The sequence below is a fragment of the Mucor velutinosus genome, assembly GCF_035048745.1.
Source record: "Mucor velutinosus strain NIH1002 chromosome Unknown tig00000041, whole genome shotgun sequence".
In the NCBI taxonomy this organism is placed as follows: Eukaryota; Fungi; Mucoromycota; class Mucoromycetes; order Mucorales; family Mucoraceae; genus Mucor; species Mucor velutinosus.
The window spans coordinates 2,024,840-2,267,232 of NW_027041905.1; the positions used below are offsets into that span (position 1 = coordinate 2,024,840).

Here is a 242,393-nt window from a genome sequence, read left to right on the forward strand (position 1 = left end):
TACTACTGCTGCTGCTAATATGGCCTTTCCTGGCCTACTGTGTTTGGTGCATGCTCTTTCTTTGGTGCCGCTCGTTCTTTGATTTGTCTATGGTGCTGGCATTGGTGCTGGTCTTGCTGCTGCTGCCAATATGGTCTTTCCTGGTCTACTGTCTTTTATGCATGCTCGTTCTCTGGTCTATATCCGGTGATTGCGTATCCCCTGGTCTATCTACGGTGATGGTAGGTGGTAAGTATCTTCTTTCTTCTGGTTGCAATGATATAAAACTTCTTTGAACGCTTGTATTATTGCTTCCTTTCTCATGATAATGCATTCATGATGTTTGCTTTGTTGCGTTTTTCTTTTTCTTTTGTTGGTTGTGTTGCTTTACATCCGACTATTACCATACATGTTGCTCATGTATGCCTTTTTGTTGCGACACCAACGAGCTGTTCTGAACATCTCTGATGTTGTATTTGCTATACTTTTCTTTGACTCATTGCGTGTGAGTATCCTTTTTTTTCTTTGCCTACATATACTACTATACTCCTATAGTAGTGTGTTCTTTTCTTCTTTCTTTTATAATGATTATGTTTCTTTGAAGCATACCTTTTTTTTACGTTGCGTGGATGTGCCTATCGCTGAAGCTCAACAAGACTCTATCCGAGGCTAGGAGGTAGATAGGCTGCTTCTACTTGATTATCACTACTTACTTTAGTGATGATTGAGGGTCTCAATGCCGGAATTTAAAGCTAGGTGGTGCAAGTAAGGCATGCTCTAGCACCTGGGGGAAGTTTGATGATAGCAGCGGCTATAATGCTATTATAGCGGCGCTTAAAATTTTGCCTCACATCAAAAGAGGGGGAAACTCTCGCAATTTTTTTTTAGGCCAGCGGAGTTTTCAAGCGATTTGATTGGCTCAGATATTCAGGGACCGAAGGATTCTAGCTAGTTAATCTCCTATTGAGCTGTCATCTATAATGAGTTTATATTTGTAATAAAAGGGTAGCGAAATAGATACAATTTAAAGCCTTCTTTATTGAAGAGTATGATAAGGTGCAAGCGTTTTATCTAGCACCCATTTCATAATATTTTGACGTGAGGAATGTCCTTTAAATGTATTTATGCAAGAAAAATTATATGATATATACTCTACTTCAACACAATGTTTGCGTTGCTACTACAACAGCACTATTCTGGACAACCCACCGCCAGGCAGTCTTTCTAATTGTTGAAAACTATAGCGCAACATTGTATGCTTTAAGGAATAGTAGTGTATCTTTTCCTCAGCCAAAAATGCATAGTGCTATAGATTTATTTGATTTCACAATCTCTTTGCTGCAGAAAAACCGGCTGTATGAACTCGATGAATCCGTTAGACATGCAATGAAATTAGGTTTAATGTACTTCTTCATAAAAAAAAGCAATAGTAAAATACAATAGAAATCAACTGTATTATATTTATGTATAAAATGAACTGAAGACCCTGGAATTGAGTAAAAAAAAAAGAAAAGTATTTATACATCCGTAACTAGCATGTAGGGTTAGTGATGATAAAAATTAACAGGTGCTGCTATTACGATATCTGGAAAATGTTGTTGACGTTTGATTTAAAGCGGTAATCAATGCAAGAGCACTAGCCATAAGGGTCGATTTGAGTAAGCTTGATGGGCTTGGATGAACTATTGTCATAGCGTGATTTAATGTAATCTTGACAGTTTAAAGTGTGATGTTTGTTATCGAAGTGTGAACCACTTTATCTGGAGTATTGTGCAAATATGGCAGCAGGGCATAGTTGTCATATTTGAATATGCTTGTTATTTATTTGATTTTATTTGAATAAAGATACCATCACCTATTACTACCATCATGAGTTTAGTTGAATATACTATGATCGGGAGTGATTCATTCACACGATGTGCGATATAAGAATGTACTTTTACTTTAATATGCTTAATAATAAGTGGTTGTTGATGTACATTTGAGCGCTTTACTATTAGATTCAAATAGCATGAATTCGAATGAGTGATATTTGATAAATTCCGGCTCTCAATCAAGTCGCGTTTGGGTAGCTATTTCATTGCACAGTTATCTCAACCTCTGTTGACATGAAATCCCATACAATCATAAATCTTATGCAATTTGTATGCCTTCCCCCTGATCATCTAGTTGAATCAATGGATGTAATCGCAGACTTGAAGAATGAACGCATTACCAGCAAGAATGAACACTACCTCAATGGTACAATTACTAGTAGCCTTCTGGATACCATCAAGCCTGCGATTTACAACTGAGCATGCCACTGGATTGCACAAGGTCAAGCCTTCCTCATATATTGTGATCCTTCCCAAATTAGCAGGATCAATATCAGTATCATTTGGATAGTCGCCAATCTATCCATATATCTCTATTATATCTTTCTGAGGCCGCGGTCATAAATCGTAACATAATAAATGTTCAGTCCCTAGACACTTTTACAACCCTAATATGAAAACTGAGTTGCCAGGCATTTGTCAGGCATGGTACATATATATGATTTGAAATTATATTATATTAAAACATGCAAGTTTCTTCTACCATTTTAGCTATTGATATTAATTTTGCGATATTAGCAAAATTTCTGTGGCAGCGCGAGTAACCGGAACGTAGATTCGCTTCCACCAAAGCGAAGCGTAGTTTAGGTAACCACCCAAAGAGTCAAAAGGCTCATCGTAATAATAAATTCATGGTCCCAGATACTTTCAAAGCCTCAAAAAGGAAAGACGTTGATCTAACAAGTATTTTGATAGAATGGCGTTATTAAATATAGAATCCAGGAAAAAATAACATACTTAGCGATAGTGCTATGTAATTTTTCATCTACTTTCCACTCGCTTCAAAAGCATCTATTATTGTATTGCCTTTTTCATGATTAAAGGGGCATTGGATTTGCCAGCCAGCCCCACCAGCCAAAATCAATTCAAACGCAGACGCATAGTCCGTTCTAGATTGGCCAAACTTTGATGCTTTTCGACTCGATTAAACTATTTTTGCAGATTCGGCTATATAAAATTTGATAATCATCCTATGCTTCAAGTGTTAAATAAAACCTGGAGCTCGACTCCCCTACAAAAAAAAAAAGCTTCTTCAAGTGGGTCCCTGGTGGTAGGGCGAAGTGGTAGAAACTCCCGTATGCCAACGGGAGGATCCCCGGTTCAAATCCTGGCGAACGCAAGTTGTCTGAATTTTTGACGTAGTACTGATGTCCTCGTTTGGTGTTTTGTACTCTTATCCATGATCTATATTTTGACGATTTCCGCAAGACTGTATTGGCTCTAGGAGTCGCACCTTATTAGTAGTAGATTTCTTTCCCAACTTAGTTCAAAAATATCTTATTCCCCTTCATTGCAGACATTGGGTCCACCAACAGTCTTTTCTATCCCTCAGTATGACATTTAAAGGACTTTAAATAAAACCTGGAGCTCGTCTCCCCTACAAAAAAAAAATGCTTCTTCAAGCTTTTTTGGAGAGCTTTTCGAGGCGCATCCAATGGTATCAAATAAGATAAATGTTTTGAATAAACTTATTGAGTAATTTACGAAAATATGAAAAGAGGCTTATAGCCAAAATGTCGAAATTTTACATATCTAAGTCCTACAAAGACGATTTCAGAGGTTGCTTTGGATCGATAAAAGCATTTTGATTTATGATATACCATAGTAAAAGTCTTTGTTATCAAGGTGAAAAATGCGATCGTTTGATTTTTGATGAAAACCATGAGGGGTACCTCATGGTTTTCGGTCGATTTTTGGCCATGTTTTTTTTTTTTTGGTCCCCAAAAAGTTGAGCAAAGGTATCAGGAAGTAATTGTCAGATGAGAGCAATTGTTTGGTGCTATTCTGACAATCTAAAACGGCCTTGAACGCAAGAAAACGCAGCTCAAATGCAACCAGATTTGACTGTATTAGACACACTCTTGATTAAAAAGGGGAAATACCAGTACATTGGTTGCCTGTATATGAAGTAGCTGCGTGTATATGGATGTAGAGCATCACATAAGAATCAGATCCACAGATAATATGGACGGCTTTCATGTGTAAGTGGAGGGTCGAAATAAGAGTAGCAGTATTTTGATAAGATACGCAAGGGCAAACGGTAGCGCGAGCTGCCGCTGCGCAGGTTGATGCTCACCGAAGCGAAGCGAAGATAGAGAGCCATCCGAAGCTTAAACATTCGTATAGTATAGAATCAAATCAACTTAGTGGGCAGCCAATCAAGTAAATGTATTGAAAATTGTAAATAAACAAATGTATATCCATGCACTTATAGTCATGTTAAGCTATTTCTCTCAACAATGTGTAATCAACAACTCCCAACTAAAGTGATTACGCGCGTCTTGGATATGGATAAATCTTCGCACTTGGCTCAATGTCGCTTCGTATGTCGATCCTGGAATCATCTTGTTGAAGGAGCCATACTGATAAGGCCTACGTTTTGACATCAACCCCTAAAGCAAAAGCATCATATAATCAACTATCGAAAAAAACGGGCGAATGAAAGGCTGATCAAGTACTTCTAACTCGAGCATTTCAGCGCAAGAAGACCTGAAGCGTATCTAAGGTTGCTTCCATTAGCCTTCACTTCTGATATTTAAGAACTCGAGAAGTGGACTGCCCAGAATTGTTTTGTAAGATGGCTGGTCTGGCCAGAAGCTCGGCCAGCAAGTTTCAAGAATTGGAATCTATATCTCATGCACTTGATATTTGCTCAGAAAAACAGTGCAATGCTGTTTTTTTTTACTTGAGCAATATCCTTCAAGAAATATATGTTTACTTGTACGATACGATTCCTGCTCGTTGGGATCTTCTGAATCGGTTTGATGTGATGAAGAATTTAAGGCCATTTTTCTTTGGGACTATTTGAGTTGTTATTGAACAAATGCTCTCATATGCAGCATTTAGTGTGGATGCATACAGCGAACTTCCAGAATTACTTGACGAAAAGCTTTAAACGACTGGCATGCTAGCAATATACAGTACAGATGGAGCTCATGTAGCGGTGAAACCATATCCGACGAAATGCCTTGTATTCAAGTATCCAACGTGAATGAAGCTTAATTAATGGTTTTTGGTAGCCATCATAACGAGCAGTAAGAGATGATTTACTCTAATGATCAAGAGGATCCACTCAAAGACCCGTTTGTTGAAGGGGAAATTAGTCGTCTCCTCAGAGCGATTACTGCTCCCAAGGTATATCCAATCTACTGAAAAGTCTGCTGTAATATAAATGATTCTGTCCTTAGTGATGTTATTGTTTTTGTTGAAAGCAAGAATAATACCCTTAAATTCAAAAAAAAAAAAAATAGCTTTCCGATGAAGTGGCAACTGTGATGATTTCTATTAAATGTTGCCTTGATTGCTCACACAGTTATTCATGAGCTGCTTCCCAATCCCATTCTATACGTCACGACCCTGCTCTAATTGCTTTTTTGCGGGGTGGGTTCATGTTATTTTGACAAACCGATAGAAAACAAAACAACAAGCAACCTTCCTCTTTTTCTCTTGGTTTCTTTACAAAAAACTTATATTAATTTAAATACGAAAAGATGGCTTCCGGTTTTGGTTTAGATGGCGGTAAAAATCACTCTCATCATGTATCGCATCGAATGGTAGATTGACCCACATTGTATAGGTCGTGGTCGTTGCTTCCACTTTTGGCAAGAATTCAACAAATGTTATGCCACTGCCGACCTTCCCCAACAATGTCTTGATCAACGCGACGATTATCTTGAGTGTCTCCATCATACCAAAGAGGTAGGCATTATGAAACCAGAGCAGATGGCCATGTAATTGATATTTTTTTGATAGTTTGCCCGTATCACTCGTATCAAAACTGAGGAATTGAAGCAAGCTGAAAAGAGAAAGCATGATCTCGAGAAGCAACATAAGGATGCATTGACTGCAGCAAAGTCAAATCTGCCAAAATTGAGCATTATTGATGATAAAGAATCAGCAAAGGCAGAGTAGATTCCTATAGATCGGTTTTTTTTTTGACATACTACATATACACAACTCTCCATCACGCCGTTGGTAAACTTAAAACGATGACAGAGACGAACTTTACTCTCTTTTTTTTTCCTACAAATACACACAACCACAGCCACAACCTACTACAATCGAATTGCAACAAACCTCACTAGTATTGTAATTTGAATAAAAAAAAAATCAATTGATATCAAGCCGATGGAAAATGATACAGATGGGATGAGGATGATGAATTTATTAGAGGATGAGAGAGAGATGGGGTGGGTTATTTTTTTGGTTATTGATATTGGAAAGATAAAACTAGGGATTAGATAATAAGAGTAGGGCAGTATAGTTATAAGTTATAGTAATGGCAGTGGTAATAAGAGTAAGAGTAGAGTAAGTGGTAGTGACAGTCTGCATGGGGGGGGGTGCTAGGGCCTAACAAGAACTGCAAGAGATGAATTTGCCCATATAGTAACAGATGACCATGGCAAGAAAAATGACAGATATTTGCTGGCCATTGAATGACAGTTCATCTGTGATAATGATGATATTGTTGTTCTAAAGATATGTTAATAATACACTCATTAATAAAGAGTGTAGCATGCACACATACCTGATGCTCAGGCACAAGGAGATAGCCCTTGGGCACTTTGAGAGGAATAGGCAAGGCATCTTTCTGCTCCACCTCTGCGACCTTTTCTGTTTCCTCCTTTTTGAGTGTTTTTTCGATTTCAACCTTGGTCACTGTGATGGAGGGCGTAGTAACATCATGCTTCTTTTCTGTGTCTTTTCCAAGCACCTGGACGACGGCTTCAGCAACGACACTAGCTGTATCAGCAACGTATACATCGGCAGCAGCAGGAATAGGAGCACTGGTGCCAGCAGTGGAGGTAGATGAGAGTGATGACTCACCGTCCACAATGACTTGCTTGTTGTTTACAAACTTTGTAGTAGCAGCATTTGGTGTATTAGGCTCAGAGGAAGCAGTTGTCTCGCCATCTGATTTCGAAGAGTTATCCAGAATAGCCTGTGGTTGCTGCTGTGTAAACAGTTCTCCATTGTATTTGTAGGTTGTGTAATGAGTAGCTTCACTATGGTGCAGTGGCGTCAAGGTGAATGTCACTTGTTTACCGTCGATCGTTGCATCTGTTGTAAAGACCTTGATGCTTTTTTGCTCCTTGGGCGATATCTGCACACGCGCTACATTTTCAGGCATTATTTTGATGTCTAGACCATGAGGAAACATGGTGCGATGGAATCGAATATCAGTGCACCATAAGGAAGAGCTTTGGTTCTGTTTGCGTGCACGATACGAGTTGGAAGGTTGATGCTTTGCTATGAATACGATCTGGTAGTTGTTTGTCAGCGCATCAAACCCCTCCTGCACTACTTTGCCTGCGACTCGACGAATATAAGGAGGACATCCATACTGCGTCAAATAGTGATGCATGTGAGTAATTGACTGCAATGAAGTGTCCATCCATGCTTGAAGCACATGCTGAGGTAAAGCGTATTTGAAATCCATGTTGCAAACAAAACTGACAGCGACTTGCACAGTGCGTCCATGCTTGTCGAATTTGGGACGGAACACCCAGCCGTAAAGGTCAGTGTAAGCGCGAATACGATGACCCACATCGTCTGGTGGTACTTGCTGATCCGTGACACTGGTTGTGGCAGTGTAGACAGTGCCAGTAATAGGATCTGTCTCAATGCTGGTAATTGCTGATAGATCCACACTGGCAATAGGGAGCATGCTGCCTAGATACCATTGCACCAGGTATTCCTTTTGACTAAATCGCTCAATGGTCTGCCCGCCTTCAAATGAAGAGTCCCCTGTTGTATACAAAAGAGTGAATATCAGGTGAAAACGAGCTTGTGCACTACGAATACTTTACAAATTTTTCTTGATCCAAAGCAATGGATGACAGAGCACAACTGTTCTGCAGTCCAGCCTCCTTGAATGATGCCATCTGCTCTGACGAAGGGCACTTTTCTCGCATTGCTTTTGCTGCTCTTTGTCATTTGAAGCATGCTTTCTTCCTCATCATCCGACAAGAGGCGTGCATTCAGCGTGTAGTATTTGGATCCATCGTCCAATTCCTTGGTCAGATTCCAATTATCCAGCGAAAAGGTAAGCTTCTTGAGCAGTTGTATGCTTTCCACTTTCTGGATCGGATGTCGATGTGATGGATACAGGTGTCTTCCAGCGGTGTTGTTTTTTGCTGGCACAGGCAATACGTTTCTGTACGGATTTGTAGTGGTGGTACTGGTAGGTGAATTCTCGAGGGATGCTACGCTTTGTGGCGGATGACTTGCAGTGTATGTGATATCATGCTCAGCAAACGAAATGTGCTTCTTGCTGCTGCTAGTGCCAATCGAAGATGGCTGAGGTGGAGGCGCGATGATAGGCGTGGGTTGTTGCTGCTGCTGTTGTTGCTGTGGTGCCACCAAGATAGTGGGACGATGCAAGTGTTCTGAAGGAGCAGCCTGTAATCTGTTGGCGCTATTGAAATGGCCAAGTGGTTGCATTTGTTGGGGCAAATGGCTGCTCATGACAGATGGTCTTCTACTGTGGCCACTGTTGATCGACTGTAATAATCCACTTTTATTGGCTTGTTGCGATCGCATGCGCTCTGTCTTTCGCTCCAGATACTCTGCTACTTTTGCAATGACTAACGGTCTTCTCGCTAGCGTTTTTTTGGCAAATCCTGGGACCCAACCCTTCATGCTTTCCTGTACTACAAATATAACTTTGGTTGCTGGATGAGGACCACCATGCAACGGTTCCAATACCCAGCCTTGAAGCTGTTGTGGTTCAATGAGTTTCAAGCCCAAGTAAAATGATAACGTGCACTTGCCTTGGTATTGACTCGAGTTCTGCCATTCATCTTGGGTATCCTAGGAGTCTCCACACTTGTGCATGCAAACACAATAGCTCCGTTTTGTGTGCATTCAATTTTTTCGACTAGTGCTAGATCTCTTGATCTAATATATATATATATACAATTAGGGGACACTGTATTGATTATACATGTAAATGCAAACAAGTATTTTCCATAACAAGAAACTCAACTTACTTGCTGGTGGCTGTTGGCTTCATTACCTCATAAGTCAATGAAGTCGTATCGTTCAAGTTTTCCACGAGATTGCCATCTTCGTATCTGTGTAGTAGTCAGTCAAACATTCGCCTCTGCATCTGACTAACCAACTCACTGTTCATCCCATAGCTTACGCATACCGATTACGTAAAAGATGGCCTGCGGTGAGAACCCTTGGATGATGGCTTCGCCTTTGAAAATAGGTATTCTATCCCCCTTGTGAATCCCATTTTTCATGTGGACCATGACTCCACTCTTGTGCTTGAGTGCCTTTTTCCAACCATCCTCCAGAATGACATGTTTCAAAGTCAGTAATGCATTGTCAGCTTGATGGATGTGATATGTAGATGAGCTGAGGACTGGATCAATGTATCCAGCAGCAGCAGACATGGTCGCATTGGACGATGGAATGGCCGATGTGGACGAGTGATTCTGCTGTTGTGTGTGGAACCATCGAGACGTCAATCCATGTTGTTGTGGCGGTAGATCGTCCTCATCGTCATCGCTGAAAATAACGTTGTAATGATTGAATGTGTTGCTGGTAGCATTGTTGTTAACGTTCGATCTCTTGAGCAAACTGTTGGATTTGTTGTGATATGCTTCTTCCCATTCATTGGCTAACTCTTCTTGATTGTACAGCTGCTGAGGCAGTGCGGATTGTGTTAAGGAACGTGTCATTATGATTAAAGCATATCTTGTAGTAATTTAAACTTTTTCTTTTTTTTTTCACGAGAAACGAAGGAAGAAAGGGGCGGCTTAATTATCGTTCAAGTGAAAGAAAAAAAAATAAAAGAAGGGGGGGGGGGATAAAAACCACTCCAAATTTGTGCAATTGTGAGAATGTCGGGCACCTTTAAAGGGGTACATGCCACGTTTTTTCAACACCATAAGAGTAGTTTTTATTTGTATGTGTATTGTTGATGGGATGGTGATACAAGATGTGTAGCTGAAATGTTCTTTTGTTCATTGAATTGTGATGTAATTAGAGTATGGGGATTAGGAGAGGCATAGCAATCGTGTTGCTGATCTTGCGACAAGTCGTCCATGGACTGTCTAGAGAGCGTAGGGTAGTTTGTAGTGGTTGTATTGGCCAAGGTAGAGTCATCCTTGAAGGTAGCAAAGTTAGATCTGGTAGCAGCCATGTTGGTGTAGGATTCAGATGATTTACCATGACTTAAAGAAGACAGGCTCAAGGAAGCCAGTGCCTTTGGACTGTGCGTGCACATTGTTCGATTAGTATACATGTGTATGTCATGATGGCATCCTACACTTACTTGAATAATACCGTCATGACAACGAGTATCGACGCCAATGTGCCATCGTATGTCCAAACAGCAGCAATTGCCAGATTCAAACCATGATTCAGTAATAACCGCACTCGCATGATGCCGTACATGCATTTGATGAAGGAAAAGATGAACAAGGAAGTAATGCTAATGGACATAATCACGCGGACCTGTCCATGTGTCTTGGTGAGTTGTCGTTTAGGTGGTCAATAGATTTTCGACCTACCTTGAAAAGACCATTCTTGATCTTGTGAATTGATGCGCTATTGGCATCTTCGTTTTGATTATCCAAATGCTGCTGCAGAATCTTGACGAGTCGAAGTCCAGCAAACAAAATCCAAATAGCTAGTATAAAGCAATAGGCTGTCCATAGATAGTACAATGCATCTGTAAAGATCTTGGCCTTGCCAAAGTCGCCTCGCTCTGCATAAACTGCTGCTGCAATAGAGCATACATTGTTGGTGAGAAACGGCAGGGTGATGAAGATGGAGCATATAATGTCGATTTTGATGGATATCTTGAACCAGCTGTTTTCAATGAGTTTGCTGCTCTGTTGAATTGGATCGAATTAGCTCATTGAATGTGAATACAATATGTGCAACATACGTTGGATACAGTGTGTGCAATGCCAAATAAATAGCATGCAAAAGCGCATAGACCAAATTGCCATGGTAATTCGTACAAAACTATGTAGAACATCAGAAATTGAATAAATGCTGATTATAGACCTTTCATAGTTACATGCTCTGAAAATAGCATTGGGTGCTGCATCAGTGATCAGTAGGGCACAATCGACAATTCGAACTATCCAAAGCTGTCAATGCTTGTAATTTAAACTAGATCAAGACATATTTACGCAAATTGAAAATGATGCCAAATAACAACATGGATTCGATTGGCTTTGGTCTCACAAAATAGCCAAAAGGAGACCCAAAATCGAATATGGGCAGCTTTTTATTGACGACTCGATGCCATAGCAACCCAGTACCTATATTGTTTTCGTTCCTGAGGAGGTTAATTCATCTGCTTGTACGAAGTCTGAAGAAATATATATACACACCTATCACTGATACAAGAAACGACAGAATGGCATTTACAACATATATATACAACATGGGCTCTCTTTCGATACAACCCACAATCGTCACTCGCCAATCGCAATGACAACGTTGGGGATTGTTTTCATCACATACGAGCCAAAATGAATCATTACGATTCATGGTATATAGATTAAGAATGATGAAGGGAGAAAAAAGGAACAAAAGAAGCCTTGATTTGCGGGGCCGTACCGTATTTATAAATGGTACTGGATTTTTAAAATGGATTAGCTCAAGGCAATTTTCTATGTGAAACGTTAATAAAGAAGGGTATGGTAGTAAGGTATTAATAAGAGCTCCACTCAGATTCAACAATCCTCGCGTATAATGCACCTATTCATATTAATTCTCTATATATGACCATGTCAAGTGGACGGATCTACATGACTAACTGGAATCAGTACTGCGATCATTTCAGGCACCACCATCATTCTTTAGGCAGTGTCATTCTTCTGCAAGAAATCAATAAATCCAGGAACTAGCCTTTGCTACTTATGGAATGGAAGCAATAGCACAATGCAATCTTTTAATAAAATCCATGACCAGCTTGTTGGCTTGAGGGAATACATGTTTGGATCAACGCAGTAACCAGCATTTGGAAAAAAAAAAAATAGAATTCTCGCAGACAGAATGGCATATCTGTCATTTTTTATATGTTGTATACAAATTATTAAGTTGTACACCTTGCAAACCATGTATTTGGGAATGACAACTACAACAAATTGCAATGCTTTGAGATTACTCACATACCCATAGTGCAGTGGCTGTTGTGTTCACGTAACTCAACAGGTTATTGGTGGTGCCTTTTGGATTTGCCAGCGCGCACCTAAATACCATCACATTCTACTTTATTTCTTTTCAAAGTAAGAAGGGTAATACAGGGCGCATTTACACTACTTGTTTTTGAAGAAGATGACCAAATCTTAATTTCAGTTATGCGTCTTTGTAAGTGAGTGGTATAGCTTCTGTGCCGAGTCGTATACATGTGGACATGTATGCTGCGTCTTTGGTTGATTTAGACCGACATGAGACTGTTGCCTAGTAGGCAGGATCTCCACAACATTGGATGTGATTCATGTAAAGGCAAAGGTTATATATATTTTCAACACGGAAAATACAACCGTGTAACATGTTTTTTTTTACCATGCCCCAAAGATCTGGTTGAACAACTCATCTGCAAAATAAAACACAAAATCTTTCATGTTACAAAACAAATCAAGGCAGAATACCAATTGAACCTAACGTCATTTTAATAGCTTGTGTATGAGTATTATACAGCACATTCATCTACAAAGCAAAGGCGACATGTGAATCCTCATTCTTGATCTACTAATGATGGTGAAAGCTCTATAGATGGATGTGGCACCATCATCATTTCACTGCCTTGCTTTTCGAGAGACTAAAATCATCAAAGCAGCACAGGCTTTAATTAAAAAAATTTGGGAGGCACTGGGCCCCTGTTTTTATACCTTGTGTATTTACTAACCTGCTCTCGAGTATAGCATATTACAAGTCAGTGCTCACTAGACTGTACACGAAATCAAGCCCTTGATAAAAGTGAGTGATTTGAGGCATGCGCCAAACACACACTCTTTTTCTTAAGGCAATTGTGCAAGTTGATGCTATAAGAGACATTTCAAGTAGATCAAGCAATAATTACGCCAGTTCTTGAGAACCCTTTGCAAGCCATGTTGAAACAAGGTGTATTAGAGTAATCGACAGTGTAACAGATTGGGATCTCGCATGGATCCAAAGGCAAATGCTATGTACTAGTAGATGTTGAAATGCTTCAGACCATGCATTTCACTCATTCTCAAATATATTTAAAAAGAGTGAGCCTGACTCTTCAGATAGTTTTACTCAAAAGTACAAATGCTAGATTCTAGATAGCTGAGCTCTTTTACCTGTAGTTACAGCTTTTGCAGACACTTGATCATCATGGATATGAGGAACTGAAGCACCAACAGTAACAGCCTTTATTTGTCCAAAACTCCGACATTTTTGCGATGCGTGCCTTGAATCTTGTGAGCATAATGTCTGACATCTGCCAGCCATCATCTAATATCTAATCCAACATTAGGTAGCATTGAGATATAGGGGGGTTTTACCGTAGCAAATCAAAAGTGCAAGGCCATGGCAATCAGGCGTCTAATCCAACACTTGGTAAACATTGATCTATAGGAGGGCTTGATTGTAGCGAAGAGAATATGCAAAACCATAGTATATAGTAGTAAGCAGCAATTTCAAGTTTTTATTTCAATTGTTAATAAGCTTATTACCAGCAACATAACACATCAAAATTTGCATGAATTAGCTTTGACAAAATCAATATGCCTCCTATTCGAATTAAAAATTGCACAGGCTGCGCAACTACCCTTCCAGAAAATTTTAGCTACCCAAGATGTGATTCATGAAGTGTAAATAAAAGCTATAAAGCATAAACACAACCAAATTTGATTGCTTTCATGCTTTTATATCTTGACATGTAGACCTTTTTGAGCCACCGGAATAACGCCAAACAATTGCACTTGAGTAGTAGTAACTTTCTGACACCTTTGCTCAACTTTTTGGGGACCAAAAAAACATGGTCAAAAATCGACCAAAAAGCATGAGGTGCCCCTCATGGTTTTTTTTTGAAAATCAAACGATCGCATTTTTTACCTTGAAAATGAAGACTTTTACTATGATATGTATTGGATCAAAATGTTTCTCTCGATCCATAACAACCTCTGGAATCACTTTTTTAAGCTTTTCTTATGCAAAATATGGCTATTTTCGCTAAAAACCTCATTTCAAATTTTATTAAATTGCTCAATAATTTCAGTCAAAATACGTATTACAGTTGGCACTATTGGAAGCGCCTTGAAAAGCACTTTAAGAATGTATTAGGAAGCGTAGGGTGATCATCACAATTTATATAGTCGAACATCATAAAATAGATTAAAGAAGTCGACAAAAGACGAAATCTGTCCAATCTTGAACAAAAAAAAATTATCTGAGTTTGAATCAGCTTTGGCGGCGGCTTGCTGCTGGCTGACCTAAATGCCTTTCTGATAATGACAATGATGATTGCGATGCTGATTAAAAGGGGATCATGGAACTGAAAGGACAATTGCTTAGCGCAAATACGTTTTTTTTGGGGGAGCGTTGCCTCATGAAGATGTCTTTTGCAATGACAATGTCTCAAAAAAGCGCTGTAGATCTTACACAAGTTCTGTATTTGCGCATGATCAGTTTTATGTCGCCATCTTAAGAGCATCAGCAGCAGCGAATGGTATGACAATTCTACTATCAGAACATGGAGATTGTGGTGTATAAATGCTGCATAAAACTTAAATTCTCTTTCACATCGTCTCAATAATAGGCTTCGTTTAATATCAGTGTATAGGCAAAAAGATGCTGAGAGAGACATCTCGTCTCCTTCTCCTCCTGGCTCTTATATAACCTTTTACTAATAATTGATTGTTTAAAATCTACTTGATATATCAAAATTTTATTATATCTTATATAAAATGTCTTCGGCAAGAGCCCGCAGGGCGACGCCGTCATCGAGCGTAGCGAGATTGAGCGTCTGATGAGCTGAAGGCTGCAAACAATGACCACAAGAAGGAGCAGTATTCTACAAGGTTCAAGGACTTGAAGAAGCAATGACACACTGTCCGTAGCAAACACCTAGAAATCAAAGAGCTGAAGACTCAAAGATACCAGTTGTTCATTGCCATCAAACAGGCCAAGCAACAACCGTCCAACATGAGAATTGGTGCCTTTTTGACAAGGAAAGCCATTGAATATAGAAACAAAGACATCCCTCTTGTTTCAAATAACGAGCCTCCTCCTTCTGACCAACATCTCGATTCAATGGTGTTTTCGGGTACTGATAACGGGCTGGCTGTAATGACAGAAACTATTGGCATGAATATGAAAAAATACAAATATCATTTGTCACTGCATGATAGATTCTCTCCTCTCACCCATCTCGATGCTGATGAAGGCAATTTGTCTGATAGTGCTGATACTGCTGCTGGTAACGATGGCAATGGCGCTGATCAAGTTATTACGAACAATGCTAGTGACAAGGATGAAATTCGCGATGGCAGTGTTAAATGCGATGGAGATCTCAATGGTGATGATGGCGACGCCGGTGCTACTGCTAATGATTGTGGTCAGACAACAACATTTGAGTCTCTGCCAGAGTCATACAAGATACGTGCTGAAGATGCCGGCTTTGGTTCTGGCGAATTCTTGAGGCGAAAGGTCACTTTGAAAGACAAGAAAACAACAGAAGAAGGAAAGAAGGTTCAAGAGATTGAGTAGCAATTGCCGAGATCCAGTGTGTTCAGAGCCAAAGAGGTAGAGGATGTCATGCCAAATTTTGGTGCACACAGAAGCAATGGCCAAGCATTGCGAGCGTTCTAAGACTCAAAGAAGCAGAATACTCTCTCTAACAAGGTTGAGCACATTGACAGGCGTTTCCGTTCTCGTTTCGATTCGCGCGAAAGATTCTTTTGTGCTGGTGTTCGTCCCCAAACGTCACTTACAATGTTCATTGGAGATCGTGGTCTTTGTGTCGGCTCTCGTTTGAAAGGTCATTTGAAGTATGGTGGAAAATGGAAGCCTCGCTTACATTCATCTGTCGCCACAGTGCATACAACCAACGAACACAAGACATCCCAGATGTGCATGTACTGCTTCGGTCTCACCTCTCATCCCACACAAACCATCAAAGCAAAGGATGGTAAGACCAAGACGAGGTCCATTCATGGTGCATTCCTGTGCTTGAATCCTGCCTGCGTATCCGTTCTCAATCACATAGCCATTCAAGGTAGAGACAAGACATCTGCTTTGACCATCGCTGTCTCTGGGCTTTCCATTCTCTTATTCAAGCAGCCATTGCCTGTATTCAATCCTAAACCCAGTCAATCCAACACTGGCATTATTTCCAAGACCACCTCTTTCTGCAACAGAAACGAGAAAAGGGACGGCAGTGGTGCTGCAAGATTCAAGTTTTCGTTTGCGCTCGAAAATTTTGGATTCATTTCGACTTAATTTGACATCTTTCGAACTTGTATGCCAAATTTGACTACCAAAGTCATATTTACTATACCTAACTTCCTTAATCTTTTCTACAGCATTCTTCAAGGCGCATACCGTGGTACCATTTATTTGGTGCTTTTATGTCAAAGCTCTTGCGCTATCTTCGAAAAACCTTATTTCAGTTTTTGATGGAAAAGTCGAGATTTTTCTGGTGCGACCTGTTGAAATACCTTTTAGGGTGATTGCTGGAGCTCCTGCAATCAATTTGGTATTAGAAATACTATAGTGAAAAGCCTCGTTTTCAAGGTGAAAAATTCGATCAATTGATTTTCGATAAAAATCCCTTACTGCCCTTCATGCAAAAAGTGAAGATTTTCGTGATCCTAAAAAATTTGGGATAAGGTGTCGGAAAGCAAGTGTCGACCAAGAGCTATCGTTTGATGCTAATCCGAGCACTCAAAACGGCGTTCGAGAGGGGATATTAGGGCTTGAAATAGGCCAAATGTTGCCCTGTTTTCTCGTATTACTGATGGGGAAGCGGTTTCAGCGATACAATACATGAATGAAAATGCAATGCAGTGAGTGCTATAGCTTTCGGCTATCGTTTACTGCTGGCATTTATATGTATAGATGGGGTTTGGAAGATGAAATGCTACTAAAATGTGTCAATTTGTAATTAAATGAGTTATTCAATGGAAATTTAGACAAGAAGCTTCTTTGATGACACAACTCACAGTGCTTTTGAGTGCTGCTGATGGCATACAGGATGGTAAGAGATGAAAAAGTCGATCGATTGACAATACCGCTTCATTACTAGGAACCATGACATTGGGACTCATCTTCACTCTACATGTACACTTGCTCTGCAATATTGCCTCCTTCCACAAGCAAATCACTCCATCTAGTCGACACAAACATATCTATCAGCATGATTTGCAATGCAATTTACGTTTATTATATGACTGAGAAGGGTATTCTCCTGTGGTCAACGTTGATTTGCCGTGACAAGCGATTTTGAAGCTTTGGGACGACCCAGTAGGACGCGAGTGGCAAAAATATATTTTCTTTTCCTCACATCACTCATTTCAACTAAAAGAATCACACAACATGTCAGGCGAATCTGAATTTTATGTTAGATACTAGTAAGTTGATTTGCAATACGGCTTGCATTAATTTACTCACTCCCAATGTAGCAGCGGCCATCGCGGAAGATATGGCCATGAGTTTCTAGAATTCGAGTTTAGGTCTGATGGTCTTTGCCGATATGCTAATAACTCAAACTACAGAAACGACAGTTTGATCAAAAAAGAGAGTAAGATATTGCGCCAGTCAATTTCATACAGATATATTAATGTAGAGTGTAGTGTACGTGAGTGCAGCTGTTATCGACGAGTTGAAGAGAATCATTGAGGATAGTGAAGTCATGAAGTATGCTTTATTTACCAAAAATCAACATGATGGCACTGACATGTAGTGCACTGTAGAGAAGATGATAGTCAATGGCCAACCAAGAATGTAGTGGGTAGCCAAGAGATTGAAGTTCGTCTCGGAAACGAACACATTTCATTCGAGGTAGGATTGTTCTGGATTGGACATGCTGCGTATTGTGTACTAAATGTGGAATGACAGACATCCAAATTGAGCTCACTTGTCGAAGTTCAGGACAGCAAGGATCCTGATGGTTTGCGTGCATTCTATTACCTTGTTCAAGATTTGAAGGCATTCGTGTTCTCTTTGATTTCACTGCATTTCAAGGTAATATGAAAAATGGAGGTTTTATTTATATCTAATATGTTTATTTTATCATAGATTAAGCCTATCAATTAAGTAGAGAATTTATATATATATATATACTATATTTTAATAAAAGAGAAAATGAGAGTGCAAGAACAAAAAAAGTCTATCGAGAAGCTTATAGAGCAGCATTATTAGGTGTTTCTGGCATAGGAGTAGTAGATTGGTCTGTTGCTATTGAGGAAGGAGACGCAAAAGCAGCATGAGGAGCGAGATGGTGTTGTTGGGGTTGTTGAGATTGAGGTTGATAAATGGGAGTGGTGGATGACTGTTGAGGTTGAGGCTGCTGTTGTTGATGTGATGCATTGTTGGCAGTATGAGAAGAAGGAGGAGGAGGAGATAATGCAGTAGTATGAGCCTTTGATAATTCATCAACATCATCAGCGGGGCCATCCATAAGATCATCTTCATCCTCCTCAATCACTTCGTCATCTAATTCCTCATCATCCTCATCTTGAAGCATGTCAATTTCTTCCTCATCATCTATGTCTAGTTTATCGTCATGATCGCCATCCTCTCCACCCTCTTCTTTGATCTTGTTGGCTGCAGCCTCAACAGCGGCAGCACCTTCAATTCCTCCGCCAGCAGCTGTATAACTCTTCATTGCAACTTCATATTCATCTTGCTCCTTTTTGTAAATGTCGTAGTACTTTTGCTTTTGATCTTTGGTCAGTGCTTTCCACTTTTGGCCAAGCAAACGAGTCACCTCGCCTAAACTTTCATTGGGTACTTCATCTTTGATGTTATCACGTTCCATACGACAATACAAGAAGAAGACATTGCCAGGACCCTTTGGTGCATTGGGATCTCTCTTCTTTCTGGGTGTTGCAGAGGCATTTTTTCGAGTGCCTTTGGTTTCAGCAGACTGTTGCAAGAGTTAGCGAAAGAATACAAGTGGATTGTATCAGTTTGAAACTTACTATAACAGATTCTGAGATGGACATTTCAGAATCACTGTCAGCTCCCAAATTTCCAATAGAAGCATACGCTGCAGCAGAAGCAGGCATGCCATTGGACTTTTTGCTAGAGCGAGGTGTAGGGCGTACTTGTCTTAGATCCTCGATCTCCTCCAATAAGACACTGGAGCAACGTTAGATAATCAAATTTTGTCAATCAAGACACATTTTGCTTACATTCTTTCAATTCGAAGTCTCTTGATGTGATGGCGTGCTTTAGCAAGCTGAGCAGTGATAGTGTCATTTTCCTGTGTAGATGGTGTTAATGTCTGTGTATGCTGCCATGACTAAATAGAGACATTACTTCCTCAATTTCTCGAATACGCTTCTTGTAATCTTGATACTTTTTATTATCACCTAGATGAACAGAAATTTGGTTATTTCTTAATTTGGCAGTTAATTTTTTTTAGCTTTTTTTACTTTTAGTATGAATGTCTTCTGGTAAACTCATGTTGAAGAATCGGAATATTTAGGCCGTAAGGTGTGAAAGGAGAAGGGAAAAGAAGAAGAGAAAAGGAAAGAAAGGAAAAGGAAACTTTTTATTTTAGTATTGGAAAAAAAAATTAATGATATCGATGGGTGTGTATTTTTTTTTTCTATTTGAAAGAAAGCGAGTACCATAGTCTCAACATGGTTTTTCCCTTGTTCATCTATGCTTTGGAAAAGGCTTCTAAATTTAGGCTGTAAAATTTTTTTTTTTTTTTATTGTTTGTTAATGGTTCAAATTACAAACCCTCTTGCTTCTCAACCATCAAATCATTGATGTACATGTATCTGGAAAAAGTGACATACAGCCATCTAAACCATACCAGCTGGCTCGAATGTTGGCGCATGGCTTTATGCGTTGTCAGGTAGGCAAATGGAGGTGAAATCATCTCAATTGATTTCCTGTTGTTAGGAATCATCAAATCAAACACACCAATATATTTGCGAATCAAAGAAACAGAAGTAAGTTTGTAGAGTTTGATACTGGATTCTTGTTGTACAAATGTTCTTTGTCGAGAGTATTGAGTTCATCTGGATTTGGTCATAGCATCTTTTTGTTTACCTTGCTCCGTTATATGCTGCAATGTGATTGGGATGTCCAGAAACACCTTGGTCATCAAATGTGATAATCTACACATGTTGAGTTGAGTTTTTAGGGGGGTATGTCACTCTGTTTTCGTTTGCTTACAGTGTCAATCTTTTGCTTTGTTACGTAATCTTTGACTACTTGGGAGATCACACTGGCATCCCATTGATTTTTCATGCCGTCTTGCAATGCACTAAATTCTTCATATTAGACATGTATAGTATTAGATCGAATAGACATACGGTAGATCGAGAGATTTCACATGTGAGGTTTGGATGCCAAATATTTGACAGCTCTTGGCCAGCTCCTTTTTTCTGATGGAGCCTAAACCATCAGCGTTACCTAGCAACCATGTTAAATGAGGCATGACATCAGTGATTTACATTATTTACCAGTTGATAGACATAATACATGAACACGCGACTTTGTTAATGTCCTAAGAGAAGTAATAGTAGGGCCGAAAAACATACACTCATCATCAGGATGAGCTGTTAAAATCAAGATGTTGTTTGTAGAGAATGGCAACACTTTTTGAAACTGTGCAAGACTAAAATACGCATAGGCTAGCAACGCAATCAAGCAAGCAAAACTAATGAGTGCTGTCAGCATGATTTCTGAGGGGGGAAAAAAAGAGATATTTATTTTATTTAATTCAACGACTCATTTAAAAGCGCATCCATATTAGGTGCACACACAAATTTCTGTACAATATGACCCAACTCGATGGCTTTCTTTGAGTCTTCGCTTTCGTGATCTACCACCATGATATTTTCTAAAAAGGTCGATTGCATGCCTTGATTAACGTCCAGCAAAATTGAGCCAAATTGCATCTTGACTTTTCCGCTTTTATATACAATTAATTTGCCCACTTGACCATCTGGCATGTCCTCCAATTCCATATTAGCCATGGCATCCTCTAATAACGTTGTCTTTTTGGCGGCGGCTGGCAGTGTGTTTTCTGTGGCTTCAGATTTGACGTCGCCGTCCTCGGTCATATCAACATCAGCAATTGGATCTTCGCTCTTGGGTTTTTCAAAAATAGGCACAACAGTGGGTAATTGGAAATATAGCAATTCTTCTTCTGCCACACAAACAAGACGCTGCTTTTCATCTAATGCGAATATATTTTGTGCAGGTGAATCACCATCCATGTATACTTTGGGCAATTCTTGCGGTTCCTCCTCATCCTCTGCATCGTCCACTAATGAGTCAATGGTATCGAGTACTTTACTCACGTCGTCGTCAATCTCCATATCAGGATCTTCATCAGATTCCGTCTTCACTTTTTGCATAGATGGCTTCTTTGCTTTCTTTTGTGATTTCACTGTCATCCAAGGAATTCTGCCGATTGTTTGCTTCAATGTAACTGGGTCGATGTCTCCTTCAAGTCGAGAAACATGCCTAAATGTCACTGGTGTATCTTTACCCACAGCCGAAGTGAACATTTCCACCATATCAGAGTTGGCATCGTCACCCTCTGCTCTTGAAGGCACATCACCACCGTAAGATGCAAATCCGCCACCTCCAAATCCAGGTCTGCCTCTTGAAACTGCTGATGGACCCAATGAAAAGATGCCAGAAGCAGTAGACTCATCGACAATCACCAAACCTCTACCTCTACCTCTACCTCTACCACCACGACCACGACCACCACGACCTCTTTCACCACCATGATGAGGGGCGCTTCCTGCTTTACCAAGTGCTTCATCAATTGCCGAAGAGGATCTATATCAATTTATATCAGACATTGTGTCCAAACTGCGTTCCAGGCAAAACCACTTACACTTCTTTCTTGTTTCTTTTATGAGGGATAGTAGGCTTAAATTTCATCTATAGATTTAAACTGTTAATACGGCTGAATCCAAATGTCATAATTTAACCTTCGGGTCTACATACTTTCATGGTGCCACCTCTTGTCTTTTGGCCATCATTCACACTTTGCAATCTACCAGATCCAGATCCTTCAGGGCGGATAGTACCAATAGGCGGTAATTTGGCATTGGCATGGCCTTCTGTAGATGTCGATTCGGCAGATGGAGAGTCATTGGCACTCTCGGCATGCTCCAACTTGACGGGTGAAGCGACATCTTCTGAAGTTGTGGCTGCTGCTGCTGCTGCTGCTGCACGTCTTTGAGCTGCTGGACTTTTGCCACCTCTCTTGACAGGTGCAAAGCGCCTTGTTGTCTTCTTTACACCGGGTGTATCGTTGGGCTCTGACATGCTATTTTATGATATTGGTGAATGAAACAAATTTTTTGTCGACCTTTTTGATTTTTTGTATCAAAAACCTCTTTTATTACAGTCACATGGAGACGTCCAAAACATCCTCTTGTCATGTTGAATGCATAATTTAGATTATATCCGTTGGATAGATGGTCAGCTTGAGCAAATTGTAATATATGATTCATATGTAGCTCTCAGCACATGTCTTGGGGTTATGCTTTTAATGAAAGTTGTAATACTCGTTACATTGGATAATCTCATTAGCTTGGACACAACATTTCTGTCACAACGGGGATATTAAAGGCAGTGATTCTCTGACAAAAGCATGCAAATAACTCTGCAGGCATTAATACATACAATAAAGTAGAAGTTGCTCATAAATTCAGTTTATGGAAGAAATACGAGTATCTCTATGCTTCAATACGAGCCACTGTTCGTGGTTACGGCTTTCCCATCAAAATATTGTAAGCTTCATCGACCATCCTATTGATGCAGACATCTGGACTGCCTATCATCCAGAAGAACCCCTTCATAACAGCGGATCAGACTATCCTACAATGCTCTGCATCTTTATCCATAGAAACAATCCATATATGGGCAGATAGCATACTAGTATTACCTCTCACTCGTCAATAATATGTAAAACACAGCGAAAGTTGGATGCATTTGAGTCGTATTTTTTTCGCGTTAAAAGCCGTTTTGGACCACTGGAAGAGCGCCAAACAATTGCTCGCATCTAGCGCTTACTTACTGTTACCTTTGCTCAACTTTTTAGGGATGTAAAAAACATCGACCGAAATCGACCAAAAACCATGAGGGATACCTCATAGTTTCCATCAAAAATCAAACGATCGCATTTCTCTCCCCAAAAACAAAGACTTTTGCTATGGTACATATCAGATCAAAGTGTTTCTCTCGATCCAAAGCAACCTCTGAACTCACTTTTACGAAACCTTGATATGTAAAATCTCGACAATTTGCCTCAAAACATCATTTCATATTTTCAAGGAATACTCAACAAGCTTGTCCAAAACGCCTATTTTAATTAGCATCATTGGATGCGCCTTCAAAAGTACTACAAGAAAGATTAGGGAAGGATGGGAAGATCATCACAAACTATATAGTCGAATCTGGCAAAATAGGTCGAATCGAGCTCCAAAAGTTCAGAAATTAACAAATCAAGGCAGAACGCCAATCGGAGATTCAATCAATTTTGGCGACTGATAGCATGGATGCCGTAAAGGTTAGTGCTATTTGTGAAGCTATTCAAAGGGGAGGGGGGGGGGTCTCTATCTAATGGAGACCATAGCTGAAGCTAACAATTATCTGTTACATATCATCACTTTTCTTAACATTGATTGTTTTGGCTTACCATCAAAATTTGTAAGTTTAACTTCCTAAATAAAGCTTGAGATTAGTGTTTAACGACTGTAAATATATGAACTCACGCCGTATGACGGTTTGACTATTCATGTCCTTTTATTGAGGTCATTATTAGGCGACAAAAAGTTAATGGTGCAGTTACAGGCTAGCTAAAGGCTTGAAATAATGCTCAGCATCAATGTTCAATGCGTCCTCTACTAGTGCAAAAGGAATGTACACAAATCAGATAGTTAGTTTTGGTTCCTTGATGTATATCTCGTTTTCCGCTTTTATCTGAAATTCTTTTGCTGCCTCCTTTCTTGCATATAACAATTCTCCTTTCAGTTTCAAGTCTGCTTCATTTTTTTTTGACTATGATACAACAATTTATTCAACAGCAACAATGATGCGATAATCAAAGTGCAAATCGATGTTCAAGCCCGTAGCTATCTCTCTCATTAGCTATGGAGAGCTCCTCCAATTCTTTGCATTGAATCCAAATGAGAAAATTATCGTTAGTGCCGCAATAGTCTGCTTGATCTTGATTGCTGATAGGTGAGCTGGTATTGTTCTTTACATTGTATAAGTACGTTTTTTCATTAGCTTTAACTCTCAAAGTGTATTGATTTCCGGGAAACAAAGCGCTGATAAGGTCTATGTTTCTCGATTGACTTCTGCCGACTGTTGCCTCATAGGGTAGGGCATTCATAAAAGAGGGGGCGCCCGTTACGATTGCTAAACGTCGTAATTTGGTTTCTGGAAGATTGATGCTTAGCGTATAAGGTTCCTCCAAGAGTATGAAGCAGGCATTGAATATGAGGATGTCTATGTTTGGCAGCCATTTTGAAACAATGGGTAGTACTTGGTGATAAAGAATAGAGTTGCTAAATGTCAATTGTTTGACGTTTGGGCTGCTGGATGTTTCTAGATGCGTTGTGCGTCCATTGAGATTAGGGACAAACATGCCACTAAATGACACCACTGCGTCAGTTGTATCAGCAGTGCTAAGTAAAGATCTGGTCAAGATTGTCCAATTCTTTGCCCCTATCAATTCACGTCGTTGGAAATCTCTGAGGCTAATTGCGAATTCAGTAGGTGTTGTAGCCATTGAGAGGTGTCCGGATTCTAACGCTGACTTTATGAAATCTGCTTCTTCGATATGTTTGATAGTGATATGGTTTGGCGAGTAGTTGTCAAACCAATGGGTATGATAATCGAATTCACTGTCAGTATAGTCCTCGTCGAATTCAGTCCGTGGCAGACTGACTTCAATGCCAGAGCGGGTGCCGTTTTTCTTCAAGGTGATCCTCCCTGATAAATCAAACATGTCATCTTCATATGGGTCTCCTTCATTTTCGACAATGTAATCAATCACAAGAAATGTGTCCTTTGGCGATGCTTTCTTGGTCAGATCAATGCATCGGTCTTTGATGACCGTCTCTAACCCCAGGTTAAAGCACAAGTTGTATTCTCTAAGTGAAGAACACAAATCCGTCAGGCCATGAATCCAATCAGGATCTATCATCTTCAGTGGGACCACCTGCTCCATTGTCAACTTTTGCAAATTTTTGAATTTGGCGGCAAAGTAGGACACTGTATTCATCAAACTGCGGCTAATGGATATTTCTTTGATGCTGTAGTTGGGATTGGCGACCTCGCTGATTGCAACTTCCAGGGACGACACAGGCCAATATTTGCTAATGGATAATTTGGTTACTGTAGAGCTGCATTTGTCAAGCACTTGACATATCTGGCCGTAGGAATTGAATTCACATTCATCCAAGGCCAATTCTCGCAGCGAAACAAATTGAGACAGCTTGTCAAGTAGATATCTCGAGTGCCATGTTGACTGTCGGTGGATTTCCACAAAATGCAGTTTTGATAAGGATTTGTCCAATTTGGAGGCAACGAATGGATACAAAAATGAGTAATTGAGAGAGTCTTTATCCTCAACAATTGATCGAATGTTGCCTAATCTTGCATCTGGTAGTGTTAAAAGATAGGGCCATGCGACCTCTTTTGATGAGCCGTTGCAGTAGAAATCCTCCAATTTTGGGCAACTGTTGAATATCGCATCCAAAGCTGTCAAAGGTTCTTCCAGTCGATCCAGATGATCGCAGACGGTGATCGTTTTGACAAAATCCCCCGTATGTGGTGCCAACACCTTTATCGTAAAGATGAACTGAACAAACCTTTGTAACTCGTCTTCTATATTATCATCTTGACAGCTGATACGTCTATACAAAAGTGATTGTGCTGCTTTGCTCCAACCTTTGCAGACAAGTTGGTAATTATAAAAGTCTTTTCTTGTCTGAATGTATCGGCTGTTGGAGTCGACATTGTGCTCGAATATATATGTGAGCACTTCAAAAGGTAGCTTATCCCATGCAGACGACATGTTTGAGAGAATGAAAAATGATAAAAGAGGGGAATCAGTGCGTATAGCTCGCTTTAAACCAGTCCAAAGCTGAAGCATTAATTCCAAACAGACGCGTTGGCATGTGCTGATGCGGTTTTCAAGAGGCACTTAATTCCTGCAGATGACATCAAAGAAACGAAACGTAGCTTTTTTTTTTTATTGCAGGATATTTAAATCGGCAAACATCATGCCTTTAACTGAACGCCGTTTTGCACAAACATCTTGAGCACCTCCATAGAGGCAGAGCGCACTTGCTGCACCTGGCACTGCTTGACAAGCGCCATCAACATCCTATCCGCATCCACCTTGACAAGCTCATCCACGACAGGCTTCCCCTTGTGCTCAATCAAACAACGCAGCACTTCAATGCCTCGATGCTGCACATCCACTGTTTCTTCCATTGAGAGCCATCGCGCCATTCGTTCATAGCATTTATCCACTTTGAGTATCATCGCACACGTGCCGGGACTATTGGCTAAAATGGCCAATGCGCCTGAAGCAGCACGTCGTGTAGCAGGATCTTCGTGATCTGACAGAATCATCAATAATCGAATTCTATTTTGTGATTTAGAAGGATCGCTGTATCGCTCAAACACGGGATCACAGAACGTCATGTTGCACACCATCTCTGTAGCCGCACGTTGTACCATATCGTTATTGGATAGCTGCAGATTCTCAAATACAGACATGCCATCTGCGTGCTCAATTAATTGACGCACACGATCATCCACAGAGGCGAGATTGGTCAATGCCATCAGCCCCTCAAATTGCCGTAATTGAGCATTGTCTTTGCACAGGGCCAAGAAGGGTCGAACAAGGTCCAAGATGGTGTCTCCTACAAAAGCAATGCGTGGGTCGGTTGTGATGGCCAGCTTGGCCAAGGCTTGAGAGGCAATGATGCCACTGTTGGTGTCACGAGACAGTGGTAGTAGGCCCTTGACAATGCCTTGCTGTAACAGTTGACCTCGTGTTGCTTGTGGTGTCACTAAATTGAGGTAGGTCTGTGCGGCAACAGCACGGATATTGACACTGCTGTTCTTGGATAACACCATGAGAGCCATAGCAGCACCTTGCTTGACGGCCTTCTTGATGCGCTCCTCCACTGCTTTGTCATCCTCTCTAGGATCCTCTTTCTCTTCTTGTTGTGCTGCTGCTCCTGCTGCTTGTCGTTGCTTGGCATTGGCTAAATCCCTCAATTTCTTCATCTGCTTTTGATGGTCATCCATCACTGGCCGATACATGGTGATATTGACAAGGATGGTGCCAATACCAAACAACAGAGGGTTGGAGCTGGCAGTGTCCTGTCTTGCTGTGCTGATCGTCAATGTAGAGAGGCATTTGAGGAATTCTTCATCATCGCCCAAGGATGACTTGACATCTGGCTTTAAGCAAGCATAAGCTAATCCCTCTACTGCGTTCAGTACCAGTGACGCGTCGGATGATTTCGACTTGATGATATCTTTGAGTGAGTTGATCAGTGTGTCGTTGGTGAGGCTCATTTTTCGCATAGCGTCTTCCAAAGAGGGTGTGGCTTCAGTGACATTGGAAGCAGCGGTGCTGGCACCATCGTCCGTGGGTAGATCCGATTGAGCACGCAGTTTCGTCAATGCAGTACCAGCAGTCGCTTTCAACCGGGGATCTGTCTTGGACTGACCTGCCATCTTCGCCAGCCAATGTACAGCGTATTTCATGATTTGCTTGCGACATGTCTTGTCAGAAGAGGCGATAGTCAATACTTCCGCGATGGCCAGCTGCACAGGCACCGTCTCAAATTCGACTACATCCATCATCTCCTCGATTGTACCTTCCTGGCATAAAATAGCGGATCCTACTGTCATACTGGTCTGGAAAATGGCTGTCAAGGTGCGATAGGCGAGTAGTTTGGTCTCGTTTTTGCCTTGGTCCACGCAATGCGAAAAACAAGCAGCACATTGCTCGATAATATAGGTCATAGGGTATGATTTGGGTTCGTCTTGTGGGTTGAAGAGTCGAGTAAGAATCATAAAGGACAGACTCTTGATACGAGGTGGGGTATCAGGTGTGCCACAAGCTGTCAAAACAAGCACGAAATCGTTGGAGCTGACAAACTGTCGAATGCTGGCGCTATCCTGTGATTTCTCGAGACTGGCTAGATGCTTTTGAAAGGATGCCACTCGAGGATCCTCTTCTTCTACTGCTGATGTTGTTGCTGATGGCTGTTGTTGTTTGTGCGTGTTGAATCGAGACAGGAGTTCTGTTGCCTCTGCTTTTACCTGGGCATCGCGTTTGAGAGCAATTTGTACATCTTCAGTTGCTTTGTCAATCTGATCTAAGAGCTCGTACACCTGTGCTCTTTGGAGTAGGATCTGTGCTGTGGCTTTATTGGCTGTGCTGCTAGCTTCAAGTTGTTTTGTAAGCTCGAGCACCTGCTGTTCTAAAGTCTAGTAGTGTGGCAAATATTAGCAATGTGCACTGGTCGATACAGTTGTCCAACAGACAAACCTCTTTGTTTTCTAGAAGACAGTGCTCTGTTTAGTAGATATCAATATTATCAGCTATGGCTAGCTTACCTTGTGCCATGTGTATAATTGAAAGAAACAAAGCGTGATGATTTAGAAACGATGCGGCTATTTAAAAGAAAATGTAATTTGTCAAATAGAGGCACCTTTTTCATTTTTCCACGCGTTACATCCAAATGGCACAAAATAGTGGCACGCTTCAGCGAAAACTCACTACACTGGTAGAAGAGCTGAAAAGGGCTTGCACTACATGGGAAGAAATCAATTCGCACTCTTTTCCGGTAGCAAATACTCTGACAAATCTTGCCATCCAATCGAGGTAGATGAGTGGTATCATGTCGAATAGAAGAGGTTACTTAGATCTTGTTTATAGATATGTGGATGAAACACAATATTGGCATCCCCAATTGACCATGGAATTCCCCAACATCATACAGAAGTTTGACTCCAAAATACAATTACTGATACAAAGGCAGAATGCTGTTTTGGCGGATTTAGTAGAAAAGATGGCCAAGCAGTATGCCAAGATGCTGAATATACACAGGGAATTGCTCACCGTCTATGAACGGACAAGAGACTCGCATGGTGCAGCATTCGTGGATCAGCAAGCGATTTACCTGACATGCCCGCTAAAAACCTATGGTAAGAAATGGCGCATTGCCTGTTGACATGCCATTGAACTCCTATCATCATTAGTGGAAAGGATCAGCACGATCACAGACATGTTCAAGAGCGAATTGAATACCAAGAGATCTATGGTGTCTGCCGCTGGATTTTCGAGCTTAACAACAAGAGAGGAAGGTATGGTGCTGCTGTCCATCTGGATTAATCAACCAAGCATAGTGGAATCAACATTGCAAGACTGGGATGACATTTGCTCGACAGAAATGAATTCGTGATGCGCCGAGTGATGCTATTCAATAGATATATAAGAATTGGCCATCGGATATTGCCCCTTATGTTCAAATAAGGACACACAGTGCGTTTGTTTCTCGGTATCCAGAGGCTATAAATAGAGAGCTCTGGACAAACATACCCAATCTGTTCCTCGAAATAAATGCCGTGCACTAGCCATTTTACATTTTGCAACCCTACATGTTGGCCAGAGATCGCCACTGCATACACATCTAAGATGCATTTGCAAATTGCATCATGGAGAGTCACTAATGCCGATATGCTTCCACGCGTCTTCCTTTGTGCCTGCAAGTATAGACAGCAACAGCATTCATCAAATGGCCCAATTTGTATGAGCATCATAGTATGAGATTGGCTCGTTTCTGTACCACTGGTTTAGGATGACTCTAGACCAGAATATAGTGGGAGTAAGGAGAGGCAGGGACAATTATGTAAATTCTCATTACCGAAATAAACCGTCTGGTATTTTGAATCAGAGAAATGAACAATGAAATGTATAGCATTGATATCTGGTCGCAGATGATAATTTTAAAGTGAATAAAATCAGCCGTTTTTTGTTGAACAATATAGAGTTCAATGAGAATGTCTTCCACTGTAGATGCTCTAATTGCCTCATGCACTCAATATATACCTGACAAAGTCAATTGAGCTAAATGATGTACACGTAAGAAGGCATGGCATCCAGCCGCGTGTCATTGATATGGCATCACAGGCTGCAAACATGTTAATTCTCGGTCATAGGCAGCCATGGCTACAATACAGCTGTATTCTCACTCACTCTGTCTGCATTTACACACAGTGATACAAATGATACCGAGTCTTTTTTTTTTTTCCATCATTTAGTACAGAAAACAAGGAGTGTTGGCAAGAAAGGGGAGCAAGTGGAGTTTAAGAACAAACAAGAGGTGTAACAGCATTCAATCCAATGAGACGATATGATTTGCATCAGAAGGGTTACTCAAAATATATATTGAATTCTCTTTTCTTTGACGAGATGAAATCTGCTTTTGACTCATGTCTAATGCAAAATTGACTTTATACGTGTTTCAAGCTGAATCAAGGTTTTGAGTAGTAAGAGCAAACGCAAGTGATGCTGCCGTAAACAAATACACAGAAGGCAAGCTTATTATTAAACCTGATAACAAGATTTATATTTGTACAACAGTGATAATTAAATCTATGAACACTACCTGCTTACTAGCTATATAACCATGCTTCCTTTTTGCCCTTTTCTTTTCTTCTTCTTCTTTATACAACACCCCTTTTTCTTTCAAGACAACTCAAAGCAAATCTTGGTTGGTTATCACTCTTTAAATACCAGCTAAATCACATCTTTTTGCAACATACTTTCCTTCAAACAACAACAACTACATCTCAGCAAAAATCTTACCTTCCTTCTTCCCCTTCCATCACCCTTCTTTATCCTGAAAAAATGAACAATATCGAAACTGAATTTGGCTTTGACGAATATATCATGCCCACTACTTATTCTACCATGCCAAAGGTTGAATCTTACGATGCTCAACTTTATCCTTCAGGTACATTTTGCGTGTATAATTGAATCAACTGACGTCATTTAACACTCTTTCCATTAGCATTTGGTTACTATGATACCAATGGTCTTGATACATTAAGTCAACCTATCATGATGGCACCTGCACCTTATGATATGTATCAAACTACCAACTCTGCTTGTCATGTAACGCTTCCCCCCTCCGCTTCTCCCTCTGCCTCCACTATCACTCACATTCAACATCAACAACAGCAAGGATCATCTAGCCCTGAATCCATGTCCAGCCGCCTTTCACCTCCTACTGTATCAACACCTTTATTATCACCTCATCATCAAGCTACTATCACTGAAAAGATTGCCAATGTCAACAAATTACCTGAATCATTCTTACCCGAGTTTCACCAATACTCGAAAGAAACTTATGAGAATGGATCATCCAACAGCAAGAAACGCAGACGCACAAACAATGGCAGCAAAAAAGATGTGCCATCATCTACCAGTGCCGATGAAGATCAACCTCACAACAATTCATCTAGCAGCAGTGACCTTGAAGATGATGCTGATGGTGTTTCTGCACAAGAAGTGCGTCGTCAAATTCACATTCAATCTGAACAAAAGCGTCGTGCTCAAATCAAGGATGGTTTTGAGGAATTGCGTCAACATTTACCTGGTTGTGTTAATAAGAAGATGAGCAAAGCTGCTCTGTTACATCGCAGTAAGTTACATTGCATCTAAAATCACTGCGGTGCATTTGTCATTGACGCTTCTGTGTTTTGTGTAGCTGTTCAACATTTGCAACATTTGAAGAAGAACCAAACTTCCTTGTTGGCCGAATTAGAACGTATGATGAATGAAAATGAACAATTGAGAAAATTTCAAGAGTCTGTCTTGCAAAAGCAAGCTCTTGAAAGAATGTATCAAATGGGCATGTAAAAATATGGATTTCATATTTAGCCCCTCGTACCCATTTCTACCTATTTCTCTTTTACCACTATGTCGTCTTCTTTTCTTTCTTATAATAAGCAACACCAGGGTTTGTTATTTTGATACCCAAAATTGCTTGCATGTTCAACGTAGATTCCCCCTTCTTCCTCTCTTAAGTTATTTATGATTTGTTTTTTTCATTGCCCATTTAGAAAAGAAACATTCACTATTAATTTTTTATGGTCTTTTTTTTTTATCTCACTCTTTCTTTCCTCCATTTTTTCAATCAAAAATAAAATATATAAATTGTTTATATTTCATACATGCTCTAGTTGTCATTCATCATTTTATTCAACAGAATATACGACGCACATACCAAATAATCACAGACTAAATATTAGTGCTTTTAATAAAATTGGGTGACACAATGTTCAACCTTGGTAACATTAATGTGATTTAATACACCGTTTGGTTTCAAATACAAAAATACATCCTCTAACTCACCGTATGGTGTCGCTTCATCAACAGTAAAGCTTGTATAATTCAAGTAACTATACAAGTTTTCGAGACATGCATTCAATAGCGTTTTTGTATTTGTATTTTTCAAGAATAGAACACTTTTGTATATGAATATCGGAGCTGACCGAGACAATGCTGTACTAGCAGGTACGATTCAACAAAGCGCATTGAAATAGCGTTGATGCCAAGATGTATATTGGACACATTAACTGAGCGATCCTTGAAAGGACGAAATATTGATAAAGGTCAAAATTCTGTCAAATAAACTCGAAAACCTGATCTTACCAAATTGTGATGATTCATATGTAAATGGTGGCTGTTCCACGATATCCGATGTTCACAGAGGGAGCCTAGTGCATATATCACTTGGGGTATCTTATTGATAAGCGAACTCGGATTTCTGCGTCCCATAGTAAGTAGAGAGACATGCATGAAGTTATAAACTGTATCAATCTGAAGTCTTCAAAAGCTGGAAAACCTACTTTTGCACTCTTTCATCTTTCAAGTAAACCCCTTCAAAAGGCTTCAAACCTACAGATTTGATTCATCTATAATGCAATACGTCTGCATCAATGAGGAAAACTCATAAACAAGTAGACAGCATAGTTGCATCACCTCTTACTGCTGGCTAGTCTGCAAAAATCAGTGATATTTAGATATATTGAGTCGTGTTTTTTCGCGCTAAAAGTCGTTTTGGACCGCTGGAATAGCGCCAAACAATTGCTCGCATCTAGCAGTAACTTCCTAAACCCTTTGCTCAACTTTTTGAGGACCAAAAAAACATGGACGAAATTTGACCAAAAAGCATGAGGTACCCCTCATGATTTTCATCGAAAATCAAACGATCGCGTTTTTGACCTACAAAATGAAGACTTTTACTATGGCATATGCTAAATCAAAAATTTTTTTTTTTGTATTTAAAAGTGTCTTTTATTGAGAATAAAGAAAACGACAGTACGGGACCATGAGGTTGCTTACATGTCGTCTAAGAAAGAAGAAATCAATTTGGAGTGATCGGCGAGAAAAGAGGAGAAAACTATCTGAGTACGCCATGATTTACCATCAAGAGAACAGCTCCAATGATGCTGCCATAGAGAAGAGAAAGCAGCTCCAAGAAGTTCCAAGATGGAAATATCCAGAGGATTTTTTTCCTGGTCGTGAAGGGTAGAGAGACCAATCCAGATGGCATTGTCCGTAGGGAACAGATCGGAAAGACCGAGGTGGGAGATGACCTCAAACCAGAAGAGGGATTTCATGTCACAGCCGACGACCAGATGGTATTCATCTTCAGGCGCTTCAGTACACAACTTACAGAGTGGGGAGGGATGCCTGGCACGGTTGATGATATGTAGGCGAGCCTGCACAGAGAGATGGCCATGGAGCAAACGCCACCAGGGTGTGAATGCCTTGGCAGGAAGACAGAGGGACCAAAAATCACGCCAGAGGCGAGGAGGAATCAAAAGATGAGTTGGGCGATACCGAGGAGGGTGGGCTGGGCCACGAAGCAAATCAAATGATGGGTGCCAATAACGGCGTAATGCACCGAGCTTGATCTGGGCCATTGTAGCTTTTGATCTAGGGCCGGTGGTGATATACCAATGCGAAAAGCTAGCAGTGGGTGGAGAGGGGGTAGGCTGGCTCTCCAACATGGCGGTGCGTTCTTGGTCAGTGAAGGCCATAACCGATCTAAGAGGAGCAGGAATGATCCACACAGAAGGACCTACAAAGGGGCACAGAGCATTGAACAGATGTTGCAAGGAGATGGCATCAAGAGGACGTACACATGCCAAGATGTTAGTATCTGGAAGCACACTCAAGAGGTTGGCAATCAACGCATGTGGTGGGAGTTTGTCACTAGCCCTAGACAAGGTCTCTGTTGGTGAAAGGGAGCAGACACTTGACCAAGGTAGATCGAGGAACCACCAAGACGGCCACTGAGTATAGGGAGTCAGAGTGGGCAACCGAGAGATCAAACGAGCGAGATGTGCTAGATGAGGGCATTTTCGCAAACGAGGCATGTAAGTACGAGGATACATCAGCAAAGGAAGAGCAGTAGCGTGACCCGAGTATACATGAAAGGTATACAGCAGCCAAGGAGAGAGAAAATCAGTCTGAGCACGAGGAAGAAGTAAACGTTTGACATATATGAGATGCAGAGCGAGATGCTGATTCTCAATGTCGACTAATCCTAGACCTCCATGTTTGCGAGGAAGGCAAAGGGAATCCCATGACACCACCGGCCAAAACGAGACGATGTACGTTCGTACAATGCGCTTGACCTCCTGAAGCCACTCAGCTGGCACCACAACCACACGAAGAAGATGCCACATACGAGACAAAAGAAGGGAATTTGCCACTAAACCCTTACCACGTATGGATAGCTGCCGTTTCTTGAGCAAATTGCACTGACGCTGTAGGTTCACCGTTACTGAATCCAGAAAATGAGCCAACTGTTCCTTGGTGTGATACAGAGGATAGCCGAGGTATCTCACGGAGCCAATCGAAGATTCATCGTACCACTCTATATTGGACGTTTCCGCCAAATGTGTCCACGATTCATGACGCTTGCCAGACAGCGACACCAAAATTGTTTTATTCAGATTGACCTTGGCATTGGACGCTTTGCCATAAAGAGACAAGAGAGACAAAAGCACTGGCCATTCCGCCGTGGACGTCAGAAAGACTTCTAGATCATCAGCATAACTGAGTAGTTTGATCCGTGGAGGGCTCTCTGGAGCACGTAAGAGATCATGGTTGCCATGTGGAGGTATTTGAGACGAAGCATTCGAGGTACGACCTGCAAGAGGGGAGCGAGTATTGGTAGACATAGCCACACCGCGTAACTCTGAACAAGCCAGAATGGTCCGAAGGAAAGGCTCAAAAGCGAGATTGAAAAGCAATGGCGAGAGAGGATCTCCCTGTCGTAGGCCACGTTGTTGTTGGATAGGAGCTCCCAACCAGCCATTGATGGACAGTGAGATGTGAGTTCCAAAGAACAAACTTGACACGCTTTCTACCAAAGAGGCTGGAAATCCAAACTGATGTAGCACCATCCGCAGATATGTAGGATTGACACGGTCATATGCTTTTTCCTGGTCCAAAAGCACTGAAACATTGGGATCATCAGGAGCAGCCGCACGGAGGTTGGTCATCAGCGTTTGGTTGAGCCAAGCGTTATCCGATATCAAACGGTGAGGCATAAAGCCCGTTTGATATGGAGTGACGAGCTTAGACAGAACACGCTTGAACCGGTTAGCTAGCAGCTTGGTAAATATCTTAGCATCACTGTTAATCAGGGAAAGAGGACGCCAGTTTTTGAGCAATTCTGGGTCACCCTTTTTGAACAGGAGCACCATCCGCGTTTGCTTCCACGATTCAGGAAAAACGCCATTCAGAGCATCCGTCAACACTTGTTGCAAGAGAAGCAGAATCGGCGGAAATTTCGCAGCCAAGTAGGGATAAACCTCAAATGGAAGGCCATCTAAACCGGGAGACTTGTTCTTGGGTGCATGGTCAAGCAACAGCAAGACAGAGTCTGTAGAAGGTGGTTCCATGAGCCTTTCCGCCTCCGCCTCTTGAAGCTTCGCATCGTCAGGGATATTTGCAAAAAGAGAGTTCACAGCAGCCAGATCAATGTCATCAGGAGTGTAGAGAACCTGATAGAAAGATCGAGCTTCTTGAAGAATTTCACTCATGTCAGTCAATTTCTCACCAGTGCCGGCCTTTTTCAAGGATTGGATGGTTTGTTGGGCTTCACGATCCTTAATCACACGAAAGAAATACTTGTTGTTCTGCTCCCCCATCTCAAGCCAACGAGTGGCCGAACGCAGCATAGCTTGACGAGTATCCTCTTGAATCTTTTGCTCAATAAGTTGTTCCAGTGTCTTGATCCTAGCCGACTCCTCCTCGTCACCAAGCAGCTGTTCCCGTTCACGTTGAAAGTGGGAGACGCGAGCTTTGTAGCGAGCCTTTTGGCCTTTTGTGAACTGCTGAGCACAGTACTTGATCACCGCCTTGAGAGACTCCCATTTCTCTTGGACGGGCCGTAGACCCATACCCTCAGGGCCATCCCCCGATACACTAGCATCAGCCGCAACCCCATCACAGTAATCCGAAGCCAGAAAGAGTTCTATGGTTTTATCCAAGAGAGCTTGGAATTCAATGTTTTCCAACAAGTATGGGTTAAACCGCCAGCTGCCAGGGCCCAACTTCACACCAGATGTGATCAAATCAGCAGTGAGAAGACTGTGATCTGTCCACGGTTGAGGGATGTGATGCGTCTGAGCATTGACCATACGAGTAGCCATACGGGGAGGACAAAAAACATAATCAATGGTGGTACCGGTTCGAGGGAGCGTCATTGTACCTTTCGGAAAACAATTGAGGAAGTGGGTATTCAGCCATTCCACAAAAGGTTTGATCCTAGGGCTTCGAGCTTCGACCGGGTTATGTAAATGGATATTGAAATCTCCAAGCAGAATCCATTGGGAGTCCAGTATATCCGACCAACAGGGCATAGACATCAGCACCGGAAGGAAAGCGTGGCGATCTGCCTTCTGCACTGGGATGTATACATTGGCCACTTTGCAGATGGTGTGGTGGGCATCCGTAACAGAGGCGGTAACGCAGCGTTCATCGAGAGAGATGGCTGTGTCCGTAAGTTCTAAGTCTTTGCGAAGACAGACGATAGCGCAGTGTTTAGATATAACAAAAGAGCAGCGAGGAAACATAAAAGAGAATTCACGAATATTGTCATCAGAGAGATGAGCCTGTTGACGAAAATGAGAGACCTCCTGCAGACAAAGAATATCCAGCTGGAGGGATTTGGAGCGTAAGAAGGAAGTGAATTCCTTCTGTGTAGTTTTAGAGGAACCCTTAAAGATGCTCCGGGCATTAAGGGTACCTATACGCAATGATTGTTGTATCATTATGCCCTATGGGCGTCCTGATACACTGTTGGCTGCGACATAGACGTCGAGCTCATAGAATGACGGCGGAGAGAGGGCACATCAGTCTGGAAATCATTGGGAGAGGAGACATTGTCAGCAGATAACTTGGGATCCAAATGCATATGGAAGGACGAAGCTAACGGAGCATGTTTAGAAGCATCGCTACCGTTGGGAGAACGCTGGAGGGTCTGGGGATCTACCTCCATCACATCCGGAGACTGGTCCCAGGTTTGGCTGTCATCTGCGGAAAACAAGGTACTGATCTGGCTACTTTTGAGCTCGGTCGTTTTGCCGGCTAGCTTGTCTGTGGTGGTGGGCTGAGATGGCAGTTGCTGCGCGAGAATACCATTGATCGCAGGAGATGCTCAGTGGCCCTTCTCTTTTTCGTTATCTTTATCAATTGGAGTGACTGAGTAGGAATCAGTGTGATCCCTTTGGCTCGACTCATATTCGGCGATTGCTTCGTCAAAAGGCTTCTCTTCCTCTCGACAGAACTTAACAGTGTGTCCCAACTTGTGACATTTGAAGCATTTGCGTTTAGCTAGGATAGGACAAGCAGCGCGAATGTGTCCACTCTGACGGCAGAAATGGCAAACTGGTGGTGCTCCTCTGTATGTCGCTGGCACATAGACATCCCAGGCGGAAAGGTAAAGCATGCGACTCAAAGGCTGTACGTCGTAGGAGTGACCTTCCGCGTCAGTGTACTTGACCGAAGTGTCGATCAGGAAGCTGACATGACCCTCAAAGAAGCCATCAACAGTGTACTTCTTGATTTGGTATAGCTTACCATAGTATTTCAGCGAGCGTTGCAAGTCCTCCAGAAAAGTGGTCATGTTTGGCATGCGGACAATAGTCATTTGCACATGGGTGAGTTTGCCCTCGCTGTTGTCCTTGACAGCAGTAGCTTTGTATACCACATCGCCATGAGTGATGCCGTTGTTGATGGCTCGTTTGGCATCCTCAGGGGAGTCAAATTTAGCTTCCACCAAGAGATCTCCAGTTGACTTCTGGTGATACAGACTAAGGGGGCGAAACTGGACATTAGCAGCTATTTGTTCCTGAATGAGGCGATACGCTGTTGTACGATGCACAAAAAGTTTGTTTGGAAAGGTAAACAAAACCGATCCCGGTGTCAAAGCTTGCTGCAGGATGGCAGTAGCTTTACGAGTGAGCACCTCGGCCTTCAGATCTTCGTGTTCGAACATAACTTCAGGAATTAGTTTAAAATGGTCATCTTTAGCTCGCTGTTGTGGAGCATTGATGACCTTCTTGGAGAGGCCTCGAGAGAGGACCGTGACCCAAGAGAGGTCAGTGGTGGTAGCCATGAGGATGGGTAGTGGAACGCTGGTGGTTATAAGGTTGTAGATGTGATTTAAGCAGTGGCGTAATTTTCACCTTAGGGGTAGTGATGGTTACGCGAAAGAGCCTCATATGCTAAATCAAAATGTTTCTATCGATCCAAAGCAACCCCTGAAATCACTTTTGCGAAACCTTGATATGTAAAATCTCGACATTTAGTCCAAAAACGACATTTCATATTTCCAAATAATACTCAAAAAGGTTGTTCAAAACATCTACTATAGCTAGCACCATTGAATTCGCTTTGAAAAGTACTTCTACAAAGCTTAAGGAAGTGAGGGAAAATTATTACAATTTCTATAGTCGAATCCTACAAAATAATTTGAAGAAGTCGAATTAGAATAAAGATTAACAAAAAAAAAGCAAAAAATGTTCACCTGAGTTTGAACCAGTTTTGGCTGACAGAGTCAAAGCCATACTACTAATTGCTGAGGTTATTGCGGAGCAAGTAATTGAAGCCTTTACATCGTGGTAATTGATGTTATATAAATCTTATGAAAAGGGTATTGCGAGCTGACTAGTACTATTTCCTCCTAAGATTGCCATCTTTTAATGGTGCTGCTATCTGCTTACCTATAAGGTGGCTTCGTTTGCTGCAAAATGCATCCCTCCTATTGCCAAATGCAAAATTGTACATTGCCGTCAAGACTGAAGCATCCCTGGAGGAACAGAGCTACAATTGACAAAAAGGAATACCACAGACACTTTATACAGTAAATTAAGTGTAATGAAGGGTGAGCCTGTATGCCACAACAAAGTTGCAATTCAAACCACGTTATACAATGTTGAGAATCTTCATGCATGAATCCTGAGCAAAATTAGGTGGCGCCATCATACAAAAAGAGCAATTTTCTGACAGTTGGATAAACAAGAAGTTTCATGGAGAGGCATCCAATCAACTTATTCCTGCATTTTACAATGCTGATAGCTGATTACATAAAAAAAGAACAGATTCGGTTCTTCAATCATTCAATCCAAAAAACCAATGACCCTTGTCCATGATGTTTTTAGTTTTCTGTATTGATCAAGTGTGTTTTGTGCCATGATGGAGTCAGTGAGTGTCAACTGTTGGGCATACAAATGATTTGATCAGTAGGCTGATACCAGAGGATATTGCGGCCATCGAGTGAGGGTTAAAGAGGAAAACTGTCCGAGGTATAAAAATGGCAAAAAGTTGTGGAGGAGGATTGGGATTGTTATGGGATGGAAAAAAAAAGGCACACATGGTATATAAAACTATCAGTTTCCCAGATTTTCCAAGGAGAATTAATAGTAGTTGATTACTTAATCAACCTTGTTCAGGAGCCGAATGAATGGAAATGCCAAATGTTATCATTTAATGCACAGGTAATGTCTTTATTACAATTTCATCGAATTGTCAGGACAATGAGTAGGCCGGGAAAAAGAGCGACGGTATGAAAGATTTACACTTAATGGCGATGATAGAGCGAGAAAAAAATAGAATACGAGATGGGAGGGTTATATGAGTAAGAGAGATTCAAGAAAAAAGGTCGAATTAGCCTAACCTTCCTAAACTGTCATTAAAATTAGTCGTATTGCTACTAGGTTCAGTAGTTTCCTCAGAAGGCACCATTGGGATCTGAGGTCTTTGTCTCGTCTGCAGCATGGCAAACAAATCATCCAACACTTGCCCACTGTTGGCATTTGGCAAAAAGTCGTTGTTACTGGTAATAGTGGGTCCAAATTCATCTTCAAAGAAGGGATCAAAGTCGAAATCGAGATCAAAATCGCCAACACCAGGCGGTGCTGCAACCATGTTATCAGCTGGCATATGCTGTGCGTTTGCGTTACCATTGTTACTCCAGAAATCATTTGGGGGATGTTGCAATTGAGGTTGCTCTTGTTGAATAGATATTAAGATAGGATTATTTGTCGAATTGTGTATCATTGGCGTTGGAAAGCTATTAGCATCAACAACATTGGCTATCGGTGCCTGACCCATAGGCTGTTGCGTTGATTGCTGCTGCTGTTGCTGTTGATGTTGTTGTCCCATGATAGAATCATCTAATTTACGTCTTTTATGAACATCATCTACTGTATCGTTTCCAATTAAAGCTGGTGTGTGATCAGTTGGGTGATACGATGGAGTCTCAAACCCTGATATTGGATTAGGTGCTCTCAATGGTATACGTGTGAATGAACCTGCCGTTGCCGCTGATGCTGCTTCGTCGATATTACTATTTGGAGTATTATCATTATCCTCCAAATCTATTGTTGTGCTTGGTGTAGTGCTTATTTGCTCGTGACGCAGCCTTGATTCATGATGAGATCGTTTCACAGACTGAACAGTGGTGGGTGATACACTGCCCCTTCTTGCCATGGCCTCGCCCTCACTCACAGCTCGTGTGATGGGTAAAGACATGGATCTCTCAGGGCTTTTTCTTATTGCTGCTGATGAGGGCGTACTGGATTCAGGATTGATGGGTGGTGTTAATAAAGAGGGCGTGCTCGCTTTTAGTTTCTCCAATTCAGCTATTTTGCTAGCATCTCCTCCTGTCAACACAACCACTTGATTCTCCAAAGCAGCCACTCTTTCGCGAAGCTCTCCATTCTCTTTACGCAATTTATCCATTTCCTCCTGCCAATCTTCCATCTCCTTTGCCTTGATTTCCAAATCCTTGATGTATTGCTCTCTGCGTTGTCTAAATGCCTTTTGTGCAGCTCGGTTTTGTGCAGCTCGTTTTGATGGAATTACTGCTCGATTGCTTCCTTTACTATTTTTTGGATTGTCCAATTCATGCGCCTGCGCTGGTGGAGAAGCAGATTGTTCTTGATGGTTTGATGAATGCATAGCAGCGCTTTGTACCGGTGACACTTGTTGGCGCTGTTGCTGCTGCTGTTGTTGATGATGTGGATGTTGCTGATGCTGATGTTGAGGCGGCATCGGTAACACAGACCCAGGTGGTCTTGATACCATGTAATTGAACGTTTCAGATGCATGGTCTAATGCTATGAATACAATGATGAGTATTGCCTATCAATATGCATTTGCATTACAGCGTATTTACCTGATGGCATCATCCATGGCTGACCGCTGTGATTACTGTTATTATTGCTGTTCATATTGAAAGCGTTTTGTTTCGAGTTCTATAAAGCGAAGGGCATCATAGCGACGAGAAATTAGTATCCATGGCAACTGCATCCCGAGAAATTGATCTTACCCTGTCGAATGCAAGTTGAAACAATGAGATATGGGTTGAAATGAAGGAAGTATGATAGTAATGAAAAAAAAATGGATATATTGCAGAAAGACTAAAACATACAAACGAAATGCTTTGAATACAAATTTAACCCAATAGAGAAGCGAGACGTGAAGTGGAATAAGTAACTCGAATCTGATATATACACTCTGAAATGAGATGGCTGTAATATGTAGAGAGTCAAAACAGAGAAGGAAGGAAAAAAATAACCAGGAAGCCACCTCACGCCTCTCAATCTCAACCTCTGGCTGCCTGGTCCACCACAATTTGATCCGGTTAAAAGCCAAACCGAATCCAAATGTGAACAAATTGACCTCGGTTGTTATGATTGGACAGGACAATCATTGAGAAATAGGTATTTCACATACAAACGTACTCCACAAAGCATTAAGTAATCAATCACAACCCTTTGCATCCTTTGAAATCTCTAAATTTTTTTCCAACATTGCAACATGTCGCACATGCATATTCAGCTTAGCTATCTACACATACAAATGGAAATGCCCCTTGGATTTCGAATGCAATCCAATGGAAAACAGATGCTTGGATTGCGTGTTGGCATAAATTGGAAAAACTGGGTTTTTCGCTCATAAGGTCCCATTTCCGTGGAAAGTCTAAAATCGACTGACTTTTTCCAATGAGGAAAGCCTGGAGGAGGTAGAGTTGTATCACAACAACGTTGCTTATGAAATCAACAGAGTCACATCCCGTCTAAAACCCAGTTTGGATCCGTTTTCTTCATTTCCATCTGTAGGTTCGAGGATTTGGTATAAAAAGGACTAAATTCTCCACAACAATTTCCATTTTTTTCCCTCATTATCACTCATTAATACTCTAAAATGTCATCTCCTGTTCCTTCTTTTGATTCCCTCGACAAGATTTACGATCCTGCTGCTGTTCCCAAGCAAGAGTAAGTGCGAAATGTCAATGTCTCATGTTGCATAAATAGACTTACACATGTCTTTATAGTCAACGTTACAAGAAACTCATCGCCGAATTTGAGAAAGTCCATGGTCGCAAGGCCGAGTTCGTTGTTCGCTCTCCTGGACGTGTCAACTTGATCGGTGAGCACATTGATTACTGTGGTTTTGGCGTACTTCCTATGGCCATTGAGCGTGATGTGATTATTGTTGGTGCTACCACTGATGATGATACCAAGGTCCGCATTGCAAACATCAACCCCAAGTATCCCGCCAGAGAATTTGATTATGAGGGTAAAGAAAAGGTTGTTACCATTGATTCCTCTGAATTGGAATGGTCCAATTACTTCAAGTGTGGTTATAAGGTAAGCATTACATTTAGAGTGGTGGAGTACATTGGATTCTGATGTTTCGGTTCTTTTGATTAGGGTATGCTCGAGAAGTTCCAATTGGACAGGCCCAAGGGCCTCTTCTTGATTGTTGACGGTACTGTCCCTGCTGGTGGAGGACTCTCCTCATCTGCTGCTTTTGTCTGTGCTTCTGCTTTGGCCGTTGTCACTGCCAACAAATTGACCATCTCCAAGACTGAGCTCACTGAAATTGCCATCGTCGCTGAACGCAATGTTGGTGTTAACTCTGGTGGTATGGATCAAAGTGCCTCCGTCTTGTCTGAAAAGGACTTTGCTCTTCATGTCGAATTCGTTCCCAAGTTGCACACTGCCGCTGTTCCCCTGCCTGTTACCACTCCCAAGCTGGCATTCATCATTGCCAACACCTTGGTCACTGCTGACAAGTTTGTCACTGCTCCTCGCAACTACAACTTGCGTGTTGTTGAAACTCACATGGCTGCCCTCTTTCTCGCCAAGAAGCTCAACTTGCCTGCTGTGGACACTCTTAAGGAAGTATACGATCTCTACTACAAAGACTCTTCTCTCAATGAAGTTGAGAGATTCACTGATCTCCTCAAGAAGGCCGAAGAATTCTACCCTAAGGATAATACCAACAACAATGGTTATACTCTCGAAGAAGTCTCTCAAATGCTCGAAATTCCTGTCAAGGAACTCCAAGACAAGTACATGACTCGTTTCCCTGTCCAAACCGACTACTACCGTCTTGTCCACCGTACCAAGCACGTCTTGTCTGAAGCCTCTCGTGTCATTGAATTCCACAAGGCTTGTGAAACCGGTAAGGGTGATTCCACCTTGAAGGTGTTGGGTGACCTTATGAATCTTTCCCAAGAGTCTTGTAACAAGTTGTTCATGTGCTCTTGTCCTGAGATCGACCAAGTGTGTGAAGTTGCTCGCAAGAATGGCTCGTTAGGATCCAGATTGAGTGGTGCTGGCTGGGGTGGAAGCACTGTTCATTTGACCACTGAAGACAATGTTGCCAACCTCATTGAACACATCAAGAACGACTTTTTCCGCAAGGTTTATCCCAGCATTACCGAAGAGGAGTTGGATGATGCTATCATCGCCACCAAGCCTTGTTCTGGTGCTGCTATTTACACTGGTTTCTAAATATCCACATCGTTTCGAGCTACTCCTACTCCATTGTAACATTACATTAAGCCAATCTTTCTCCTGTTCATATCTTTCACAGTTTTTGTTAAATAGCTTATAAAAATAATAAAAAAAAACAGAACATATTGTCATATTAAACTTTTCGTGTTTCACCAAACAATGCAGGATACAAACAAGATTCACATTTTATAGGTCTTTAGGGCTTGAATGTGAGTGTCCAGTGGGCATCATTATTGAGATTTGGAAATTAGCATTAACCAGATATGTTAAGCTAGCCGCGACGTCAAAACAAGCCCAAATTTTTATATGGAAGCATGTAATAACCGGGAGCTTCTTTTGAGCTACCTTTTTATATAGGATCATCAATACATTTCGATGCTTCACACGTATAAGATTTATTATAGTGCCATTGTATATATAAAACAGATTATCCAAAGTTAATGCCTTGTGCCAAGGGAAGAGTGCCCGAGTAGTTGATGGTACATGTACCACGTCTACAGTATTGCTTCCAGCTATCACTTCCACTCTCACGACCACCGCCAGTTTCTTTTTCTCCTCCAAAGGCGCCGCCAATCTCTGCACCGTTGGTGGGGATATTGACATTGATGATACCACAATCAGAGCCAGATGGGCCAATCCATTTGAAAATGGTAGATGGGTTGCTGGTGAAGATGGAACTGGATAAACCTTGGGCTACGCTATTGTTGATGGCAATAGCCTCATCCAGAGTCTATAATGAATCAGTATTTGACCTATGTCATAAATCCATACGAATTTTTGATTACCTTGTATGTCATTGTATGCAGAATTGGAACAAACAATTCATTTTGAACAACCTCCATGTCAGGGCGCACACGTGTCATGGTTGGCTCTACAAAGTTGCCGTGCTTCAATGGGCCATCATCAAGCACTTTACCACCAACAATGATCTCTCCACCTTCTTGTTTGACTCTTTCTAAAGCTTTCTTGTAGATCTCAACAGCTTCCTTTGTATGAAGAGGACCGCAAAGAACACCCTCATCCAAGGGATCACCCACCTTGACTTGCTTGTAAGCTTTCTTTAGTCTTTCAATCAACGTATCATACACAGATTCCTGTACAATCAAGCGACGAGTAGTAGTACAACGCTGTCCAGCAGTGCCCACAGCAGCAAACAAGATGGCTCTTGCAGCCAAGTCCAGATCACAGTCATCTGTTACGATCAACGCATTGTTACCACCGAGCTCCAAGATAGAGCGGCCGAATCTTCCTTGAACTACTTTGCCTACTTCTCTTCCCACGTTGGTTGATCCAGTAAATGAAAGTACATGTGCACGCTTATCTGCCGTCATGGCGCTGCCGACGTCAGATCCACCTGTGACCAAAGCGCACAACGAAGTAGGGAGATCATGATCTTTGAGAGCCTTGGCAATGATGCGAGTAACAGCAATAGAGACCAAAGATGTCGTAGGTGCAGGCTTCCAGATGGTGCCGTTACCAGTGACAAGAGCAATAGCACAGTTCCAGCCATAGACAGCTACAGGAAAGTTGAAGGCACTGATGATGCCAACAGTACCCAAGGGATTCCAGGTTTCCAACATAGCATGTCCTGGTCTTTCTGATGGAATCACAGCACCTTGAAGCATACGTGACAAACCCAATGCATATTCGAGGATATCAATGTATTCTTGTACCTCTCCAATACCTTCAGGCAAGATCTTACCCATCTCCAAGGCAACCAACTTTCCCAAAGGCTGCAAGTTATCCACGAGTGCGTTTCTCATTGTCAATAAAACATGACCACGTTTGGGCACGGGAAGCTGTTTGGCTCGTTAGATACACGCATTTGAAATATATGAAGCCAAAACCTACCTCTCTCCAGATCTTTTGAGCCTCTGCCACCTTTTCAAAAGCAACGTTCAAATCATCGGTGGTACCCTACAATCAACGTGAATGTGGATCAGTTTCCAACTGTGGGAAATTTACCGTGGGAGAAAATGAGACTTACTGTAATCACCTCTGCAATCACTTCGTTATTGACAGGATTGTAAGAGGGTACCACTGGACCTGAACCCTTCCACTCGCCATCAAAGACACCTTTGTTGTTGGTCTTGTCTAGCCCAAGCGACTCAAATACGGAACGGTGCTTGTCAAAGGTAGACAGGAAACGGGCGTTGGTCAAAGGGGCTGATGTGCGAGCCACTTTCGTAGCAGCATGAATCAATGAGCGCGATCTTAATAAGTTGGTGATCATTAGTAAAAAACAAGTGATCAATAGTAGAAAAAAGAAAAGATGTGAAAATGAAACAAACGGCCCTTTTTATATGCTTTCATGCATGCTTTGCAGTTATCTCTGCAAAGCAGGTGCGTGTGGGCTCGTCAAAGAGCGTGGGAATCAAAAGATATGGAGCCTGCGAACAAAATGTTGGCTATTTGTTCCTAAACTAGTAACTATCGTTTCCAAATATTGATTCTTGCATCTATCGAATGTTACATGTGCTAGTGAATGTTGTTGTTTTTGTATAGACGCCTACAAAAGCAGTTAGTTTCATGACGTATGGAAAGGGATGTACAGTTCACTTTTCAAGTCAAATTATCTAAAGAGAACAAGGCAATCAGTATATATGTTTGACCAGTTAATCAGGGCGGCAAGCTATAGGAGCATTTCAGCATCGCCAGTAAGCTTCCTTAAATGCCAATAATCGTTAAAGGCTGACTATCACTTTTATGCGTTCAAATAGTAAATGCATGTGTAGAAATGGCTTGTTATTTCATACTCTTCATATTTTGAGCACAGGTATCAATCATGCTATCATTCTTTAGTGGCAGGCAAGATAGCTCCAATCTGCTTAATCTATAATTGCCTTATCAAGGAAAGGTATCTCCATTTGCACAATCTTTCTAATACATACTGAAATTTCGCTTTTTAACTCTCCACCAACGCGTAAGAACCCTTCAGTAATTAGCGATCTGAGTCTCTTACGATACTCCCTATCTGCATCAATGAGAAAAGCTCATATATGGGGAGACAGCATGCCTGTATTGTGTCTTACTGCTTAAAAGTATGCAAATTGCAGCAAAATCTGGGAGCATTTGAGTCAAAATTTCTCGCGTTAGAAGCCGTTTTGGACCGCCAGATTAGCACCAAACAATTGCTCTGATCTAGCAGTAACTTTCTAAACCCTTTGCTCAACTTTTTGAGGACCAAAAAAAAACATGGACAAAATTTGACCAAAAAGCATGAGGTATCCCTCATGATTTTCATCGAAAATCAAACGATCGCGTGTTTGACCTCCAAAATGAAGGTTTTTACTATGATATATGTTGAATCAAAATGTTTCTCTCAATTCGACGCAACCCCTGAATCGACTTTTGTACGACCTTGATATACAAAATCTCGACATTTTGGTCTAAAACCTCATTTCATATTATCGAAGATTGCTCAATAGCTTCAGACAAAATACCCATTGTAAATAGCACCACTGGAAGCGCCTTGAAAAGTACTTCAAGAAAGCTTAGGGAAGAACTTTTTTTTTGTAGGGGAGACGAGCTCCAGGTTTTATTTAAAGTCCTTTAAATGTCATACTGAGGGATAGAAAAGACTGTTGGTGGACCCAATGTCTGCAAAGAAGGGGAATAAGATATTTTTTGAATTAAGCTGGGAAAGAAATCTACTACTGATAAGGTGCGACACCTAGAGCCAATACAGTCTTGCGGAAATCGTCAAAATATAGATAATGGATAGAGTACAACACCAAATGAGGACATCAGTACTACCTCAAAAAAATCAAACAACTTGCGTTCACCAGGATTTGAACCGGGATCCTCCCGTTGGCATACGGGAGTTTCTACCACTTCGCCCTACCACCAGGGACAGCTTAGGGAAGAACGGAAAGATCATCACAATTTATATAGTCGAATCTGGCAAAATATTTTTTTTTTGTAGGGGAATCTGGCAAAATATTTTTTTTTGTAGGGGAGTCGAGCTCCAGGTTTTATTTAAAAATCTGGCAAAATAGATCAACGAAGTCGAAATTTGATTGAAAATTAACAAATAAAGGACAGTTTGTAGCTGAATTTGAATCAAATTTTGATGGCTGGCAAAATGGATGCCTTTCTAATTATGAAAACAATAGATGCTTTTGAAACCGCATACGAGGTGATTTTGAGCTTAAAATATTATACGATAGCTTGGCAGCTTTTTCTTGCTGTATAAAACATGAGAAGCAAAGCAAAAAAAAAAAAAAAAAAAAAAAAAAAAAACTGATTTCTTTGAGTGAAGCCGTGAGAAGGAAATCTAATGTGCGAAGGTTAAATATCTTCTAGTTCATGCATATTGAACCTTGCTACAGACATTCAGTATCGGAACAGGGAATATGAATAGCCTCAAGCACCAAGACCCGAAACCTTGGCATTTATCAGGCATGGTCAAGTATGATTGAAAATTTTATATTATATTACTATCCACCAACCATCAAGTTTCATCTAACATTTTAGCTATTAGCAATTTGGCAATATTAACCAAAGGCTCGCGGCAGCGGGTGCCACCCGAACATAGTTTGACTTCCATCAAAGTAAGCGTAGGACAGGAAACCAACCGAAGAGTCGAAATGCTCATAGCAACGTGATAAATTTATGGTCTCTAGACACTCTCAAAGCAGCAAAAACGAAAGAAGCTGTTCTAACAAGTATTTTGATAGGCTGGCTTTATTAAATATGAGGCACAAGAAGAACAGCATGGCTAGCGATATTGCTATGCAATTTGACACCTACTTTCCATGCACTTCAAAAGCATCTATTACTGTATTGCCTTCATGATGAAAAGGGCATTGAGTTTGCCAGCCAGCACCACTAGCCAAAATTAATTCAAACCCAGACTCATAGTCTGTTGTGGATTGGCCAAATCTTAATAATTTTCGACTCGATTGAACTATTTTGCTAGATTCGACTATATAGAATGAGATGATCATCCCATCCTTCTTTAAGCTTTCTTGGAGTGCTTTTCAAGGCGCATCCAATGGTACAATATAGGATAAATGTTTTGAGTAAACTTATTAAGCAATTTATGAAAATACGAAAAGAAGTTTCTGGCCAAAAAGTCGAAATTTTGACTCAAATGCTCCCAGATTTTGCTGTATCAGGGATACTAAGGACTAAAAAGGGGGAATACCAGTATGCTGCTTGCCCGTATACGAAGTAGCTATGTATATATGGATGTACAGCATTACATAAGAATCAGATCCACAGATAATATGAAGGTTTTTCATGTGTAAGTGGAGGGCCAAAATGAAAGTAGCAATATTTTGACAAGATACGCAAGGGCAGTCGGTAGCGCGAGCTGCCGCCACGCAGGTTGGCTCTCACCGAAATGAAGCGAAGGCAGAGAGCCATCCGAAGCATGAACATACTCGTATATTATAAAGACAATAGACAATCCTTCAAAGAGGGAGCGATTGGCAGGGGTAAGGAACGATGATACCTATCACTTATTTTTGTACTAACGCGATGTCATACACCCAAAGCTAACATCTTGTAATGTAGCAGCAATGAGGGATGTTTGATTGACATTTAGACATATTCAGTCATACAAAAAGGTTGAAGATGGTGCTCGGCTACATTTTGATTGATTGCCCATGAAAGTCGCAGTTATATAACGTATTATCGTCAGTTACAGGTTATTGAGGGTATGATCGTATGTATAACATAAGCTCAATTCTCTTACATCAACTCCTTTTGATAACAAGCTAGTCTAGTCAGCGACAAATGGTGGGATATCCCATGTTGCTACACAGTTTATTGGTGCCGAACTTGGTATGATTTTACTCCAACATCCGGCCCTTAAATCCGAGATTCCTTCTCTTGATAACAGGCATCAATGAGGAATTATATTGATTTATTAAAAAGATGAGAAAGACGAAAAGTAGCTTTCAAATGACAAGTATAAAATCAGCATTTGAACAAGGAATCGCATACATGATTTGAAACAGTTCCTAGAATTTACTGAGGAGGAACTTCCTCTTCTACAGCAAAACACATGAATACCCCATTGCAATGCATGTAAACACATATATCCTCCACGTTTTACTTACTGGTTAAAATACCTTGCTCAACAAGTTCAGCAGGATCAGGCCTTTCTTGAAACTTGTGTTCCAATGTGTCTTGCAATAAGTTTCTTTCCAAATCGAGTTGATGTCTTTGAAGAGAAGGAGCAATCTTGGGATCTTTATAGTGTGTGTGTGTGTGCATGAATAAACAAGATCATCTGACCTGCCTCATATATCTCTTCTCTCTCTTTTCTTCCCTCCGCCCCTGGCTCGACTGGTCGAAACACATACCTTTTAAAATGTTTTGCTCAACAAGCTTCTCTGGTGATGGACGATGGTCAATCTTATGGCGGAGAGAGTCCTCAATCTTGCGTTTCTCCAATTCATCACGTTGTTGTTGGATTGCAGGTGCTACTTTTGGGTCTATAATACATCATTTTTAATACAAATGTGTTACATGAGATTTCTGAATATAGACTCTCTGTAGGAAGCGTTACTCCACACCCGCTGTATACCTTTGATGATGTTTCTGTCGACTAGATCTTGGACATCAGGGCGATGAGCCAACTGAGCTTCGAGAGTTTTGGAGGGGCTTTCAGGAACGGCTACAACACAGGTTGATTTAGTAAGCAAATCATCCAGATTGCAAATCAACATAGCATCAAATATACTTACTCATATCAGATAAGAGTGAGATGTAAGTTGAAAAGAGAAAAGAAAAAGAGGAAAAAGAAAAAGTCAAATTAAGTTAAATACCTCTTATATCCAGATAATGGACATGTATCACGCGTTGTTCCTGTATAGGATACATGCCCGTTTGTGGATTTGCAGACCAAATCAATAGGCGGAAATGACGTCGATCCAATCACTGCTATGGTCATTTTCATCTGACACATCGCTCCAAATGGATACTGATCTGGAAGCATGTCCTTGATTTGCTCAAGAGTTTCATATGAGCGAGAGTCCTTCTTCATTTGCTATCAACGTGGTTAGGTAAAAGATCCAGCAATGTTGTAATTTAGGGGTTTCCGCTTGGCTTTTTGTGAAACATGTATCCTTAAAGGATTGAGTTTTATTGCTCTTTCCGCTTGCTTGCTTCTTTTTCGATTCATTCCAGTCACAACAAAGCATCTCTTCTCTGCAATTACACCAAAGCACCAACATGTCAACTAGAATGGGGGGCCTTCCTTTACCGACAGGCTCTCTTTCGGGCAAATCAACAGGAGGAGCAAAGCTCTTTATGAGCTCAAATGGGTCTCTCTTCTTGACCGTTTCATTGTACATTACAGTTTCGATACTAGCGACTTTCATCAACAAACTGCTCTTCACTTATTCAGAATACAAGTTTCCCTATCCTTGCTTCACAGTGCTCTTTCAGCTTGCCATTACATTGGTATTTATGGTAGTATGGAGCTTGGTGAGACCACTGTAGGATTATACAACTATATGAACAGAATGCTCAACTAACCACCATCATTTGCAGCCGTCATTCAATCCTTCGTATACCTACACCAAGTTGGGATTCCTCTGTTGCTATACGCGTTGCACCATTAACCATTGTATATATCTGTGTCATTATATTCAATCCTCTGTTCTTGCAGCATGTCGAAATCACAACATATCATTTTGCTCATTCATTGACCATCGCCTTTTCAATATTATTCTCGTATCTCATGCTTCGTATTGAACAACACCAACGTATTGTGTCAGCTTGTGTCGTTATCATGTTCGGCACATCCATAGGCGCTATGGGGAACCTCAATTTTTCGCTGGTTGGTGCATTTTACAGTATATCGTGGCCTGCTATCGTAGCACTGTATGGCATCTACGTAAAAAAGACATTGTCAGCATTGAGGAGCGATTTATGGTGCGTAGATCAAATTGTCTGAAAAGATGAGGACACTGACTGATGGGCAAAATAGGGCATTAGTACAGTACAACACCATCATGTCGATTGCTATTATGGTGCCCCTTGTCATATTGTCTGGAGAATTGGATGACATCTTTTCTACAGTTTGGTTTTGGGATGAATTTGGATTTTGGTTGCAGATGCTGATCACAGCCATGACTGGATTTGCTGTCAACATTGCAATGCTACTACTATTGATGCAGACATCGCCCTTGACATTGACTGTGGCAAGTGTATGCAAGGTAACATTGGATGTAGATAGGGAAATGGTAGCGAAATTGACAGTAATCCACTTGATAGACCAGCATTCAGGCACTTGTTGTAGCAGTAATCTTTGGAAATCGTATGACTTTACTGGTAAGTGGCAGTTGGATCAGAAATTGAGCGTGAATTGAGTGTTTTTTCATAGAACCTGAGTGGCATGCTCATCACATTAATGGGATCAATCTACTACTCCTACATTAGATCAATTGAATCAAAGCTATGATATGTATACCATATGAGAACATTTAATAAAAATAAAAGCCACCATTGCTTAACAAAACAGTATTATTGTGGCACTGTTTGTGTTTGCAACATTACCGGGAGCAGTACAATTTGTTTATTCTCACTGAAAAGCAAACTTTATTTGTGTCTAAGCCTACCAATTGTTCTTAATTGAAGTGCTGATTTATCTATAAATAAGAATTGCATGTTTATATATAAACTAAGCCTTGAGATGGAGTCACTCATCGATTGTGGGCTGTATGGTAAACAAGTGAAAGCGTATATAATGCAGTGAATAAGTTACAGTGAATAACATTTTCCCTTCTTTCAAGCATGAAAGCTATTTCGATATTTGTGATACTTTTATACCTTTTAATCTTTGGTCATGTCCATGCGTACTATGGCGACCTATTCAACAGAACATTTGACATACCACCTTTGAATATGGGCGTATCTGTAGCAGTGGCAGATACAATCTATATCCTGGGCGGAATTAAGTCTGATTACGCAAATAGCAGAAACTTCAACATTACAACACTGAAATTCGATTCTCAACAAAATGCTATTACCAATGCCATCACAAATACAGCACCACAGCTCAATAGGGACTCCAGTCATGCATACGCTCTTGGAGATAACAAGACCATTGTGCTTGCTAACGTCCAGTATCCAAATATAAATGTTACAAATGCCCAAAGCAATACAACAATAGAGCTTAGAACTTCTGGTATCTCTTTTTACGATATTCCAAGCAATACTTGGACAAATCCTCAACTTAGCCCAGCATTGCAGCCCCTACCACCCTTAAGAAGAGCTACAATGACAGCCATATCGCCTGAAAACGATGCAATTTATGTGATGGGTGGCGCTTATATTATGGATAATACGCCAATGCCTGGCATTTTCAGATATGACCTCAAAAACACTTCATCCATTATCAACATGACTGCAGTAGATACCAACCTAAAGATCAATACAATAGGTGCTTCGTCTGATATGCTACCGTAGGTAAAGTAGAGGCTGATAAAGCGTACACTATTAATTCCTTGTGCCTAGTGATGGAGTTATTGTCATAGCATTTGGAATGGTATCCTTCGTGGACAGAACTCTACTTGATGCTTCTCAAGTAACGTTATTTGATACACGCAAAAATAAGATATATAGTCAAAATGTAACCGGAAACGCACCGGCACCAAGATTTGCTGCAGGAAGCGCTTTAGGTATATAGAATGTTAAGCATTTAGGCGTCTTACGAAATTAGTGCCCTAACATCATTAATGTATTACTCACACCATTAGGCCCCGATAAATCCACAATCTACTATTATGGAGGTATACTCAAGAGTTTGAAACATTTGCTATGTATTTGAAGCTCATTCTCCTTGAATGTAGGTGGCGACCAAGCAGCAGCAAGAAATCCTTTAACTGGCGGTGCCACTCCCAACCTTGTCGCCCTTGATACAACGACTTGGACATGGGTTTACCCGAAAATCTCAGGCCTGGCAGCAGTACCTTACATCTATTCAACATTGACGCTATTGGAGAATACAAAACTGGTAACAGCATTGGGCCTTGTTGGATCAGTATTTTCAAAGGATATAGGTGTTATCAATAACGTACCTCAATCTGCTAGTCAATTGCAAGACAGCAGCATGCAATGGTTTACCAACAATGAAGACACTGACAAGTACAGCGACCCAGCTTATAATCGCAAAAAGCAAAGCCTCAGTGAAGGTGCGATTGCCGGTATTGTTGTAGCTGTATTGCTCATCGTCGTATTAATCCTGGCACTTACGTGGAGACGGTTCCCAAGAATCAGAGCCATTGGAATGTACATTCAAAATGAGATTATTTGGCACCCTAGGTATACTGCGTATCTGTGGTTAATGAGAGATATCTAGCTAATCTTGTATGCATGGATTTAGATCCGGAGAGCCATTATGGGCAGAAACAGCGCGTCTTTTGGTGCGCTTCATCCTCTTGTTCCTGTTTATAGCATTTGTAGCGTATTCAGTTTACAGATCAGTCCAAAGCCCAGTTGTCGTTCAAGAAATAAGAGAGCCAACGGACATGGTGCAAGTTCCAGGTATGTTATTTCAATACCCACACGCTAATTAATAATGCGATTACTGATGAATGAGCCATAGACATTCGTTTCTGCTACGATGGCTTTAATGTGTCTTCAACTACTCCACCTCTCAACGTCTTTTGTGCATTCAGAAATGGCACAGACTGCTCGAATCAGATCATACGACTGAACATGTCAAACCACCTTCCCCAATACCCTGATCAGCTTGGTGCTGTTGCTTGTTTCATGTTCTTATCAGCTCCTTCTTACTCCCTGATGAACGACAATATGGGTTATAGTGAGTCTACCAGCACCAAGATGGTCTTTAGCTTTCAGGGCCCCCCTCGATTGGATACCAATGGCAATATCAGCAGTTCCGGAGCCATCTACATTGACATGTACGCGCCAGGCTATAACCCAAACGTGGTTGCCTACAAATTGCTTCCTTCCAACCAACTTTCGCCCGAGTTCAATCGAGAATGGGCCATCTCTGAGCAAGGCTCCAACACGATTGATTCCATCATTCTCAAACCCAGTGTTAGAACATCTGCTTCGTTTGCCATTATTGAAAACAGAGCTTTGCGACGCTCTGATGGTTGGAACTATGTGGGATTCTCGTCTACTTACGACGTAGATTCTACAGTAAGCAGCTTTTACAAAGATGCTCCTCAGAACATCGCACTGCTGCAAACCTCATCTCTGCTAGCACAACTCACAGTACAGCCCTCATCGTTCACTATCAACATCAACAACGAGCAAAAGGTATTTACGCTGTTGAACGCATTCGCACAAATCGGTGGTGTTCTGGGTCTCTTCATTGCGGTGCAGACTATCCTTTTTGGCTTCAGACCTCAGTCTCCTTGGGGCATTGTGCATCGCTGGTCTTTTGGTAGACTTCGCATCCAGCTGACAGACAGACTAGCCAACTATTTTGATCGCATGGGTACGCCTGTACCACTGGTCAATCCTGTCAGCAGTCGTTTAAGTACTGTATTCAAGAATAGCGCCTACGGATCAGGACATGCTGTAGATGAAGCCATGAGTCAAGAAAACAGAGTTCACCAAGTAGAAGAACGCCTGCAGTTGATGGAGCTTTTGCTGAAATCTTACTACTTGAATGATGAAGTTTTCCGTTCTCTGGATCAAGCTGTAAAACGTGGTAATGACGAGAAACGTCGCATTAGCATGGGAGGTATTAAGAGAAGCAGCACGGATTCCGTACTCGTGGATACATCAAATGAAGTGCTCGAGCTGAGCAGCAATACCAAAACAGATGAAGAGAGCGCATCTACTCTAGGTATCAACAGAAGGCCATCTGGCACCGTTTTTCCACAACAACGAGGCATATACCAACCTGGATTAGCTCCAAGCCCTTATGATCTTTAGCACGCATTAATAAACACCATCGTATAAAGTCTATATGGATTTCAAATCTTTATTTTACATCGTTACATACCCTGTAAAACATTCAAAAACAGTAGACAAACAAATAATATCCTTTCAAAAATTAAGAGAATTGAGTACCGTACAAGGTGAATGAAGCCGGCGTTGGGGAGAGGGTTTGGAGTAGGTGCTAAGCCCACCCACCAAGAACATAGCGCATCTAATTCAACATTTGGTAACATTGACCTATGAGGCAGTTTTTACCGTAGCGAAGTGAAGGTGAAAAACCACGGCAACTAAGCCTCTAACCCACCACTTTGTAATATTAATCTTGATGAGGGGTTCACCATAGCGAAGCAAAGGTGTAAAACCATAGTGTTCAAGCATCAAATTCGTTTTTTCACTTCCAGTATTAATAAGCTTACCAACAACATTACGCATCAAAATTTGTATGGATTGGCTTTACCAAAATCAATATTCCCTCTACTTGAACTAGAACTTGCACAGGCTGCAGACCTGTTCTTCCAGAAAAGTATAGCTCCCAGAGATGTAATTTATACTATGTAAATAAAAGCTATAAAGCAAAAACATAACCAAATTTGACAGCTTTCAAGCCTTCATACCTTGACATACAGACCTTTCTGAACCACCGGAATGACGCCAAACAATTGTACTCAAGTAGCAGTAACTTCCTGATGCCTTTGCTCAACTTTCTGGCCCAAAAAAAACATGGCCAAAAATCGACCAAAAACCATGATAGGGTGGCCAAAGTTGTTTTTGGGCAAGAAAAAAAACGACCAAAACCTTAAATAGTGCCCACCTCAAGAGTTGGGCGTTCTGCATAATTTTCTTCATTTTTTGAAAAAAAAACAGTTACAAGTCTAGTGTAATAAGAGTGCAATGATTCTGTAAAAAAAAATATATATATATCTACTAGGGAGGGGCGGATTGGTGTTACTATTTGTATGTCTTTAAACTTGGGCAATATTTATTAAAAAATATGAAAAATATTTTTGGGCGAGTAGTATTAGGATCAAGTGATGGATTTATTGTGATAAAAGTACTGTATATAATGAGTAGTAATGACAGATATTTCCACTACCGTTCAATGCTTGTCAAAAAAGAAAACTATCTATATATATGTGTGTGTTATACTAATGTTTCAATCATGCGGATTGAAACGTATGTTATGTGGATCATTACATCTAGCTATTTCTTCTGCCACTGATTGCTCCTTCAATTTCTCCTCCCATCTCTTGATATACTCACGCTTCTTTCAAATTATAAGCAGATGGTGACATAATAAATGTAATCAAAACAAGTTGTAGATTGATAAAAAGGAAAGGATATGAGACCACATTGACAGCAGCAGATCAAGGGTGGCCAATGTTGTAGGGCATTCGGTTGGTGCTGTTTTTTTAACCAGAAAACGCCCAAAAACAACTTTGGCCGCCCTATGAGGGGTACCTCATGGTTTTTGACGAAAATCAAACGCTCGCATTTTTCACTTTGAAAATGAAGACTTTTACTATGATATGTATTGGATCAAAATGTTTCTCTCGATCCAAAACAACCTCTGAAACCACTTTTTTAAGGTTTTCTTATGCAAAAATATGGCTATTTTCGCTAAAAACCTCATTTCAAATCTTATTAAATCGCTCAATAAGTTCAGTCAAAACATTTATTACAATCAGCACCATTGGAAGCGCCTTGAAAAGTAATCCAAGAATGTATTAAGAAGCGTAGGTGATCATCACAATTTATATAGTCGAATATCATAAAATAGATTAAAGAAGTCGACAAAAGACGAAATCCATCCAATCTTGAACAGATAAAATAAATCAATTTTGGCGACGGTATTGCTGCTGGCTGACCTAAATGTCTTCTTTCTTTAAACAAAGAATTTTATTAATAAAACAATAATCTTCCTTAAAAAAAATAAATGTTTTCTTTCTATTGCTGACAATGATGATTGCGATGCTGATTAAATGGGGATCATGGAATTGAAAGGACAATTGCTTAGCGCAAATACGTTTTTGGGGAGCTTTGCCTTATGATTGTATCTTTTGCAATGATAATATCTCAAAAAAGCCGCTGTAGATCTTATACAAGTCATGTATTTACTTACGGCCAGCTTTATGTAGCCATCTTATTAAAAGCATCAGCAGCAACGAATGATATGACGGTTCTATTATCAGAAAATGGCGATTGTGATGTACAAATGCTGCATAAAGCCTGAATTTTCTTTCACATTGTCTCAATAATAGGCTTCGTTTGATATCAGTGCAAGCAAAAAGGATGCTGAGGGAGATACCTCCTCTCCTCCTCCTGGTGGCTCTAATATGACCCATTTTTATTATTATTATTTTTTTTTTACTAATAATAAATTGTTTAAAATCTATTTGATATGCCAAAATTTTATTATATCTGATTTAAAATGTCTTTGGCGAGCCCACAGGGCGACGCCGATATTGAGCGTAGCGAAATAGATCGGCTAGTATACATATTCGAGCTTATTAGACTCTCAACTTCTTTTTCATGCCTTTCCAGAAGGCAGCCTTTTGACTACTCATGCTATGGCCATCCTCACTATCTGACCAATTCTTGGAGTCGATTTTTCTTTGAATGCTATCATAATCACTTGGCTCCCATACACGTAAATCATCAATTTCTTTTGACATGGAAAGTCTTTCTTGTAACTGATCTGTAAATTCTTTGTAATAAGCAGCATCAGCTAACTCTTCATCAAATTGTGATTGGACAGAAGGTCTACGGCTGTCTAGTGTTGCTGCTGTTGATACGACGCCTCCTCCAACAGCGTCCATGGAGAGATGCTTGTTGCCACTGGTATGCTGTGCATGTATACTGGAGCCTCTGGATATTTCAGACAAAATGGATTTCGGTCTAGTACTGTTGCTCGTAGTGGAGCGAGACGATGCGCTTGGGATAGGCGGTAAAGGCAACGAAGGTGGCGGTGAGGCGGGTGGTATAGCATTTCCTTTCCAGCGAGAAATGTATGATCTTCGTCCATGTTGGCTTTCATGGGACACATAGGATGATCGCGCCGAGTTTGGCTCTAATTCGCTTGTACCTTCTTCGTTCTCTTCTGGAATCACATTAGAGGTGTTCTCATTAAAGACATGTGTGCCATCTGTCTTGGTAGCAGCGGCTGCCACAGTGGCGACGGGTGTAGGGGGTAATTGCTGGTATTGCAGTTGCTTCAGCAAGTACTGCTGCTGATTGTGCTCCAGCTTGTTTATGATTTCGTTTTTTCGAAGGACTTTATCGAGCAGTGTCTGGACCTTGGTATCAATGAATTCTGTCTGTACGGTGTTTGCTTTCTGAATCTCTCTTGCCAGCTGCTCCAGCTCGTCCATCTTGTGCTCACTTGCACTGGTTCTCTCGGTCAACTCTGATATTGCGCAAGTGTATTCTGATGATAGTGGCCTCAACTCGGTTAATTCTCTAGTTAGTATTGCAACTTCTTGCTGTGCCTTCAACAGCGATGCCACATCGTCTGAAGCGCATAGTTGACATTGCATATTGACAGCAGGCGCGTCCAGCTGATCCGACATGTGCTGTATGAGTTTGTCTTGTAGTAACAGTATTTCCTTTTGCTGATGGCACTGCGATGTTAGCACTTGTAAATCATTGATCGATGCAGCGTACAATGCTTCTAGTTCCTGAACACGCTTCTCAAGGGTTTCCTTTTCAGTGTCAATGGGTGAATTTGTCACGAGGTAGCTATCATTCAATTCTTGCTCCGATACAAGGCGCTGTTGATCCTCATCCAAAGTATCATTCGATGTCAGGATCCTGCTTCGTCTATTTGTAGTAGCAGATGATGTTCGTGACATGTTGTTGCTGTATTCATGATCGAGGCTTGTATTGCTTGCTTTCTTGAGAGGATTGCTACCTGTGCTATAGGAGATGGTCTGTGATCTCGACACTGACAGAGACCTTGATTTGCCATCTGGTGTAGTGTCAGTAGAAGAGGGATTATCCGTTGTCAAGGAGTTGGAGGGGGATAAGGTAGGCAGCAGCGAAGACGGCCGAGGAGGAGGCGTTGTTTCCTTGAAATTCTTGTTGAGCACTGACACTACTGCCAAGCTTTTGATGCGTTCTAGCTCCTTGTCTCGTTGTGTCTTGGAGCTACGAAGTTTCTTGAGTATGCTGTCATCCGAATCCATCGTTGATAAACAAGGGAGACAAGAAAAAAGTAAAGGAGAGGAGAAAAAAAGAGCCAAATGCGTACACATGTAATAATGTTATAATTTACATTCATGTAGCACAAACCTCACATATCACTATATAGTTACCTTCTTCGTTGGATCTCCCGCATTCTTTTCAATTTATGATTACCCTCAGACATCATGATAGACGAGTTTGGAGAGAAGATTTGCATAACGTCCTTCTCATCTATTGCCTCCTCCACTGTTTAGTATGATGTATCCTGGTGCTCGATGTGTGCACCATCATCAGATTGGATGGTCCCTGTCCACGTTTTCAGGTCTCTCGATATACGCATGACTGGATAGAATACTACTGAAAGTAATTGGACCAAGCAGCACTCATTCGCTCATTGTATATGTGGGGGGGTTTATAAAGAGAAAGCCTTTCGTAATTTTATTGTTTAAATGAATGAAGAGACAATTTAAACCTTGCTAGCTTCCTTGAAGTAGTTGGCAAGAGGACCTCTTTGGGGAACAAACTTGACGTAACAACCATCAGGTCTGAGCTTACCAGCAGCACGAGCTTCAACGTATTCAGCACGGGCAAGAGGAGTGAAACCCCACTTCTTGGAGATGATGATCTTTTGTTGACCAGGGAACTTGTACTTGCAACGTCTCAAAGCCTCAATGACAACGGCCTTGTTGGAGTCCTTGGTACGGACAGAGAAGATAATTTGGCCAATGTTGACACGAGCGACAAGACCGTTAGGCTTACCGAAAGCACCACGCATACCAGTTTGCAATCTATCGGCACCAGCACAAGACAACATTTTGTTGATACGGGTGACATGGTAAGGGTGGACACGGATACGCATGTGGAAGGAGTCCTTACCAGAGGTCTTGGACATGTACTTGTTAGCACAAATACGACCAGCTTCAAGAGCTTCGGCAGACAATTGTTCGTACTCGTTGGAAACCAAGTGAACACAGAGAGGGAAATCGTCGACAGATGCCTTCTTACGACCTAAATCGTAGATTCTGAGCTTGGCATCAGGGACACCACGACAGTATCTAGACTTGGGATAAGGCTTGTTCTTACAGTAACGATAACAACGAGCGGGACGGCGACCCATGATTAAATTCCTATCAAATGTTCTCTGTCAGTCCAAATGTTCGTATGAAAGAGGCCCATCCACTATATCCATCCATATCATCTATCCATCTATTTGCTGATCCATCATCTCCACCTGTACTCTATCCATGCCACTATCACACCCCTCTCTTCCCGTGTTCTGATCCATCATCATCTTTCATCTTACTCACCAAGTACAAAGTACAAAAAAAAGAGGAGGATCAATAGCTTTGCCCTATTCCACGTTACCATATACTCTTTCATTCCACTCGGCGCTGATCTAAATACCCTAAATTTTCATAGTACAAATGCAACTCACCTTGATCCCGGTCCGGACGATACGACAGACATCAATGTGGATTGAAATAAAAAAACACATCTCACTCGCATAACTGAAGCCTTCCAGAATGAGCCACCACAGGAACCGAAAGAGAAGAGCAGAGTACATTCCTGAAGAGAGATACAATGTTGATGGCACCTTGGTAAAGAATGAGGAGGCTTTCAAACCAAAGCGCTGGGATCTGAAAGAGATTGTAAGCAGTGAATTGCTGTCGAGAGATGACCTTTGTTGACGACAGAATAATAGATAAATGACCCAGCAAAGAACCGAGAAGCATTGAAAAATGCTCAGATGTATCTCAAAGAGAAAAAGAACGAGAAGGAGAGTTCATTCTACGAAACAAACAGAGCATGGACTGAGGAAACAGACAACCTCTTTTTCTCGAAACGAAATCGTGGATTAGCGTCATGGCTGATTCCAACCGGATCTACGATTTACTATGAATTCGAAGGTTGGATTTTATATTAGCATTATTACACGCAACTGACTGAACTTGTCACAGGCTTCTATCTCAAGTTAAAGTCAAGTGTGTGTGATGGAAAGACGCTGTTGACGCCTACACAGGCGGATCGCATGAAAATCGTCCGTCAGGAAGGCGAAATGATTCGACACACTCTGGTCTTGTTTCAAGACTTTCAGAACAAGAAGCGAGAAGGATTGAAGAAGAAGATTGAGGAGGCAAAAGCAGCACTGCCAGTTACTCCATTCGCCAATGCGATTGTCCAAACACTCAAGCAGCATCGCATTCTGTTGATTGCTGGTGACACTGGCTGTGGTAAAAGTACACAAGGTGAGTATATTTGATACGGCAATTATACCAGAGGGTCTAATAGATCCATAGTTCCTCAAATCCTCATGAATGCTGGATTCAGCAAGATTGCATGCACTCAGCCGAGAAGAATTGCATGCTCTTCACTGGCGAGGCGAGTGAGGTAAGTTGCGATAGGTGCACCCAGATGAGCATCAAGGCATTGACATGTGTATGTGTGTAGCTATGAAACGATGAATGAATATGGATCCAAAATTGCATACCAAGTGCGGTTTGAAGGAACCAAGACATCCAGAACTCGTATCCTGTTTCTAACAGAAGGATTGCTGCTACGCCAATATGCCACAGACAACATGCTGTCCATGTACGATGTGATTGTTGTGGATGAAGTTCATGAACGCCATATGATGGGTAAGTGCTATAGAGAGTAGGCCGAGATTCTCAAGTCTAATCCTTTTGGTTGCAACCAACAGGCGACTTTCTGCTTGCCTTGCTGAAAAAAACACTTGCCCAACGAAAAGACCTCCATGTTGTCTTGATGAGTGCTACCATCAATGCAGAGCTATTTGCACAGTATTTTGATGCGCCTACACTAGTGGTAAAATCAAACAAGTAATGGCAGATGGTGATCCAATGACTCACATGAAGCAGATACCTGGGAAAATGTATAGTGTTAAGGTTCATTACTGGCCATTTGAGGAAGAAGACAAGAACCTTGTTGATGAGGCAGCGTATAGGAAGAGACAAACCGAAGTAGTCAAGGTATATATAGATGCACTTATGGGTGAGCTAGACCGGCTAATATGTCATTACCAAGAGATCCATCCCGAGTAAATCCTCTATGGTAAAAGCAGGTGAGTATTCCAGGCAATTTAGTACACTGGTATGCTAATGTAGATCAATAGACCCCTACATTAAAGTCTTGGAATATATAGATCAGTCTGTACCAGAAGGAGAAAGAGGCGATCTTTTGATATTCATGTCTGGAATAAATGAGGTAAAATATCAAGATCATGACACCTGGAAATAGTGGTTAATCCTTTTTATCATGACTAGATCACTACACTAGCAGAAGAGTTGAATGTGTATGCTCAGAAATCAAAGTAAGTGCAAAGCAAGTCATTCTAGGCGTATGGCACCACTGATCATCTACAAGAAAATGGATTGTTCTTATGCTGCACTCTTCGCTGACTGTTGAGGACCAAGAAAAGGTGTTTGACTCTCCAGCAGAGGGTATTCGAAAGTGCATTATCAGTTCAAATATGTGGGTATTGGAAACAGTGTCTGCTTAAATCCTACTCATTCACTTTTCCAGAGCAGAAACTAGTATCACGATTGATGGCATTCGCTTCATCATTGATTCAGGTACAACAAACATACAAAAAAAAAAAAAAAACTGCCCAACGATTACTAAAAACATGGCCTACAGGAAAAGTAAAGGAAATGAATCATGATCCGGCCTCCAAACTGAGCCGATTATCTGAATTCTGGATATCCAAAGCAAGCGCCAAGCAAAGAACAGGTCGAGCAGGCAGAACTGGACCAGGAGAATGTTTCCGATTTTATTCAGAGAATGAGTTTAACCACTTTCACGATTTTGCGATACCTGAAATACAGAGAGAAACTCTCGATCCCTTGTTACTGCAGATCAAATCGATGGGACTAGGCAATCCAAGAGTATTTGACTATATTGAGGCCCCTTCTATGGACTTTATTAATTCGTCTATGGATTTTTTGTTCAATTTGGGTGCTATCGATGCGAATGAAAAGCTATTGGGTTTGGGATCAGTGCTGTCAAAACTTCCAGTTGATTGCATTGTGGGCAAAATGCTGATTTTGGGTGTGGTGTGTACTTAGAGGACAGTGCCTATGGTATTCACAAAAAGCTCATGCTATTGTATAGGTGTTTAACATTGTGGATCCAATATTGACTATTGCAGCAGGCATGAGTGTGCAATCTCCTTTTACCCGTGTCACTCTAAACACCAATCGAGAATATCTAAACGTAAGTAATAACTGACTGAACAGACTACAAATTCAACTCACTCGCTTACATATAGAACAAGAGCGAATTCGACTCGAAAGACGGCGACCCATTTACCATGCTAAACCTCTGGCAGCAATGGATTGAAATCAAGGGCAGTAAGGTATGTGTATACTTATATTAAGATATCAAATCAGGCTTATTGGCCATTGTCAAGTAGACATCATCTCGCAAGTGGTGCAAAGAACATCTAGTCGAAGAACATAGGTTATACGAGGTAAAGCGTCGATGATAGATTTAGCAGCAGTAACTTAACGGATCCCTTTAGATTACCAAAATGAAGAGACAGTTTGAAAAAGTACTGGATGGCTTCCAGCCTGGATTATTAGAGTCATTAAAGTCGATATATGACAGTGATGTGTCTGATACAGAGAAAGAAAAGGTATTTCTGCACTCATGGTACATCTGGGCAGCTTTCTAATCGCCTTCCCGTGTCAATAGTCCTCAAAGTTCGACGCTCGAGAACAACTCAGAAGAGGAAGATATGATGAAAAGTCGAGCAAAAGGCGTCGGGTCTTACGCATGGGCATTGTGCAGGATGATACTCAAGGCGATGGCACTGATAACAGAGATATCCGCGACTTGGAGTTTTCACTTGCAAACAATATCAAGCAGCTTCAATCCAGGGCTTATTCTTTGTCAGACAGAGAGATTCAGTTGGTTAAATTGGTCCTTTGCTCCTCTTTATACCCTCAGTTGGCTATCGGTGACGAGCATAATCCTTATAGAAAAAGCAATGAAATTGTATTTCAAGTACCAGGTATATATGGATGTCGTTTGTGCTGAATCTTCAGTACTAGATATTGATTATACTTTTGCAATTTAGCAAAAAACTTCTTGTCTATTCATCCTAGCAGTGTGATTGCCTCGCATCCAGAATGGGTGCAAGGACATGATGAGAAGACCAGAAAAGGTGAGCAATGGCAATCATTAGATAAAAACACGTACTCATACACTTGTAATAGATGATCAAACTATAGAAGACTCAATGCACCATCAGCTTTTATGCTATTTACAGCTATTAGAGACCAACAAGCCATTTCTAGTCAACATTACAAGAGTTCCAGGTATGTCACAATGCCAATGAATGGGATTTGTCAACTGAGCTCGCTATTTACAGGCATCCATACGCTGCTTTTGTTTGGAAAAACAAGTGAGTGTATATCCAAGTAGTGTAATTGATGGAGTTTCTTACCAAATGCTTTCTAAAGTTGATTTAAACTATGATTGCAGTGTTGTTGTAGTTGATTCTTATTTTGTGATACGTTTCAAGACATCGCAAGTGGCAGAATACGTCGTATACTTATCTCACACGCTACGACAAGAATGGAACAGCTTAATGAATCTTCGCATTAGCCGTGGTCTAGGGGAGGTAAATTTTTGAGCAATGTGATATTGAACTTGCTCCCATACTAATGGTAATACACCTAGGGTGTGGATGAGCCAATGAGCGATGATCTTATTATCAGCACATCTACAAAAGGCTCGCTCCCATTGACAATACAGCAAATATTAGATGACAAGCAAAAATCCAGCGATTCAAATGAAATGATAGACATGTGGACTCCAGAAGCAGAGAAAAAGTATCAAATACGGATGCAATCACTCAATCGTAAGCTACATCATCGTTTTGTGGTCTGAATTGCGCTAAATATACGATGAACTATAGGAAGATTGGTGGAGTTCATGGATACAGCAATTTCAGCTGAGCTCAAGGCAGCCAAAGCATCTGAGCTATTAAAGATGGTAAACATTGAGTTGTCAGTATGGCGCTGAAAAAACTAATATGTATATAGTATCCCAAATACATTGAATCCAGCGAGAAAACAGAGGATGGGCAATCTTATCCTAGAGAATGGAAGCCAAAAGATGGTAGGCAACGCCTGTTGATGTAATGAAGCATACACTGACAATCTGCTATAGTCATTCGATCTGGCATACAAATCACTCAAAACCTCTACTACAACAGCATCGACATGCCATCATCTGCATCTGCTATACCTGCCTCTGCTGATGCTATTCCAGTACACATCAGAACTTTTTGGTATTGTCAAGGTTGTAAAACCACATACTCCTTCAACAAAATGCAGGCTACTGAGCATGTCCTGGAGAAATGCAGCAGTAACTCTACAACGCAGGAGGATGATACGAATAAAAGTCATCTAATTGAATAAAAAGATTACAATTTTGCTTGAAGAGCATATAGATCAATTTGAGGTTTATTATTTTACACATGGAAAAGGCAATCCATCATTTATTTCGCACTGATTTTCAAGCCGTTATTGTTTCCACCAGCTAATAATGCTAATCCGGTCTGACGTCTGTGCTCATCAAAGATAGAGACAAAGTTGGTAATGAACTTTGTGCCCAGCTTCCAGGTGTTCTCATGGTCGTTTTTTGTAGGTTTGAGTACTTGAAAGATGTCGGTACAGATTTTGTCGTTTACTTTCTTGGTCCAGGCTTCTGTAGGAAGAGTAACATCGTATTTCTCGAATGAAAATGTCAAGTCTTTTGCGTAACAGCACTTGAATTCGTATTGCTTTGATTGGTCATTGTATTCTGCCTTCAATCCTTTGTGGATGATAGCTAGATCCTTATGAGGAACTTGAATATTCTTGACACTGGTATCAAAGGAAGCCACAGTTTTCTTGAATTTCAAATCAGCAACACCTTCGATTTTGGCACATGTCAGCCTAGTCTTCCAAAAAGGTGTAGATCCGTAATCACAAGTAGGCAGATCAAGCCAAGCAATGTCACCTTCAATACGAGATTTATCGATACCAAAAGCAAACTGACATGTCTTTCCTCCAACATTGTTTCTCTTTCTTCGGTATGTAATTCCTGAGGCACCGTAAAAAGTACTGGGTTCTCCAATACTGGAGGATGGACCCCTTTTGCTTAGCTTGGGTTTGTTGATCTCTGAGCCACCGAGGCCCAAAATACCAGCTAAATTCGGAAAACATGTCAACAAAAAACGTGGCGCCAATATTCATGCAGCATCAATTACCATAGGTGACAGAATTATTGAATCCATTGACTTCAAAGGCTTTTACAAAAGGATAGTCCTTGACAACTGTGCCTCCAATTTTGAGATTGTCCTGGATATATCAACAAAGACGTTACTATGAGTGTATATTGAATACAATGAGAGCACAGTACCTGATACAGGTTACCGATTACGGTTCCTTGCTCGTATTCAAGTGTCAACTTCTTATGCTCATTCTGAATAGTAGATGACTTTCCAGCGTTAAATAAAGGGCCTTTTCTGGTCAAACAAAATTCAGATTTACACTATTTCTTTGGTGTTAGCATATGTATTCCATTGAATAGCGAAGGGTGTCTTATACCATAATTCCGGCTACCCAAGTATCTTTACTACTCGTGTCCAAAAGTAATGGAAATAATTGATCGCGGGTACCTGAATTGACAAAAAAAGGGGTCAAGTTTTGTGCGTATTTTTAGTAGGATGTCAACGATGTCTACCTATTTCAATGTTTGCAACCCACTAGTCGATGCGTTTAGGATATTTCAGTTGAAAAAGCAAAGATAAAAGACAAACTTACGTTTGGAACATCATCTCCACAAGGAAAAGAAAGGGCAGACGACCCACCTCGTCTGATAAGATCTGAAGGATAAGCCGCCACTGTAGACGCTATAGTCGAAACGATTATAATGCCAGCTGACAATTTCATGGTTTTTGAAGTAATAGTAAATATTTAGATGATGTATAAATTTGGAGCTTTCAAAAAGCAAGAAATAGAAAGGATGGCCTTCCTTTATATACAAAATTTCGTTGTAATGTTTGCATCCCTTGTTGGGTCCGATCCACTAAGAAATACCCAGTTATCTCTGATGCTTTGAGTTTGCTCTTTAATGGCAAGGCATCTGTTCCTTTTCATGCTAGGGCTAAGTAAATAACCAAAAAAAGATTGAATAAATAATAAACAAAACAAGTCTTTTTTTATATGCACCATACAAGCGTACCTAAGGCTAATTTTAAATCTTCAATTGCTTAGCGGCAGCTGATGGAATTTCAACAAAGATCAACGCCCAATACCAAATTAAACATACAGTGCGCATTTGAAAGGAAATAATAAGCCTGGTATATTTTAAGCGAAAGCTTTTCTATTCTGTTCTATTTATTTATGTTTTTATATACACATAAAAAGTATTGCTGTGCCAAATTACTAAAAATGAGAGAGCGAAGGGTTAATTTTGTATTCAAATGTCTGCGTTGTGTATGACACAAGAACACTACTTGCGAAAAGAAAAATAACTAGTGGCACTATGTATATATTCATTGCGACAGAACAACAACAATAACAACAAGCTATACTTTTGTGTTCATGTACAACTTGCGTATTGATATGATTCTCAGTTGAAAAGAAACGTCTTTATAAGTCTGCTGACTACGGGTACGTAAAAACAGACACGAAAGATTCTAAGCATCGAGGCGAGATCCTCCTTTTAGGCTCATGACAAGCTTATCAATAGAATATCAACATTCACTGTAAAATTAAAAAAGGTTTGCTTCTACGAGGTCTATAAAGATAGGCATTTTGAATCCGCTTTGTTGATGTTCATGCTCTGTCATGCCTGAGGCCGTATTAAGGAATCTTTTTAAGATCTACGTATCAATGTATTTACTTATCATGCTAGAATTCAAACTATCAAACAAATAATTAAATTGCCTAACATTTCGTGGTTCTTTTGCGATGCTTTCAAATGGCAATCTCTCTTTGTGAACACAAACTAGCGTTTATGTTGCAAGTGCCATCATCCGTGGGCTGGATTCGCATTTAGAAAGTAGTTTGTAGCAATTAAATCTATAATCTATAAAAAGAGGCTATGAATCTCAAGAGAAACATTTACTCTAAGCTATACTTCTTCCCCAATTTGCAAACCCTTTCTTATTAGCTTCGCAAACATCGCTTGTGCTCATAATCCAGCTTGCCAGCCAAAATACGATTCAAACTCAGTTGAGCATTTCTCTCCCAATTTGTTAATTTTCAATCAAATTTCGACTTCGTCGATCTATTTTGCCAGGTTCGACTATATAAACTGTGTTGATCTTTCCATTCTTCCCTAAGCTTTTGGAGTATTTTTCAAGGCGCTTCCAGTGGTGTTATTTACAATGGGTATTTTGCCTGAAACTATTGAGCAATCTTTGAAAATATGAAATGAGGTTTTAGACCAAAATGTCGAGATTTTGTATATCAAGGTCGTACAAAAGTCGATTCAGGGGTTGCGTTGAATTGAGAGAAACATTTTGATTTAACATATATCATAGCAAAAGTCTTCATTTTGGAGGTCAAAAACGCGATCGTTTGATTTTCGATGAAAATCGTGAAGGGTACCTCATGCTTTTTGGCCATGTTTTTTTAGGTCCCAAAAAAGGTGAGCAAAAGTGTTAAAACAAAAGTGTCAGACGAGAGAAATTGTTTGGCGCTGTTCTGAGCGTCTAAAACTGCCTGTATCACGAGAAAACACTGCTCAAATGCATCCAATTTTAGCTATGTTTTGCAAGTTTTCAAGCATCAAAAGATGTTGCAAATACGTTATCTGCCCATATACGAGTTGGACCTGTTAATATAAACGTAAAGCATTGTAAAAAAGTTAAGTTCAGAGGTACAGATCTTATATCGAGATCCATTACATGATAATATTGGGCTAAAACATGAGATTTGGGTACATCTTGGTGGAATAATCGGTTGTCACCATACTATTTCATCACATGTCTAAACTTTATGTCAGATCGTTACTCATTTTTACGTCTTTTCTTCTCTCAAAGATACTGGGGCTCTGGATTGCCTTATATTTGAGGGTGGATGTATTGTGCAAAAGTTCGATCTTTAGGTCTATCACAAAATCCGTTCCTGAAATCAAGATCTGACCAATCACGTCTTGGCTCTTGTCGTTGTGTTTGATCTGACAATTTTGTAGCCGTACATTATGGAATATGTGTATTTCTGGAGCATACCATTTGATTTTGGAAGCCGTCTAAAATGGAAGAAGTGTTTCGTATCAACCTCTGTTCAAGTGTAACAATGAAAGTTCAATCAGAACAAATAATATTCTTGTATGCATTTTTAAACTTTTGTTTGTGCATGCACACTTGTACTTGTCCAACAAAAATACATACATACAAAATGCCCTGAAAATCATGTACATACGCACATTCATCTACTATAATTGCATAAACAACATTCAACAAATGACCACAGAAAGAAGAAAGATGTATGTATTAAATAGGTTATAGTGTTTACATAAAGAGAGAGAGAAGTGGGAAAAAAAATTAATAGAAAGATACTCATTGTTAGTGGTTATAAATAACTTTTACCAATCAAATTACAGGTGTGTAACAAGAATCATAAAGAAAGAAGGTAAAGGTTGTGTGTTTGGTGTGATTGAGATGTGTGTGTGTAATCGTAATTTGTAATTCGTTAAATCACTGGCAATACGTTATAAAATAACTGATTTTTGGGCTTGTTTGTTAGAGCGAGAGAGAGAGAGAGAGAGAGAGAGAGAGATCAAAAGAGCATATAAGCGGCAACAACGCCAGCAAGTGTAAGAGCTCCTTGGCTCATAGTCAAGATGGAGGCACTTGAAGGCTGATTTGCAGTAGTAGTGGGCACAGCAGAGGCAGAGGTTGCAACAACACTGGTAGCAACAATTGGAGTAGAGGTAGAGGCGATAGAGCTGGTCCATGGAGCAATGGATCTAATTATACACTTTTTGTTAATTTGGTTATTCAATTACAAGCACTATCATCACTTACACATTGGCACCAGGCATGGAACAGAAGCTGGAAACGATGCCTTCTTGTCTAGCTAAACCTTCATCATTAGGACAGTTGTTCCAACAGGTTAATTTCTCCTTATTCCACTAATCGAGTGAGTTAGATTTAAAAAGTATCATATTTATAGGAGGTATCCTATACTTACTCTACACAAGCAAGCATAATCTAAAAGAAAGGTAAAAGATGAATATACAGAGTGTTACACCAAAAATAACTCGAGAAATACCTTGCTCTTGACAGATTTTGATATAGTTGTCTTCATTTTGCAAACATAATTCGAATCTACATTTCGAACGGGGTCAATACAAAAGTCTGATTTCAAGGCCATTGCCGATTACTTACGTGCTTTGAACAGCACATGCCGATACAGTTGATGGGGCAGCGGCCTCACTGGCAGTAGTAGTAGTAGCAGCAGGAGCAGCGGCAGATGAAGAGGATGGAACAGTGCTGTTAGCATCTTGAGCTGAAACACAAGTAGCAGCGAAAGCGATCAAAACTCCAGCAGCGGCGACCTTCATGATATTATTATTGAGATTGATGTAAAAAGTTAAAGAAAGGGAGCAAAAGTAAAAGATAGGACAAGAGAGGCAGTTTATAAAGCAAAATTAAATAAAATAAATTAGATTAGGAAGGAGGGAGGGGGGGGGTTCTGCTTTTGATACTGATGTGGATGTGGATGTTGTGTGCTGTTGATGCAAGGAAGGTGCAACATTGTAGACACAAGGGGGTTCTGAGTGAGAGGAGGGAGAGGCTACAACAAAACCATGCATGTCAAATCTTCTATTTTGCTTTTTTGTTATGTGTGCTTCTTGTAAAAGATATTACATTGAAAAGCATCCATGGCCGATGAATCGATTGCATATTTCAATCAGACCATGATATTCAGACAAAATTACACAAGGCTATATTTAACCTTTGTGTTCTTTTATGGGTTTCGGGCTATAATAGGAAAATGTCAACATAAGGAAAAAGTAACAGAGCTTTGTATTTGGTTTGTTCATGTACGAACCATACTATCATGAACATACACACAACTGTAATGTACCATGGACATGTACATTTCTCTTTCTCTTTGACTGTATGCGAGTGTCTGAAAGATCAGGTAATACATGATATACTATATCATGGTTAAATGCAATATAGATATATATATATATATATATAAAACACTGTATTTCATCTTTTATTCATATAATTTCATACAACAGCCATCTTCTCCTTACAGCTTTGCCTTCTTAGCAGCCTTCTTAGCAGCAGACTCCTCTATTAAAATATAAAATCACATTTAATCAACGTTTTCCCAATAGACAGACTTTAAAATTTACCCAAGAATCGCATAATGCTCTCAACTGAATCGCTGCTGCCCATACGCTCGGTCAATGCCTTCATTTCCCTTTGATTTGCCTGCTCAAGTAGGTCTCGATCAATACCCTTTATCAAATCTTTGGTCACCTTGAGTGCTTCGGTGGAAAACTTGCTTGCTTCTCCCGCCAATGCTAAAATGGTTTCACGAAATCCCTCAGTGGGAACAATTCTACTAACGAATCCACAATCTACCATTTCTTGGGCAGTAAATGTTCTTCCCATCAGCTATTTTCAATAGTGAGCGTGTGCGCAGAATCAAGCTTCTGAGAGGTTCAATTTACCAGCATCTCATTCGCCTTGGAAGGACCCATAATTCTACATCAATCGAGTAAGACACTCCATACTGCAACATCCATTTTCCTATTCCTAAATGTACCTTGGAAACAACACGGAAGAACATCCTTCAGCACAGAAAGCTAACCGCACACGCCTAATCAGCATATGTTGACTGATTGTTTGTTATTACTTACCAAGCTTCATGAATGGCGTACTGAAATTAGCCTCAGAGACTGAATACACAACATCACACAGAGCAAGAGTCGTCGTACCAAAACCAATACTTGTTCCTGCAACATAGAGGGAAAAGCGTGTTAGTATACGTTGCATAAACAACATTTCAAATGCGCCCCTTCCCCTTTCCTCCTCTTATTACACACACACACATCATCATCATCATCATCATCTTCATATACACTACCATTGACAGCGGCAATCAAGAGCTTGGGGAATGCAATCATTTGAGAGACAACATCACTATGATATCCATCTGCGTTAGAGGTCTATATTGAATGACGAAACTGGCGTTGACATAGTTACGTTGTTGTCTGGCTTCTGCGAGCCATTTCTTCCTCAATATCACCATCACTCAGATCAGGGAGCGCCAATTCTTGTCCTGATGTGTAGAATTTACCACGTCCAGTCAGTACAACCACTTTGACACTGTCATCATTGGCTGCCCATTTGATGGCAGTAAGCCAATCCTAACGTACACGTATCCATTAGATCAAGCATCAACCAGTAAATATCACAAAAGACGTTACTCTGTATGATTGAGGAGAAAGCGCATTAAAACGCTTTGGTCTATTGTGCGCAATCTCAGCTACACCGTTAGGGAAGAGTGTGATTTCAATGGTCTCGAGTTTGGGGACAGACATAGTGTTGTTGTAAAGGATGAACGAAGAAAGGAGAAGGGGAAGGCTGTAAAGTAGCTTATATAGAATTACAGGTAAACACAGTCCAAAACCAAGATGGCTTCCCTCTTCTTACCCCTCCCCCATACACACGATACAACTCTAACATTCACATGTGATTATCCCTAATTCAAATGACAAACGGTAAATTTTTGATTTCATTTTTTTTTTTTTGATTTTTTAAAAAGAGCTTGTTAAACAAAAATGTAGTTTATTAATGTTGTGAGCCAAGTTACAAAGCAACTCTTTAACGGTAACGACGGAGAGAAAGAGTGTTGCGACGCTTCCAGGTGGCACGACGACCAGAACCCTTGGTGTTGTTGAAACGGTGACCCTTTCCGTGACCACGAGACTTCTTACCGATGGCAGTAAGACCACGAGCCTCACGACGTTTGTGGACGGGGTTGGCGATCCAGTTGATGTGAGCATCACGACGGATAGCCTTGTGAGAGGGATCGACAAGGATAACTTCAAAGTACTTGTAGGTAGCATCTTGGTTGACCCAGTAAGAGTTCAAGACACGGAGATTGGCGCACTTGCGACCAATACGTTCCTCGGCAGTGGAACGGAGAGAACGTTGGTACTTGAGTTGAGAAACACCCTCGTTGACAGGCTTACCGTAAGTGGCACCCTTGGGGACAGGTCTCTTACGACCACCACGACGGACACGGATACGGTAGATGACGAAACCTTGCTTGGCCTTGTAACCCAAACGACGAGCCTTATCGGGACGAGAAGGACGAGAAGCACGGTGGATAACGTTCAATTGTCTGAATTCCCAACAACGGACACGGAGCAAGAAACGAGAGACATCAGATTGCTTCTTTCTAGCAAGCTCTTCCAAATATTTGTAGGCACCCATTGTATATCTAGATCATATTGAGTTGAGAAATGCTGATTCCACAAACTAACAGCAGCAGCAGTAGTAGACATTTGGATCGAATCCAATGCAGATGAAAAATCTGTACACAGGCCATCCATGTGTTGATCCCAACATCTGCCTCGACTGGTCCATCTATCCACAATCGATACATCTGTATTCATCTTTCCAAACATCTGCTGCTGCTGATCCATCCCCACTCATGTTACTATTAATTACCTTGGAAAGGGAAAAAGGAAGGATGCTTGGTTTACAGCATTTTCCACCAAGTGTATCACTTTCTGGGATTAAGCACTTGGCTGCCATTGAAGCTTGGTGGGGCAGTGATGTCCATGTCCGGTTCGCATAGAGTCATATCCGATGTCTGTTTACTAGCATCGGACACTAGAGGGCATTGCAGACCATGAATGTGTCTTTCCCCTTTTTTTTTGTCCTTATCCATATACCTGAACGATTACAGCAATTACAGCAAGATGGCCATATTTGGCGACCTACCTAGAGAAATTATATCACTGATTTGTAGCCTACTAAAGCAATCAGCCAAATACAACTGCACACTTGTAAATAAAGAATTCCACGACGCAGCTATACCCGAACTGTGGCGAGAACCCAATCTATCGTCTACTCATCTCGTCAAACAACTTTTGAAATGCTTAAAGCTAGGCAAACATCAGCGAGGCGAATATATTCGAGTCGTGACATTAGGCTTCAAAGTCGCATTGAGTGATGATGAACTGTTGCAGTTGATACCACTCACGCCCAACCTGGAAGTGTTGGAATTACGCAAAGCTGATGAACTCACAGACAAAAGCATCATGCAAATATCGAAATACTGCACGCAATTGAAATCATTCGGCATCACTGGAGCTATGGTGACATATCGATCCGCTCATTACTTGGGTCAATGCTTGCAATTGCAAAAGCTCACATTAGCATCATGTCCAAACCTGACTCCATTGGCATTGTTGCCATTTGGACAGCTCAAAATTGAATACCTGGATCTGTCTGGCTGCAAGTGGCTGAATGTTGTAGATACAGCCCAGGACCTATGTTCGTTCCAGCACTTGACACACCTCAATCTTGTTTGCTGCAATGTCATTAATATGGATTTCATTCATCATTTAGCAGCTACAACATGCTTACCCAATTTGCAAGACTTTTCAATTACTGGAGGAACGGTGATAGAAGACAGTGCCATCATACCCTTTGTAAAGGCGCATAGAAATATCCATGGCTTGTTTTTGCTGGAATGTGCTATTACAGACCTGACGTTGGAGGCCATCTCAGTTACTCTGCCATCACTGCACAACCTCGATCTCTCGTTTTGCCGAAGATTGACATCCCATGGTGTGCGACATCTCATCAGCGGTTGCTCCAACTTGAGATTGCTTGGTCTCAAAGACTGTGGTATCGCTCAGAGTGATTTTCCTGAAATACCAAGCTCTCTATTTCCAGCCATCACTGAAAACTACCCACTTTTGAATACACTGAGCTACATAGAATTGGGCTATATTCGAGCTCAATGCCAGCAGCAGCAGCAGCAGCAGCAGCAGCAACAGGAACAGCAACAAGCAAATGAAGAGGAGAAGGATGAAGAAATGGCGGAAAACGAAACATGGTCCGTCAGCATGGATGATCCAGAAGAAGGGGAGGAGAGTGTGAGTCAAAGCTACACATACATACAACACTATCTTGACACACAGGCTACTTGACCGCATCACGGGGGGTAAGGATAGCATGCCGTGTAACTCTGGCACTTGCTCTTTTTCGCTTTGCACATGGAAAAAGAAGTAAAATGATGGTTTTCAGAATCCAATAAAGAAAATCATTGTTGTATTACATACTAGCAGACTATATGTGGTGGTAGTATACTTACAAAGGAGAAACCCCCAATGAGAGAATCATTTATACAACAGTGGCTAATGTGAGTGGTAGCCACTCTAAAGACAGACGACATGTTTGATGTACCAAAAGAGAGAAGATGATCCGCAGAGACACAAAGCAACACGCTTTTACTGCTCAATTTCAAAAAACCCAAACTCACACATGTGTATACATATAAGGTTTGTATACCTTTCGCGTGTCTCTAACAGAGTATATAAATCTAACTTTGAGGATCTCTTTTTTTTTCCCTCTTTTTCTCTTTTTTCTCTCTCTTTTTTATTCCTCTCCTCTTTTTCCCTTTTGATTACAAAGCAATGAACTGGCAACCAGAACAACATGGCCTGAACGAATTACTCAACTTGCTCCAAGATGCCATACATCCAAATAATAGGGGTCAACTGTTGGTGCAAGAGGTAAATGAAGCCAGCGGTGGTCCTGAATGGGTCATTGAACGTTTCCCATTATACATAGAGACTAGCTTCATTCAATGCAATCCCGGAATATAACTCCTACCTCATCCACATTTTAGTGTTGATGACTGATCAGGACAGCTACATACGAGCGATTGCTGGACTGACGCTCAAGAACAACATTTTGAACAGCTTCAATTCAACGCCACTGTTCGTATTGGACCATGTAAAATCAGTGTGCACTCGGTCCTTGGAATTTCCTGATCCAGATGCGACCATCAGGAGAACCATTGGCTCTGTGATTACTGCGATCGTGGTTCGAGGACAGATCATGAATTGGCCAAACATCATGAACATACTAGCCCACAGGCTGGATAGTCCGAATTCATTGTCTATTGAGGTATTCTATTGTAGGAAACATTCTGCACAGCGTTTTGAGGTAGTTGGGGATGCTGATACACCTTGTTATAGATGGCTTTGGATACAATACAGATGATTTGTGAGGATAACGCATTAGACGTAAACGAAGCCATGGATGCTGAGACCAATACACCCGTACTAGACTTCATAATTCCAAAATTAATACCATTCAACAGCCACGCCAATGCCCGTTTAAGAGTGGCTTCCATCAAAGCCATCAGCCATTTCATACAACTCGAGTCGACATCACTACTGGCCAACATGGACAGTTATTTACAGTCATTGTTTAACATTGCATCTGACGAAACAACTGAAGTACGTCAAGAACTATGTCGCTCTTTTGTCATGTTACTTGATACCTTTACTGAATGCCTTCTGCCATATCTTGATCAACTGATCGAATACATGATTTTTTGTAACCAATCCGAAAACACCAAAGTGGCATTAGAAGCTTGTGAATTTTGGCATCAGTTTGCCCGACTAGAGGACATTCATAACCATCTATTACCCTTTCTGCCTCGCGTGGTGCCAGTGATTCTTAACTCGTTGATATACACAGATGAAGATTTGATGGTGCTTGGTGGAGGCGATGATGAGGATGATTCCAACCCGCAAGATCTACAGCCCCGATTTGCCAGTCGATATATATCCACTTACTATAATAGATACAGGCAGCAACATAACAGCAACAGTAGCAGCAGTAGTGAATATGAAGACGACGAGGACGAGGAGGATGAGGATCCCGAGGACGAAGAGTTCTTTTCGGAATGGACACTGCGAAAATTTAGCGCTACTTCATTAGATGCACTCACATCATCGTTCAAATCACAAATGACAAATATTTTGCTGCCTCTGTTGAATCATGCCTTATTTAGCGATGACTGGAGAGTGATTGAAAGTGGCATACTCGCATTAGGGGCAGCCGCAGAAGGTATGTTGTCGTTTTTCTTTTTCGCCTACTTGAATGTTGATATTTATTATTTATGGAAATGTTGCCATAGGTGGCATTGAGGAGATTACTCCCCATTTACCCAAACTGATACCTTTTCTAGTCACTCAGCTATCGCATGCAAATGTAAGTGAGCGAGAGTGACGATGCCATGCATATCTATATTCATAATCAGCGTTTTATTTAGGCTCATGTGCGGTGCATCTCCTGTTGGACCGTGAGTCGATTCTCTGGATGGATAGTTGCACAATGCACCAACTCCGAGCAAGGTCGCACACAGTTCTATGAGCCTGTGCTTCGTGAGCTACTACGACGTATTCTTGACAGAAGTAGACGAGTGCAAGAAGCAGCATGTTCGGCATTTTCGACGTTGGAGGAATCAGCATCGAAGCAAGAACTGGTTCCATATCTAGCAATGATTTTGAATCACCTGACTCGAGCATTGCGATTGTATCGAAATCGAAATTTAAGGGTTTTGTATGACACCATTGGGACACTAGCAGAATCCGTGGGCTCCTGTTTGAACGAACCTAATTTCATTGCAGTTTTGATGCCACCATTGATATCCAGATGGAATGGACTTACAGATACAGATTCGGATCTATTTCCATTATTAGCAGTAAGTTTTTTTTTTTAAAAAAAGCTTTCATGTGAATGAAAAAGGTGATTCATGTGCCTATAAAAGTGTTTGACAGATATTGCTACCTCATTGGGCAGTGGGTTTTTGCCATTTACTGAACCTGTGTTTACAAGATGCGTCACGCTGATATCCACCACCTTACAAAACACGCTACAACATGACGACTATGAAGAGTTTGATGACTTGAATGACGAGTTTATTGTGATACCGTTGGATTTGTTATCGGGAATTGTGCAAGGATTGGGCGAGAAGGTGGAGCCGTTTGTGCAGCAATCTACAGTATTACCATTACTGGCTGTTTGTGCTCATTATGTAAGCGGCCTTCTTATGTGCTTTGCTTGGTGGAATCATGTTATTAAAGCATTTGTATACAGGACTCACGGTATGAAATCTTGTCGCCCACGTACGCTCTAATAGGCGACATAGCCAAAGCTTGTTTTGTAACACTACCTCCTTATTTGGAGAATATGATGCCTGAACTTATTCGTCAACTAGAGAGCAATGATCCCGCATCTAAATCAGTACGCAATAATGCTATTTGGGCAGTTGGCGAGATATCGATACGATGGCACAGAGAGAATATGGAGAAATACGTCGAGCCCGTTTTGCAAGCTCTGATACCATTGATACATCCACAATCACAAACTGTGGACCTACAAGAAAATGCAGTCAACACCATTGGTCGGTTAGGTATCCATAATGCGGAAAAGGTAGCACAATTCCTGCCTCAATTTTGTCGCGCTTGGCTTTATAGGTCAAGAGGCATGCGTGAAAGTGATGAAAAAGATAGCGCGTTTCAAGGCTTCTGCAGAACAGTATGTCTGTTTCCTCAGGCATTAAATGAAGTGGTATTATGTGCAGATGGATCATCGATTGAAGCCCCTGAATATTGATACATTGACTTGTAGGCAATTCGCACTTTGTTTGACATTATTGGACAATGGCAATCTCCATCAGATGGACTCAAAGTTTTGTTCCAAGAAGTAAGCTGTCGATACTCAAGTTGAATGTTATTGTTATATTAACATTTAAACAAAAGATAACAGTCGGCTATCGTGGGCTTCTGACCATAGATCAATGGAATCAAGTAGCATCAGGTGTACTCAACAAAGATGAACCAGAGCGATAGATCTTTTCTCTACTACCACATTAAAATTACATTCTGTACACAAATACGCGCCATATCAGCGTTTAAACTAACTTGCAATTAATACATTGTCTCGATAACAGCTCTTTGTATCGTAAACACCAATAAAAATAATCTGTCGAGCATAAGTGCATCATGTATTCTTCAATGATCTGTTGATTCTGGAGCAATGATGACAGCGTATTCCATTAAGACTTCTTTGTTGAGTCTCCAATTGCTATGCAAGCAATCCAAATGTAATAAATGATACTGTGTTAAAGTAGTACCTATTATGTCTAGCTTTCTAGTATAATAAAATTAAAAAATATAACACGCATTAAACTGTGAATAATAGATCAAATGATTGGGACAATAACATTAAAACTATAATAAATGCCAAATCACTAATAACATACCAACTGCTAGCTAAAAATTCGTTTATATGTTTAGCAACCCCTCAAAGTGGGTATAACATGGTCCTGATATAAAGGCTTTAGGATCAATAAAGTATCATACGAGGTACATTTTTATCCTGCATCAAGTTACGTGACTAATATGACTCTATTGTCATTTTTTTAGACAACTTCTCAGGTTAAGAAAGTTCATAAAACACAAAATTCCGAGCAAAATCATGAAGGAAACGTACAGTTAAATCTTGAAGTTCTTATATCTTGATAGATCCAAAGTAAGGCTATCGAATGATTCTTGCCTTGATCGAATACAATGAGTATTTATTGAGATATGGTCAAAAAAGAGTGTCGTGCAAAATCATTGATTTTTCTTCAAAATCTGCCTGTGATAGCAAGCAAAAAAACTGGGTGATCTTTTTTTGGTCAGGACAATGTTGTCAATATTTCATGATAGAGTCATGCCAGAGCTTCAAGCAATAGCTCATTCGATAGGAAATTTTTTGGTCTGCAATGTTTAGTAATGCTTAACAAAATATTTTGATGACAGATAGTGATTAATCTTTAGAAAACAGTCATAAAATTGCAAAAACAATTGTACCAAATATCAGGTGAACAATGTACACCAGAGACTTGATATGGATACCGTTGTATTTTCCTTTGAATTCTCTACAAGTTTCATATAAGTTTGAAGGGGTGGTTACTATCAGGAAACGCGTAATTTTAAGGTCGATAGATTTCAGAATCCCATGGATCATCATTTAGAACAATAGCAATTGAATCTCCGTTGAGCTTTCGCATGTGTACACCACACATGTATGCATTTGACCAAGCATTTTAAAAATTGGAGCGTACGAAAAGGGCCATATTAACTTGCTGGTTTTAAGTTATCAATAGATACCTGACATGTTGAAAAATCTTGCTGTTAAGACTAGACAACTGTAGCTTGCTTTATTCAAGAATAATAACATTTCCAATTTAATGTATGTATATTCCCCCGCTTAAAAATAGCATCTCCAATGTTGATTATCTCATGAAGTATGCATTTCCAATGTAATGTTCTCACTAAAAACTTGCTCCAATATCACTATTCTACAACATATTTAAGTTTGACGAGATTCTAATTTTTTTTACCTATGAGGACCTGGATGTACAAAATGTTTTCTGATTTTGAGGTTTTCAACTTTTGGACGATTGAAAATCGATTTTCTAAATATTGATGCTAGATCTTTGAAAGTAGCATGTTCCTATACCAGTTTTTTGTCTTCTAAACGATGGTGCAAACCAAATTTGCGTAGGCAGCATGGTTGTTTAGAAAATGAAGAATTTTGAAACTGGTTAATATTAGACAGAAGGTATTAGTAAAACTTTTTAGATTACTATGAATGTGGTATATATGGGTAGTAAAAGTTGTAGAGGGTATTTTGGTTGATTAGGGAATGTTGTATTTGGGGTTATTGAGGGCGATGACGATGAGTAATGATGGAAAATCGTTAAAATGGGCGATTTTCAAAGAGCCATACCGCTTGATTTTACTAAGTGAACATGAGCTTCAAGCTTAATAGCTTCTCTTTCTTTTTCAGTTCTCTATACGATGGTATGGTTATTATAGATTGTGGAATTTGAGGCTTGATAGACTAAAATTCACGGAAAAAAAAGAATAAAAAAACAGTAATGTCTGTGGAATACATCCACTATGATCTGCATTCCGACAGTTCATCCAGTTACCAGATTTAGATATAAACTGTATGTACACTGGATTAGATGTACGATATCGATTTATACTATGATCATGAGAAGATATGGACTTCAGATACGCTAGTACTATAAGATTCATACTATATAAGATATAGGCTATAGATGGCACCACGGACATGGATGGCACTATAGACTTATACTTGTATTCCGACATTGACTACGGATGTTTACCATATCTGGATAGGCACCAAGATTAATGCAATATGAGCTTGTTGCTTCAGATGTGCACTTCATGATCCACGCTATAAGACACATGCTTATATCCGTGATACTAGCTACAGATACTTTATGTACTACAGACTTGTACTATATATGAGACATGCTATAGACATGCATACGATATGCTATAGACATGCCATATATCCAGATACATGCTAAAGATGTATGCTTAGCGATATACACTCAGATATGTACTATTAATATAGACTAAGAAGACTGTACCTATCGGACACATGCTACTAGATCGATATTAATTATCCTTATGGAAAGGATAGATCAGGGTACTTCGGATGAGAGTCTAATTATTCATCCAGACAGAGCTAAATCATGATTAGCTTGCTGGAGTTGTCTTTTAGCATGATTAGACATTAGTTGATCTGAGTTGACTTATTTGTCAATCTAATTAATAGAACTTTTATCCATTGTTATAGTATATAAGAAGGATCATCTACCTGGCCAGTAGAGAGACTTCAGTTTACTTGACACCTGTCAGTTTGATAATAAAATATACCTTTATCAAGTTGACATTACTGTTTTTTATTCTTTTTTTTCCGTGAATTTTAGTCTGTAAAGCCTCAAATTCCACATTTTTTTCAACTCAAAGGTTATCACTTTTACACTTTATCTTATACTCTACATTTTATTATTCTACTTTAAAAACTATTTTTATCATGTCTCACAACCAATACAACGCTACTGAAAACACTCAAGAGGATATTGCTCAAGACTCTATCCGTGTTTCTTCTCCTTATGACTCATCTATGCAAGTGGATGAGCACGCTCAACTTTCTGCAGTTGATCATCTTCTCAAGAAGATTGACACTGCTCAGGCTCGCTTGGATCAGATCCATCGTAACGCTGGTGATACTTACACTGAGGATGAACGCTTGGCGGCTGATGAAGCATCTGCGTCTGTCGAATGGCTCAGCAAGCAAGTCAGTGCCATTACTAAGAGGGCTGATTCCAAAGCAAGACCTGTCAATCTCAATGAGATCCCTCGTTTCCAGGTGGTAGGACAAGCTAAGCATTGGCCTGACCATCCTCGATTCACCACAGTCGATCATTTCTTCAGTGCTTTTGAGAACGTCATCAGAGCATCCGGTAATGAAGTAAATTTGGTTTGGAAACGCTACGTGCCTGTTTCACTGCCATTTGACTTCGAATCATGGACCAAGAATGATCTTCTGGCATGCAATGATTGGGATCAAGCCAAGGCATTGTTCCGCAAACATTTTGGTGCTCCCATCAACTCTGAGGAATCCATGGCCAAACTCTTCAGCATGCGCATGAAGAACAATGATACTCTACAGGACTATACGAATAAGTTCATGAAGTACGTCAAGGATTGTGGCTTCCCTCCTAACAGCAACATGTTAGCCAAGTTCTATCAGTTCACGCTGTTACGCAAGAATCAGCAAATGATGGTCAACCAAATGTCCGTCAAGCATGGTTCCAACCACAAGTGGACTATCAACGAGATCTATGAGTGTGTGTTGCCTTTGTTCCTTGTTGACGAGCAAAATCGTGGTGATGATAATGTTGAGGTCGACATCAGAGGTAAGCGTAAGGGTGGTTCTGGTGGTTCTGGTTCGAGAACAAAGATGGCAAGGGTATCTGCCACTGGGTATTTCTGTGCGAAGCATGGCGGAAGCAATGCCAACCACAACACCATTGACTGTAAGTCAAGATTGAAGCACTTTGGCTCTGACAACAAGCCTAACCGGGCTACTACTGCTGCTCCGTATTCTATGAATTCCTCATCCTCTGATCCCAAAACCTGCAACTTTTGTGGTAAGCCCCGTGCTTACGGCCATCGTTGTCAAGAGTTCTACGACTGGAAGAAGGAGAGAGAATCAAGGAAGAACATTGGTGTGCATACTGTACAAACAACCACTGTTCGCAAGGACAACAAGTCTGGTTCTGGTTCTGAGACCAACGATGTTACCATGGAAAGTAGCACTGATTCTGACATTGGTGATGCTATTGGAGATGTCACCATGGAGGAAATAGATGCTTGCTTGGACGAGATTGAAGCAGAGGATGCCTCGCTCAACTGTAAGTCTAATGTGAAAAATGTACCTGAAAGTTTCAATCCATTTCAGTTACTGACTCCTATTATTTTAGAGAGCAAAGAAGGAAAACCAGTCCGTTTGATCGCGAAAGTAGATACGGGATCAGATTCCACCTTCTTAAATAAAAACATTTTTCACAATAAACTACTATTCACTTCCCAAGATATTATTTCTGTTGAAGGCAATTTGAACTTTCTGAGTCATTCAGTAAAGAGATTGGGTAAAACACCAGCTATCAAGATAAGATATCTTAATGACATTGCATTTGATCACTCGTTTGAGCTATCCAATTTTATTCAGGACCTAGGCGATTTTGATGTGCTACTGGGTGTAGACACATTGAGTCGACTTAGAATTGGGCTAACTGGCGTTGCTCACAAGTTTGCTGATATTGGGCATCTTACAGAGGAAGAGAAATCAGAGCTTCTTGAAAGCATCGATTTCGAAAATGTCAATTTTGATACTAAACATTCTATTGATCCAGAAACCGCATCAATCTTTGAATCCCAAGTTGAGGAGAATAAGTATATGAGCAACATCCAAGATGATATTGATGAGAATCAGAGAATCAAGCCTGGAACATTTTGTAACGTGCCTGAATCTGAGATCACTATACCAATCAAGGAGAATGTTGATTACTACGTCAAGCAATATCCGATCGCACATCATGCAATGCCCGAAATCGAAAAGCAATTGAATGAATGGCTGGATGCAGGAATTGTAGAACAGTGTAGACCTAACGGCTTATTCAACAGCCCTCTCATTGCAGTATCAAAGAAGGACAATGATGGCAAACCCACCAAAACTCGAGTTTGTATGGATGTGCGGAGGATCAACCAGCATATGCCCAACAATACAAACCAATTTGAGATACCAAATATACAGGATATCTTCACCCGGATCAAGCAGAAGGGGACAATATTTTCGAAAATCGATCTGAAAAACGCATATTTTTCATTTAGAATTTCTGACATATCAAGAAATGTGCTTTTGTTCAATTTTAGAGGGAAATCGTATAGATGGTTAGGCTGCTGTTTCGGGTTGCGCCCAATCACATCTGTCTTTAGCTCTGTCATGAACATTTTGTTTTCTGATATGCCCAACGTGGAGGTCTATGTGGACGACCTATGCCTCGTATCTTCATCCTTATCCAGTCATTGCGAATTGATTAAGGAGGTGCTGAGACGCTTGACACATGCCAACTTAAAGATTGGTGTTGAAAAGTGCTCCTGGTTTCGATCTAGTATCTACTTGCTAGGCTTTGTAGTTGGTCCTCATGTTTCCAAGGTTGACATGCGACGTCTCTCTGACATTGATCATTGGGGTCCATGCAAATCTGCCAAACAGGTTAAACAACTAGCTGGTGTTATTTCATATTTGAGACCACACATCCCAAATCTGTCAAAACTGATGGCGCCTATTGATGCTCTACGAAATGATCCAGATGCTGGTAGCAAATGGACTGAGGAGCACACCAAACGACTTGAGATTATCAAGAAGGTCTTGTTATCTGAAGCTTTACTGACTGCACCAGACATGAATAAGAAATTTTATCTTGAATGTGATGCTAGCTTATATGCAGTTGCAGTCATTTTGACGCAGCGCGACGATCAAGGACGCACAGTCTATGTGGCGATGTTGAGCAAATCTCTGACCAAATCCCAACAGAACTGGCCTGTCCTGAGACGAGAACTGTATGCCGTGTTATTCGGTTTAGTTCGTTTGCGACCCTTATTGTACGGGCATCCTGAGATTGAGGTTATGACAGATCATCGAGCTCTGATTTATATCTACACATGTAAATGTCCTACTAGAGTCATTCAAAATTACATGGAGATTTTAAACGAGTATCCCCAACTGCAATTCACTCATATCAAGGGCTTAGACAACATCTTACCTGACAAACTTAGTCGCTTGTATGAACCTTTAGAAGATCATACAGAGCTGGCGGGAGACAGTGATAAGAAAATTGCTAAATTACAAAAGAATATCATGAGAAGCAAAGGCTCCAAGAAACGATTCATTGGCAACAATAAGCAAACAAAGCATTATCTAACCAAGAACAAAGTAGTCTATAATAAAGACAAGCACTTGAATGTACTTGCTATGAAGATCAAGGAGGGCAATTATGAAAGCGTTGCTTACATTGCACCACCTGACAATGAGAGAGACCAACTGCTTCGTGAAACTCATGAATTTGGACACTTTGGTGCCGCTAGTATTGTCAAGAAACTACATGAAGAAGGTATTCATTGGACAGGTCTATATGATGATGCAAAGGCAATTTGTCAATCATGTATGGAATGTGCAAGACACAATGTAGTTCAAAAGGGTTACCATGAACTGAGAAACGTTGTAGCGTATGGTCCATTTGATCACATAGGCATTGACTTTCTTGGTCCGTTAACTCCAACCAACAATGGCAATATATATATATTAGTTGTATACGACATTTGCACCAGATTTATTATAACTCGTGCATTGCCCAACAAACAAACTGATACTGTCGCTAGAGCTCTGACTACCATCTTTGGAGACTTTGGCGTAGTACAAATACTACAATCTGATAATGGACGTGAATTCAAGAGTGCTTTGATGAGCGAGATCGGTAAAGCACTTGGCATCAATCAAAGATACTCTACGGCTTTCCACGCTAGGGGCAATGGTGCATCCGAATCAGGTGTTAAAAATATTCTTAATGCACTTCGTAAGATGGTCAGTGAACACATCTATGACTGGGACTCGGTTCTACCTGGAACTCAACTGGCTATAAACACAAAAATTAGGTATCGCACTGAGAGTGCACCTTTTCAATTGATGTTTGCTAGACCATTGAACAGATTCGTAGACTACGATGATCCTAAGATCAAGGACAACTTACCAAAGAAGCCAATGACTCTCGGTGAGCTACGCAAGAAGGCAGAGATTATGAACCAGGTTGTCTTTCCAGCTATTAACCAAAGAACACAACGCATTATTGAGGAGCAAGCAACGCGATTCAATAAGCATCACAAGATTACACACTTCAAAGTTGGTGATTGGGTTATGGTAAGACTTCCGCATAGAGAAAGCAAACTTGAGGCCGCTTATGATGGACCCTATCAAGTTGTTCAAAAGAAAAGATCTACATATGTGTTGAAAGACGATATGAATGAACTATTACATCGCGACTATGTGCCATCTGAATTGAAGCTGGTAGCAATCGACGAGTCTATCATCGAACAAGAAGTATATGAGGTTGACGAGATCAGAGCGCATCGTGGTCCTGAACACAATAGAGAGTATTTGGTAAAATGGAAGACATTTGGAGAAGCTGCCAACTCCTGGGAAACTGCTGCATCGTTCAACAACCCTCAAACCATTCGTAAGTACTGGGCAAAGATCAAGGAATATGAGCTGCTTGAGAAGAGAAGACAGGCACTAAATAGTGACACTGCTTCCTCCAAATCAAAGCGTAAGCGTGATGATTCTGACAAGCGTTTGAGAGGCTCTAAGAGACTCAACGTTGCAGAACAGTAAAGTGATGTTTGTCATGGGATATATCAGGGCAACATGCAAATTGCAGTAGCACCTTTAGACTATCACATTGCGTTATATCTTTGTCAGCGAATGCGAAATACAGGTCATTGATCGTTTACATAATTCTTTGAATTAGTCAACATGCGTTGAAACTGGTGGGGGCAAATGTGGAATACATCCACTATGATCTGCATTCCGACAGTTCATCCAGTTACCAGATTTAGATATAAACTGTATGTACACTGGATTAGATGTACGATATCGATTTATACTATGATCATGAGAAGATATGGACTTCAGATACGCTAGTACTATAAGATTCATACTATATAAGATATAGGCTATAGATGGCACCACGGACATGGATGGCACTATAGACTTATACTTGTATTCCGACATTGACTACGGATGTTTACCATATCTGGATAGGCACCAAGATTAATGCAATATGAGCTTGTTGCTTCAGATGTGCACTTCATGATCCACGCTATAAGACACATGCTTATATCCGTGATACTAGCTACAGATACTTTATGTACTACAGACTTGTACTATATATGAGACATGCTATAGACATGCATACGATATGCTATAGACATGCCATATATCCAGATACATGCTAAAGATGTATGCTTAGCGATATACACTCAGATATGTACTATTAATATAGACTAAGAAGACTGTACCTATCGGACACATGCTACTAGATCGATATTAATTATCCTTATGGAAAGGATAGATCAGGGTACTTCGGATGAGAGTCTAATTATTCATCCAGACAGAGCTAAATCATGATTAGCTTGCTGGAGTTGTCTTTTAGCATGATTAGACATTAGTTGATCTGAGTTGACTTATTTGTCAATCTAATTAATAGAACTTTTATCCATTGTTATAGTATATAAGAAGGATCATCTACCTGGCCAGTAGAGAGACTTCAGTTTACTTTACACCTGTCAGTTTGATAATAAAATATACCTTTATCAAGTTGACTTTACTGTTTTTTTATTCTTTTTTTTCCGTGAATTTTAGTCTGTAAAGCCTCAAATTCCACAAATGCAAACGCATTAGTCATAAGAAGGGTCGATTTAAGTAACCTTTGAGAGCAATTATTTGGTATTATTTTGACAATCTAAAGCGGCTTTGAACGCGAGAAAACGCAGCTCAAATGCACTCAAAGTTTGCTGTATTAGGCGCATTCTTGGCTACAAAGAGGGCAGTAACAGTATGCTGCTTGCCCCTGCATGAAGTAGCAACCTGTATATGGATGTGTAACATCACATAAGAAGAGTTAGATTCACAGATAATATGAAGGGTTCTCACGTATAAGTGGGGGGGGGGGCTAGAATGAAGTAGCAGTATTTTGTTAAGATAAGCAAGAGCAACTGGTAGCGTAAGCTGCCGCTGCGCAAGTTGGCTCTCCCCAAAGCGAAGCGAAGGTACAGAGCCATCCGAAACATAAACACACTCGCAGTAGTTAAAAAAGTTTTACTAGAAGCATGCACTCAAAATCAACAAATCTTAATAAACCATCACAATATCTCACCTGACGAAATCACTACTTCAAAGACATGTTGCTGTAGATGTTTGCTTTTTTTCAGGAGTTCAACTTGCCAAGGATGTATTTATTAGTCATCATCTCAGGGAGCAACTCATTTCTCTCAGTGCTTTGTAAATACAGCTACTACATTTCATGGTCAAGATCCGTCGGCATGTCCTGATGCAGCTGCATTATATATTCAAGTGTGATTATTTTCTTATGCTCAACCGTGATGTATTTTTAAAAAAAAAAACCCCTATAAATGCTTGCGCTATTTTGATTTACCCTGATCAAATAACAGTGAGCAAATTTTTACCCCCCCCCCCCCCAAGCAATGTATTCTTGGTTTCAATCATCAAGGCAACCCATCGGTTGAAATTGACGTGTATTTAAATATTACTTGCTTGGTTTGTCGCTGCTAATAATGGATCATTAGACCTAAATCTTTTGAAAACAAGTTGTTGCAGCTTACATACACAGAAATTGGTGAAAGAATCCGCACTAGAAAGCAGTGGAGTAACTGACAGCTCGTAGTACAACTAACAGCCATATGAAGCATCAAGTCATGAAAGCAACAGTTTGCCACTGGATTGGTAACTTTGATGGCCTTGAAGGGACTCTGCAGTTTTGTCTGCTTCATTCGACTGAAACTGTATATTCGAGTTACCCTGCAGCCTCCTCCAACACCTTTGACTACGACGGTTGACTCGTCTGACGCAAATGTCATTTGAATGCAAGGATATATATAGAATGTCCATAACTGCCAGAAGGATAAATCCATACCACTTATTCAACTGATTCGCTTTGGTAATTGCAAGCTGCTCCTTCCTAGATCTCTCAGTTAAGTGCATCAGATGAGTGAAATGTCTTGAAAAAATCACGGGTAAATGTTTAAATTATCACAATTATTAAACATTTAAGTTTCCTATTTCGAGAGTTTCTTTTCTTTTACCTTTTAATAATTATACACACATACACAACTTATTATAGGCAACATGTCTTTTACTACATCGTCCAGTGTACCATCCAACGACCAGTTTGATAGAGAGTCTGTTGGCTCAACACCACCATTACCAGAACAAGCTTGCGAAATACAAACACTCATGTGCTCCTTTTTGAAAGAGCATACAGCATATGACGTCTTACCTGTGAGCTATCGGCTGATTGTCTTTGATACTCGACTCTTGGTCAAGAAAGCATTGAACGCACTTGTACAGAACGGTAAGCTTGTCTTGATGGTACATACAGCCATCGATATACAACTGCTCATGCTCACACAACAACACTACCAACAACAGGCATTGTCTCTGCTCCTCTGTGGTCCAGCGAAACACAACGATTTGCAGGCATGCTAACCGTGGCCGACTTTATCAATTTGATACAATACTACTATACCCACTCTTCTGTCGAAGACGCTTCTCGTGAAATTGAGAGCTTCGAGTTGGCACATTTACGCAACGTAGAGAAATTAGTTGGAGCACCAGCACCTCAATTAGTGTCGATGGACCCCATGGCTACATTGTATGACGCGTGTCGAAAGTTGGCAGAAAGCAGGGTACATCGAGTCCCACTGTTGGATAAGGAACCGGAAACTGGCACAGAGATGATTGTTAGCGTGATTACACAGTACCGTATTCTGAAGTTTATTGCTTCCAATGTGAGTGTGCCTAGGATGGTGGTGGTGATTGTGCATTACTGACTGTTACACTTAGTTTAAGCACACTAGAGCATTAAGACAACCGTTATCAGAACTGAAAATTGGAACCTACGAGAATATAGCAACAGCATCCATGTCAACACCGGTGATTCAAGTGATCAATATGTTTGTGGAGCAAAATATAAGTGCCGTGCCCATTGTGGACGCAAATGGCGTGGTGCTCAATGTGTACGAGACGATCGATGTGATGGTAAGGTTGCCAAGGCTTCAGCGCTGAATTGTGGTAGTAACAGCAGGTATGTGTAGAGTATTGCTAGATCAGGGCGATACAAGGAACTGGATATCCCTGTTGGAGAGGCAATGGAAGCGAGGCCCAAGGACTATCCTGGAGTGCATACATGTACACTGAATGACACATTGCACTCCATTTTCAGAACCATCAGAAAGCAGAGGGTGTATAGGCTAATCATTGTGGACGGAGAGAACAAGCTGATTGGCATTGTCAGTCTATCAAACATCTTGGGTTATCTTGTGGGCTATAAACGCCCGTAATGATGCTTTGAATAAAAACCTGGCTACCTGACGACTATTGTAGGGTCTACTTTACGTAAGACTATTATTTCAGAGCTCAAAATACACTCCAGCAGCTGTCATTTTGGCGCTAGTGACAAAAAATGTCATCTTTCACTGCGAGCGGAAATGTGTTGATATATAAGATGCTTTGTGCTACAGTTACACACGAATCAGCTAGAGTGGCATATACCATCGCACAACCAATAATATGGTTCATGAGTCAACATGATTGACAAATACTAAAGTAAAAAGATGTTTATGTATAAATAGTGCTTAGAATATATGTAAAGTGAAAAGTGTGAGTTATTTATCCAGGAGGAAGCAAAGAGGCATCAACAACATCAGAATCCTCGTATGAATGTTCAGTTTGAGGTTCATAATGATCGTGAACGGGAGATCTAGGCATAGCCATAATACCTGTGATGTATATCAAATTAGCAATCACATTTCCAAATCACTTTTGAAATAAGCAACTTACCAGTTCTTGAAGCTTCGAGGATACCAAAAGGTTTGCAAAGCTTCATGAATGAAGATAATCTACTCGACTTGGCACACAATTCGATAATGACAGAATCTGAGGACACATCAACGACCTTACCGTCAAAGAGACGAGTAAGTTCTGTCAAGGCACGCAAATGAGAGAATGTTTCACGAAGGGTATCAGAAGAGCCAGTGGCAGATTGCTAGCAACAGATAGGTTTAGTTGGCATCGATGCTGTCGAATGCCTTCTTGGTTGACTTACATTCTTGTAACGATTGAGGAGCTCGTCCTCGTATTCAACATCATCATCCAATTTGGCGGTAGGCAATTGCTCATGTAAATGCTCAGGGCCAAGAATTGAAACCTTGATCAGCAAAAGTTCGCGCTCAACCAGCTTTGTCTTTGAGTAATCTAATACAGCCCAAACAGGAACCTATGATGTGATTGTGTCAATGGCCCATCTTCCTGCCTCTCTCTGTCTCTGTTGTTCCCTTACCAAATCTTCCAATTGACGTCTAGCTTGTTCAATTTGCACATTTCTACCGTTAAAGACAATGGTCATACGACTGAGATCCTCCACCTCAGTATTGGCTACAACAAGCGACTCAATGTTGAATCCACGAGCAGCCAAGATACCAGACACACGACTGAGGACACCAGGTTCGTTTTGAACCAAACAGTTCAGAACATGACGAGTCTCTGGCTGGAGACTGGGAGCAGGTGTGTTGTAGAGAATGTTGGTTACTGCATCTTCGACAGTAGGTTGAGGCACAATAGGGACAGGAGCAAAACGACGTTGACGAATATGCTTCTTGAAGGAAATGGCAGATGTAGCGGAACTGCTTTGAGAGGCCAAGAATCTGGCATTGTTGATGACAGGAGAGCGAGTGTTGTGCACCTTCAATAAGAGATGTTAGATCAATGTATGCATGATGATGGAGATAGAAACACTTACAACTCGAGTAGCAATGGATCTAAACATTCTGTGCAAGAAAGAAGAAAAAGAAAATGTGGGGATTTGAGGGGAGAGAGAGAACTGAGCTTGGCTATTTATACCAAATGGATTGGCTACCCCAGATTCCAAACAATTCATGTTATCTCTAGTTCTATGGGCTGTGACGAGAAGTTGAATCATAAACAACAAAGCGAGCTTATTGGTACATCTCATTGTGTGAATCTTAAAATTTAAATATTCACCTGCTTTTGATCAAAGATGCGTGTCGTGTAGGGGAGCGTACAATGGGCTGTATTGATATCAGATTCTCTGTGGATCCTGCTTGAATGACTCACTATCAAATCGAGCATGTATCTAGAATGAAGCCACCTTCATCTCAATGCAAGTGTATCAATCAAACACTCCTCACTCCATTGATGTGAAAGTTACACTAACATGATAACTTTAAAAAGCCACTCGTTTTATTCGACAATATGAAAAGCAGTGTTGACACAAATTAATGCAACATGATCAACAAGGAGGAGGTGGCAAACAAGGGGTAAAAGAGGGAGGGTATTCACTCAAGCAGAAGGTACTGTGAAGCTTCTGATGGTCATGGTCATATCATCCAAATGCCTACAATGATACAGTCAGTACTGTATACTAGTACTACACATTAAATACGTACTTGTGAATCTTGTCACTCAAGGAAGGCTGTAAAACCAGATTGGCAGTAGTAGTAGCAGCAGCAGCAGCAGCAGCATTCTTGCTCTTTCTACTCTGAGCAATAAGCGATTTAGCCAACAACAACTTGGCTTCTTTCTGCAATCTTCTCTTTTCAATCATTTCTTGTAAGCTCTTGTAATGTCTAATAGTAATAAGACTATCTTCTATTAAAACACACATATCAGTATATCCAAGCACGATAATAATTCATGCAAATAGAGCTGCATACCATATTTATCATCTTCAGGGCTTGTCTTGTTGGCATTCTTTGCACTGGTCTTCTTGACCATCTTCTTCTTGCTATTGACAGCTTCATCCAAATCATCTTGAGAGTCCATCATGCCATCAAATAGACGCTCAAAGTTGTTTTTGAAATCAACAACCAAACAATCCTGCTTTTCCCCATGAAGACGAGATCCTCTGCCCAACATTTGCTGAAACAATGGCTCTGAGTTAGTTTTTCTGGCAAGCAAAATACAATCCACGCGAGGGAGATCAGTGCCTTCAGTTAAAATAGCTGCCAAAACAAGTGTTACATATCAGTTCTTGGAGGATTCATCTGAGGCCACACTTACCGCAATTAACCAACACAGGGATCTTGCCGCTCTTGAAATCTTCGAGAATCGAGGCTCTGGTCTTTGAATCGGTCTTGCTTGTGATAAATCTTGCATTGACTCCTTCAGCGATGAAATCTTCGCATAAATCTTGCGTCTTTTCAATGTTGCGAGCAAAGACAAGGGTAGACTTTCTCTTTCTTTGATGTGCAAATTGTCTCCAACTGGTGATTACAACTCTGTGCAATGTGTCATCGTCCAAAAACCCATCAGTGTCCACCGTGGTGATTCTCAAGTCGCTAAGATGGCCAATGTCAATCATTTCCAATAAACCCAAATGGAAGGAGATTGGACCAAATACAGGGTCCAAGGCCTTCTTATCGGCTCTATTTGGAGTTGCAGTACAGCCCCAGAGCAACACTTTGGAGGCACGTTCCAGCACGCCAAAGTACTCGAACACACGCATGTAAGTCTTTGCTACTGCATGGTGTGCTTCATCAACAATTAACGCCTTGAATTCCTTGGGATCAAACTTTTCCATTCGAAGTTTAGCCTTGTCTTTCTTATCCTTGCTGTTTAAGCTCTGAACAGAGGCAACAACAATGTCAGTAGCAGCAGGGTCACAGTGATTGCTGCCTTGCTCAACTTCAACAGTCTACAGCTGTAATCAGTGTCAAGTATATCATGACACATCCAATTTATCCGTACCAGATTTGGATTAAACTTGGAGATTTGGGCCTTTGCCTGACTGATCAATTCGATACGATGAGCAATCACCAGGACTTTGGTTGCCTTTGCTGCTGGTGAAGGGATCAATGGAATCAAGTTGGACATGACGACCTAATATGCCGGTTAGTGTATGCTCCATGCATGAATTTTGAGCACTGGGGTTACCGTCTTGCCACTGCCTATATCTTTTTCATCAATGGACTGATGTATATTGTACTTTGTCCGATTTACCTGTTGGCAAAGAGATGAGTTGCTGATAGTTGCCCTTTTTGATATTGGCCAAGGTGTCCTTGATGCAGCGGTCTTGATATTCTCTTAACTCGACATTTTCCATTTGATGTATCTTGTGGAATAAAGGATGATAGAAAGAGAAGAAGAAGGAAAGAAGAAAGACCTAGAGCTTTGATTGCTTTTGTGTTACAGTTTTGGCTTAATGTGACGGATGTTGCCCTATTAAACATTTGGTTTCAAATGCTTGTGGTGATAAAAAAAAACAGTAATTGCTTACTACGGAAATCGGCATGGTAGCAAGTGCTTTGATGTACAAGTTTAAACTAGTCTCTTACTATGTTTAGACGAGAGGTTAATTGATAAAGACCATTTTGAAGCCATAGATTTGATAATTAAGGATGTATCATTTGTTTTGTTTGGATCAAGACCAGCACAAGAGAGCATGATCAGTACACTTGGATATACTTGTCTCCGAGGGTAGTCTTCATAGTTGAAATCACATATAATCAGACTATACGCAGATTGATTCAATATATCTGGCACTGTAAAGCCGCGATGTAACAATTTGACGTCTTTCAGTAGAAGATGGTTCCTGAATATACTATTGTACTGTTTAAGGTCCGTTTTCAACATCTTGCATTGTGATCCTATCTAGGATCCAGTTTCACAACGAGAAAATAGAAGGCTATCAGTAAAAAAAAAAAAAAAAAAAAAAAAAAAAAAAAAAAAAAAAAAAAAAAAACCATTAATTAAGGTGTTCTAGCTAGAGACGAGCTGTAATATCCTTATATTTGAGAGCCTGCAAGAAAAAGAGCAAATATTTGGTAGCCCACACAGCAAAGAAGACGTTGTATGATGATTTCTGTCTTGAAAACAATGTAGAACGACTTGAGTTAAAAACCATGGTGTGATACGATTCTTCTGAAAGTTTACTTAATAAGAAACTTTTCCTTTTTTGCCTTGCATTTCGTTTGTTTTTCTAATCAATACGGAAGGTTTTCTTGGCTCATTAAGGCTTCCTCAGAGAGGAAAAGAGAATGCATGCGATTTAGATCGATGACTCCTATAAGTGTGCATCATAGTGTTAATGAAGACAGTAAGTAGGTGGATATTTTCATTGACCCCGCATGTTGGCAAAGAACGACAGAGGCGGTAGATGGCTATCTGTTTCCTAAAGGATGTACTATCGTATTCAGCACTGGAAGTATGCACATGAATCCAGACTACTACACTGACCCCAAAGCATTTCTGCCTGAAAGATTCTTGAACAACAACAAAGCAAGGATGGCTGCAACAAATGGAAGATTGGATGACAGAGATCACTTTGCATTTGGTTGGGGGAGGTAAGCTTTTGTCTGGTAGAGTCTTTATATACATCTAATCATCTGAAAAACAGACGTATTTGTCCTGGCATCTACTTGTTAATGTGAATTCAATGTATATTATACCAGATTGCTTCAATCTACTTGATATCTAGGCTGAACTGGAGATATTCTATGTATTTGTTCAGATATTTGCAAGAGCAGACATCTTGCCAGACAAGGAATTGTCAGGTATCGATGGGGTTCAGGCGTCTGGCATTACATTTACACCCAATCCTTACACGCTAAAATGCGTAGCTCGTACAACTGCATTAAGTTATTTCTACAATAAATGGCATTTATTTAAGAGTAGCAAAGTACTTTTTAAGGTTGGGACGCTCTTCAAAGGCCTCGACAAACTTGAGAAGGTTAGGTGCAGCGCCCTCCAACTTGCTGCGAGCACCACCATCATCAATCATGTGGTAGATCAAGATATCAGCAAAGGTAAGCTATTCGAAATCCAAGTTAATAGCCTGGTATACACAGCGTAAAAAAAAACCCATCATTACCTTTTCACCCAAGAGATAAGGACCCTCACGATCAGAATAATACTTTTCAAACAAGCTGATTTGTGCAGGAAGGGTCTCGTTGGCATATTTAGCCTTCATTTCCTATTGACATGCATCAAATCAGTACATGCCATTTGACGCATCACAACATATATGGACAACTTACATCAGATCCAAAGAAAGAGTTTTTCAAGTGTTCAAACCACACATCATTGAGTTCAGCAACAACGTCTAAAATTTGGTTTTCCTCAGGAGTAGAGCCATGATACTTGCCACCCAGCTTTGTAGAAATGTAGCGCATGATGGCAGGTGCCTTGACGAACGTTTGGCCATTGGTTTCGATGAAGGGGAGGGTAGCAGAATGGATACCTTTGGCTTGAAGCTTTTGCTTTAATGCGGGCCATTCTTCATGCTTGACACGAATATAGTCGTGCTCTAATCCAGCATCTTCAAGTAAGAGCTTGACATTCTCTCCACGAGCACGTGTAACTGAATGCAGATAACGCCATGTTATTACGCCATATTACTTATATTTGGTTTCGAAAGAACTTACGGCTATCGCCAACAGTGAAATAATAAAGAGTGATCTTGTCCATTTGTAAAAAGATATAAAGAGTATTTGATATAATGTAATAGCAAACTGAATTACTGTTTGCAATCCTATTTATACTTGGTTTCATTCCTCTGTGCCTGAGACTGTAGCAATGACTGTCAATCCATGTTCACCCTCACTCATGGTAAGATGTGAATGCTTAGTAATCCATTCATTTGCTGCCCCACCCCCCAAAATAAAGTAAATGATACTTTTCACCCCATCAGTCGTTAAAGCAAACATGTTCTTCTTCAAACACGTATTCACTGAGATGTATTTGATGGGGTGAATAGAAAGCCTTGGAAGGAAAGATGTCGGATTACGTCGCATTACGTTATCTTCATTCATAGAGGTACCTTGACCACCACAGCATATACGTCCGGCGCAGTAGCTAAGCTCTCTTTATGCGTCTGTCATGGTATAGTGTAACAACCAAAAAATTTCGTGATTCACAGGAATAAGAAATGTAGCGCTCAAATTCGCAACATGCATATGAATCAAGTTGCACTGTTTCAGTAACCTGAATCGGTCAATTGTCTCTGTCCAAGAGTGATCTCAGGGGACCAATGAAGCTATGAGAGAAAACCTATGATTGATTTCATACAAGGTCTTGCAAATTTGCACTTGAGATCCTCTTTATCTACTCGCTCGAATGTGATTTTCTCTCTCAAATCAAGGCAGATTCACTCTGTAAGTTTCTAAGAGCACTGTGACAAAAATTGCTCTAATCAATACAGTGAAATAAACTCGGATCCTGAATAAAATGCCATTTATACATGCATTTTTACTACATCTCCATGGAATTACTGTAAAAAGTCCAATTAAAGCGTTGTTTGGTTCATTAAATCACGCCTATCAAATTGTGAAATAACTAAACACACTAGTTTTGAGCGCATTCTCCCGTTCAATGCCAAAATAGCCAGTACATTGCAAACGCCTCTAAATGCTGTCGACTTGCTAGTAGTGATTTCATCACGAACAGAGGTGCTCCAAGTAAAAATGAGAACCAAGACAAATGAATCATCTCCTGCTACTCTATTCTCCGTCACCCATTCTGGTTCTATTTTGTTCGCTTGGGGATTACCCTTTTTCTATTAATCACCACTTTAAGCGAAAATGCCACCAAGATTTGGAGGAGCACCTAAATGTCCTCGTTGTGAGAAATGTAAGTTGTTTTTTATGCCAATGCATGTGAAGATTCAATTAACATTAGCTGATTAGCTGTCTATATGGCAGAACAGGTAAAAAACGACAGAAAAGCTCGATAAATAGCACACACACGCAAACTCAACAAGCTGACCTCTAGGTTCTTGGCCCAGGAGGGCAATGGCACAACTATTGCTTGACATGCAAAGTAAGCTATATCATAGGGGCTACTCTACATGAACTTCACTCACTCATCTGCCATGTAGGAATGCAACAAAAGACTGGACTCAACCACATTAACCGAAAAGGATAATGAGGTAGGCATGATGAAGAGAAGTGCGATATAATGGGGAGCCACCAACACAAAAACACGGCATAGGCTTATTGCAAGACTTGTTATAGTCGCAAATGGGGACCTAAAGGATATGGATTTGGTAAAGTGTATTGCCTCTTTTATGGAAGAGATACTAAAACAATGTATAGCTGGTGGTGCTGCATTTTTGAGTACAGAGAACAAGATGCCTAGTGAAGTTCTAAAGGAAAACTATGATGATGCTGCCATTACGAGATCTGCATCCATAACACCCTCTTTACCTTCACGTGAAAGCCCTGCTTTACCGCCTAGAACACCCTCTAACGTTTCTCATGAAACACCATCTCCACTAGCAGCTTCATCCACACCGCCATCATTGCCTTCTAGACCAACAACGAGCAATGCACTCAATCGCCCACCTGTTCCAATCTCGTCCAAACCAGCTTCAAATGAAGTCCCAGCAACTTCCTACATCAAGCATCAAACAACCTACGTACCTCGTAAATTCAACTTTGGATCGCAACCAGACACTTGCACAGGCTGTGGTAAAGCCGTTTATGCAGCAGAACTTGTGTTGGGGGCTGGTAACAAGTATCATAAGATGTGTTTGAAATGCTGTCAATGCGGTAAAAGACTAGATTCGACCAACATGGTGGATCGTGATTTCGACCTCTACTGTAGAGGATGCTACTCTAAATCATTTGGCCCCAAAGGCTATGGTTACGGTAATTTGCTAACACCTGAAGGTGCTACACGATAAATGTGAAATAAATCATTCTTTCATGCGCAACATGAAAACCAAGGATCATCTTGACGCAACCAATTTCAGGTGCATTTTATGGCGCCTTGCCTTATTTGAACGAGCAGTGTTGTTGTAGCACAATAAGCAGAATATGATGCAAGGATTATAGCATTGCCATTTTACCCAAAATTTCAAATATAAATAGTGGCCGCTATTTGCCATCAAGTCGAGAAAAGTATCAAATTATTCTCATCAATAATAACTCAGTAACTCAAAATGGATTTCTCAAAGACTGACTCAAAGAAGGATCGTGCTGTTGGTAACGTCAAGGACACTGTTGGTGGTGCTGTCGGAAACGAATCACTTCAATCCGAAGGTAAGGCTCAAAACGCCTCTGGTCAAGCTCAAGGTGCTCTTGCCACTGCCCAAGGTTACGTTCAAGGTGCTGCTGACCAAGTTTCTGGTGCTGCCAAGGGTGCTGTAAACTCCCTCACTGGTAACAACTCTGGTGAAGCCGGTAACAAGCTGCAAGAAAAGAAGGGTGAGGCCCAAAAGAACTTCAACTCTTAAATATCCCGATATTCCTGTACATAGTATAAATACTACTATATATCATTCACTACTTTACTTTTTATTACTACCTACCCCCAAATAAATAATACAATTTGTTTGTCCAAGAATGCATGTATTGTCATGATAAAGAATGGTTTATTTACATCTATGTGTGTGTGTGTGTGTGTGTATCTGCTACTCTCAAGAGATACCCAGTGTTCTTTTACTAAACTCATACACGGCATAGCTAATGCTAACAGAAGGTACGACTTTGAATAAAGTAGGGCCCAGTCCCTTGTAAAATCCTCTCGCGCCGTCAGCGTGGAATGTCTTTTTAGCTGCATCCCAGGCAGACGTGTAACGATATGGATGTGCTGGTGTTCCTTGAGCTTGTAATCTACATCAAGGAGGATTAGCTTGGAAGTTATATCCTGAACAGCAAGCTCAGATTACCTGGTTCTAATCATATTCAATGGGTAGACACTACTTGCGCCAATAGAGCCACTCACCATACCGCAAGCCCATAAGATCAGTACATTGGGAGGTTTGCCTTTTCCATGCTCATCCTTTTGATTGTTCATGTACTGAAGATAGGTGACCTTGAGCGTCTCGTAAATACCCATATCCAATGCTTGATAAGGAAACACGCCCATCAAGCTCACTGTCAAACCAGGCCAAAATCCCTTGAGTCCACCTGATTTATACATGGCTTTTGCTGTATTGAATATCAAATGCTTTTGTCTCGCCTTGAATGCATCGCTGCTCTTTTTCTTTTGTTGTTCTCCATTGTTGGCTTCAATAATCATGGACGACATGATACGTGTCTTGAGCGTCTCGACAGGATAAATACAAAATTGTGCGCATAGACCAGCAACACCACCAGCAACAAATCTTGCACCCACAGGTATACCGTTCTTATCCTCTGATTGTGTTAATTCTGCTAATACGGATTTGGCTGTCTCGAAAACGTAGAATTTGATGGCGGACTCAGGGACAATCTTGATGACATTGAGACCATTGCCAACAAAGAATGCTCTGAATCCTCCTTGGCGATAAATATTCTTCATGCCAGAAATGATGGCCGACTGTGTGGGTTTTTTGGTTGCTGCTGCTGCTGTGGTGGTGGTGGTTGATTTCATGGCTTGTTGTTGCGAATTGGAGTATGATGTTTGAGTAATGAGGTATATTTTGAGTCTATCGAATGGAGCTGTACATGTTCTGGACACAGCACCTGCCATACCACCTGCTGCTAGGTATTTGTAAGCATTGTTGGCTGTTTCGTCAGTATGTGGAATGACAACTTCGGCATCGTGTGTGAGTTGTGTTGATGATTGGTAGTATTGATAGATTTCGAGAATCGTAGTTTCACGTGGCAATAACTAAGGATGGAGATAGCTGGGTTAGAAGATGGGCTCTGACTCCTCTTCATCTATGATGTAGTGTGGTATATACTTTACTAATAAGAAATCACGCCAATCTTGAAAATCGATATAGCCATTTCCCTCTAATAGCCATTCTTGTCAGCATACCCTCCTTTCTTTCTTGACGCCTAACTCGCTTTATTATCTTACCTGTATCAATGACTTGCATGAAATTCACAATATCCTCATCCGTGACATGAATACCAGCCTCTTTCAAAGCACACTCAAGATCCTTTGCATGTATTCTAAAGTCCCCTGATTTGTTGATTTCAGAAAACAACTGCCAAAGATCCTTTTCTTTATCCAATACATAGGTTCTAAATTCTTGATAATCTATAATGCCGTCGTGCGCTGTATCGCATTTTGCTAGTAGATCAGTAACGTAACGCGTGTGTGCTGGTAGGTGTGTTAATTTGAGAAAGCCTCCGAGAATGGCTTCAGCATCCAAATAGCCTCTGCCCTTGCAGTCGAGTGATTCAAATAAACTCTTTATCCGTGCTTCTCTTTCTCCAGCTTTTTCGTCAAAGTAAGGATGTGGTGACCCAGGTATCGATGAACTCATAACTATAATTCGCCCAAAAAAAAAAAAAAAAAATAAGACTTAAGATTTTCCCTTTTTGTCATTGTGGATTTTCCTTACCATTGATTATCTTGTTTGTTGCGTAGTAATGGGTCTATATATATAAAAAAAAACGAACGTATGTGTTGCTTGCGATGTTATGTGCGTGTGAGCGAGAGAGCAAATGGGTGAAAATGGCCCTTTTTTTTCCTTCTTCGTTGGTTCAAATGTTTGTCTAATTGAAAGAAAAGAAAAAAAAAAAAAAAAAAAAAAAAAAAAAAAAAAAGAATAAATTTTTGTTCTTTCAGTGCACTGTAGTGGAGTCCTACAAACACCCATCGACAGATGTCTCTGACCTGGTAAAGGTTGTTCATTGGAAGCTACTCATCACAGGGTCGTCATCATATACAAGCATTATGTTGGATGTACCGTTTAACACTGTAGCACATCTTATATGCTTAGATCTGCAACTCTTGGGAGGAAAAGGTTAAGATTGCGGGGCGAAAATCCCCACATTTGACACGGCTGATGTATCCCAACCGTTGATGATTCACAAAACATCAAAGTCAGTTACAGCGACACACCATTTGTGCTCAGTTCATCAACATCATATCAAAGTACGACATCTATTGCTTTGAACTCACATCATGGGTAAATCCGATCTGCATCCCTCAAATGCAATCAAGTGATGAAACCTACTAGAGGAAATATTGCTTGGCTAGCATCTTTGGTGGATCTGTTGATAGTTCAGGCACTTTAATCAAGCTTGCGAAATAAATTCCAGGCGTTTTCAAGCTTATCTTTGCACAAGCTCAAGAGCTGATGCAAATCATCCCTGTTGTGTGGTTGTCATATTGACTCAAATCACTGGCTACACTGCAAATGATTTTAAAGACGATTGATGTAACCTAAATTAATTGATATCAGCCAAATTTTGGGTATTTGTTGCCTATATTACAATGATCTATACCTGTTTTTGTCATTTCGCGGCTGTAAGTATAGATCAGCTATATAAACGGCTCGCATCATTCAAATATTCTGGTGGCGAGTCAAGCCTGGCTGGCATGACCGAATATACAAATGCCCAACATTAAAACTGCATTACGTTTGAATTCTTAGTTCCCTTTGTATTTGCTTCGCAAGTACGAACTGCCTTCATAATTAGAAGGGCCTTATTGAGTGTTGCAGACCAAAATTATTTTAATTTTCGCTTGTCATTATAATGTCCTGATTTGTTGATTTCTAAACTTTTTGGACACGATTCGACCTATTTCGCAGATTCGGACTATGTAAGCTGTGATAGTTTACCCATACTTTCTAATACTGTTTAGGAGTACTTTTTAAGGCGCATCCAATGATGCTAACAAAAGGAGGTATCTTGAATAAATTAATTGAGCAATTTTTGAATATATGAAATGAGGTTTTTGCCGAAAATGTCGAGATTCTTCTTACAAAGATCTCATAAACAAAGTATCAGAAACTGCTTTGAGTCGACAGAAACATTTTGATCTAATATCTGCCATAATAAAAGTCTTCGTTTTTGGTGTCAAAAACGCGATTATTTGATTTTCGATGATTTTCATAAGGTGCCCCTCGTGGTTTTAGGTCATGTTTTTTTTATCCTAGAAAATTGGAGCAAAGGCATCAGTAAGTAGCCGCTAGACGAGAGTAACTGTTTAGTGTTGTTCTGGCAGTCTAAAATGTCTCCTAGCACGAGGAATCATGACTCAAGTGAGTCCAAATTTCGCTGTATTTTGCATTTATTTGAGTAGTAGGAGGCAATGTAAGTACGTTATATGTCCATACATGAACTGTTTCCATTAATACAGACGCGGAGCATCGCAAAAAAGTCGGATCCCCAGATATGAGAGGCTCTTGCATGACAGTGCCAGCTGAGAAGCCCAAGTAAGTAAGATTAACGATGACACTTACGTTATTGTAATGGGAAAGACAAAGATGACTAGTAGAGCAAGCCGCCGCCACGTATGTTCGTTCGTTCTTATCAAAACAAACAGGCATTTCGCAACCATAAATAATGCATCGAGCCAACCAAGACATAGTGCTACGAGTAGCCATACTAAATACTTCAGGTACAAGATCAAGTTTATTCAAAAAAAATCATCTTTTCTGTGGGTCTTCCAAGTCGATCAAACCAAAGCATCTAGCCCATTGATCGTCAGGTACTAACGAGCCAAACAACTCCTTCATCTTTTGACCCAACTAAAGAGAGATTGTCAGTTCTTTGAACAAAATTTGTCCTTACAAAGAATAGTTTTACCTTGTCCAACTCGATAATAATACTCTCCATCATGATTACATAGGCATAGTATACCATGTAGCATTCATCTTTAACCGATTCGTTGCTGTTTGGTGAGTTGTTCTTTTTTAAATCTGCTGTGATTTTGGGTAATTGTTGTAACTTGAGCATGAGCATTTCTCTTGCTTTTTCTGCTGGTGGTAAGTACGGAGGCAATGGTGTTTTCAGCTGTAATGCAGATGCAAGCAAGTAAAAGTAGAGCAATACGCTTCCTGCCATTTCCATCAGCTCTTGACTTGCTGGTAGCATGAGGTCTCGTCTTACTTGCGTTGCCCACACATCCTTAAGAATGACGATACGTATCGAGAGGAACTTGTCAAGAATGTTTTGGCAGGATGTGAGCATGGCCTCATAGGTTTTGACAGGGAAGGGGCCCTTTAGACGCGGCTCGTTGGGTGCATAAGCTAAAAGTCCTTGGAGTTCTACTAGGCTTACTTGCAGTGAGAGTTCCACATGCTGGAACTGGATTGATCTAGCTTCGTTGCGTCTTGCTAGTGCTTCAAGCTCTTCGCGAGAAGTAACCAATCTACTATTGCTGTTGGTGTTGTCACTTAAAGACCTACCATCAGAAATGGCCTTTTTGACGAGAGATGAATAGTTTGTGCTGGCTTCATCTTTTGTTTGAGCGATTGATAATGCGTTGTCCTCTGAATATTCTGACACCAACTGCTTGTAGTACCATGAAAGCCGAATCAGTAGATCAGAAAGACCCTTTCGCATTTCTTTTCTTGCTTCAAATGGCCAAATATACGCTGTAACCACAAGGCCTGCAGTAGAACACGCAGCCGTTATAGTAGGACAACAAGCAACACGCATTAATCCACTTACCAATAATCACACCTGCAGAAACAGTTGCACATCGCATGAAAGCCAACTCAATCACATCAATGACTTCATCCTCGTTTCTGTGATTGTATATGAAAGGTACAATCAAATTGTAAGACAGTAATGAGAACATACCGAATCTCCCATGTTTGTGGTTCAAGATCATCCAGAAACAAGGAATAGAGAATGCCCATGACATCAATAGTAGAATGGGACCCTGATGAGGCAAGAACAAGTAAAACAACACTGCAATGACGGAACCGAGAATGGTTGCTAGTACTCGCAACACAGCGACTTGGTTTGTGCCTCCCACAGTGGGAGACATCACAGCCATTACCTATTGACAGACTTTGTTTAGCCTCCGACTGAATATCTGAGACAATCCCAACCCTACCGTAATGAGCGTCCAATCCATCTTCCAAGTGATGAAAAATTCTCTCGTTGCCGGAATGAATGCCATGGAAGCAATTGCGAGTGCGATCAGTGTTGATTTAGATGCGTAACGCACAGTATGCTGCCTAAACCAGGAAAAAAAGGCCCACAAGTTTAAAAAGAACTGCCTAAGCTTGGATGTGGGTTTGGGTGTGTGAAGCGAGCCAAAGGTATTGTTGTTGTTTGGCTTGAACGATTCAATAGAACTCTTTTTAGTGATGACAGGAGTGTATTTCTTTTTGTCACTTGCTGAGTCTTGTGTCTGTGTTTGTTGTTCATGGCAGTCTGCGTGTCGTTGTCTTGAATAGAAGCAGCAGCATAAGAACCAAACTAGCAAGTAATGTCATCAGTATCTGCGTCATTGATACACTGGTAGTCAACTTACATGGACTGATCAAATAACGTTTCATCGTCTGCCAGAATCCACCCTTCTTGTTTTGTTCCTCATCGTATTCAAACACGGACTGTACGCACTCCACTAACACCATCAACTCCTTGGCGAACTCCAACAAACAAAACACAAAGAAATACACCAAAAATACATCCTCTGCGGGAAACTGGTTCATCAAATGCGACTGCAATTCTTCAGGGTTAATGGTTGCATTCTTTAACTTCATACGCTTCATCTTTCGACGGTACATGCGGGTTAAGGCAAGCTGTTGAGATTCCTCAAAAAGTGACATGGCCATGGCCAAATTCTGCCTCATCATACCAAACGATGGCGTGCTGTCCGTTGTCTGGTTTGTGAATCGGCTCTGCAAATGTACAATGGTCTGTTTGCAGGTGTATGCTAATGATTTCATGGGAGGCCGCACTGTCTTGATAAACTGCACCAAGGCGCCATCTTCGTCTTGCTCTTGCTTCCTGGCTGAATGGTTGTCGTCCTCTTCCTGTTCGATATGATAGTAACCGTTTAAAGGCTGTCTTTCTGTTTGTTTTTTGAGCGATCTACCATATGGATCGTCTTCTGCATTGTTATCCTCGCTGCTGCGATTGCTGTGTTCAAGCATGGATTGCGTGGATAGTGTTTGCTCTTTCTTCAACTCGTACTCCATCTTTTTTCGCTGATCTGTTGCTTTGACGTGGTATACTTTTTTCTTTTTGCCATAGTTCGAGTCCAGTGTGTCATTGTGTTTGGGAATAGCACCATATTTTGGGGCCTTCTTCTTGTCTTGGCTGGTGGATGTTCTCATCACCTCAAACTGTAGGCCACAGCTACTACGTAAACCACCTACATGCTGAGCTAGCCTCTGCAAGCTTGATACAATGGTGTCGTAGCCCGCTGCATGTCTCCAAATGTCTAAATTGTAGTATTCCTTTTTTGCATCGGCCAGTGATGCTTGCAGGGATGTAAAGCTTGTGCGATGTGAATTAATTGCAGTTTGTAAATTCTCGTTCGCGGTAAACTCTGGTAAGTCTGTATCAAGAAGGAATGTCTTGGTCAATAGCTTGAGCAAGATTTTGATAGCCATGAGTGTGTCATTGATGTCAATTCTGCCTGAAACTTAGTGTCACTGCTGCTTCCTAATTGCTGATAGACTTACTTTAATTTCTTGGTTGCTGTCATGGGCCATATAAACCAGCAAACAAAAGCAGATATGGCTGTACCTATAGTCACTATGGCAAACATCTCTTCAATGTAGGTGGGGTCGAAATCAGACGGGATCACGGAACCTTCTTTCACGAGCACGGGGAATATGATCATAAAGCCTAATCCACAGCCTAAGACTCATGGTGAGCATTTATCCAAACACATGCTCTTCTAATCAACGTACCTGTACCGATAGCTGGTTTGTTGTAATGTGCTTTGATGAATGATAGCACAAATGTGCTACCAGCGAGCCAAAATCCAAGAGTTACACAGCAGGAGGTAACATAGTAATCCTCGGACCTCAAATAGATGGCTATGAGCATGCTCATTAAAGAAAGCAAAAGAGCACACACTGTATAGAGCAAGCCATAGCCTGCTGCCTCCACCATACCGCCGACTGTCTTTGAGGGATTGAAAAAGACAGTAACTGTTGCAATAACATGGCTCGAGATTTTGGCAGTGCCTAGCATGCTATTCAATATAGGCATAAATGTGAACAGAGATCCCAGCAAATAAGCTAAACTACATTTCAGCACCATCTTTTGCTTGTAGGACAAGGTAAAGATATGACGTGCAGACCATTCATACATGGATTTGAGACTCGATATGAAGCAATTTTGGTTCGATTTCTTTTGCTTCTGGTTCCTTTTATTCATTATGCGATGCGTTCTGTGTTGTTGGAACTCGTCTTCATCTTCGCTGGTTTCCACTGGCTGAAGGTCTTGAATAATCATGTTGGGATCCGATGATGAAGTTGGAAACAAGAGAGTTCGTCTCTCTTCTTCTTCCAACAAATGATGATAAAACCTATTACTTCCCATCAGTATAGCTGCATCGTAGCACCGTTTTATACAACTACTTACTCGTGTGCTTGGCTCCTGCTAGCCTGCCGTTGATGGTTTTCGTTTGTTTCAACTTCATCTCCTCCACCATCAAAGTAAAAATGATTATAATTGCCTCTGTACTTTTGTTTGCCAAACTCCAGAGGTGTTATCACTGGCAGGGTAGATAGTGAGACCGATCGTTTTTGTCTAGTGCCATCGTCCAATACAACCTCGTAATCTTCGCTGAAATAATCATGAAAATACGATCCTGCAGGAGACCTTGATAACATGCCACTGTCTAATGAGCCGTAATAGTAGAAATTGTTGGGTATACTGCCACTGGTACTGTGAACAAGCGACATGGGATGAACCATAAGATTACTGCTGCTACCTGCCGTAATAGGTGGTGCAATTGCTCTGTATTGATGGATACTTTCTAATTCATTGGTTTTTGAAGTATCAGGTTTACCGTCTGTTGGCTTGTTGGAGGACATCTTTTCATTCTCTACGATTGTTTCCAATCTCTGCTGTTTATCTTCCTCTTCATCATCTGAGTTATCAGCACCAATAGCTGTATGAAATGTCTGCACAGAGAAGGCGCTTCTACAAGATGTAGATGGCACAGGACGAATATTGTTCCTAAGTGAATTTCTGCTCACAGATGGCGTAGGTGCTGGTGATGGTTTAGGGGTGAAAAAGCTCTCATCCGGCACAGATGAGGAAGAAGAACTGGACACGTTGATGCCTGGATTTGTCGACACATATCTTGCCAACGTTTTGTTGAGTATCTTGCTGTTATTCTTATTGTGATTTTCTGATGATGATGGTACTGGGAGCATGATGTGATTTGAAGGAGAGGGAAGAAGAGTAAACACAAAATTCAATGGTATTTATATATAATAGTGGGCGTTCCTTTTGATGTGCAACAACAACAACCCCTTAAGCGTAAAGCAATTAGAAATAGAGCTTGTTTGATAAAGGATATAGCTAAAACGCCATCTGCTCTCAGGGTATTTATATGGTTCTCGAATTCATTTCATATGCGACATGACATATTCTGTGAATCGTTTGTTGTGAAATTCATTTTGTATTACTTTTTGTAACATTTCCAATTGATTATTTTTCCCCTGATTTTGCTACATTGAAGCAGATGATGGGTCTAAAACAATCAACTCAATTACTCCTTGTGCTACTGTCTGGAATGAACAACAAAAATCTTAATTTATTGTATGTATTCATCGTCATATCTCACAACATGATTCACTTTGTCAATAAAGTAGCGTTTGTAATGCACAACAAAACGAGTATCGTTGTTGCATACTACTACATCGGCTTTCAGACTTGATACGACTCCAAGACAGTTTTTTTACACGTTGATAACAGAAAAGATCACACAAGAGCGTCATTTTTTGCCCTTCTATAGTGGAATTCCGTAATAGAAATCTGTGCAACATTTTCTATTGTATACTGCATCGACCAGCAGGACATAAATCAGAAATTAGGAGAGATTCGCTAATGCGTTTTCATCCTTATCACAATTGGAAGCATTTCACTTTACGATATTCACCGTCGACGGCTTCATATGCACTTCTTTAGTTCTTCACCTTGGTATCTGACAGAAATCTGTTATCAGAATTAAGCATGTAATCTTTTGAATAAGAAGTTTATCATGCTGAAGGTTTTCCATTTGATATATTCACCATACAAAGAATCAATGCAAAATAACTGGCTGCTCATATTTCGGTACCGAATATCTATTAACTTCCTGATTTACCATGTCACCAGAAGAGCTTTCCACATCATAAACAAAACTCTGCTACCGACCTATCCTCAAATTTGAGGAACTTTTGATGCACCTAAAGTTGAGAAAACGCAAAAAAAGCGTGAAAACGTCTCACGTTTTCAAATGAAAACATTAAAAAATTAGTATCAGTGGGGTTTGAACCCACGCCCGTTTACACGGATCTGATCTTAAGTCAGACGCCTTAGACCACTCGGCCATGATACTAAACTTAAATTTGTCAGATGCTAATACGTAGAGATAGTATATGCAATCTGAGATCTGATCGAGATATAAATGGAAGTAGATATAGAGAGTGTGCAGGAAGATGTTATAGCCTTTTAGTTGAATGGATAAAAAGGTGCTTTATTAATATTAGATTTGAACATTGATTTTATCCAATATAGTTTGTGTAATGTTGTGCGCTATCCAGGTTAATCGCTGTTTAATGTTCCTGGTAGCTGGCGCTCTAGGTTTAAACCTGCGCTTCTTATTCTTGTTTGTGTTTAGTCTGTCAATGATATCCTGCAGATCTAAATCACTGTCAGAATACCCTTCAACCCTGACATCACCCCCCTTCGAGACAAATGTTCGACCCTGAACATCACTTGAACTTGATGAACCAGTGGCAGTGTTTGGCATATGAGAAGAGAGATCGACGATTTTTGCAGGTTGGGTGGTCTCATTTTGCGTGTGGATCTTTGGAATGGCAGGAGTTTTGAAGACAAAAGTACTTTTTGGTGGCCCAGGACGAGAAGTAAGTGCAATGGGAGTTTGGTTTGTAGCAGCAGGAGGGAAAAAATTCACAGTAGTAGTGGAATCAGGTTCTGGAGTAGCTTGAATAACGGAAGGTGGGCTGGCAGGAGAAACAACATGAGGTTCATTTCGAAGACCTGGCACCATTTCTGTGTTTTCTGGCTCTGATACACGCTCATCCAGTTCAAGATCTGTATCAACACTGACTGTTTCATTGATTATTGCTGCATCACCACTACTTATATTCGATACTGTAGACTGAGATGACAAATAAGACGATTCTGTAGAAGGAGATGGTGGTGGAGACATGGTATGTGGTGGGGATAGTGTTGGTGGTTGATCTGTGTCTTCAATATCGCTATCAGTAGATGACAAAAAGTCGTATCCATCCATGATTTGACCCAATCCACGTTCGTTGTCCTCTGTTTCATCCATCACACTACTCCCATGTAGAGAGCTATCCTCATCTGATATTTGTTGTGTAAGTATGTGATGATATTGAGAGTGAGTTGGCGGTTTATTAGTGGTAGTAGGTTGTGTAGTGGAGCTGTTGTTTGGCGTGCTCTGATCAGAAATTGGCATGTCGATAAAATCATCTTGAGGTTGATTTAGACTTGGGTTTGATGAGAAAATCGAAGGTGATGGTGAAGAGGAAGTAGCAGTGGTACCATTGGGGTCAGTGGAACTAGTATTTGAGGCCATACGAAGAGAATCGGCTTCACGAACAGCACGACGACTAGTAGTAGGATCATACCATGGCTCCCTGGGTTTGTCACCTTTCGCTGCTTTCAATCTGTCCACATGTACTAACGATTGTAATGGTTCACCAGCAATAGTTTCCAGTTGATAAGTACCAAAATCAGGGAACACCTTTGTCACAATGTAGGGTCCTTTGTAGCGAGGTTCTAGGCCAAATTTGCCTTCATGAGTCAGCATAACCATATCACCCATTTCGAAGTGCGTGGGTTTAATCTTGGCATCCCAACGCTTCTTGTCCGCTTCGCTCATGGCTTTCAAACGAAATTCAGCAGCAGCACGATGTTGACCAAGTAGTTCTAGTTCACGCGAGGTTAGGTCAGCTACCGTTCGTATGTCCAACAGCATTTCCTTGGTGATATAGGGTCTCAAAACATCTCCAGGCAGTCTAGGTTCACGTCCATACACCAAGTAATAAGGGGAAAAGCCTGTTGTTGAGTGCACTCGAATTCGACTTGCCCACAAAGCCGCATTCACAAAGTCATCCCAGCGATGAATAGCACCATTGACATACTTACGAAGCATTTGCTTGATCACGCCATTGTATCGCTCTACCTTGGAGTTGGTGCGCGGGTGAAATGCCGAGGTGAGCTTGTGATTTATTCCAACACGTTTGGTGTAAGCTGTTACAAGACCACTAGTAAAATTGGCACCTCGATCCGTCACAATTTCAGAGGGACAACCAAATCGCATGACAATCTCCTCATAGATAAAATCCGCTACCGCTTCCATAGATGCTACTGGTACTGATCTTGCAATAGGCCAGTTTGTGAGGTAATCCACAGCCGTCAACAACCATTTGTTTCCGTTTCCAGTTGTAGGCAATTCACCCACAAAATCCAAATGCCAACGATCAAAAGCTTGAGGTATTTGCAGAGGATGCATGACATCTTGATGAACCTGATCACGGCGACTATTCAGCTGACAAGCAGTACAAGTTTTCAGCCAGTCTTGAATATCCTTTCGCAAACCTGGCCACCAGTACCTTTCAGTGAACATTTTTAGCATAGTCTTGATACCAGCATGGCCAAAAGCTTCATGATACTTGAAAACCAAATCAGCACGATCCGAGAACGGAATAAATTTGACTTGCTTTATGCTTCCATCCTCCATCTTGACTAGTCGATACACTGTTCTTTGGCGTACCACAAACTGATCCTCCTCCTTTTCCATGCGTTTTCGCAATGCATCTGATTTCATTTTTTCGTAGTTCTTGTCGACATACAGAATAGGCCAATCAGTCTTGATAGTATCAGACAACTGATCCCAAGCAGCATATAAGTTTTCAGGTGCCAACGAAGGTATATTCTCTCCATTTTCCACAAGTAAATCTGGTTTTCTTGAGAGAGCATCCGCCACTTCGTTGTCTTTTCCAGCTTTGTACTCGATATTTGGCGAGAATGCCTCATAATCTGCAATCCAACGAACAAGACGAGGTGTTGGGTTCAGTTGAGACTTGAAGTAGATCAGAGGCTTGTGATCACTATACACAGTATAACCACCTTGACAACCGTCCACAAAACATCGCCATGTTCTCAAAGCATGGATGATAGCAATTAGTTCACGTTCCTGGGCAGGCAATTTTTGTTCAGCTTGAGATAATTTCTTGGATTCATACGCAATTGGCAACCAAGTAGAAGAATCAGGATCCTCCTGTAAAAGCACGGCGCCTACTCCAAAGTCACTTGCATCGGTTTCAATGCGGTATGGCTTGCTCATATCAGGTAGTTTCAATAAAGGAGATGATGTTAGCATTTGTTTGATAGCTTTGAAACTAACTTCACATTGATCATTCCAGACAATAGCACGTTTCTTAGCACCATTACCATGAGTCAATTCAGTAAGAGGAGCAGCCACAGAAGAGAAGTTCGGGCAGAAACGGCGATAATGCTGTGCTAATCCAACAAATTGACGCACCTCTTGCACATTAGTAGGTCTTGGCCAGTCTTGGATAGCTTTCACTTTCGATGACGATGGTAAAATACCATTCGCGGAGACCTTGAAACCCAGAAATTCTAGCTCACGCTTACCGAATTCACATTTCTTCAAGTTGACAATGAGCCCTTCCTTTTCAAAGATGGAGAGTACTTGACGAACATGCTTGATATGGTCTTCTAATGTCTTGCTAAAGATGCAACAGTCGTCCAAGTAAACCAAAGCGAATCTGTCAATGCAATCTTTTAAAACTCCGTTCATCCAAGTTTGGTAACTGGGTGGAGCATTTGAAAGTCCGAAAGGCAGCACGAGCCATTCCCATTTACCATATCGGGTATTAAATCCAGTAAGTGGGATATCAGAGTCTTTTAGCCTAATTTGGTGGTAGCCGGAACGAAGATCCAGGCAAGTGAACCACGAAGCGCCTTGCAAACGATCCAGGCATTCATCAATGCGAGGCAAAGGGGTAGAGTTGCGAATAGTGACCTTGTTCAGAGCGCGGTAGTCAATGCACATTCGCATTTCACCATTTTTCTTCTTGACGAATAATACCGGAGCACCCCATGGTGACGACGATGGTCGAATGAGGCCCAGAGATTGCAGTTCGGTCAGTTGACGCTGCAATTCATCAAGTTCAGCTGGACTCATACGAAAAGGAGGTCTGTTGATGGGATTGACACCTTCAGGAACGTTGATCACATGTGAGAAATTTTGTCTGTTGGGTGGTAGGCCAGGTAATTTGTCTTGAAAAACCGTTGGAAAATCCTTCATCAGTTGATCTGTCCATACCACATTCTCTTGAGTAATTCCAGTACTTGCGCCATCCTTCTCTCCTTGATCCATCATGTACAAGAAACATGCATTTGTGCCTTCCTCCTTCAACATTTTCTCTGCTTGAAGATGAGATACCAAGTAATTTAATTCAGGCGGTTGTTGAGTTGGTGTGCTTGACACACAGGAAGACGACGTGGGTGAGATAGTGGTTTTACCAGGACCACAACAAGACAAGGTCCACGTATCATCAAACCAATCTGCAACAGGCTTGTGTTCCTTGAGCCAGGATCTACCAAGAATGACATCGAACTTTGTATCAAAGACGAATGCTGACATTGGGCTTGTATGACCTTGCAAATTCAAATCGTAGACAATCTTTTCATTAATAGGAGATACATTGCCACCTGCAGTTTCAACCTCTCTTCCATGGATCACGCTACGATGGCCTTCAATCATGTTTGCAATTCTACCTGAGATGTAGTTTTCACTAGCACCATTGTCAATTAGGCACTTGACTTTGACTACACCCAGAGAATGGTTGAGTCTGACGGTTGCTCCATACAAAGGTAGAGTTGAGGTATTTGCTGCATTCAATAAATTTGTCAGGTACACAGAGTCAGTGGTGAGGTCAATGGTGGTTGACGTATCCAAATCTTGAATGATAGGAGACAATTCCACAGGACGACGAGTATTTGAGTTCGCAACGACAGGGTTTAAATTCACCACTGGATTGTTGTCTGGCACAGGTACAGAGACATTATCCGGGGTAGTAACAGGCACAGAAACCAAAGCAGGAGAAGACGCAACAGAGGAATCCATCATGGCAATGACTTGATTCAATTCATCCATCTGTGCGTTTCTTTTCTCAACCGCAATTTTATCACACAGGGACAACAGGTAAGAGGAACCACTAGCTTTATTACTACTTTGACATTGGTTGCAATCACAACCATGGTTATCCTCTTCTCTGTATTCAACATCCAAAATACAGTTCAAAACACCAACATTCTTGAAAAGCTTGCGTCTAGTGTCCAGATCCAACTTGTCAAATGCATGCATAATTTCAGTGGCACGGGAGAGGCAATTCTTGGTGGTATGTCCAACTTTCTTGCAGTGAAAACATGTGAGGCTGGGATCATACCTATTACGGCCGCGATTATTGCTGTTTCTCCTGTTGTTATTTCTGTTTCTGTTGTTGTTGTTGCTGTAGCTGTTACTGTTGTTGTCGTTGTTACGATGCATGATGGCATCTAGGTCCATAGGCTGTACATCACCGTTGTTGTTATTGTATCTAGTGTTTGTCTGAACACCAGCACTGATCTCCGGATGGTGGGCGAATTCATGAGCCAGAGCATCAGAGAACAGCTTCTCCAACGTACGTGATTCAATAGGCATGGCGCGAATTTTGGCAATCAATTCCTTGTCCTTTAAACCTCTCATGAAACGATCACATTGCTCACGTTCACTAATATCCTTGATGGGAATGACAGCATCCATAAAACGATCCACATAATCCCGAATTGAACTGGTTTGGCGAATGGTGACCAAAACATCACGGGCCAAATCTTGATCGTTGGTGGGACGGAAATTGCTAATCAAAATGTCCTTCAGCTCCATCCACGTTGTAGGTGTGGTAAGATTACTGTCGGGATCTTCATAATGGGCAACAATAGTGGCAGCACGTCCAGATAGCAAAGAAGAGGCAAAATTGTAGGTGCGTTCTTCATTCCAGCTGTTGTGCAGCTTTTGTTTGTCAATCAAACGAATCCAGGCATCAATTTCACTTGCATTGCGAGTGCCACTGTATGTAGGTGGTGTTGGCAACTTGACAGCAGGTGCTTGATTTTGTGCCTGAATGAAGGCAGTCATCATGTTGGTGAGCATGTGTTGGTTTTGTTCCATGAATTGAACATAGTTGGGTGGTATTTGTTGTTGTTGATTGTCTTCAGCCATGTTGTTTTAATAAAATGTGGTGAGAGAGACCAGAGAGAGTGTTGACTCGAGATTTGTGTGTTTGTTTTGATAGTTGGATTATTATTTGGGATCTCCGAGTTCGTGGAATAGGAATCAACAGCGAACGAGATGGGGTAGGTAGTGTTCACAGAGAGGAACTATGAACAACTATAGTAAAGAGGGTTGACTATTATGATTCAGTAAATGCAAAGATCTAATATAGATGTTTCGATCTTTCCCTTTAATGAATACTTAGCCGGCGTGCCTTGATGATCGACTTTTGTTTACTATCTGTTATAGGCGACAAATAGAAAAAAAGGATTTAAAAAATAACAGAAGTTGCTACCAATTGTCAGATGCTAATACGTAGAGATAGTATATGCAATCTGAGATCTGATCGAGATATAAATGGAAGTAGATATAGAGAGTGTGCAGGAAGATGTTATAGCCTTTTAGTTGAATGGATAAAAAGGTGCTTTATTAATATTAGATTTGAACATTGATTTTATCCAATATAGTTTGTGTAATGTTGTGCGCTATCCAGGTTAATCGCTGTTTAATGTTCCTGGTAGCTGGCGCTCTAGGTTTAAACCTGCGCTTCTTATTCTTGTTTGTGTTTAGTCTGTCAATGATATCCTGCAGATCTAAATCACTGTCAGAATACCCTTCAACCCTGACAAATTTGTCGTCTTTATAAATGTATCTGATAATAGGAGTTAACAAATAACCTAGAGTGTAACTAATAGATTGAGATTATGTTTGAAGATGCTGTTTATTAAATGCATTTACAACTTATATTTATACTATTTCTACGATCGATAATTACTTAATCAATGGAACTTTTGAGTAGATATAGTACTTGATATAGCAACTGATAATCAGAACAATGTCTGCTATCAGTTTCCAGAACTTTCGAGTATATGCTGGCGCCTTTGAGTCGCTTTCTTCAGATTTGGCTTAAACCTAAATTTAGGCACGAGGAATTTCTAAAGATATATTTCTTTATACAAACTAATACAGCATCAAGTGGGTCACGTGACACTTCATCTGATATATTTTGGTCTATCTGTGTAGTTGCTCAGTTACGATCCGGTGAGATATAATAGCGATTATGAGTGTGGAATTTGAGGCTTGATAGACTAAAATTGACGAAAAAAAAAGAATAAAAAAACAGCAAAGTCAACTTGATAAAGGTATGTTTTATTATCAAACTGACAGGTGTAAAGTAAACTGAAGTCTCTCTACTGTCCAGGTAGATGATCCTTCTTATATACTATAACAATGGATAAAAGTTCTATTAATTAGATTGACAAATAAGTTAACTCAGATCAACTAATGTCTAATCATGCTAAAAGACAACTCCAGCAAGCTAATCATGATTCAGCTCTGTCTGGATGAATAATTAGACTCTCATCCGAAGTACCCTGATCTATCCTTTCTATAAGGATAATTAATATTGATCTAGTAGCATGTATCTGATAGGTACAGTCTCCTTAGTTTATATCAATAGTACATATCTGAGTGTATATCGCTGAGCATAAATCTTTATTAGCATGTATCTGGATATATGGCATGTCTCATATATAGTATAAGTCTGTAGTACATAAAGTATCTGTAGCTAGTATCACGGATATAAGCATGTGTCTTATAGCGTGGATCATGAAGTGCACATCTGAAGCAACAAGCTCATATTGCATTAATCTTGGTGCCTATCCAGATATGGTAAACATCCGTAGTCAATGTCGGAATACAAGTATAAGTCTATAGTGCCATCCATGTCCGTGGTGCCATCTATAGCTTATATCTTATATAGTATGAATCTTATAGTACTAGCGTATCTGAAGTCCATATCTTCTTATAGTATAAATCGATATCGTACATCTAATCCAGCGTACATACAGTTTATATCTAAATCTGGTAACTGGATGAACTGTCGGAATGCAGATCATAGTGGATGTATTCCCCATTTGCTTTGTGCGAATTCAGCGAGTATTTGTCGAGATATGGTCAAAAAAGAGTATCATGCAAAATCATGGATTTTCCTTCTTCAAAATCTGCCTGTGATAGTAAGCAAAAAATCTGGTGGCGATTTTTTAGTTAGGAAAAGGTTATCAATATTTCATGATAGAATCATGTCAGAGCTTCAAGCAGTATCTCATTCGATAGAAATTTTTTTGGTTTACAACGTCTAGTAATGCTAAACAAAATGTTTCGATGACAGATACTGATTAATCTTTAGAAAACAGTCAAAAAATTGCAAAAACAATGGTACTAAATATCAGGTGAACAATGTACACCAGAGACTTGATATGAATACCATTGTATTCTCCTTTGAATTCTCTACAAGTTTTATATAAGTTTGGAGGGATGGTTACTATCAACAAACGCGTAATTTGAAGGTCGATAGATTTCGAAATCCCATGGATCATCATTCAGAACAATAGAAATTGAATCTCCGTTAAGCGTTCGCAACTGTGCACCACACAAGTATGAATTTGACTGAGCATTTTAAAAATCGGAGCGTACGAAAAGGTCCATATTAACTTGCAGGTTTTAAGTTATCAATAAATACCTGACATGTTGAAGAATCTTATTGTAATGACTAGACAACTGTAGCTTGCTTTATTCAAGAATAATAAACTTTTCAATTTACGGTATTTATATTCCTCCACATATCCAAGGTTGGTTATTTTACTACCCAGGCCATTTCAATGCTTCAAAACGGGTGTTTTTTTTCAATTATTTTCAAGTAAAAATTATCTTCTTTTTACTAGTATTATTATGACGGAAGTTTACTGGCATCGTAGCAACAAGTGCCAAATGATAGTGTCAAATAATAGAAAGTTTTCGTTAAACAGTATTATTGAAGTGAACTAGACTAGATTCCCATCATAAACAAAACCCAAAATAAATGTCATCTCAATCAAACCATGCTACCATCAGCAGATAGGCATGCATAATAATAGTATTAGCATGATGATAGCAAGGGTTAAATGCTCTAAAATAAGAGATGACAGATACTAAAGTAAACGTCAAGGGTATTGTAATGTGTTGTAACATAAATATACCTAAAAAGGATACAGGCTCAACAATAAAGAGCTATTCTTTACGCATGATTCAAAAACCATATATTGAAATACCGTTCTTGATCCATCAGATCAACAACTAAATGACCCAACAAAAATATATAAAGTAATGGAATCACTGGCAACTACTAAACTGCTGCCAGATAAGAGATATAAACCAAATAATATAAATAGAGACGTAGAATATACATTTTATTGCACATTATCCTAATTTCGAATAAAGAAGGATTTTAACAGTATTCTACCTGCTTTTTTAACCCCCTTTTTACTGCAATTATTATTAAAGCAAAATAATGTATTGACCTTGTCAAAATGCAATTTGTCCTCGAACAGAATATGTAGACACTTTTTGTTCAAGTCCTTGATATTATTGATGCAATGAATGCTTGTTTTTCTGGCATTGACAGTGGCGAATCTGATAGCAGTTGTATACCACAATATGAAGACTTGCAAACATTGGCGTTAGCTGTAAAGATATACTTATTGAAGTATATTGGGTAGAAGTTCTGGGAGTAAGCGGTTGATTTGGAAGAGTATGTATAGATGATAGAACACAAAGAGAGGAGAGGAAAAAAACGGTTTAAAAGATGAAAAATTGATTTTTTTTCTAGCATTGTAATCAATCACTAATGTATCATAATCTTGTCCAGAGATCTCTTTAACAGCGCCCATCTTATTCTTTTGAAAGTATATCACTATGAGATGATCTAAGCATTTATTGCAATTCTATTGAGCGACATCCTTGTTTCTACTATTCAGCCAGTTCAAAATCTGCTCATAACAAGCAAATTGAATAGCTCCACCTTTTTTTTTGTGCAAACGTTGATTAGCCACTGCAAATACCCTTAAAAGATGAACATTTACCTGGTGCAATACGAATGATACGAAGCCAAGAGCCTCTGAAAAACGATGTAGGCCCTTCAGTTCGTAACATGGATTTTATGCAATCCCAAGTGCTGATGTAGGATCTTCCCGCATCTTGCATTCTAATCATGTTTCGTTAACTATATCCATCTGATATTAAAAACATACAAATGTAGTATATACCTTGTTTTCACAACATCAGGCGGGGAATTCAATACGCCCACAAGCACATTAGCCATACCGCCACTCACCTAAATAGTCCTGTAGTCTCAGTAACATACCCTCCATCGATTCCTATCACAAATACATATTACCATATGTTGCCATGGTTGCAAAGTTCCATCTGTACTGCCAGAAGATCTTTCAAACATGGCTTTGATTTCGATGTATGCTGAAAATTTGACAAACAATCCTACATGTTTCTTATGTTAATCTCTTCCATTATCTACTGCTTGCTTTGATTACACTGTACCCCAACTTTGTCGAGCTACAGTCGCCATTAGTCCACTGTAAAGAGCTGCAAATCTATCATACCTAATTAGCCCTGCTTAGATTCATGCATCAGTGAATCTATTCGTTACCCTTCTTGTCGAACGATGATAGAAGCTGTATTGATCAATCCATAATACTTTCTCTTTTGATCTTTATTGAGCACCATCTCTGTTTGTTGGCGTACCTTGATCATCTCCAGCGGTGTTACTTTTCCAACATTGTTAGATCATGATGGCCTCCAATTTACTGTTATGAATGCCTTACCAAGTGTCACTGCCTGCGTAATACCCGTACATATGCCTGCTAATCCCGCTGAACTATGAGCCGGCAAGATATTTCTCTCCTCGAATTTCTCGAAAATAGGCTTGTAGAATGCCAACCCCATGTATTGCAGCGAAATACGTGGCCCTACGATACATAAGACGGGTATAGTTCCTCTGTAAAAGGCTACACGGAACAGTTTCAATAGGCAATATCTATTGAGCGTATGAGTAGGTGGCATACCTGAGAATCCTTCCTCCTTGAATACGCTACTAAAGGCTTTGAATATACCATCTTTGTAATGAGATGCCGCTGTGGCAGACTACACAGTGTGTTCAGACTTTGATAGCTCCAGTTGAGTCTATATATCAAACCTTACCTGAAATCTAGTCTTGACGACATCTGTTGGCTATTTGACGGGACACATGCTGAATATTAGCATTATACTTTAAACTCTGATTAACATATCATACCTGCATTAGCAAAATCTCGATCGTTCCTGCTCCTGCTCCTGCCAAAGTTGAATTCTTTGCGTAGTTGCGTTAATCTCGGTTTATATGGTAGTTTAATGAAGCCGCTTACAAAGACGTTTGCCTTGGGCTTCGATGCACTTTTGCTGTTATCTGTGCTGCTACTCATTACCAGTTTTAAGAGGTAAAGAAAAAGAAAAGTTAAAAAGAAAACAAGCTTCTTTCAGTTTTAATGTTTAGTGATGCTGGTGTAACTTTAATATGTAGCATGATGTCTGCAAAAAGATGCCAATCTGTCAAATAAAAGGTGGTTGTAAGATGGCAAATACCATCTTTTTAGACTATCCTTCTAGTATCCATGCATGTTATCATCAAAACAAACCTAAATCATAGATATTTATCAAGGAAAGGCAACCTAATCATGCCATGGCAAATGACTCACTCGGTATCGATTGGTTGACCTGATCTCCTTGGTTCATCTCAGTAGGACGATCAAACACTCCAGGGAAAATTCGAGTTTCATCAGCCTGTTGTTCATATTGAAGTTGCCTGTAAGCTCATACTCTTTCTAAGGTAGTGCATAGGCTTGGATAATGGTGCAGATGTACACCAAAGTTGCATTAACGAAGGATTCGAGTACTGCGAGAGATGCCATTTTTCCATCATTCAAGTTCAAGTTTTTGCATTTATATTACTTGGTATATGCGAATTCGATGGATCTAATTCTCATCAAAGACCAAACACGAGCTGAAGCCGAGGATCAATTGCATGATCAGACCTTTGAATGATACGGAGGCTCAATGCCTTTGATCCAAGCAGGTGACTGGTTTGGCTTGGCTTTCAAAGCAATTATCTCCATGAACCAGGAAAAAAAAAGTTTCTTTGTTCAACCTTTCATATCATGGTAAGGATACACGCATCAACCACATTGTCTTTAGGTTCCCATGTGCTCAATGTCAATATATAGTCTCGCTTAGAATTACTCACTCCTGAAGGTCTACGTATCGATGGCCGTCGTGCCAATGAATTACGTAAAATCACAGCCAAAACCTCAGTGTTTAGCCAAGCGGATGGCTCTGCTTACATTGAACAAGGTAATACCAAATGTCTTGCTGCTGTGTATGGTCCCAGAGAGGTATGTGCTCATGTGTGGTAATGGTGATGGTCATAGCGAATTGATGGTCTTTGTCCTAGCTTCGTTTCCGTCAACAAGGCCATGCTGATCGTGCTCTCATCAATGTTGAATTCAACGTGGCACCTTTCAGTTCGAGTGAACGTAAAAAGAGATCCAAAAACGACAAGTAGGTTTAGAAAAAAGGAACTTAAGGTATCATGTATTGATAGTAATTGTGTAGACGTTCATTAGAAGTAGCAGCATTCATCCGCCAAACCTTTGAACCTGTCATTTTCACATCACAATTTCCCAAAACTCAAATCAGTATTTATCTTCAAATTTTCCAAAACGATGGAGGTGAGGATCATCAGCCATGAGCTTGATGCTGCAATAGACTGACTTGAGGTGTATGATAGGGTTACTGCAAGCTTGTATCAATGCAGCAACCATGGCTTTGATTGATGCTGGTATTCCCATGATGGATTATGTGTGTGCTTGTTCAGCTGGCTGCATTGACAAGGAGCCTGTTTTGGATCTAAACAACTTGGAGGAGACATCAGATACACCTGAATTGACTGTTGCGATATTGCCTAGAACTGGAAAGGTGACCTTATTAGAGGTAGGTTTTTGAGCACTCTTGGAGAGAGATCAACGGCTGATCCTGGTTGTTGTAGATGGAATCTCGCCTTCATGTAGATAAACTTGCCAGTGTCACAGAATTAGCAACAGAAGGTTGCATGAAGATTCATACCATCTTGGACGCAGTTATTAGAGAAAACACTGAACATCTCATGTCAAAATTAAAAGCATAAAAGGAAAATGATTTTATATATATGTATCAAGAATTATGGGAGGGATGGATGCGAATAATGTTGTGTTTGTGTGTGTATGAATAAGAAAATTACGTTGTATACTAGTAGGAGGTAGTTTATCGAATAGCAACTGCAATTTCGACATAATTACTAGGGAATACACCTTGAATAAAAGAGCCGTCAGATTCTACCAAACTAGTTAGCTTTTGCTCGTTTACAACACATAGATCCGTGTCACGATACTTACTGTCTGCTTTGTAACCCATCCACCAAATATCATCACTGGAATCCACGACGATAATAGGATCTGCTTTTTCAAAACCAAGTTCACCGTGCTCTCGAGCACTGAAATCAAATTTGGCGTAATACAAGTGTGGTTTCTCTTCTGTAGCGACAGGAGAATCAGCATTGTTCTTGATGGCTGCTTCCATGACAGACGTGAAATCGCTCTTGTACTTATGTTTCTTGCTATCATCTGTTGTTGCAGGTGTCTTTTTGGATGTCAGGTATTCTTCAACCATGCGTTTAGAGGCTGCTCTTCCGTCAATCGCGTTGACGCCTGAAGGTGAAGGTGTGGAGCGAGAGGGTGTAGGCACTGCCATTAATTGAGGCACAGGTGGCTCCTCTTGCTTTTGTTCTGGCAGCGTCCAAGTAGTCGCAGTAGGTACCTCTTCATCAATCAGTACACTCAATGCATTCAAATCTCGACTTGCAATCAAATCATCAATCGCTTCTGATTTACGGCCGATTGGCTCATTCATCTCTGCGTTGCTATTCGTGGAGACAGTAGGCACATAACGCGACTCATTGACGACAGGTTTGTATTTGTTGCTCTTCTTCACAGGTGCCGCCGACTGCGGATTGTTGTAGTAGTTTTCCAATGCAACATCCTTTTCGTCTTTTTCTCCATCTTCTGGATTAGCGGATCTGCGAGTGACCAAAGCAGAAGCAGGTTCCAAGATGTGAGGCACATGGACAGTTTCAATGGGAGATCCAACATTAGCCGTCTTCCAACGCACGGCTGAATCAGGGCTCAGTGGCTCTTGACGACCGGTATCTTTGTTGAACGCATAGCCCAAATTGGATGTATCAATGGGAGCCAAGGAGCCAGCATCAGACAGTCGGAAGGCGTTGGTATTGATCACTCTGTCTGCAGACGAGGTAGAATCATTTTTAGAGTGGTGATGCGCTGTGTATCCAGCAGCAGCAGCAGCACCGGACACCTCCAGGCTTCTTGATGAGTCCACTGTGGCTGGTGTAGCTGCATTGTAAGGGTAAGCCAAAGATGAGAGAGATGCTTTGTAGGGCTGACTCTTTCCAATCGAGTTGAAAGCATGGCTTTCACTTGGCTCTACTGGCGCAATAGTAGCTGTAGCCTTGTTCTTGTCGGCAGAAGGTGCTGTAGTCCAGCGGACGATGTCAGGATCGCTGGAAAAGGCTTCCCCTGATTGAATGGTATTGGAGATACTGGGATTACTCAAGGCAGATGACTTTTCAGAAGGATACAATGTATTATTGACAACTTCACTGGATACAGGGCTAATAGTGGCCACGCCGACTGCTTCATCTGTATTGAAATTCGTCCATCTCACATTGTTGGAAGGGGAGGAGGAGGTTGATGCCTGATTGAAGGTATCGGTGGATTTAGGCACAGGCGCAGCAGCACGAGGACTGAGATAGCTGTTCTGCGTGGATGGATTGTCTACAGAACGGTTCTCCAGTGAAGGCACCATGGGGGTAACAACGGCAGAGGACAGAGCGTGTTGACTACTGGGTGCATTTGTCCATCTTACTTTATCTACCTTATCAGCAGAGGCACCAGGTCCATACACAGGGTCTACAAGAGAAGAGGATCCATCCGAAGTGCCTACAAGAGAAATAGGCTTTACGACAGCAGAGCTCATGGCAGCAGCAGCAGCAGGTGAAGCATTTGTCCAACGCACAGTTTCAGGTAACGGCGTTGCAGCCATACTGGATGTTTCTGGTGGTGCAATGTTGCTATACGTGACAGCTTGAGGCTGTTGTTGTGGTTGATGCTGTTGTTCAGTGAATGCGTTTGTCTCATTCTTGTTGGCTCCAGTAGTAGCAGCAACAGTAGCGCCTCCAGCTATAGCAACACCAATTTCAGAGTTCCTGAATGGATTGAAAGGACTATAACGGCTAGGAATTTCAGACATCTCTCTTGTATTTGTGTACTCGTTGTTGTAAAAGGAATCTGTGTTGGAATCTCTTTGAATCTCACTATAAGGTCTAGCATAAGATTCTGGACGAGCGGCATCGTGATGATTGGATCCATTGGAAGCAACAGTAGCTACAGCAGCTCCTGCCATACTAACACCTGCAGCGGTAGCGGCAGCACCTTTACTCACGCCTTGTTGCTCCTGATTATGGTTGACAACAGTAGTGTTTCCAAACATGTTGTTGTATTGCTGTTGCTGTTGAGAGTAGGATCGAGAATGTGCTGTGGGAGGCACAGGAGCAGCCCTTGCTGTCGTCATTGCAGCCACACCACCAGCCACCGTTGGGTTGAACGGCGTCAGGGACTGTTCATGCAAATGCTCTTGACTGATGGACCTCGACATGTTGTACAGCTGTTGATTCTCGGGTTGTTGCAAGTAGCGTCGACTGTCTTCTTTCTCATCCCCATCATGATCGTCGCCTTCTGGTGCAGCAGCTGCTTTCAAGACAGCTAAAAGCGATTCAGGCGTGCGAGGTGGTTTGCCGTAATACGCGCCAGGAATGGATTGTGGATTGATCTTGGTATCTCTCTTTCGCTTAATATAGACACAGAACATGGAGCACAAGACGATCAAAAAGACGATACCCAGGGAAATAGCAATGGAGACCAGAATGATCAAGGGTGTGGGCATACTGCCCTTGTTTTTAGAGGGTGCAATGAAGGGCATTTGCTCCAAGTAAAAGACACTGTTCAATGCAGAACTAGACGTATCACCATTAGCACTGGAAGTGACCAAGTAAGGCGACCAATTGTCTCCATCAAAGAAGGCTGCACTGACGTTTCCAAGCATGCCCAAGTTGATAAAGCCAGAGACAAGCAAGGCGTTTTGACTGGAGGCATTGGTGGTGGTCATAGGCAACATAGACAAACCAGTGATGGAGCTACCAGGGCCCAATTCAGTCTTCGGCGTCATGAATTGCTGGCCATCCCACACTCGAATGTAAGCAGAGGCCGAAGCATCGTTGGTTTGTCCAGACACATAGACATGCTGCGTGTTGTTATCATACGACAAGGTAAATGAGGGACCGGGAAGATTGGCTGTACCAAAGGGACCCCAAGTGTTCTTGTCATAATCGTACTCTGCAATGGTGAGTGGAGAATGATTGAGACTGATGTTGCCTGTAGCAACTAGCTTGCCATTGATCCATTGCACATCCTGGACCTCGCCTTCAAGACCAGACCCTAGCGAGCTCCATTGCAAGCTATCGATATCAAGAGAGCAGATGCAAGCACATGACAAGGATCCAACCGAAGTGAAATTACCACCAATCACGATGGTGTTTCGGGGAGGAATGTGGCGCACAATGTTGACAGAGGCAGGCGATCCATCACTCGTCTTGACATCAGGCGTTAATGAGAGCGATTTCTTGGTCAAATCAAATACTGCTAAATCATGGCTGCTAGGACCAGAGAAACGGCCACCAACATAGAGCAAATCATGGTAGACAGCCATGGAGTGCACAGTGCCCTGCCAGTCTGCACCCGCAACACCACTCCAGGCGCCGTTGTCGTAGATGGCGATGTTCTGAATGGCTTGCTGGCCTGGTAATGTAAATTGACCGCCAAAAATAGTGCTAGTAGTTGATCCGTTGTTGCTACTGTTACTAGCATCTCTTTTAGTGAGATTGGGTGTAACACTATTGTAAAGCACACCAGCACTAATGGTACCTTCAGGACGCACAGTATCAAAGGGCGATGAGATGGTATTGTCGTTTGAAATGAATGACATGCCGTTGAATGGATAGCGTTGCACACTCTTGAGGTTGCCCATGTAATAGTCGTTGTTGTTGTGATGGATAGTGGCATAGACCACACCCGACATGTACGGTGTGTCTTTGGAGGCTGTCCATTGCTGCAACTGCGTATTCCAGAGCGCTGTTCCGGCCGCTGTACCCATACCAGAAGCATCTTGGCTCGTTTGCAAGAGCTGTGAGAATGCACCAGACGCTATAATAGATTGCTTGTCTTTAGACCAATTCACTGCCATAACAGGACCATCAACACCCTATACAGTTGCAGTTTTAATACAGAAATCCACCTTGTACCACCACTTTATATACACTTACTGCATGAAGCGCGCTCCAAGTGCCTGTTTGCATATTGTATCGTGCAACATTGGCTAAATAATCGACAACTGTAGTATTGCCAGACAACATGGAGAATGATCCACCCACGTACAGCTCTGAGGAAAGGATAAGGTCAATATACATGCAGTCTACCAACGAAATATATACGTACCGGTATCTGTGCAGACAATCGATTCGACAGGACCGTTGAGTCCTTGGTTGGGCAAGGCTTTCAGCTGCCGAGCACTGGCATCGTATTGTACAATATTGCTGTACTTGTTGTTGGATTTATCGGTCCCGCTGAAATTGCCAGCCATGTAGATACTGTCATTGAATACATCCATGCTTTTGATAGTAGAGTGGCTAGGAATATTGTCTATACATGTGAGAGCGTTAGCAGACCGCTTGATCCATCAGGGGGCGAAGTTGAGGCCTACCTGCTAATTTCCCCCATGGAATGGAGGTTGCCGTAACAGTGTTTTGTGAGGTGTTGTACTGAATAACGCTGGACAAGACATCGACAGAGGGATTCTTGATGAACTGCACAGCATGAGCCACCAATGTCATGGTAGGGCTACCCGAAAAGGATGCATTTTTAGCTAATGCCACCTTGATACTAGGCGTAAAATTGGCAGAGACGTCAAAATAGCCAGAAAAAATGGACTGACTCGTCGCGCTGGAAGGTGCAAGTGTGATATTGGATGTTTGCGATGCAGATGTAGATATAAAGACATCGACATCTGTGCGTTTTGAGCATTCACTGCCTGAACATGCGGGTGAGTAGAGCAGTACTTCATACAAGCCAGACTCTGCTAGATTGGGGTAAAATGTCACTGAAGGGGGAGACAAGAGATCGGATTTGGTCACTGGCATTGTTAAATAGGGTATACTCGTGTTGGAGACTGTCCAACCGCCTACAGACGATATTCTAGGTAGTGTTGTGCTGTTGTTGTTTGTTGTCGATGAGGTGGAAGCACACATGTTGGAGGCCGAAGCATCGACGGCATAAGCGAATATTTCTGAGAATTGTATCTTAGCATCTTTATACACAAAAGAGAATCTGCAAGCTTTACCTGACTGAAACACTTTGACAGAGGCTAGTCCGCCACCCACACCATACCAAGAATGAATATCGATAGCAATGCCGTTTGTCAATGAAATGTTGGTGATTCTAAAATCCTGATATAACACGTTGGTGTTCTTTGAAAGTGAGCAGTTGGTTGAACAGGTTTTTGTAAGGTTGGTATCTGGATCCAAATAGGAAAGTTGGTATATGGTGGCATCTACCAAGGATCGAATACTACAGCAAAATTCAAATCAGTTTGTTACTCCTGTCAGTTCAAATGGTGGGATTTTCATCAAGAGAAAAAGGGGGAAAAAGCTCCTTTTTCTGGATACATACGAAAATTGATTTGTTTGATGATTTTCCAACCTTGAATTTGAAATTCGAATCAAGACTGGATTGACACTGTAATCAAGAAATGTTGTTTGCCATGTGCCATTGATGCCATCTGATAAAATCCAAGGCTTGGTATTGGCTGCATCTGCACAAATAATGGAGCCAGGTGCGGCAGAATTGGAAGCTGTGTTGGTCGCACTCACACCCTGTTTATATTGTCGTCGTCAAGTTAGATATCAGCATATAAAGGAGAATAGGAATTTCATTATGCTAACACTAAATTAAAAAAAAAAAAAAAAAAAACCAGCATCACACTTACAGAAGATGATAAACTGATGGGTTGAGTGGCAGGTGCATGGTAGGGCTGTCCATCTGTAGAGGCATTGAATTGGCCAGCGAATAAAATGGATGTGCTGGTTTTTGCTATCGAGTAAACAGGTCCATTGACTCCTTTCCAAGGTAATCCGCTCCATTGCTGATTCTTCCAAATGGCAACACCGCCTCCAAATTGGGAGAGCGAATCTGAATACTTGATCATGGACGTATCCACTGGTGCAATGAATGCACCGCCCACGTACACTTGATTTTGTGTGGCATCGCAGTACACACTATAAACAGGCCCATCGAGACCATATTTCAGTGGCTTGATTTGGTTGTTTGATAAATCAATCGATGCAATGTTGTTGACGCTGTGTCCTTTCAGGGTCGAGAAGTTACCGGCAATGTAGAGTGTATTTGATAGAATACAAGCATCGAAAATGATGCCATTGACATTGGAGGATGCAATGAGCTTCAATATGTCGTTGGAGAGGGCCACAACAGAGGATGTGGATGATGGTATCTGTGTCAGTTGTTCGGTGTCGGTGTACAATGAAATGCCATTGTAAGATCCAGAGATGCCCAGTTTTCCAAGAGGATCAAAGTTGATATTGGGATGTGTAACATACGATGCACGACACAAGTTGATTGTTAGTAGTATTAACAATAAGCCAAGTCGAGCAGCAGCGACATGTGAGCCTGTTTTCATTTATTGGTTGTGATGTGTGTCTGATGGTGATTGCTTGGTGGTGATGATGTTGATTGTTGATACAAATGTTTCGATCAGAATGTCATGTAAGAAGAATAGATTCCAAAATCGAAATGGTTGTTTTCTCTGCTGCTGCCAAAAATATAGTAGCGTTGATTCAAAATGTAAATGCGAGAGAGATGAAAAGGAAAGGAAAAGAAGAGACAAATGAATGTAAGCTTTCAGTTAAAACGTTAGAATAGAAGAAAAGAAAAAGAAAGAGAAAGAAGGAGGGGAACTCTTTGATAATAAATGAGAGAGATTGCAAGACGAAAGGGAGTCTTGGTTGGTCAATAAAAACACAGGTGGAGTCATACAAGGAACGAAAGAATTACAGAACAAAGTAAATTGGCACATGTTTGTTATTTACAAAGGCAACACCGCGCCATGTTACACATAATAATACACCTTTTTCTTGTTCAGTCGATTTCAGTTGTAAAGAGACCATCTATAACTCTTTATACAGTTGCATCCAAGGCGGAAATTTGTTCTTTAATTAAATGCAGGTGTTTCATTTCGTCAGGAACTTGGTTAGATTAAATCTTTTTTTTTTTTTTTTTTTTTTTTTTTTGATCTCGTTACTGAATTCGTTATAATGGCAGGTAGCAGTAATTTGACATCTCATCTCCATGAAAACATGGCAAGTTCTTCTTTTTTTTTTGCTGTGCATCATCTATATATCTATCAATTGACATTCCTTCTGTTCAATGCTTGGTACCAAATGTTGAAACAGCAATTCTGTAAATTTCATCGTTGCAATGACATTTAAGGCAATTCGTTAATTAAGCAAAATCTTTTTTTATCATTGAAGTCTGTAAACCTACTATTGAAACGTTGTAAAATGACATCAATTGTTGTTTCTTCTTGAGTGGAGTGATTTTTTTCTGGCTTAAATAAGTTGGAAAAAAAACCTGTCCAAATCCTAATATTGGTATTGTTGAATTTCTCTTATATTTCGCATGAGAACTCTAATAAACAAGCTGTTACTGTGGATCTGCATTCTATCGAGTGTCCCATATTTGTATCAATGGAAACGAATTGTAATAGGGTAAATAATATACTCGTATTGTCTCTTACTATTGCAATGTACACAAATTCCAGTAGAAATTAGGTGGATTCAAGCCGTGATTTCTCGAGCTAGAAGCCGTTTTGAGCTGCCAAAATAGCACCAAACAATTGCTTTCGACTAGCAGGTACTTCCTGATATCTCTGCTCAACTTTTTTGAGATCGCCAAAAATTGATCCAAAATCATGAGGAATACCTCATGGTTTTCATCGAAAATCAAACGATCGCGTTTTTGACCCCAAAAATGCACACTTTTACTATGACATTTATTAGATCAAAAATTTTTTCTCGATCCTAAGCAGCCCCTAAAGTTACTTTTGCGAGACTTTCATATGTAATATTTCAACATTTTCGCCAAAAACCATATGTCGTATTTTCTCAAATTGCCCAATAAGTTCAGTCAAAACACTTATTTTACTTGGCACCATTGGATGCGCCTTGAAAAGCTCTCCAGAAATGCATTAGGAAGAATTTTTTTGTAGGGGAGACGAGCTCCAGTTTTTATTTTAAGTCCTTTAGATGTCATACTGAGGGATAGAAAAGACTGTTGGTGGACCCAATGTCTGCAATGAAGGAGAATAAGATATTTTTGAACTAAGTTGGGAAAGAAACCTACTACTAATCAAGTGCGACACCTAGAGCAAATACAATTATGCGAATCGTCAAAATATAGATAGTTGGATAAGAGCACAAAAGCACCAAACGAGGACATCAGTATTACGTCAAAAATTCAAACAACTTGCGTTCACCAGGATTCGAACCGGATCATTCAGATGGCATGTTGGATGCTTAACCACTTCGCCCTACCACCACGGGCCGCATTAGGAAGAATGGAATGATTATCGCGATTTACATGGTCGAATTTGACAAAATAGGTCGAATCGAATCTAAAAAGCTCAAAAATCGACAAATCAGATCAGCATATATGTCGGAGCGTAAGCCAGTTTTTGGCTGGGCAAAATCAATGCCATTCTACTCATGAAGGTAAACGATGCTGTTGGAAGCTCATTTCGCTCTTTTTGCGCATTTCCATATCTAAAAGACTTGGCTATTGCAAGTTGTTTATTATGCAGCAGATCAACCATATTACATGTTACAGTTAATTCAATCGCTTTCAAATAGAGCCAATTTAATCTGCTATAAATTGACCCACATATGTGATCTCTTTTCCTTCTCTCTTCTTTCCTCTTAATCAGCCTTCTCTGCATTTCATACTACATTCATGCATTATGGCTGCACCTATTAACCTCACCAACCTGGTTTTGAGGCCTGACGAAGGCACACTAGGAAGGCCTATCCAGGTACGAGCCAACTTTTTCCGGGTGCTGAATCTGCCTGCTCGAGAATTTTACCACTACAATGCCAATGTCCAGCCCTATTTACCCCAGCAAAAGATGAGAACGTTATGGAACCTCTTCGAAGAGACTCATCCAGAAGTCGTTGGGAATTCAAGGTCAATCTTTGATGGACGCAGCAGTGTATTTTCAGTTGTTAGATTCGAATTGGGGCAGACCCAAGCTCAATCGTTTCCTGTAAGTAGTGTAAAGTAGTTATTGTATGACATGTTTAGAACTGAATTAATTTCTCTAGATGGATGTTACTAACAATCCTGCCTTTGGTCATGGAGGCAAGGAAAACATTTTCACTATTCGTCTCCAACTGGCCAACACCATAAATATGCAAGTATTGGTGGATTTTATCAATGGTCGATCTGCTTGCACAACAAATTGCCTCACTGGTAAGAAAAAATTGATTCATCATATGTCCCACGGTATTTAATCACTCAAATATATAGCTATCATGTTGCTGGATATTCTGATCCGCTTCTTGCCATCACAAACCCAGTTCACATTCAATCGATCCATTTTTAGCTCTGATAACAAAGTGCCCTTATCAAATGGCGCTGAAGTCTGGTACGGTTGCTACCAATCATTCCGTCCTGCACAAGGCAAGTAGTCCCCCCCCCCAACTCAGGTGCTTTGTAATAAAATACCTCAACTTTGACACTATAGGCAACATGTTTGTGAACATTGACGTGAGTGCAACAGTCATGTATGAGTCTGGTCGATTGCCTGAAATTGCTGCTAAGATCCTAAACAAGCGCTCGCTCAATGAACTGAGGATGGGAGTCCCTGATCGTGATATGATCATGCTGAATAGACTCCTGAAAGGCCGAACTATTTTAGTGACTCATCGCGGTGAACGTCGCCTCACCTTCAAAATTACCAACTTGGGTGGTCCTGCCAACCAAGTGGCATTTGCTGATGCCAATGGAAACAACATCCTAGTGTCTGACTACTTTTTGCAAACGTATAACCTACGCCTCAACTACCCCTTCTTGCCATGTGTTGTGGTTCGCAAAGACATCTTTTTGCCTATGGAAGTCTGCGAAATCACATCTGGTCAACGCTTTACTCGAAGGCTGAACCCAAGACAGACGACTGAATTTATTACTGCCACTGCCAAACCCCCTCAAGTTCGCTTTAACATGATTAATCAAGGCTTGGATCTGTTGCGACATAGAAACAATCCCTATCTGGAAGAATTTGGTCTCAAAATTAGCCAAGAGATGGAGATTGTCAATGCCCGTATCATGGAGCCTCCACGAGTCGCCTTTGGTCAAGCAGCTATCCGACCTCAACCCAGTGGTTGGAATCTGCAAGGAAAGCAATTTAAGCAGCCTGCTACATTGGCATCCTGGTCTCTTGTCAATTTTGCTGGTGCTGTTCCCATTCAAGCTATCCAGCGTTTCATTCGTGAATTGGTGACCATATTCGCAGGGTTGGGCATGGCCGTCATAAATCGCAATCCACCCACTCTGAACGCAGATCCTCAAGGCAATATTGAGCGCACGCTCAAGGAAGCTTGGTTGAATGCTGGTAGACAAGCGCGAGCAGAGCCTCAACTGATTTTCTGTATACTCCCCAACCTTGGTAGTCAACTCTATGGTGAGATCAAGCGTATCACGGATACTGTCATCGGCGTGCCTTCTCAATGCTTACAATCCAAGCATATTGCTCAAGCCAAGAAGCAATACTGTGCCAACGTAGCATTGAAGGTGAATGTCAAGCTGGGCGGAACCAACCACGTATTGCACCATGAGGAGATCCCATTCGTCTCTAACCGGCCAACCATCGTCTTTGGCATCGATGTGAGCCATCCATTCCCTGGTTCCAACGCACCTTCTGTCGCTGCTGTCACTGCTTCCGTGGATTCAATGGCTGCTCGTTTTGTCGCCACGATCCGTTTGCAAGCTCGCACTGAAATTGTCAGTGATTTAGGCAATGTCATTATTGAATTGCTCCGTAAATTTTATCAAAAGACGGGTCTGAAGCCTCAACGTATGATCTTTTATCGAGATGGTGTTGCCGACAGCCAGTTCCAGCATGTCATGACCGCTGAAGTCAATGTCATTCGCCAGGCCTGTGCGCATCTTGATCCAGACTTCCGGCCTACTATTACTTTTGTGGTTGTCCAAAAGAGACATCGTGTTCGCTTCCTCCCTGCCAATCGCAATGATGCTGATCGCAGTGGAAATTGCTTGCCTGGCTTGGTCGTGGATACCCATATTGTTCATCCCTTTGAGTTTGATTTCTACTTGCAAGCTCATGCTGCCATCAAGGGAACTGCTCGTGCGACTCATTATTATGTCTTGTTTGATGAAAATCAATTTAACGCCAACACTTTGCAAGATCTCACCTTTAAGTTGTGCTACTCTTATGCTCGTTCCACTGGTCCAGTCTCTCTTGTTCCTGCTGTGTACTATGCCGATCTTGTCGCTGCTCGCGCTCGTCTTCATCGCCCTAGTGAAGATTGGTCTGACACGACAATGACTGGCGATACAGCTGCAATGGAAGCTCAAGTGGCTGCCTATGCTACTGTAGATGCCAAAATTAAAGATAGCATGTACTTTATGTGAATTCCTAGTTGAGTTACCATCATTTTCTTTCCCTCTTCAATAAAAACAAACCAACATAAAAGCACATTGATTGAGTCTATTTCAGCGTGGCAGTGGATACAGCATGGAACAGATCAATAGCAAGACGATCATACACATTATTTCAGCTGAGGTAGCCAATGGCATATCCATCAATTGAAATGCGGTGATTTTTATGTAGACCAAATGACGTCGTGGAAAGTAAATTACTTTCGAGTACTACATCAGGTTTCAAGTTTAGGATTGCCAAGCAAAACACCTTTCTTTTTCTTCATTTCATATATAAACAACTATGAGTTTTCACGTTAATTTTACGACTCACGGGCCAGAGCTCAATGCTGCTTATCAAGCTGTCATCAGCGAAAAGGACGATACCAACTGGTTGATTTATGCTTATGATAAAGGCACCTATGACTTGCGAGTGCAAGCAACCGGCGGTATGTAGCAGATTGTGTGTGAATACAGGTGTGCATCATGGTTTGACACTGTGTATATGATAGACGGCGGTCTCGAGGAACTCACTGATGAATTCTCGGATGGCAAGGTCCAATTTGCTTATGCAAAGGTAATTGACCCTAATACTGAGCTTCCCAAGTTTGTATTTATTGGATGGGTAAGGTTTAATATTGAGGCTGTAACAAGACACAATCTTATTGAAATGATCATTTTAGTGTGGCAGTGGTGTACCAGAGCTGAGAAAGGCCTTCTTCAACTCTCAACTGAGCGATGTATCCAAGTTTTTCAAGGTAAATGGTGAGAGTGAGTCGCAGGAGAGATATTCATGCTGAATTTCACATAGAGCTTCCACGTTCAAATCAATGCTCGCGATGAGGCAAGTGTTCATTCAACTAAACTTGCATGCAGAATAACCAACCCTATTATTGCCTCTAGGCTGATGTAGAGCCTGAACTCATCATGAAGCGTGTCGCCGAGTCTTCTGGCGCCAACTACAGTGTGCACAAAGAAAGCGCCAAACCCCAGGCCCGAGTAACTCCTGTTGTAAGTTATTGAATGAAAACGTCTGTAGCAGGACGTTTTAGTCTTCTCACACACCTCTCCATTCCAGGGCTCTGTATATAAAAAGACCGAAATCCCCAACATTGCTGCCATGCAGCGTGAATCCATGACCAAAGAAAACGCACCCAAACCTGTAGGTACTAACTATACACCTATTCAAACTACACCCAAAAAGATGGAACAACGCTGGAACATGGCTCAAAGCCAAGACTCTGGTGCCAATGCTGTTCGTGCAGAGCGTGAACGGTTTGAAAAGGAAGTACGTGATCGTGAGATGCAACAAGCCAAAGTGCAACAACAACAACAACCACAGCAACAAGATGACACCAGTGACAGGCTTCAAGCAGAGGCTGAAGCTACTGCTCGACGTGAGCAAGAGGATGCTGATAGAAGAAGAAGAGAGCAGGAAAACGAGGAAAGACGTGTGCGTGAACAAGAAAACGAGTTGGCTCGTCAAAGAGCACAGGAAGAGGAACGTCAGCGTCAAGAAGAAGAAGAAGAGTATCACCGTCGTCAACAAGCTGAGCAGGAGGATAATCAGAGACGTCAACAAGCTGAGCAGGAGGATAATCAGAGACGTCAACAAGCTGAGCAAGAAGAAAATCAGAGACGTCAACAACAACAGCAAGAAGAGACAGAGAGACACAGACAAGAGCAAGAAGAACAAGAGAGACAACGTCGCAATGCTGAAAGAGAGGAGGCTGAGCATCAACGTCAACAACAAGAACAGCTCAAGAGACAAAAGGAGGAGGAAGAGGAGCGTCAACGACAAGAAGAGGAAGCTCTGCAAGCTCAATTGAACAAGGTAATTCCATCCGTAAGATCAAGCAGTGTAGAAGTGGGAATACTGACATATATATTAGACTGCTGATCGTGCTGTTCATGCATCACAAGCAGCTGGTGCTGCTGCTGCTGCTCCCTCTGGACCACATCAAGGTATCTCGGCTGTTGTGTTGTTTGAGTATGATGCCAGTAAGTGAGACATGTAGTGTATACTTGGTTCGATACCAACGCCTTTCAATCACTCAGGCGAAACAAATGAAATGTCACTTGTGGAAGGAGAAGTAGTAACTCAAATCGATCAAGTGGATGAAGGCTGGTGGTTTGGTGTCAGCGAGGATGGAAAGAAGCAAGGTCTCTTTCCTGCCAACTATGTTCAAATTTTGGAAGAAGAGCAACAACCTGCTGCTGCTGCTGCTGCTGCTCCCGCTGCTGCTGATATTCCCGCCGCACCACCTGTGCCTGTTCATCCTGAAGAGCCCAAGCAACAGCAAAGCCAAGGAAATGTTGCCATTGCCCTGTATGATTACTCTGCCGAAGAGGACAATGAAATCTCTTTTGCTGAAGGTGATACCATCACTCAAATTGAATTTGTCAGTGAGGATTGGTGGCAAGGTTTAGCTGCTAACGGTAAAACTGTTGGCTTGTTCCCTGCCAACTATGTTGAATTGAAGCAGTAGTAGCTCGTTTAGATGATGAATAAAAGCACATTGAAATGAATTGAAAGTTTATTATTGTATACATGTATCAAAAAGATCTATCTCATCAATACCCCTTGAATTTCGTCTCTGCAATGCTCAAGAGTTCAGCATATTCACCACTGCGTTGACACATTTGTTGAAAGATACTGCCGTCTCTTGTCATGAGTGCGTAGGGTGTATCAAACTCCTTGACTTGGCCTTGATCCAACACTAAAATACGGTCGTAGTCAGCCACTGTGCGAATACGATGCGCAATGCAAAGCAATGTGGAGTCTGTAAACTCCCGTCTGATGGTTTCTTGGATTTGATGATCTGTATCGAAATCCACAGACGAAGTAGCTTCATCCAGGACAATCAGCGATGTCTTTTTCACAAGTGCTCTTGCCAAGGCGATTAGTTGTCGTTGTCCTTGAGACCAATTGCTTCCTGAGCCGGTCACTGGGGAGTCGAGTGTGATCATGTTCTCGGTATTTACAGATGAGGACGAAGAAGCTAATGGATGGGTAGGTTCTTGTTGCTGCTGTTGCTGACCGTCGATGAGATGCGATCGTCTCAATGCAGCCCAGAGAACAGCATCGTCGTATTGCCCAAACGGATCCAAGTTGCTTCTCAAAGTACCAGAAAAGAGCACAGGGTCTTGAGGGATGATGGTGAGTCTTGATCTCAAATCATCCAAGCCAATGGAGTGAATGTCGATGCCGTCAATCAGGATGCGACCTGATGTAGGCTCCATGAAACGAAAGAGGGACATGGCCAACGTGGACTTGCCTGAGCCTGTTCTGCCTACAATACCAATCTTTTCTCTAGGCCTGGTCTCAAATGATACATCACGAAGCACAGCAGGTGTATCTGGAGCATACTTCATGACGAGACGTTCCACTTGGACTGTGCCCATCTCTGGCCATGAAATGCGAGGCGACGTTGCTGGAATGTGTGCAGGAGGCTCCTCTTCGATATCCAGATACTCATGAATACGTTCAATGGCATTCATGTTCATTTCATTGATAGCATACATACGCACCACCCAGAGTACGTGGTGCGTGAATGTCAAGGCATAACTCAGTGACAGACCAGCTAAACCAGGGTTGATCCAGTCTCTTGAGCCAACAAGCACAGCACCCGTACAGAAGCTCACAAATGCGCCCAGCACATCCACACGACAATGCAGCCATCGATTGGTAGCCCACATCCACAAGAAGGGTCTGTTATTAGCATCAATGCGCTTGTAGTTTTCTTCAGTGAATCGACGTTGACATCCAAACGCACGAATGGTAGCTACACCCAACACTGTCTCATTGAATTGCACATAGATAGGGCTTCGAGACACTGAATTCAGACGCTTCATGTCGCGCGATGTCTTGAGATAGTAAACACCCACTGATCTAAACATGAGCGCTACAAAGAAGCCAGGTACAATGAAGACAGGTGTAATGACAGAGACCAAGACAATGACATAGATGGTGGCAATGATAGAGTAGAGCAGATATGAGAGCGACGGAGCAAGTGCTTGATCTACCGTCTCCAAATCAGAGGAGAATCGATTAACAATGCGGCCCAGGGGTGTGACATCAAAGAAGCGTACTTTGGCACGTAGGATGCGATCCAGCAATTGGGAGTGGATGGTGCGAGAGGCACGCAAGGATCCAAGGAAGAGGATAAGCGATCGCATAGTAGTCAGACCCAGTGAGAGCATGCCAATCAAGAAATAGATGCCGAGATAGTAGCCTACATCCACAGAGCTGCCGTCTTGGATCTCTTGGGCAAATGATTTAACAGATTCAGGCACCAAATAGTGAAGCTTGTTGGCCAGATCAAATTTACCAGCGTTGCCAACTTGCCCCATATATGCGAGTGCAGTGAAAATACCGTTGCTGTTTCGTGTGTAGGCAGCCGTTATGTTGGAAATGGTGTCATATGCGGCAGACCATACTTTGATCCAGTAATCTTGGCCGAGAATCGATGCCTGAGCACAGCAAAACAGCAACAAGACAGAAGCCCAAAACAAAAACCCACCAGAGGCATGATAGTAGGTACCATAGACAGCCCACTTGACACTGCCTTCAGCGCGCGTTTCTTCTTTTACCAGCTTGCCAGCACCATCCGTAGCAGAGAATACATCGTTGTGAGAGCTGACTTGTTTGGGCACTGTTGGGATAGGGCCATCTGCTGCAGCTTCCTCATTGGCATCGATTTGTTCCATATATCCTTCCTGCGAGAATTCGTTGCCGAGTGCACCCGATTTAATCACATCCAGAGGCTTACCAGCAGCAGCCACAGACCCAGATTCTTCCAGAGCAACGACATAGCCAGCACCACGAATACAGAGGCCAACATGATGTGTAACAAGAATGACAGTACGGTGGCGCATGTAATCACCCATCAAACAGTGTTGGTAAAGATGCTTCGCTGTGTGTGCATCTACAGCGCTGAGACAATCGTCCAAAATCACAATGTCTGCTTGAGAATAGACAGCTCTTGCAATAGCCACTCTAGTGTTCATAGGATGCTGGGTGAGTATAGGTGCTTCAATGTCTGATAGTGTAGACAGCTTACCTTTGCTTTTGTCCACCACTGAGTGTGATACCCTTTTCGCCTACTTCGGTTGAATCGCCAAACTCCAGAATTTCGAGATCTCTTGTCAAAGCTGTCATGTAGAGAATATTTTCGTAGCGTTGCTTGTCATAGGGAAGACCAAACAAGATATTGTTCCTGATACTACAGTTTTGAAGCCATGCAGTTTGAGCGACATAGGCAATGCCAGACACAGCACCACCACCATTACTATGGCTGCAGGACTCATAAGCTGATATGGGTTCTTTTCTAGGTAGGATGGCCGCACCAGACAGACAGTAGGTTTCACCCAGCAGACTGAGCAAGAGTGTCGTTTTACCAGAGCCAGTAGGACCACACACAATCGACATTTGATTCAAGGGGAAGGACAGGTTCAAGTTCTTGATCTGAGGCACAGCAGGTTCATTCCCCTTGCTTGGTGAGTTCCAGCTGAAACTAGCATTATTAATGAAGCCAATATGTGTGCTGGATGTTGTATTGGGAGCAGGCAACTTGACTTCTTCTTCTGCTAAAAAGGTTTCAATACGATTCAAAGAGACATTGGCTTGCAAGATGAATGAGGTAATGACAGGAAGTTCATCCAATGTGGTTTTAAAGTTATTAAACAAGGCCAACGCAGTGAATGCAGTGGATGCTGTCAGAATAAAGACGCGAGTGTAAGCGTAAAAGACAGCGACCATAATCAACACAGGGATGATAAACCAAACATTGCCAATCCACATGAAGCTCATCAAACGAGCACGAACGACTTTGAGCTCTGCGTCTCTGGCCTCCATCACACGCGCACGAAACTGCTTTTCCCAGGCAAAGAATTTGACAATACGAATAGCAGAAAGCAGCTCATTCATGAGACCTATACGCTTGTCTGTGCATTTCATGGCAGCGTGTTGCAGCTTTTGGAAATGTCTGCTCAGGACAAACGTAACAGGTTGTGAAAGACAGATGATCAAGACACCCCACAAAGAGGCACTGCCCAAAAGCTTGTACAAACTCCAGATACAAATCGTGATTTGGATGGGGAAACAGTAAGTGTAGAAGATATACGCTATCAGATCACCCAATTTTTGCGCGTCCACAGAGAGCAAGTTGTTAACATTGACCTTGGGCTTTTCCAAATTGATGTTTGTGTCTGATTTACCAGTGCTACCTTCTTCATCTCTGCGTCGGAGCGATTTGCTGTAGACTTCACCAATCACCACAGACTGAATCTGGATACCCAGAGATCGACCAATGTAGAGCGCTTGCTGGTAACATAAAGACTGGCCACAAGACGTCAAAAACAGACATAAAACATAAATAAAAGCAGATGACACTGTTTCGCCCTTTTCACCACCACCATCACCACCATTGCTATTGTTGCCAAGTTCAATGAATTTGATGATTTTGTTGAGGAAATAAGGTGGACCAAACATGAGAATAGACCAGCCAATACAGTAAAAGAATTGAATGGTCAATGCTGTCTTGAACGTGGATAGCAGCTTCAAGGCCATGGTAGCTCTCTTTTGGAGTCGATACAGTGCCAGTGTATTCTTGGCTCTCTTTTCGGGTATCAGCTCCAGTAAATCATCGTCGTTGAGTGTGTTGCGATTACCCTTTTCCAACATGGGAGATACCCAGGAGAACATGAATTGCGAGTAGAAGGAAGACCAAGCTTCACCAGACATTACACGGCCCTGATATATATGTAAAACATGAGTCTGCGTAGATCATTGTTATACTAGAGAAACTCACTGTATCAGCAATGATAGGTTCAGATGGGGCATATCGACTTTCATTTGAAACAATCACCAAGAGCAACAGTGTGATGATGCCATACATCATTTCATGCTCATAACGATGGCTGATTTCCAAGATATCGTGTATCTGATAATAGGCTGAGAGATTGATTAATTGAATGAGAAAGTCTGCAACGTAGAGATAGTTTAGGTGTGTGCAAATGTGATCAGACAATGATTTGCCACTGATGGTGAATGACAAACTGATGTTGAGTACAGCGAGAACGACAGCGTACGCCTATGATATAGAATGAAATCAACGCCTTGCACAAGAAAAATATCACTGATTAGATAGACGTACCCAAAATACAATGCGTGCATAATACATGCGGATCAGATCATTATACGTTCCTTCAATCACTGTATCCATATTTGATTCATTCATTGACAATGCCATGTATACCAAAAATCCAAGCTGTGTGCCTGACATCAGAAGTCGCATCCAATTGTAGACTGACCATGGTTGGCTTGATGCAAATTTAGAGGGTACGACTGTATCTGAAGAACTCACATCATCACTGTCTTCACCACTGCTGTTGTTGCTGGATGCGGATGTCTCTGTTGCTCCGTAAAATGCATGTGTATGCTGATTGATAGGTTTATATTGTGATGGGGTGCTCTTTTTGTAGTGACAAATCAACTTGAAAAACAATGTGGTGAAAGAGATTATTACTAGCACGACCAATACAGCTGTATTCAGATATCTAAGTGGGTATGTAAAATTAAGACAGTGCTCCCCCGGATCATCCATGATCCATCACTACGTACCTTTCTCGATAACAAGGCGTCAGGAAATGACCCTCTAGCCAAGGTCCCTACATCATACACAGATGTTCATTATTACTCATCCCTGCCAACATGCAATATCTACTGTACTTGTGCAAAGATATAAACGTACCCAAAAGCTGCAGTCTTCCATTAAGGTTATAATTCAGAAGATGAAAAATAAAAGAAACAAAGACTATAATCAGGTTAATGCAATAACAGAATTTATAATTGCAGAGAAAGGGAGTACAAATTACCAACTAGAGAGCCACTTTTTCGCCGGTGGAATGGAGACATTTCAAAAACTGGTAGTTTATTCCCATTGTAGTTCATCGTAGTTTGAATACTCGGGTCAATGTTTTTTCTGCTATTATCAATACATTCATGAATCTGGCTTACTAGATGTGTGCAGGATCATCATTAGATTTTCATTTATTATGAGTGATTAATATCCAAGGAAATTTGGAAAGGCCATCGAGTTTGATTGCCGTCTAAATGATCAAGCCATTCATTAAGAATACACCATCTGCGACAAAATCGCCATGTTTAACATTGAGCTTTCATTGTAAGTTGTTCCTATAGATACCGTCGCGTATTAAATTCTGTCAGGGATAAGATGTACAAGATTACGATAATATAGCTTGCTCATCAAATCAGCTCTATTTTATTAGCTCCAAAAATGGTTCAAAGATCCTACTTGGAGTAGAGTAGGAATAGTTTATTGAAACTGGATATGGCACATATGATGCAATCCACAGAGTTTTGGAGATTGTTTCCAATCCTTAGCAGTTGTGAAAGTCCTGATCTTCTCGATGAAATTCAACATCACTCAACACCACTCAACATTTCTATTTCACTAAATGGAATCATGTGAAGGAAAAGATGAATCTAAAGTCTTACTGTTGTGAGCTCGAATGGTGGCCAAGCTCTGGAATTGGCTCTTCTGATATTTGGAAATAGTGCTGGAGAGCAGCTTGTAAGATGGTCAAGCACTCGCATTACTGCAGTTGCGTAATAGATGAGATGTATAACTGACACGTACGTGATAATGGCCACGGTATACTATTCGGAAAAAACAGATGAGGTAAACAGGGTTAAAGCTGAATGTCTACTATTCTTTATAGGTATGATTTACGGATTGCTTTTATACCCGGCTAGAATGGCGTTCCTCCCATGCTGAATTTTGGTAACAACCTTCATTTATGCTAAATGATAATTACTGCAGACATAAATGATCAATTTAGATATCTTTAGTTGCTTTTGGAAATACAGTATTAATTACTTCAATCCATTATTATTCATTCCCTTGTCATATAAAGAATACCTTACTGGAAATTAGCTTATGCGATTATTATATTTATAAATTGAAGAATTGATTGACAAATGCTACATATGTGTATAGCTAATATCTGGGTCAAGCCAAGCTTTGGGATGATAGACGAGCGTTTTACGCCACGATGATAGCTTGTCTGTCACTCACGAAATTTTTTTGGCATTAGCATGAAAACTCGTAATTAGATCATGTGCAACCAAAAACCGGCTTGTCTACTAGAGCTTTACCAAAGCTTACCTTGAGCTCTGCTCGTGTAAAAAAAAAATAGCTTAGGGGTAATTGCGAATAATGAAGCGATACACAGGACGTTGGAGCATTTTGCAATGAAAACCGCTTGGCCATACCTTGCTTCACTATCGTTTGGCAAAGGTTTTAAGCTATGCTGCGCACTTTACCAAGAAAGGCGAGCAGCTTTTTCATGCCCTATGTTGGCGCTAGAGACTTCATATTAGGACGATTATATGCCCACTTTGAAGGGTTGCTAATAAGGGTATAAACGGACTTTTAGTCGCTGCAGTGGTCGTCAAATGATTGAGTAAAGTGTAAAGTAATAACCAATACAAAAAACCCGTGTTTCGACGTTTCGACACTAGTATCTCTACAACTGTCAATTCAACCAGGCTGCAGTGAAATCAGGTTTAAATATATTTCACAAAAAAAAAAATAAAGCAATAGTAAAATACAATAGAAATCAACTGTATTTTATTTGTGTGTAAAATGAACTGAAGATCCTAGAACTGAGTGAAAAAAAGAAGAGTATTTATACATTTGCAACTAGTGCAACTATGGCAGCAGGGCATAGTTGTCATATTTGAATATGCTTGTTATTGATTTGATTTTATTTGGATAAAGATAACATCTCTTATTACGACCATCATGGGTGTGGTTGAATACACTGTGATCAGGAGTGATTCATTCACACGATGTGCGATACAAGCGTGTATCTTTACTTTAGTAAGTTTAAATGGTTGTTGATGTACATTTGAGCGCTTTTATTAATAGATCCAAATAGCATGAATTTGAATGAGTGCTATTTGATGAATTTCAGTTTTCAATCAAGTTGCGTTTGGGTGGCTATTTCATTACACAGGCTTCTTTTCTATTAGTTAAATGTTTCTTTCATGTGTTTGCTCTACAAAATGAAATCTACTGCGATGCACCCTTTCAAAAATGGAGTTTGCCATGGCAAAAGTAAGTCTTTTTTCTTTAATAGCAAGAGTACAGAAGCGACCATAAGGTGCTACGTCTATAAAATAAAATAAATCCAGGGCGTATATTGACTAATGTTGGCGCACAACAGAAAACTTATATGCATCACTACTGTAGCAAAAAAAATAGCGTTTGAGTGATTGATTTTAGATAATTTGCCTTTTCGGCAGTGTAGCTCTGTGAAACCATTAGAACTAGATTTTAATATAGTCTGTGGATATTATCGTCCCTTGTATCATAGGGATTGTACATATCACGGGTATCTATTCGCTTAAATTTGATGCAAACTACGTTGTTTGCTCCTCTTCCTTCTCCCCCCATTTTGCTGACAACGACTCAGCGTGTCAGGCATCAACCATTTCTCCTGAATTATGAGTGTCCACCGTTTTGAATAGACTTTCAGTCTAGTTTTACGGCTAGGTATGGTATCCTTGTTGTGGACGTCCATCAAAAATGTCCTGTTAACCTGATGAGAGCCTAATTCAATCCGAGCAAGTCATTAGTTTCAAATTTGCCTAATATTATTGACGCTCAAGTGTAAATTACTGAAATCGCGCGTTTCAAAAAGTAAGATCTGAGCCTTGGAATTAGAATAAAAGCGCCTATTACTTAGAAAATGAGTTCAGTACAATGCAGAACGTCTGATTCATTAGACAGAAGCGTAATTTTCTTACTCTTCTGGCAACGCAACTCACTACGCCGTCGTTTTAAGTCGAATTCTGTTCAAATCTATCACTACGGCCCAACTGATGTTCTCACAGAACATCGATGCGCTCTTTTGGGAACATCGATGTTCTCATGAGCACATTGATGTTCTCATTTGAGAAGGTGTAGTTTTCCACAAGAATAAAATGGTTTTAATAGCTAAACTATAATATTGTAGGCAACAGAGAGACTTTTATTATCTGTAAGATTCATAAAATTACTAAACGTATTATAAATTGCACGAGAAAATGGCAATTTAAAATTACCTAATAACTACTTATTAAAGTAAAAGAATATATTTCAATAAGATATTCGAGTAGTTTAGTGGGAAGAACGACAGATCCACAACCGATAGGTTGTGGGTTCGACCCCGTTAGGAGCATTCTTTTTTTTTTCAAATTTCTGAAAATCGATGTGCTCATATGTCATTAATAGAGATACGGTTATTGAGTAGACCTTGGCAAATGTATATAAAAGAATAGAATTGAGATAAAAGATGATCTTTATTGTTTTGCAAACTGATTTGATATTTATACTAAATTAAAAGGTTACACACAAAGACTATGTGTACCTGACACTACCTTCCTCCCAAAAGAAAGTACGGGTAGGCAAAGAAAAAAAAATTCTATTTTGCTCTAGCAACACGAGGAATATACCAAGATTTTTGGGGTTTGGCACCATCATACTGGACAGAATGGAGACGATCCGTGTGAACCCAGGAGTTGTAGACTTTTCCTTCGATTTCTTGAATTTGGTAGATGTTGTAATCCAAATTTGTTTTCAAAATTACATATGGACCCATCCAATTGAACTCCAAACCCTTCTTGGATTCATGCCTCAACATGACATAATCCCCCACCTCAAAAATTTGGGCCTTGTTGCTCTTGAGCGCAGCATCCCATCGTTCCTTGTCCTTGCGAGCCTGTAGTATCATCTGTTCCTTGGCCTCAAATCGCTTTTCCTTGAGATCACGAATGCGAGCAAGAACATCTTCAGCAATCAATTCAGGGTCTTCCTCAGTTAAAGGATCCATAAAAGGACGACGAGAATCGCCAGGCAACACAGGCTCTTGACCATAGACCAGGTAAAAAGGACTATATCCAGTAGTAGCATGCTTGCGGATACGACAAGAGAACAGTGATGAATCCACATATTCATCCCAAGAGTGAACCAGTCCTTTGACATACTTAGTTAACATGTGTTTGAATGTTTGATTCAATCTTTCACACTTTGAGTTGGTACGCGGATGGAATGCAGAGGTAAGCATGTGCTTTGATCTAATCTTGTGCATATATTGCTTGAGAATCTTGCTGAGAAAATTTGCACCACGATCACTGACAACTTCAACAGGACAACCAAATTTCATCACAATCTCTTCATAAATGAACTTGACAATTTCATCCGCAGAAGCAGATTTTAGAGCACGAGCGATAGGCCAATTTGTAGCATAATCTACAGCCATCAGAATCCAGCGATTACCATTACCAGTAGTGGGCAGTTCACCAATGAAATCAATGTGCCAACGAGCAAAAGGAGCAGGAACTTCAAGTGGCTTCATGGGAGCATGATGGGTACCTTTCTCGTTACGAGAGTGCAGTTGACATTCAGGACAAGTCTTTAGCCAATAATTAATATCTTTGCGCATAGAGGGCCACCAGACACGTTGCTTCATCAAATGATATACCGTTAATTGACCCGAATGGCCAAAACCACGATGAAAATCTTCAATCAGATCAGCACGACGAGCAAAAGTGATAAATTTCAGTTTGGAAGCCTCTCTACCCGTAGCCTCAAGGTTCAGCCGATATAAGACATTATCAATTATTTCAAAATTGGATTCCTCCTTTTCCAGTTGAGCACGCCATTTTTCGGGCCAATCTTCCCGCTTCTTCTTATAAAATATAGGCCAATCTTGACAAGGATCAGTGAGCAGCGAAGTATCAGAAGGTTGTAACACTTTGTTCAAAATAGTGGTAGACATTTCATATAGGAATTCAGGTTCCATTGACACCGGATCAGGCTCACAATCAGGACCTTCACGACGACTCAAGGCATCCGGAACGACATTATCAACACCCTTCTTGTAGACCAAAGATGGCTGATACATTTCAAGATCTTGCATCCAGCGGACCAAACGAGGAGACACTTTACTTGACGACTTGTAATACTGCAGAGGACGATGATCCGTAAATACTTCATACCCAGACCCTTCCACAAAACAACGCCAAGTCTTGCATGCGAACAAGATAGCTAGCAATTCACGCTCTTGAGTTGGATAGTTCCTTTCAGCATCAGACAGCTTTTTCGATATAAAAGCAACAGGTTTCCAGGCATCATCACACTTTGGATCTTGTTGCAACAAGACAGCACCCACAGCATAATCACTAGCATCACACTCAATGCGGAACGGACGAGACATATCAGGCATTAGCAGCACAGGAGCAGAAGTAATCAGAGACTTGATGGTATCAAACGCCTTTTGACAATCATCTGACCAATCAATCTTGCGATTCTTAGGACCAACACCTTTAGTCAAATCAGTAATACAAGCAGCCACAGCAGCAAAGTTGGGCATGTACGTAGAGTAGTATTGGCAGAGACCCATAAATTTACGCACATCATGCACAGTCTTGGGCGCAGGCCACGAAGCAATAGCATCTACCTTCTTCTGAGACGGCTTGATGCCTTGACCAGCAACAATATCATGACCCAAAAAGGTGATTTCCTTGCGATTAAACTTGCACTTGGCTTTGGACACTACCAGACCAGCTTCCTGTAACTTCTTGAATACTAGATGTAGATGTTTCTTGTGTAGTTCAATGTCATCACCCTTTGTATAAATCAGACAGTCATCAATGTAGCAAATCACGAAATCATCAAGATATTCCTTCAGGACATCATTCATCAAATACATCCATCTTGCACCCGAATTTTTTAATCCCATCGCCATGACCGACCAAGAAAATTGACCATACCTGGTGTTGATCGCACTCTTGAGCGAATCAGAAGGAGTTAGTCTTTGCTGCCAGAAACTACTAGTCAGATCGATGGAGCTCATGAAGGTGACACCATGTAACTGTTCCAAACATTCATCAATACGAGGCAAAGGCACCCGTTGAGCCACCGTCTTGGCATTAAGAGCGCGATAATCGCAGACCATTCGCAATGAACCATTGGGTTTCTTGACAAAGAGTACAGGACTACCCCATTCCGACACACATGGTTCAATGAATCCTTTACTTAGTAAATCATCCAATTGTTGTCGCAATTCCTTCAATTCCAATGGAGACATCCTGTAAGGTGCCCGAGAAATAGGCTTGGTACCAGGCTCCAACTCAATCATTTCACCATCAGTACGACGAACCGGAGGCAACGTATCCAATGATCCCTTGAAAACATCAGGATAGGCTTCAGCAAACTCAGCACACCAGGCTTCATTCTCCTTGTCTTGATCCGTCAACACCACATCCACATTGTTCAAATCCAAAAGACCATGCAATTCCCTTGGGGAGACCAGAAAACACTCCTCCACTTGTTTCTTTCTCAACAACCTCTCAAATTGTCTTGCAGTAATCACAAAATTACAATCATCAACATCATCAATACCCTCAGATCCAACAGTAACATCACCGTCAACTCCTGCATCAACCCCAGAACCCATAAATTTACCCTTAGATCCCACAAAATTAACATCGGCATCAACCATATCTGTACCACGAGTAGAACCAATCTTATTAGTATCAGCATCACCAAACGTAGCATCCATAGCAGCGCCAGCATCACCAGATTCCAGAACCACCTCTTGATTGTGTAGTAGATTTTTGGGCTTCGTCTGCGTTTGAATTGGCATAATTAATGTAGAACCACCATTGGGAAGCTTAATTGACCATGAACTATGGAACCAATCAGGAATAGGTTGAACCTGACGCAGCCATGAGTTGCCCAAAATCAGATCAAATTTTGTATCAAATACATAAGCTTCCATATCATCCGTATAATCACTCAATTGTAAAGAGAAAGTGGCAATAGATGAGATAGCAGATTGATGGCCATTAGCAGTTTCCACGGCTTGACCTTTGACAGCTCTTGATTGTGTAACCACGGAGGACAGTTTCGGACTAATATAATTAGCAGAAGCACCAGAATCAATCAATACAGAGCACAAATGGCCATTCACCCAACCATTGTACAGGGGCAATTTTGTATCAATTTTACCAGCAGACATCACAAATTCCAGATCCTTCTTGATTAGAGTATCGTCAATTACCAGAGGTTCAACATACGACTTAGAGGTAGGTAAGACACAATACAAATAAGCAGAATAATCAAAGTCTTTATTGTCTTCAGAAGCACCATCAAAGCCATGATCAATGTTGCCAGCCTCGGCATAATTCAATTGCTGTCGAGGTTCAGAAGGACAATCCCTCATGTAATGACCGAAACCTTCACAGTTGTGACATTGTACATTAGCACGATCACCATTACGAGCACGGCCACCACGCCCACCACGATGCTGTTGGCCGCCACGACTACCCCGAGAGCCATTGTAACTTCCACGAGTATTGCCACGACCACCACGAAGGCCATTAAAATCCCTACGATTGCCGCCTCCAAAACCACCACGAGCGCCCATTGCAAAACCACCACGACCACTAGAGTTGTTCCAAGATTTCATGATGTTGTATAATTCACGGCGCTCCATCACCGACAAATCCATTGGATCATCCACCTGAAGATCCATAGTATCCACCGAAAAACCCCGAGAAATAGAGGAACTGGAATCTAAACGATTTCCTTCATAGTTATGAGCAGCACGGATGGCCTCAGTTAAAACAGGCTCTTCCATGTAAATGCTGTCCTTGATGTGAATTCGAGCGTTGGGATCTCGAAGGCCAGATAAAAACTTGTCAACTGCTTCTTCGTCTGTCATTCTTGGAATACTGAGTTTGATAGTCATGAATTCTTGAACATATTGAGCAATGGTAGACTTCTGTCGTAAGGCGCGCATGCGATCCCGAGCAACCGAGATAGCATTATCCGGTTTAAAAAATGCTCTTAATTCGGTCTTGAAGTGTAACCAATTAGTAGGCGCAGAATTTAGCAAACGCAGATTTTGATACCAAACTTTGGCAGCACCTGTCAAAAGAGTGATACCTAATTTGGCAATTTTATCATTATCAAACTTCTTGATATCCGCAAAGTCTTCGAGCGTCTGGATCCAAGATTCAATAATGAAGGGATCCCTTGAACCATTGTAACTTTTGGGCCGTTCCAAAAACTCGAAATCGTCTTCCTTGGATGTCTTGGCAAGGATTACCTCCTTCAAGATTTCAGCAAGCTTTATAATGTCACTACTATCACCAGTAGTACCTAATGGACTCCCATCTTGTTCAGTCAAATTATTGTCGTTATTGTTATTGTCTAAGTTAATGTTGTCTAATCCAAACCACTTTTTTGCGATACTTGTAGCTAGTTGATTCCAATGTTCTTGTCTAGCTTTTGATGATTTGATTCTTTCTTCTTGAGTAAATTGACCCGGTCTTGTTTTTCTGAACTTGCTGTTATAAGCTTCGATATCACTTTCAAATTTTAGTATTTGAACGACTCTTTCTTCTATTTCAAATTGGTTCTTGAGTTTTTTGATTTCTTCCTCAGTCAAGCTATTCATTCACAAATAAATAGTTTCAAATAAATGATCAAATGGTTCTGCTGCTACCAAATGTCATTAATAGAGATACGGTTATTGAGTAGACCTTGGCAAATGTATATAAAAGAATAGAATTGAGATAAAAGATGATCTTTATTGTTTTGCAAACTGATTTGATATTTATACTAAATTAAAAGGTTACACACAAAGACTATGTGTACCTGACACATATAAGAATATGGATGTGCTCACATGGGAACATTTCGGATGTTCTCATAAGAACATCGGCCGACTTATAATAGATCTTTAGGAACGCCGATGTTCCCATATGAGAGCATTTTTCACCTTTCGGGAACATCGATGTGCTCATTTGAGAACATCAAGTAGATTCTCATATGAGCACATCGATGTTCTCATGAGAACATCAGTTGGGCCGTAGTGCTAGCAATTTTCAAGCACGAATAACTCATGCCACAAAGCGTTTTGAGCGCTTGGAATAGCATCGCATGCCTCCTCTTGGCCACGCTTTATTTCCTGATGCTTTATCTCAATTTTTTTTGGGTCATTGCAAATTTATGAAAATCATCGTTTTTCCATGAGTATTAGCAAGGGAAAATTCTTGAAAATCAAACAATCGTGTTTTTCACCCCAAAAACGAAGACTTTTTCTATGATACATATTAGATCAAATTGATCGTAAAGAAGAAATGCAACATTGGAAACTCTTTTTATGAGACTTTTATATGCTAAATTTCGATATATTCACAGAAAACCTGTTTTCATATTTTTGCAAATTGCTCATTATTTTCGGTGTAAAAGCTAAAAGTAATTAGCATCATTTGATGCGGCTTTTTTAGTTCTCTAGGAACGTATTAGAAAGTTTGGTGTTATAACGACAGTTTTCGTAGTCAAATTTAGAAAAAACGATTAAAGGATGTGAGATCAAGTCAAGTTTGAACACGAAAATACCACTGCACAATTTCAATTTAAATTGCCGCAATTACCGTTGCTACGGTATAAGACTGAGACTAAATCTACAGGTCGTGACGTCGGATAGGGTACCCTCTCGTTTTTCCATGTCCCCGTTTTTCACCCTTTTTGCAAAACGTGTTTTAGTATTAAACCATGGTGGTTTTGGACACCGTTTGATTGATAATAACACTCTAGCTTCTGATAACTCAGTCTTGTACTGTTAGAAGAGCTTGATACTGCTCTTTTAAAGTGGAATATATTAGATACCATTCGATAACGAGCACTGGAAGGCGTAGAATCAGCACTAATTGAATTTGTTTATTAGGTTTTGATGATTTTTTTTGTCTGCTTGATGTGGGTGCTGCTGCCAGTACTTCTCTGCTATCTCTGCTGTCTGCTTCTTTAGTTTATCATGTCTGATGGTTGCTTCTTTGGTCTTTTTCTGATCTCTGGCGTCGTTCATTCTTCGGTTTTTCTAAGGAGCTGGTGTTGCTGCCGCTAATCTGGTCTTTCTTGGTCTACTGTCTTTGGCGCATGCTCGTTCTCTGGCTCATATCCGGTGATTGCGTAATTTCTGGTCTATCTATGGTGGTGATAAGTGGTAAGTAGCTTCTTTGGTCTGTCTGGTCTCTGCTGATGGCGTTCATTCTTTAGTTTTTCTATGGTGCTGGTGTTGCTGCTGCTGCTGCTGCTAATCTGGTCTTTTCTGGTCTACTGTATTTGGTACTTGCTTGTTCTCTTGTCTGTCTCCGGTGATTGCCTATACTCTTCTGATCTCTCTGTGGCTGTGGTAAGTGGTAAGTATCTTCTTTCTCCTGGTCGCAATGATATAAAACTTCTTTGGACGCTTATATTATTGCTTCCTTTCTCGTGATAATGCATTCGCACTACGGCCCAACTGATGTTCTCATGAGAACATCGAGGTGCTCATATAAGAATCTATTTTATGTTCTCATTCGAGAGCATCGATGTTCCCAAAAAGTGGAAAATGCTCTCATATGGGAACATCGGCGTTCCTAAAGATCTATTATAAGTCGGCCGATGTTCTCATAAGAACATCCGAGATGTTCCCATATGAGCACATCCATGTTCTTAAATAAGAGCAAATGTAGCTGTTTATGAGCGCATCGATGTTCTCAAATCAAAATATCGATGTTCTTAAATGAGCAAATCCATGTTCTCAAATGAGAACATTCATGATCGCGCATGAACCTATCGATGAGCTGAAATGGGATCATTGAAGGTCTGAATCAGCTTAAATATTGGTAGCTTTTATTGGCCCATAATTCGTGGTTTAAATATTGGCAGCTTTCATTGGCTCAGAAATTGTGGTTTAAATATTTATACATTTATTATTGGTTAATTTTAATGGGTAAACGAAGGCTACGTGCCAAAAACGTGCAATAGTAAAGCCTTGTAGTGGTAATGGTCATGCTGTAGGCTATAGTAGAGTCAAAGATAATTGAGAATAATAGCCTGGATCAGTATGAACTGTTTCGTGTTTCCCAATATTATCAGTTTTTAGGGCAATATAAAAGTGATGTTTCCAGGCGAGATCCAGAGAGAGCATAGAATGAAAAGGTTGAAGCCATCAACAGTGTTCCATGTAGAGCAACGAATTGTACAAAAGCCAGCATAATATCAAAGATGTGCATGTACCTATCAGCAAAGATGTGAACTGAATCAAGTTAGTAAAGCGTTCCAGCAAAGGCGTGATGACTACAATACCTCTTTCACAAGACAGATAGAAAGTACAGCACACCACCAGGCAGCGACTCATTGGGAGCAGACATTCTTGAAAAGAAAACATCGAACGAATGTTAATGCGTCTTATGCCGTCAGAAGTATCAGATGTATAGACCGCATCATTCAACTATGAAGCATCTGCCATTGTTCACTGGATGCAAAAGGGGATCCATAAAGTATGCAAGAGATGTGCTCAGTTATCAAGCCAAACCCGCCAGACCCACTCGACGCTGGCACTAGTTAACTTATCAGGTGAGTAACGACTGATTTTTCCTGATGATGCAGCAAAAGATGACTTACTACTTGAACAGTGATAGCAAGAAAGCAGATAAATGGAACCAGCAGGATGGAGGGAAACGGTTAACCAAATGGCATACTTGCGACATCGAAATTGACCTGGCAAAGTCGCCTTTACATTTCTACAAGATATTTGTTAGCTTTTATATGGCAAGAAGCATTGGACATACCATAAATTTGTTGTTTCGAAAGGATGTAAATGAAGATTCCATCCTGGATACTATGGCAGGGATATGAAGCTTCCCACGGCGCACATTTGAAATGGTATTCCTTCTTCAATGGCATTGAAACCTAGCCTCCACCTTTAAAGCCATGGACGGTAAATGCTGCCTCTTCTTCTTGCTGCTACAGAGCACATGTCTCTTATGCTGATAGAATTAAAGTGAAAATAGATGAAAAATGAAGAAAAAAGAGAAACAAAAGCACTTTTTTCTCAAGGGATGACCTAAATATACAAAGTTTCGATCTAAAAATATAGAAACACGCTCTAATCATGCACAGTATCAGACTGATGTAACCAAATCAAGTAACTTTTTAAGCTGAAGTGACCTATCAAATGTGATTTTAAATGTGGCATCGCAGCTAATCCATCATCTCAAATCCCAATAGAGCAAGGCAGCATCAAATGTACAAAAGCAAAGTAATTTTATTTTGGATGAAATATACAAGATCTCACAAACGCACACACCATTACATATTGCTAGTAGTACTAAGGTTGTCATCATCCTCAGCATTACCAACACCGGCAGTTTGAGCAAGCTGGGCAATATCACTGTCTCCAACAATTGCTGATTCAGTCTCCTAAAAGCATTTGAAATGTTTCCAATACTTAGATGTTAGCCATGGCCAAAACAAATAATAGGAGCTACTTACCAGAAGATGGCTTCTTGCCTCGTTTTCTTGCAAAGACACATTGGCAGCAGCATTGGCAGCATTGGCAACATTGGCAGCAGCATCAGCAGCAGCATCAGCAGCAGCAGCTCGGTTTCTGCTTGCTCTATTTGCTTTGAAGGCCTGGGAGAGCAACAACCTGGCACACCACTGCTTCTTGCAGAGACAAATCATGAGATTGTCCCGTTGCAGGGCCTGCTCCTCCAGTGCCAGGCTGTAATATACCTGTTCATCCTGCACATGGTCCAGGGCATTCCAATGCGAGATATTCGGATGCATCACCAGTATAGCCTCCAAGACCCTCTTTGCTGTGCGGTGGAGCTTCTCCCTGCGCGATTTGAGCTGCCCTGGTGTCAAATCGGGTACAGATGCCCCATTGCATAGTTTGTGTAGATGCTGGAGCATTGCGTTGTATCTCTCCACAGGAGAAGCTCTGGCCCTGCCGGTAGGGTTTGCTTCAATTACCCGAGGACCTCTTCTGTTGCTGTTTGATAGTACCTGGCTTCTGTAAGTGGGATCCAGGATGCTTCTTGTTGCCAAATCGCTGCCTGCGTCTTCCAATGGCGACATGAATTGCTGTCGAAATCCATCATTCAAGACGTTCAGTTGTACGCCTTGTTGGCTGATTTCGGATCTCATTGCCATCATTTCTTGCAAGAGTCTTGCGGTGAAGTCAATGCTGGCAGCGTTGTTGTTGTTGTTGTTGTTGTTGTTCATGGTTCGCGCTGATAATAAAAATTTAGTAAGCAAAGAAAAGATATGTTCAGAGTTGTGTTTTACCGTATATCTCGTTGCGCACACACCACCACGTTGTTGAACGTCATTCGGTTCACAGGCTTCATGCAAGTAATGCTGACCTCATTGTACGCCCATAGTATAAGCATATGTGCACAGTGAATACCACTCGATTTGACATGATGTTGAAAGTGAAATGACGTAGAGGTAGCCTGAGGCGACATATCACATCATAGGAAACACGTTCCTTACTTGATCTTGGACTTTGAGTTACCAAACGTTATATGCAAGACTACGTATCACTTGCTTGTAAACGATGATAAACGCATTTGTTGGCGAGCGCAAATAAAACTTGAATTAGTATATAAAGCTGCCACTTGAAATTTGTTTTTACTTGCCTATTTTTCTTGGTTTCTCCAAACATGTCATTCTCAATCCGTATATCACGAGAAACAGAGCCATCCTTCTGTACAAATTGCTATACCAGCTTTGACAGTGCCCGTGCTCTACGCAACCATCGCCGAAACTGTCGTGCTCCCATTTTGAATGAAGATCAAGATGTTGAAATGGAAGAGCAACCTCCAGTGGAAACAACGCTGATACAGCCACAATCTCCCCCCAGTGCGCTAGTCACAGCCAATTCAGATCATGCAAACCAGCTGCATGATGATGATGCCATGAGTGATATTGAAGAAATGATTCCTGCTGCTGACGATGCTGATTATGACTACGCAGGCTTTGAACAGACGCCGGGTGCTGCTGATCTGCTGCCTATTGTCGATAATAATGGTAAGGAATTGCAGCGCTAAAGTAGATGTATATACTCACAATAGCGGATTCCACACATGCGATAACAGGAGACAATCCAGAAGAACCAGGGCTTGAATTTGATTTGCTAAATGTCAAATACAAGACAGTTGGAGTAGTCGACCCAGATGCAGAAGATCAGGCTTGCTTCTACGATTGCAGATCCCTCGAAGACATCAACCAAAATACATATACAACCACAGAACTGGTTTCGATTGAGCTGTATGATATCGTCAATGATTTTGCTATACCACGGGATGCATACAGAAAGTTGGTCAGGTTGATGAACACTGTTTTGAGAGATACAGAAAAAATTAGTCGAGGTAATTCGCATTGCAATGACATGTCATTTATACAATAACTCACCAGCTTCCGATCCTCCCCCCATGAACTGATAGAAAGCAATCCGGAGATCATGCATGGCCCTCGTGTGCAAAGCATGCTTCAGCGCCAATCATCGTTGACATCCCATGAATATGATGTGTGTATCAATGGCTGCAAGCTGTACGCATTGGAAGTAGACGACGAGGAGACAATTTGTAATATTTGTTCCCATGAAAGATACGATGCACGGGGAGATCATCGAGCCCTGTCAACAATGAAAGTCATGTCAATTGGAGACATCGTATCACGATTAGTTGCGAATCCAATAACGAGAGAGGAGCTTCGGTACCGACATGCCTACGACAACAGAGACCTTGAAGAGAATCCATCCGATGTTATCATTGCTGACGTATTTGACGGCGCCACGTACAAGTCCATCAAGAATACGCATTTCACAAATGACCTGGATATCGCAGTTGCGATCATGAATGATGGCTTTGTAGTTGAAAAGAGAGGTGATCGGCTATTCACAATTATTCATCTGATGGTGTTCAATTACGATCCACACAAGCGTTACAAGGAGGAGTACACGCACGAGCTTTGTATCTTTCCAGGAAAAAAGAAGCCCAAATCATTTGACTCGTTCATTTCCATCATCTTGGCAGAGCTCCAGTGGCTTTCTACGTATGGAATGGTAGTCGAAACAAATGATGCTGGGCCAATTCGTTTGAAGGTTCATCCTCTAATTTGTGGTGGTGATACTCCAGGTAAATATCCTGATTGATAAAGCAACTAATCAGCATCCACAATGGCTAACATGAAATTGATTTACCTACCTGCTTTATTCTAGCCGTGTTTGACTGGAGCAAGTGTGCTCATCATGCATCTGAGTATGGCTGTCGTTGGTGTCTTTCGCGTGGTATGCACCCTGATAATCGCAGCCATGGGATGTACTTTCCAAATGCTGGAAGCATGCGTACGAATGAAGATTACGAGAGGGCTGAGTCCAACCTTGGATTCAACGGTGTCAGCCTTTTCAATCAGCTATCGTCATGCATTGCACCCCAATGCTTTGGATTCGAAGAAATGCATACATTAGCACGAGGTGTTGGTTCAGAACTCTTCGAGATGCTCACTGTCGACCTGTCTCCGAACAACACAAAGTTCTTCTACACATATCCAGATGGTGAATTGGAGCGAGAAAATTATCCATTTTTCATTCCAAAGCAACGGCTGTTCGAGATTGGCAAAGCAATTGAGGACACAAGATCATATATACCAGTTGCATTTGATGGAAGCTTTTTGAATCTGGTGGAGAAGCTACGAGGCACCCGCAGTGTTGACTATCTTGATAATTTGCTGGTAAGATCAGATCCACTGTAATCTGCAAACGTACACATGTAAGGCGTGAATTAGGATCTGATTATTCTGATTTGAAATAGACCATCATACCTACTCTCTTTGTCCCAGAATTAGCCAGTCCACAGGCTAGGAAAGCAATCATGAAGCTGGTTAGAGGCGTCTGTCTTGCATTGCAATGGGAGTTCACTGAGTCTAGGTTGGCAGAGATTGATGAATGCATTGACTTCTTCATTGACTACTGCAAAGCTCAGAGAGATGCCATGTGCTTGTCACTTTCGGTCTTCCGTCCCGTAATGCATCAGCTTACACATGTAGTGTGGATGATAAGAGAAATGGGGCCAATTGTAGCCTACTCCTCACGAAGTCAAGAACGGTTAGTCATCTATACATGCTATGTTTATCACACACATCCAGTTACTTACATAACAACATCATCCATTTTACAGAAGCATTGGAAAGTTTGGTGATTTGATAACTGGCAAGTCAAGGACAGGCAAGCAATCTTCCAACTTGATTGAAATTGTTGCAATCAGAAACCAGCTGAAAAGGATCTTCGACTCAAATGAGTTCCTCCAAGGCATTCGACCGCAGCCATATGCATCCACCACATACCTCAATCATCCAGAATCTCTAACAAGCTCACAGTTGTGGGAACCTGATCAAGAAGAGACAAATTTGGATCATCATTTTGGCTTCGATGGTACTGATCGTGCTGAACTCCATGGTGTTCCAATTGCAAGATTCAAGCGTGCTTTGTCGAAATACTATTGTAGGATATTCTCTCTTCAAAGGCTGAACAACAGTCCATTGTCAATGACGATCAAGGTTGCCCATCGTGCTCTAATCGGTTCTACTGTCATAGGATCAGAAATATACAGAGAGAAGATGCATGAGTTTCGTAGAAGCAACCATCTGGTCATGTTTAGGTCAACTCACCTCAATCGACTTAACCACCCTGTCTCCTGTTGGTTTGTTTCGCGAGTGATATTCTTTTTCCAACATGTCTATGATGGGTCGACCTACTTTTTGGCTTTCGTTGAAACCATGAAAAATCATGGTGTTGCTTCTCACGACAGGTCTGTCCCTTTTGTTCGTATGAATGAGCCTGTCGAACAACAAATTGCAAGAAGGGTGCCGAGAGTGATTGATCCCAAGTATGCTGTCATTTCTATTGACGATGTTGAGATGCAAGTGGGATTGGTGAAATCTTTGGATAACGACTTGCACTTTAGCGTCATTGCAAACTACCATGCGTTTGAACAAGATATGTCGATCGATGCTGGCGATATTCGCAACCTTTAACGAGGATTGAAATCGCAACATACAGATTTTTTTTTTTGCTTTCGCGTAAAACTACCCACTTGAGGCTACGAAATAAAAGATAATACATTTGTCAATACAATACATAGCTACATTCATTAATCATACTTGTATACCTCTTACAGCTTTGTTGTCCATGAAGGCATGCGCAAAATAATTATAAAAAAAAATAATAAAAGAAAAGGATCCGCATCACTGACCATCAAAGCATTTTGAGAAATGCATAATTAACCCAGCAAGGTTAACGTCCAACGAAGAAAAAACGAGTTTGCTCGGATTCGAACTGGCGACCTTCAGTTTGTTAGTCAGGAATATTACCACTTTGACATAACGACTCAAAGTAACCAGAAACTCGGGTCACGTGATTTTTTCTCCTGATTTGTTTCAAATTGAGCAAGTTTGGAGGCTTCTAACTTCGTAGATAATGATGCTACGAATTGGCGTTCGGTACGAAAAATAAACAAAAGAACTCAAAAAGTCTGACCATACCATTTAAAAGCGCATATCTGATAACTATCTTCACAGTGTAAAGCCAAATGTTCTGATATGGGAACATCGAGGTGCTCACGAGAACATCGATGTTCCCAAAAGAGCGCATTGATGTTCTGTGAGAACATCAGTTGGGCCGTAGTGTATTCATAATGTTTGCCTTGTTGCGCTTTCTTCTTCTTGTTCTTTTGTTGGTAGTGTTTCCTCTGTAACTTTACATGAAACAACATTAGTCATTATGTTGTATTGCAAGCTTATAATACCACTGTTGCTTTTGCAGTTGTGCGTATTTGTGCCATGTTGCTTTACATCCGACTATTACTACCATGCACGTTGCTCATGTATGCATTTTTATTGCAACAACAATGAGCTTTTTTGAACATCTTTGATGTTGTGTTTGTTATGCTTTTTTTTTGACTCACTTTGTGTGAGTCTTCCTTTTTTTTGCCTACAAATTACTATATCCCTATAGTAGTATGTTCTTTTCTTTTTTTTATTATTTTTATGTTTCTTTGAAGCATACCTCTTTATTACGTTGCGGTGGATGTGCCTATCACTGAAGCTCAACAAGACTATATCCGACACCAGGAGGTAGATAGGCTGCCTCCACTTGGTTATCGCTACTTACTTTAGTGATGATTGAGGGTCTCAATGCCTGAATTTAAAGCTAGGTGGTGTAAGTAAGGCATGCTCTAGCACCTGGGGGAAATTTGATGATAGCAGCGGCTATAATGCTATTATAGCGGCGCTTAAAATTTTGCCTCACATCAAAACAGGGGGAAACCCTCGCAAATTTTTTTTAGGTCAGCGGAGTTTTCAAGCAATCTGATTGGCTCAGAGGTTGAAGTAGCAAAGGGTTACAACTAGTTGATTTCCTATTGATCTTTCATTTATAATAGTGTTGTGTTTGTAATAAAAGGGTATCTAAATAGATACAATTTAAGTTCTTCTTTATTCAAAAGTACGACAAGATGCAATTATTCGATCTGGCATCTATCACACGGTTTTATGCGAGGGATATTCTTTAAATAAATTTGATGTATCATTTCTAAACCGGATCTCCAAACGCATACACTACGGCCCAACTGATGTTCTCACTGTGGAATTTGAGGCTTGATAGACTAAAATTCACGGAAAAAAAAGAATAAAAAAACAGTAATGTCAACTTGATAAAGGTATATTTTATTATCAAACTGACAGGTGTAAAGTAAACTGAAGTCTCTCTACTGGCCAGGTAGATGATCCTTCTTATATACTATAACAATGGATAAAAGTTCTCTTAATTAGATTGACAAATAAGTCAACTCAGATCAACTAATGTCTAATCATGCTAAAAGACAACTCCAGCAAGCTAATCATGATTTAGCTCTGTCTGGATGAATAATTAGACTCTCATCCGAAGTACCCTGATCTATCGTTTCCATAAGGATAATTAATATCGATCTAGTAGCATGTATCCGATAGGTACAGTCTTCTTAGTCTATATTAATAGTACATATCTGAGTGTATATCGCTAAGCATACATCTTTAGCATGTATCTGAATATATGGCATGTCTATAGCATATCGTATGCATGTCTATAGCATGTCTCATATATAGTACAAGTCTGTAGTACATAAAGTATCTGTAGCTAGTATCACGGATATAAGCATGTGTCTTATAGCGTGGATCATGAAGTGCACATCTGAAGCAACAAGCTCATATTGCATTAATCTTGGTGCCTATCCAGATATGGTAAACATCCGTAGTCAATGTCGGAATACAAGTATAAGTCTATAGTGCCATCCATGTCCGTGGTGCCATCTATAGCCTATATCTTATATAGTATGAATCTTATAGTACTAGCGTATCTGAAGTCCATATCTTCTCATGATCATAGTATAAATCGATATCGTACATCTAATCCAGAGTACATACAGTTTATATCTAAATCTGGTAACTGGATGAACTGTCGGAATGCAGATCATAGTGGATGTATTCCACACTCACAGAACATGGATGTGCTCTTTTGGGAACATCGATGTTCTCATGAGCACATTGATGTTCTCATTTGAGAAGGTGTAGTTTTCCACATGAATAAAATGGTTTTAATAGCTAAACTATAATATTGTAGGCAACAGAGAGACTTTTATTATATGTAAGATTCATAAAATTACTAAACGTATTATAAATTGCACGAGAAAATGGCAATTTAAAATTACCTAATAAGTACTTATTAAAGTAAAAGAATATATTTCAATAAGGTATTCGAGTAGTTTAGTGGAAAGAACGTCAGATCCACAACCGATAGGTTGTGGGTTTGACCCCGGTAGGAGCATTCGTTTTTCAAATTTCTGAAAATCGATGTGCTCATATAAGAATATGGATGTGCTCACATGGGAACATTTCGGATGTTCTCATAAGAACATCGGCCGACTTATAATAGATCTTTAGGAACGTCGATGTTCCCATATGAGAGCATTTTTTACCTTTCGGGAACATCGATGTTCTCATGAGAACATCAGTTGGGCCGTAGTGATATATATATATATATATATATATATAATGCATGTGACAAACGCTTCAGGGAAGCCAAACTTTAACAGTACTTGGGAGAGATACTTTGGGCGGACCCGGTCATAGGCCTTGGCATTATCAAGCATGATGCCAGCATAGGCAGTAAAGTTGGAGGGGTTCCGCCAGCTAGCAGACTGAGCATTATCCATAATCACCTGGAGAGACATTCCATGATCCCCAATATAACGGCCGGGCAAGAAACCGCATTGATAAGGGGTGATAATCCTGTTAGCCACTTGGACAACTCTGGAGTTCATGATGCGCGTAAAAACTTTGCAATCCGCTGCAATCAGTGTGATGGGACGGTAGTTAGCTAGATCACTCTTGTCACCTTTCTTGTGTAAGATAATGATACACGAGGCCTGCTAAGATTTGGGAAACTTTGCCAAACGAACAGCGTCATTGAATACCTGATGGATAATATCACGACAGCTTGGGTGAGAGACAAGGAGGTAAAGTATCTCATAGCCGATGCCGTCCAGTCCTGGGCTACCCTGTTTGGGGGTTCGACGGGCGCCGTCCAAGATATCATCATAGTCAATTGGCTCCTCCGTGTACAGATCCTGATAGAAGGATTCAGTAGCATTGAGTTTGGTTTCCATGTCCAGGCAAGCTTCTCCAGTGCTAGGATGTTTCAACATTGCAACTGTCCGTTGATCAACACGCTGATCAATGATGTGTTTGATATTTCCTGGGGACTTCTCGCTCTGCTCCAACCATCGGCGACCTGCTTTCAACATCTGAATCTCCACAATTTCCTGCTGTAGTTTGGATAGCTCTCCCTCCACCTCCGGCAGCAGCAGTTTCAAGCACTCAATGTCACTCCGGTAGCGTCGCAGCAAGTTATTCCTCTCGCTTTGCAGCACCTTGATTCTGGGCTTTCTCCAAGTATCATGGTGTCTAGCAAAGTTGATAGTAACCTGTTTGGTCTTCCGCTTGATCAGGTCCCACTTGTCTTGAGCTGAAAGATTGTAGTCCAATTTGGTAGCCACGAATCTCTCGATTTCATTTGCCAACTTCTGTCTATACCTAGGATTTTTGGCAAGGTGAGGGTTTGCACGCCAAATGCCTTTACCGCAGTTTGTCAATCCAATTGTGTAAGTTTTGGTCACAAGAGCATGGCCAGTCCATTCAGGACGTAGGAACGAGTTGGTGGCATCACTCATCTTTGAAGCTATATCCTATCCAGCAAACATGTAGTCCAAAGTAGACATGGTTGATCCGCGTTTGAAGGTGTATGCATGAGGTTCATTTCTCGGGTTGAGGCAATCAGAGAAATGGGTGTTCAAGAATTCCATAAACTGTTTCGGTTTACCTGCTCGGTGAGAGTGATGGTAAGTGTTGGTGTCAAAGCAATAGTTCATGTCCCCGGCGATAAGGAGAGAAGGAATGATTTCGGGCATAGTGTTAAGGTGTGTAATAATTTGGCTAAAGAGTTGATTCCTAGCCTTGTAATCATCAGCATGGGCATAGATATTAAGTATATATATATATATATTGGTGGCATATTGTTGTTGACAAGAGAGAGCTTAGCCAAGATGGCTCTTCCTTCGTCAAAAGTCTTTAGATGTTGTAGTTGTAGAGCTTGGTTGAAGTTGATTATTCCACAATTACCGGTCCATATGGCTTGGTGATATTGGAACTGGTATTGGAAATTAGTTGTAACGGTATCAAATGAGTGTGAAGGGATATTAGTTTCCTGGCATAGCAGTATGTTGCATAGTTCTACTTTGAGATATCTTATAAATTGTGCTGTTGTGTTCGGATTGTATTGTTTGTTAAGGTTCCTACAGTTGATGGAACCTATTTTAATTTTGATATTCTTATTTTGGTTTGACTCATTAAAATTATAATGATTTGATTGTGGAGGAGTTGCCTTGCTCGGCCTCATCCATATGGCTGTCCTCTTGTTGTTTGAAAGCCTTTTTGGCAGATCTCTCTTGATCAGATCCCGGTGGAGTAGATGCCAGTTCCCTAATAGAACGCTTCTGAGAGGCCTCCTGTGCTGTGTCACCTAAAGCGTTAGAACTCTTCTTTTTACCCTTCCTAAGATCGTATCTGTTCCAGTGATTGGTATATTCTACAGAGCTTTCAGATGTATCACCTCCTTCATATTCTGATTCCTCGCTGGTGAAGTGAACGGTCTCCTGTGCATCTGGAGAAGCTGGTTCCTTGTCATCAAGGTTGTCATCCTGATGAGATTCCACAGTTAAGGTTGAATCAAACAGTGGTTGGTGCAACTGAAGGTGATGCTGCAGTCTGTGGCTCGACAGATTCAACTGGATCAACTGTTGCTACTGCCTCCTGATGGAGTGGGTCAGCTGGTTCCTGAGTCTCTTGTTCAGGAATGGTGGATTCATCGTCGGTTTCCATAGCGTCTTCGGCAACATCCGTATTCTTCTTGGCAAGATATTTGTGTTGCTTGACATTCATCAATTCTAAGAGGTTGACCTCTCTTCCTGTAGGCTTTGATGGAGGGATACTCTCCTTAGTAACGGAATTGCGACGACGTTCCTGAGTAGTTTGGTCCTTCTTTCGATTCCAATGAGCGCGGGGACACTGGGCAATAAGATGCTCGAGACTACCGCATTTATGAAAGGCCTTCTTCTTTGCTCGAGGACAGTCGGCTTTGACATGTTCATCAGTATGACAACCCTTACAGATGGGTTGCATATTGGTCCAAACCAAACGGATTTTCTCCGGAAAATCTCCAAATGGGATCTGAGGTGCCACCTCAGCTTCATATTGCTTGGATCTATCCATATTAAGTGTAACAAAACCTCTACCAGTGAACCAATTACTATCCTTGGAGTGATAGAGACCGACATGGAGAATATCACCATATTGTTTAAATGTCTGGATTAACAAAGGTTTGAGAAACTCTACAGGCTTGTAAGGGATAGCCGAGACAGTAACTCTAACAACGTTGGCATTCTTGTCCAAAGCCTTGCTGACCTGAATAGTTTTACCCTGGAGGACGAAATCCTTTCCCAAGGCCTCCATACAATCCTGTTCAGTGGAAAAGTTCATTTCAATCACCTTATGGTTCTTGCCAACCATACGATGTCTAATACCAAGACCTTTGGGATATTGTGCACGAAGACAGCTGGGTAGCGTCTTCTCCTTGAACACCATGCCAATGAATTGTGAGCAGTCGATGATGAACGAGAAGTCGTCGGTCGCTTCAACAAAGGTGGAAGTGAAGTCGAGTGCCGTGCCTGGGGATGATCCGTTATCAACAATGGAGGGAGTAACTTCAAATGGAGTGCGCTTTTGGTTGTGAATATCTTTGAAGAAGGAAGCATATGTAAACATATTGTTGCCTGGATTATGGCTAGAATCCAGCGTAGAGCCACCATAAGTGGAGACTTTGCCTTTATCTACTAGGCAGTGGTCTTTAATGGAGAAAGCCATGATTTTTGATGAAAACCATGAGGTACCTTTTTTTTTAAACAAAAAAAAACTGTTTTTATTGATTGCCCCGTGTAAGTAGATCCTTAGGGCATTACCAAGAGGCGGGCGCAATTGATATGATATTCAATTATATTTAGGATAAAGCGATAGATGACAGGAACAAATGATAGATGACAATTGTGATTAGAGAATTACCATGAGGTACCCCTCATGCTTTTTGGTCAATTTTTGGCCATGTTTTTTTGGGTCTTCAAAAAGTTGAGCAAAGGTGCCAGGAAGTTACTACTACTCGAGTACAATTGTTTGGCGCCATTTCGGTGGCTCAGAAAGGCTTACATGTCAAGATATGAAGGCCTGAAAGCTGTCAAATTTGGTTATGTTTTTTGCTCCGTAGCTTTTATTTACACGGCATGAATTACATCTTTGGTAGCTGAAATCTCCTTGAAAGGCAGTTCTGCAACCTGTGCAACTTCTGATTCGAATAGGAGGCGTATTACTTTTGGTAAAGCTAAATCATGCACATTTTGATGCGTTATGTTGTCCGTAAGCTTATTAATAGTGAAAATGAGAAACCAAATTTACTGCTGGATTACTACGATGTTGCACGTTTGCTTCGTTACGGTTAAACCCTCTTAAGGTCATTGTTACCAAATGCCCCCTTAAGACCACAAATCACTCAATCCACAGTCAAATAGATGGCAAGAAATCTCTTGAATTAGATGCATTATGTTCTTGGAAGAGAAACTTTTAGTCTATGGCTGGCTACGGCGACGCTTTTGTGTTCTAGCTTTCCAGTATATATAATGGTGATGATTTATAAATCAATGAGATACAGCAGCGATTAAATACGCTACTACATTGCACAGACATTCATTCCTTGCTTCAGTAGTAGTAATCATACAAAACGCAATCTTGAAGCTTTATTCTTTGAAAGAATATAAATGTACTTCTCTATTCATTGAAATAAGCATAAGAAAAGTCTTGCTTAAATGTCAATCAAATTATTTGATCAGCAGTTTCAGATCAAACAAGCTATAGCCATTGCTCCCTGATTAACAACCAATATAAACGTGCAGACAATTCAATTCAAAACAAGAGCTAACGCTTGTTAGCACAAATTATATGTAATACTCGATGATACCAACATGTATCTTTAGTTTTTACGATTATGCATCAAGTACCAACACACATTAAACAGAAACCGTGACAGCTGCTGATTGTCAAATGCGAAAAAGAGCCATCTCTCCCCCCGCACAAACATGGCCAACATTTATAAAAAGATCAGCTTATATTGTTGCCATGTTTCTTCTTTCTTCTCAACATTGAATAATATAGAATGGCAGTAGTACCTAATACACCTAAATTTGTCTTACTAGGATGGTAAGTGTATAAAAAAAAATGAAGCTAAACTTTAATACTGATTGTTAAATGTAGGACAACCGTTGCTGTTTGTAAAGATTTGATTTTCATTGTATAGAAATTTACTATTAGACTATTAACACGTTTTCGTATCTTAGCTGCTTTGGTTGCATATACAGTTGGGAAAGAATACACATTGAATCGCTTGAAGGATTATACCAAAGATAACTCTGTTACTTCAAGTGGAGGTCATGATATACAAGAAGCACCCAAGGAAGGTGAACCTCTGCGTCGTTCTGTTAATAGAAGACTCTGATTGAAAAAGTGACAGAATGAAAGATCCCTATTTTTAGCATATATTTACTCCTGCATTTTTTTTTTTTTTTGGACATCCATGAATAGGCCCGTTGTCGTTTTTTTTTTTTTTTTGTTTGTTGATTATACGATGGTAATGATGATCCAATACATGGCGGTGCATCCATTGGAAACACATCATGTACCATGACACCATATATAAAGCAGCCATATTTCCCTTTACCTTTTCATCATCTTGTTATTAAAAACGTGAATCCACATTTTTTGTATAACCCGCCTAAAAACTAGCTTGTAAAATCTTATATTAGCCTCCTCAATCCAACATATAAGAAAAGAAGTTGAACATCACTTTTTTTTTTTTTTTTTTTTCATTCATTCCCCTTACAAAGAGTCAGAAATCTATTTAAATCAGCAAGAGACAAGAAAAAGTGAGAAACCATATTTCATTAACCTTGTTCTTCTCTTCTTCATCACTCCCCTTCTCCCTTCCTTTTTATTCATTTATTCCTTAATCCTCATCCACCACATCATGAAGGCGAAATTACTGCTTATCACAGCTTCCATTGCTACTGTAACATCTCTGCCAACCACTGTACCAACAGCCATTCATTTACCATTGCGACACACTCGACATTCATCCTTTGGAAAACGATCGTTACTCACAGGCAACAGCAACGAAATTCCTCTCATCAATGACCTTGATCTATGCGAAGTAGCAGTAAAAGTGCAAATCGGTACACCAGCCCAGGAATTCGTGCTCCTGTTTGATACAGGCAGTGCTGATACCTGGATACCATCACAGCAATGCACCACAGAAACCGGATGCCCTGATTTCCTGCATCACTATGATACCAGTGCCTCCACTAGCCATCAGAAAATCGAAAATGATACACTGAGCATCACTTATGGCATTGGTAGTGCTGAGGGCCATTATTTTCAGGACATTGTTTCCTTGGGCGATCAATACATCAACCGACAACAGACACTCGCCATGATCGACAAAGCCGTTGGGCCAATTTCACAGCAAAATCAATCAACTGATGTAGACCATGTGTTTCTAGACGGCATCTTTGGCGCAGGATTACCTGCAGGAACAGTAAGTTATTTGCACGGTGGTGACATGTATGACCCTTTGATCGTTGCACTCTACAAATCCAAAACGATTCCAAACCCTGTCTTTTCAGTATCCATTGCACAAGATGATACAGAAGGCAGCGTCATCTTGGGCGACACTCATCCAGGCTACAGCTATATTTACACAGCTGCTGTAGGATCTCGGTGGTCAGCTTATATCACTGATTTCGAATTCCAAACGGCCAACGAAACCAAGAACTTTCAGTTTAATCAAAAGACCCCATTTGGTATCGATACAGGATCTAATTTTATGTACCTTCCTGGATCACTCGCCCAAGATTTAGCCAAAAGTATCACTCAAAACAGCACACTGAGCCAAGAAAAATCAGGCATTTATGTAGTGGATTGTCAATTTCAAGATAGCCAAGATCTCGTCAAGATTTACTTTCCCTCCAGCGATTATGAAGGCAAACGCATCTTTATCTCGATACCTGTCAAGGAGCTGATATCTAAAAGAGAAAGCGATGGCAAATGCTTATTGTTATTTTTGCCCTCAGATGACAAGTTTATTCTTGGTAATATGCTACTTCGACATTTCATCACAGTATACGACTTTGGTGGCTCTGCTCCCCGGATTGGCTTTTCTCCTGTGAATAACAATATCAGCACTAACAAATTCTTGAATGAAATACTATAACCCCACATAGGAGACATTTTCTGCTACAGCTGTTCCAATAAAGTTTATTAGACACATTATCGTAAATCAAGGATGATTGAATGAGCTTTGAAACGTATTTGTATTTGCAGTGGAGGAAGTAGTTGCTTGGGCTGAGGACGAGGTAGGTATATCCGACTCTTCTGGAACAATTGATGGTATTTGTTTCTTGGCATTGAGTCGTATAGCTTCAAGTAGAGAGTCTATGAGTACATTATTATGCGTAGAGGGTTCATTGATGGTCATCCGTTGCGCTTGTTGTGCCAAATTACTATTCAGCATGGACGTGGATTGAGACAACAGAGCATTGATGCTCTCTATCTCTGCTTGGAGTTGATCTCTTCGTGTAGAAAGAGCTCTGCAAAACTTTGCGGGTTCAAGCAACAACATGCTTGCCAGTGCGGCTGTGGTAGATACAGCAGTACTATCAGAAGATGCCGTTGTGGTGGAGGGCGAAGAAATCGCGGCTGGCATCAAATCAGTCAAGCTACTTGAGCTATTCCGATGCTTCTTGCCATTAAAATGCAATTGTTGTTGTTGTTGTTGTTGTTGTTGCAGCTGCTGCTGCTTTTGTGCTTCTTCCTGAATCAGCAAAGTCATAAAAGACCGAAGATTGGGTAAGGATTCTGTTGTAGTAGGAGGCGATGTTGAGTCATGAATGGGAGACAACTGGAACGATAAACGACGCCTTTCTGTGGTCGATGATGAAGCTGGAATATCAAGCGGCTGTGTCGTTGCTTCCAAAGAGTTTACAGAGGACATGCTATGGCTACTATTCCGTCTATTGTATGGATCAAACAGTTGATCTTGATTGTGAAAAGTCAAAGGAGATCTGGGATGGGGTGCCTGATGTGGAGGTGAATGGTCTTGCTGAGAGTACTTTCTCGCCATGTGAACTCTTTTTCGTCTATGAATGATTGTTCTTTTCATGGACAGAGGACGATGTACATTATGTAATTTGTAATAGAGACCACAGGCATTGCATATATTGTTGCCATCATCATCACGTCTCCATAATGGCGTGGTTGTGGTATCACAATTGAAGCATCTGGTGTTTCTATAGATCTTACAATCTCTGCAATCTTCGCTGGGATGATGATGGTGGTGATGCTTTTGTTGTTGCTCTAGCTGTGGATACCAACTTTGATTGGTAGATGTTGATGGCTCTTCTTGTTGTGAGCTAATCCATGACGAAGAAGATGAGGAAGATGATGCATTAAACATTTTTCAGGCTGATGTTTTCTCACCAAACGAAAGAAAGAGGGAAAGGTACGACTCATAAACAAATGGTAATAAATCAACAGCTTTTGCGTACCTTTTTTAATTTTTCTTGTAATTCCCTAATACAGAGTTGGAGATAAGATACGAGATTTTCAACAACCTTAATATATTCACATTCATTGTGACAGATAACAAATTTGATATCCCAGCTCTCAGAATCGCACAAGGGATATTGAGCTGATGAAATATATGTTTGTTTGATCTGTGATAAACAGGAGTATATCAAATGCTCCGATCTAGTATAATGGATACAGTTCTTGTAGCTGTTTGCAGCATCCACACTTATTATACACACACACACACACACACACACACACACACACACACATACACACATGCACACATATACACACCACAAACCGCATTTAGGCAATATCAAGTGCAACCTTGTATTATACACACACATACATCCCAAAGATAATCAACCGTGGGATTTTATTCAGCGTATACAAAGGCGCTTGAAAATATACCTTTGAGGACGGTTAAATGCTTCAAGATCCATCGCCATCAAAACGATGGATAAGGGCTCTTTGTTTTACCTTTCTTTCTTCTTCATGTTGTTCAACAAGAAATTCGTATCTATAACAGCAAGCTTCTTTCTTGCTGCCAGTGCTTCAGTAGACGCATATCAATTCTCGCCTCAGGTTGCATTGCAAAATGCCCGCTATGAAAGCCAAGGATTTCGCATTTTGAGCAGTGAGCATGTCGATAACTACTCGATTAGAATCAAGCAACCCAAATCATGCGAAAGTGGTGTCCAGGTAGCATGTGTATAAAACGGCATGATATGTTCCTAATGCTGACCCTGATAATTAGTACTCTGGCTACATTGACAAACATGATTCCAACGATCATTTCTTCTTCTACTTTTTCGAATCACGAACAGACCCTGAAAATGACCCTACTGTCTTGTGGTTGAACGGTGGACCTGGCTGCTCTTCCATGATGGGATTATGGATGGAATTGGGGTGAGTTGCATTTGTGTCTCATCTACTAGTGCACATCCATCTTACTATCTTTCGCTATGCAATAGTCCCTGTCAAGTCAACGAACACGGCAACGGTACCATCAGAAACCCGTACAGTTGGAATACTGCCGCCAATATTGTATTTTTGGACCAGGTATGTGTAGATACGCTTATCTGATGCGATACCAGTATCAAACACCTAACACACCTATTTTAGCCTGTGAACGTAAGCTACAGTTATGGTGATACCAAAGTACGAAACACAGAGGAGTCCGCTCGGGATGTTTATGCATTCTTGCAACTCTTCTTTGCCGAATACACTCAATATGCCAGCAATCCGTTCCATATCTCTGGTGAATCCTACGGCGGACACTACTTGCCTGCTATCTCTACCGAGATCATTCGCAACAACAAGGTAGCCAAAGAAAAGAATTTGATTGAAATCAACTACGAGTCCATGTTGATTGGCAATGGCTGGACTGATCCTCGTACACAATTTAAAGAGTATGCTTCTTATGGCTGTGCCAATGACAGTGCTCTTTACAAGCCCCTGTTTGATGAAAAGACCTGTGACAAGATGGTGAATTCCTATGCTCGTTGTCGCCAGTTGCAAGATGCTTGTTACAAAATGCCTAGCTCGATTACCTGTGTACCCGCTGGTCTTTACTGTGAGAAAACACAAACAGGTGCTTTCGACAAGACGGGTTTGAATCTCTATGATATTCGTAAAAAATGCGAGGGCGACTCTGGATTATGCTATGATTTGATCGAATCCATTCAAGTATATGCCAATAGAGAGGAGGTCAGAGAATCGCTTGGCGTGGATGAAAAGGCTGGAAAATACACAGGCTGCAGTGATTCAGTGGGTTACAGATTTTATCAAACGGGCGATGGGTAAACTATTAGATATGTCGCACACTGTATATGCAGAAATATACAGAAATGTCAATTTATGACTAATTTGTTAATTTTCATTACTAGCTCAAAAGATTACAGTGGACATGTTGCAGAGACATTGGAAGCCGGTGTTCGTGTGTTGCTCTACGTCGGTGATATGGATTGGATCTGTAACTGGATGGGCAACTTGGCTTGGAGTTTGGAGATGGAATGGGCTGGAAAACAGGGCTACAACGACGCTCCCAAGGAAAAATGGTTCAGTGATCTTACTGGAAACCATGCTGGTGATGTTCGCACATTTGATAAATTGACCTTTTTGCGAATCTTTGATGCTGGGCACATGGTTCCTTATGATCAGCCAGAGAACGCCCTGGATTTCTTTAACAAATGGCTCACTAACAGCTCATTAATAAACTAAAATGCGTCGGCGCATTTCAGTGACAGTGCGCTTTGTTGCCCTGTAAACAATAAGATACAATGTAGACCAATGATATCATTGAAAGCCTAAAAATACTGTGCTATTTAAAAGGCTTTGTTCTATTTTCATTTCGTCCTTTTTCCTTCTCTTTCGTTTTTTTTTTTTTTTTTTTTTTCCTTCTTCTCCATTATACACAAGATTCAGTATGGCTGTCGATGATATTGTGAGCACCTATGATAGTAGAAGAAGCTCAACTGGGTCCATTCATAAGAGTTCGGGTACTTTTTACAACGGACATAAAGTCATCAATGATCCTATACATGTAATATCTGTTTTTGTAGCCGAAAGCTGCTCAATACTCATCTTGATATAACAGGGCCATATTACCTTGGACGATTACACTGTTCGTTTCATTGATACACCCCAATTTCAGCGTCTGAGAGACCTCAAACAGGTAAGATCCACCGCCATCTCGACTGTTGCTTGTATACTAACTACTACATGTAGCTCGGTGTACTTTATTTCATCTTTCCAGGCGCTAGTCATAATCGATTCGAACATTCTGTTGGTAATGTATACATGAGAGATAATTAGCTGTATCTGGCGTCTGATAAAACTTGCTCTAGGTGTATCTCATTTATCTGGCACACTGGTCGAGAGATTTGCAAGAGATCAACCTGAATTGAACATCTCAGAGGATGAAATCAAATGTGTCAAATTAGCTGGGTAAAACACCGAGAAAAGACTGTCGATACTTGAATGAGCTAACATGGTTGCACAACAGATTATGTCATGATCTTGGACATGGTCCTTTTAGTCATGTATTTGACAACTCATTCATGCCATGTGCTAGACCTGGACTGGCATGGTCTCATGAACAAGCTTCAGAAATGATGCTTGAATACTTGGTCGATGACAACCATATTGACATTGAAAAGACAGAAATCAACTTTATCAAGGATTTGATTGCGGGCGAATCGAGATCCAGCAACAAGTACTCGGAACGCAAGTTTTTGTTCGACATTGTGGCCAACAAGAAGAACAGTGTGGATGTAGACAAGTTTGATTACATCGAGAGAGATGCTTACAATATGGGCCTGCGTAGTTCGTATGACGCCAAACGTCCCTTGGTCTACAGTCGTGTGGTCAACAATGAAATCTGCTATCATCACAAGGAAGTGTATAATATGTATGAAATGTTTCATACAAGATACAGTTTGTTCAAGCAAATCTACAACCATCGTGTGGGAAAATGCATTGAACTGATGATTGTGGATGCTCTGTTGTTGGCAGACAACTACCTCAAGATCTCGGACACCGTGGATAAGCCAGAAGACTATTTATACTTGACAGACGATATCCTTCGCACCATTGAGAAATCGAAATGCCCTGAATTACAAGACGCCAGAAAGATTTTGCATAACCTTCGCACTAGAAAACTGTACAAATTTGTCGACGAATTCTTGATCCCACCCGAGATGGAAGCTTATTTGAACAAGGAGACAGTGACAGCACAGGATATCGTGAATCACCAAACGGATAACGCTGGCTTAGTCGAGCAAGATGTAATTGTCAACTTTTCAAAAATTAATTATGCAATGAATGAACGAAATCCTGTGGACTCCATTCGATTCTTTTCTAAATTTAATGATCAAGGTGAGTGTTCGCATCATGATCTAGGTGCTTAGGCTTGCTAATGATATATTATTTGCAGAGTCATTCAAGATCCCTCAAGAAAAAGTATCCTACATGATCCCTACCAAGTTTCAAGACATCAATATTCGCATTTTTACTAGAGACCCTACTAAAATTGGAGCTATCCAAACTGCATTCCGCAGATATTTAGATAAAATTAACTAATCTAAGCATACATTTAGTGTACTCTGACTGGTACATACTCTGTAAATAGCGTTTCCTTAATAAATTTAATTGCACAAGCATAACAAGGCGTCAAATAGCTGCTGGTGGTATTTTATACATGCATGAAATGGTAATTTGCAATGTCACCATCTTCATGCCTGTTTCTTAATAGCATCAACCGTAACATTTACTTTTCGAATAATATGGGTTATACAAAATGGTATGTCGCTTTAATCAAGATAGTAATAAATAATGATATAAGATAGTTTGAATAAATAGTAATAAGTATATAATATAAGTGTGATGTAAAGGGGGGAGGGATAGTGCTGATAATACGTATGTGGAAATGACTGACTTGAGGCGAGTACTTTGGAAGGTGGTGAATAAATGAGGATTATTTTATACATGTATACAAGTGTGTGAGAGCGATAATTTAGAGTCGAATCACATCATTTTCGTCAAAGTGTTCCACAGCTGATTTCATGTAGGCTTCGGCATCGGAACGACTAAAATTCTTTTGTTTGCTGGTAGTCGATGCATTCTGTGACAAGAGCATTTGAATCCAACCTTTGGCGAATTTGAATACTTTCGTTGATCCTTTGAGCTTTGAAAACCGGGTGGCTACAATTTGTAGTGGGCTACCATCATCATTGTATTTGGAAGAAGGTACAGAGAATAAATCAATGGATAGCATGGCAAATCCGTCTGGGTCTTCCGTGGTGTCTGTGGGCGTGGTGGCCTCTTCTTGCGAATTGTATTGTTGTTGCTGTTGTTGTTGAGTCAATCGACCCATGGATATCAGGTCATGGCTACTGTTCATGGCCATGGCAGAAGAGCCGGTGAGTAGGATAGACTGGCTTGCACTGAATGGGGCTGATATTCTGTGTACCTGTCGGCTCCACCACCCGTTGTTCAGGGAACTATGGTTAGAACTGTTGCTTATGAATGAAGTGGATTGTTTTCGATGTAGATCCGAGAGTCGATCACTGGAACTGAATAGCTTTGAACGGAATAATGAATGCTGCGTGGATGGTTGTTGCTGTGGTTGTGGTGGCAATTGAGCTTGCTGTGGAGTGATGTTGGGTTTTTTACAGTTTCTCAATGTCAGCAGACAAACCAATTGTGAACTGCTCGTCTGATAAAACGTAATGCCCAAGATTTCACACACCATACGTATAATTTTGATCATTTCCGACTGGTTGATCTTGGCTTGCTCGAGGTCGCTATCTTGTTGATGTTGTTGATTTTGAACCGTCAGGTCAGGCAATGTATTTGAAAAGAACACCATGGAAAGACGATGAGAAAGTCGCTTTGTTTGTCGCACACGTTTGTTCTCTGTAAAAGTAGATGAGGTCGAATAGTCCGATATAACAGTAGTCGATGACCCTGATCGAATGTCGCATTGAATGGAGAAATAGCTGATATGATCCTTGGTAACCCTGTTGTAGAGCTGCGATATGTTTAATGCCGATGCTGCTTTTCGGAGCTGTCTTGGCTGTGGATTTGATGCTGGCATCGTTTGCTCCTGGTTCAAAACATTGCTACTGGACTCGGTCCGTTTGAATTTTCGGAAGAGATGGCTGATGGGTGATTTTAGATCTGTAAGACTGACATTGTGTATCTGTTGTAATCGTACTTGCTTTAAAGTCACTAGCAAGTTTTGGTTCAGGTCCATCACGACTTGATTTTGAGTGTCTAATTGCACTGGGTGTTGAGAAGAATGAGGGATTGGACTTGTAAAGTAAGTTGCTGGATTGGTTAGGTGGTAGATGACAGTTTTGGGCACTTTTCTGCCTCTTCTTCTTTCATCCTGTAGATCTTGTTTACACTGCCGCTTACTGTTTTGAGCACTAAATTGGATCTGGTTGCTGTCTTCTGACTTGGCTGACTCGGCATAGGATTCTGTGGCATCATGCGCATTATAAGAGGAATTGAATTGGCGTTGCTTGAAGACATCGTCCAAGGCGCCGTAATTGTTGAACCAGGGATCTTGGCTTAGGAACGTCTTTAGGCTGAGCCGATCGTACCTGTCGATAGAGAGGCATTTTTGTATGGTGGTCTGTAGTTCAGGGCTCAAATGAGATGGGAACTTGTAGTGGCGATTGAGGATGAACTTTTTCAATTCGGATGGTGCTGTTGTGATAGTGTTAACTCGAAACGTATAGGAGATCATCCGCGTTATATCTTACTCTTAGCATGTGAAAAAAGTTCAAGGCCGGCTGTCATTCTAAACAGCATGATACCCAAGCACCAAGAGTCCACTTCAGGTCCAACATATGATCTGGCTGATATAATTTCAGGGCTATAATACAACATGGATCCTATGTGAAGATTTTAGATAGTTGGCATATGACTTGGATCTTTGCTTTCATTTACCACAGACTGTCTTTAACCTTGTCAAGCCAAATCGATTTCCCAAACCAAAATCAGCAATCTTGACTCGATGGTCTGCAGTGAGTAATATGTTTGGCGTCTTGATATTCAGATGTAGAATAAAATTAGCCACATTGTGATGACACGTTGCTTGCAGTGCATTTAATATATATATATATATATATATATATATATGTTTACCTTTAAATCTCGGTGAACGATCCATTTGGAATGGCAGTGGTCTACAGCCATCACCACCTGACGAAAGATATCACGCGCCTGGTTTTCAGGAATAATGCTCTTATCGACTCTTTTCAGGTATTCCTCGAGGTTGTAGCCTGCAACGTACTCCATCACCAAATACAGGGCATCTGCAGTTTCGTACGTTTCATACAGCTGCACAATGTTCTCATGATCCAGTACTTCCATCAACGCAATTTCACGCACAAGCCTCGACATGACTCTGTAAATGTGTGCTCTTTTATTGATCACCTAAAATGAAAATGAAAAAATTTATGCAGATTACCATAATTAGAAAACACAATTGAAAACAGATGTATAAATATATCATGTTCCTTACCTTGATGGCTACTTTGGCTCCCGTAGCGTAATGGTGTGCTAGCATGACCTTACTGAACTTGCCATCTCCAAGAGGGGATTCAAATATGTAGTCGCCAATGCCATTCAAAATGCTATCTGAATTGAACGGAACCTCTTTTCCATGTTTTTTACTTTTAGTATTTGAAGGGGCACTTGTAGAAGGAGCAGAAGCAGCAGCAGCAGCAGGTGTTGAAGGAGGAGGTTGCGATGGATGGTGGGAAGATGGTGGTAATGGTGGCGTTGCTTTGCTCTGTATGGATTCCTCATCCTTCATCTCAATGGTAGTTGAGCGATGTCTCCATTTAGTCGACCGAAATGGGTTGCTGACCATATTTGTATTGATGATATGAATTGTATGTTGTCAATGTTTTTATATACAAATCCTCTCTCTCTCTCTCTATGTATGAATAGATTGATAGCGAGTGTGGTATAATTGAGGCTTATTCAATTTACAAAAAGGAATATTTAAGGAGAAGGTAAAAGAGAGAGAGAAAAAGAGAAAGAAAAAGAATGAATAAAAATAAAAGAGTAAGAAACCTGTTGTGTGAAACCATCATCATCATTGAATAGCACACTGAAAAGAAAGCAGACATCATGTACACAGTGCTTGTAACAGCAGCTTGATGAGTCTGCGGTTATTCAATTACACCATCCTGGGGTATACGGCACCCGATTTGCAACATTTGTTACCACCATGGTGGGAAGAAATCTTTCGCTGGTAAATCTACATTACCATTGAATCAGTGTCCTGTTTCAGACGTTTGCCTGTGAGATTTTGCCTGAACACATTCAATTGAAAGGTATCGAACAAGGATGATCGGGAAATGTAAATGTTGCCATTGCATGTGGTCTTTTCAAGCAGCGTTATCAAGTAAAACAACTAATGTTCCTGGTCAATCCAAATAACACTTGGGGTGATTAGTATCAAGTAATGTGATTAATCAAGCATCAATTAATGAATCAAAATGCGGGTCAATTTTGGTTATAAAGTGCCTGACGATCATCGCTTGAAAGCATGGTTACGGCGTTTGAAAAAAAACAGATCAAAGTCATTTTCAGGTACCAGATCCATTAAATCAATTTTTATTTCACAATCCTACATGATAATATGAACGTTTTTCAAATCATATAAATCAGCCTGAGCTTGATTAAGTCTAATTAAATGCTTTATCTGATTGAGACTTGATTGACATCATCCTTCAGACGAATTTTTAAAGTGTGATTGAAAATGCATTTGGAATGACATGCTATGATTTACTGCATTTGATCATTGTGATGATCATTTGATCAAATTGCGATTGTATCAACAAACATTAGTTTTGTTTGGGAAGCTGTGCTCAGTAATCAAACTTTCCGGCATTATAGTCTATACGAATCCAAAAGATGCTATATTCGAATTTTTTTATAAATTTTAAATGTATTCAGAGATTAGGCATTGAGGGATACTAGCCCGAATTTTTGGGAGTGTGTGTATCAAAGCGAAAGTTGAAACGCGTAAATCGATTCTTCAAAGTACTATGGTTGAAACTAATAAAACAAGACACATGGTGGCTCGTTACAGACCGAAAGAAAGTCATGTCATTTTTTATTGAGAGCGTTCATCATACAAAATGCCTCTATCGACTGGATCCAGCGCAGAATAGCCCATTGCTTTCTTTTCCCATTGAGAAATGAAGAAAATGGCACCGAACATGGCAAGGTTGCCTTGATATGGTAATTCCACGAAAAGCGTGCGTTGCATGCGAAATGCTTATTTAAATACAAGTGTAACTGAGTTTATTTAGAAACCAAATAGACCATTCTTGGACAACGCAGACTCTAAATGCACAGGTACATTCCTTTCTGCCTCCTCCTCTCTTTTTTTGTCCATCTTCTTGGCAGTTAATGCGCCAATTTTTTTGTAGTACTCTATTAAACGCTTATGGCCGCCTGCTTTGGCTAAATCGTAGGGTGTGCCTGATTTGCGGGGAACATAACTGTTGAAATCGCACCCACATCTTTCAATGAGCAAAGAGGCGACTTCAAGATGACCATGACGAGACGCCCAGTGCAAAGGCACTTCACCGCGTATGTCGACTTGATCCACCGGCAATTGACATGCTTGAATCAAAAAGGAAACAAGATCAGTGTGACCTGACGCTGAAGCATAATGAAGAGCACTTGCACCTAAATGTAGAGTGTTCAATGTCTTGATCTTTGATGCCTTTTTATCTCTTTCTCTCTCTCTCTCTCTCTCTACTTACCCATACTATCCACTTGTGAATGATACTTTGGTGGTGTCAGTGATACAATATACTCAACAACGGGTGTATGACAATGTTCAGCTGCCACTTGCAAGGCAGTTTTGTTTTTCAAACCAGCACCTCTTGCGTTGCAGAGATCAGCGCCTGCTTCTACCAAAGCCTGAAGTCCTGGGAGCCAGCCCAAACTTGCGGCCAGATAGGCGGGTGTTACTTTATCATCTTCAACTTGACTTAGTGTCATGGCATTGGGGTTTGCACCGTGTTGCAAAAGTAAATCAAGTGAGGTCGACGCCTTCATTACAATCAATGTGTGGATCATACCATAGCCATACTTCACTGCCTTATGACTAGACGATTGCTTTGCTGTGTTGGGAGAGCCACCACGTCGCAAGAAGTTACTACATAAAGCAGTGAATACACTAGGTTCTCTCCTCCGTCATTTTTGCCGGGGCTTGAGTGTATCACACTTACCTAATCATCTTTTCAATTGTGGAATCAGGGGTTTTGCTTTTAGCAATGGTTTCCCACAGAGCATCAGAACCTCCGAAAGCGATAGGGTCAACCTTGCGTTGTTGGACAACTGAATTATTCACATAACCTGCTTGGCTGGCATTTGTCGTAGATCGAGTAATACCAGGCTGTGGGCCAATACCACCACCTGTAGCAGTAGCAGATGAAGGTGTTGTGGGCGCATTGAGTATGTTAGCATTTGCAGGTGCCTGACTTGCATTGGATGATGAGATGCTAGGTTGTTGCATGTGTTGCCATGAGCCTTTTCTGCTTGACATGTATTTACTGCTATTGGAATCGCCATCTGTGCTGGCAGAATGTATACTAGCAGGAGCAGCGTTTGAATTTTGGCGAAGTCTAGGTACAGGAGGAGCAGGCGATAATTCTGATGTGTAAGCAGTCCAATACGGTGTACCTGAATTGTTGGATGAAGTAGTGGATGATGAGGAAGATCGAGAGAGGTGTCTACTATTTTTGTTTTCCATTGGCAATGGAGAATTAGGAAGAGGAGGAGGAGGCATGGTATGATACATTGCTCCTTCAGAACCCGAGACAGATGAAGGAGGTGGACTCATATTGTTAGTATAAGCTGGATTATTGCTGTTGTGCAGTGAAGATGAGCTGGAATCCATGGACGGGCTGCGAGGTCGTGTGCCGTTGATGGAGGCATATTGCTTATTTAATTCTGCTGCTTTGTCGTACTTTTTCTTGAAGAACTGCATCTCTCTGACAGCCTTTTCATATCGGCGTTGGTAGCTATCTTCTGTTAGCTGTAAATTTTCGTATTCTTGCTCCAGAATTTCGGATCTCTGTTGGAGTACAGAAATGAGGCGATCATAGTCAGATACCAATCTTTTGATCTCAATGCAAATGGCTTGTTTCAGTTCCTCATTTGATACACGATGTGTTAGGCTCATCAAGCTGTCTTTGGGATTACTGCGTTGTTGCTGCTGATGATAGTGTGGTTGATACACCTCGTTATTTTCAGATATATCATGAAGCTGCATTCGCTGCATTTGGCGGCTGGCATTGTTGAATTGATCGTCCAGAGAGTAATTGTTGCTATTCATCGTAGTCGTCGTAGTAGGTGGTGCCATCATACACGAATATGAAAAAAAGATCAGAAACAAAAAGGAAGGAAAAGAAAGGAAAAAGAAAATTTCAGAATAAATACAACAAGTTGCAAGGTTACAAGGAACACAAATGTCTGTAGTCTTTTTTTTTTTTTTTTTTTTTTTTCCCAACGGATTTTGTGGATTTATAGCTGTTGTTGCTGAGATTTCCTTCAGGGCGGTTAATGAATCAAAAAGCAAACATTGATTCTTCTATTGTATCCCTTTCGTGTGCTGCCCCCAAAAAAAAAAGCTTAAATCCTGTCGCAAGAGAACTCTCAGTATCAGATCGAAGTAGTCGATTGGAGCAATACAATGAATGAGCTAGTTCAAGTCATGACAAGTCTCTGGAAATGTCATGCTGTAGATTGACATAAACATGTATATGGACAAACGATACAAAGGGACGAGAAGGGAGCAAGAGAGATGCACTAAACTATCGCCCTCCTTTTTTTTTTTTTTTTTTTTTTTTTTTTTTGTAGTGATACTGTGCCCCGGAATGGATCAATGCACTGTAGATGTAATGTGATTTACCCTTGATCCCATTATACAAAAACATAATCTCCTCATTTATTGTTCTTTCAAAATTGCATCACAAACGATATCCCATTTCAATGGATTTCTTGCGTTCCATTTGATCGATTAAAAATACTACAGATGTTGAACTTCTCGAGTTAAGTTACTACATTAAGCATTTCCCTTATTCAAACGACCTCCAATCATATGTACCTGTCATACAATAACATTTAGGAACAGTACTCCGTCTGAATTCTCGTTTATAACAGCATATACTACTGTAACTCGAAAGCAAAGGCCAAGATTATTTGTTTTACAAGTACCCCACAGATTTGTTATGGGTAGAGTGTGTGTCATTTTTACTTCTGTTGACATGAACGTTTAGGAGAGCACTGAATAAAAGTTGATTAATATCAATAGGAGCAATTAGATTTATACTTTGTTCTAATTGCACAACAGAAAAGAGAGAGAGAAAATCAGGAGCTTATTGCTCTGCTATTTGCCAGTGCTATACGTCTTTGTGTGTGTGTGTGTGTGTATTCTCACCAAGTTTTTCTCAAGGTGGCGTAGTGTGCAGGTACAAAACTTTCTTACATATGAAAATGATGTACACAAACATGTCTTTAAAAAGTGATCATGTGCACCCACGATGGTTACTTTTGAACAGACCACCATACCCCCCAATGTGAGACATCTACTCTATTTTGATCACAGAAGTATTGATTTGAATTGATTTATTGAGTGATGTTTTTTATCAAACATTCTTATTATATAACTCTTTTTTTTTGCAATGCTAGTGAGCTCATCGTCACAAGTCTCATATATTTAAATCATGTCAGACCTCTTATTCTCCATTTCATGGTTTGCACGCACAAAAGAAGCTATGGATCCTACTATTATACTCAAATCAATGCTTTGTGTATTACTCGGACCCTGTTGATAGCAAAAATGGAGATATTGATTTGAAGCTTTGGGGCTAGACAGCATTTAGTAGAAATATGTGTAATGTGCTAGTTTTGTGATCTAGTTCCTTACTTTTTATCGGACGCTTCATACTGTCAAAGATATAAATTTACACTGCTATAGTAGTAAGCGTCTTTCGTGATTGTCAAGGAGATTATGAAACAAATACGGTTACATATTTAGGCTGCATAGATGTATGAGATAACATTGAGCCGTAAATTAGCATAAATGACTAGTTTATGATTCACTAATTTCAGTAACTGAATTATTCAGGTGTACACAAAACCTAAAATTCTACACCTTCTGTTAGCTGCCCTGTTACACTGCAAACTCCCGCTCGAGAACTTATCGCAACCCTAGTTCTCGTTCTGTAGCATTACTGCCTCTAATTTGAGCAAGTTGGCAATTTTGCATTTCGTACTAGGATTTGCATTTAAATGAGCAGTTTGAAATGATCGATTCTATCAGATACAAAAAAAAATTACAACAGAAGCAATTTAAACAAGTGGGGCTAAATTACAGCTATTTTTAACTCGCAACTTTCTTCTTATTTGCTTCTAAACGACTGATTTCCCTCATGAGGATAGCATTACTAGCCATTTGGCGGCCAAATCCAGTTAAATTTCCGATTATTTTTTTGCTCCATATTCTGTCCTGATTTGTTGTTTTTGAACTTTTTGGATTCCATTCGACCTTTTTTGGCGGGGATAACATACCTGGGGCAAAACTCCGGCCCTAATAAGATAAATGATTGGTTTATATTGGCCAATAAAATCATAAATTAGGGCCGGCTGTAGAAATATATATGAAATTTAAAAGCCCTACTATACTTTCAAACCTAATCTGATTTACCCCCTTTCTCCTTTTTATATTCATTTATTTATGCGTTTTGTGAACAGTAATGGGGAAAGTTACCAAACATAGCAACAATAAAGACAAAGGAAAAGCACGCAGCTTTTCTACCCTTCGATTCTCTGCTACCAAAGGCTTTATTTCGAATCAAGCTACAATCACACAAGCCTTCAAGCGAGTAGCTAAATTCAATGCAGCAGCAACAAGTATTGATCCTTCAAGCAGCTCAAATCAGGGCGAGTCATCAACATCTGAAAGCCAAGAAGAGCTCTCTGTCCCTGAAGAGGCTGGATTAGAAGAGGGTGAAGAGAACTGCGAGGCTGAAGACAATGATACTGTCCAAGATCTCCCTCTCAACACTCAGCACAGAGACTTTTTCGAGTCTCTTTGTGCCCGCTTGCATGAGGACGGACGTCCTGTTGAATACGACAGGAATACTTTTTGGGTGGAGCCAGTTAATCCCTATTTTGCACTGCTGAAGAAGTTACCGGCGAAAGAGGAACCCAATAAAAGCCTATATCAACCTCGAGTATTTCTGTGGCTACCTCATCACTTGCTTCCACACAGGTCCAAGTCTTTAGAATGCCCCAAGTGTAAATCTCCATTGAAAAGCAAAGGTTTCAACAAGGATCCGCATGCTAGAAGAATCGTTGATCTTGCAAGGTAAGTAAGAGTAGAGTAGTTAAAGGCTGAAACGTTGGCTTGATTGCTAATATGAAATTTAGTTGTTTCTATCTGTTGTCATGCAGATACGAATGTACAGTGACTGGATGCAAAAAGCCTGGATTTGAAGACTCATGGCAATCTCACGACCCCATCATTATGCGACAATTGCCACAGGAGCTTCAGATGGAATTCCCTGCCGTTTTGACTAGCAAAGGAGGTGTTTCCAAAACTGTCGCAAATCTCCTTCGTCCGTGCATGCAAAACTCAATGGGTCCTCAGAGATTCCAAAAGTTACTCCGAGAATTGCATGTTCTTCGTCATGATCAGCTGGAACTCCAGTACTTACTGTCATGTTTGGCTAAAAAGAAAGGACTCCTCCGAAACTATTCGTTCCTCCCTTACTCGAATTTTGAAGACCCTCACCAGTATGCTGGTTATGTACCAAGTGCCACTTATTTCAGGACTTTGTACACAGCAATGATCGAGGAACTCAAGCCAAAGATGGACAAACATGCCATGCTTCTTGACGGCAAGGTGCTTAAGTGCGATCACTCTTTCAAATTCCCGAAACATATCGCTAAAATTGAGGATGCTGGTGTATTCACTGCCTTGTTCACCGTGACGAATGAGTATGAGGAGATCGTACATCAGGTTCTGGTCCCCTCAAAGTCCCTTATCTATCTGAAGCATTCATTGCAAAAAATGAAAGAAGCATACGAACTTTATGGACATGAGATGCCGGTAGCTTTCTTCACTGATAATGTGCAAAGCGATAAACGATTCTTGGAGAGCATCTTCGACTCTTTGAAGGTCATTCAAGAGGTCCCACGTCAGCAAGAGACTGCAAACAGCAACGCAAACCGGTTATTCCTCAGGCTGCCAAATGATGTTGAGGTAGACTATCTCAATCGTGATGTAGGGTTGATTATTAGGAAGATGAAGGATCTGAATGACAAGTTGACAGTCGAGAGAAACGCTGGCAAGCCCTCGGTTATTGGACTTGACACAGAATGGAATGTGAATGACGATCCGCATTACGATCAAGTTGATGTCATTCAGATTGCTCATGGCAATACAGTGGACGTCCTGCATATTGATAGATCCTGGCTCGCACTTCCCAAGGAGCTTGTAGATGTGCTTGTAAATGCTGATATCACGAAAGTTGGAAGAAGCATTGGTGTTGATTTCTCTCGTCTCAATAATCGGTTCGGAATTGAATGCAAAACGAAGTTGGAGCTAGGATCATTCTGTTCTGCACGGCAGCTAATCTCAACAGGTACAATGTCATTGTCAGACATTTCGCTATGTATACTTGGTGCCCCTCTTGATAAAGGCCCTCAAAGAAGCGCATGGAATATGGCTGACCTCTCGCCAGATCTTCTAAATTATGCTGCAATTGATGCTTGGGCTAGTTTGGCCATCTACAGTGTTGCTGCGAATCATCTGCCTGTTGGTAATCGTGTGCTTCCTACCTGTCCAGTTGGTTCGTTTGTAGATGTGATGCCTCCACGAAACAGTCAAGCTGTTGCCTACGGCGAAATCGTGGTTAATGGTAGCACAGCAACTGTAAGAATTACAAAAGTATATGTTCCTGGATATCTGGCAAATGGTATTGCTTTGCAAACATATGGTGAACCACCATTTGAACTGAGAGTTCCTGCAGCTCATCTCATCACAGCTGCTTCACCATCTGAAGCCTCGAGTATTTCCTCTGCTAATCCTACCGCCCCTAGCGATCCTGTAATAGCTACGCCAGTAAGCAATCCCAATGCTATTATGGAGTCAGAAATTCAGTCAAAGATGCAAGAGATTTTTGGTGATGCTATAGACAGGGTTGACAAGGCTGGCTTTACCAGTGGCTATCGACAGTTTGCTTGGTATAATGCTGATCCCAAAATTGCTTTTACTCGCGTCGTCAAAGACATTTTTCATTTGATGGATATGATCAAGCCTTATAAGAGACACACCTTGTATAAGCAATTCACTAGAAAATTTAGTGAAAGCTTATTTACGATTGATGAGACTGACAAAGAAAAGGTCATCGCGGCATTTGCACAGAAAAGACTTAGGGATCCAAGCTTTACACACACCTGGGATTCGAAGATGAAATACGATCGTGCGTGGTTGTGGAGAAGAGTACGAAGAAAGGTGTCTGCTCCTGAAGTGTTGCTTCCTCTTTTAAAATCCTTGTTTCTTTCTTACGGCCCTCTGAAGTGCGCAAAATCTGGAAGAGCACTGTTTGATAAAAAATCTTGGGATCAAGCAGCTGCTGTCTTGAGAACAGTGCAGTTAGGCCATGTGTCTGATCCGCCAGATGTACAATTGTACATTAAGACAGGAAAATTGGACGATCTCAAGCTGACACTCTATAGATGCATCCGTGGAACAAACTCTTTAGAAGGCGGAGTCCATCAGAACTTGATTCGCAAGTTTGGGTCGTTTGGTGCTGGTCCAGAGCTGGCTAATGCGATGCTTACTGAATACAGGCTGAGACATAATCTCGACGTGGGTTCAAAGAACAGGCATTCAGTCATTTACAAAAGCCATTATGATCCCTGGCTAGTTCAGCATATTGATCTCTTGCGTCAAAAAATGGGATTCAGTGCTGACACAAGAAACATCGCTTTGTCTGTGAATGCTTTGGAATATTGCGGTTCTGGTGAGCTCTTTGGTATATGCCCTTTACCAAATGAAGAGATGGTCAAAATTGGTATCTTGCCCTCTGAGATCACGGATGAGAGCTTGCCTCTTATAGACAAAACAATTCCACAGCTCCAAGACACTGTCTTCATGAAAGTTGGGTCAACTTTGCGCTCACATCTTGGCCGTTACAAGTTTGTTGCAAACAATCAATGTACAAAGTTTGCCGTGCTCGCTGTCCATACGATGAAGGAGAAATCCGAATTCAGGGTCATTTATGAAACTCACTACAAGAATAGCAACAATAGAAGGATAAATTTTGTTGATTTTGCCAGCAAGTTCAATGAAAAGGCCAACGGTATTGATATATTCTATAAAACCACGGATCATCTCGAGAAGTATTATAAAGATTTCGAATTACAAGACGGAGTATCCAAAACAGAGGAGATTCATCAAATAGCTTTGAGACTCATTGAGCATCAAGTCGTCTCCACTAATCAGCCTTCTCAACTACTGCCAGCAGCATCACCAAGAATACCATCCATCAACAATATTTTTGCTGTCGTTTCTGCTGCCACAATTGATGCACAAATACCGCCGCCATCTGTTTCATCGCAACTGCTTCAACCGCAACCACAACAGCCACACCTACAGCACAATGTCCTCCCTGCTGGCTACTATTTCCAGCCATCATTGCCTGTTCCTAGCCACAGACTACAAGATGTCTTGCCCGTTCCTGATCACAGGCCCCAAACTGCCTTGCTGGTCCCAACACACAGGTTCATCTCACCTCGACTGCAGATGTGCCATCCACATCCCTACCAGAAAGCACCAGTAATAACAAAAAGGGTTACAGCAAGAAAGTGTAAAGGTTGTGGAAGTGAAGTCTGCAATGGTAAAAACAAACGAACAGACTGTAGTAGTCCAAGATGTTTGAAATGTGCTGCGACATCTGGCTGTCCAGGTATCTGGGATGCCAAAAATTGCAACAGGTGATTGCAAAAATGATATATTGTCATCAGTTAAAGCCCACCTTTCTATAAAGCACACGTATACATTATTCCGTATTCGGATACTTTGAAATATACTTGCTAGTACCATAAGCACCGTGTCATTTAGACACCTACTACTCTTATGAACATCTTTTGCTTCGGCGTTAAATTTACTGTATGAGGCGATTACATGGATTAAAACCGTAAAATTCAAGAATTTAACTTGGATAATAATCTTGCCAATATCAGAGCAATACCACTTTCTACGTGCATTTATTACAATCAAAACCTTCAATTACAAAAAAAATTTGGCTTCGCCAAAATTACTAAATATGGAAATTCAAACAATTTTTGCCCCAGATATGTCATACACGCCCCTTTTTTGCCAGATTCGACTATAAAAAATGTGCTGATCATCCTATACCTCCTTATGCTTTCTTGAAGTACTTTTCAAGGCGCATCCGATGGTGCCAATTGTAATAGGTGTTTTGAATAAACTTACTGAGCAATTTATGAAAATATGAAATGAGGTTTTTGGCAAAAAAAATCGAGATTTTCCATATAAAGGTCTCGCAAACAAGGTTTCAGGGATTACTTTAGATCGAGAGAAACATTTTGAATTCATATATGCCTTATTAAAAGTCTTCAGTTTTGGGGTCGAAAACGCGATCGTTTGATTTTTGATAAAAATCGTGAGGGGTACCTCATGCTTTTTGGTCGATTTTCGGTCATGTTTTTTTGGTTCCCAAAAAGTTGGGCAAAGGTGTCAGGAAGTTAATGCTAGAGGAGAGGAGTTGTTTGGTGCTAATCTAGAAGTCTAAAACGGCTTGAAACGCGAGAAATCACTGCCCAAATGTACTCAAATTTGGCTGTATGCGGCATAATTTCGAGTAGTAAGAGCTAATGGAGGTATGCTGTCTGCCTGTACATTAACTTTTCTCATTAATATAGATGCAGAGCATCATAGGAGAACCAGGCTCACAGTTACAAGCCGTTTGCAAAAAAATTTCAAGCAATACAAACTAAAACATCAGTTTGTATTATTAGAATGTTGCGACTTGGATTTAATACTGGTTGATGGCAGTATTAGGCGAGAAGAGAAAAGTGAAATGAATTCATGCATTCAATAAGGCATCTTGTCAAGTTTCTTTAATGCGTTTCACATCTTATTTGCTGGCTTTTAGCCTGGAAACACATTAAATAGTGCGAGTGTTTATGCTTCGGATGGCTCTCTACCTTCGCTTCGCTTCGGTGAAAACCAACCTACGTTCAAACGGCTCGCGCTGCCGCAGGCCTTTGGCTGATATCCCAATATTAATATAGCTAAAATGTTAGAAGAAGAACCCTGATTGTTGATTGATATATAATCACTAATCATATGAGTGTTTATGCTTCGGATGGTTCTCACCGAAGCGTAGCGAAGGTAGAGAACCAACCTGCACAGCGACAGCTCGAGTTACCGGTTACCCTTGTGTATCTTATCATAATACTACTACGTTCAAGCTGACCCTCTACTTACACATGAAAACCCTTTATAATATCTGTGGATCTGACTCTTATCTGATGCTCTACATCCATATACACGTATCTACTTCATATACGGGCAAGTAGCATACTGGTATTTCCACTTTTTAGTCCTTAGTATCCATAATACAGCAAAATTTGAATGCATTTGAGCTGTGTTTTCTCGCGTCCAAGGCCATTTTAGATTGTCATAATAGGACCAAACACTTGCTCTCATCTGGCAGTTACTTTCTGACACCTTTGCTCAACTTTTTGGGGATCAAAAAAACATGAACAAAATTCGACCAAAAAGCATGAGGTACCCCTCATGGTTTTCATCAAAAATCAAACGATCGCGTTTTTCACCTTGAAAATGGAGACTTTTACTATGGTATATCTTGAATCAAAATGTTTCTATCGATCCAAAGCAACCTCTGAAATCATCTTTGTGGGACTTTGATATGTAAATTTTCGACATTTTGGCCAGAAACCTCTTTTCATATTTTTATAAATTGCTCAGTAAGTTTGTTCAAGACACCTATTACAATCGGTACCATCGGATGCGCCTTGAAAAGTACTTCAAGAAAGCATAAGGAGGTATAGGATGATCAGCACATTTTATATAGTCGAATCTGGCAAAATAGGTCGGATAGAGTCGAAAAACACCAGGATTTGGCCAATCTGGAACAGACTATGAGTCTGGGTGTAAATTAATTTTGGCTTATGGGATAGGCTGGCAAACTCAATGCCCTTCTAATAATCATGAAGGCAATACAGCAATAGATTCTTTTGAAGCGTATAAAAAGTGGGTGGCAAATTACATAACGCTATTGTTAGCCATGCTATTCTTCTTGCGTTCTATATTTAATAACGCCAGTCTACCAAAACACTTGTCAGATCAACTTCTTTCCTTTTTGAGGCTTTGAAAGTGTCTAGGGACTGAACATTTATTATGTTATGATGGTATTGTCAGTTCTCAATCTTTTCAACATGGCTGCGCAATGTTCCCTACTTGGTCCCCAAGTTGCAAATGAAGGTTTCGCAACCTTATTTCTCCTTTAATACAAGGGTTTAGCTAAATGGATTCAATGTGTTTGAACGGGAGATGTAATCATATATCTTCTTCGCTAATGGAACTCTCTGAAAGCATCTTTAAGCTCTGTAGCCCGCAATCACCGAAAACTTCGAGAAGATTCGCATGAATTCCAACTGCTGTAGTTCCTGCCATTGGAAGATATTACACTGAAATCCAATCAAAGGCTAGCTCAAATCGCTCAGAAAGGTAACTACATTTGACAATTCATTTCAAGGCATCCACTGTGGAAATGGGGTATCAGATTTTGCAATCGTGCTATCAAGCAAATAATACAACATCATCAGAATCTCAATCAGGATATAACTGAATTGAATGTCATGCCAGATTCATATTTTCATACGATAACCCAAGCTTTGGGTTATCAATGAACCAATTACATCATTGAACAGTCGTCGTAAAGATCGGAGTAGCCCATGTTGGGCCATTCAGGAAATACCCAAATACCTGCTCCAATGCTAACCTCTTTTTCTTTTATATTAAATCAAAATGACTAAAAACGCTGAAAAAGCAATAAAAAAGACGACAAACAAAATAGCCAAAGGTGCAGACAGCTATGGAACAAAGCGTCTGGATGACAACAAGCATTGCAAGATGGAAAACCCGCTGGATGTCGAGTACGTCAATGAGGTCCATGTATCCGACTTTATGAAGGCCTTAGCGTATGATCCTGTGAAAGGGGTGGATACATCAAACGCAGAACACATCTCAGCATGGACAGACGCCCTGCCAGTGAGAAGCACTTCTAGCAGCAGCAGCAGCACTAAAGATCAAAAGAAACCATCCAAAAGAAAGCTGAGGGAGCAGGAAGCCGCAAAACCAAAGGGCATATCCCACTCATTACTACAATACCCCTTGATAGTAAGTCAATGATTTATATGGACACCTTGCTTAATGTACTCATCTGTTGGTAGATTATCATTGGTGTCATCATGTTTGTTGAATTGGTCGCTTACATCTCGCTACGTCAAATTGTTCGCATTTGGGAAAACGTATTTAGTTGGTAAGGACAATTGTTACAAAAATGGCATTAGAGAACGATAAATTAATAATTGCTCAGGAGAGGCAAAAAAAGGATACTTCGCAACAAGCTGCGTGCGTCCAAGACATATAAAGAGTGGTGCGAATCGGCAGACGCACTAGACAACTACATGCACAAAGACGAGTGGAAAAAGACGATCCCCTTTGCCTACTACGATTATCGCCTGCTACAAAAAGTCGTCAAACACCTTAAAATTTATCGTCAAGGCGATACAGTCGAAGATGCAACAAAGCTGATGGACGTTTTATATGTCTGTCTGAAACAAAACTTTGCTGGCATCGAGAATGCCAGACTCTACAGTAACACATACCTGGGCACAAAAGCGCTTATTGAGGAATACGTGGAGGAAGTGACTCGATCCATCGAAGCACTTGCATCCAACAAGCACATCTCCAGCGATGAAAAGAAGCTCGCATTCAAGTTGTACTCTAAAAATTACGGACGCACAGCATTTTGTTTGTCAGGTGGTGCTGGCTTTGGTTACTATCATCTAGGGGTGATTCGAGCCTTGCTGGACCGTGGATTGCTCCCTTCTATTATTACAGGCACATCCGCAGGATCTTTGATGGGCGCTATTGTCTGCACTCGTACGGATGAAGAATTGGATCAAATCCTGAATCCTGAACTCTCTAGCAGAATTCGCATTTGTCAGGATAGTTGGCCTACCAAATTCTACCGTTTTGTCACACAAGGATCTTTGTTTGATGCAGAGCAATGGTGTCGTGAGGCCATGTGGTTCTGCAAAGGCTCTCTCACATTCAAGGAAGCTTACGAAAGAACAGGCCGTATCTTTAACGTATCGGTCATTCCCTACGATCCTCATTCACCACCCAAGCTTTTGAACTATCTCACAGCACCCGATTGTGTTGTTTGGAGCGCTGTGTTGGCTTCTGCTGCTATTCCAGGTGTAAGTTGGATATCTATTTTTTTTTTTTTGCCCACAATTTGGGGCTGACAACTAACACATTAATTTTAGATTTTGAATCCAGTGGTTCTGATGCAAAAGAAGCGAAACTCGACTCATTTGATACCGTACAATTATGGTCACAAGTTCAAGGATGGCAGTTTGTCCACTGATATCCCGACACTTGCCCTGAACACGCAATTCAATGTCAACTACACTATTGTCAGCCAAGTGAATCCACACGTCCATGTCTTTTTCTATGCAAACCAAGGCAGCCCTGGTAGACCAGTGACTCATTTGGAAGGCCGTGGATGGCGTGGTGGGTTCTTGGCTTCCACCATTGAGCAAATGTTGAAACTGGATCTGGCAAAGTGGCTGAAGGTTTTGCGATCCTTGAAACTCTTACCCAAAGTGCATGATCAAGATTGGAGTTCCGTTTGGTTACAAAAGTTTGATGGCAATGTCACTATCCTGGTAAGCGCACATGATGAAGCGATTTTCAGTTCGATTGACTCACATTCATGTCATCCATCACAGCCCAAATCAAACCTCTCAGATTGGCTTTACACAATTGCAGACCCTGATACTGAGAGACTCAAGAAACTGATGAGCATTGGTCAAATTCGTACCTGGCCCAAAATCTCTATGATATCCAACAGAATGCGCATTGAAGCTTCCATTGAGAAAGTGCGTCGGCTACTGCGTGCCAACGCCAGCAATAAGAACAACCGTGCTGGCCGTTTCAATAGCTATTCCGATGTTGAAACTGAGAAATTATCTCAGAGCATGGAGGCACATGATGCTATGAATCATGCAAACAATAGTGATGCCGGTAGTGGCGATGAGTTGGTCTTCCTCAGCCGTCGTCGCGTCAGCATGCCTGATGGATCTTTCCAGCATTTGCAAGACAAAGACTTCTTCAAGGAGCAAAATAGACGACGCAAGTTCATGGCCCAGTTCTTGGATTCGCCCAAGGAAGGAAACAATAGCACTCAATCGTCTGTTTTGTTTGATTCTCATTCGGACGATTCTGATTCTCATTCACTTTTCCCAAGCTCTCCTGAAGACTATTCACAGCATCACTAAATACCATTCTTTATCTCTATACACTACATTCGTCTTTCGACCCTTCTCATATAAACATGCTGTAAATAAATCAAGAGTGATAGACTTTTCTTAAACAATAGTGCCACTGCGATTCAAGTGATGAGGAATCACTTGATGTGCCAGTGAAGGCTGCTTTCTTGCTCTGCTTGTATTGAAAAGCTTGGAGATGTTGTGTGCGATGTTTACACTGCAAGTATTTCAACTATTTCCTTACAAATCGTTGCAAGAACATCAGGTATGCTTATTTAAATGGTATAAACAAAATGAACAAGCTCTTGCATGTTTCTTGATGATGCGTTGTGCACTGTTTAAGGCCTTACTTTATCAGTTGTTTTGTAATGAATGAGGTTCGAGATGACTAATTATGGTATGCGTCTGTAAGCTGCTCTTCCAACTCTTCTAAGCTTTCACAGTGCTCTTTACAGCAAGCGTAAGCAAATCAGATTGCGAAATTGGTCTAATAATTGGTTAGAGAATGTCGAGGAATCATTAGCATCTTGACACGCGGGTCTACGCTGGGCCTTGGTGATGAGCTTGACGCCATGAGCAACATAAGTAATACATTCAAATGAAATCATGCTAGATGCAACCAACTACTTGGTGTTGTATACGCCAGCTTGAGTGTCACGGTCAGGCACGTCAAGTACTGGAGGCAATAGGCCATGTCAGTCTTAATGTTTTCTTGCATGAGCCAATTGACACTTGCGCTCAAGTTGCTTTTCTACTGAATGCTTTCTTGCAGATGCGGCATGTGCTACTAAGGTATACGTACTAAAGAGTACTGTTCATTGTCACTTTGGTCATTAAATGTTAACGCATCACATTGCCAACTCGATTGCCAATGCACCGCTCTTGAAACCCTACATCCATTGGAGCTCTTGTTATTTAACCAAATACTTTTGATCGAGTCATTTTTCGAGAAAACTGCCAAAGTAGGTTCCATCTCGTAGGACCTTGTTTACATCGATCAGATCAAGATCCCGGCAGATCAAGCAAATTAGGAAGATGGCATAGCACAAGCCCCCTCTCGGATCTCTAATTGCTTTTTTTTTTGTATTAAAGTGTCGGATCTCTAATTGCTGCCCACATTCAGCAAAATGTTATCTGGATTTCAAGTGTGGAAAAAAAACTGTATTTTTAAGGGCCAAAGCTTTCCTCTCGAATCTCGGTAACCTTTTTCTTCTTCTCTTCTTTCACTTTGTTCCTCTTTTGAACTCATTTAACATGAAGTTTGGACATACTCTTCGTACATCTTTGAACCCTGATTGGTCATATCATTATGTTGGTAAGTTGTCATTGTGATCCTATGTTGTTCTATCTCAGGGGCAAAGTGTATAAATGGTAACCAACACATACACACACATCATCATCTAGCGTATGAAGATTTGAAATCTATCCTCAAAAAGGAGGCACTCGGTGGTGCCTGGTCTGAAGAAAGCGAGAGTAAATTCGTTGAAATGTTGGAAAAGGAGCTCGATAAGGTGTATTCATTTCAGCGCGTCAAATTGGGAGAGATCAACCGTCGTATCGAGAACGAGGCTCGAGAAGTAGATATACTGTGCCAGTCCGAGAATCCCGAAGAGGACGATTTTACTGCTTCAGAGATTGAATTGGGGCACATCATTGCAGACGTACATGATTTGGCCAAGTTTACAAGACTGAATTACACTGGCTTTCTGAAAATCATCAAGAAGCATGATGTAAGTTTCAGAATAGAATAGGAAGGAGTGTAAAAAAAAAGTGCATCAAAGATTCCATGATTCAAACCAATCATCACCCGCACGTGGGGGGGGGGAATCAGTGTTGCTTGAACTGCGAGTCTAATCTCTCCGTTGTAACAATAGAAAGTGACAGGATGGCCATTGAAGCCCATGTTTGGCGTGAGATTGAACGCAAAGCCCTTCTACAAGGAAAACTATGATGCTTTGATCATTCGCATCTCTACCTTGTACGATCGTGTGCGCACTCGTGGTAAGGAGCGTGGTGGTGATTCAGGTGCTGGTGGCAAGCAATCTGCCTTTGTCAGAAACACAACAAAGTATTGGTAGGTTACATTAGATGCTCTGTGTTGATTTGACCGGGAATTAACACATCAACTGTGTGCTGTCATTTAGGGTCCATCCTGATAACATCACCGAACTCAAACTGGTCATTCTCAAGCATTTGCCTGTGCTCGTTTTCAACCCTAACAAGGAGTTCGAGACCCAGGACTCTGCCATTACCAGCGTCTATTATGACAATGATGATTTTGACCTCTACATGGGCCGTTTAGAAAAGACTGAAGGAGCTGAAGCTATTCGTATGCGTTGGTATGGTGGCATGGATTCGAACACGATCTTCGTGGAACGTAAAACACATCATGAAGATTGGACAGGTGAAAAGTCCGTCAAGGCACGTTTTCCAATCAAAGAAAAGTATTTGAATAGCTTTCTTCAAGGCACCTACACCACTGATGAGTTGTTTGCTAAAACAAGAGAGCAAGGCCGTAAATCAGAAAAGGAAATCCAAGAACTGGAGCAACTCGCTCAAGAGGTGCAGTATACCACACTGACCAAGCGTCTTCACCCCATGATGCGCACCTTTTACAACCGTACTGCTTTCCAATTGCCTGGCGATGCCCGTGTACGTATCAGTTTGGACACGGAATTGAGTCTTATCAGAGAGGATAATGAAGGTAAAAACAGATCAGGAGATAACTGGCGTCGCATGGACATTGGCGTGGATTATCCTTTCAAGCAGCTGCCTGAAAGTGACATCTGCCGTTTCCCCTATGCCGTGCTGGAAGTCAAGCTTCAAACACATGTTGGTCAAGAACCTCCCCAATGGGTCTTGGAATTGGTCAATTCTCATCTGGTTGAATCTGTGCCCAAGTTTTCTAAATTTATCCATGGTTGCGCTACGCTGTTGGAAGACAAGATCAACGATCTGCCCTTCTGGTTGCCTCAAATGGACATTGACATTCGTAAGCCTCGCAACAAGGTATTTGGTGTGTCTCGCCCTGAGGCTCTTTCAAGTAGTTCAGTGTCTGGAAGTAGCGGTAGCGCATACGATGGATCCAAATTGACTACAGACGAGAATGTTCAAATTGCCATGCGGGAAGCAACCGAATCAACACCTCTACTAATTGGCGATGGCAACTTCCACACAGGCAATCGCACCAACAAGGACGAGGATGGTCTATTGAAGCAGCTATCGCCAGCTGGTCTCAAGAATCTATTCAAAAAGTCCAAGACCATCTTTATCCGCAAGGAAGCATCTCCCGCAAAGGGTCGTGGACGTCCCATCCCTACCAAGGCTCCTCCTGCCAAGACATACTTTGCTAACGAACGTACCTTTTTGCACTGGCTCCAATTCACGCTCTTGTTGGGCGGTTTGGCTATTGGTTTACTGAACTTTTCTGACAACGTGGGTCGTATTTCTGCAGGCATCTTTACACTTTTGTCCATGTCTGTCATGATTTACGCCCTCTACAAATACCATGATCGTGCTGATCGAGTGGAGAGAAATGAGCTGGGTGATTTCTCTGATAAATATGGTCCTGCTGTGTTGACCTTCTTTGTGGTAGTAGCTATCTCTATCAACATGTTCCGTAAGTAGCCGTCTGATTTGACATGCTGCATGTATTGACTAACTCGTCTCATTCTAGTTCGTATTGCCATGGACGGTAGCGATAGGGACTAACCGTACTATTTACTTTATTTTCATGTTTTCTCCTCATATCATATAAATTTATACTTTTTCTAGCAATCCATAATGTCTCTGTACCATCACTGCTTTGAAATAAACCTTTAATATTCTAGACTTGCCTATACTTTCAATTGTCATTCTGATAAACATTTGAACATCTCTCAAAAGCTAAAATAATCCTTGTACACGGAATTCAGCAGCAAGGTGTCACTGAATACTGCTTGACAACCTCCATGCTGAAGAAGCATAAACAGATTCACATGAATATTAGAGTGCTTTCCAAAAGAACCACATGCATAGAAACAGTTTAGCCAGAGCAAGTTTTCCCATCGTTTGATTGTTCTCTTGATTGAATGAGGAGAATGTTTTTCTTGAATCTCTACCTGCAATTTGCGATTTGTCATTTTTCCAGGGCGTGGGTGAAAATTTAAGTCTACGCCTTCCTTTGGTGGAGTATTCAGGTGCTTGTCATTAGAAAACACACATGTGAAAATGGGGAGACAAAAAAAAAAAAAAAAAATACATAAAGAGCTCCAGTTTCTATAATTTCTTTCGTTTATCTTACTATAACTCACATCTACCAAGCCATGTCAGACTTTCCAATCGCACTTCCCAGCAAGGAGCAACACTCCATGACACTTTCCAAGGAAGGACCTCTCTTCATCCTTCATCTGCATGACAAAGATAACCGTTTCAACACTCAATTCTGTCGATCTATCCTCAAAGCGCTTGAAATTGTTGAAGATGCGTTCGTTTCATCCGAGGATCCTGTTGACATGGCATTAGTTACTTTGGGCAATGATAAAATCTACAGCAATGGCTTGGATTTGATGCATGCTCTCAGCTATGGTCCTTTCATGGATATCTACCTTACAGTTCTTAGACGTTTAGTCACCTTCTGTATCCCTACAGTGGCTGCCATCAACGGGTAATTGAAAGAAACTTGGTTTCATCGCGTCAATTGAACGCTAATTGTACCTTTCGTATATAGCCATGCTTTTGCCGGTGGTTGTATGTTGGCTCTTGCTCATGGTAGGTATAACTCAAATTTTGATTTTTTTTTAAAAAAAAAAAAAAAAAAAACTGGGGCATTAATATCAAACCAGATTACCGTGTCATGCGTTCTGATCGTGGATACATGTGCATGAATGAAGTGGATCTTCCTTCTCCTCTTGCCCCTGGTATGGCCGGCCTTTTGCGCTACAAGATGAGCCCCAAGACCTATCGTGATATGGTTTTGCAAGGCCATCGTTTCACTGCACAACAAGCCTTGGACCAAGAGCTTGTTGATATTATTTGTCCTGGAGACCAAGTATTCGACAAGGCCAAGGAACTTGCCTTGAAGTGGGCTCCCAAGGCTAAATCTGGCATTGTTTACAAGCAATTAAAAGACGAGGTAAATACATCCACTTTTGCTGAAGATTGCAACTAGCTAATATCCTGAAAAAAAATAGATGTATTGCGATATCGTCAGACTTTTGAGCATACCCTTCCATCGTCTTGCACCCAAGATGTAAATACGAATAAAGGCATGTTAAAAATTTATGTCATCAATCAGACATGGATCTTTAATTTACGGTTTCAAACAATTTAACAAACAAATCGTTTTCTTATCTGATCTTTGCTGCGGCACGTGGCTTTTTATTCAACCAGATGAAAAGATATTGACAAAAATTAGATGGGATATGGAGAAAAAAGAATGATACAAAAAGTAAGGAGGAAAACAATGCGAAAGAAATAAGAGTAATGAGTAGAGAAAGAGAGAAAGAGAGAGAGAGAGAGGCTCTAAGCATGTCGTTGAATACATTCAATGTATAAATCAACATCGTCTTCTGTCAAGGTATGATGAGGCTCAAATGTAATTTTCTTTTTCAAATCTTGACACAATTGATCCAAGTTAAAATCAGGGCAATAGCTCTTTACATCCTGATTGATCTGAGCAATGGAACGGTTGGCTCCTCGAGAACGACGCAGCATACCCAACACCTTCTTCTTGCAAGGTTTCTCATTCTCAGGCGCACATTTGAGCAGGGCTTCTTGATCTACTAGTGCCTGCATTTGTTCACTAAAAAAAGCATCCAGTTCACTGTTCTCTTCATAATTGGTCAAGTCAGGAGCCCCAAAAAAATCCATCTCTGCGCCGAAGAGTGCTGGTAAGGGTTCATTCTGTATCAAAAAGTCGGCTTCATTGGAAGAGGGGGTCAAAAATGGGTTCTCTTTACCATGTTGTAACAGGCTGAATGAATTTTGATCTGTGGTGGTGTTGAAAGTAAACTCAGGCTCTTTGGTCTCGGTTGCTACATTAAAACTTGTTTCTGGCATGGAGCGGGCAGAATCCGATGTACTACCGCCTTGAGAATCCGATAATTCACCACACTTGCTACTGTCTTCACAGCCACAACTGAACATGGACTTATCTGCCTGTGATTGATTATCCATGTCAGGCGAGGACAGCATGGTTTGATCGTCTGTGTTTGGTGGTGAGACCAACGGCATCGGTGTAGATTGAACCTTGCTCTCTGTTTGCCCATCCACATCTTGATCTTTCTCCTTGGCTGCCGAGAATTGAAATGTAAAATGAGCATCCTTTAGCAAGTAGTTTTCTTCCTTGAGTTTTTCATTTTCCCTCTTGAGTCGAGCATTCTCAGCAGACAATTCCTTCTCGCGCTTTTCTTTAGCTTGTTGGAGCTCACGCATTTGATCTTGTAACTTGTTGACAAACTGCTCTTTGCGCTCTCTAAATGCTCGTTGTGCTGCGCGATTCTGTGCCTTTCGTTTCGACTTTGGATCAGATGGCAGTACCTAATAAGAATGTCAGTCAAATACAATGCCATTTCCGAAAAAGTACGAAACACCTACAGTAACAGATTCCAATGGCTTTCTTCCTGGCTTCTTTGCCTTCTTGATAGGTCCCTTGGCTTCAAATTGAATAAGAAATTCAAGTGTCAAACCAAACGATTGAGGTGCCGATCGGGGGCCATCGGTGTGAATTTATCCATGTCCTTACCTGAAGAAGTTTTGCTGGTGGTGGCAACGGCAGCTGCTGTATAAGAGATGCAATGGTTTAGCCATAGTGGTTCCGTATTTGCATTATACTTTTCTGGACTGCACCTTTTCTAGTGGTCTTTTTCTTGGTCTTTGGTGCAGAATCACTGCTCCAATCAAACGAATCATCTGAGCTCAAGTCATCGTCTTGGTCTCTGTACCTAGAACGAGGTGTAATTGCCATGATTGCTTGCAGATGTGAGTGCTGCTTGTCAAAATAATGTTGCTGTAAGATTGAAACAAGCAGATGCTTACAAAAAGAATGAACAAACACAGAAAAAGAAAAAAAGAAAAAAAAAAAGTGATTCACACTATTCATATAAATGTTTTTTTTTTTGGGCTTCAATGCCAATCATGGCCACCATGTTTCGCTTACAAATACAGTTGAGTCATTGATTGGATGAATGAGATGAGATTTTTGGGTGCATGGTGATAGGAGTTGACACACAACCTGGTGGTGGTTGGCATATTAAGAACACCAACAATCCCAGGATTGAATGGTTTGCAACGGACAGAACCAGAAAAAGATGGTACATGTATTTATTATGAACGTACTGTACAAAGTGTGTAAAAGAGGTATATAAGAAGCGTGCTTATTTTTTATAAGATGGACTTTGAGGACTGGAGGGAGTTGTGGTAGTATGTTTCTTTGCTGGTGCTGTTGTTGTGCTTAGTTGAGGTTGGGACCATCGCTGATGCTGGCCTCGACTGCTGCCACTGCTGTTGCTTATCACAACTTCGTTACTATGGTTATAATGTGACATTAGACGACGCTCTTTGCGCTTTCCACTTTCTGTTTTATGAACCGACCTTCTATTCTCCCCATCATCTACTATGGAATAAATGCTTTGATCCTCAAATAGACTGTTGGTATATTCGTCAAATGGCGCTTCATTCACACTGTTTCTTCGCATTTGTTGTTGTTGGTGATGATGATAATAAGCACTTGCTTGAGGCAAAGTAGATGATATCGAAGAATAGGGTCTTTGATCCAGCATGGACGGTGAATTGGGCGCTGAGGAATCCATGTTACTGCCAGAGTAATATCCGCCGCTGCCACCGCCTACAGAGGATGAAGACGCTGACGATAGCCACGACCTTCGGAACGAGGAGTCTGTTGCTGTAGGCACTTTTGATAATTGCACAATCTCGTCAGGTAATACACCGCCCACACCAAAACTGGATGAAGATCTTGCTCGTTTCGAGTTGTTGATAGTTGGTATAGGTGATTGGATTAGCAACGATCGTCGTTTGGCTCGATACTCCGATGGTCTAATGGTTTTCTCAGTCGCTGTAAGGGTGCTCTCTAGTTGAGGCTTCTGTGGAAAGTCAGCCTCGAACGAGGTCTTGTGTTGTTGAGGCAATGGAGAATCCCTGACATCATGAATGTCAGCCATCTTCACTGGGGATGTTGCCAGGACGTAATCGGCTGGAGGTGAGTTGGTGGCTGTCATGATAGCGCTCATGTTGCTTTGCGTATTGCAGCTATTGATGTTCTTGGGAGCACTGATAGGCATTGACCATTCTCTTCGTTCGTCGTCATAATGTCTCATCAGGGGTAAATCAGTGCTGCTGGTTAGCACATTGTTTTCCAGCTCCATGTATTCGTACTGATGAATGGCATTTTTGGTTTTTAAATTTTTGTAGATGGTGCAGAGACCAAATACATATGCAGACCACAGGAATGCAACTGCCACAGTGATATTGACATATGTAGATGGATCCTCGATGTAATAGCGCATATAATGAATCCAACCAATGTTGGCCCCCATAAAGAGAACGCCTCCACAGATCGACATGAGCGATGCCAATAATCCAGCGACCAGTGTGATGGATGCAAAAATGAACCGATGCTTGCAAGTGTTTTGCTGTTCCTTGTCATCCTGATCCTGATCCTCGTCTTCGTCGATGTCGATAGCATTCGTTGTATCCGTATTTTGCTGAAACATGCGATGTGGAAGATTATCAACTGGTGATTTTCGAAATACAATCTGAGTTAAGCGGGCAATGGCTCCGATGATTAATATGTAGCCCAGCATGGTATGAATTTGCGCTGCATAGTCATCGTCCATTTGCGTGATGCCAGTTACAATAGCTACAGATGTAAATATCAGACATCTGTATATCAAAACTCCCATACCCCACATATCTTTACCTCTGCCTGTCAAACATAAGATAAGCGAATTCACAATGTTTCTCTCTCGTAAAGCGGGTATCCATGTTTGTACGCTCAAACTAATTGAAAACAAACCACCTGTAAACCATAATACACCGAGATTGATGGCCCGCCATTCCGAACCTAAAATAGGCGTTCCTAGATCCATCATCAGTGAGTAATGTGTTCCTGCTCTGAGGGTTATGCTCTCATAACAATAAAACAAAACCCTCACTACAGAATAGGAGGCATCATATATAAACCCTTACCTGCTAAAAGTAAGCTAATAAATCCCCAGAACGTGAGAATCACACCTTCGTAATACTCTGGAGTTGACGGACGCGGCAATTTAATGATAGCTAATAGATGTAATAAAACCAGTGTACCGTAAAAGAGAAAACCTGTTCCCATGGCAACTGGCATCAAACATTGAGATGTGGTGTTGTCTTGCTGTGTGCAACTCTCTGTAAAGATGACGGTAGCGAGTACCAAGTAGCTGAATGCAACCATCAGATTGAACCATCCCAGGGCTAGATCAACCCATTTAGGTATGTTTGCAAAGCATTTTGTCAAGACTGACTGTATTGCTGGCATATGGCTAGCAAGAAGGTTTGATCTCCAAGCGATTAATACGACATGCGCCAATACAAGACATGATAAGAGGATCGCAAATAGGTTAAATATAAATGACGTCCAGGTATTTTGTTGTTGCTGTTGTTGTTGCTCCGTTTGTTTGATGAAACAGCCAGAAATAAAACCAATTGATGCAAAAAATATAGACAAGCCGATAATGTACGCTTTTCTCTTTCGGATTTGTCGAGTGAGTAGTAAAGGATAGCAGCCGAGAAATGCAATGACCATTGATATATAATGAGTGATAACAATAGGTTGTTTGAAAGGCACATTGGATGAAAAGGAGTGGATGGACGCCGAGTCCATGTTGAGGGTTCGTTTTGCTTTATGGTGTATAATAGTTGTGAAAGAAGAAGAAAGAAAGAAGGAGCAAGGCACAACACAGGATTACACTCTGCTTTATACTAAATTTGGGTTCATTTAGATGCCCGTCGAGAAGAATAACATATGTAACTAGTATTTATATATCAATTTATTGTTGTTTGTATTAAGTATTCTAACCAATAATAAGCTTATCATCCGAGAAACTGTATTCAGGGATTTCGAGGTTGAGAGGAGCAGGACCCTTACGAATACGACCTGAGATATCATAATGGGAACCGTGACAAGGACAATACCATCCTCCATAATCACCAGCTTCACCAATGGGTACACAACCCCTATAAAAAGATTGCAAACTGTTAATTACCAACATCCCTCATGCCCTGAATCTACAATATGGAAAACTTACAAATGGGTACAAACACCCAACATGACAAGCCAGCTAGGATCCTTCACTCTTTCAGCATCTTGTTGAGGATCACGGAGCTCTTGAACATTGACTTCGTTAGCTTCAGCAATTTCTGATTGAGTACGATGACGGATGAAAACAGGCTTTCCTCTCCACTTGATGGTAACGTTCTTTCCCTCGGGAATGGAGGCCATATCTACTTCGGCCTTGGCCAAAGCCAAAACATCAGCAGATGCAGACATGTTGGCCAAGAAATCAGTGACAGTAGCTTGAGCACCAGCAGCTGAAATCAAGCCAGTGGTACCGATCATCATGTAGGTGAAAGCACGGCTGGCCTCACCACTGTTCTTTACCTTTTTGTACTTGGAGAAATCGGGAATAGAGGTGGTGTGGTTGAGACGTAATTGAAAATCGTTAATGGGTCCAACTAGAGATGTTCACATCTGAAGATTAATATCCACTTTCTAAATGTCTAAGATGTCTTTTTCTTTTTTTTTTTTTTTTTACCATTGACGTTGGTCTTGTTGACTAATCCACTAGCAGATCTTTGCTTGACAGAAGAGTTGAACAAGGGTTGGCTGCTGTGAGGTGCATGTTGTTCATCTTCGGAATTGCTGGATGAGAGAGCGAAAACTCTCTTTAATGCAGTTGCAGAGGCAGGTGCGTTTGTGTAAGAGCGATTAGCAATGGCAGACGCAAATGAGCGTGACAAGGAAGCCATCTTGAACTTGTATAAATTAAAAAAAAGAGAGAGTGGGGAGAGAAGAAGGGCTTCGTTAAAGTGAAAAACACAAAAAAAAAATGCGGGGATCTAGGATAGAAGAAAAAAGGCCCTTACCCTACCCTCGACAAACAATGTAATTTAATCATGGCGGCGACCTAACCCTCTGTTACTAGGACTGATGACGTACGACTGCACAAAAAGGCATGCTAGCTGCTCATTTCACTCTTTTCTCTGCTCTGTATGTGTCAAATTCAATGTCTGATGCATTTGTAGAAACTGACATGAGCCGCCGACATCTGGGCCATGTCTATATGCTTGGGATTTTTTTTTTGAATACAGAACGATGTTTTAAGCTTGGAACTCGGCTACTTGGACATGGATCTTGCTTTGTTTCTTTGGCACATGAAATTTTCAATCATCTTCCTGGTGCAGTTTATTCACTTCAATTTTGTATTTAAATTTGTAAAAAGAATAGTTGATAATGAAAAGCCAGATAGACAAATACAAGGAAGGTTGATTTGATATAAAAGAGAAGGAGAAAAATGTAGTAACTGTCAGTTAATGGCAAAGTAATGATTACGTACCTGAATATCTCTCCACACACCCTTTGCAGAAACATGGGATCGATCAAATGAACCCGTAATCTTAGGAGTGTCTAGCCGCTTAAGGACCAAAGAAACCATAAGATTTACAAATCCTCTAAAAGCAAAACCAGGAAAACGATCATACACCAATAGCAAAGACATAATGATAACATAGAACCCTGTAGAGTTATATGACGGCCTGTTTCCATTGTTACATGCAAGAGTAGCATGAAGAGAGATGCGAAGTAACCGACTGATAAAAGCCAAAAGTATAGATCTTGGAGACTTACAGAGCCACAGAGACCTGAGAAGACAACGAAAGGGAAAAAGACATCACTGGTTTAGAATAATCTTACGCTGGAGAGTCATGGCAAGGAAAAATCGTGTGGAAGACGGAGCAAGGCAGTAAAGATACCAAGCATTGACCCACAAAAACACCATGTATAGTGCCATGTGGATGCCACTGGTTTAAAATTTTCTTTTCGCAAGAATGACGGTAAAAGCTAGATTCATTGATATCTGGCAGGACATCTTTAGGCTTTTGCTACTTTGGCAGTTTCCAGTTGACTCTATGTATACAGTACAAGCGAGATGGTTACGCTAATTATGATTGCTTACGAAATGTTTATCCTAAGGCTTGCAGTACGTAGAGACATATACTACGCTGACTGCTGTGAATTCTTAATCTGCGATATTGCAATACTGGTCTGTAGTTTGGTATTGCCTTTTTGCATACAATGGTAGCGATAGTAATAGTCTTTCTCAAGAGATCGCATTCATTAGTTTTTAATAATGAAAATGCCGGCTTGTCTAAGTACCTTACTCCAGTAAGCTGCAGTATTTCATTGTATCTCCTTGTTTGATGGTGAGCCTAGAAGTCAATGGTTCATTAACATTGGAAGAAGACGTCCTTCAAGCGTAAGATTGTCTTTGTGGTCTTCTTGCTTGATATTTCCTACAGTTTCACAGTAAATGGAGTTGAAGAAAGCAAGAAAGACGCGTTATTCGCAACAGATCAAGCTTTTATTTGGAAATCTTTCTCAAGACACTCATCAATCGTTTGAATGTAACAAATGATTTGATATTTATGTACAAATGTACCTATATTAGTACCTTGAGGTGCATAAGCTTATGCTAAATAACTCTCGATGAACGTAAAAGATACAAAATTGCAACAAATAGTTAATTTTATATTTCAAATATTTTTTCAAACAAATCTACAGATTTCTAGTATTTTTGACAAGCAATGGTGTTCACTTGCTTTTGTGATGGCAACGTTGGCATTGCCGTAGGCGGGAATAGGGGCTCGAACTGACCTTCCACCATATTGGCGAATATTTGGCAGGGCACTGACTACAAGATTGAGATGCTTTGGGTGAGGATGCTGTAGATGATGAGGGAACGGAAATTAATGGTGACCGGGCGGCTCTTAAGCTAGATCCACCAGAGCTATCGCGTGATAGCAGCGTTGTTGGTGCTTCAATAATAACAGTGGCCGGTTGACTTGGAATAGGTGCAGGCAAAGCGTATAGTGGGATATCTGAATATCTTCGTTGTCTTTTTCTGGCATTATCAATGACAGGCGAGTCTCTTTCTTTACGTTTGCTGCCTCCACTATATGTTGCTGTGTTGGTGCTGGTGTTGATGTCACCGCTGGTACTTGGTCGCGCGGCACTGTTGGCACTTCTTGTTCCTGACGAGGTGGGCTTGTTCTCTGCATGCTTGAGCCAGTAGATACCACATTCGTCACACAACACGTTGCTAAAAGCCCTCTTTTTCTCGTTAAAATTTGATGCCGATCTTCTCCAAATGCTAGAGTGCTTTGTCAGACAATTTGAGCACTGATAAGGTTTTGTGGTGCACACTGATGCTGGTACAATGGTGGGGTCATTTTCGCTCTCCAAATCCTCACCGTCTTCATCCTGAAATCTTTTGCGTGGTTTGTGCACCTTTGTCCACTCTGAATACACTTGCTTGTATCTATCTGTCTTCTTCCATTGGTAAAAGTAGCGCACGATATCAGCCATGCCTTTTGTTCTGACAGAAGCCTTCACGTAGTTGAGATCGTGGCCATGTTTGCGGATGCTTTGCTCAAATTCTTCAATCTCCGTAGGCGTCCAATCCACACTATTCTTGAAATCGTCACCGTTCAGTTTTGCCATGTTCTCGTATGCCGTCTCCGTGTCATAGTTGCTCGCCTCCAATTCTTGCAGAGCTCTGTCTAGCAAATCAGAATTGTGCGATGCAAGAGGGATGTTGTCCAATTGCTTGACTCGATCCATGTATTCATCCACAGCAACTTCTTCCAGTCTACCAGGTCTGTAAATCACGCTTACAGTCTCGTCAGTTCCTCTTGCAGGGAACACGCGTTTATCGTCTGCGTTATTTGACATGGACAACAGTATTTGAGCTGCCATAGACTCTTGATAATTGTGGTCTTTGCTTGGTGCTTGGCTTTGAAGAATGGCCTCAAGATCCTCTCTTGCTTCTCTTTCCAGTATCGCGTTATCCTGCATGGCGCTTGAATGTCGCATTTCACTCTGCTCATGGGATGAGAATGGCGACAGTACCTCTGAGGCAATGAGAGCTGAATCAATTGATTCTTCAGTAACCAAGGGTGTTAATGATGGCGTGGATCCTGAATGACGAACATGTTGAGGGGATGGTATAAAGTCAGGCACTTGGGCCTGATATTGTGCTCCAATAAGGGGATTTGCACGGGGAAAGATATTATCATTGACATCTAGTAAAGCCATGTATAAGCGGTCAAAGCAAGCATTCATACAGTATTTTCTTCAATTTCTTACCCAGGATATCAGAGGCAGTTGTTTTATCATCAAAATAGCGAAACGGCCACATGTTGAGCATACGCATTGGTGGTGGTGCTGCTATAAAGTGGCTGAATTAGTAACGGCGATGTATACTACCAGCAACGAACAAGCTTACCTTGTGCATCCTTCTTATTGCTCGCAATATCCACGCTGGACACATTCTGACTGATTACAGAAGCTCCTCTCTTTTGGAATTGCTTCACACGAGATGGAGTAGCGCGCAAAGATCTAGGGCGTTGCAGGTCAGATAAGCTTTCGGAGGAGGAACTTGAACAAAAGCCACCACAACTGGAAGAGCTTGCAGAGCATGACTCGGCTGAAGGTAGGACCTTACGAGAGCAGAGAACACACTTCCAGGTATAGCCTTTAGATGGTTTGCGAGCTGAAGGAGTATTCAAGCAAGTCAAGTGACAGCTATTTGCACAAGCGACACATGGCACAGAGACAGCAGCACTAGAGGATACTCTATTATAGACGTTGCAAGACTTTCCTTTAGTAGGCACCAAACGCGCAGCCGTTTCTCGAGTTACTGCAACAAATTGATAACTTTCCTTGAGAGCTTGTAGAATGTCCAAAGGTATTTGCTGAATGGTGTCGCAAAGAACGAGATCGTAGAAGCGATCAAGATCACGGTTGTACATTTGGCGATAGTGATAGTGATTTTCTTGTCTCTTGTAGCTTGCGATATCCTGAATGTAGTGTTGATGAAGAACAGTACACTTGCCTTGGATATCTGTCACTGGATTGATGTCTGAATGCATAGTAGCTACTAAAAGACGATGATCTAAAGACTTGCGGTTGTTGATGTCCTTGAATCGAATGTACCACGCAATTCGAACACCCTGTCCTTGATGCTTGTGAGAGGCGCAGAACTCCATTACTCTGCCAATTCGATACTGCTCTCCTGCATTTTTCGGTGTCAGGTAAACATGATCTAGGTTTCAGATAATTTTCAATTAGAGTAGTTTTCACTTGCTTTTCAGTTACTTGGGTTACCATTAACGCAGACAGTACTTCCGTCGCCAAGTGTCACTTTTTTCGTCTTCTGCATTGCTAAAGCACTAGAATTGATTGATGTGAGTAACGGAAAAGAGGAAGAAAAGAGCAGAAAAGAGCAGAAAAGGAAATCGCCCTTTTAAAACCACTACAACACGCAACCTTCATGACAACTCTCTATGCCTCGTTTAACGCATAAATATATTTATTTCGCTTGTTCTTATTTACTATTAAATATATTCTGCTGATTCATAGTGATTCTTCCAAAAAGTGCGTAGTTTACTCGTGTTTACCATGTTTTCTCGTTTGCGCATGCTTCAATTTTGTTGATCAGTAGTGCACTGGCATGAATGAAGAGTTCAAGTGTTAGAGCAACGCATTCTATGAGCAACTAAGTCGAGTTTAGTCTAATGAAGAGCTAGATATTGGAGGCAAAAGTGTGCTTTCCTTAATAATCAATACATTAAACACACAAGCAATCATACATCAAAGCTCTCTGATTGTATCAAGATACCTTTGTTCATGCAAGCAAGCATTTCAGCAATAAAAAGCAAATACCATCTAAAGCTTGATACCATCATTTATACGATAGTTGACAAAACGTCTCTCAAAGTAATCGACAAAAAAAGTGAAAGGCATCGTTAGCTTTGGATGAATTTCGCACTTTGCGCAAGGATGATTGGAATCTTGGATGTCAATTTTTGTGTTTCAACGCTTGAGCAAAAGACCTTCAATTTTCAGAGAATGACTTTTACTTTCACTGTAGTTTACGCAGAAAGATGCCTCACTTCAGTATACAAGCAGCCACACGTAGGTGCTTACCTGACCCTCTAAGTCTATGTCTAAGTGGATTGTTGTTTATCCAAGGAGTAAACCACACGTTGTGATTTTATTCCTTCCGCAAGCAGTAATCGAAGCCAGGAGTAAGATCTTCCTCGTGTTGCATACCAAGTTTTCTTGAAAAAGGCAACCCAGTAGATTATATTCCCAATCCAAGACAGTCAGATCTACAGAAAGCTTGCCAAACTGTATCTTACTAAGTCAAATTGCTTTTTGTAAAGTCGAATTTTACACTTCCCATCAGGAGGCTTCGCATTTGGATGAGCCACTTGGACTGATGAATTCCACAGATAAAAGCCCCACAACGCAAGCAAACTAAATTATACAGAATAAACAATGTTACCTCTTTAAATCCTAATTCCCTTCTTATGGACCTCCAATAGTATTGATTACCTTCACAATTATAGCATGGCATCAATCCTGCCAACAAGCAGCCGCCAAAATTGGTTGACAGTTCGCTCGACATTCTGTCCTGATTTGTTGATTTTTGGACTTTTGAACCCGATCCGATCTATTTTGCCAGATTCGACTATAAAAAAATGTGCTGATCATCCTATACCTCCTTATGTGGGCGTGGTGGTAGGGCGAAGTGGCAGAACTCCCGTATGCCAACGGGAGGATCCCCGGTTCAAATCCTGGTGAACGCAAGTTGTTTGATTTTTTGACCTAGTACTGATGTCCTCGTTTGGTGTTTTGCGCTCTTAACCAGTATCTATATTTTGACGATTCGCATGGTTGTATTGGCTCTAGGTGTCGCACCTGATTAGTAGTAGATTTCTTTCCCAACTTGGTTCATTATATATCTTATTCCCCATCATTGCAGACATTGGGTCCACCAACAGTCTTTTCTTTCCCTCAGTATGACATTTTAAGGACTTTAAATAAAACCTGGAGCTCGACTCCCCTACAAAAAAATACCTCCTTATGCTTTCTTGAAGTACTTTTCAAGGCGCATCCAATGGTACCAAGTAATATAGATGTTTTGAATAAACTTATTGAGTAATTTATAAAACTATGAAAAGAGGTTTCTGGCCAAAATATCGAAATTTTACATATCAAAGTCCCACAAAGATGATTTCAGGGACTACGTTAGATCGATAGAAACATGTTGATTTAATATATACCATAGCAAAAGTCTTCATTATCAAGGTAAAAAATGCGATCGTTTGATTTTTGATGAAAACCATGAGGGGTACCTCATGCTTTTAGTCGAATTTTGTCCAAGTACTTTTGGTTCCCAAAAAATTGAACAAAGGTGTCAGAAAGTAACTGCCAGATGAGAGCGATTGTTTGGTGCTGTTCTGACCATCTAAAATGGCCTTGTATGCGAGAAAACGCGACTCAAATGCACTCATATTTTGCTGTATTAGGCACACTCTTGGCTAAAAAGGGATAATATATGTATGATACTTGCCCGTATATGAAGTAGCTACGTGTATATGAATGTAGAGCATCACATAAGGATCAGATTCGAAGGAAATATGAAGGGTTTTCATGAGTAAATGGAGGTTCAACATGAGAGCAGTAGTATTATAATAGGATATGCAAGAGCAATCGGTAACACGAGCTGTCGCTGCACAGGTTGGTTCTCACCGAAGCATAAACACTTGTATGCAATAAAGCACCTGAATTGCTCACAATCTCGACATTTACTGGGTTGCGGCGTGCATCTATCATTCCCTTTCACATGTACGTATTCATACTTAACAGTCTCTTTTCATTGATCATCTATAAATGATACAACTTGTTTTCCTTGGCGACATCAAAATGCTGTCAGAAAGAACATGATAATTGTTGCATACAAGCATGCATCTTAGGCTACATTCACTTTCTCCTCAAGCCACCTTTTACAGTGTAGCAGCATAGATGATGTTTATCGTATCACATCACATCTATGTTTACAAGTCCAGTCAATTGTGTGTGCACAGGTGCCTCAGGAACTACAATACATTCAATCTCCCCAATGTCAAGATATCGAGATCCACCTACACTACATGAAACATATCGACTTAGGTGGCCTCTCAACAAGCTATACCAACAATCCATAAGGCCCCAGTGGCCTGCTATTTATATACCATCTCAACGTAGTAGTCATTGACCAGGGATCTACCATATTTAAGCAGGCTAGATGCCCTGTAATAAAGAAGCTTTTTGCTTTCGTTTTAGATACAGTTGACAACTGATTATTATCATCGACTTATTATTACGAATTTATCAATAATGCAGAACTTTTGGCCCAATGTGTTCTTTATGTCCCTTAAGCAAATCAATAAAAATTTGACAATAGCATCGCCGTACATGCAATCAATATAAAACTAGATGCTTTATACAAATAATTGGAAGAAGAGTATCATAAAAGTATACCTACATGCAGGTATATTTCATGCAAGTCCATGATCTGCCGTTACTAATCCCATTTATTGGAATCTGAACCATTAAAGATGTTTCAAGAATTCTCTCAGGAGTAGGATATGGATGCATAACGAAGAATATAAATGAAAGATGGCGTCAATTGATGACCAACGATGATGGAATTTTTGTCAATTCTATGTATCAGATTGTCATCTCATATACTACCGTTGATTTGGAAAAAAGAAGAAAATGTCAAACCTCGGCTTACTTAAAAAAAAAAAAAACCACTAGACTCAAAGATAAATATGAAAGAATAGAAGAGTAAATCCATCTTTCCATAGCGCACTGGCATCGAAAATCTAGCTAATCGGTTCATGCACATTGGAGTGCATAGGAGACCCTTAGAATGGGTGATTTCATGTACACTGCTTTAAGCCAAGAAGGAAGCTTTCACTTTTATCTACAAGGTGCGTCATGAAGGACACTGTATGTATCTTTTACTATAAATATGCCTTGCATTTTGTGAATGTAAATCAAACATGTCAATTGCATCCATCTATGGCAACTTCATGTCACTAGCATGTACAATAATATGCCCTTGAAATTTTTTGATGATTGTTTATTTTTATACACAAGTCTGCATCGGTTGATGAAGAATGTGCAACTCATCCCATTATTTCAAAGTCCTCGCTCTCTTACATGAGTCGTGATTGTTTGCTGCTACCATATGTTTGTTATTGTATGCAACATGCTATAATAGGATCAGCGTTTTTTCAAGAAACAATTGAAGGATCATCACTGTACGACGCTCCTCTTGACTCTATTTCCTATTTACCTAATATTATTGAAACAAATCATCATCGCTTGAGAATAGGTTGTTCGCAGAAAACCAATGCACTGACGATGGCAATCGGATATCTAATATTCTGTAGAACATTTGATGCAATGAATCATCTCACGCTGTATAGTACATCAATTGATCCACCAATCAATCATATTCGATACAATCACCCACTTGAATTTTCCATGTACGATACAAACCAAATCGAAACGAAACGACACGATGATGTAAAGCTGCACATTTTAGAGCTTTTTTTACATGAACAATTGCGAAAATCTAGACTTTTTGGTCAGGAGTAAAAAATAAAAAGGATTTGAGGAGACAACTCAATATTTCTGCTGGGAGCGTCCTTTTCCTTTTTCTTTACAGCAACTATGCTGCTAATTTGTTTTCGGAATTAAGCAATCGTAAATTACAAGGTAGAAATGGTTTAATTGACACGTTTTACGTTAAATATCGCACTTTTTCTGTAGAAAATACGCTAAAAAGCGTTACTATTGTGTTACCACGGAGTTTCTGTAATACAGAAAAAGATCTTTGAAGCGAAATCTTTTTCAGGGAGCAGCATTTGCTTGATAGAGAGACCATCATGACTCATGTGAGGTTTGGATTTTAGTAGATGGATAGACAGACGACACACTTTTATGTATAACTGAGATAGTATAGCAATTTCTGCAATGAATTTACCATCCACAAAGTCCGAAACTTTAGAAACGGTACCTTTTGAAAGAAGGGGATCATCCGACATTGGGCCAAAAAATAACAAGCAGAACCCACGAGAATCTACACCAAAAAGGACAAGACTGCAAGCGCGCTTATAATGGAGGATTTATAAATAAAATAATGGCCATTTATAGCTGTCTGTCTTACATTTTATATTGCTAGACGATCACCTTTTTTTCCTCACATTTGATCGCCTTTAAATTTGACTTGCGGCTCACAAGTTTCTTTTCATCTTCTTTTATAACCCTTCTTCCTTCTTCTTATTCATTTTCTTTAATTTGACCGATATACATTTCTCCACTCCTTTAATAAAACACCATGGCAGCACCAAATACATTAGCAACATCTGCCTCCACCACCAAGCTGCCCTCGATCCAATCCATGTTGGAAGGCATCTCATTGAATGACGAGCGTCAACAGGCTGCTGCTGATACAAGATCTTTGAGTCACCGTAGGCATTTATCTGAACATAGTGCATTCACATTGGTACAAAAGAACAAAGCACCTCCACTTGAACCCAAAATTGAGCATATACCCAACTTGACAAAAGTACCAACAACTAGTACAATATCAGCATCTCCTCCTGATAGTACTTTGTCATCGACTTACTATTCTCGAATCGCTCATCTTCAGCATTCTCATCCACATCACCTTCACCGTCATCCTCATCACCATCATCCTCAGCAACATTCCCCTCGTAATCTTCATTCCCGTTCCTTTTCAGATTATACCCACCCTTATCCTACCTGCTCGCCTCCTCGTACAACAGGCGCTCATTTGGCTCCATTGCAACATCGCCGTGCTGTATCTACAAATACATTGGATCTTATCCTCCAGCCATTAATGCAAAGACCCCTTGATATCGCTCCTCCATTGATGTATTCATCTTCATCTACATCGTCCATCACAACAAACAGTGTACCCGACGATAATTATGAAGACTATCATTCAGATGAAACAACTCATAGTGAGCGGTCTGTGTCTCCCACTCCTGCCACTACTGCTACTACAAAATCAAGTACCACTGGCGGCAAGACTGAAAACAAGTATAGCTGTCCCTATTGTAGCAAAGGATTCTCTCGTCCATCTTCGCTCAGAATTCATACCTACTCTCATACAGGAGAAAGGCCATTTGAGTGTCCTGAAGCAGGTTGTTCTCGTAAATTCAGCGTTCAAAGTAACATGAGGCGCCATTTAAGGGTCCATCGTTTAGGCAGACCATTGAAGCGTAATGGTGGGCTCATCTCTCCGGCAGACCGAGCACATCTTATTAACAAACCTCTGGCTGCCAAGCCAACAGCCTCTACATCTTCAAATTGGATTGGTGTTACAGTGTACCCTTCTTAGTGTGTTGATATTTTGTTATTACTATTCATCTATATATTTATTCCAATAAAAAAAATATTATATTCTACCATGACATACCCTGATCATGAGCTTCTCCATTTCTATTACGATGACTTGTACGATGCAGCATATGAGTATCATACACCAGGAGAAGCCATCCACAAACGATAATTCCAGCCAAGAAGATATGCCTAAAAGTCAGTTAAACATGGTGAATAGAAGGGTTACACACTGAGCGGGTCACCATGTTATCATCTGTTTGTACCTGGTGCGTAGATTCCACCCAAAAGACAGGAGAATGATACAATGAAGGCTGCTATCATCCATCGATTACCGCATAAACCAGCGACAAATACAGACTGCAATACAGATCTTGATAGGAATGAGTGTAATAATTGCAATGTCGTTAATGTTGCAAAAGCCTGTGTGATGAGAATTAAGGAGTTCAATATATTTGCCAATCTTTAGAGAAACGTAGCACATGGAGATGAACACTTGCCAATGATTGCGCGGATGCGAGACTGTAATGAAAGCACTTGATTGAAATCACGTACACGGTAACCGTTAACACTGCAATCAACATGGACTGGATAAAGATGATCAGCCATGTCACTCTTGTCAAAACGCCTTGATTGGGGCTGCGTGGTTTCCTCTTCATCAACCCGACCTCTGCCGGCTCCATACCTAATGCCATGGCGGGTGGGATATCTGCAATGATATTTGCAAACAAAATCATCATTACTGTCAGTGGTGTTTCTAAATTGGCTATAGCACAAATCAGCATAAGGAAGATCTCTGCTCCATTGCAACTCAAGAGATAGACGATGAACTTGAGGATGTTATCAAACACATGTCTGCCTTCTTCCACTGCTTCAATAATGGTAGAAAAGTTATCATCGAGCAAAACAAGGTCGGCTGCTTGTTTTGTGATTTCTGTACCAGCTTCTCCACCCATTGCAACACCAACATCAGCACATTTGATAGCAGGCGCATCTACGTTCAACTTGTGTGTTTAGAGCTATCTCACAAGGGAAGAAAGCAGATGACTCACCATTCACACCATCTCCTGTCATGGCAACTAACTCTCCTCGTTGTTGCAATGCTTGTACAATCTTGAGCTTGTTATCTGGACTCACTCTTGCAAATACACAGGGAAATGGATCCAAAGCAATGATGGCATCCTGTGAGAGTAAATCGAGCTCCTGCCCCAGAATCGCTCGGTTCTATGATCAACAGAGATTAGAACTTGAACAACATTCCGTAACAGCTCTAAAACCTTATCGAGGTGGTTGGGATCGAATATACCCAGTTGTGTTGCGATGGCAGTTGCCGTTTTAACATGGTCTCCTGTTATCATCTTGACGCTGATGCCTGCCTCTTGACACGTAACAATAGCTTCCTTCACTCCATCTTTTGGTGGATCGATCAGTCCAATCAGTCCAATAAATATCAAATCATTCTCAGAGTAGTTTTCGTCAGGGCAACACCGTTTGAACGCAAGGCCGAGGACACGCAATCCTTGGCTGGCCATACGAGAGCTTTCTTGTGATACTCTCTCGCTGAAACCGTCCTCCACCTCCTCGCCATCGTCCTGCAAAAGCTGGTTGCTGTTTCCATAATACTTGCATTTCCTCAGTAGCTCTTCAGGGGCTCCTTTGCAAAGCATGATATGTTGATCCTCATGTTGATACACGACGCTCATTAATTTACGTTCCGAGTCAAATGCCTGTTCATGTATACGCTGATAGCCATGCTCTGATTCCCAGTAACTTTTACCTAGTCTGGCCTTTTGAGATGCAACGACAAGTGCTATTTCCGTGGGGTCACCTACAGTCTTCCACTCTTTTGTAATGGCGTTCATAGCAATTGATGCGTTGTTGCACAGAGACGTAATCATGAGTGCTTGCTGTAGATGGGATGGATAGTTTTCTTTGTGGTTTGTGTCTAGTGGTATCATGGCTGCATGTTGAGGGTAGGTTTTCGGGATGTGAGGAGATGGGTATACTACTGTTGTCTCGGTAGCCAGTGTATTGATGCTCTCGTTGGTGAGTATCTTGGGGTTGATGTCTTCTGAGCTGCTGTTTACAAGTGTGGAGACTGATGAATTTGTCGAGGAACTACTGACACTGTGCAAAATAGAGCCTTTTTCAGGGTCCAGCGAGGTTGAATCAGTAAATTCGTATAAAACGTCATCGCTTGTCCATAGCTTTGACACTCCCATTTTGCCTTCAGTCAATGTTCCTGTCTAAAGACTTGTTAATACAAGTTTCTTGTCATAAAAAAAAAACTCAAAGTACCTTATCCGAGCAAATAACTGTGACACTGCCCAAAGACTCTACTGCTGGTAACGTTCTCACAATGCAATGACTAAGAGTCTATTAGATAAAGCGTTACCAAAGCAAAACAACTTACTTTGCTGCCATACGACGAACACCAAGCGCCATTGTAACAGTGGTTACAGCAACTAAACCCTCAGGGATAACCGAAACAGCCAAACTAGATATGCTTATCAATATCTGGCAGACTTGACTAACAAAACAAGTGTACATCTCACCTCAGCCCCACATTCAACATGTGCTTGATATCCTTCTTCCAAGCCAACCCTATAGCTACTACCAACAGACATAACACAATCGACAAGAGCACCAGCTGCTTTCCTAATCTGTCTAGTTTCATCTGTATCGGTGTCTTTGATTTATGAAGTGAACCTTGCTGGATAGCTGCACTTATCCTGCCAATCTATTATTCACCTGATAAGTACCCTTAAAATCGAAAGCCAAAGCTCACTTACTTCAGTATCTTGGCCTATCCGTACAACGATACCGACAGCTCTCCCGCGAGCAACTGTAGTCGACATGAACGTATTTCCTTTACAATCGCCTATTGGGATACGTCGCGTCTAAACATAGGGTGTTTAGCTTGCATGATAACAAGCATGGCTATAAACGAGCATTTACCCTTGCTTTAATGGCACTATTGCTCTTCATCACAGGTAAGCTTTCTCCAGTCAAGATGCTCTCCACCACTTGCAGTTGCGAAACATCGACCAAACGTAGATCAGCAGGCACAGCATCACCTTCTTCCAAAACCACCACATCACCAGGGACCAGATCTTGCGATGCAATCAAGTCTTGTTTTCCATCACGGATGACTCTAGCCTACATACGTATTTCGTTGTAAATGAAGGAATTTAGCTTGGGTACTACCAAATGCTTACCTTGGGAACTGCTAAATTCATCAAAGCATTTAAAGTCTTGCTTGCTTTCCATTCCTGGCTGAATCCAATGATGGTATTAAGGACAATGACAGCAATCAGCACTGACATGCTATTGAAATCTTTCTCTGCGGCCTCCACTATTGCTGCTACGAGTAGAATGACTACCATGAAATCAGTCAACTGATACCAAAGCATCTTGAGTGCACTTGGTTTGGGTGGATCAGGTAACTGATTGTACCCGTAATGTTTATGAAGAGATTCAATAGCTGTCGATGAGAGTCCAGTGTCTGGTCGACTGCTGGGATACATCCGCATTAGCTTACCAACCGATCTATCAAAATAGAGGGCTTGAGGAGGCAGCAACAGAGCAGGCGAAGAATAAGCTGTGTCTTTTGTGGCCGCAGGTTGTTTCTCCATTAACTCCTTCATGACATCTTGCTCATCCTTCTTGATCAGATCTTTCCAGTCATAGGCACCTCCATAATTGCTGCTTGTCAGTAATTGAACCATGGTAACAGCACCGTTTTTTTGCTCCGGCGTGGACCACGATTGACATCTGTAATGTATCTTGAGTCGATCCCTCAGTTCAAATACAGGTATTTGAAGAGCTACTGTGCGACATTCCTCCACTTGCTGCAAAAAATCGATCATCAAGAAAAAGGCCATATCTGCCTCGGCGGTGCTGCGTTTCCGAATCAGTTGACCCTCTGTTCGGCCTGTATTTAGCAGTAAACCTTTCAGCAAACGTTGCATCAATTCCACATCCAAGTGCGGGTGTTGACCGCCTTTGATGCGAAAATCCATCAGATAGCGGAGTCCTTCCAACGTGTCTAGAAGGAGGCCACTATCTTTCTTGACATCAAACAGATCATGAATATAGACTTCAATTTGGTGTTCAATAGAAAGACGGCCGTCAATTTCGATTTCCAGAGATTGCTGTTTTTGATTGTCTTGACCACTGGATGCCATCTTTCAGATGAGATAAAAGAAAGACAAGTGGATTGTAATGTCAACTTTCTGGAAAAGTTTAATTTACACTACTAGAGTTCTCGGAAGTTTTCAATGTTGTTGATTTTAAGCACCCAAAGAGGTTGTCCATGTAGCATGGCTGTGATATGAATTGTTTGTTTACGTTGAACCTTATAGCTGCGTCCATATGGTTGACTGTGGCGTATGCGTTTCATACAAATGATCAATACAGAAGAAAAAAGTGCACACCGGTTAATTCCATGCAAGTATCATATGCATATGCATATTGAATGGATATAGGTGACGTGAGCTAATTATGGCCCTATGCTGCTTCATGATGGCGGAATGCAATGGCGTATAACAAGCAAAACAAGAAGGTTTACAAATACAGCAGGAACAGCACGATAATAGTCATATTTGACGAAAGCAGCTACAGTGTAATGAACCATGTTATCCTTGTAGAGATGTTATGTTTTATTCACATACAACATCCCATTACGGATCAGCAACGTGCACTACGACTTTACCAAAATCACTGCCTTGTAACACCTCTACGAGCGCGTCACTGAAACTCTCAATGCCATTAAAGATGCTTTCCTTGTACTTTACTGTGCCATTGACAAGCCAGGGAGTGACCTGCTTCAAGAAAGCGTCTTCAAGATCCAAATGTTCCACTACCAAAAACCATCAAACTTGATTCTCTTGGTCACGATGTACATGGTGTTATACAGAGGTGTAGGTGTTGAAAGGCTGTATTGCGAGCTCATACCACAGGCAATGATGCGAGCAAACTTATTTGCCACTTTTAATACAGCATCTAGCATTTTACCGCCTACGCTTTCGAAATAGATATCGATACCGTCAAGGCAGTGGACCTTTAGATTCTCCAGGATATCGCCCTCCCTGTAGTTAAAAACCGCATCAAAGCCAACAGATTTGAGGTATTGAATCTTTTCTTCACTACCAGCAGAACCGACGACTTTCAAACCAAAAGCCTTGCCTAGCTGACCAACCATTTGACCCACTGGACTTGCAGCCGAAGAGACACACAACACCTCTCCCTTCTTGGGTTGACCGATTTCAGTTAATCCATACCAAGCAGTGAACCCTGGCATACCGAGGGCACCGACATAGTTGCTTAAAGGAAGCGCATTGGATTTAGCCTCGTTGCGTACCACGTAGGCTTCCTTTGCATAGTCTGCGCTGACTTGCACATAACTTTCCAGCAGACCAAATGTACTACGACCCACAACGATGTCATCTACCTTGTAGTTGGGATTGTTTGACTTGACAACTATAGACACAGTGTCGCCTGTCATGGGTTTGTTGATATCAAAAGCAGCGTTCTATGATGAGCTTTTAGGATCTCTCATGCGGCCGCGCAAGTAAGAGTCAACAGCGATTTCTAGTGTCTTTAGGATAAAATCGCCATCGGGCAATGCAGCATCGATATCTAGAGCTGTCTCTTTGACTTGGATGTGCTCACCATTGATAGGACGGCCATTAGGGATCTTTGAGAAAATGAGTTGCTTGTTCGTAACCATGCTGTTTAGGTGAAAATGTATTGAGTGGACTCAAAATTAAATGCGCTGCTTTATTTATATATTTAAAACTTGAAAGTTTGCATTAAACAGCAAGACGGTCGTAGAACATTTAGCACAAACTAAAACTTCCCTATTAACCTACCATCATCACATGAGAAACCTTCAAAATCGAACTGCAAATGTTGACCGAACTCTTCTTTGGATGCTGTATGTTTATAGCAATAAGAGAAAATCATGCACAAGCTGACAGTATACTTCCATTGTCCCTTACTACTCGAAATTATGCCAAACACAGCAAAATTTGAGTACGTTTGAGCAGTAATTTCTCGCGTTTCAAGCCGTTTTAGACCGTCAGATTAGCACCAAGCACCTTCTCTCATCTAAGACTTGCTTCCTGGCACCTTTGCCCAACTTTTTTGAGATCGCCAAAAATCGACCAAAAACCATGAGGGATACCTCATGGTCTACAGTGCTCAACAGTTTGGTCTTGTCCAAATGCTGGTATGTACTACGAGTAACTCCGTTTGCTCAAAGCAATGTCCAAGCTATCCGGTCCATTTGTACCAAGTTTCTACGAAAAGGCATATTTCCTGTTATCCCCTGGGCCACATGGACCAAGCCAAAGCCATTAGGTGGATTAGGTGTTCTGGATGTTGCCCTACAACAATCAGCCCTATACTTTCGTTGGGTTCAACCGCTCCTCCATCCCTCTGACTCGCCCCACATCCTAGATCTCTTGCTGGTCATGCTAGTGAATAAGCAAAATCAGAGTGCGCATGAGCAGGTTCCGTTGCTTTTTCCCCTCACACGAACCACTGGTCTCACTAAACAACGCACCAACACGGTAACAATGATCTACAAATCAGTTGACTGCCTCAAACGCATCAATGAACCAGTTCACCTCAACATCGCTACCGCCTTAATCCTACCTGCCAAAGCCATTCTGCGGCCGTCTGCCACTGTCTCCAAATCGTACAACACTGCTCACATGGTCGTACTGGTAACACTTGGCAACATTTGGCGAGCTCAAGTTCGTGTGATCTTTCACTCCACTCCATTTACATGGATCGATGTGGTCCAGCAGATCAAGAACAGGCTCCTTCAACTACATGCCCAAACTGAAATTCACAAACAATTGTAATTCTCTAATCACAATTGACATCTATCATCTGTTCCTGTCATCTATCGCTTTATCCTAAATATAATTGAATATCATATCAATTGCGCCCGCCTCTTGGTAGTGCCCTAAGGACCTACTTACACGGAGCAATCAATAAAAACAATTTAAAAAAAGTACCTCATGGTTTTCATCAAAAATCAAACGATCGCGTTTTCGACCCCAAAAATGAAGATTTTTACTAAGGCATATATAAATTCAAAATGTCTTTCTCGATCCAAAGCAGCCTCTGAAACTTTGTTTTCGAGACCTTTATATGGAAAATCGCAACTTTTTTGCCAAAAACCTCTTTTCATATTTTCATAAATTACTCAATAAGTTTATTAAAAACATTTACTTTACTTGGCACCATTGGATGCGCCTTAAAAAGTGCCCCAAGAAAGCTTAAGGAAGTATGGAAAGATCATCAACATCTATATAGTCAAACCTGACAAAACAGATCAAATAAATTGATTTTCTTCAATTTTGACCAATCTAACGCAAAAACAAAGTCGAAATTTAAATAAATTTGGCTGGCAAAATACCCTTTTCATAAAGGCAATCGATGTTTCTAAAACTACCAAGAAGGGAATAACGAATTGAGAGATATAGTCGCTTAGCACAATTACACTTCGCTGCTTTTATGAAAAGAATGAATATTTGATTGGTTTGGTAGTTGTAAAATGCTCATTTGAATGCAAAACCCAAAGATGAAACGATTCTTTTTCAATTCTGTTTATTGATTGCGTCGCGTACATAAAGAGCGATAGGTCAGTGTGAAGAGATGGGCTTAATTAATGTAAGATATAATGAAGCAATAGACTATACTAAACTATGCGAATACTACTAAATAGATGGACTACAGGAGGGATTGGCACTGATCCTCATTAATGATCTGACGAGCATTGTTTCGGGTGCTGGCCAATATCGCTGTGTGGTCAATGGGAAGCTTATAGTAGATAAAGCGCATATGTGCCGGCCATAACTGCGAGAATGTAATGATGAGGATTCTGTATGGTTTGTTCCTTTGAGTTAGCAGTATCAAGCATTGGAAAAATCCAGGGACAGAAGAGCATTTTTGATATCTCAGACTGTAGTCGTTAGCCAGAGAAACTCAAAAATGACACCCTGCCAAGTTTTCTTTTTGGAGGGACAATGAAAGAGGAATTGGCTAGGGAAATCCTCCACAGGCAGACAGGCAGGGCTCAAAGGTGATTCGAAAATTGTGGGCATAAAGATGGAATGAAAACTTTTTTGAACATCTTCGAAAAGTTGCAAATATACCTCACATGTTAAATAAACGATAAAGAATCTGATAAAAAACTAGTGTACAATTAATAATAACATGACAATTGTTCAGTCCTTAGACACTTTTACAACCCTAGTATGGAAACTGGGTTGCCAGGCATTTGTCAGGCATGGTTTATATATAAGGATTAGAGATTTTATATTAAATTACTATCAATCAACAATCAAGTTTCTTCTAACATTTTAGTCATTATTAATTTTGCAAAGAAAACAGCATGGAGAAAAGCAGTACTACGTAATTTGTCATCTACTTTCCATACGCTTCAAAAGCATCTATTACTGTATTGCCTTCATGACTGAAAGGGCATTAAGTTGCCAGCCGACCCCACCAGCCAAAATTAATTCAAGCCCAGACGCATCGTCTCTTCTAGATTGGCCAAATCTTGATAGTTTTGGACTCGATCGAACTATTTTAGCAGATTCGACTATGCAAAATATGATTATCATCTTATGCTCCTCTAAGCGTCCCTGGTGGTAGGGCGAAGTGGTAAAACTCCCGTATGCCAACGGGAGGATCCCGGTTCAAATCCTGGTGAACGCAAGTTGTTTGATTTTTTTGACGTAGTACTGATGTCCTCGTTTGGTGTTTTGTGCTCTTATCCATGATCTATATTTTGACGATTTTCCGCAAGACTGTACTGGCTCTAGGAGTCGCACCTTATTAGTAGTAGATTTCTTTCCCAACTTAGTTCAAAAAATATCTTATTCCCCTTCATTGCAGACATTGGGTCCACCAACAGTCTTTTCTATCCCTCAGCATGACATTTAAAGGACTTTAAATAAAACCTGGAGCTCGACTCCCCTACAAAAAAAAAAAAAAAAAATGCTCCTCTAAGCTATCTTGGAGTGCTTTTCAACGCGCATCCAATGATATCCAGTAAGATAGATGTTTTGAATAAACTCATCGAGTAATTTATAAAACTATGAAAAGAGGTTTCTGGCCAAAATGTCGAAATTTTACATATCAAAGTTCCACAGAGGCGATTTTAAGGGCTACGTTAGATCGATAGAAACATTCTGATTTAATATATACCATAGTAAAAGTCTTCATTAACAAGGTCGAAAACACGATTGTTTGATTTTCGATGAAAATCATGAGGGGTACCTCATGCTTTTTGGTCGAATTTTGGCCATGTTTTTTTGGTCCCCAAAAAGTTGAGCAATAGTGTCAGCAAGTAACTGCCAGATGAGAGTAATTGCTTGGTGCTGTTCTTACCATCTAAAGCGGCCATGTAAGCAAGAAAACACGGCTTCAATGCACTCAGATTTTACTGCATCAGGGACACTAAGGAATAAAAAGGGGAAATACTAGTATGCTGCTTGCCCATATATGAAGTGGCTACGTGTCCATGGGTGTAGAGCATCACATAAAAATCAGATTCACAGATAGTATGAAGGGATTTCATGTTTAAGTGGAGGGTCAAAATAAAAGTGGCAATATTTTGATAAGATAAGCAAACGGCAATCGGTAGCGCGAGCTGTCGCTGCGTAGATTGGTTCTCACCGAAGCGAAGCGAAGTTAGAGAGCTATTCGAAGCATAAACACTCGTATACTATAAAAAAAAAAAACGTCTGATATTTTCTAAAACTGACTTTATTAGAGATATTAATTGGTAAAAACGGACGCGCTCTACTATTGAAGCTAGGAAGAATAGAGAGGAGGCGGGCCACTGGCGGTAGTAGCTGCAATTGCTGGAGCAGTGATGCGAAGAGCTTTTTTGAGTGCATTGTAAGTGGCTGTATTTTTATGGCAAGATGGACACCCATGACTTGTATGCATGAACCAAACCACAAGCCAAACAGATATCGTAACCAAACAGTCTACCAAATAAGACACATCAAGAGGCAAAAAGAAATGGACCAAGATAAAGATCAAAAACATATAAGAAAGGTCTGCACTTGATTTTAGTGTAGACATGATCCAGGCAGTGAGGGCATTGTATGAAGGCTGATTGATTCTTTAGCTGAGATAGAGGCACAGGCTGAGGATGTGCCATAGCGACTTCAATGTGCTCCGGGAAGGTACTATAACCTGCATTTGTAGTCAAAGGCTTACGTGGCTTATTGTTATCAGTTTCAGAGCAATTGTTGATAGTCATTTACAAATAGAATATGAATAAAAAGAAAAAAAGTAAATCCGTAGGCTAAGCAGTGATATCACCTTGAAGTTACATTCGTGCGACATACCCTTTGGGATTGTGAGATGCAGACATGAAAGCTGTAATTGTCATACGGTTTGGCATGGATTGTCAAGCGCATTGTTTATTTTCATGATTGTGAAGCCTGTTGCGAAAGTACTGTCGACACAATTCTGATAGATTAAAGCAACCAATTTTGAAAATTCGATATTTATGAATAGAGCAGCAACCAAGCTAATTGCCTTGGAATACAAAGTTTGTATTAGCCACAACACACAGTCAAGACATTACATTTGCGCAAAAATGGGAGCATTAGGTACTCCCTTTAGCACGTTTAGGGCCAATATTGTCTATGAAACTTATGGACCAATATACAGTAGATACAATCAACTTGATTCTCTTCGTTTCTTGTGTCAGTCCCATTAGTAAAGCTAAATAACAAGAAAAAATTATAAGAGCGTTTTCTCTTTATGATTTGTATTCAGTGTACGTCGATCCGAGTTCAAGTCGCCCTGGAATATCAATACTTTACTCTTTCATGTGATTTAATTCTGTTTGTATAGTGCAAATGGGTGATCTTTTTAAACGGTCCACCTGTTGTACGAATACACATGAAATACAAACATTTTGGTAAAGAGATGATACATAGAAAACCGATATGCAACCATCGCATGCTTATTCCAGCAATAAATTAAGCTAAAAGATCGAGATACAAATCTCGATATCGTACGTATGGATGCACAGATGAATAAAATGCTTTTTTTTTACTGTTATTATATTCATCTAGAGATGGCTTGGTCTTGCAAATGATGAGCTCTATTATATTAGATAGCTTTCATGTATTTAGCAGTGCTTGGCTATAGAGAGACGGAAGGGAGAAATTAGGTCGAATGAGCATGCATGTGTTGTTGTATTAGCGTGTGAGTGAGATAGACCTTTTTGCGTGTAATAAATGGGGATAGAGATATTGCAAAAGCGGGGGAGAGATTAAGTTGGGAGAGAGAGAGAGAGAAAAGAAAGGTATACTATAGTGCTTTAATCGTCCATATAACGTCTTGGTGATAAACGAAAGACTATGACTATACCATCATCTGTGCTGCTTGCAATGGCTTCCACAGGTTCAGAAAGGCCCTTTTCACGATCCATGAGCCAGTCGAATCGAAGTCGCACCACCATGTCATGTTCTTTTGATAAATCTATTTGGGATGTGAGCGAAGGCGCATCTTTTTCTGCAACGTATTGATATAGCGATGTGCCAATAGCCTTTGCTGTGTCTAATGATACAAGTTCTGTTGCTAATGCTGATGCGAAAACGATATTCAATGCCTCTGAGAATCTATTTAAAATGAGACAAAATCGACGTTCTCGAGATAATGCGAGCTGGTTATTTTTCCACAGCGTTTCCATGTCGAGTGCATTGTTGAAAAGCTCTTGTCGATCGTTCCAAGCGCCTGCCAGTTGAAGATTGCCATCTGGTAAGCACACAAACACCTCATCCACCGAGTTGGCTCGTATTTTGTGATCCAATGAGTCTTCATCGTACAAAAAGTTGGAGCCTATCAAGACATCATGACAGTAGTGAAGAATGGTTTCTACTCGCACAAACGACCCGTCTTTTGCCATGATACGATACGACACCATGGATGACATTTTCTCGTTATAGACGTTTGCTAGATGCACTTTTCGTAAACTGTTGTGGTCTCCAGGATAAAATAGATCGTAGCCCTCTCTTCCAATGATGTCTTCTGGCTCCCAGCCGAGATGATCAGTGATGCTTTCAGAGACGTATATCAGCCTTGCCTCTCTTGTATTGTCCCATATAGTGATCCAATTGTTCTTCATTAGCTGTATATATATAGTAGGCAGACAGCAAAATAAACTGCATGAGCACACACTAGAAAAAAGAGCGAAAAAGAACGGAAAAAGAATATTTGTGCTAGGAGGGGCTCCCTTTTATATCCAAATCTTCTTCCCTCTCTTTGGACTGTATTCTCGCCAATCCTATCGGCCGGTTTGATTTTTCGTCTATCATGTTCCATGATGTGGTGACCCTCATAATAAGTTATATTTGTACATGGTTACCGCCCCATTGGTTTGATAGCTAGCTAGCCTAATTTGCTCTTTGTTGCTCGCTTTAGATTTTCGAGAGGTAAAAAAAAAAAAAAAAAAAAAAAAAAAAAAAAAAAGTTTATTTCATTAAATTTGTACGGATTGCCTAAAAAAAGCATCACCCGTCTACTACGTTAATCTTCGAGTCGCTGCAATGGCCATTGATAATTTTCATGGGCCAATCGCTCCACCCCATATCGCTTTACAAAGTCGTCCAAGCTGTTTGGTCCTCTGGATCCATATGCATAAGGTTCAGGCTTGATCTTATCATGCTCGATTTGATGCAGCAAGGGTGTAAAGATACGCCAGGCAGCCCCCAATTCATCATCGCGCACGAAATTAGAGTGATCTCCGCGCATTACATCCAAGATAAGTGTCTCGTAAGCTTCAGGGATATTCAGATTCTTGTACCGGTTCTTGTATGTAAGGTCCAGTTCCGTAATCATGGTTTCGTCGGGGAAACCAGGCGATTTATTGTTGAACTTCATGTACATGGCTTCTCCAGGCTGAAGACGGAACACCAGCTCGTTGCGAGGCACCTTGCAAAAGAGACTACCAGGCAGCTTCTTGAACTGAATGCGAATATCGACCTTGGCATTGTCCAGGGCCTTGCCTGCTTTGAGGATAAATGGCACATTAGCCCAACGTTCGTTGTCCACCCAAAGTACAAGAGCAGCAAATGTTGCACACAAACTATCTTTAGGTACGCTTTCATCGTCGAGATACCCAGGTTTATTTCCGTTCTTGACATACTGTCCCAAGAGAGAATCTTCCAATGTAATTGGTTTGACACAACGCAGGACCTTGACCTTTTCATCACGGATGGCCTCGGCATCACGCGAGATGGGGCGTTCCATAGCCACTAGTGACAAGAGCTGCAGCAAGTCTATTCAGCAACATCATCAATATAAATCAAGACCGTATATATATATAAAAAAAAACGACTTACGGTTTTGCATTACATCACGAATGATACCAAACTCGTTAAAGTAACCACCACGACCTTCAGTGCCAAATGGTTCCTTGAGTGTGATTTGGACCGAGTCAATATGCGTCGCTGTCCACAAAGGACTAAAGATCATGTTGGCGAACCGCACAGACATGATGTTCTTGGCTAGTTCCTTTCCCAAGTAATGATCAATACGATATACTTCCTCCTCCTTGAACAATTGCTTGATATCCTCCAACAGGGCATTACAGCTCTCCAGATCTTTTCCAAATGGCTTTTCAATCACAATCGTCGTGGCCGCTTCTTTACCATAGACGTACTTTCTCAGACCAGAAGCCACCGGGACGAAGACAGAGGGAGGGAGTGCCATGTAAAAGATGCGGTTCTTTTGCTCCTTCTTTAACGATTGCTTGTCCTCCAACTCGGTAACAAAGGTGTTGAGTTTCTGCCAGTACTCTTCTTGATCGTACTGTCCCTCGACATAGTGGCAGATGCTGAGGAAATCCTTGATCTGTTGGTCATTCTCTGGATCGTCTGATTTGAGATGAGATGACACTCGTTTATAAAATTCCGCACAATCCATCTTGGATCGAGCATAGCCGACAATTTGCGTCTTGTATGGTAGAAACTTGTTTTGAAAAAGTGCGTACAATGCAGGAAATGTCTTTTTCTTTGCGAGATCGCCAGAAGCACCGAGAACAATGATGGTGACACCACCTTTCAAGCGGTTGTCAACGTCTTTTTTGAGTTTTGCAGAGGCTGATGATCCAGGCATTTTGTATAGGTGAAAGACGGAAGAGTGTGGAGAGAGAGATAAAGAGAGAGAGAGAGAGGAAGATCAAGCCATGACTTATAAATCAAATCAAATTAGCATTAGTTGTTTCGGTTCTAATCATGCTAAAACGAAACGCCAAATCCCATGTAAATCATTTTTTTTTCTCTTTTAATTTTGTGTGTGTGTGTGTGTGTGTGTGTGTGTGTGTGTGTGTGTGTATATGTATATAGCAAAACTACAATAATAATATAAATATGATCTAAACCTCCAAAAGACTCAACAACACAGCCTGTGTTTCTGCAACCTACAATTGAAACTAGTTAGTAACCAATGTTTAGAGCATTAAAACTACCATCTCTTACCTCTAATGCTTGTTTCACCTCCAAATGACGTCTGGCTGATTGAATCCAATCATGAGCTAATCTTTTAGGCCATCCAGTCAATTGATTCAATTCACGTGTGGCATATTCCAAGTTATCTCTCTTCAAGTAATAGTCTGTGCGAGATAAAATAGACTCCACATCATCGCCATCAACCAAGCCTTGCTTTTTAAACATGAGCCATGACATGACAAAACTAATAATATGTGAACCAAAGCCACCGTCCTCAGGAACGAGTGCGACTTGGCGAATTTCATCCGAAACACTTTCAAAACGAGTGGATAGTTCGCTCATGGTATGAACGCCTTGCTCGGCCACTTGTTGAGGAACCACGCTAAACACAGTCTGGATCAATGCATCTTGTTTGGCATTGTGGTTGAGCGCTTGCAATTCATCTGCAAAGGGTTGTTGACGAGGTTGCTCAAGAACGTCGGCCAAAGCATCGACAGTAACATGGATCACATGGTGTTGACGCGATGTATCGAGTTGTTGTGCGTTTTGAATGGCATAACTAGCTAAGGCTTGGAATCGCTTATCAATGGCATCCAATTTAGCTAAACGGCCGGCACGTTCTTGCTCGACCAGAAGCTTGACTTCCTTGACAAATCGACGCTGCAATTCTTGTCCTTGCGCTACAAGTGCATCAGCACGGGCCTTTTCTAAACGTTCTTGTTGAGCGTGCAAATCAGCAGCTAATTGTTGGGCAAAGCTGGTCTTCATTTCGGCACGAGTTTGTTCGAATTGGTTCTTGAGTTGTGCTTCGCGGGCCACAATAGTAGCAGCAGTGTCGACATGAGATTGGTGAATGGCTTGCTTGGCTTCTACATGGTATTTCTCCAAACTGCCTTCCAATTGATCGCCCTGAGCACGCAATGCCTTGAGCGATTTGAGAATAGCTGCTTCTTCTGCATCCAATGCTTCAAATCCATGGTTGAGTTGTTGAATCTTGGTCTCAGCTTCCTTGATGACGGTGCGTCCCAAGCCAGATAATCCAGCTTGGTTCAAGATGGATGCCAATTCAGTGACGATTTGAGACAGCTCACAGACGACGCTGTTGTTTGAGCGAACAGCCTTGACAACGATAGGTTCAGGCTTTTCAATAGCGACATTGACAATGGCAGGTGTAGCAGCCTTGTCGCTGGTGAGCTTCATGGTGGTGGCTGTGTCGGTGGTGGGAGGCACTGGGATCAACGAAGGCTTCTCATTGACATTGACGGCAACCTTAGCGCTGGCTGATGCAGCAGCGACAGTTTCAGCAGCACTGATCTTGCTGCTGGAGGAAGAAGGTAATTTGGGTGCTTCCTTTTGTCCAGTCAAGGTGTGGTAGGCGTCTGTAGCGTAGTCAATGGCATCTGTGGTTGTTTCCTGGATCTTGTTGCCATAAGATTTAGCTGTGTTGGCATATTCATCCAGTTGTTGTTTCCATCCTTCAGTGCTTCCCTTGGTGAAACTGTCGTTCTTTTGCACATCGCGAACAAACTTCAATGCTTGCTCGGCACCAGGTACGTACTCAATAAATTGATGACGAAATTTGGGGTCTTGCAAGGCGTAGTATGTTGCTCCACCATATGCTGAACCCAATACCAATGTTAAACCGACCACTTTGCCCAAAACTGATCCAGATTTCTTTTCAGCTGTGGCTACAGTCTCGCTGGCAGCTGTACTTTCCAGACGCTGCGTATATATGAGTGTTTAATGCCTGGAAGGATCATCTGATGCGAATGAAATGATAGCTCCTTACCTTGAGCACGGAGGAACCCATGAGGCGCTGATGATGTACTAATTTTGAACGCACAGCTCCATTGTTGCTGCACAATTTGGTAGCTCTCAACATGATTATTTACAAGTCTAGATGAAATCAATGAGAACAAGAATCGAGGCAATGTGTCAATGTGTCGTATTTACCGCTTAATGTAATGAACAAGGGAGAAAAAAAAAAAAAAAAAAAAAAGACAATTGTTTTATTATTTTGGTGTGTGGAGTTGATTGCCAGTTTCTTGTGGTCCTCATTTTGGAGTTGAATTTGAAGGAGGGGGGTCAATCCTTTGAACACCGTGTGCAGTGTGACGTATGCCCTGCCACTAGAAAGCAGACGATGGATGCAATCCACTCAATGTCACCTCCATATGGTCTTGTCAAGAACAGATCCAGATGAACTATGCCATCCAGTTTCTGCAAGGTCGTCATAACAATTTTGAACCAGTTTGATTGATGGAAGCAACATTTCCTTCATAATTCGACTCAAAACATATCAACATCCAGAGAAAGTGTCCACTCAGATGCCAGATTACTTGATCTATCAGGTGGGTTTTATATAAAAAGCACTTCCTTGAACCGTTTCAAATCGAAACAAATGCCATTTTAAAAGATGCCTAGGCTATGCTTGTGGTCGTTTGTTAGATACAAATGCCTTTATAGTAAATTTTAAGGGCTCTTCTTCGTTGGGATGGTCGTGGATTTTCCCCTGCTTTTAGAATACGCATTGTTGCACAACTGAATTGCTTCGTTTGATGTGATGAGACATTGCTACTACTCATCGTCATTAATGTATTGGACAGATGGCCTGTAACATGCCTTGAACTATTGGCATTTAGCAAAATCTAAAAGATGACCTAGCCTGTTGATCCTCATTTTTCAGCAAAGCAATTGAGTTTTATGCCGTCTACAAAGATCTGAAGTAGGTTCTTTTACTAAACATGCAAGATTTATCACCAAACGCTGCATTCAATGACATGTTGCAGTGGTCGGATACAGATTATATCGAATACTCCAGTTTCCTGCTCCTTTAAGATTAGGAACTGCCTACATCTCTAGGTGATTTTTAGACGATTGAGTCTACTGTACATGAAATAAACACGGCTTGTCTAGATTATATCTAGGCTGTTTCAAACGTACCATTATTTTTCTTGAGTTGACCAACACAGAGTCCAACAGATACCTTACGGCCTCTTAATGTGTAGATACCCAGGAGCATCCCATGCAATGCTCCGTGTTCCACAGACATTGGAGTCGGTAAATGCCGCTCCAAACAGCGTCATTCATGTGTACCTGCATTTTCTCCAGATGCAGCATTGATTCAATACACATCCAACTGTTTTACTATTAAATTTCTAGCATAAATCCCGCACACGTAGAATAAAAGACCTCAAAGAAAAAAAAGAAGGTTTACTGATTGATAAAGAAAAAAGATGATGCTATGTGAAAACAGAGGGATATATATATATATATATATATATATATATATATAGTATGTTGAGAGAGATGGTATTATTTGTACAAGGTTTTACTCTTCCGAGGTCCAACCCCAAGAGACAACGAAGCTTAACGAAAATAAAGCGACACAGCACTTGAAGATGAGGGTATAATCTTCCATGGTTTGGTCCGACTGCAAGACATAACCAGCAACCATGACACCAAGCGCAGGACCAACGCTACTATACAGTGCTGAGATTCTTGATCTTTGTTTCATTCTTTCGTATTGACTCCAATGGATTAAATTGACTTGATCTGCACCGCTGAGCCAAATGAGTTGAAATGCGATAGCTGTGTATCATAGTGAGTATTGTGTGGGGGGGGGATGCCTATCCTACAACACATGTATACCTTGTAAAGCCTGCAACACCAACAATGAAACATGTGTCGCAACACTATCCGGTTTCAAACATGGATACAAGATGGCACAGATAATTAGAGTGATATGCACAGATGTTGTGATTAAAGTTAAATTTAATCCATGAATAAACCACTACATAAACAGCAAGTCAGTCTACAATGGACAGCAACACACACACACACACACACACACACACACACACTTGCCTTTTCAATGATATAGGCAACAATCATCTCGCAGGTCATATGAATCATTATCAAACAAGAGATGATATAAATCGACATTTCCAGAAGCGAATAAACATAGACATATAGGAATGTGTTCATCAGCGCATTGGCAATGCCCAACAACAGCATCGTCACGGAGAGTGTCTGTGTCTTCCATTGATTGACTTTTTGGTTCTGTGGTGGGGGCTGTCCATAATAGTAGCCGCCTACAAGCTCATCGTCTGCGGTGTCTTGCTTTGATCGCATGCAAGAAAAGAAAGCTACCAAGGGATCCGTGGGTGTAGGCAGTGGTAGCAGGGCGAGTGCATTGGCGGGCACAGTGGGTACAAGTGTCATGGACAGATAGTTGGCATGGGTGTCTTCTGGGTCCACTTGAAGGGCACTTCCCGACATGTAGCTGTTTCTGCTGTAAAAGGAGGGTGCATTGCTGTCGTAGCTATCCATCAGTCTCAGTGATTCTTCTCTTGTAAACATGCGATCCAACTGACTAGCATCTTCTTCAGAAATGTGGGAGAGTTGTTCTCCAAATATGCTGTACGGGCGATAGGTGACAAGATTGTTTTGATCAGCTGTGAGAAAGAGTGCATTTTTCAACAAGAGTGGAGCCTGTTCATCGCTGATATTCAGTTGAGATGCATTGGCTGGTTCTACAGCTGTAAATACAAGCGCAGTGACAAGCAAGAGCACCATTCCAATCGTATAAACACCAATAAGGATGTTATATAAATATCTATCTTCTGTCATTGTACTGATAAGTAGACCGATGCTTCCGGTCATGACGATAGTAGTCGTCTTACTCCATCGCACATATGACCCTATATATTTAAACGATAAATGAAAGGGGGATTTGTGTGATTATGCACGTCACTGGTAACATATCTTGATAAAGCTCCCTATTTACCATAAAAGAGTACTCTGTAATCTCCCAATGTCTTGATGATGGCACTATCAATCAGTGTTCCCAATGGCTGATAGAACAGTCCGTTGCAGACAGTGCAAATGAGCAAGAGAGTCCACATCCAATGCACTTTTAAATCGGCGTACAGGGTCGAGATCAATGTTAAAAGTAGGATGAAGGCAATAGACGATACAGTGGTCAACAATGAGATGAGATATCCGTACATGTGAGGCCGCTGATCCACAGCAGCCGTCCATACACCAGACACTAATCTCAACACATAGACAAGCGCTACAAGGCAGGCAGCTTGCAATGCAGTCAATTGTAACTGATTTACAAGATACAAAGGAATAAATGCCTCCAATGTATTGGTTATTGCAAAAGCTGTTATCAACAGTTTCGGCCAATAAAGCATCTTTAGCCTAATTGAATCAAGGGAATAAAGAGTGAAAGAGAGAGAGAGAGAGAGAGAAGGAAAAAAAGCACACGCCACCCAAGTTTGTTTGCATTTTGAGAGAAAATTAGATCATTCAAAACGTCACTGATGTTGGATGTAACATGATCTGATGGCAGAGTGTTTCAATCAAAGCCTCAGCTCCAACTTGCACACACACACACACACACACACGTACACAACAGTCTACAGCACACAGCAAGCAGCCTCCTCTAATTCCTGTTTATCTTTGTTACATCAGGCAACTGGCAGAGGAATTCAGTTAATTTCCCGCCTGTATTATCTGATGGTGATCATGGCGTGGTTTCCCTCGATTAAAATTAGAACCGCTCTCTTTCTCTATTTCAAACAACAGCAAAATGGCAACCTATTTGAAATTGACCAACAAAACAAACCACTTTCTCAAGACGCTTCCCAAGTTTGATCCCTCTCAGTTAACCGTTGAAGCCATTCGCGCCAAACCTGATGTTGAGCTATCAAAGAGCATCCCTCGTCCCGAATTTGACCTTGAACAAATGACCGTGATCAGCACTCAAGGTATGGTCAATGTTCATATTTACCGTCCTTCAGGTAGTCATGATGCTGTGCTGCCTGCTGTTGTCTACATGTAAGTTCCCTCTAGAGTAGTGTAGTGCGTGTACTCAACGTTACTCACTCAACGGCGACATTGGCGCATATCTTGTCACACAGACATGGTGGAGGATGGACTACCGAGACAAAGGGATCCTATTCCTACGTGTGTGCCAAAGTAATGTATACTTGGAGTCGCATGAATGGCTCGAAACTAACTCGATATACCAGCTGGCTGGTCAGGCTGAATGTGCTGTCATTTTTGTCCACTATTCCTTGGCTCCTGAAGCTCGCTTCCCTACTGCCATTGAAGAATGTTACGCCGTTTTGAACTGGGCAGCCAATCCCAGCAATTCCGGCTTCCTCAAGATTGATCCCACTTGTGTGGCACTTGCTGGTGATTCCGCAGGCGCTAATTTGGCTATTGCTGTCTCTTGTAAGTTCTTCAATGTATAGATCAAGCCCAAGTAGTAATGCAAAACCATCTGTAGTGCTTGCCAAACAAAGAAAGCTGGAGAATACCATCAAATATCAAGTCTTGTTCTATCCCATTACTGATGTCACATTCAATACGAGCTCTTACTATGAATTTGGTACTGATTTCGCCCTGACCAAGAAGCACATGGAGTTCTTCTGGGATCAATATGCTCCTAACCAAGCGGATCGTGACAACATCTTGGCCTGTCCCATGAAGGCTAGTAAGGACGAGCTGTCGGGTTTGCCTCCTGCTCTCATTGTCTCTGCTGAAGCCGATGTGTTGCGTGATGATGCAGAAAACTTTGCTCGCAAATTGATGGATGCCAATGTTCCTGTTTCCACTACTCGAATTCTAGGTGTCTTGCATGGCTTTATCGGTAACCCTCGATTATTCTGTGACGAAACTCTGTTTGCCTTGGATTTAGCCATCGCTGGTCTCCGTAGAACATTTGCTGCCAACAAACAGTAAACTTTTATCACAGAAACGCATAGCCATCATACAAATAAACATGAAAAGTGCTCTCTCCTCCCTTGCATTCTACTTTCTGCAACTGATTTTTCACATTTGAAAAAAAGCTCGTTTGTGTGCGTGATTTATTGATGTGTTTTTTTTTTTGTTTTTGTTTTTGTTTTTGTTTTTGTTTTTTTTTTTTTTTTTTTTTTTTACTGTTGATTTCCACCTCGAGCACCAATGACAGTGCCAACGTTGCTATTACCGCGTCCACGGTGTTGTCCACGTCCACCTCTGTTTCCTCTGTTGTTGTAATTTCCTCCACCACGTCCACGCCCACGACCGGATTGGTGTCTTTGTCTACTCTCGTCCTCCTTGACCATGTCGACAATCTCCTCGGGTACGTTCAAGTATTTGATCGTGTTGCCTCTGATATAACATTCAGGTAACTTCCAAAATTTATCACCATCAGGAGATGTTTGAATAACTTCACGCAAGGTCAAATTCATCCAATTATCGCAATTAACTAAATGTCCATTGAAAGTTTCACCACTTTTTAATTCAACAAGCATAGGATGTCCTGCTGCTGTGTGTAAGAGAGTGAGTGGAAGCATGCTGTTGTGTGTGTAATTGAATCTAACTATAGGGTCGGTTTAGCCATCTATTTTGTGTGTCTCTCGCTATCACTTTCTCTCTGTCATCTTACCGGCTAGATTTCTTTTTCTGATTTTTTTTGGATGGTAAAACAGAAAGGGAGAAACGTAAGGAAGAGGAGGAAAAAAATCCAGCCAGATTGCGGCAAATTTCGGACGTCACACACACAAAACAAAGGATGAATGATCTGATATTGGCATGTTGTGGATTTAGTTGCTTGATTTCATGTATGAATTCAAAACGCTAGATCTCATGTATTTTATTAAAAAGAGTTATTATTGTAATGCTGCTGTTGATGGTGGTGGTGGTGGTAGTGGTGTTGCTGCTGCTGTTGTTGTTGTTGTTGTTGTTGTTGTTGCTGCTGTTGTCTTTGTTGTTGAGCGTCCATCATGTACGCATTGGGCCCCAACATTGGACTTCTTGGATGGTACATGGATTGGTTTGAGCCATCATCATCTAGAAATTGACCCGAACTTGGACATGGACTTGGCGGCAGAGGTGTATCAATAGCTTGTTGATAGGTGGGCGTTAATGAAGGATTTATTTGATGTTGCGGAGGAAATTGATGAATGGCTAATTGCTGTTGATGTTGTTGTTGTTGAAGATTTTGAGTCTGTACAGATAATTGTGGGTTATTATTATTGTTGTTACTAGAAGCATGGGCCGATCTTGGTGATGAGGCGGTGGATAATGGAGAATTAGGCGTAGAGGGAGGCTGATCATTGATATTCAAGTAAAAGTTGGGCTGTTGCTGTTGTTGACTATGATCGGCAGAGGTAATGAAAATAGGTGGCGGTGGTCTATCAGGATCTGCTTTCATACCAAACATGTCCATGCTGGAGACTGAGCAAAACAGTGTTACTAACCCGATGTATCCCTCGCAAGAAACTATCCAGACACACTTACATGAAGTACCATACTGTTTTGTCATAAAATCCATCATATCCTTCATCATTTGTTGTTGTACATTTTGTCGCTTTTTTGTCTCTGATAATTCGTTCATGACCTGATTCAAATTCTCCTGTAGATGTGATATTTGCTGCATCATATCTGATTGTGACATTTGCATCATGGCCATGTGAGAGCTGATATCATTTGTGTCTCTTCTTACTGATTCGGATTCCAGTGCCTTTCGCTTGATCTCGTCTAATAAATCAGGTCGATTCCTCAAGAACTTGGGATGCGAAAATTCCCAAATCTGATTCTCTGCTAACGTACGATGCCCTCTTGGCGATTTGTTGACTTTATGAAAACCATACCTTTACGAAAAAAAAAAAAAAAAATCAAAGAATAAGGGAGTGAGTGAGTGTGCAAGTGTGTATACAAACAGGCGGGAATGACTTACATGTTTAATTGTCGAACAAAGCTGCTAAAGTTGTTATGTTTGAAATGCTTTGGCAAGACATCCCTTGAAAATTCAGTGATATTGCAAACGATAAAAGAGGTGCCAGTGTATGTCCAAGCAATTAAATGCTGATATTGTTTATCTACAACCATGCTTATGTGAAACAATTAGCTTGAAGCGTATTTTTCCAATGCTAAACGGAAAGGTCATACTTGTATAATTTATGTACAAAAGTGTTTCCGTTTCCTGGCTTTGTAGCGACTGGAGGAGGGGCAGGTGAAGGTGGTTGAAGCGACATCTGTTGTGTGAATTGGTTTTGAAGTTGGTCCCAAGACGAGTTTTCGTGTGCAAAAGATGTGTTTGCTGCTGGCGAAACGAGTGGCGAATTTAATGGTGAACTACCTGACGATACAGAACTTCCACTGAATTGTGTGTTGATACCTAAAGATGCCACAGATGTTGTATGTCCATCATTCATCTCAAAAGTGGAGTAAAAGCAGAAAATGAAAAAAGATAAGAAAAAAGGATTTTTGTTACAAAAAGTGCAAACCAGAACAAGGTATAAAATTTGAATCGACCAATCATACAGGCAATGAAAGGCTAATCCAAGCTGTTGCGAATAAAAAACACCGAATCATGAAACTGGATAAGCATAGTAGCCCTGTATACACATGTAAGCTCTTGGCAACCTCTCATATTCTCATTGCACTGTTGTACATTCGGAAAATTCACTCTACATGCCAACAATGGAGTTGGATGCTAGCACAGAGTGATACACATGTTATGATTAAAATCCGAAACATCAAGTTTCGTATGTATGTGCTGCAGAAAAGGCAATGCACCTTGTTTGAGTAGAGACGAACGGTTACAAGTAGCTTATTTCTTCAAAATGACCGAGGCCAAAGGCTGTTTACACACTGCAGCGTCACGACCTGATTGAACTACAACTTTTCCTAGAAATCAATCACCCATCAAAACATTGTCATTCTGCAACGAGTATATATGATGGTTATTATCATTATTCTGTTGTAATACTACAAAATGGTTTATCACTGTGTGCGTGTAGCATCTAGAACATAAATCATTAGATGCAAATGACGCTGAATGAGATAAATGCCTCAGTCAGTGATCCAGAAAGTCTGATCTGCAACTGCAATAAATAGAACTTGGCAAAAGCACAAATGCCGCCTGCTTCATTAAATCATGAGCAACGATTTCGTAACCAAGGTGTTTGCTTAACCTACACTCAAAAGGAATACGGTAGACTAGTCCGCGATACGCTACTTAATATGTCGAGATATTGTTTGCCCAAAAGCAAGTAGATTGTCTGCAATAAATCCACGCTTGATTAATCGTGAAGCGTGCCTTCGAAACATTAATGAAGATCTCTTGTTTAATTCATGAATTTGGAATATTCTAAAGCATTTCATTTTTAAAATTAAACTCAAGGGTACGTGGCCCTTGGTTCTGGCTTCACCATCTATACTATTAGACACGAAAAGCGTTAGCTGATAGTTTTATACAGTGAATGATAAAGGTGATGTCTATTTTTTTTTTTTTTTTTTTTTTTTTTTTTTACAAATCATCCGTTACTACATGTAAATCTCTTGCAATGTGTTGCTCCGTGCGTACCATAAGCTGTTGTTCTGTCGTAATCTAGCCTTGTTGCTCTCTCTACGTTGGGCTTGCTGTCCTTCCTCATTATCCTCTATCCCAAACACCTTTGAGAGGTAAGAAATCATCCTATACAGTCGGAGTGTGCTACGTTCCTATTGCCTCGAGGCTTAAATACAGCAAACTACATTCGCAAATAGGTATATGTAGTATTCGAAACTCGATGAAAGTAGACAGTGAATTCTATCATACCTTAGTCTCAGCAATCTTAGTCTTTAAAAACCAGAGATTCATATCAACTATATCTCTGGAGTGCTAGCATCATCACCCAAGCTGAGGCTCTAGTAGGCCATCCCAGCTTTCCAGAAATCAAATATGCTTTGCTTAATATAGGTCTATGAATTTAAAGCCACTTGGTTATGCCTGGCTTCATTGTGATTTGGAAAAGGATTTCAGCTCTACTGCACAGCACTTTATTCAAAGGGGGAATAGTTTTTTCACATCCCATGTTAACGCTAGAAACTTCACACCAGAACAACTACTTGCGCAATTTGAGAGATTCATAAAGATATAAAGGAA

General features: G+C 41.0%; 79 protein-coding genes and 1 non-coding gene across 80 annotated transcripts; 32 read left to right on the plus strand and 48 right to left on the minus strand.

Annotated features, from left to right (window-relative positions):
* Positions 1-5,563: 5,563 nt before the first annotated feature.
* ATC70_000847 (uncharacterized protein) lies at positions 5,564-5,984 on the plus strand (the record flags this gene model as incomplete). The annotated part of the gene is made up of 3 exons (XM_064820254.1): positions 5,564-5,591; positions 5,650-5,771; positions 5,826-5,984. 3 exons carry the CDS (start codon positions 5,564-5,566, stop codon positions 5,982-5,984), a joined length of 309 nt encoding a protein of 102 aa, XP_064684174.1.
* A 438-nt stretch (positions 5,985-6,422) lies between these two features.
* Positions 6,423-9,763, minus strand: GAL1 (galactokinase; the record flags this gene model as incomplete). Its single annotated transcript, XM_064820255.1, has 5 exons — positions 6,423-6,545; positions 6,601-7,820; positions 7,883-8,885; positions 9,091-9,148; positions 9,201-9,763. The coding sequence occupies 5 exons, from the start codon at positions 9,761-9,763 to the stop codon at positions 6,423-6,425; spliced, it is 2,967 nt and encodes a 988-aa protein (XP_064684175.1).
* A 221-nt stretch (positions 9,764-9,984) lies between these two features.
* ATC70_000849 (Aldehyde dehydrogenase (NAD(+))) lies at positions 9,985-11,070 on the minus strand (the record flags this gene model as incomplete). The annotated part of the gene is made up of 4 exons (XM_064820256.1): positions 9,985-10,297; positions 10,360-10,541; positions 10,598-10,921; positions 10,978-11,070. 4 exons carry the CDS (start codon positions 11,068-11,070, stop codon positions 9,985-9,987), a joined length of 912 nt encoding a protein of 303 aa, XP_064684176.1.
* Positions 11,071-15,218: 4,148 nt separating this feature from the next.
* Positions 15,219-15,782, plus strand: ATC70_000850 (uncharacterized protein; the record flags this gene model as incomplete). Its single annotated transcript, XM_064820257.1, has 1 exon — positions 15,219-15,782. The coding sequence occupies one exon, from the start codon at positions 15,219-15,221 to the stop codon at positions 15,780-15,782; it is 564 nt and encodes a 187-aa protein (XP_064684177.1).
* Positions 15,783-16,007: 225 nt separating this feature from the next.
* On the plus strand, positions 16,008-16,514 carry ATC70_000851 (uncharacterized protein; the record flags this gene model as incomplete). The annotated part of the gene is made up of 1 exon (XM_064820258.1): positions 16,008-16,514. The coding sequence occupies one exon, from the start codon at positions 16,008-16,010 to the stop codon at positions 16,512-16,514; it is 507 nt and encodes a 168-aa protein (XP_064684178.1).
* A 1,095-nt stretch (positions 16,515-17,609) lies between these two features.
* On the plus strand, positions 17,610-18,329 carry ATC70_000852 (uncharacterized protein; the record flags this gene model as incomplete). The annotated part of the gene is made up of 6 exons (XM_064820259.1): positions 17,610-17,644; positions 17,696-17,814; positions 17,867-17,930; positions 17,987-18,074; positions 18,132-18,257; positions 18,312-18,329. 6 exons carry the CDS (start codon positions 17,610-17,612, stop codon positions 18,327-18,329), a joined length of 450 nt encoding a protein of 149 aa, XP_064684179.1.
* Positions 18,330-18,414: 85 nt separating this feature from the next.
* ATC70_000853 (uncharacterized protein) lies at positions 18,415-19,703 on the minus strand (the record flags this gene model as incomplete). The annotated part of the gene is made up of 5 exons (XM_064820260.1): positions 18,415-19,161; positions 19,217-19,376; positions 19,430-19,500; positions 19,557-19,609; positions 19,673-19,703. 5 exons carry the CDS (start codon positions 19,701-19,703, stop codon positions 18,415-18,417), a joined length of 1,062 nt encoding a protein of 353 aa, XP_064684180.1.
* Positions 19,704-19,977: 274 nt separating this feature from the next.
* On the minus strand, positions 19,978-20,933 carry RPL10_1 (60S ribosomal protein L10; the record flags this gene model as incomplete). Its single annotated transcript, XM_064820261.1, has 5 exons — positions 19,978-20,245; positions 20,301-20,368; positions 20,427-20,517; positions 20,567-20,666; positions 20,717-20,933. 5 exons carry the CDS (start codon positions 20,931-20,933, stop codon positions 19,978-19,980), a joined length of 744 nt encoding a protein of 247 aa, XP_064684181.1.
* Positions 20,934-20,971: 38 nt separating this feature from the next.
* Positions 20,972-22,544, minus strand: ATC70_000855 (uncharacterized protein; the record flags this gene model as incomplete). The annotated part of the gene is made up of 3 exons (XM_064820262.1): positions 20,972-22,049; positions 22,108-22,154; positions 22,221-22,544. 3 exons carry the CDS (start codon positions 22,542-22,544, stop codon positions 20,972-20,974), a joined length of 1,449 nt encoding a protein of 482 aa, XP_064684182.1.
* A 1,780-nt stretch (positions 22,545-24,324) lies between these two features.
* Positions 24,325-26,307, minus strand: PGA5 (1,3-beta-glucanosyltransferase; the record flags this gene model as incomplete). The annotated part of the gene is made up of 1 exon (XM_064820263.1): positions 24,325-26,307. One exon carries the CDS (start codon positions 26,305-26,307, stop codon positions 24,325-24,327), a length of 1,983 nt encoding a protein of 660 aa, XP_064684183.1.
* A 206-nt stretch (positions 26,308-26,513) lies between these two features.
* Positions 26,514-28,887, minus strand: ATC70_000857 (uncharacterized protein; the record flags this gene model as incomplete). Its single annotated transcript, XM_064820264.1, has 3 exons — positions 26,514-28,748; positions 28,810-28,820; positions 28,878-28,887. 3 exons carry the CDS (start codon positions 28,885-28,887, stop codon positions 26,514-26,516), a joined length of 2,256 nt encoding a protein of 751 aa, XP_064684184.1.
* A 115-nt stretch (positions 28,888-29,002) lies between these two features.
* Positions 29,003-29,725, plus strand: ATC70_000858 (uncharacterized protein; the record flags this gene model as incomplete). The annotated part of the gene is made up of 3 exons (XM_064820265.1): positions 29,003-29,145; positions 29,200-29,468; positions 29,523-29,725. The coding sequence occupies 3 exons, from the start codon at positions 29,003-29,005 to the stop codon at positions 29,723-29,725; spliced, it is 615 nt and encodes a 204-aa protein (XP_064684185.1).
* Positions 29,726-31,173: 1,448 nt separating this feature from the next.
* rpl15_1 (60S ribosomal protein L15) lies at positions 31,174-32,187 on the plus strand (the record flags this gene model as incomplete). The annotated part of the gene is made up of 3 exons (XM_064820266.1): positions 31,174-31,279; positions 31,337-31,969; positions 32,036-32,187. 3 exons carry the CDS (start codon positions 31,174-31,176, stop codon positions 32,185-32,187), a joined length of 891 nt encoding a protein of 296 aa, XP_064684186.1.
* A 1,484-nt stretch (positions 32,188-33,671) lies between these two features.
* On the minus strand, positions 33,672-37,427 carry ATC70_000860 (uncharacterized protein; the record flags this gene model as incomplete). Its single annotated transcript, XM_064820267.1, has 1 exon — positions 33,672-37,427. One exon carries the CDS (start codon positions 37,425-37,427, stop codon positions 33,672-33,674), a length of 3,756 nt encoding a protein of 1,251 aa, XP_064684187.1.
* Positions 37,428-37,624: 197 nt separating this feature from the next.
* On the minus strand, positions 37,625-38,971 carry ATC70_000861 (uncharacterized protein; the record flags this gene model as incomplete). The annotated part of the gene is made up of 2 exons (XM_064820268.1): positions 37,625-37,978; positions 38,057-38,971. 2 exons carry the CDS (start codon positions 38,969-38,971, stop codon positions 37,625-37,627), a joined length of 1,269 nt encoding a protein of 422 aa, XP_064684188.1.
* A 1,550-nt stretch (positions 38,972-40,521) lies between these two features.
* On the minus strand, positions 40,522-42,089 carry ATC70_000862 (uncharacterized protein; the record flags this gene model as incomplete). Its single annotated transcript, XM_064820269.1, has 2 exons — positions 40,522-41,975; positions 42,035-42,089. The coding sequence occupies 2 exons, from the start codon at positions 42,087-42,089 to the stop codon at positions 40,522-40,524; spliced, it is 1,509 nt and encodes a 502-aa protein (XP_064684189.1).
* Positions 42,090-43,065: 976 nt separating this feature from the next.
* Positions 43,066-44,663, plus strand: SNF4_1 (AMP-activated serine/threonine-protein kinase regulatory subunit; the record flags this gene model as incomplete). The annotated part of the gene is made up of 3 exons (XM_064820270.1): positions 43,066-43,136; positions 43,196-43,511; positions 43,575-44,663. 3 exons carry the CDS (start codon positions 43,066-43,068, stop codon positions 44,661-44,663), a joined length of 1,476 nt encoding a protein of 491 aa, XP_064684190.1.
* A 430-nt stretch (positions 44,664-45,093) lies between these two features.
* ILV6_1 (acetolactate synthase, regulatory subunit) lies at positions 45,094-46,899 on the minus strand (the record flags this gene model as incomplete). The annotated part of the gene is made up of 4 exons (XM_064820271.1): positions 45,094-45,396; positions 45,452-46,465; positions 46,518-46,583; positions 46,654-46,899. The coding sequence occupies 4 exons, from the start codon at positions 46,897-46,899 to the stop codon at positions 45,094-45,096; spliced, it is 1,629 nt and encodes a 542-aa protein (XP_064684191.1).
* A 3,743-nt stretch (positions 46,900-50,642) lies between these two features.
* On the minus strand, positions 50,643-51,368 carry irc3_1 (putative ATP-dependent helicase IRC3; the record flags this gene model as incomplete). The annotated part of the gene is made up of 5 exons (XM_064820272.1): positions 50,643-50,665; positions 50,735-50,866; positions 50,981-51,112; positions 51,205-51,294; positions 51,365-51,368. The coding sequence occupies 5 exons, from the start codon at positions 51,366-51,368 to the stop codon at positions 50,643-50,645; spliced, it is 381 nt and encodes a 126-aa protein (XP_064684192.1).
* Positions 51,369-51,851: 483 nt separating this feature from the next.
* Positions 51,852-53,085, plus strand: ATC70_000866 (uncharacterized protein; the record flags this gene model as incomplete). The annotated part of the gene is made up of 5 exons (XM_064820273.1): positions 51,852-52,117; positions 52,173-52,556; positions 52,612-52,840; positions 52,899-52,955; positions 53,008-53,085. The coding sequence occupies 5 exons, from the start codon at positions 51,852-51,854 to the stop codon at positions 53,083-53,085; spliced, it is 1,014 nt and encodes a 337-aa protein (XP_064684193.1).
* Positions 53,086-53,528: 443 nt separating this feature from the next.
* ATC70_000867 (uncharacterized protein) lies at positions 53,529-56,537 on the plus strand (the record flags this gene model as incomplete). The annotated part of the gene is made up of 6 exons (XM_064820274.1): positions 53,529-54,088; positions 54,141-54,304; positions 54,383-54,415; positions 54,476-54,947; positions 55,009-55,169; positions 55,231-56,537. The coding sequence occupies 6 exons, from the start codon at positions 53,529-53,531 to the stop codon at positions 56,535-56,537; spliced, it is 2,697 nt and encodes an 898-aa protein (XP_064684194.1).
* A 2,513-nt stretch (positions 56,538-59,050) lies between these two features.
* Positions 59,051-60,724, minus strand: ATC70_000868 (uncharacterized protein; the record flags this gene model as incomplete). Its single annotated transcript, XM_064820275.1, has 1 exon — positions 59,051-60,724. The coding sequence occupies one exon, from the start codon at positions 60,722-60,724 to the stop codon at positions 59,051-59,053; it is 1,674 nt and encodes a 557-aa protein (XP_064684195.1).
* Positions 60,725-61,188: 464 nt separating this feature from the next.
* ATC70_000869 (uncharacterized protein) lies at positions 61,189-61,839 on the minus strand (the record flags this gene model as incomplete). The annotated part of the gene is made up of 1 exon (XM_064820276.1): positions 61,189-61,839. One exon carries the CDS (start codon positions 61,837-61,839, stop codon positions 61,189-61,191), a length of 651 nt encoding a protein of 216 aa, XP_064684196.1.
* Positions 61,840-62,245: 406 nt separating this feature from the next.
* ATC70_000870 (uncharacterized protein) lies at positions 62,246-67,165 on the plus strand (the record flags this gene model as incomplete). The annotated part of the gene is made up of 26 exons (XM_064820277.1): positions 62,246-62,371; positions 62,425-62,629; positions 62,681-62,968; positions 63,020-63,110; positions 63,171-63,358; positions 63,421-63,559; positions 63,619-63,709; positions 63,765-63,801; positions 63,853-63,944; positions 64,004-64,050; positions 64,104-64,211; positions 64,263-64,312; positions 64,377-64,792; positions 64,851-64,952; positions 65,008-65,094; positions 65,152-65,208; positions 65,260-65,373; positions 65,433-65,751; positions 65,818-65,904; positions 65,957-66,058; positions 66,112-66,144; positions 66,203-66,363; positions 66,423-66,603; positions 66,661-66,737; positions 66,788-66,863; positions 66,915-67,165. 26 exons carry the CDS (start codon positions 62,246-62,248, stop codon positions 67,163-67,165), a joined length of 3,525 nt encoding a protein of 1,174 aa, XP_064684197.1.
* An 80-nt stretch (positions 67,166-67,245) lies between these two features.
* Positions 67,246-68,683, minus strand: ATC70_000871 (uncharacterized protein; the record flags this gene model as incomplete). The annotated part of the gene is made up of 6 exons (XM_064820278.1): positions 67,246-67,937; positions 67,999-68,089; positions 68,151-68,282; positions 68,339-68,409; positions 68,475-68,496; positions 68,555-68,683. 6 exons carry the CDS (start codon positions 68,681-68,683, stop codon positions 67,246-67,248), a joined length of 1,137 nt encoding a protein of 378 aa, XP_064684198.1.
* A 2,838-nt stretch (positions 68,684-71,521) lies between these two features.
* ATC70_000872 (uncharacterized protein) lies at positions 71,522-72,308 on the minus strand (the record flags this gene model as incomplete). The annotated part of the gene is made up of 5 exons (XM_064820279.1): positions 71,522-71,711; positions 71,770-71,876; positions 71,936-71,955; positions 72,017-72,072; positions 72,133-72,308. 5 exons carry the CDS (start codon positions 72,306-72,308, stop codon positions 71,522-71,524), a joined length of 549 nt encoding a protein of 182 aa, XP_064684199.1.
* Positions 72,309-73,009: 701 nt separating this feature from the next.
* Positions 73,010-74,309, minus strand: SKI6 (Exosome non-catalytic core component; the record flags this gene model as incomplete). Its single annotated transcript, XM_064820280.1, has 8 exons — positions 73,010-73,053; positions 73,116-73,380; positions 73,437-73,470; positions 73,532-73,571; positions 73,626-73,721; positions 73,853-73,908; positions 73,972-74,135; positions 74,196-74,309. 8 exons carry the CDS (start codon positions 74,307-74,309, stop codon positions 73,010-73,012), a joined length of 813 nt encoding a protein of 270 aa, XP_064684200.1.
* Positions 74,310-74,592: 283 nt separating this feature from the next.
* ATC70_000874 (uncharacterized protein) lies at positions 74,593-75,207 on the minus strand (the record flags this gene model as incomplete). Its single annotated transcript, XM_064820281.1, has 1 exon — positions 74,593-75,207. The coding sequence occupies one exon, from the start codon at positions 75,205-75,207 to the stop codon at positions 74,593-74,595; it is 615 nt and encodes a 204-aa protein (XP_064684201.1).
* Positions 75,208-75,698: 491 nt separating this feature from the next.
* ATC70_000875 (uncharacterized protein) lies at positions 75,699-76,937 on the plus strand (the record flags this gene model as incomplete). The annotated part of the gene is made up of 1 exon (XM_064820282.1): positions 75,699-76,937. The coding sequence occupies one exon, from the start codon at positions 75,699-75,701 to the stop codon at positions 76,935-76,937; it is 1,239 nt and encodes a 412-aa protein (XP_064684202.1).
* Positions 76,938-77,423: 486 nt separating this feature from the next.
* On the plus strand, positions 77,424-80,657 carry ATC70_000876 (uncharacterized protein; the record flags this gene model as incomplete). Its single annotated transcript, XM_064820283.1, has 9 exons — positions 77,424-77,522; positions 77,581-77,919; positions 77,991-78,870; positions 78,941-79,014; positions 79,076-79,507; positions 79,574-79,840; positions 79,903-80,376; positions 80,437-80,511; positions 80,568-80,657. The coding sequence occupies 9 exons, from the start codon at positions 77,424-77,426 to the stop codon at positions 80,655-80,657; spliced, it is 2,730 nt and encodes a 909-aa protein (XP_064684203.1).
* Positions 80,658-83,709: 3,052 nt separating this feature from the next.
* Positions 83,710-88,629, plus strand: ABP1 (actin binding protein; the record flags this gene model as incomplete). Its single annotated transcript, XM_064820284.1, has 1 exon — positions 83,710-88,629. One exon carries the CDS (start codon positions 83,710-83,712, stop codon positions 88,627-88,629), a length of 4,920 nt encoding a protein of 1,639 aa, XP_064684204.1.
* Positions 88,630-91,161: 2,532 nt separating this feature from the next.
* Positions 91,162-92,375, plus strand: ATC70_000878 (uncharacterized protein; the record flags this gene model as incomplete). Its single annotated transcript, XM_064820285.1, has 4 exons — positions 91,162-91,387; positions 91,465-91,823; positions 91,879-92,073; positions 92,130-92,375. The coding sequence occupies 4 exons, from the start codon at positions 91,162-91,164 to the stop codon at positions 92,373-92,375; spliced, it is 1,026 nt and encodes a 341-aa protein (XP_064684205.1).
* Positions 92,376-92,703: 328 nt separating this feature from the next.
* ATC70_000879 (uncharacterized protein) lies at positions 92,704-93,859 on the minus strand (the record flags this gene model as incomplete). The annotated part of the gene is made up of 5 exons (XM_064820286.1): positions 92,704-92,813; positions 92,875-93,079; positions 93,140-93,310; positions 93,374-93,775; positions 93,833-93,859. 5 exons carry the CDS (start codon positions 93,857-93,859, stop codon positions 92,704-92,706), a joined length of 915 nt encoding a protein of 304 aa, XP_064684206.1.
* Positions 93,860-94,392: 533 nt separating this feature from the next.
* Positions 94,393-96,154, minus strand: ATC70_000880 (uncharacterized protein; the record flags this gene model as incomplete). Its single annotated transcript, XM_064820287.1, has 7 exons — positions 94,393-94,447; positions 94,500-94,701; positions 94,767-95,054; positions 95,113-95,746; positions 95,800-95,931; positions 95,986-95,999; positions 96,052-96,154. The coding sequence occupies 7 exons, from the start codon at positions 96,152-96,154 to the stop codon at positions 94,393-94,395; spliced, it is 1,428 nt and encodes a 475-aa protein (XP_064684207.1).
* A 1,557-nt stretch (positions 96,155-97,711) lies between these two features.
* Positions 97,712-98,517, minus strand: ATC70_000881 (uncharacterized protein; the record flags this gene model as incomplete). The annotated part of the gene is made up of 4 exons (XM_064820288.1): positions 97,712-97,861; positions 97,922-98,023; positions 98,088-98,410; positions 98,475-98,517. 4 exons carry the CDS (start codon positions 98,515-98,517, stop codon positions 97,712-97,714), a joined length of 618 nt encoding a protein of 205 aa, XP_064684208.1.
* A 1,112-nt stretch (positions 98,518-99,629) lies between these two features.
* On the plus strand, positions 99,630-100,732 carry ATC70_000882 (uncharacterized protein; the record flags this gene model as incomplete). The annotated part of the gene is made up of 6 exons (XM_064820289.1): positions 99,630-99,678; positions 99,735-99,754; positions 99,820-99,867; positions 99,926-99,976; positions 100,039-100,093; positions 100,143-100,732. 6 exons carry the CDS (start codon positions 99,630-99,632, stop codon positions 100,730-100,732), a joined length of 813 nt encoding a protein of 270 aa, XP_064684209.1.
* A 258-nt stretch (positions 100,733-100,990) lies between these two features.
* ATC70_000883 (uncharacterized protein) lies at positions 100,991-101,284 on the plus strand (the record flags this gene model as incomplete). Its single annotated transcript, XM_064820290.1, has 1 exon — positions 100,991-101,284. The coding sequence occupies one exon, from the start codon at positions 100,991-100,993 to the stop codon at positions 101,282-101,284; it is 294 nt and encodes a 97-aa protein (XP_064684210.1).
* Positions 101,285-101,467: 183 nt separating this feature from the next.
* ATC70_000884 (uncharacterized protein) lies at positions 101,468-103,249 on the minus strand (the record flags this gene model as incomplete). Its single annotated transcript, XM_064820291.1, has 4 exons — positions 101,468-101,663; positions 101,720-102,645; positions 102,724-102,770; positions 102,838-103,249. The coding sequence occupies 4 exons, from the start codon at positions 103,247-103,249 to the stop codon at positions 101,468-101,470; spliced, it is 1,581 nt and encodes a 526-aa protein (XP_064684211.1).
* A 2,115-nt stretch (positions 103,250-105,364) lies between these two features.
* ATC70_000885 (uncharacterized protein) lies at positions 105,365-110,074 on the minus strand (the record flags this gene model as incomplete). Its single annotated transcript, XM_064820292.1, has 8 exons — positions 105,365-105,466; positions 105,525-106,330; positions 106,392-106,725; positions 106,783-107,150; positions 107,206-108,314; positions 108,365-108,542; positions 108,596-109,218; positions 109,275-110,074. 8 exons carry the CDS (start codon positions 110,072-110,074, stop codon positions 105,365-105,367), a joined length of 4,320 nt encoding a protein of 1,439 aa, XP_064684212.1.
* Positions 110,075-111,159: 1,085 nt separating this feature from the next.
* On the minus strand, positions 111,160-111,243 carry ATC70_000886. Its single transcript has one exon. It is a non-coding gene; the product is annotated as a tRNA-Leu (tRNA).
* Positions 111,244-111,390: 147 nt separating this feature from the next.
* ATC70_000887 (uncharacterized protein) lies at positions 111,391-117,189 on the minus strand (the record flags this gene model as incomplete). The annotated part of the gene is made up of 1 exon (XM_064820293.1): positions 111,391-117,189. The coding sequence occupies one exon, from the start codon at positions 117,187-117,189 to the stop codon at positions 111,391-111,393; it is 5,799 nt and encodes a 1,932-aa protein (XP_064684213.1).
* Positions 117,190-121,001: 3,812 nt separating this feature from the next.
* ATC70_000888 (uncharacterized protein) lies at positions 121,002-122,531 on the minus strand (the record flags this gene model as incomplete). The annotated part of the gene is made up of 10 exons (XM_064820294.1): positions 121,002-121,078; positions 121,140-121,261; positions 121,323-121,390; positions 121,454-121,551; positions 121,612-121,664; positions 121,721-121,838; positions 121,896-122,214; positions 122,272-122,301; positions 122,366-122,419; positions 122,475-122,531. 10 exons carry the CDS (start codon positions 122,529-122,531, stop codon positions 121,002-121,004), a joined length of 996 nt encoding a protein of 331 aa, XP_064684214.1.
* Positions 122,532-123,263: 732 nt separating this feature from the next.
* Positions 123,264-124,288, plus strand: ATC70_000889 (uncharacterized protein; the record flags this gene model as incomplete). Its single annotated transcript, XM_064820295.1, has 6 exons — positions 123,264-123,266; positions 123,330-123,497; positions 123,557-123,663; positions 123,718-123,833; positions 123,893-124,095; positions 124,151-124,288. 6 exons carry the CDS (start codon positions 123,264-123,266, stop codon positions 124,286-124,288), a joined length of 735 nt encoding a protein of 244 aa, XP_064684215.1.
* A 116-nt stretch (positions 124,289-124,404) lies between these two features.
* Positions 124,405-131,019, minus strand: ATC70_000890 (uncharacterized protein; the record flags this gene model as incomplete). Its single annotated transcript, XM_064820296.1, has 8 exons — positions 124,405-124,475; positions 124,536-128,532; positions 128,594-128,709; positions 128,766-128,969; positions 129,031-129,612; positions 129,667-129,893; positions 129,996-130,198; positions 130,312-131,019. The coding sequence occupies 8 exons, from the start codon at positions 131,017-131,019 to the stop codon at positions 124,405-124,407; spliced, it is 6,108 nt and encodes a 2,035-aa protein (XP_064684216.1).
* Positions 131,020-133,353: 2,334 nt separating this feature from the next.
* On the plus strand, positions 133,354-134,080 carry ATC70_000891 (uncharacterized protein; the record flags this gene model as incomplete). The annotated part of the gene is made up of 3 exons (XM_064820297.1): positions 133,354-133,656; positions 133,715-133,862; positions 133,920-134,080. 3 exons carry the CDS (start codon positions 133,354-133,356, stop codon positions 134,078-134,080), a joined length of 612 nt encoding a protein of 203 aa, XP_064684217.1.
* Positions 134,081-134,141: 61 nt separating this feature from the next.
* On the plus strand, positions 134,142-136,043 carry ATC70_000892 (uncharacterized protein; the record flags this gene model as incomplete). The annotated part of the gene is made up of 1 exon (XM_064820298.1): positions 134,142-136,043. The coding sequence occupies one exon, from the start codon at positions 134,142-134,144 to the stop codon at positions 136,041-136,043; it is 1,902 nt and encodes a 633-aa protein (XP_064684218.1).
* A 310-nt stretch (positions 136,044-136,353) lies between these two features.
* Positions 136,354-138,538, plus strand: VTC4_1 (vacuolar transporter chaperone; the record flags this gene model as incomplete). The annotated part of the gene is made up of 8 exons (XM_064820299.1): positions 136,354-136,498; positions 136,562-136,674; positions 136,733-136,807; positions 136,861-136,893; positions 136,953-137,060; positions 137,128-137,883; positions 137,942-138,050; positions 138,108-138,538. The coding sequence occupies 8 exons, from the start codon at positions 136,354-136,356 to the stop codon at positions 138,536-138,538; spliced, it is 1,770 nt and encodes a 589-aa protein (XP_064684219.1).
* An 85-nt stretch (positions 138,539-138,623) lies between these two features.
* On the minus strand, positions 138,624-143,824 carry ATC70_000894 (uncharacterized protein; the record flags this gene model as incomplete). The annotated part of the gene is made up of 6 exons (XM_064820300.1): positions 138,624-141,048; positions 141,113-142,803; positions 142,862-143,143; positions 143,207-143,609; positions 143,674-143,720; positions 143,804-143,824. 6 exons carry the CDS (start codon positions 143,822-143,824, stop codon positions 138,624-138,626), a joined length of 4,869 nt encoding a protein of 1,622 aa, XP_064684220.1.
* Positions 143,825-147,542: 3,718 nt separating this feature from the next.
* Positions 147,543-152,585, minus strand: ATC70_000895 (uncharacterized protein; the record flags this gene model as incomplete). The annotated part of the gene is made up of 1 exon (XM_064820301.1): positions 147,543-152,585. One exon carries the CDS (start codon positions 152,583-152,585, stop codon positions 147,543-147,545), a length of 5,043 nt encoding a protein of 1,680 aa, XP_064684221.1.
* Positions 152,586-156,268: 3,683 nt separating this feature from the next.
* ATC70_000896 (uncharacterized protein) lies at positions 156,269-157,186 on the minus strand (the record flags this gene model as incomplete). Its single annotated transcript, XM_064820302.1, has 2 exons — positions 156,269-156,379; positions 156,452-157,186. 2 exons carry the CDS (start codon positions 157,184-157,186, stop codon positions 156,269-156,271), a joined length of 846 nt encoding a protein of 281 aa, XP_064684222.1.
* A 440-nt stretch (positions 157,187-157,626) lies between these two features.
* On the plus strand, positions 157,627-160,999 carry RIP1_1 (ubiquinol--cytochrome-c reductase catalytic subunit rip1; the record flags this gene model as incomplete). The annotated part of the gene is made up of 6 exons (XM_064820303.1): positions 157,627-157,993; positions 158,062-158,334; positions 158,410-159,102; positions 159,186-159,697; positions 159,778-160,070; positions 160,144-160,999. The coding sequence occupies 6 exons, from the start codon at positions 157,627-157,629 to the stop codon at positions 160,997-160,999; spliced, it is 2,994 nt and encodes a 997-aa protein (XP_064684223.1).
* A 3,428-nt stretch (positions 161,000-164,427) lies between these two features.
* On the minus strand, positions 164,428-165,228 carry SNT2_1 (putative PHD type zinc finger protein with BAH domain-containing protein; the record flags this gene model as incomplete). The annotated part of the gene is made up of 1 exon (XM_064820304.1): positions 164,428-165,228. The coding sequence occupies one exon, from the start codon at positions 165,226-165,228 to the stop codon at positions 164,428-164,430; it is 801 nt and encodes a 266-aa protein (XP_064684224.1).
* A 681-nt stretch (positions 165,229-165,909) lies between these two features.
* Positions 165,910-167,476, minus strand: ATC70_000899 (uncharacterized protein; the record flags this gene model as incomplete). The annotated part of the gene is made up of 2 exons (XM_064820305.1): positions 165,910-166,254; positions 166,304-167,476. 2 exons carry the CDS (start codon positions 167,474-167,476, stop codon positions 165,910-165,912), a joined length of 1,518 nt encoding a protein of 505 aa, XP_064684225.1.
* Positions 167,477-168,812: 1,336 nt separating this feature from the next.
* ATC70_000900 (uncharacterized protein) lies at positions 168,813-169,151 on the plus strand (the record flags this gene model as incomplete). Its single annotated transcript, XM_064820306.1, has 3 exons — positions 168,813-168,856; positions 168,911-168,927; positions 168,994-169,151. The coding sequence occupies 3 exons, from the start codon at positions 168,813-168,815 to the stop codon at positions 169,149-169,151; spliced, it is 219 nt and encodes a 72-aa protein (XP_064684226.1).
* Positions 169,152-169,679: 528 nt separating this feature from the next.
* ATC70_000901 (uncharacterized protein) lies at positions 169,680-170,921 on the plus strand (the record flags this gene model as incomplete). Its single annotated transcript, XM_064820307.1, has 1 exon — positions 169,680-170,921. One exon carries the CDS (start codon positions 169,680-169,682, stop codon positions 170,919-170,921), a length of 1,242 nt encoding a protein of 413 aa, XP_064684227.1.
* Positions 170,922-170,987: 66 nt separating this feature from the next.
* ATC70_000902 (uncharacterized protein) lies at positions 170,988-172,163 on the minus strand (the record flags this gene model as incomplete). Its single annotated transcript, XM_064820308.1, has 1 exon — positions 170,988-172,163. The coding sequence occupies one exon, from the start codon at positions 172,161-172,163 to the stop codon at positions 170,988-170,990; it is 1,176 nt and encodes a 391-aa protein (XP_064684228.1).
* Positions 172,164-172,774: 611 nt separating this feature from the next.
* ATC70_000903 (uncharacterized protein) lies at positions 172,775-174,502 on the plus strand (the record flags this gene model as incomplete). Its single annotated transcript, XM_064820309.1, has 5 exons — positions 172,775-172,981; positions 173,037-173,188; positions 173,254-173,341; positions 173,405-174,081; positions 174,169-174,502. 5 exons carry the CDS (start codon positions 172,775-172,777, stop codon positions 174,500-174,502), a joined length of 1,458 nt encoding a protein of 485 aa, XP_064684229.1.
* Positions 174,503-174,707: 205 nt separating this feature from the next.
* ZWF1_1 (Glucose-6-phosphate 1-dehydrogenase) lies at positions 174,708-176,362 on the plus strand (the record flags this gene model as incomplete). Its single annotated transcript, XM_064820310.1, has 6 exons — positions 174,708-174,824; positions 174,879-174,956; positions 175,010-175,070; positions 175,129-175,228; positions 175,287-176,158; positions 176,217-176,362. The coding sequence occupies 6 exons, from the start codon at positions 174,708-174,710 to the stop codon at positions 176,360-176,362; spliced, it is 1,374 nt and encodes a 457-aa protein (XP_064684230.1).
* Positions 176,363-176,795: 433 nt separating this feature from the next.
* Positions 176,796-179,666, minus strand: ATC70_000905 (uncharacterized protein; the record flags this gene model as incomplete). The annotated part of the gene is made up of 5 exons (XM_064820311.1): positions 176,796-178,495; positions 178,552-178,683; positions 178,739-178,835; positions 178,937-179,227; positions 179,316-179,666. 5 exons carry the CDS (start codon positions 179,664-179,666, stop codon positions 176,796-176,798), a joined length of 2,571 nt encoding a protein of 856 aa, XP_064684231.1.
* Positions 179,667-181,115: 1,449 nt separating this feature from the next.
* On the minus strand, positions 181,116-183,188 carry ATC70_000906 (uncharacterized protein; the record flags this gene model as incomplete). Its single annotated transcript, XM_064820312.1, has 3 exons — positions 181,116-181,501; positions 181,579-181,976; positions 182,050-183,188. 3 exons carry the CDS (start codon positions 183,186-183,188, stop codon positions 181,116-181,118), a joined length of 1,923 nt encoding a protein of 640 aa, XP_064684232.1.
* A 2,392-nt stretch (positions 183,189-185,580) lies between these two features.
* ATC70_000907 (uncharacterized protein) lies at positions 185,581-189,833 on the plus strand (the record flags this gene model as incomplete). Its single annotated transcript, XM_064820313.1, has 2 exons — positions 185,581-186,194; positions 186,257-189,833. The coding sequence occupies 2 exons, from the start codon at positions 185,581-185,583 to the stop codon at positions 189,831-189,833; spliced, it is 4,191 nt and encodes a 1,396-aa protein (XP_064684233.1).
* A 3,081-nt stretch (positions 189,834-192,914) lies between these two features.
* On the plus strand, positions 192,915-195,457 carry ATC70_000908 (uncharacterized protein; the record flags this gene model as incomplete). The annotated part of the gene is made up of 5 exons (XM_064820314.1): positions 192,915-193,286; positions 193,340-193,428; positions 193,486-194,374; positions 194,444-194,845; positions 194,909-195,457. 5 exons carry the CDS (start codon positions 192,915-192,917, stop codon positions 195,455-195,457), a joined length of 2,301 nt encoding a protein of 766 aa, XP_064684234.1.
* Positions 195,458-196,702: 1,245 nt separating this feature from the next.
* On the plus strand, positions 196,703-199,159 carry ATC70_000909 (uncharacterized protein; the record flags this gene model as incomplete). The annotated part of the gene is made up of 5 exons (XM_064820315.1): positions 196,703-196,763; positions 196,853-197,178; positions 197,323-197,522; positions 197,593-199,067; positions 199,125-199,159. 5 exons carry the CDS (start codon positions 196,703-196,705, stop codon positions 199,157-199,159), a joined length of 2,097 nt encoding a protein of 698 aa, XP_064684235.1.
* Positions 199,160-199,752: 593 nt separating this feature from the next.
* Positions 199,753-200,682, plus strand: ATC70_000910 (uncharacterized protein; the record flags this gene model as incomplete). The annotated part of the gene is made up of 4 exons (XM_064820316.1): positions 199,753-200,093; positions 200,157-200,197; positions 200,272-200,561; positions 200,620-200,682. 4 exons carry the CDS (start codon positions 199,753-199,755, stop codon positions 200,680-200,682), a joined length of 735 nt encoding a protein of 244 aa, XP_064684236.1.
* A 268-nt stretch (positions 200,683-200,950) lies between these two features.
* ATC70_000911 (uncharacterized protein) lies at positions 200,951-202,394 on the minus strand (the record flags this gene model as incomplete). The annotated part of the gene is made up of 4 exons (XM_064820317.1): positions 200,951-201,967; positions 202,025-202,083; positions 202,173-202,208; positions 202,277-202,394. The coding sequence occupies 4 exons, from the start codon at positions 202,392-202,394 to the stop codon at positions 200,951-200,953; spliced, it is 1,230 nt and encodes a 409-aa protein (XP_064684237.1).
* A 409-nt stretch (positions 202,395-202,803) lies between these two features.
* Positions 202,804-204,959, minus strand: ATC70_000912 (uncharacterized protein; the record flags this gene model as incomplete). The annotated part of the gene is made up of 4 exons (XM_064820318.1): positions 202,804-202,954; positions 203,021-204,305; positions 204,366-204,524; positions 204,635-204,959. 4 exons carry the CDS (start codon positions 204,957-204,959, stop codon positions 202,804-202,806), a joined length of 1,920 nt encoding a protein of 639 aa, XP_064684238.1.
* A 535-nt stretch (positions 204,960-205,494) lies between these two features.
* On the minus strand, positions 205,495-206,449 carry ATC70_000913 (uncharacterized protein; the record flags this gene model as incomplete). The annotated part of the gene is made up of 3 exons (XM_064820319.1): positions 205,495-205,657; positions 205,729-206,155; positions 206,236-206,449. 3 exons carry the CDS (start codon positions 206,447-206,449, stop codon positions 205,495-205,497), a joined length of 804 nt encoding a protein of 267 aa, XP_064684239.1.
* A 1,840-nt stretch (positions 206,450-208,289) lies between these two features.
* On the minus strand, positions 208,290-210,918 carry ATC70_000914 (uncharacterized protein; the record flags this gene model as incomplete). Its single annotated transcript, XM_064820320.1, has 4 exons — positions 208,290-209,779; positions 209,844-209,924; positions 209,983-210,801; positions 210,864-210,918. The coding sequence occupies 4 exons, from the start codon at positions 210,916-210,918 to the stop codon at positions 208,290-208,292; spliced, it is 2,445 nt and encodes an 814-aa protein (XP_064684240.1).
* A 5,019-nt stretch (positions 210,919-215,937) lies between these two features.
* Positions 215,938-216,966, plus strand: ATC70_000915 (uncharacterized protein; the record flags this gene model as incomplete). Its single annotated transcript, XM_064820321.1, has 1 exon — positions 215,938-216,966. One exon carries the CDS (start codon positions 215,938-215,940, stop codon positions 216,964-216,966), a length of 1,029 nt encoding a protein of 342 aa, XP_064684241.1.
* Positions 216,967-217,411: 445 nt separating this feature from the next.
* Positions 217,412-221,152, minus strand: ATC70_000916 (uncharacterized protein; the record flags this gene model as incomplete). Its single annotated transcript, XM_064820322.1, has 9 exons — positions 217,412-217,959; positions 218,018-218,189; positions 218,243-219,211; positions 219,264-219,333; positions 219,379-219,462; positions 219,521-219,705; positions 219,758-219,865; positions 219,924-220,124; positions 220,184-221,152. The coding sequence occupies 9 exons, from the start codon at positions 221,150-221,152 to the stop codon at positions 217,412-217,414; spliced, it is 3,306 nt and encodes a 1,101-aa protein (XP_064684242.1).
* A 674-nt stretch (positions 221,153-221,826) lies between these two features.
* Positions 221,827-222,696, minus strand: ATC70_000917 (uncharacterized protein; the record flags this gene model as incomplete). Its single annotated transcript, XM_064820323.1, has 2 exons — positions 221,827-222,498; positions 222,550-222,696. 2 exons carry the CDS (start codon positions 222,694-222,696, stop codon positions 221,827-221,829), a joined length of 819 nt encoding a protein of 272 aa, XP_064684243.1.
* Positions 222,697-223,141: 445 nt separating this feature from the next.
* COPS2 (COP9 signalosome complex subunit 2) lies at positions 223,142-223,837 on the plus strand (the record flags this gene model as incomplete). The annotated part of the gene is made up of 1 exon (XM_064820324.1): positions 223,142-223,837. The coding sequence occupies one exon, from the start codon at positions 223,142-223,144 to the stop codon at positions 223,835-223,837; it is 696 nt and encodes a 231-aa protein (XP_064684244.1).
* A 4,496-nt stretch (positions 223,838-228,333) lies between these two features.
* SWA2_1 (auxilin-like clathrin-binding protein required for normal clathrin function) lies at positions 228,334-229,140 on the minus strand (the record flags this gene model as incomplete). Its single annotated transcript, XM_064820325.1, has 1 exon — positions 228,334-229,140. One exon carries the CDS (start codon positions 229,138-229,140, stop codon positions 228,334-228,336), a length of 807 nt encoding a protein of 268 aa, XP_064684245.1.
* A 401-nt stretch (positions 229,141-229,541) lies between these two features.
* SWA2_2 (auxilin-like clathrin-binding protein required for normal clathrin function) lies at positions 229,542-231,131 on the minus strand (the record flags this gene model as incomplete). Its single annotated transcript, XM_064820326.1, has 2 exons — positions 229,542-230,293; positions 230,357-231,131. 2 exons carry the CDS (start codon positions 231,129-231,131, stop codon positions 229,542-229,544), a joined length of 1,527 nt encoding a protein of 508 aa, XP_064684246.1.
* Positions 231,132-231,390: 259 nt separating this feature from the next.
* Positions 231,391-233,345, minus strand: ATC70_000921 (uncharacterized protein; the record flags this gene model as incomplete). The annotated part of the gene is made up of 3 exons (XM_064820327.1): positions 231,391-231,435; positions 231,494-233,185; positions 233,253-233,345. 3 exons carry the CDS (start codon positions 233,343-233,345, stop codon positions 231,391-231,393), a joined length of 1,830 nt encoding a protein of 609 aa, XP_064684247.1.
* Positions 233,346-234,794: 1,449 nt separating this feature from the next.
* On the minus strand, positions 234,795-236,664 carry ATC70_000922 (uncharacterized protein; the record flags this gene model as incomplete). Its single annotated transcript, XM_064820328.1, has 4 exons — positions 234,795-235,054; positions 235,115-235,256; positions 235,331-236,166; positions 236,253-236,664. The coding sequence occupies 4 exons, from the start codon at positions 236,662-236,664 to the stop codon at positions 234,795-234,797; spliced, it is 1,650 nt and encodes a 549-aa protein (XP_064684248.1).
* A 398-nt stretch (positions 236,665-237,062) lies between these two features.
* ATC70_000923 (uncharacterized protein) lies at positions 237,063-238,219 on the plus strand (the record flags this gene model as incomplete). Its single annotated transcript, XM_064820329.1, has 4 exons — positions 237,063-237,310; positions 237,394-237,451; positions 237,505-237,709; positions 237,765-238,219. 4 exons carry the CDS (start codon positions 237,063-237,065, stop codon positions 238,217-238,219), a joined length of 966 nt encoding a protein of 321 aa, XP_064684249.1.
* A 194-nt stretch (positions 238,220-238,413) lies between these two features.
* On the minus strand, positions 238,414-238,815 carry DUG3 (glutamine amidotransferase subunit; the record flags this gene model as incomplete). The annotated part of the gene is made up of 1 exon (XM_064820330.1): positions 238,414-238,815. One exon carries the CDS (start codon positions 238,813-238,815, stop codon positions 238,414-238,416), a length of 402 nt encoding a protein of 133 aa, XP_064684250.1.
* Positions 238,816-239,117: 302 nt separating this feature from the next.
* On the minus strand, positions 239,118-240,352 carry ATC70_000925 (uncharacterized protein; the record flags this gene model as incomplete). The annotated part of the gene is made up of 3 exons (XM_064820331.1): positions 239,118-239,698; positions 239,762-240,114; positions 240,201-240,352. The coding sequence occupies 3 exons, from the start codon at positions 240,350-240,352 to the stop codon at positions 239,118-239,120; spliced, it is 1,086 nt and encodes a 361-aa protein (XP_064684251.1).
* Positions 240,353-240,393: 41 nt separating this feature from the next.
* ATC70_000926 (uncharacterized protein) lies at positions 240,394-240,678 on the minus strand (the record flags this gene model as incomplete). Its single annotated transcript, XM_064820332.1, has 1 exon — positions 240,394-240,678. The coding sequence occupies one exon, from the start codon at positions 240,676-240,678 to the stop codon at positions 240,394-240,396; it is 285 nt and encodes a 94-aa protein (XP_064684252.1).
* Between the last annotated feature and the right edge of the window lie 1,715 nt (positions 240,679-242,393).